Source organism: Mytilus californianus, unplaced genomic scaffold (genome assembly GCF_021869535.1).
Source record: "Mytilus californianus isolate M0D057914Y unplaced genomic scaffold, xbMytCali1.0.p SCAF_8, whole genome shotgun sequence".
NCBI lineage: Eukaryota > Metazoa > Mollusca > Bivalvia > Mytilida > Mytilidae > Mytilus > Mytilus californianus.
Genome location: NW_026262734.1, coordinates 75309103 through 75597460, shown reverse-complemented (window position 1 = coordinate 75597460; position 288358 = coordinate 75309103). Strand labels below are relative to the sequence as shown.

Here is a 288358-nt window from a genome sequence, read left to right as displayed (position 1 = left end):
TTCAAGTTGATTGGACTTCAACTTCATCAAAAACTACCTTGACCAAAAACTTTAACCAAAAACTTTAACCTGAAGCGGAACAGACGGACGGACGGTCTCGGGGTCAAAGCAGTTCAGATATATATTAGGACAAGTACAGAAACGTACATTTAAAGACACTATAGTATCCCATTTATTGTTTTAATTTTTAAACAATTATTTTCTTTCGAAGGAGGATAAAATTAAACAAGATCGATAAGTGCTGTTCCCCAAGGATTGACTTTGGCCTGGCAATATGGTAATCCCTGTACTCCGACTGTTAAAACTCATGATAAGAGGTGGCTCGTTTGTTTGTACGGGATATGTAAATACTCAGCCATGTCCGGTTGGGGAGGCCGTTAAATTCAACCGTCTGTTTTCCAGTGACAGGCGAAGTTCCCTCCCTTCATCCCGGTCGATCCACTGTAAAGAACCTACCTATTCGATTTATTTTTGTCCGTTTCTGAATATACCAGAAATAACAACTGGACTTAAGCAAATAACAGTTAATCAATCATTGATGAAAGCTGGTTTATATCAGAGTCAAATTTATATAGCATACTTCCGTAACAATGTTCAACGTAATTCACATTTGAATTATATACAGTTATGTTTCTTCCCTTTTGTGTCTATCCAGGCACTCCGGCTTCCTCCACTGAAATAAAACTGGCCTCCCCGAAATAGCCAATAGTACTGAAAAAGGCGTTAAACATCAAAAAATCAATCCTTCCCTTTATGAATATTACAAGTATTTTATAGCCTTGTGACATGTTATATATAAATACGTAGGTCACATATCTATCATTTGTTTTAAATTTTCATGGTTATAAAAGACATAAGAGTGAGGCTTACATCTGCATCAATACTTAAACGGAAGTTATACAAACGTATGCTACTGTTTTATGCGTGCATGACACATACTTTTGTTTCTTAAATAACCTTCATCCGATATGCACTAGACCAAATATTTGAGAAACAAATGTGATATTCGGTTGTTTGTAAATCAGAAAGAACCTAAACAGAACATTCAAAACTGGTAGAATGTCTGCTTTGCACAAAAAAGAACTTTGAAGTTATACACTTTGTTACACTTTAGTACAATAATGAAACTTCAATACTGAAATTTTATTCAGAAAGCATATCATTTAAATCATGCCTGTTCCAATCAAATTTATATTAATTTGAACGATGGGGTCACTGATGACAAAGATTCCATTAGTAGCGGCACATAAACATGATAGAGACAGACATGAATTGAAACGTTTGAAACATATTTCAGTATTAGACAATTTGCATGGATCTAAAATGTTGATACGCGGAGTCTGCATTGAAATCAAAGGAATAAAATTCGAATTCTTGAATTAATTGTGACTAGTCTTTTATTGACCCTGAGTTTAAGAAAAAAAATGTTATTTTTAAATAATAATCTGCAACAATCTCCAAAAAAAAAATGAACGGAAAACGTTAACTTACTTTGTATTGATTTATTGCAATGTATCCGATTCGAAACTTAACCTTGTTGATCAGTTACTGTAAATATCAAAGAAAAATATCAATTTACAGGTATTGACATAAATACATTGCCATGACAGTTTATGAAACTTAAGATCAGATATCTCAACCTCAAAGTTATATAGTTTAATTGACGCGAAATTCACATTCTAAATTGATGATGCAAGTAAAAAAAAAAAAGAGAAAAGGAAATCGACTGTGATCCGATCTAATTCAATGAAAGGGAACTTAGTGCTAACTTTTATTTTCTTCCAAACTAAAGAAATATAATAAGATTTGTCAAGACTTAGAACACTGTAGATTTGTATCCTTGAAGTTTTGCATTTTTATTTCCTGAAGAATCACCTGTCCGATTTGACAGTTTTAATGAGTATTTTGTTTGAGAGATGTGATTGAAATACGGTCCTGATTATTTTCTCTCGAACAAGGAGGATAACACTAAACAAGATCAAACTGATGTCATGACTATTGATTTTACGGCTATCACACTAAAAGTAATAAACTTTCGCATAAAAACTGGAAAGCATGTTAAGGTTTTTAAAATATCTTATGTTTAAAAAACATAAAGATAATATTGATATCGAGGTTCGACGCCTTTGAACAATTCAATAAACTCATCATAGATACAAGGATTAAACTTTTGCACGCCAGACGCGCGATTCATCTACAAAAGACTCATCAGGGATGCTCGAATCAAAAAAGTTTAAAAAAAAAAAGGAAAATTAATGTACGAAGTTGAAGAGTAATGTGCTAGTTGTATTGTTTCGTTCCAAATTAAGAATTATATGTTAGCGTCAAATTCAATACAAGTGGTTAAAACAAATTGAAAAGGGGATTTGCTAAAGGTGAGAACTCTGTCTAGACTCCTGGAAATAATTATTTAATCTGAAACCAAACCAAGAAATGTTTGTTATGTAAACGCATGTTAGTACAATATACAGTAAGAATGCTTTTGTTCTTTACATTGTTAAATATACATAATTTTGTCCTACAAGAATGACTGTGTAAATTGCTGAACACTTTGGTACCGTCTATAACCACTATAATGAAATTGACGTAAAACTTTGTCAATAGTTAGTCTATAAGCTAATATAGGAACTTCAAACTAATTACAACGGATAAGTCGGTCGCCAACTATTGTCCTTGTTCGTAAACGTCTTATCATCGCTTTGCTACTTGCAATATGTAGTGTTGTGAGGTCTTAAGTAAATAATCAAAGCATACATACGTTCTTAAAGTAAACATTACTTTTTTGTTTAGGTATGTAAGCGTATAGTCTAATTTATAGTTTACCAAGGTTTTATTATCGAGCGTACACGAGGAAGGTTTTACCTAAAGTACGTGCAGTGCGTATTTATAGCAGTATTTTGCGATTATTTTTAATACCGTCTCACTCAGACGTCACATATATAACAGTAGCATGCTGTTAATTTGAAAGTACTTTTCCTCAATTATACGCATACATATTATTATGTGTTTATTTTGAATTCCATCTCATTTAAACAGGCGCTTTTATAACGATTTTATGTTTTTTTTTTTTAAATATCTCCCTCAGACATGCGCATTTTTATCGGTATAATCTTTTTTATTTTGAAACTCATCTCCTTCAGACATATGCTATTTCTTTTAGATGTGTTTTTCGCTGAGCACATACTGATTTTGTGTCATGGATCATGGATACCCCATATCCTTTCTTTCCTATTATAAACTAAGAAGGGTTACGAATGAAAATTAAGTTATTTCTAAAACGCTTTGTTTTTTTTAAATTTTTATTTAAAAAGCTGGATAGAATGATATATGAAAATGTATGTTCATAGTAATCTTTTGTTATAATATACTCAATTTCTATAGGTGTTGTCCTGGGTATTGAGAATATAGTTCACAATTACATTAATGGTACCAATCTTTTTGCACCAGTTTCTCATCCAAAATATTTGAAAGTCCGAAACCTAATACAATCGCTGAAAAGCAGACAAATATAAAACGCAAAAGGACCAAAAGTAAAGCCAAACATTGACAAGGTAACACAGATATACTTGAGCTTGAACAGTAAAGTATCTATGTGTAAGAAAATATTCAAAGAAAATGAGAGAGAGTTACGAACTCATTAAAGATACCATTATAATTATTTGGTACGCCCGACTCGTACATGTGTTTTTAATTATAAGAATTACATGTTTAATATCGGAGAAGTAATTTGAAATATTGTCGTTTTTGAAATTTTCGATAAATAGTTTTATGGCAATATTAGCTTGTAACTGAAGGGCCTTGTTCTTTGGCTTTAAGGCATACTATTCAATTTGAAAATTTGTATATTTGCTTTCAATTCGTATATCAATGAAGATTATATAATCGGAATTTCATTTTCAAATCAAAAGTCGCAGAATGTGTGACTTCAAATTTATAAATGAGAAGAAATACGAATATTGTTAGATTCTGAAGAGAAGAAATACGTAGATTGTTAGATTCCGAAGAGAAAAACATTTCAAGATCCGATTCCGTAAAATAAAAAAAAAACTGAATATAACTTGTTTTGAAAAACGCAAAATTATTTCATCAAAGTTGGAGTATGAAAATATGACATGGCATGTGTATGATTTTTCCATTACAAAATATTGCTAAAGAATTATTTAGTTAGCAATCATTTCACAGTAAACGTTGTTGGTGTATGTATTTCAAGAGATTGGGGTAACTCGACAGAATAAAGGAAAAACTCAGGACGCAGAGTTAATGAAAAAAAATCTATTTCTAATCTTCCATATTTCTGCTCTTCACATAAAGATTACATTTTTTTCAGTCACTATCAACAGACGACCAGACCCCCCTTATTTCACGCGTATGGCCTTTTATTCTTTTATACCTAAATATGTTTTTATCTTCTACCTTTTACCTCCGTTACTGATCAGTACTTTATATTATTTATATAATGTTGTCTGTCGATATTTAATTATAAATTTGTTTTACAACCTATACTAGATCGATAAATATAAATAAATAATTCTTCATAATTATAATTTTGTTCTTAAGAGAATTGTTACAATTATTGACTCACAGAAAAATTGTGCATTTTACATCTTTAAACGAGGCGGCAGAAAGCTTTGGGTTCTTATTTCGATTAAAAAAATTATCAAAGATCGAAATGTTGACAGGCCGGTAGGCAGGCAGGAGCAATCTATTGCGATTGAAAATTTAAACAATAATTTTTCTATGGTTCTAATCCTCTAAAACATAAGCATTTTATATTATCATGTAATTAAAAATACTACATTTTTGGTATCTTTAGTTTCCATTTTTTTCATGATTGCTTGAGGATATATTTGGTAATATGGCTACGTGTTTTTGTTTTCTTTGGTTATTTTTTAGTAACATTTTGTTCATCTCTAATGCCATATACAAAGAAAAAAAAACACAATAAACTTGAAAAAATCAAAAATAATTGTATTCAAAATCAACTGTAGTACACAAAAATAGTATTTAAGTATTTAAAGCTGTACAATAAATTTTAAAGTGTGTAATACGAGATCACATGTGAGTAACATCCTATTAAAACTCACTTACTATAAGGTCCAAAATGTTCCGAATGGTTTCCCAAATGATTCAGGTGATTATTCGCATGATTTGTCTGATAATTAGGACATTCATCCGAATGGTTTCCTATATTATTCATTTCTAATCTAACCTCTTGGGTATTATCGGATGACGTCTCGTGTTTTGCACTACCGTTCATATCTGCCTTAGACTCGAAATCCTCACAACGATCAGATTTGAATTTGACATGCATTAAGAGTACTAAAAGAATCATCACAGTATACAATATGGCCGCTATTACGAAAGGCATTCCCGCGAAAATATTTAGGGTATAACCATATATTGATGTAAAGACGACCGCCGTAAATTTTGCTATCGTTTCACCGGTTCCTAAGATGGAAAACATCTTTCCAATTTCATTTTCATGGACCAGTTTACTTAGAAGTGAACGGACGGGAGAGTTAATTATTCCAGCAAGTGACCCAACAATCACAGCAACCCATACCATCCAGGATTCTTCACTCCATGCCAAGATCAAAAATCGAATCGATGCACATAACATTCCAATCATACTTATAGTTGCATCATTTAACTTCAGGTAGTTAGAGAAGACTGGTAGAAATACTAGTAACACCACACCCATAGAAGCATTATCTAAAGCAGATAAATATCCAAACCATGACGTTGGCCAGCTGAGAGGGGACCTTTCAGTGTAAAGTAACGTCACGTCGGTCAGACCAGTTCTACAGGTCTGATGAAGCAGTAGAACGGCGAATAAGGCAATGATACCTTTTCTTTTGTTGCCTTCTCGTTCCTTTGTCAGCACCTTTATAGAATCCGTGACATTGCTGAGTTGACAAAAAGAATTGCATGGCAAGCAATCGCCTTCATCAATGGGTTGAATTGTTTCTTTGAGAATACCTAGAGCTAGAATGACGACTAGTATATTAAGTACAGAAACCATCAAGTATGTTATCAGAATTGATGTAGTGTCGATTAATACACCACCTAGTAAAGAACCAAAACACATACCTATAAACTGCATAGCAGCTAAAAATCCTAACTTCTTTGTTCTTTTTTCGGCGTCTGTAATATCCGTTACATAACTGTTGGCGGCCATTGTAATCATTGCGGTTTTTCCGAAGCACCCATGGACCACTGATCCGATTAGAAAAGACGGCAAAGCACCACTAGCTGACATGTTCGCTCCCATGTAAAATAAGACAGCAAATATAGTTCCTGTACTAGGCATCACAAATGGAAGTTTTCGGCCATATTTGTCACTCCATGCGCCACAAAACATGCCTAGTACTAATGCTGGACAGTTTGTGAGGAGCTTGTGAAGTATCAAGTAAGTTGTTGCCTCTTTCTGGACTATATCTTCTATATCGCTATGTTCTTCGATGTGATGACATTTCCCATGGTAATCAGGGAACATCGAAGTACAAACGATCTGAGGTATATTTGGACGAAGTATTGCATCAAGAAGAGCATCACCAATATTGTAGAGTAGAAAAATAATATCTATTTTGCAACCATCAAAACAACCAGCTTGTGCTATGCATGATAAATATGAAACGGATGATGATATGTACTCTGTGAACATCCGCAGCCTTGTTCTAAAGCTGTAGACAGGTTGTGTTGGCATTGTTATCTAGATTTCGTCGAAAGGTATCAAAAAGTCATTTAATATCCATCTATATGATTTTAACTACTTTCGTTATGATGTTTCCGGAATCACTCTCAGGTGGCAAATGATACATTTTCCTTCTTCATCCTATTTTTTCTAAAAAGAGTTGAAACTTTATCATCCAATCAAAGGTGTGCTCTTTGATATTTCCACTGTCAACAGTTCTAGAAGAAAATAGATAGTGAATAAAAACAGGATTGTGTTCTGTGACATCGATTTATTCTCATACCTTTTAAACCTACGTTAACCAATACTCAAACTGTTGACTACCAATTAACGGGTAGCCCTGCCTTTTATCACAAATATACTTGATATTTATGCTAAACATAAGCATGTACAAGCGTTTGCCATTTAAAATGAATTGTCACGTTCTTTCTGTAATTTACATCGCTATAAAATGTAGGAAAATGCGTTTGAAGCGAGAAAGTCTGTTTATGCTTCAATGACTGAAATTATATAAAATTGATACTTAAGCGAGCTGATTATTGTTAAATAGCAACTATGAAGGAAGAGAACAAAAGAAATACAATATTTCATGAAAAATATATGAACGTATGCATTAAAGTTGCGTAGATTTGTTATTATCAACATTCTAGTGTTAATTGTTGTATGTCAATTAATTTTAGTTTTGAAAACTCATTCATGTTATACTATTAGCAATATAGAGAAATCGTCATTTCGAAATCTAGTCATTTAGAAATAACAATTGTTCCCTTATTTCATAACCAAAGTTCGTTAGGTTTTTTATTGCTTTTTGTGCAGATTTTTCTATGTAACATTCCTTGCATAGTATATATAGTTTCGACATCAAAATATTTCTCTATCATTACTTCCTTGGTATCTGAAATTTGTCACCTTTGCTCAAATAAAAACTTAAAAGGATATACAATTTCAAATTATAAAAAATATAGTTCCAACATAAAGAACAAAACAGATATTGAAAACATTTAGCAAAAATGAAGATAATTTTCAGAAGTACTTTGTATCTGAAGATCGGTACTTTGTGTCTTTTGTCAACTTTGTGAGTGATAATATTTATTTAGTCCATTTTCTATTGCTTTTTACAATTTATTTTATTGTTTTGCTGTTACATCATATACTGCCCAAGGTTAGAAGGGTGAGCGCTCACAAACATATCAATTATGTATGGCTTGTTCAAAGCAAAAAGCCTGTACAGTGTTTGTCATTGCTTGCCGTCTGAAAAGATTTTTTTCCGCTTAATGTTATTTACAGCCGTTAGTTCTCCTTTTGAAAATTGTTAAAAAAAAACCATATGTCCCTAATACGCTTCCATAGCGTTAGTTGTTTCTTGAAAACCTTGTCTCATTTTATTTTTGTATAGTAATAGACGAAATAGTAGCTTTCGAATAAAGGAAAAGAAAGGAAATATGTTCCAAAATCGAAATAGGTTTTAAAAATAGTATTAAAAGAATTAAAATATGTTATGCGTATGTCTACTGATGTTTTCTAAAAGAATCCAACAGTTTTCAATTTTAGTTTAACATTTCGATCAAGAAAGCTCTTAGAAATGCATTATGTTGTAACAAAGCTCCAAGTATATCAAAACAAAAGGGAAAGGATTATAAAACACAAAAGAAGCAACTTAGCGATTTGAATAAATGGTTTTACTCCATAACACGTAAACCATGACATAATGTTAACAGTGTCTTGTACAAAAGCAACATGAAACTCTCAAAAATCGATGGCAGATAGCTGTGAATTTTTATTATTTATGCAATGGTGTGAGTTTGGTATAGAAATATCTCTAGGCCTTCAATTTAACATACTTTTTTATTTAAATTAGCTTTACACAGTCATCAAGCGGAAAGACTTTATGATATATCGTATAAAGATGCAAGTTGTATATATACATATACACGATATAGTACAAAACAAAACGGAAATGATAAAATACATAGGGCAATACAAGATCAGGACACACATCGAACAATCAGATAGGCAAAAAGGGATCAGGATGAGATTTAAGGTAGATTAACTGTATACCGCCATCTTGGATTGTAAAACAGCAGTACACAATTGGTCTAGTTCTTTGCTTAAATCTGCAAATATTTAGACAGATTGGCAATTAATGTGTAAGACTATTAGATAAAGAAAAATAAGTGATGTATTGCATTATTTAGACTGTTTTAACAAATACATCATATGTGTTTTGTACGATTCAATTTTCAACTTAGCCATATAAGGGGAGATAAGGAGGTTTATCTAGCTATAAAACTAGGTTTAATCCACCATTTTCTACATTAGGAAATGCCTGTACCAAGTCAGGAATATGACAGTTGTTTTCCAATGTGTTTGAACTTTTGATTTAGCCATTTTATAAAGGACTTTCTGTTTTTGAATTTCCCTTGGATTTCGGTATTTTTGTTATTTTACTTTTTCCTTAAAGTTAAAATTTTATACTGGAATGATAGTGAAATTTTCATTTTTGTCTTTTAGCAAGAAAACAAGTTCGGTGACACCATTTTTTCTGTCTATTTTCTTAAAGCATTTTATAATACATATCTTCTCATATTTTATTTTAAAATTCTATCTAATGGATTTCTTATGATACGGTATAAACATGTCGAAGCCAATAATATTGTCAGTGATGGTCTATTGTTATGTCGTAATGTTTTGTCTTTATGGAAATTCAGTGTTAAAGGCAATTCTTTGATATTTATGATAAATTTTATTACAACCTTTAGTTACGTGTCAGTTGGTGCCTGCATCGTGTTTGCTGTCTCGTTGATAATTTCCCATTTCTCCTTATTCTACGACTCGTACTGAATAAGGCATTTGGAAAACATTAATGCATCATAGATACCAGGTTTCAATTGTGTTTTTTCGTCTAAAAAAAGGTCAAAAGGCCAAATAAAGTACGAAGTTGAAGAGCTTTGAGGCCCCAAAGTTCCATATCTGTGTACAATGAAAGTATGATACCCGATCAAAAAACCGGACTAACAGCCGACATATATGTTCACATCCCTGCCAAAAGACAAAGTGTAAAAAAGCATACGAATATTTCTTTTGTATGCACGTTTTGGTGGTATAGCTCTCCGTGTGTGTATGTAGTTATACATCCATGGATTTCAATCCATGTATGATCGTACATGATAAAGGTGAACCCAAAAAAAGCAACACATTTATAAAGTTATTCAATTTCACAAACACAGTACACTTTTAATCAAATCAAGTGTCAGTAGAATCACGATAATAATAAAATCCGAAACCAGATTATTTTGATTCTTGAATGTAATTATGTTGATAAATTTGAGATATACATGTCTTTTGTTTTTTAGTTGAATTAGAACAGAAATAATAATTATAAAAAACAATTATATTCTGTAATTTGGTTTCCTATTAACGAACGCAAGAATCGTATGAAAATTCTATCTGTGAAAGATAGTGATGCACAGTTTAATAGGCTCCCTCTCATTTTCTTTTGCAATTTACTCAAAATAAGTCTTTTAGATTTAGAGTAAATATACGTTTAGTATATTTATATCAACATGTAGGTGAATGATAAAAGTCTTTCATTAACAGCGAAATAAATCCAATGTCTAACAGATTACTAATAAAAGTTAATGGCTTTTGTACATATTTTCAAACTTAAAATAAATAATATATCTATGCAAATGATCGAATGCACGACTTTAAAAGCGTTGGTGTTTGTTTCTTAACTGTTTGCGTGTCTCAGTGTCTATTTTGTGTTATATCTGTCGTCTGCTATCTCCTGGAATTGCAGATCTTTATTTACTTTGTTACATAGTCGCTTTTGATACTTTTCTAGACTTGACGTGAAAGCTTTGCTTGAAGACAATAATGTTTAACTTGGATAAGGAAGTGTCAAGTTTTTATTGGTTCGAATTCCCTTTTGATTTCATCTGGGATTTTCATACTTAATGATTTGAAATCGTGTATATAATCTACAGATTTGAATTTACGAATATATAAACAAGAAGAGCATTCCAATGGAAACACCTATTATAATAATAACTTTATATCATTTCTATCAAGTTCTTGCTTTACGGCGTCGTGAGTCACTGGTTCTATTTTTTGATTATCGTACAAATCTTTATTATTATTGTATGCAGCCATGCTTAGTGGTAGTAGACCAAAATGTACCATACCTAATGTAGTTGGTTCGGAGAGTAATTTTCTTGGTCAATTTTCAATAGGAAAGCCAAAGTAAAACACACTTGGAGCGACAACAAAAACAACTTAAATATTAGCCGCAGCGTCTAAGGATCAGTTTTAATGAATTGATAGATATTTATACAAAGATTTGCAAATTGATCAAGTAAGAATTTATCGATTTGTAAATTCAATTATGCATCATGCCAGTACCGACATACAGAATACTGGGTGAATGATACCATCAGAGACCATCAACCCATTAACATTCATGTCGTTGTAAGTTTTATTCAAGCATACATAATTTTCTACTTTCGAAGTACTTTTTCATAAAATCTAAAAGTTTAGAATTTAAAAGTATACAAGAGAAGCCACATACCAATGATTTGTAGGAGGAGGTTAAAAACGTAGGTTTTCTTATGAATACTACTCTAATTCATCGACAAATATTTAACAAGTAAAGACATAGTATTATAACAAATCCCGCACATACCGAATCTGTATTTGACGGATTACATCATCCGGAACTTGCAGTCATCCATCTGAAGTATGTACCTCGTAGTAATTAATCAAAATCGTATAAGCCGAATGCCTTGCATTTCAAGCACACATCTGGATCAACCATTAAAGGAAAAGCTCAGTAGTGAAAGTAAATATGATATTGTCCCTTTGGTAGCAATTAAAGAAATTTGGTGATGATATTCAGAACGACAAAATGTTCTAAATTGACATCTTGTTCATGTATAATAAAACAAATTTGAGAGTTTGAGTGTGTGTGTGCGTGTGTATGTGTGTTTGTGTGTGTAGTAACAGATTAGATTGTTTGATAGATTGATGAGTATCTGCATAACTCCGCATCTGCCCAAAAAGTTATAGCACGGTGATTATCAAAATAAGGACATAACCCTTTCCAGAAACAATCTTATTTAAAGATAATTTCACGGACAACAAAAGTAGATTATTAAGATCACTGTCAGTTTGCTTAGTTTCTTCTGTTACCTATTCTAACATCGAACTCGGAATTCTTTTAAACTGAGTTTAACTGTGAGTATTGATGGGTGTTTGTTTATTCTACATTGACTAGAGGTATAGGGGGAGGGTTGAGATCTCAAAAAAAAATATGTTTAACTCCACCGCATGTTTGCGCCTGACCCAAGTCATGAACCTCTAGCCTTTGTTAGTCTTGTATGTTTTTTTTAAATTTTGGTTCATTTATGTTTCGGAGTTTAGTGTGACGTACATTTTCGTTGACCTAGTATACATTTTTGTTTAGGGGCCAGCTGAAGCCCGCCTCGCTGTGTTGAAGACCCATTGGTGGCCTTGGGTTGTTTTCTGCTCTTTTGTCGGGTTGTTGTCTCTTTGACACATTCCCAGTTTTTATTCTCAATTTAAAGATTCGCATACGGTTTACATTAAAGATAAACACAATCGAATGCCAGTGGACAACATGCACGCGACACAAATCAAAAGCAATGAAACGAGTAATTTTACTAACAAACTTTAGCATTGTCTAGTAGTCAAAACGAGTAAATAAGTCGTATTCTGTGCGAGTCAAAATAATATCAAAAAGCGTTTAGTAAAATGCTTTTAATTTGTCACGTCTACGCAGGAAAAGTAGTTTTCATGTCTTGTCCTTTTCAGTCTAAATCCATATCAGATCGTAGATAAACTTCATAATGGCGACATAACTTGATCAACTTGAATATTAACGTTAATGTATGTACAGAATTATCCTTTTCCTCGTAAAAATGGATGGTTGTCTAAAGTCCTTTCTTAATTTCTTTTGACCGTTATCCCCCTTTAAATACACTGATTTTTTACGAGTCCTTACGGATCGCCGAAATTTACGGATCCTCACGATTTGACCACTTTCAGATCGATTTAAGAGTTGTTACGAATTATTACAAGCTATTTACGGTTTATTACGGATTATAATGCGTTAATTCGATGTATCTACGGTACGGATAACTACGAGCAACTTACGGGCTTTCTACGAGCTTTTTAAGGATTGTTACAAGTATAATACGGAATGTTACTATTCATCGAAGCTTTTACGTGTTAGTTACGACCTGTTTAAATGTTGTTACGAATAGTTACGAGTTTGTTACGAGTATTTACGAGTTAGTTACGAGTATTTACGAGTTAGTTACGAGTACTTACGAGTCCTTACGATTTTGCAGCTTTTATACCTTTCCCAAAATTGTAACAATACGTAAGAATACGTAAAGTATACGTATGTATATATTCGTAAAATACTCGTAACTACATGTAAAGTGCTCGAAATTATTTGTATCAATCCATAAAGCCATCGTAACACGACCCGAAATCGTAAGCAACACGTAAGCACTCGTGTTAATCCGTAAATAATCCATAAACAAATCGTAATTTTAACGTAACAAACCGTAAAGTAAATTTGTTACGAGTAATTCAAAGATTCTTGCGAACAGTTTACGGATGGTGACGTGTTGTTGCGAGCGGTTTACGATACTTACGGATTGTTGCGAGTTACTTACGGAAAAAATCAATCTGTGGACAATCGTAAGTCTATATTTTTTTTACATGTCAAAAAGTTTGCCACTCCTTTCACAAATCCATTATAGTGTGTGCGAGTTGTTGCGATTTATGACGAGTGATTTACGGATACCAGCCAGTAATTTCCGGATGCTTACGATTTACTACGAGTTGGAGATCCGTGAGGACTCGTAAGAAAAAATCGTGTATGTAAAGGGGGCACAAGGGCATTTGGTGCTGATGGCAGATCGTGTCGATATTTTCAATTAAATTCATTAAAAACTTTTCAAGGCTCGGAAGAATTTAAAGCTTGTCAAATTTTACAGTTTCTTGCTTTTTTGTGAAGACTGTATGTTATCCTCAAGATAAAATTTTGCATTTCTGTCGTTGGGTTGTTGTCTCGTAACTCCCGTTCATCGTTTTTACATATGTACATTGCTTTTTCATCTTTGAAATCTTACGAAGTACTCTAGATTTCTTGAGATTTTACACGTTCTATTTCTATATATCAGATCCTCTAAACAATATATGCGATGACATGTATTAAACCATGAAATTAGCACGAAGAAAGTACATTGAAATAAAATGCATCTTAGTTAGAATATTAGCACTGGGATCGTTCTAAATATATTGTTAAAATCAAATCAATCGTGAATATGTTCTACTTAATTCAAGAAATACATTGAAAAATCGGATAACCTGCTGTTTAAGCATGCTTTCTTTGCTCATTTTCTTGTGATCTTAGGTAATAACATTACAATTGCCATTTTGTTACACTTTGATTATAGAGTAATGCTTATTTCTGAGCAACGAAGGATAAACATTGATCTAACTGTTATATTTTAAAGAATTTTCACACGGAATAAATAATTTAATTTGTTTTAGATACATGGTTTATAGTCATTGGCAATTTGAAGGATTTACATGTTGCTTGTATTGAACATTATATCAAAGTTACATTTAGCTCTTTCAAAAAAGAGTTTTGTCTTCGACTTAAATAATTATTCCAGCATATACGGAAGATTTTCAACTTTTCTTTTCTGGATTAAGCGGTATTTTTTTGATTTTTTGACATTCTTTATTAAACTGAAAAATTGCCTGAAATTGTTAGAGTCTGCTTGGTACATTTACTATAAGAACAAAAGTCAATAATATATTTCATGATCGGAAATTCAACCGTGCGCAATATACATCTATAATACTATAAATCGAAATCGACTTTTGGTCTATTCAAACGTTTTGCTTAAAATTTTAATTTTGCCGTTTTCCCTCGTGTTTTATTTAGTTTACAATTGATAATTAAAAGTTACGGTTGATACAAGTGATATATGTGATACGTTGTACCTTATAAAGTCTTATTAAGTTATTATAGTGCATAATTATAGACCAAATACTAATTTCTATAAAAAATCTTTTCATTATTCTGCCACCAAGGTATGGCATGATTTACCCTTCACAATAAGAATTATCCAAGAAACATTGTTACAATCATTTTCTTGAAAATTCTATGCATGTTAAATGATTTTTCTTTTATGGTTAGAATATACATATGTTGTATTTTGATGTATGAGTGTAAACTGTATACATGTATTTTGTTTGAGTGCCTCAATGAAAATTATACTAGTTCTAATTGAGTTACCCTCTTTAAATAAAGAATTTATTATTATTATTATTATTATCATTATTATATTATTATTATATTATTATGTCTTACTTAACACCTTGTATTCACTACATTTTAGAAATTGTAAAAATAGTCACTTTAAAGCAAGGAAAACAAATAGACTTCCTTTCAATTTTTTTCTTTTAAGAAACATTATATTAACAGATAAGATAAAGTCAGCTTCATTAGAACAAATTTCAGCAAACAGCACAATTTGTGAAAAGTACACGCCGTAGGTTGTGCTTCGTCGTAAAAAATGGAACATTGTGATGGAAAAGTTTAAATCGTCTCTGTTGTATATTTTAGTTTTAATTTTTCTATTTTTTATCTGTACTTGAGTCGACATCTCGTCATTTCTTTGACTTTATTATTAAGGATTTTACTTTTTCTATTTTATCAGGATATACCCAAAGAAGTCGACACTTGTAATATGAAATATTTTCTTTTAGGATAACCTGGTTTCAGTCATGGTTTTAAGTGTCTTTTTGTCTCTTATATTTTCAGATTGATTATTTTGCTTTTTTTTAAATTTCTTCTTGTTGAAACCGTTCTTCGATCTAATGACTTTGAATCAACTTCGATCATTGTCGATATCTTCAAACTTTTCACGATATCGCGAGACTGGTTGTGACATAACTAAATATAAGAAGATGTAGTATGAGTACCAATGAGACAACTCTCTATCTAAGTCAAAATTTATAAAAGTAAACCATTATAGGTCAATCTAGTATGTCTAGCCCAAAGAAGTTGTTGTTGTACCTTTATACTATCAGGAAAATTAGTCTGATAAGATTTCTTGTTTGAAAAACATAGAGACCACTAAAAAAAGCTTACATTTCAGAGAAAGAAAGCGATATTCTTTATGACATTTTTCCGAATAGACAATTGGTCATATTATGTAGCGAGTAAACTGACAATAATAATACTATTGACATAAACAATATATATTGACACTGGATTACATCGTCCAATATTTATATTCTTACAAATCTGATTAAATTGATACTACAGACTATAAATAATAAGTTACAGGCGGATTAGATTTGTTAATAATTGCTTTATATTAGTACGGATACAAATATTTATTCTAAATTGCCAATATTCAATAAATTGGAATTGTTTATTGCACCTTTTGTCAAAGGCTAATATCTCCGCCAGTTAATTGGACATCAAATATTGGACATATCACAGAAGTTGCTATATTTGACGCCTTTCTATAGGACTTCTAGACAATAATGATATACAAACAACCGCTAAGTTTACATTGAAACAAACCCACCCACTGGCTAAAAGACAATTTGTTGATTAGTTTCAAAAATAAAACTTCTTCTTTTGATACATTTTGTAATATTTCAATTACTACAGAACAAATATGTCATACAGCGGTCTGTTCAAATAGTCTATAAGATTATTTATCAATGCTGAAATGGAAGACAAATGGTGTTAGGAAAATAAAGAGATATATAATTAATACTTTTTTTCTTTAAATCAATCATTGTACATTTAATTTTAATCTGAAGTTGAACTTATCGCAGTTGCGAAAACAAGCAATTTTCGTCTTTTCTTAAAACTCTGCTGTTGTAATTCATTCGAGGTATATAATGATTCTTTTATACGCGGCCGTTTTGCATTAAAATAAACGTTGCACTTCATTTTCCGCTTATATCTGTCGCATGCAACTCATATGCATGTATGAGGTCGATTGTAAAATTTATTTAGTAAGATGCGTTTTTGTACAAGTTTATATGATTTCTGCATTAACGTGTATTTGATTTATTCAATGAAAACTTATTATAATTCTATATTTACTATTTTAACGAAAAGAGCCAAATGCATTAAAGGATTTGTATGTTCTAAATACCAACATTTATATGATAATTATTTACATTTTGTATTTTTAGCGAAAACGATTTTAAGGATTTCAGACAATGTACAAAAAGCCCACAGAGTATTCCTAAAAATTACATAAGTTTGTTGATATTTTTCAAATTTGTCAGTGTTTTAAGTAGAGTTAGAAAACTGACAAAAGCAAGGATATCCCTATGACAAATTAAAATTAATCAAACATTAAAAAGAAGGAAATTTATTTTTATAAATTTGCTGACAACAGTTTTAACTTTAGTTTTCCATTTAAGTTCATTCAGGCCTCTTTCATTTTAAAGTTTTATATAGAAAAGAAGAGTTCAATTGTACAATTTAATATTTAATACTATTCTGCGACAGTTAAATCGAACATTGAATACTTTTCCTTAAATATTTTTCACTCCCATAGTCAAAACCATAAGTGACAAAAGGGCCTAGGTGGCCGAGTAGTCTAAGTAGTTCAACCACCGTATCACTAGCCTATGAACACTGAGGTGCCGGCTTCCTCGTCTAAATAAAACGGGCCACCACGAATATAGTCCGTTATATAACTGCTGACTTGAGTAACCGCGGTGTTGCTCAATCCTGTAAGACGTCTATGTAGTATATAACGGACTATTGTTTTCTTTTAGTCGTCTTTCATTTAGTTGTGTGTGGTTTAATTTTTCGATTTATGATTTGTAATTGCCCACTTATAAGAATAAGAAGATGTGGTATAGTTATCTTAGTATCTTCTCCCAATTTCTTTGTTATTGCCCATTTAGTATCTTCTCCCAATTTCTTTGTTATTACCCATTTAGTATCTTCTCCCAATTTCTTTGTTATTGCCTATTTAGTATCTTCTCCCAATTTCTTTGTTATTACCTATTTAGTATCTTCTCCCAATTTCTTTGTTATTACCCATTTAGTATCTTCTCCCAATTTCTTTGTTATTACCCATTTAGTATCTTCTCCCAATTTCTTTGTTATTGCCCATTTAGTATCTTCTCCCAATTTCTTTGTTATTGCCTATTTAGTATCTTCTCCCAATTTTTTTGTTATTACCCATTTAGTATCTTCTCCCAATTTCTTTGTTATTACCCATTTAGTATCTTTTCCCAATTTCTTTGTTATAACCCATTTAGTATCTTCTCCCAATTTCTTTGTTATTACCCATTTAGTATCTTTTCCCAATTTCTTTGTTATTACCTATTTAGTGTCTTCTCCCAATTTCTTTGCTATTGCCCACTTCGTATCTTCACTTATCTAGCATATTTAAAAACAATGGATTCATAGATTACTAGGAAAACTCCGTTCAATTCTTTGCTCATAATTTCATCTTATAATCTTATCATATCACCTTTGATGGATTTGGCTACATGCTTCCACCTGCAGAATTAAATAAAATGTGGTATTTTACACTAACCTTTTACGGTTTTCTTTGTTGACATATTTGTTTGTTTTTATATTGATTAAGATTATAAAACAATGTTGACTGCTGTACCCCTATTTTTGACATTTTGACCTATTATGTCTGTTTGTTTTGTTCACACATTGTTGTCAATATAATGGAATGTTATGCAACTGTCATATAAGTGAGAGGTTTAACTAGCTATAAAACCAGATTTAATCCACCATTTTCTACATAATGGAATACCTGTAATATGACAGTTGTTTTCCGTTCGTTTGATGTGTTTGGGCTTTTGATTTTGCCATTTGATAAGGGACTTTCCGGTTTGAATTTACCTTGGAGTTCGATATTTTTGTTATTTTACTTTTTAAATATATCAATAATGCAATTAGGTATAGAAATAATCTTCACATTTTGTTTTGTATTTTCTTCTTATTTTTGTTTATTTAGTAAACTTATTGATGCACATGATGATTGTTATAATGGTTCAAACATTGAGTCAGGTATTGTTTAGAATTACCAATAATTCGCTCATCTATAGCTTGAAACAATACTAAACATTTTCTTTTTCAATTCTACACAACACAAGACAGTGTGTTCCTTTACTGTTTATGCTGTCTCTATATATGTAAATCAGCTAAAATATCAAAGAAGAGGACGACATGGTTTCATTTCAACAGATTATTTTAATTTGTTAAAGTGATATGACACTTCAAATTTTACAAAAACGTGGAATATGTTTTATACACTAAAATGGCCAAGTTTACTATAAAACACTTGTACATAGACTTTGAAGTTCTTTTAAAAGAAAATTATTTATTTTATCAAAATCTTCAGAAATGTACTGTTACTGAATTAGTGTGTTCCCGTACTCTTAACCATAACCTATCATTAAAAATTCGGCAACCACACAGCGCAAGTGCGAGGGAAAGTCCGTAGCGAAAGAAAACGTAACCACACTTGGAAATAAGGTAGTATTAATCGACTCTGACAGAAAATTTTCAATACACCAAAGCATGTTACAATTTTTATGACAAAGTTTAATTAACAAATGGTACACTTCTGTAACAAAACCCGAAAGTTAATTAACGGCTACAGTTTTCAATCAAAAATCACAGAATTAAATATTTTTTTGTCGATTATACATTATGGATTCGTTATAAATGTAAAAACAACATGCACAGATGACTTAGTTTAGTATATGTGCATGCATTGGTTCAATAATTTCCTTAACATTATAGTTCCCAGAAACTCTTTTCAAATATCGTACCGTTATTACGGTTAGCTTTTTTAATGAAATGATTTATTTTTTTACGTTCTTCTTTTTATACTTTTTCTTCCATTGATCGAGACAAAAAGAGCGTGACCTAACCACATGTTCTAATCAAACAATCGTCAGGGGTTGTCTTTTGTTATAACGGGTATCTAAATGTTTTGTAAACTCTTCTTAAAAAATCCGTCCCCTTTTTTCGATCTAGAAATTTACAAAGTGTTTTGACATTTACTTGTTCTTGATGGTGGTAAATTTGTTTGAAAGGCTCCATTATAATACAGAACTATTTTAAACAATTACAATTTAAAAAAAAAATAGTCAGACTCTATTCCAGTTGCCGTATTTTTAAAGTCTATCGAACAAAAATACAATATATATATGATTTATTTATTACATTTTTGTTTGATGAACTTTATACCTATATGATTATATATACCAAAAACCTTTTAAAAAGGTACTTGTTTGCTTATATCAGCATTTACACAACAAAATAAGACTTGCATGTTTTCAATTTTTTTTTGCTTACAGATATAAGAAGATGTGGTATGAGTGCCAATGAGACAACTCTCCATCCAAGTTAAAATTTATAATAGTAAACTATTATAGGTCAAAGTACGGTCTTCAACAGGGAGCCTTGGCTCACACCGAACAGCAAGCTATAAAGGGCCCCAAAAATTACTAGTGTAAAACCATTCAATCGGGAAAACCAACGGTCTAATCTATATAAAAAACGAGAAACGAGAAACACTTATGAACCACATCAACAAACGACAACTACTGAACATCAGATTCCTGACTTAGGACAGGTGCAAACGTTTTAATGGTACCAAACCTTATATCAGCATTTACATAACAAAATAAAGACTGGCATGTTATCAATATCAACAATTTATTATACATGTCTATTTGTTATGTTAGACATCAGAAACGTTAATGTCAGTTTACAAATTATTGACATTTATAAAAATTAAAAATAAAACCGAAGCTTGGCTGTTAATGCCAGAGGCGGTTTTGTAATTTATTTTGTTCTTCTACATATAGAGTGCTTCCCATGAGAATGTTTTAATAACAACGTTTTTGAAAAGCCTTTCTCAGTAGTATTACTATAAATGTTCTGTTAATTCATTTTTATAAATTTGACAATGTTATTAAAAAAGTCCAAATGGCTTTTGAAATACCTCAAAGGAATTGCTTAATTGCCAATATACATGTTACAGTACATGATTTGTATGTTGAAATGATGCTTGTATTATTCGAAACTATTACTCAATTTAATTATGATATGAACGTAAAATATGAAATATTAAAGGACAATCGACAACGACTCTATACGAGCTGACTTGATTTTTATAAACATACTATAGTAAAATCTCTGTATATATTACATTCGTTAATATTTTAACAAGAGAATTAAAGCTTCATTACAATGTTTTCAAAATTTAAATCAATACGCTTATGGCGTGTAAAATAGAACTGCAATAAAATAGGAAAAAATGTAAAGGCCGGAAATTTTCAGCTCGTTTATGTAGAATTTGGACCGTTCTCCTACAATATGTCTGTTGTTGCCTGTATTTGGTAAGCTCTTCAATATGAAAACATGAATTATAATTAAAATTATTTATATAATTTGACAAGGGAGTCCTTTGTCCGGAGTCTTTGGTCTGGGGAAACTTGATAAGGGAGTCTTTTGTCCGGAATCTTTTGTTTGGGGGGAACCTGATAAGGGAGTCTTTTGTCCGGGGTCCTTTTGTCTAAAGGACTTGATAAGGGAGTCCTTTGTCCGGGGTCTTTTGTCTTGAAGAACTTTATAAAGGAGTCCTTTATCAGGGATCCTTTGTCTTGGAGGCTCATTTCCGTCGACTATCAACTTTGTTTTTGAATTTACAAGAAAATTTAAATCTTTGGACAGTAATGTACATAAGAGGGAACAGTCTTTTGCCTCTATAGCTTTTAATTGATAAAATACAACCATGGAACTGAAATCATGAGACGACACAAGATAAAAAAAAAAACCTTAACACATTAGAAGTAAAACAAAAATGTCTTTTTTATGATTTGACGACCTTTATGTACAGACCTTTGTTCCTGGCTGGGACTGTGTGTACAGACCTTTGTGTACAGACCTTTATGTACAGACCTTTGTTCCTGGCTGGGATTGTGAGAACGCACACTCTAGCATCCAACTTGTGTTAAATTGTATGCATTATAAACACCAACAGGAAACATAGATTTCTAGAAGTTCTTTTGTGAATAATGTTGTACAAAACGAACTTTCCAATCAGCGGTCTTTAAAAGTTGTAAATATTATCTTTACACATGCGAGCTCATTGACAACATTAACAGAGGTCTTTCTCTCACCAATGAATAATATTTTCAACGATGCCGAGACACTTCCCTATCATACTGCATCCCGATATGAGTTAACTTAACAGAAAAAGAATTATAACACCAACGCTGAATTACAGGAAGTAAGAGTTGCTGCGTTGAGGCATTTTTATAAGCTGTGCTATAACAAGGAATTAAGATTATGGTAAATATCTGTGTTCACTGAACATTGTAGTTCCGTGACTTAAGCTAATTTTTTACTGTCGTCTTTGTATAGACTAACTATATTCTAAAATAACAGTTCTTTGACTTTTATTGTTTTCATGTGTTGATCAACGGGTTTTGTAAGCCATAAAAACCTGAATTCATTCATGTTTTCAAAAGATTTTTCGCTAAGTGTGTTTAACTAATTACATGAACCAATCAAATTCCTCTTTTGAGTGATTAACTATTCAAATGCATTCACTCCTTGGCAGTAATAAGCAAATAATGTCTGTTGAAGAAATAAACTGCATGAACTTTCATTAACCTTAGAAAAACAGCAGTATATAAGAGTACACAGTAATCATACTGAACAACATAGGAAAATCACCCACTCATTTTCTGTTATTTTGAATGATAATTATTTTTTTTCCGTGGACTGATTTTAACTACATGGTGAAAATAAATCTTTGGTTGAAACCTTTAACTTCACAACGGCATTACAGTTTTTACATTCAGATAGTAAAAATTAATAGGTTTAACATTGTTCACTATGTATGTTTTACAGAAATAAGACTAGAAGTCAAACATTTTTCCTATTTAAAATGTCAAGTGTGTCTACAATTTTCCCCAACATTTGTTTTAACTTTTTGTAAGATACTTTGTTTTTTTTTTATTAAAAAATATTGGTATTGTTTGTGCTCTTGATTTAAAAATGCAGTTGTTAATTTAAAAGGTATAGCAAATGAATGTCTTTATTTAACTCTATATAAATTAATACTGGTAGCGTGTTTGTTTTTGGTTGTTCAGTTTATGTCAGAACAAATCAGCCGCCCGAAACTAAGGCCATAAAAGAAATCAAATATACACATTCCCTGTGTCTGAAAATCCTCATAACAGATTTATTCAAACTATAAGGCATTGTTTATCACATTGCTGCTAGATCACTTCATATTGTCTTTATCTACCAAATATAGTAGGGGCCTCGGTGGCCGAGTGGTCTAAGTAGTTACTACTGTAATCACTAGCCAGTCAACACTGAGCTTGTGAGTTCGAACTCCGCTCATGCGGGTGCACTCGACTCCAATTTTAATTGACTATCGAAGGTCGGTGGTTTTCTCCGGGCACTCCGGCTTCCTCCACCAATAAAAACTGGCCGTCACGAAATAGCACAAAAGCGGTGCTTAAAAGTGGCGTTAAAACACCAAAAAACCAAAAAACCGAACCAAATATAGTAACAAAGCGATAAAACGTGCAATGTCGACTCCATGTCACGTCTCTTTTGTGCACAATCTGGGGTTCGTTTAGGGATGGAAAATAAGTTCAACTTTTGTGTTTAAATTTCTATAGCTATATGATTTTAGTCAATTATAGCTTCAATATAAACAATATTAAATCAATAAAATAAAAAATAAACTTTTAACCCCGCCACATTATGTATGTGCCTGTCCCAAGTCAGGAGCATGTAATTCAATGGTTGTCGTTTGTTGCTGTGTAACATATTTTTTTTTAATTGTCTTACGTTTGTCATTTTAGCCCTGGCCTTTTATAGCTAACTATGCGGTATGGGCTTTGCTCATTGTTGAAGGCCGTATGGTGACCTATAGTTGTTAATTTCTGTGTCATTCAGTCTCTTGTGGAGAGTTGTCTCATTGGCAATCATACCACATCTTCTTATTTTTTTTCATTTTTACTTGTTTTCGGAACGAAATTGTTGAAGATCTCGGTAAACCTCACCCCTCCCCATTCTTTAAGCCTCATACAAAAAGTTTGATAGTTTTATGGCATTGTCCGAATATTGTATATTAAGTACGGTGCTAATGTGTAACCATATCAGTTTGTTAAATAAATTATTATTACAGTTTAACATTTTGAATACGAAGGGAAATGTATTATTTATAACCTTCAATGAATGAAGTAATTCTAACTTCGACACAACAAAAACATTTTTTCTGTCTTTTAATCAAACGCTCTGTGTATAAAATATGTCGATGCAAATTATTGCGAGGTACCATTACTTGCAGTAATATTTATCTATAATCTAAAAGTGAAATCACCTTCATTCATCTTAATTTAACTTTATCAGAGAAAACCCTGCCCCTTCCCCTTCCTTCCAATCAGCCGACTTAGACTTGGATGTATACAGGGAATTAATGCACAAATTAAAATCACGAAAGAAAAGTTATCGAAATTTTATCAAAGGGCAAAAAGAAAGAAATAGTCATTCCTAAATTTCCGTAAACTCAATCCCTTAAGCTTTTGATTTTTTGTTACTATCACATATATTTAATTAACATCACGAACAATAGACTAGGTGAAAAAAAATACATGGGTTTAAATGAAAATTCCTAATTGATTGATTTTTTAGACCTGATTTTAATATAAGTATTGGGAAATAATTGAAATAATGATTGTCATAAGTTCATTGGTTTGTCCAAGGAAGGAGCGATTTGTTTAACATATTTGTAGTTTCATGTGTCTTATCTTTCCTGTCTTCTAATCTTTTCGCAGAACCTAACTTCACCCAAAGTTTTTTGGTGGGTTTCGTATTGGTCACATATTTTGTGTGTGGCGTTTTATGGACTTATGTTGGTCTTTCATCTTTAAGCTTTTTGCCATTTTATAACTTATCTTCCTTGACTTCTAATTCTGATTCACCTTAATAACCTTCTTAAAATTGAAAATGGAAAAGGGGAATGTGCCAAAAAGACAACAACTCGACCAAAGACCAGAAAACAGCCGAAGTCCACCAAAGGGTCTTCAACACAGTGAGAAAATCCAGCACCCGGAGGCGGGCTTCAGCCGGCCCCTAAACACAAATGTGTACTAGTTCAGTGAAAATGGACGTCACACTAAACTCTTAATTTGTATCCTGCTTTGGACATATTTTATGCATTTTTTTAAACTTGTGAACGTTCTGCAAATATAAGAAATAGTATAAAGTGAATGTTAATAGCACACAGACGATAAAGCGACTTCTAGATGTTTAAATCTAGTTGCTGTTGTTATACGATATGCGTACCTTATATATTTCAATCCATAGACAATTTCGTAATACAACCAAAATAGGAAAGCTTTGAGGAAGAAAGTGTGGAAAAGGTATAAATTGAAAGCGGGTAGGTCAAATGTACTATCTGATCTTTAGAACAATTACATGATTTCATCAACTGAATATTCACAACCGATTTATGTTAAACCATAAATACAGACAGCCTTTTCCATTAAGATTGAAACATACAATACGCTAAGGGTTTTATAATAAGAGTAAAATACAAACGAGTATATATGCTACACCTACTATCAATAATTATTGCGTGGAAAGTTGAAAATCTCATTATAAGACTTATTGGTGTTGCGTCCAAGTTATTAGGTCTTTCCACCTTTCCGTGGAAAGACCTATTGGTTTTCTTATGATTATTTTTTTTTTCTTCCGCCTAATTTTTTTCTTGCGGTGTATTTTTGTTTCAAAAGATGTCGCTTAGTTTTTTGGTATATGATATCATACAGTCTATACGCTTTTGAAACTGACCCTGTTTAACCGAACACTTTTCTTTGTAAGAGTTATCTCCCCAAACACTGTTTTTCTTGTTATGAGATCTCCGCAACCGTAAAAGAAAGCGACAAATTTATTTTTCCAAATTGCTCGTTATATCCTCAGGATGTTAGGTTTTATTTAGACCGAAGCTTTACGAAGACTCCATATGAGAGTTATTTACCCTTTTGTATTTGATATATGTGAAATGTATTTGTAACTGGAAAACCATAAGTGATAGAGGCCTAGGGTCTTTTGATTTGAGGTCCTTGGTCCATAAAAATGAAAATGAGGTCAAGGTCAAAGGTCAAGGTCATGTTAACAATTTAGATTTTGGCTTGTTATCACTAATATTCAGAAATCTTATAAGATATCGACAAATTTTTTTACAGGATTGTTAGTTGCGACATGTTGTAACACGTAACTTTGAGTTGAAAGGGTACGGAGACATTTAATGGGAATTTTCTCCCCTTTTATATTCAAAATTACATGTATGGTGATATAACTTATTCATCTTATATAATTGAGACCTAGGGTCTTTTGATTTGAGGCCCTTGTTTCATGACCTTTAAATTGGGGCCAAGGTCAAAGTTTAATTTGACGTTCTATTTTTTTTTTTTTTTTCTTCTGCCTAATTTTTTTCTTGCGGTGTATTTTTGTTTCAAAAGTTGTCGCTTAGTTTTTTGGTATATGATATCATACAGTCTATACGCTTTTGAAACTGACCCTGTTTAACCGAACATTTTTCTTTGTAAGAGTTATCTCCCCAAACACTGTTTTTCTTGTTATGAGATCTCCTCTGCAACCGTAAAAGAAAGCGACAAATTTATTTTTCCAAATTGCTCGTTATATCCTCAGGATGTTAGGTTTTATTTAGACCGAAGCTTTACGAAGACTCCATATGAGAGTTATTTCCCCTTTTGTATTTGATATAAGTGAAATGCATTTTTAACTGGAAAACCATAAGTGATAGAGGCCTGGGATCTTTTAATATGAGGTCCTTGGTCCAAAAAAATGAAAATGAGGTCAAGGTCAAAGGTCAAGGTCATGTTCAAAATTTTGATTTTGGCTTGTTTTCTCTTATTTTTAGAAATCATATAAGATATCGACAAAATATTTTCACACAATTGTTAGTTGCGACATGTTGTAACACGTAAATTTTAGTTGAAAGGGTACGTAGACATTTGATGCGAGTTTTCCCCCTTTCATATCTAATATTAGTCGTATGGTAATATAACTCATTAACAATATAAAGTAAAGACCTAGAGTCTTTTGATTTGAGATCCTTGGTTTATGACCTTGAAATTGAGCTCAAGGTCATAGGTTAATTTAACGTTATAGATTTTGACCTTTGCTTTTACCTCATATGTATACATGATAAAGCCAAGGGACTTTTTGCATTAGGTTGCAAGCAATGTGACATTGAAAAAGTCAACCAGAAGTGACCTTTTGTAAACCGGAAGTAGTTATTTTTTGTACTAAATTAATGTAAAAGTATATAGAACCATATATTTTGGAATCAGTGTCAAGTAAACTATCAAACAATACTGGAAGTTACATCTTTTAAACCGGAAGTAAAAAATTATCTCCCTTATTTATATCTTTTTGTATAGAAACCATATATTTTTGGAATCAGCGTACAATAAGCTGTCATTTGACGCGGAAATTGACATTTAAAACAAAATTTTAATATTTTCATATCAAAATAGATCCTTACTGGTGGAAAGACCTTCACTTGTTCTCTGAACAATTGGTTTTTAATATTGTTCTTACATCTGTTCTGAAAAAAAAAAATCCACATGCTTGTTATCAGATGTTCTCTGAAACTACATGTCCAATTGACCCCAAAATTTGCAGTCAGCAGGGTATACATGTATTACATCTTCATAAAACAACGTGGTGCAGATATCTCTCAAGAATTTTCCTAGAGAAAAGAAATTGCAATGCCGTAAAAATCGCTTGCTAGTTCCGTAAATCTCAGTGAAATCCTACAATAAAATGTCCGCTCCTAGATTGAAATACAAATCTGTGTTACAAACTGCTACTGAAAAATGTACATTATATGAAAATAATCAACAAACGTTTTTTAAAATTACACAGGATCAATTAAATCCAAAGCATGCACTGCTCGTAAACTGTGATCAAAAAGTCAATTACCTACAATGACAAAAGAAATACATTGTGTAAATTCCGTCGCTATACATGTTGTCTGTTTAACGTCTCCACTTAAAAAGAAATAAAAATACTAAGTTTTCGCTAATATAAAGCCTCGTCACGTGACGCCACAACCTGGCGCGAGACAAAGACGCGCGCGGACCCTGAAATAGAATAAAAACTTTCCAAACTAAATATAGAAACTTAACCAACACACTAATATGGACCCTTTAAAGAAAGAAAGAAACAAACAAACACATATCAATCAATCATGTTTCAGAAGGGGGAAAGACCGTTTACAATTGCTTTTTAAAGCAATTGATTTATATTTTGTATTATATATGTTCCGTACCATATGAGTATTTCAATACGACCCATACGCGAATGGCCTTGACCATATGCGTATATACTCATATGGTCCTGGTATTTAATACGATGAACGTTGCGTCAAGGTGACATTCATAAAAAGTTTCTAATTGTGACTTATTTAATCAAATGGTAATTATTGTTACATGATTAATATGATAACGTGAATTTTACTTACAGGTTAAGATTATAGTTAAAGCATGTTTACAAAGTCGTTATCGATTTTTCCTTACAAAACACATTATGTCGACTTTGGAATATAACTTCAAGAAATATTTAAATGAACTGTTAAACAAGAAGTCAACAGTTACTATTTAAATCACACATACTTGGGGTATCGCACCCACTTATTTTCTTTTAATTCCCTATCTTCTTATGTATAAACTACTGTTATTGTAAGATCGTATGAATATGAGCAAGAACACACCAATTAAGTGAAAATAAGAAGAAATAAGAAGAATTAAAACAAAATAATCTTCATACCGAGGAAAGAAGAAAAAAAGTCCATTCCCCAAACGCCGGTGGTTTCACTTACACACGAAAAGTCTACAGGATAAAAACGCTTTAAATAGTCTCTAGCGAAGCCACGATAAAAGATGCACTAATATTTGGACAACATGTATGAAAAGATAAGGGATTTCAGTATGTAACTTGTGCCGATTTTGTTTCAGAGAACGAGCTTTGTGTTCCTGCGAAGAAAATTAAAATTTATTCGAAAAATAAATATATGGTCCAAATATTCATATAGTCCAGCTCGCTAATATCCAAACGAGTATATAATCATATGGTCCGACCATACGCATATGGTCGGACCATATGGGTATACGCATATGGTCATGACCATATTCGTATGGTCCAAATACTCATATGATACGGAACTGACATAGTCTTCATACTTTAATATTACGTTTTTCTGCTGTTCTGTTCAGGCCCTTTGTTTTTTGTGCTCCCGCCCACTTTTTATAGATTTTTTTGGCTTTTTGCCATTTGGGTTAAGAGGGACTTGTTTAAATTTATTCCAGGAACACATTTTGTTCGCTAGGAAACCATATCATACGCTTATCTATATTCACTGATCATGTTATTGTATCTCACTTTTTGTCTTATTTCGCTTCCTGCATCTTGTTCCGAGAATTGTAGACGAAGAGTTACGTACGAAGTAGCATGTTGTGCTTTAATAAAATAAAAATTTCAACAAATTTATAAAGACCATGTCTTTTGTTGAAGACTGTTTGTGGCCATCTAGTAAATGCTATTTTTTTTTTTTGGGGGGGAGGGGGCATGAACCCCACATCGCATTATATTCATAATGAAATTTGTTCGAATATTTATTGAAAGGTATAAACGTTTCAATATCATATACAGTATATTTCGGATTAAATCTGAAGCTTAATTTAGAAACGCTAGTTTATTGTTGCGATTAAATTTAACATCACTGAACGAATCAAGATGGAATCAATATCCGGTTTGATTTTGTTTAATTAAGGAGATAGTCATTTATAAAAGCATCAATTAACCCGTAATTTTATGCTCAGAAAAGTCAATTTTATGACAAAGTAATTACTTAATCCTAATGCATCTTTCTTTATAGTTGATGAAAGTTGATGAGTTCAGAATTGTTCAAGGTTCACAAGTGAAGAGAATTAATGACATAATATCATGGTAAACATGAAGACATGCTTTCCTCAGACAACAACAAGTATCCTGATTGTGAGATAAGAGTTTCCGTGACCATTAAGTTATATTACATTGCTTTTCATTTCTTTGATGGGAAGCGCGTTTTTAAATTTTAGCTCAAGTCTGAGTGGGCCGAAATTTATTGAGACAGAATGTTTTAATGAACTAAAACTATACGTGTTGACCTGTACTACGTCATGATCATGCTTTGAAAGCATGCATACAAATGGAGTTATCTTGATAGTCATTATAACAATGAAGGTTCAAATTTTACTGCACCAGATGCGGATTTTCTACAATATTTGTCTCTTCAGTGATACTCAAGGCCTAAATATCAACGTCAATCAAATTTCTTAACAAGTAAAGTTGATCACTTGTCTTTCAAACGTCACTGATAAATCTCTTGTAGACGAAAGGAGCGTCTGGCGTACACACCATTGTAATCCTGGTTGTTTATGCACCGTATATGAAAACTTTGGTACCATCAAACTTAAGTAAATTCAAAATACTCCATAGTCTTATACTGAATAAAAGAAGATGTTTTGGTATACTTATCCTTGCCAGTTATTTTTCATAGTTTTTGAAAGAAAATAGGTACTAATGTTCAATGTATGAAAAGTCTAGATAAATTCATTTCCGCCATATTAATCCATGGCTTATATCTCAAAAGCAAGGATAAAGACCTTTCATTTTTTTCTGCTTTTTTCGTTCTGTTATTTATGTACTTTCAATTTATGACAGACTGTTATTTTGAAACAGAGAAGCGAACTTCATTAATACAAACATTTGTAAATATTAGTTTAGACATATATTTATCGTACCTCCTATACATTTCTGGGAATATCATTCAATTTGGGTAAAAGCGAACACGTGGAGATCCTGTATATTTTGATATTGGGTTAGTGTTTTATTACACGGCTAGTAGCAGTGTTACGTACGTCCCTTTATAAAAACAACATTAGTCTACGTTGAAGAATTTGTGAAATCTACAAAAGTGGTGAAATTGAAAATGAACAGCACATGCTACTACATTGTAGAGGGTCTTCCAATATCAGAGAGACTTTTGAATTCAAATGTCAAAAATGACCCCCCAAAAAAAGTAACACTCGTTTGCGCGATAAATATAAAATAAAGCTTATACTTAATAATAAATCTTACACGGCACAAAAACTATCTTCCTCTTTCGTAACAAATTGTTTTAATGCGAAAAGTAATCTATTGCAATAGATTTTCAGTATATCTGTATTATATATTCACATAATTGTTTGCATTTTACTACCATGTTTATCCATTCGGTCTTTACCATTTATTGTAAATGCGTTTGTGCCAATAAAATATTTTCTATTGACAGTATTGTCTATTTTTATTGTCTACTGTCTATATAGAAAGGTTAAATCATAATATAAAATAAAACAAAATGTCAAGTACCAATACTGAAACTACTAAAATAATGTAAATCCTCAATTCAAAAGGTTTAATTAAAATCTATTAAACTTCGCACCGATAATGAAATGGGAAATCATATTGCGTCTGATTTGTTAATTTTCATATATATTTTTAAATTAAATTATCACCACAAGAGAATCTTTGTCAATTACGTCTGATTCTGTACTCATTTATTTATTTATTCACTTTTTGAATGGTTTGTTTTAAAAGAGTAATTGAAAAAAAAAATCTTTTGAATGGTCATGTTTTTATACCATGCAATACGACTAGTTGAATGTTAAGGGAACACAAACTTATACCTATGCTTTCATAGCGATTAAGTCTTACTTTCTTGAATAGGCTACTTCTTATAACAGTCAAAATCGATAACCTTCGATACAATTTCCTGAAAGTTTCCTCATATTTATTGTATATTCACTTTCTTAAAAAATTTTTTTATTTTAATTAATCTTGCATTACATTGTCACAAGTGTTCTAAGCGATCTTCGGCGTTTGAGAATAGATGCGTTTCGCTAGATGTATTCAATTTGTATTCTTGCAGAAATTAAAAGAAATATATATAGAGATTAAAAAGCAAACGTAATATAATTTCCAATCTCGTTATTGCTGAGAAGCATAACAAACCCAATTGATACCTTTTTAAACATATGACATGGTGATCTAGAAAAGGAGTGCACAGGTTTACATTGCCTCGATTTCAATAATGTATGATAACGAGGAAAACGTAACAATATGCAAATATTACTCAACGAACTTTTAAGAAGAATAAAAATATGTACATTCATGATTTGTTTTGTCAAGTATTTGGTTTTTTTTTATGTTTTGATAGCTTATTTATGAAGAAAGATGTGAAAATTTCTGAAGTTTTGATTTAAAACAAAAATGTAAAGAAAACCGGAAGTTAGTTATTGGTCGGTGATCAAAATCTATATATGAATTAAAGACATATGAACACGTGGTTACTTCGGCGGTATTGCGGTTTTACTTTACGTGCAAGTAGCTTGAAGGTCCTAAGGAAATATGTTATACAAAATCCAAAATATTATAATTGATATTTGAGAGACTAACTCTTTGTGGACATCTGCAGGATGTGATTTGATAAATTTATAGTACTTCATGATAAATCGAATTTATATAAACGGACTTTATCTTATACTCGCCTCTGTCATTCCGTTGCCATTGCAACACTTTTTCTTTTATTTGTAATAAATTCTTTAGTTCATCCCGATGTGTTTATGAGGTTCGGGTTGCTCAGTCTAGAGTTTTCTATGACGTGGACACGTTCGTCTTTTTAACTCACCTGGCATAAAAGGCCAAGTGAGCTTTTCTAATCACTTGGCGTCCGTCGTCCGTCGTCATTCTTTTCCGTCGTCGTCCGTCGTCCGTCGTCATCGTCGTAGTCCGTCGTCGTCGTCGTCCGTCGTCGTTAACTTTTACAAAAATCTTCTGCTCTGAAACTACTGGGCCAAATTTAACCAAACTTGGCCACAACCATCATTGGGATATCTAAAAAAATGTGTCCGATGACCCCGTTTGCCAACAAAGATGGCCGACATGGTTAAAAATAGAACATAGGGGTAAAATGAAAGTTTTGCCTATTATTTTGAAAACCGCTATAAATAGAGAAATTCTGACTGAGCAAAATTTCGGAATGTTGATTTCTACCTATTGTCTATTTACATCAAAACTGTCAGACGACTTCTTATAGGAGTTATTGCCCACAAATGACTAATTTTACCATTTTTCAAATTTTTTTCCTATTATATCGAAAATTATAATAGATAGACAGAAACTTTGAAAAGCAAAAATGATTAGCAAGACAAGATCTTCATTATTTTACAAATAAGTCATCATGACCAAAATCGTCAGACGAGTCCTTATTAGAGTTATTGCCCCTTAATGATGATTTTTACCAATTTTTGCATTTTTGCCTAACATCTTAAAAACCATAATAGATAGATAGATACTATACTAAGCAAAAATGATCAACAAGACAAGATGTACAAATAAGTCAACATGACCAAAATCATTCGTCGACTCCTTATTGAAGTTATTGCCCTTAAATGACGATATTCCCATTATTGCCTATTATCTTGAAAACTGTAATAGATAGATAGAAACTTTAAATAGCACAAATGATCAGCAAGACAAGATATACAAATGAGTCAAAATATCCGAAATCTTCAGTTGACTCGTTTTGGAGTACTTGCCCTTTAATGATGATTTTTACATTTGTTTGCATTTTTTGCCTATTAACTTGAAAACTATAATAGATAAAGAGAAACTTTAAAGAAAGAAAAAAAATATCAGGAGGATAAGATCTACAAATATGTCAACATTACTGAAATTGTCTGTTAACTCTTAATAAAGTTGTTCCCCTTTAATGCTGATTTTTACTAAAACGTGGCAATTGTTAAAGATGCAGGTGAGCGACACAGGCTCTTTGGAGCCTCTAGTTTCTTATGTTGCCATTGCATTGTCAGTTTCTCATCGTCTTATGAGTTTTGAATGTCATTTTGGTATCTTCTGTCTCCCTTTTAGTAAAAAGTTGATACTATATTTTGTAATACTAACTCTTGTATGGTTAGCGTTTATGCAACGTTGTTGTCTTTTGATTTTGTTTCTGTCATCTCTTTAAAATTTGTCAATTGTTTTTATTATACTTCATGTCAAAATGCCAGATTTTGATTGGTTAATACGAGGGAGACAATTTACTCTATCCCATGGCAAATACTCTATTACCCTTCACGGAGACGCTTGCTCAAGTGTGCGCTTTAATAAATACGGATGATTTTTATGTACAAGACTACTTTGAATTTGAAATTTAATAGACAGTAATAAAAGAACATTCAGTATAATAAGTTAAATAACACATATCTGAGAGGGTGATAGCGTTGATTGTTACCCCTCGAAAAGACATTGTCAACCTTGGCTTCGCCTCAGTTGACAATGTTTTCTCGGGGTAACAATCTGCTCTATCACCCTCTCAAACATGTGTTATTTATATACTGTATATTCGCCGCTGTGATGCAGATTGTCCTACAAGGAATATTCACAGCCGCAACAAAAAAATAGTTTTTATTTATATTTCTCCCTCATGAATATGTGATAGGGTAAAATATCATACAACAAATGTATACTTGTCTGTACTTTCATATTTTTGTAATTTGTACTATAATAAATACTAAATACAGGACATTAAATATGTTAAACCGATCAAATGATGTCGATCGTTGGTCATCTGAAAGATTCATCTATTAAGTAACCATACAAAACGACAATTTGCAAAGATATAAATGATGTTTTATTAAAACGAAACCAGATGTTTTATGACGCAACCTCACAAATTCAAAATAGTTAACATCTTCCTACATATATATGCCTACCGTGCTTATTTTTGTTAGAAGATGAACCAAATGCATGCCTTTGTTTACCAATGTTGTGTATCAAAATAACCTCCTACATATTAGCAGTTTGAAAAGTGAGATACAGGTTCACAGAGTTAATTGGATAGATTGCTTTAGATAGGAACAGGGTAAAAATCATCATATCTCCAGTAAAGGACCAATTGACGATTTTAACAATGTAGACTTATCTTTAGATGTTATTGCAGTGTTCTACTGGTAAATTTTTTCCTGTTTAAAATTTACCACTATCTGTAATAATATTCCAGATTATGACGAAAACATCGATTTTGCGGGAAAAAATACATTTCAGGATCAACAACTTCAAAATGAATTGTCCGATTATTCTAAAAATTCCATGGGAGATAACATTTACCTATTTGTCATAATAGCCCTATGTCAGTTTTAACATGTAAGCCAAAAACGTACAATTTGCTAAGAAGACCTACTTTCGTTATCCAGTATTTCTCTAACTGCTTTAGTTTAAGAGATATTAGCCCAAAACTGTATTATACCCCCTAGGTTTATTTTTGGGCAACAGCAGTCATGTTTGATGATGGAACAATTCCCCGAAAGCAATTTTCAAGAATGAATCCCCTAAGGAACAGTCAGGTAAAGTTTAGTAGTATAAAGCCCGGTAGGAGAAGATATTTTTCAAAAAGTTTACGACGACGGACGGACGGACGACAGACTATGATGACGGAAGTAAAGTGAGAACAAAAGCTTACATGGCCTTTTAGGCCAAGTGAAGACAAAAGCTTACATGGTCTTTTAGGCCAAATGAGCTAAAACGTGTTAGAAATACGCCAATACCAAGGTTGAAGAAAAAAACTTCAAGTACTCGCAATGCGTTTTATGTTCGTACCGGCGACAAGGCAGCATAATATGTGGTATGATTAAATACTACTCGTTTTCTTAAGAATGAAATTATAAATGTTTCTTCATTCAGGGATATGTGCTCCTCCGAGAGTCTTATAGTAAACAACCAGTCACTGCCACATCTCAGATTAAGGTCTCCTCTGAACTTTTGAAACTCCCTTACTATGCAATGGATACCTTAATTAAAAAAAAACCACAACAAAACAAAACCGTTAAATACCGTTTTATCTCAACTTCTAGTAAGTGTTTTACTACTAATCTCTATGTGCTCTTAACCAGTTCCCGAACTGAAACTAAAGAACTTGTTTTTGTAAAGCATATGCCAATATTGGAATGCATTATTTTTGGAATGTTAACCATCTTTAGATGTTTTACGCGCTTTTGGAAGTCCTTTTACTTACTGTGGTGAGATGATTAAAGCTGTAAATTTTCTCCTCGACAAAATTTATGTACGTTTCGGCAATGAAGTCAATCGACAGGATGTAGGTTTTCCTTTTAGTACCAGTTGCGACCTTTAATCGCAGAATTATTCCTGTGTTATGAATCACAGTTTATGGCCTAAAGTACTTTTAATTGATAAATTTAATTACACTCGTTCGCTATGCCCGTGTCTGTAGTGACGATTTAGATTTCGATGAACGTAATCTATCATGTATAACTGATAAAATATTAATTCAGTGATTTCGTTAAAATTTTACTAAATTCTGTCGTTGATACAAAGATTTGGTTGTGAAGTTTGGCTGTTCCTGTAGAATTCGTATAGAAAATGGGATATCACATTCTTATTTTGACGGTAATAATGTTTATTGATCCCGTAAATTTAGGTTTGATCCATGTAAACTCATTGATCTTTCGGATAGATTTATCCTTAAAATAATAATTTAAAACCGTAGTAGAATATTATTGTTATCGGTACTAAATTATGTTTTTGATAGAATAAACATAACTTAATATATATATGGTTATTCATTTATGATCCTAGATACTGTCGATATGATGTACTTATCTTTTGTCATTGCACAGGGTATTGCTTTTCTCTGATTAATTATGACCTTTTTGCACTAAATGTTTTGTATGTGTACTGATTGAAACTTTAATCTGGGAGAACATGATTTAACGACTAGCGTTCAATAACTGTGAGTACCCTTAGATTGAAACTTTATCTTTTTTCTTTATCTTAATTGTTTTTGTGCTTTATACCGATCATATGAGTTAAGCCATTTCTAACTGATTTTTATAGTTTGTTCTTATATTGTGCTGTTAAACAACTGTTTTCGGTTTGGGGAGAGGAGGAAGCTTCCTCCTCCACTTGTATGTGCCTGTCTCAGGCCTGTTGTGGTTGTTGTTGGCTGCTTTCTGTCATATTTGTTTTTCGTTTATTGTTTTGTCATAAATCAGGCCGATGGTTTGTTAATTTTAATTGTTTCATAATTCACATTGTGTCATTTCGCGGTCTTTCATAGCTGAATACTAGTAATTTTAAATCCGCTTCTTTTAGACTCATTGGCAATCATACCACATCTCCTTTTTTAATATTTAGAAGGTGTTTATTGTCTAAGAGCTCAAAATGTATAATAGAATGATATATTTGACGCATTTATACAGCAATTAAGACTACCTAAAATTAGATATGTCACCTAAATATATCTTAGCATGTTACACATAGAGAGTATTATAACGTCAATGTAATTGTCATAAAGGAAAACATTTTTGTTAGATATATAACGAACATCTCCTCCTATATAACACTTCTCCTCCGCCAAACCTGTATTCAAGTCCAGTATTGATTTAAGTGTTTACATGTATTACTCAAATCGTTAGTTTTAATGTTATAAGGTTTTTGATGGTTATTAAACATGTAAAGAATATCTGACAAAACACTTGTCCCTTATATTCTGTTTCTTCATTTGTTAACAAATCGACAAATAATCATTTACTCATTTGGTATTCAAGAGCTTGCAGCTGCAACTCACACTTTATAAAACGTCACCAGTGTCTGCACAGAAAGTTGATGAACCAGGGTTATGTCAAAGAACGTCTCGTCCTTTTTTCTAAAAAGTTCATCGGAAGATACCAAGATCTTGTTGATAAATATCCCGTAATAACTTCAAAATTAATACACGATGATCTTGCAATATAGATTCTAGGTACTGACATCGTTTATCATCTGAATTACGTGTTATAGTGTTCTTTTTATTTGTCTTTGTATATTTTTAATTCTTACTGTTCATTTTTTGGTAGTATCCTTTTTGCGTGGCTCGGTATTCATATGTGCTATGGTCATTTTTGTATTCCTGCTTTCGTTTTTGCTTATGTGCTTTGTCTATTGAGTGTCTATATGCCATTTTGGTTTTCTTTTATGACATAGTTGTTTGTTTTTATAATGTGATTAAGATTATAACACAATGATGACAGCTGTACCCCAATTTTTGACATTTTTACCTTATATGTCTGTTTGTTTTGTTCACATATTGTTGTCAATATAATGGAATTCTATGAAACTGTCATACAAGTGAGAGGTTTAGCTAGCTATAAAACCAGGTTTAATCCGCCGTTTTCTACATAAGGAAATGCCTGTACCAAGTCAAGAGTATGACAGTTGTTTTCCATTCGTTTGATGTTTTTGGGCTATTGATTTTGCCATTTTATAATTTTCATTGGAATTTGGTATTTTTGATATTTCACTTTTTCTTTCAAATCTATTAAAAAGACAAGTTGCATTTTTCGGAACATAAAAATCTATGCATATCTTAAATGTAGCCAGTTGTTACATTTTAGAATAACATCGGTATTTCAATTATCAATTATCTGTTATTTTTTTGTTTTTTCGGTTAAGAATTTTATTTCACGAAAGCTGTTAAGAAGTTGAAAAGGTGCAAACTTAATTGATAGTGAATTAAATTTTGTCAATGGCTGAAACAATAGAAGAAAAATAAGGCAGCTGACTTTTGAAAAGCATATATAAATGCAATTATGTAAAATTTCTTTGAAATATGAAAATTTCAATTTCCACCTCTTATGTATGCTTGCAGAGCATGCTTTCTTATGTTTTTGTATTTATGTTTATACAGCTTACTGATTTGACATATACAACAGAGAAGTTATAATATGTTGATCTATTTCACTATTTATTATCTGTAACAACCAAACTACACATACAAAATTTTGCATGTGGACACAAATAACGATTCTTTTGCAAATATACAGATCTTCCGATCGTGCGAGCTGAGATTTAGAAAAGGAAGGTGCAAGTATTACTACTGAATTCGATATATGTTCGATTTATCTAATCATAAAAAGTGTTGTTGTAAAAGGAATCAAATATAAATTCATCTCAAAATAAATGTCTTTCAGGCGATAGTATAAATTGGAAAACATGTTTTGTTCTCTTGATTATTTTTGCTCATTGTTATGAAATCTTAATTCGGTATTTTATGACATTTAAGTGTCTATTAAATATACCATATGAGTAAAAAAAACGTAGATATCACCTTTTTATGGACGTCATTATTACTTTTAACCGACGTCAGGTTTGCAATACATAGATGTGTTTGGAATAACACTGCTTATGAGGTAGCATAAAGACAAAAAAAAAACCAAGAGCCCCTCCTTGAAGAATCGTTTCAGTAATTAAAATCCTACGTTAGTTTTTTAAATAAACAAGCCTCTGAACCTGACATTACCAATGTGCTTGAATTCTTGATTGACAACATATTTGTTACGTTTAGAGGACGTGATATTCAACAAACAATCGGCATTGCCAATGGAACAAATCGTGTTCATTTCTTAGAATAGAGAATGGAAACGGGGAATGTGTCAAAGAGAAAACAACCCGACCAAAGAGCAGAAAACAGCCCATGGCCACCAATGGGTTTTCAGCGCAGTGCGAAAATCCCGCACCTGGAGTCGACTTGCTGACTTGTTACGTAATTCATATAAGGCGGACTTCATACAGAAGCTTCTCACAAGGAAGAATGACAAAAAACTGGCATTCCTTTAACTTTACGTTTCGATATATAGACGATGTCTTCTCACTGAATAATTCAAATTTGGTGACTATGTTGAACGTATCTATCCCATCGAAAATGAAACAGATACAGTTAAGCCTGTCTCATATCTTGACTTACATCTAAAATTGGCAATGGGGGTCGGTTGGAAACCAAACTTTTCGACAAAAGAGATGGTTTCAGCTTCTTTATTGAAAACTTTCCATTTCTATGTAGCATCTTTTCAACAGCCCGTGCTACTTAAGTCTATTTCTCCCAGTTGACACGATATTCCAGGGCTTGCATTTCATATCATGATTTCCTTGATAGATGGTTGCTGTATTTCTTGTTGTTTTTATTTCGTAAATTGATTTTTTCTTCCTATTATTTTTATTCAAGCGCCACAAATGAGTTTGATGAAGGCGGAACGCTCGTTTGGTGTTCCAATTTATAAGCCTGGTATCTGTGATGAGTTTTTACAATTCAGTATATCTTCTCTTAGTCATCAAACTAAAATGATATATTTGTTCAGATAATTGTGATTGCGATCATTAATTTGAACTCTCTTGACGGTACATTTATCTTTTGATTTTGTTTTCTCATAATGCAACTTAAAACTTTAAACAATACTATATGCTACGAATAATGTTTTTTTTTTCTTTCTAAGATATGATTAAAAAGTGTGTACCACGTGGCAATAATTTGATCAAAGTTTAATTTCTAAACCATAATTAATGACAAAAATTTTTAGGTTTCTTTGAACACCAGAAAAAACTTCAAATTTGATGATATTATCACTGCGTTATTCACAGAATTATCCGAATCGACATCTATCAAATTATTCTGCTTACAACTGGTACTAGGGGTCGTCTTGAACTTGCAGTGGATATGAGAGGTTTAGTTGCTTGTTTAATTTGAGAGGATAAACATCAATAAAAACGCTGTACCTAGTACGCTTTTGTTTTATTCATTCGCATATAGTGATTTTTTTCATGAATGAATTCACCATAACCTTTCTTTTCTGTTTGGTATACCGAACTTCTTATTGTTGGAACTGATGAAATCCTTGTAGTGGAGGGAAAGGTTTTTCCTTCTTTATCGTTTCGTATTATGCGTAACGCAACATAAATGTACAACCATAACTGGACATCAGCAATCAAAATTCAATAATAGATAGATTTCATAACACATACATAATCGCCTTACATCTAGACACGTTGTTGACAAATTTATCAGCGACTTCCATAGATTTGCTATACAAATCGTATTTGTTTAAGAATATGTTTATTTACTGATATGAAGCATACAGAACTCCAAGGCATATTCAAACTGGGGAAGTCCATAAAAACTGAGAAAATCAAAAGCTATCAATCAACGGAACAAATGAAAAACAACTGCCATATTCCTGACGTGTTACAGGCATTTTCCGAAGAAAACTGTGGGTTTGTACTTGCATGAACAACACGACGGGTACCACAGGTGGAGCAGGATCTGCTTACCCTTCCGGAGCACCTGAGATCACTCCTAGTTTTGTTTGAAAGAGGTTAGTGTTGCTCTTGCTTTATTTTTAAGTGTTGTTCTTTGTTCTTTTTAATTTTTCAATGTCTGTCTAGTTTAAATCGGTAACATTCTCGTCTATCCTTTGTCATAAAAGAAATAAAATTTCCGCAGTCGATCAAATTTCAGGGTATTCTGTATGTGCCTGTTCCAAGTCAGGAGCCAGTAATTCAGTGGTTGTCGTTTGTTGCTGTATATCATATTTGTTTTTCGTTCCTTATTTTGAACATACATCAGGACGTTAGTTTTTTCGTATGATTTGTTTTACATATGTAATTTCGGGGCCTGTTATGGTATAGAATCACTAATTCGGCCCGGACAGAAAGAACATACAAGAAAGTAGTACATATTTTAAACAAAATAGTTCCTACGCATAGCTGTAACTTTTTCAATAAGTAAAATATTTGGGTAATTTTGGTATCAAATGAAAGCTTAAGGACTTGGGATCACTGTAGAACCCTTGTTAAAAGTTTCTTTTGAATAATTGAAAAAAATATGAAATCAAGATAGGAGGGCATATTTGCCCTGTTGCTCAGATCAGAAGTACCTGTTTTTGTACTACCCAACTTCCGGGAATCAGTGTGCTCTAATATGCAATTAAAGGTATGTTGATTTTTTTTAGCACAAGTCAGAATAAGGTAAAGTTTTGACATGAAATGACTACCACTTTATTTAAACTAAGGACAAAATAGCTATAAATGCTTGAAGTTGCAGAATTTAACATAGAAAGCAAGGGGCTATGAATTAGTGGTGTTATTCTTTATAGCTGACTATGCGATGTGGGTTTTGCTCATTGTTGAAGGCCGTACGGTGACCTATAGTTGTTAACTTCTATGTTATTTGTTCTCTTGTGAGAGTTGTCTCATTGGCAATCATACCACATCTTCTTATTTCTATAATTAGAACATTTACTTTACCGATTGGTTATCAATTTGGAGATGTCTTAGGCTTCGATAAGAGTCAATTACCATTCCACTATTTTGTGACCCCTTATCACTTGATATAACTTAAAAACTTATTTTGTGGGAGTCATACGGCTGGTGTCGCATGTGGTTTTATAGCTAGCTAAACCTCCCACTTGTATGACAGTAACTTGTAACCCCGCTATTTTCAACACATCTAACTGCATCGTTCTTAGTCATTTGTGGTGAAGGCATACACGCGCTGTTTCTTTGTATTCGTTAGACGAGTGCTTGCAGGGATTGCATGCTATAAATTGATACACAGTATCCTCTTTCCACTGCCAAATACCAACAGGAAAAATAAGGGTATAGTTTGAAAATAACATTTGACATATATAAAGAAAAAAAACTTTGATAAATTACAAGTCCCCAACAACATTAGACGCTATGACTTTACAAATGCAGTAGAGCCATTACATTCATCAATTAGTCTTTTGAGTACAAAAGGAATATTTGAAAATATTTCCGATACTTTTTAGATCATATTACAACAAAAAACTGAGTGTTTAATACTGTAGTACCAGTAACTTTAAATCTATTTATTACATTGGCGCATAGTTTGAAACAGTTTAATACCATCAGCATTGCTAGATTATGAAACTGCTTGTCTACATCGTCGCAGAATCATTATGACCGCGCCATGTTTACTTGTGGTTAATGCACGTCTGCTGTTAGCTCATTTTTCATTGTCGCCCACATCAAACCGTTGTTCGATTATACCCAATAACAGAAAACAAGGAAGCAGTACTTTATTATTTAATTACACAAAGAAAATACTATAAACTGATACGCAAAAATGTAAAACATCAAAAAGTTAAAAGGTCTCATATTTGCTCCTTACAGAAAATCTGCCCCTACAGTTGTATGGGAAAGATCGACTCATATCAACCCTGCACAAGTTTAACAGTATGTCACCATCACAAGTTGGTTGACCGATACAATGTGTCTGTCTCAATACACTATCGGCATGTAATCGCGGTATTGGATCTTTATATACATGTACCAGTATAGCCGTCTGATCTGTAAATTTCGCGATTGCGTTCTATTTCTTATTTTGGAATTTGGCTGAATGTGGATTCGCATGACGGTCGAATCATGCATATCAGGTATCGTTAAGGTTGTGGTCAGTACTTCGGTTTGATTGAAAAGGCGCGTGTTTCACATAAATTGTATTGATCTGTAGTGACTTGTTGAGCACGATGCAATGTTACGTGTACCAAGGAGTTAAGTAAACAATATGTAACGTTAGTGATATTAGTCACATAGATCATGAATAGTGGGAAATCCGTGACAGCAGGAGACGCTTACCCTCTCAACGCAACTGGTATATGACAGTTGGTTTCCATTCGTTTGATGTGTTTGAGCTTTTGATTTTGCCAATTGATAAGGAACTTTCCGTTTTGAATTGTCATTGGAGTTCGGTATTTTTGTTATTTACTTTTTCCATGAACTATGTGACTAATGATTTAGGCTGTACTATATTATAATTCGTTTTGGTTTCAATGCTCGTAACTGTTATGTTTACTGGTATTGTGCTTCATGATCTTTATACATAGAGCGTGACTGTATGCATTTCCACCATTTGCATTGAAATTGTAACAATACATGTATATTGGACATATGTAATAACATTATTATTGGCGCAATGATATACGTTTAGTACCGCATAGTTTATAGGTAGAAACATTTTTTAACGAATTAAATGAGAAAATGTGCCTTGCAATCATTACTGCAAAACGGAAGTTGAATATTTCACTGTTTTGACCAATCATTAATTTTACAAAAATATCAACTGTTGTATCCGCAAACCAATCTCACCATAAACAAAAAAGACCGACACTGCTCAAAAGTCAGAGTCATTATTGATTAATTGTGTTTAACGCCACTTTCAGCACTATTGGCTATTTCGTGGCGGTTAGTTTTTATTAGTGGAGGAAGCCGGAGTGCCAGGAGAGAAGCACCGACCTTCGACAGAAAAACTGACAATTATTGTCAATTTAGATTGGAGTCGAGCGCAACTGCCTCAGAGTCATTAAATGAATTAGTGCCCGGGTTGAGGTATATGTGTTGACTGCTGTTTATTTTTATCATTTTATTTGTCAGTATGATATCCAACGACTTTGTCTATTTCGTCGTTTTAATATATTCAGTAATTGATATCAATATGTTTGAATAAAATTAAATTATTAGCTCATTAATTACTAAATATTACTAAAAACCTAACTATCTAACGTTAACTCTAAAAATAGCTACAAAAGCAGGCTATCACGTGTCCCTTCATGAGAGCCATTGGAAAAGCCCGATTTTTCAGGTAACAGATTGATACTATGTAGGATACTGTACTTTTATTTCAGACGATCGATTTAAAGAAATAATCCCTGTAAAATATAAAGATACTTATAAGCTAAGAATCTAATTATATTCAAACATAGTATGGTCAATTACTGTAACAATAATAATAGACAAAATAGACAAAGTTGCAGGTGCTGACATCATAATCATAATGATACTAATTTCTATGGATTTAGATGACATTTAATTTTTTTTTATAATACGTAATGACTTTTATTTAACTTTTATTTAACGAAGATATCACCTTTTCAGTGAGATCAATTTTATCACAAAAATTCACCTTTTCAGCGACGTCATTATCATCACAAGATAAAAAGACGTATTTGGAATTTCATTTTATGTGATATTTCATAAAGACTTGATATATTAACACATTTGAGTAAATTAATCACACATAAGAAGATTCAAATAAAGTAACAAATAATAAACACTTACAATTATTCTTTTTGTTAATGACCTTTAACTGGACAACAAGTTGATCTGCATTATTTGAAATACCCATGTACATGTGTTTAAGGCTTTCTATCTTATTGATCAAAATAGATCGTCGAAATTTTGTGTCCCAATCTATATTTTGAAGATACTTATATCTATCTTCTTATATAGATATTCGCAAAATTCTGTATTATCACACCGAGTTACAATATGCTTTGGTACTAGTAACAGTTGTATTCAGGAATGAAAAGAATGGAACTTAGATCACCTGACTTTACATCCGGGTTTTATAGGAGTTGTATAAACTTTAGTTTTTTATGTAGAGTTTTGATGGTTTGTTTGTCTTAACTTCGATATTTTTTGTAATGTCTGGTTTTTTTTCGACTAATGTTTGAGCGTCGTGAGTAAATTTCCGCCTTTTAGAAATGTGTTCAGTAAATTATTATTTCAAAAGCATATTCGCATGTGTAAAGGGTTTTATCGATTTTTACTCTCTTTATATCTTTTAATATTATACTCTTTAAAAAGAAAAGAAAATGAGATGGTAAGTACTATTGAAATGGTTTAATCCAGCCTCAAATGAAAAACCTCATGAAACAAAAATGGTTAACTTTGATTTTACTTTTCGTTTTGTTCCTGCATGTTCTCACTTCGTTGTCTCTTTGATAACCTTTGAAACCTATCTAGACTTGACGATTTAAAGCCTGACATAGAGTATACACTGTCTATTGTTGAATTGTCTATTTGTTTCCTGTCTAGATGCATTTTCTGAAAGTAATGTGCTTAAATTTCTGTTAAGTTGACATATAGTCTTCATTTTTACATCGCGATGACCTTGGGGTCATGCAGATGTATTGCTATCGCCTAGATTTCCATTATGTAAATTAGTTTTGGGTTTGTAACCGATCTATAAACATGATAAATATGCGCACATAAACGAATGCAAAATAACATTCCTTATCGTTTGATATAAATACATCTCTTCAATGAATACTGATAAAAATATTTTTGTTTACAACATAAATTAATAATATGAAAATGTTTTGTAGTTAGATATATATATATAAGTAAAAAATCATTGATAATATCAATGCAGACGTACCGAAAAATTGTGTTAAAGCATGCGGAAGAATATCTCAGAGAACTTTTTGCGAGGACCGGTAACTCTGTAATTGTTTTTGCGGGAAAATATGAATGCCTACTCGTATCCAATCTTAGAAAAATCGAATTTTTACAGAAAAGTGTCCACCATGTATACTGATTTGTATCACTGCAATATAATAGTTATTACGGTGAAGTTGAATTTCCTGTCATTTATTCATCATCCACGCACGAACTTGTCTCAGAAAAAAATATATCTCTGTACATTGACCTCAGTTTCAGGTAAAGAGATATGTTGTTTTTTTCTGAGACAAGTGCTTTTGACCATCCTCAAGAACTTGTGGTCATCCGATGTTCAGTACTTCAGTACTTTGATTTTGTATTCATATCAGTTATTTTATTTCACTTTTTTCAATGTTTCTTATAATAAACAAAAATGTAAAGAAACGTTGTTCAGCATTTTATGTTTTCTATCAGTTTTTAGTGTGCTTCCCTTTAAAGCAGACAAGTAAAAAATATGTCATAAATGAATTAGTTTCTTCAGATTAACGATTAACTTATAATGAAAGACATCAATGTAAGCTTCTTAGAGTAACATTCAATGAAATCATTCCAGAGGACAGATTTCACTTGATTACATTTAATTAACATTCTACTATATATATAATGAAAACGAGTTCTTCAAAGGAATTTCACAAGCACATTTTCAGTTTATCTTTAAATCCATATTAGTTTTATTGGATTTAACCGACCTTCGATGTAGGTATTTATGTTAAATATGCAATTACAATGTAACATTATCGTTCTTGCTGAAAAAAACCGTTTAGTTACAAATAAAAGTCATGATAATTGGTTAAAATATGTCATCCTTTCCTTTTGTTTCTAAAATATGAAAAGTAATAGGATAGTATTAAAATAATGGACAAGCATTATGAATGTACGCGAGTACTCCTGAAGGTTTGGCATTTCTACCTTTGACACTCGTTGTGTTTCTTATGATTAAACCTGATGATAAGTCAAGTCAGAGAGATAAGATATCATACAATAGGAAATTGACAAATCTCTTTTTGTCTTACTCAAATTGAAAAGCAAATTTATAAACCAGTTGTTCATTCTAATGTTTGAGCAGCCTAAAACAGAATATATAAAAGGGCTAACAGAAATGACCGAATGGGAAAATAATAAAAAATGAAACTAACAAAATTGTCACAAAAATCTGAAACAAAAACAATGCAAACTTCCACCTCGCTCCAAATGTGTTCAACTTTATTCACATGATAAACCTACTTGAAATCACCATAAATCATTTGTATAGTTTAGCAATTTACATCTTCTTATTGTGTGCAGCGTTTTTTTTTTTGTTTTTTTTTAATATTGTTAAAAAGGTTTTTATTACGTTTGAACTTCTGTTTGCTTCAGAACGACACTTTCCCCATTCAAATGTTTTTGGGAGAATTATGTGTATTCTTACAATCTTTTACTTGCTAGAAAAACCGAGCAACTTAATTTCCACGTCTCCTAATAATTCTTTGACTTGGATAATGAAACATAGATCATTCTTAAAAACTGCCATCGTACACTTCCTTATTATTTTTTTTTACCCGCACAACATTTGGGGTCATACAAACAGAAGACATCTACTTTATCATTTTACACAAAGGTGGAAAGTAAATGGGTATAGAGGTATTTACTGGTGACTGCGTTTCACAGTCTTTATTATTTACTTTAGGATATGTTATTTATATATACACTGCCAAAGAGTCATCAAGAACCAATTCATTGCTTTAATAAAGTTGACAATAAATCAATAAATATCAAATAATTATTTATCTCAGCTATGAGTTATCAATGATGTACTAGTATTCAAAATTCAAAATATCGCTACCAGCAATTTGGCAACTCACCAATTATTCTTATCTAGATATAAAAATTGTCAGTCGCAGTTACAGTGCAACGAATTTGTTCCTTCGATAACTGTTTTAAAATGACCAGTGAAACTATCGTTAACAAAACTTGGATGTAATTGAAAATAACACTATGAATTTAGTGCGTTCGAAGTCCTTTCCAAACATCATGAACCCTAAAACATAAACAGTTAAAAGCAAAAGGTGAAAAAGACCTAAGCACGTGATGAATTATGTGTAAAACAAGCGATTGTCATGTCTATTGTCAAGTACAATAGACATGACAATCGCTTGTTTTACACATAATTCACAATAGACATGACAATCGCTTGTTTTACACATAATTCACAATAGACATGACAATCGCTTGTTTTACACATAATTCACAATAGACATGACAATCGCTTGTTTTACACATAATTCACAATAGACATGACAATCGCTTGTTTTACACATAATTCACAATAGACATGACAATCGCTTGTTTTACACATAATTCATCACGTGTTTAGGTCCGCTATATAAGGATAATAAATGTCCTGATCATAGGCGGATCCAGGGGGGCCCGCCCCCCCCCCCCCCCTTTCGTGGGAAAAATTTGGTTGATTATATAGGGAATCACTGAAGCATGACTGGAGCGGCCCCCCTTAGGTCAGTCAGCGCCCCCCCCCCCCCCCCCCCTTTATGAAAAGTTCTGGGTTCGCCATTGCTGATTGCCAAGATATACGTTTTTAAGGTAAATCGGAATAAAAATTATAGAAAAAAAAACAAGCTTTATTTTAACCAATTTTAATGTGTTATTGATTTAATGACGATCTGCTATCTAAAGGACAAATAATCTGCAAATGACAGAGCATTTACATCTTTGCTGGTTATTCCATTTTCTTTAGGGATATTGCCCATAGAACTTAGCAGTTAGAAGCAATAACCACATATTTTGATTATAAATGTTTGAGGGATAAGCTCATTCAATTTTGTTTTGCAGGAATGATATACGATTAATTAGTAATTATGTATATCGCTTGATAAGGAATATCGATATAACGGACGTACCACAGACATAAATATTGCAGAGAAATAAGGCTTTATGAATATAATTCTAAACAGACATCCCATTAATGATTTGCGCGCTTCAAATATCCCGTTGAAAAAAGAATCAAGGGCTCTCTCTAAACTCAATTCAAATCGGCAGGGAATCGAAAGGCGAAAGATATCAAAGGGATATTCAAGCTCAAAAGTCGAAAACAAATTGACAATGCAATGACAAAAAAAACGAAAAACAACTAAAAGACAAACAGCAGTACACAAAACACAACATATAAAACTAAAGACAAATTTGATTTTAAAGATTTACTTCAAGAGTATTCGTCGCTAGAATTTGATTAGATTTTATCCAATATTGAGTCTATTTATAGCTGCTGTGATTTACACCTTTAACAGTCATGGTAACTTCAAAATCACTCGTAAGGAGGACAAAATCAAAAGTTTGAAAATTCGATTACTGGACAAAATACACAATATCATGAATTTTAAATGTAGACGATCATTTACGAGGATTGCGTTTGGACAACAATGTGACAACGAGAAAAAAATGATCCGACTCCTAGATGTTATTTGTTTTATTTTTTTTACTTGTGTGCGTTTTTTGTGTTGCTGTTCCATTGAGGTAAACCTTACATTTCCTTATATTCATAACAAATATGCAGTATGTAAAATCATCGATTCTCAAAGAACAGTCGGAAACACATTTGAATGGGAAAAATATTAAGATGAAAATTTCGACAACCACTGATAAGAAAGTGATAATTCATATTGCGATTTAAAAAAAATTGTGGTGAAACGAAAACCCATCAATACACGTTACCAAAAACACAGACATTATGAGTTACCATACCGCTTTAGTCAAGTGCAAACTTCGGATGACATTCTATAATTAGCCCCACTCAGGAAATTTTAAGAACTGAACATAATCGAACTAATATCTAAGGCCATTTGCCAAAAGGCTCCTAGAGGCAGTAACAAGTATTTTTGATATACCTGTTCTGAAACAGGAACATACACATGTTACAAACCGGGTGCGTCGGAAGCTATGTAAACGTATCCTGCTAAGCGTGCATCGTTCGACATGCCAATCCACATTGAATTAGAATGTCACGACCGGGAATGGATCACAATCGGTAAATTATAAGATTACAGATAGACTATTCTGGTACATATGAGACCGCGAAAAACTTTTCGCTAGTGAGTTGAGGCAGGGACACGTCATATCGGTCAACCAATTCGTGATGGTGGCCGTAAATCTTATGTAGTGTCGATTTCAGTCCTTTTTCCTCATTACTCTGTTGTAGCAGTTGTTGTGTAAGGAGCAAACCCCAGATAATGAAGTCCGTATAGTGTAAAAATGCTTGAGCGTGAAGTATTAATTCTATAAGACTGACATTATCAAGATGCTTGAGCTCTTGAATGACAACACATTTGTTACGTATGGAGAACGTGTTTTTCAACAAACAATCAACATTCTTGTGGGAACCAACTGTCCTCTTCTTTCCGACTTGTTCCTTTATTAAAAAAAAGACTGACTTTATACAGAAGTTTCTTAGGAAGAATGAAAAGAAGCTAACATTATCATTTAACTTTACGTTCCGGTATTTAGATTCTGTTCTCTAACTGAATAATTCAAAATTTGGTGAAAATATTGACGAACACATCTATCCCATCGAACTTGAAATAAAGGATACAACTGACATCTTGTCTTACATCTAGATATTCACAATGAGGGTTGGTAAAGAACCAAACTTTACGACAAAAGCGATGATTTCAGCTTTCCAATTGTGAACTTTCCATTTATAAGTAGCAAAATACAGTCCCGCCTGCATATGGAGTGTATAAATATCGCAGTAGATACGATATTCACGAGCTTGCATAGTCATTTGATAGAGGGTCTCTGTTTACAAGGAAGCTATTGAACCAAGCATTTCAAGTGATGAAGTCGAAATCATCCCTTCGAAAATTTTACGACGCCATCACGAGTTTGTTGACTATTATGAAACTTCTGTATTACAGATGATGACGGATATGTGTCAATTGTTGTAACTAAATTCCCGTCCTATTTACTCGAATGCGAACTACCGAATTAGACTTACAACCGGTTTGACTTACATGAGCAATACCACGGTTGCCACATGTGGATCAGCATATGTTTCCCTTCGGGAGCATTTGATATCACCCTCCGTTTTGGTGGGGTTCGTTTAGCTCAGTTGTTAGTTTTCTATGTTGTGTTTTGTGCACTTGTGTCTGTCGTTTTGTCTTTTTTGTCATCATGGCATTGTCAGTTTGTTTTCGACTTATGAGTTTAATATCCCTTTGCTATCTTTCGCTTCTCTTTTACTGATGAGAAATGGGAAGTTGGCAATTGGAAAGTTGAAATCATCACGTTTGTCATAAATTTTAGTTGGAAGTCGTCCATCTATGTCAATATCGAGGATAAGATCAAGATATGAAGAAGACCTTCTAGTTTTAGGTTTATCCTTTCTCGAGTTTCCTGATTTATACGAGATGCAATTGCAAGCACACTCTGAAATGTGAATTATTGAGTGTCAATATCTGATAGTGAAGTTAAGGGACATTGCAATGCGCTTTTTCTTTTCGTCTTTGAGAAGGTTCTGTATTAATTCTGCTTCATATGAGTACAATAACCATTCGACATAGTGCATAGTTATTACTTATTGGAATACTGACTGTGTGTTGAAATATCAACCCACAAAACGCAACAATAAACTCGTTTTGGGGTCTTATATCTCATCAATAACCGCGATCATTGGAAGACATAAAACACAATAGCGTACATAAAAACACAATAGTGTATATAAGAATTAAACCAGAAAAAAAATTTCTTCAGTTGTATCACAAAATACCAAAAACACAAACTAATTAAAACAATACTATATGATGTATATTCTCGCAACACTAAGAATTTAGAGCTAAGACTTATCGACTCGGCGTTAGAAGAGTGCGATGACCGGTCTTCCTGCAGAGTTAACATGGTTAACTAGTACAATTGAAATAATTTGGCTCAACGTGTGGGCGAATATCGTCCTCCTCCAATAAATTCGGATATACTACAGACCAGTGTATAAAACATAATTTTCGTGTCTCATTCGATAACGTTTAGAAATAATTTCTATTTCAGAACGACATACCCGCCAGCTTTTCTTTATCACGCTGTAAATTGAATTTATTTAATCAAAGTTATTAATTAGATAAGGAGTAATTTTTATGAGAACTGCCTTGAGCAATTCAACAAATTACATTCTATGTAATCTCCTGCATCACACACAATTACAGGGAGAGTGTACTTTAGTTTTCTTTCTCTGAAAAAATAGAAGTTTTCTTGCCTGAAAAACCATTTTCAAATTCTGTATTCATTTTGTGAAATACGTATTAACATTTGATAATTTGATGATTCCTTAAGGAACTTTTTAAAATTAGTCGATTCTCATTAATCACCAGTTTGTACATGCACAAAAGCTATTTAAAATCGCAAGAAATATTGCTTGCATATTTAAAGACGGGTTTTGGTGTCACATGATATATCAACCTTGCTTTATACTTGGCCTGTGGCTTCAACTTCATTTACTTTTTAAACATATGTAGAATTTTATTTTTGGCATTCAGTAATTTGATATAAGATCAGAATTTCAGTACACTATTATTCCAGTTTTATAGATGTAAGCGTTTTTCAAACGGATTTGATATTGTCAGTTTACATTTGGTTAATTTTGTCGTGTACTTGTTTCATTCCATTGGTTGGGAGGCGAAAGAGGTTCGAGTGATGAAAAATTACCGGCATTGCCATATTCATGTGACTGTACCAAGTAAGGAATGACAAAAAGTAATTGAAAAAGTGTTATCTAAATGCTTTTTGACAGAACATATGTCATTTACGACAGATCTTTCACTATGTTGATGTTCAATCTTGAATATATTCATTTTTGTAGACTCAATCATAATATTTGAAACTAAACATACTGTATGTGTTGTTGAAGACCGATATTGGTTAACCTTGAGATGACATTTTGTTTTTATATCGTTTGTGTCACTGTCTCGTTGACGTTTACTCCATATTTCTGTTTTCATGTATATTTTATATATTGTTGTTTGTCTTTTAGTCGTGTTTTTCGTTTTTCAGCCATGGTTTTGTCGGTATGTCTCCTACTTGTGAAGCCTCTTTTATAATAACATGAATAGGCAATCATAATAACTTACATAAAACGCCGTTCTTAATTGTTTGACTATTCACTTCCTTTAAAAAAATTAATTATAATCTTCTAAGTTTGTTTTATAACATTATCTTTGACTTCACTTTATGCATATATAAAATGCAAATGATGCCTAGAAAAGGCAGTCTTTGTAATGAAAAAAAAAGACCAAAAGAATGAAATATCTACTAATTTAATTAGATACGATTTTTAAGTAGGTGAATTTGATCAGATAATTGATATTTTAGGCAAACTTGATTTAAATAACATCGCATTAAAAATAAAATGCATGGGCGTTAAAATTTTAATAAGTAATAAAATGTGTCAAAATATTCACATTGAACAAAAGGTAAGAGCTATACACATTTAACTTATCAATCTTCATATGCTACCACAACCGTTAATCAGTTGTGGATTAGATCGGAGAGAAAATCGCGAACAACAGGGTGGGTGATGCAACTACTTGTTCGCCCAGAGCACCAGAACGCAAGTTAATTTACGTCTTGGTTTTCCTTAAGGTGAGAGGTACTTAAATGAACGCCTCTAGCGGAAAACGGGAAAATGTGCGTTCGTTATGAGAGTTATCTCCCAATCGGCAATCCTCGGGTGAATCCGCTACTCTCCTTCTATCTTCTTAGATGAAGGTACGGAATCGGCCGAGTTGTGACGAATGAGTTATCTCCCTTACACAAGAAAAATATTTTCAAGATGTCGGAAGGTATTCCGCTTCGTCGGAAAAATGGTCAATTCGGTGGAAAAGTATTGAATGCTTCTCATCAAAATATAACAAAAAGTGTAGTAATTGTAAATGAAATGTCTTGTCCGAGTGAAACATTGCTTCCCTCCCAAGAAAATGAAAGTAATTTGGCATGGCGTGATGGTCGAAGAGTGGTTGTGTTGGGTTTACTAGCTGACCAACTTAAAGCTTGCAAGAACTGCTATGCACCATTGTTTCTACACAACTGTTTAAAAGAACAAAAATAAGGTCTCGGAAGTATTTTGTATACCTTGTGGTAGCTGTCCCTACACAAACTTAATAAACACTGGTAAACGGCACAGATCAGAGACTTCAAAAAAAAGGAATGTTGACGTGAATACAAAATGTAGTATGGGTAAGAATATTACAAACACTTGCATATACACACAATAACAAATCAAAGCTCACACTATAACGTTGACTTTTTTATTTTTATTTTATTTATTGAAATTCCATAGCAAATAGCCTATAGTCGAAGACTTACACTAACAGTTGCATACAAAAATTCTCAAAACAACTGTCAACACTAAGAGATATTCAACTCTCGACAAAAAAGAGGAAATACACTGTTATATGCTTAATAATGATATTCTTGATTTGATATTCGTGTTAGATAATCACTTTCTCACATAAATATAAACATTTGGATGTGTATACAAACAAAAAACCGTTGTTTACAGTGCTTTCTTTCACGTCCGCAATATGGTCTATAAATAGAAGTGGAAAGTGCTAGTACTGAGTGTGAAAAATAAAGGATTAGAGCAAATAATTTTTAATAAAAATATTGAACAAGAGTTTTAAATTGCTGCGTGACATGAAATTTGCGGAATTACATCAGAAGGGTTAAGCAAGAGAAAAGGAAAAGAAAATTGAACGCGAATCGAAATGGGGATAGGACCTTGTGCACGGACAAACGGGAGGTAAAATGGTCTTTCAAAATGAACGAAAAATTATAAAAAAAAAAGTTTACACGTTGCTCTTTAGTCAATTTGAAATGAATATTGTGAATAATGAGTTTCAAGCATGAAAATACGCGAAGAAAAAATTACAAATCCACTGCTCGAAAATTACCCTTTAGGTGTAATATCACCAATGATAGTCTTTTTTAAATTTGCACTTTTCAAAAAATTGTGCAGAATTTATCTTAGTTTCAAATAAAGAAATACTCGGCATGAGTAAAGTTTTATCCTGTCCAGTACTATAGAAAATATTTCACATAACATTTCATTGCGTATAAGAAAATAACCATCACTGGAAGTTAACCAATCAAATTTTCAAGCTTTAGTAACCATGTAACCTCAAGTTTCCAAAATATTCTATAGAAACACCAAATAAAAAAATAATGGTGCTTAGAAACACCCAAGATATATATGTTTAGGACCCGGAATTTTTTTTACTGCAATAAAATGTAGGATTAATTTCCTACAACTGTCAAATTCAAGGGAATGTTTTTTTTTCATTGACGTAAACCCCACACTGATTGAAGAAATAAGTTATACATGTCGAGGGGCTCATATAATCCGTAAAAAAAATAATAATCGGTAAATAATACTTTTTTCAGACAGGATAATTATTCCATAGGCGCTATAGCGCATTAGTTTAGAGGAACACATTATAATCAAAGAGACACCTTTATGAAGCGGTCGTTGTCTTTGTGTGACAATATTTCTATTTTGGTAGACGACGATTCTGCTGATGGAGATTTGACGTTGCGTAATCTTTTTCGGCAACGTCATGCAATTTCTATCTTTTCCCGTCGGCAACACCCTTTCAACGGCTGATATATAAAAAGGGAGTTCGGTAACCATAGGAAAATTATATATCAATAGAAAGGAAAATTCTATAATAAAAACATTTAATTTTTATAAAAAAATCGTAGGAATGGTTTTAACTGCAGATTAAATTAAGCTTGAAATTTCTCATTTTTGGCGTAAATTTGACGTTATGTCTATGTACTTTATGGTGTTTACCCAACATTTTCAAATAACTGTAACTTTGAAAGTAGATCGGTTACCCACTTAAATTTTTCGATTTTTCTTTGTATTTTAAAAAGTTCTACGTGTAGACAATTTCTTTAAAAAATCGCTGGACAAGCCATTTACGTACCTGTTACCTTAAGTGGACCCTGTTGTATATAACATACTTTATTTTTCAGTGTCTTTATTGTATTTTCTTTTATGATCACGACTTGACAATTGTACAATATTTCTTTTTTCATCTTTATTTAGAATATGTATAGTTTATACATTTGATACGAATACGGTTTAGAGTATTAAACGTGCCTATAATTTATACAATTGGTACGTATGAGGGTTAGAGTATTAACATGTGTTTATAATTTATAAAATTGGTATGCTTAAGCTTTAGAGTATTAAACATGTCTATAGTTTATCACATGGTATGTATAAGGGTTAGAGTATAAACACGTGTTTATAGTTTATACAATTGGTACGTATAAGGGTTAGAGTATTAATCGTGCCTATAATAAACACATTTGGTACGTATAAGGGTTAGAGTATTACACGTGCGTATAGTTTATACAGTTGGTACGTATAAGGATGAGAGTATTAAAATGTGTTAATAGTTTATGTTGCATACCAATAGTATATACATTTGGTATGTATACGGGTTTCAGTATATACACGTGTTGATAGTTTATACAATTGGTACGTATAAGGGTTAGATTATAAAACGTGCCTATAGTTTACAAATTTGGTACGTATAAGAGTTAGAGTATAAACACGGTTTTTAGTTTATACATTTGGTACATATTAGGATTAGAGTATTAACACGCGTGTATAGTTTAGACATTTCGTACGTATAAGGGTTAGAGAAGTATTTCATAACTATAGCTTATACATTTGGTATGTATAAGGTTTAGAATATTAAAACGTGTCTAGAGTTTATAAATCTGGTACGTATAAGGGTTATATTATTAAACGTGCCTATAGTTTATACATATACATTTGGTACGTATCAAGGCTAAAAAATTTACACGTGTTTATTGTTTATATGTGTGGTACATATAAGGGTTAAAGTATAAACACATGTTTATAGTTTATACATTCGGTACGTATAAGGGTAAAAATATGAACACGTGTTTTAGTTGATACATTTGATACGTATTAGGTAGATATTATTAACACGTGTCTACAGTTTAGACATTTGGTAAGTATAATGGCTAAAGTAGTATAACATACCTATCGTTTATACATTTGGTGTGTTAAATGGTTGCAGTATAAACATGTGTATATAGTTTATACATTTGGAGCGTATAAGGTTTATATTATATACACGTGTTTATATGGTTCGTATTATGGTAAGAGTATTAATACGTGTCTATAATTTATACATTTGATACGTGTAACGGTAAGAGTATAAACACGTGTCTATAAATTATACATTTCATACGTATAAGGTTTAGAGAATAAACACGTGTCTATAATTTATACATTTGGTACGTATAATGGTTAGAGTGTAAACATGTGTCTATAGTTTATACATTTGGTACGTATTTGGGTTAGAGTATAAACACGTGCCTAAAGTTTATACATTTGATACGTATTAGGGTAATAGTATTCACGTGTGTCTATAGTTTATACATTTGATACATATAAAGTTTAGAGTAAAACCACGTGTCTATAGTTTATACATTTGGTACGTATAAGGTTTAGAGTAAAATACGTGTCTATAGTTTATACATTTGATACGTATAAGATTTAGAGTATAAACACATATCTATAGTTTTATGCATTTGGTACGTATAAGGGTAAAAGTATAAACACGTGTCTATAGTTTATACATTTGGTATGTATTAGGGTAATAGTATTCACGTGTGTCTATAATTTATACATTTGGTATGTATAGGGGTTGGAGCATAAACTCGTGTTTATAGTTTATACTTTATACATTTGGTACGTTTAAAAGTTAGAGTATAAAGTGTTTATAGTTCATACATTTAGTTCGTATTAGGGTTAGAGTATTAATACATGTCTATAGTTCATACATTTGGTACGTATAAGGATTAGGCAATAGACTTATGAGTGAAATCTAGTGAAATAAACAGGGAAACTGATTTCACCACAACTATAAATTAATTTTGAAAAGCAAAAGGCTTCTGAGGATACTTTCATGAATAATTAACATGCAAAGTGCTTTCCTACGAAAATAAATACTTATATATTCTGAACTAGAAAGTTCGATGTCAAGGCAAAAACTATAAGAAGCGTAAGGTAGCTCGGATGTCTTCCTCCACCTTGAATTATATACAATTTAAGAAAACAATCGGTCTAGATATCTAATGCAATGTGGAAATTTTGAGAGTACAATGTAATTCATTTGTAAGTCTTTTCATATTAATACGGAACATTGGATTTCATATTTTTATATTTTTACAAAAAAAGAATATTTTTTTGTTTCATTCAATTTTTAACTTTACCATATAAGGGGAGATAACTCAGATAAAGTAACTTTAATAAAGGAATGTGTTATGAATTTACCCATTTTATTATGTAGTTAGAAAATTTGTCTTTTCGGAAAGCATATTAAGAAGCTATCTTCTCATATTTTATCTTAAAATTCTATCGTTTAGTTTTCTTTCTATCATACAAAATTGGGTTTTCAATGCATAATTTATACAAAATCTGACAATTTCGCTAAACATGAAGCGTGAAAAAAGCTCCATGAAACATACATGTTTGTGTACGCTTTAATATTTTTTTGTCAAAAGTATTATTAAAAAAATCCATCGATTTTTATTTAGACTCCCCTCTCCCCTTTACCATCTACCTTAAGTTATGATAGAAGAGTACGACAAATTATAACCATCTATAGTTTTTCTAAAACGTTTATTTTTAACATCCTTTGGTGAACAGAAAGGTCTTACAGGATATGGCCTTGGAAGTGTAGTCGTGTAGCACATTCGTTTGGTGAACAGAAAAACCATATAGGATAGGGCCTTGGAGGCTCAGTCATGTAGCACCTTGTATAAAATTTCAGACTATTGTTAATACCTTTACTGAACAGAATTATCATCATAACTAGATATATGAATGTGCACGAAAGCTGTTAGTAATATGATCGACTACAGCTTCATGTAATATTTTGTGACGTCATTTAAGCCATGCGAGGCGCAATCTATCAATCACTATTACTGTGCATTCTTCCGTAAGCTCAAGATAGTTAGTGCATGCATGTATTAATAGGTAAAATCAAATATCTCAACATGCTATAATGAGTGTCAACAAAGCATGAAGATCATAAACAATGGAAACAATGACAGAACAGCATGAAGTTTACAATATTTGTCAATACAATATCAGATTTCTCAACTGCGAAGCAGAGCTGATAAAATAAACATTTTGTGATTCTTCTGTCGGGGAGCAAACCGGAAATAGGCTAATATGGTAATTCAGTCATCACTGTGCTTTTTCCAATATTACATGAAGTAAGATATGAATATTTATCAATGTGGTAACTTATTTTATGTTAAAATTAATTTTGGATATCGCAGTTGACGTTTAGTCCACCCGATCTTCAGTGTTCAAATTCTTTACATTATCATTGGGGAATCCTTTTCAGTCTTTTGAGACGTTCCTTCAGACAGAAAAAAATAACCCACGAAATTGCATGCAAGCGACACATTATTTTCACGTTTAATTTTTAGAAACCTACCATTTCCTCCATCGTACATTTTGCTTGAATATAGGCAAAATCAGAATTTAACGCAGTCTTAAATTTCAAGCTGGCATATCTGTTAACTTAGGCAGACGAATGCTAACTTTATATCATGTCACAATAAATAATGCCCTTTTCACTATTGTTGATGATTAAGAGAACATTATAGAACAATGGAAATGCATGATTTATATGAATAGGCCACTTTCGAGTTCGTTGCATGTCCATCAAAAACTTTGGTTTTAGTGAACATCATTCGTGCGTTTAGGGGCATCGTCACTTCCTTCCCATGTTGAGCAAGCGGTTGAAAAAATATGATGCTATATTGCACGAATTATTCGGCAAATAAAATTCTTATAATTGATAATCAGCTCTGCTGTCATAAGGGAATTGTGATTAAGTGACTACGGAACAAACATTATTTCTAGTTTATCCTGCATAATGACGACTACGAAGACTCTTGATGAACTTTAATAGTGCAGGGAGTCAGACGGTCCCCTCTATCTGGTAAATGACGACAAAAAGGAGCGCATAATTGACGGTGAAGGACACAACTCGAAAGTAGTCTATTGAAATGAGTTTAAACACAAGTAAACAGTACTTGTGCTTGTTCAAATGTACCAGATCCATATTTGAAAAAAAAATTGTATAATTTAGTTATTTGTTATCAACATTAAGAATTTCATCTGAAAGTGGGGTTTCAAACCTAATAGTATATATTTGATATCCAAGTAAAAAAGTATATCTCCCTATACAACTATGATACGAGAGTTCTACACTCTACGAGTTTTTGTCAGAACTACACTGTTCTACTTCCACACTCCCATTGAAATATAAAAGCTGATTTATCTAGTTAGTTCCGAAAAAAAAAATTTTGTAGTGTTGTATCGCCACTATTTTTCAGGTGATTTTTGCTATGAAATTATTTTTTGTTATCAAAATCATCTTAGTAGTTCTTTGCTTAAATTGGTTGCATGGTCCAGAATTTGGGATATTACACAGTTAAAAAAAACATGGTTTATCTTCAATAGAAATATATGGATAAATTTCTAAAACACCATTATTCGTAGTGAAGTGTTGTATCTCCAGGAAAAGGGGATGCTTTATCTATCTTAGTTGCTTGTCTATTAAAACAAAACAATCGAACAAAGCGTTACTCCTCATGTAAGTAAATTCGATTTCTATATAACTTTTTATGTCTCAGTCAATAAGTTATGATATTTCACTTTTAAACTTCATATTCAATTTCCCCAACAGTTAGAAAAATGGAGAAAACTATGGAACGCCATAGCTGTCTTCCGTTGTTCATATTTAGTATATGCTGTGATCATTTAATTATTTTCAGCGGTTTTTTCTCGATTATGAGTGCCCTTTTCATTATGTTCAGTAGTATAACAATTATGTTGAGCAGTAACATCATAATGATCAGTAGAATAATCATTATATTGTGCAGATCTGGTATTATATTCAGCACTTTAATCAATATACTTAGCAGTTTTGGCTTTATGTTCAGTAGGTAAATTATTCTATTGAGTAGATTTGTCTTTATATTCAGTACTTTTGAAAATATCTTCTGTCAACATATTTTTATATTATGTAGATTTCTCATTATGTTGACTACAGAAACCGAAATATTCAGTGGTCAAACACACTTTATAATCAGTACTGTTATCATTATGTTGAGTGAAATAAATATTATGTTCTGTAGACTGATCATTATGTTCTGTAAAATAAATATTATGTTCAGTACAAACAACTTTATGATCAGTGGTCAAAATGTTTTATGTTCGGTTCAATAAATATTATACTAAGTGGTTAATCGATTATATTCAGTGCTTTTTTCATCATGTGGTGGTGGAACTATACATTACAATTATCCAAGACTTCGGGTAAGTAAAACCGAAATATTCCGAGTTGAAACGAAGTCGGGCAATTTTGTTGTCATATTTTTCCAAAGGGTTGTTGATGTTTTGGTTTTTAAAATGGATGAAATTCTCCAAAGAGCTGGTTTGAATAATTTGAAGCAGAATTTTGAAAGAGAAAATATCATAACTCCGGACATTATTTCTAAACTGTCTCAGAAAGATTTCCTTGAACTAGGTCTTAGTAGCCGTGCTAAGATGATGGAGTTGAGAATCATGTGCTGCCATTACAGTGACATTGTATTGGAACATAATGACAAATTTATCATTCCGAAGGAGACACTGGAATCTTTGTTAGAGATAAACTTTAAGATCAAAGACATAAGTGGAATGTTCAATTTATCGGAAAGCACGCTCTACCGACACATGAGAGCTTACAATTTGAGCAAACAGAACTTTTCCTTAGTTTCCGATCATGACTTAGATACGACAGTACTGAGTATAACCAAAGAATTCCCCAATTGTGGAGAGGTTCTCTTGGTGCAGCTTTTGTCGCAACGGAGTTTAAAGTTAATTGAATAGCTATTTTGATATTGTTATGCAAACTATACATTAAAATTATCCAAGTGATTATTAAAATAATACATAGTTTAAGGTAGATCGAGTCATTACACTCCCAAGACATTGCAAAAAAAACTAAAATGAATGGAAAACCCCTTCTGCGGAACCAGGGACTATATAGAAGTCCCTGGCAGAACCAATAAAACACAGTACAGAGACAAAATGGCGACCACCTAAAATAAGCTCATCCATAGCAATAAATAAATAATAATGAAAGCAGATTTGGAGACTTTTTGTGTGTAAACCATGACCTCTCGCTGACAGACTGAAAAAGGTCTAAAGTATTAAAGTGGATGTGATGATTATAGCTAAGGCCAAACAAAAAGTATGTGCATTTACTGTACCCCTACCTACTCTAATTTTTATCCCCTACCCTAAAGTTTTTTTTACCATTTTTGATTAAGCACCGTTAAAGTCACAATGTTGCTCCCATAGACTCATGTAAAAAAATAAATAAAAATTTAAAAAAAACCTATACCTACCTACCCTATTTTTTTCAGCATGTGACAGTAAACACACATACTTTTTTGTTTGGCTTTAAGCGAGGCGAAAAAAATTTTGGACCTTTTTAGAGATAAAAAGTATTTTAAAAACATAAAATAAGTGTAATATGCACTTTTTAAAAACGGTTTCTGGCATTGGGCATTTATATTTTGTAGTTGCTGTAAAGTGTAAGGCTTGGACATTTTCGATGCTGTATTCTCTCTATTGATGTCTATCATAAAATGATAGTATGGATCCATAGCTGTGAACTGATAAATGTGATGTGGGACTTGTCAGTAAAAAATAGTCATGGAAAATTCTCGCCGTTTTGTTGTAGGTTAAGTTATCATAACCTGACAGATTTCTTGTTGTAAACAAAAGACAAACATGCAATTTTAAGTCAAATATTTGGTTGATATGTTTCACCCAACAGAATTAAGAGAAGTGAGGGGTTCCAAATCAACCAAAGTCTACGAATGAGTCTGAAATGACAACGAATTTATGAATGACGGTCGACAAATAGAGACATGAAGGCCACACCCAGCAGACAGGTTGCAGTCTGGTCTTGAAAAAAGTATTTAATATGTCAGTTCGGCGAAACAGACATTCCGTTCGGACATGCAAACCCCTGCCCCAAAAAAATATTCGCGTATTTATTCATCATGTTTATTTAATGCTAAATAATACTGTCAGAAATTTTCGTGTCTAGTAGCAAAAACAATGGACAAGAAGATTATTGTTTTCAATCCGGATACACCCAGAATTTTTGTTTAAGGCAAAAATCAGAGTCAACCTTAGACTTTACATATATCTAGAGCTTATACTGACTGGGGATCATTATTCATCTACGTTATTTTAAAAAGGCTGGGGTGTTTGGGGTTAAACATGTTTTCGTAGATAAATAATATTGCTGTGGAACTTTTTTTCTTGAGAGTATAATAGTCTATAGAGTATTACTTTCTGTTTGGTGGAATAGTGAAATAGAAGTCAATATGTTCTTGCTCAATCTTTTGTCGCTTTGAAGGTGTCATGATTGTCATCCTTAGCCTAAGCAATGTGTTACTGTAATTTGAATATCAAAATGACTGAGAGACGGTTTTTTGACGTACTGGTCAACTCCACCATAGCGAATCACATGACTTTGACAATCAGTAAATTCCAGCGAAAATATCTTTATAAGTAAAGGATGATCGCATAAAAATTAGACCCTAGAGTACAAGGGAAATGGCAAAGTTCACGAAGTCTAGTCTGATATATCGATAACAAAAAAAAACCCCGAGCAAAGGGGGGCGTACGCCCTCGACGCCCCCCTCTGGATCCGCCACTGATTAAATTACCCAATGATGAATTAGACAACACATAATATGCATAAAAACTTATACCAGACCTCAAATTTGACAAAACATAATAAAACAATGCTAGCGGTTTTATAATTTCTTTAATCACACGAATCTTTTCTCCTCTGCTGTCTAATTTACCTATTTATAAGGAAGGGATAGAAGTGAGACCGAAGATCTTCGGACCCCCCCCCCCCCCCCCCCCCACACACACACACAAATAAATAAAAGGACACGCCGACCGCAGCATGTCAACAAGGGAAACAATATGAACAAGTGTGCATTAAAAGTGAATGCGGACACAATTTTGAGCTTGACACAGTAATTTGCTGGACATTAAAATGGCTACAAAATGGTAAAATTCACTGTTCTTTCCTACATGTACTCATCATAACATAAATAAAAATGAAGAAGTTCAATATGTTTGGCCTTTGACCCCCTTTTGATCCCTCGTTTTTTTGGAAACGGTTGACGCTATCTCAATAAAACACCCCAAGTCTATAACATGCAGTCTTTTTGTCGAGCATCTGACAAATTCTTAACTTGTATTCAGATATAAAATGTTCAGATAAAAGAAAAATGGTATTTGAATTTCAAAACGAACCCCCCCCCCCCCCCAAATATATATATATATATAAAATTGAGAATGGAAATGGGGAATGTGTCAAAGAGACAACAATCCGACCATAGAACAGACAATATATATATATATATATATCAGTTTTCATATATAATGAATAGAAGCAAGTAACAACCTCAACATGTATATGTTCAACCGGATCTCTATGGCTACAAAGTCCAAAATATTATTATAAACGTCTGAGAAATCAGGTTTGGGTTTGATCTGATGTAGCATACTCAAGTTATCATCCTGAAACCAAAATTTTCTTGAAATTTCAAACTATTTTTAGCCAAGGTGACCTTGCCTTGACCTTAGGGGTAGAGACCCCAAAATCAATAGGGTTCATCCTCTTGTGATATCAAGTTTGGGTTTGATCTGATGTAGGATACTCAAAGTTATCATCCGGAAACCAAAATTTTCCTGAAATTACAAACTATTTTAAGCCAATGTGACCTTGACCTTAGGGGTAGAGACCCCAAAATCAATAAGGTTCTTCCTCTTGTGATATGCAAGTATGTGATCAGGTTTGATCTTATGTAGGATACTCAAGTTATCATCTGGAAACCAACAGATGGACAAGGGTAAACCTTAATGCCCCCGGCCGCCTAGCTGCGGGGTCATAAAAACACATAATTTAAGAATCAAGTTGGAAATGTGCCAAGTATCTATTGATTCTATTGAGGCATCTCCCAGAACTAAGCCGGACAAAATTATTGGAAGTATAATAATAACTGGAATTTCCATTGCGAGCAATGTCGCCCTTGGCAACCATTTAGATGGATGCATCTTTGATGAATTTACAAAAAATCAAGCCGTTCTTATCCAAAGAATCGATTGATACTTGGCACACAGTTAGACCACCATGTGAAGTTGTGCATGCTAATAAATTGTTTTTCAAAATGGCCACCATATCCAAGATGGCCACCAAAATGCGCTAAAAAATTGGGGGTTCATTATATAGAAAACTGCCCTGCAGAATTTCACAAAACGTTGTGTGAATCTTTATTAGGATGAGTAAAAGGATTTTATACTAAAAAAATGTGATCAGTTTTCAAAATGGCCTCCTAAATCAGCAAAATTAATCTTTGTCAGATTTCAACGAAAATTAATTTCTATGTAGATTTTGATGCTGCGAACAAGTAATGATTGTGTTTGACAGTATGAAAATAAACCCGAAAAAATTGTCCGGCTTCGTATGTTTTCGGTTATTTTCGGAAGTCTACCACCACCACATAATGAAAAAAGCACTGAATATAATCGATTAACCACTTAGTATAATATTTATTGAACCGAACATAAAACATTTTGACCACTGATCATAAAGTTGTTTGTACTGAACATAATATTTATTTTACAGAACATAATGATCAGTCTACAGAACATAATATTTATTTCACTCAACATAATGATAACAGTACTGATTATAAAGTGTGTTTGACCACTGAATATTTCGGTTTCTGTAGTCAACATAATGAGAAATCTACATAATATAAAAATATGTTGACAGAAGATATTTTCAAAAGTACTGAATGTAAAGACAAATCTACTCAATAGAATAATTTACCTACTGAACATAAAGCCAAAACTGTTAGGTATATTGATTAAAGTGCTGAATATAATACCAGATCTGCACAATATAATGATTATTCTACTGATCATTATGATGTTACTGCTCAACATAATTGTTATACTACTGAACATAATGAAAAGGGCACTCATAATCGAGAAAAAACCGCTGAAAATAATTAAATGATCACAGCATATACTAAATATGAACAACGGAAGACAGCTATGGCGTTCCATAGAAAACATCATTTTAAGATTAACACGACGACATGTATATAAATATAGTTTAAACAGAATATGAAATGTCATTTCAGAAAGATTGCGTTCGCCTAATGACCAAGGAAGTATTGAAACTACTACAACAAACGCTCAGAAAATCCTATGTACACGACTAATCTAGACAATTCAAATACAAATTGGTCTAATAAGAACTATCAGTAGTTTTAAAAACACATTGATATAAATGGCAATGTCCTCCTTGGTCGTCTAGTTTCACTTGTATTTCAATGTTGTCAATTTCAGTCAATCCAGAGATATGAAAACGCATATTACTTATAAGAATATGTCTCATCGTATTTGTAATTCAAGACGTGTTTAAGTATTATTAACCGGTCAAGATGTAGAGGCATTCAACTTTGCATCCTTCCGATATTTCCAATAATTGTCTGCATATAATATACCACGCTATTGCACGTTTAAATAGACCTTTTATAAAACAGATATATTCATAATTTGTTAATTAAGCCATCAATAAGCATGAATAGAACATTTTCTAGCCTTCTCATAACTAGAATCCTAAGGGAAAACTTATCATTAGCTGTATATTAATAATAGAAGGCATCTGACGAGCGTGTTTCTGTTTTAATTATGTCAGTACCTTCCTCTAGGGCTTTCGTCGTCGTACTGCAGTCAATACAATGTCTGCACTATGGTACAAGTTATTGTGAAATTTGATACAATAAGCTAAGTTGACATTGTTTCTTGATGAAATTAGTCAATTTAAAAGTTTTCTTATTGTTTTTGCGTAATATTTGTTCATTATTATTTCGTTGTCATGTCTAGTTCTCTACTGAAGTTGCACAATAAGGATTTATTCTTAAATCCTTTTGATGCTTCATATAATAAGGAGGTGATTGAGTATTACATAGATACAAAAACAAACAAGATTTTTCAAAGTTAATAATTAAGGCATTTTGCAACTGAACTAAGGTTACAGTTTTTATCTGATACTCTCACTAGATCTGCTTCTTATTTTAGTCGTATTTAGCTTTCTTTGCTCCTATTATTAGTTATATGGTTTGCCCTTTCCCTATATACGGATCCACAGGGAGTTATTAAAATCCATAGAGGGTTAGTAGTGAACCGTATAACGAATTTATCGCACATGGGACTTTTCCTGCCAATTTTTGTACAAAACTAAGTAATGGAATACAATAACATTAACAAATGACATCACCATTAATAATAGACATGACGACATTATATCCTATGAAATCTACTGACCCCCTACGGATAAATAAGGAGTCACCACGTGACGGCGTTAAACTAATCACAACGTCACTTATTTACCTGGGATGCGATAAAAATGGATGTCCAGAAAATTATTTGTTTATGGAAATCTTGATATATATAGTTATTATCATCACTAGGAAAGTTTCACATTGAAGTTAGATAACCAATAGGCACAGTTTATGTATATCAGAAAATAATAATGAACATAAGGTATTCCACGTGTACACAGGATTTGACTTTATTCGGGGTACTACAAATAACTGTATTTTACTAAAATATGAATATCGCTATACTCTGTCTCTTCTGGTGCCTTAGATATCACTCTTTGAAACACGGCTGGTTAATCCTAAAGTATTGTTTTCACTTTTATGGCATTTTAATCCTAACATTCTCACAATAACATATACACTAATAATAAATTCAGTAGTCGGTGTATATGCTCAGTGAAACAATACTGATGTATTTATATTTCAATATGAAAATAATTATAATCCATTTAATTACTTAAATACGCTTCACTTACAAAACATATTTTCATCATAGACAAACAATTTTTTTTTTCTGAATGACTTATCTTATCAAACAAGACTTCTGTATTATACGTAGGCGTTTTGCAACTCAACTAAGGTTATAGGTTTCATATAATACTTTCGGAAGACATACGTCCTGTATACGTTGCTATAGCGTTCTTCACTCCATTTAAAACGATCTCCCAAAAGCGACCAGTGGGTTGTAAAACACTACATGTTTAATGAGGCATGCAGGTGGTATACCTTGTAGATCAACTGTTCTGTCTGATATTAAGTTGAGGCAAAGCTATCAAAAGGACAATCAAAATTCAGTAGTCGAGGACCACTGTAACCCTTGGTTCAATACTAGTAGCTGCCTGAAAAGCAGCCCTTTATAAAGGAAATAATTATTGAAAACGCCAGATCTAGAGTATTTAATCAAATTGAAGATATATTCTCCATATGCAGGGCTACCGGAATGCTGCTACATAGAAATGGAAAGTTCACAATTAGAAAGCTGAAATCAACTCTTTTGTGGTAAATGCTGTTCTCAACCGTCAATGTAAAGAATAATGACTTACCGTGCAGTCATATCAATATATTTTATTATGAACATATAAATGCATAAAATCTTTACGAAGGACGATTTCGGACGCATTAGATTTATAATGTGTTGTTTACATTTTTTCCAGCACTGGGTCAATACCTCTGTTGGTAGACTATTAGTTCCCGAGGGTATCATCAGCTCAGTAGTCAGTAATTCGGTACTGACATGATTTACAACAAACATTTTAAAATTGTCCGTTTATAAATTTTGAAATTATAAAGAAACTTAGGTTTCAACTCCCTCAGGCAAAGTTGATCTTAGACGGAGTTGGCTCTTTTTTATGTACTTTTGGTCATATAGCTCTTCAACTGTTTCGGTTCTTATGTACATCTTTGGCTTTTAAATATTAGGCTTTGAGCGTTCCTGGTGAAGATAATTCCAGAAAAGCGCTTCGGACGCATTCAATTTAAAACGTGTTGTTTTTTCGTTGAATAACCAAGGGTTGTTCAGTGCTACACTATAATTTACATATTTTACGGCTGAAATTTTGCAAACAATGTTAGATCTGTAAATCTTGCGGCAACATATTTCTGTTCCTCCCTAAGCGGCATTTGGACCTATGCTATTATTTATCACAGGGTGTAAATGGTAAAGAGTTGTCACAGTTTTGTAAGTTTCGCTAACATGCGTAACTAAACAAATATTTCTTATATATGTATAACGACATCAATTAAAATTGTACATTATCATCATGTATACATGTGTCACCATTTATAGTAGAAGTGACGTCATGATACCCAAATAAATCTACTGACTCCCTACGGATCCGCAGGGGATCACCACGTAACCAAAACACAACGTCACTAATTTACCCGAGTTGTCATACACATTTATGAATAAATAGATCAATCGTATTTTCTAAATTAACGAAAGACAAAGATTTATTGTAGTTTAAAAAGTAAACAGTATTGTAAAATTTCATTGATGCATTGACTTGAACAATACTAAGGAAAAGTTGTATGATTGGCAGTGAGACCAACTTTCCACCAATCGACCGAGAGGACTAGGATGTTAACAACTACGGACCACTGTATGTCCTTCAACCATAAGTAAAGTCCATACCTTAGGGTAAGCTATAAAAGCACCGGAAAAAAATAAATGAAACACTATAACATAGAAAACTGTTACAGTATGCTTACAATTGTACACCCTTTGCCTTTGACTTCCTGATTTAAGCTAATACCATTTTACAAAATATAATTATGACAGGCATCAGCTTTTGCAATTCCAGCCAGGCTTCCTTGCTCTAGACAGGCACATACCACGTGACAGGGTTAACATGGGTATCATCATATCTGAACGAAACACAAAAAACTAACAAAAAGAAAAAGAACATAAATTACTCACAGTTACTAAAAGCTAATGTACAACTCAATATTTACCAATAAATAAATCATGCTTTCCCTAACTTAAATCTCCATCAGTAAACTTCCAACGAATTGTAAACTTCACTGGCAGTCCGAGAAAAACATATCCTTGTGCAATGTAAAAAAAATGTTAGTAAATATGTATCACTGATTTTGCATGGATAATATTAATAATATAAGAAAAAAAGACATCATGAAATAATTTGAAATACACGATACATCAAATTAACAAGTTTTTATTGTTGCTTTATTAGATATATTTGATGTTAATACGTACACAGAACGTCATATGCTATCAGTATGCTTACAAATATACACCCTTTGTCTAGCTGAGCAGATTATTCTTAGATGTCCTGTACCATCAGTATACTTACAATTATACACCTTTGCCTAGCTGAGCAGATTATTCTTAGATGTCCTGTACCATCAATATGCTTACAAATGTACACCTTTTGTCTAGCTGAGCAAATTATTCTTAGATTTCCTGTACCATCAATATGCTTACAAATGTACACCCTTTGTCTAGCTGAGCAGATTGTTCGTAGATGTCCTGTATCATCAGTATGCTTACAATTGTACACCTTTGCCTAGCTGAGCAGATTGTTCTTATATGTCCTGTACCATCAGAATGCTTACAAATGTACACCTTTTGTCTAGCTGAGCAGATTATTCCTAGATGTCCTGTACCATCAGTATGCTTACAATTGTACACTTTTTGTCTAGCTAAGTAGATTATTCTTAGATGTCCTGTACCATCAGTATGCTTACAGTTGTACACCTTTGTCTAGCTGAGCAGATTGTTCTTAGATGTCTTGTATCATCAGTATGCTTACAATTGTACACCTTTTGTCTAGCTGAGCAGATTATTCTCAGATGTCTTGTACCATCAGTATGCTTACAATTGTACACCTTTGCCTAGCTGAGCAGATTGTTCTTAGATGTCCTGTATCATCAATATGCTTATAATTGTACACTATTTGCCTAGCTGAGCAGATTATTCGTAGATGTCCTGTACCATCAGTTTGCTTACAATTATACACCTTTGCCTAGCTGAACAGATTGTTCTTAGATGTCCCGTACCATCAGTATGCTTATGAATAAATGCTCACCCTTTGTCTAGCTGAGCAGATTATTCTTAGATGTCCTTTACCATCAGTATGCTTACAATTTTACACCTTTGTCCAGTTGAGCAGATTGTTCTTAGATGTCCTGTACCATCAGTATGCTTACAATTGTACACTTTTTCCTAGCTGAGCAGATTGTTCTTAGATTTCCTGTACTATCAGTATGCTTACAAATGTACACCTTTTGTCTAGCTGAGCAGATTATTCTTAGATGTCCTGTACCAGCAGTATGCTTACAATTCTACATCTTTGCCTAGCGGAGCAGATTATTCTTAGATGTCCTGTTCATCAGTATGCTTACAATTATACACCTTTGCCTAGCTAAGCAGATTGTTCTGAGATGTCCTATACCATCAGTATGGTTACAATTGTACAGCCTGTGCCTAGCTGAGCAGATTGTTCTTAGATGAAGTCGTAATGCTGTAGTACATTTATTGGGCCTGTCTTACGTTCGTCTTGTTCCTCGTCAAACTAAATGTTATACTTTGAGCGTGCATTAAGTCTGAATCGATTGTACTTTTGACATTTTCAATGATGCTCCTAAAGAAATTATTAATTGCTGACCTATAAATTGGGAAAAGAAATAATGGAAAACCATATCTGTTTTATATGAAAAAAAAAATTTAGATATTTGATTGCAATCCACCGTTATTCGTTATAACAAAGGAATTGTTGTTTCACATTTTGTCGTATAATTTGTTATATGCAAGTCATATAGACTTCAATACTTTGATCTTCCACTAGTGGTTCTGCGTTTTCGTAATAAAATAAATGTATACATTAGATATAATAACGTCAACCATTCATGTAAAATACAAGTACGCTATGATATAGCTGAATCCCACGCTGTGGACAATTTTTAGGACAAAAAAACAAAAAAAGTCACATTTACACAAATATGATAGACATACACTGTGATAGGGTAAATATCTACATTTCAAATAAAATTTATTTGTTTTTAATCTTGCGAAAACTACAGTGTATTCCTTCCTTTTCAACAAATTGTTGGACGTTTAAGATACTATACAGAACAAAATAATTCGTCGTGAACTACTACATGTATGTACAAAAAGTTATGCCCATTTTACACATTAAAAATGGTGATATCAAATAAAGTCATGATATATTTTCAAAGTATTACCTTTAGAAGGCAAAATCTTTTGTTGTCGATGAATAGTTTTACTAGCATTTGGAGGAAAATAAAGCCACACTAGAATAGATAAGCATTCAAACTATAGTACGGGACTGTGCACAATTTATTGAAACATCAAAATGGTTGAAATAAAAGTTTTTTGTCAAAAATATAATACACGCTTTAATTTGCAAAGTTTCTTACCAGGTCACGAATTTAACAAGTAATCATGAACAATGAAAGGGGCCTCGGTGGCCGAGTTGTCTAAGTTGTTCATCTACAGTACATGTATCACTAGCATGACAACACTCAGATTGAAAGTTCGAAACCCGCAAAAGGCAGGTGCGTTTGACTCCGATTGAATTGACTAGAAATGCCAGATTTCCTGTAGAACATTTATTTGTTCTCTCCAGGTAATCAGGCATCCTCCACAAATAAAAAAAAAATGGTCGAACACTGACCCCCACCATATAGCCAAGAGTGCTGACAGTGGCCTTTAAGATAAACAATCAATCAAACAGAATGTAATTATGGTTAATTATTGCCGCTTGGTATCGCCTCCCCCATTTTAATGAGGATAACTTTCTCTCTTCAAATTTTGCCTATAAATTCGGAAATTGATTTTTTAAATACACCTTGAAGTTAATTCCCCTTCTTTATAATGGATAATTAATCACTGCTTATGTAGGTCGAAGAGTAGATATTTTGCCATTTTATGTATTTATTTTCAATGCACGACATTACAACTTTTCGAAAGGAAAAGCTTCAAACGCACACAGTAAAGGCAGTATAATCAACATTTCAAATTACCGTCGATTTGAAGCTTAGGTGTCAATTTAAAGCTGCGGAAATAGTCTTGTCTGATGTTAAAACAAATTAAATGCTGTACCCTATAAATGTGCTAAAGTATTTCATAATGCAAAGTAGTTATTTCCATTTTAAAAAACATGATTAATAGTCGTATGCGTATGATTGTTGACTTTGATCTGTTTAAATTTTGTCTTCTATAAATTTAGAGAAGAACCATGAAACTATAATTTATGGTCTAAAGAGAGATCTCTGTTTACCCTTCAATATAAGGATTTTTTTATACTGAATTCCAATTTACGGTGTCAACGAATTATGGAATATAACACTGATTGAAAATTGCTTTCCTTTTGTACGATATATAATTACAACAAGAGGCCAAAAATATTCTGTATCGCTGATCTGGCAATTAACCATTAAAATACCCCATATCGATGCCTTGTAGGTCTGTTTTGGTTGGAACTAAGAGTGATAAAGTGTAGATATAAAAGCTTATGGTTTTATAACTTCACATATAGTCAATTTTGTGTCTTTTTTCATTCAATGCTATTGCTAGAAAACGAACAATGTGTTGGTGTTAATGGAAAAGCTAATGTTTTGATAAGTTCACATTTGGTCTCTGCTAGGTCTATTTTCATTTAATTAAAATGGCCTAGTACAATTCGGCCTTTAATACAAATCTATCGTTGATTACCTAAACATGCAGTACTTAATGTTATCGAACTAAAATTATTTGAGTCGTTTCACATATTGATATTGTTGGGCAAGTTCTAAGAAGGTAGCCATTAAAATTTTAAATCCAAACAAGGCACATCATTATCAACGGACAAAAATATGTTTTTAGTCAAGAATACTTAATAAATGTTCCATTCTAAAAATATTTGTTTTGGTATATTGTAATTAGACGATCCGATATTTATTAAATTTCTCACTTAAATACCAACAACCTGGTTAAGGGAATTTCCGTTTTGAATTATCCTTGGAGTTTTTTTTTTTTTTTTTTTTTTTTTACTTTTTATTGACATTTGAATCTGAAAGTAAAACTTATAATATTGTTAAATTTCTTTAGACACACACATGGTTTGTTCTACTATTGTAGAATATAGCGATCCACATCGCGACACTTCCATCGCTAAATCTGTCACTTAACGTCGTGTACGCAGCGTGAGACGAAACGCTTAGCTGTATTTACATGTGTATGGCGGAATTTATCTTATATAGGTGCTGGAATCCCAGTAACCACCTTTACCGAATCAATGAAAAACATAATTATATTATCATTTTATGATTTATTCTTGGCCTCTTAAAAAATCGGATTGTTGTTATGATGTTGTAAAATTAAAGCCATGACAAATTCGCCAATTCTAAATTTGTGTTGTTTTTATTCATATACAATAAAAGAACAATTGAAAATCTCAGAATGTGCCGTGTACTATCAATGCAGTATTGTGCGTTTATAGCCCAATAACTTTAACGCTTTACTCAGAAAACTACGGTTACTTCCTCTGCAACCAAATCATTGATAATTGACAATGTATTCTCTGGTTTATCAATTAAACGTTCAATTCCCAAATTATCATTTTTATTCATATTTGTTTTGGTTATAAGCCAGGAATATGGCAGTTGTTTTTCACTTGTTCTTTTGATTGATGGCGTTTGATTTTGACAGTTTTTATGCACTTCCCCTTTTTTGAATTTGCCTTGGAGTTCAGTATTTTTGCTATACTATTTTACAAGTATAAATAGTATTTAATTGTTCAATATGACCTTTTGACCTTGCCTTTTTTGAACTCGTTTTAATGTTTATAATCAAGCACTTTTCAAATGTTTTGGGTTAAACGTTCATGATGAAGAAAATTACATAACAACGCTTCAGACTCACGAATTATTCATGATTATTATCATTTCTATTTGACCAGGACAAAGATTTTGGCTTATACCTTCTGAACTCCATGGTAATGTTTTGGCTTTGAAATAGCTTACAGTAACTGTGAGTTCTCTTAGATATGTTCTTTTTTTTCCCTTTTCTAAGCTTCTTTAATTGTGCTGAGTATTGATCTGCAAAGTCAGTCAAGCCTTTCTTAAATATATTTTACTGTTTGTACGTGGGCTGTTACACCATTGTCCCAAGTAAGGCGAAATTGGCCGCTTACAGCCATGTTGAACTACGCCAAATTTTGTACTTGTTTGTCAAATCCTGGTGCCTGAAACTCGTAGTTAAAAGTTAGTTTTTTTCTGCTATAACCTTTTAAAGTTTGCTGCATAAATTTCCAAATTTATTCCCAAAACTCTATATCTTAAAATGTTGTTACATGTTTCAATAGTGAGTTTTTTTTGGCACAAACTTTATCCTTTTCAATGATTCACTAGTATGTTTCACCTTTTCCAAACTTTTAAATTGTGTCTGATATACATGTGTATATCAATTTACATACAGGGATAATGAAGACGGGGACGACGTAGCTTCATGTAAAAGACAATAACACTCAATAAATGTCTGTTTTCGAAGCTTTTTTGTTAAGGTGGATCAACACTAAATATTTCTTGAGATAGATTTTTTTTATATTTTGTGTAAATGCAGTTGATAAAATGCTCTTGTGAAAAAAACAATGAAAAGTTGGGGTCACCGTCCTCGTTTGGACAATATCTTGATCCAAAGTATTGTGTATTTTCGAGGTTTTTACATAGATATTACAGGGAAATGGGCAATTGTAACCTTTTGCTAGTTGAGAAAAAAAATCCATGAGATAGATTTTTCTTATTTTCTTTAAAATTGTAGCCAAGATATAGATCTAAAAGAAAATAATAAAAAAAAACACAGGGTCACCGTGCATTTTAAAGAAATATTTCATCTTCTGCTTGATTTTTTCGAATTTTCACGAAGGGGAGATAACTCTCTCCAGATCTACATTGAAAAAGATAGTTAGAAATACTCATGATAAATAGAAATAGAATAGGTCAACTCTCAGTCCTTATTATTATTTGAAACACTTTTGTGTAACATATTTCTGTTACAAAAATCATGGCCATAGTAACCAAGGATATCTCCATAGCAACCAAATCAATCAATCAATACATGCCCTTGGAAATTATAAAACTGAAGAGAAACATGTAAATTTGAGCACGTTTATGTAGTCCGATAAGTCAGTATTGCAATAAATGATTTCACAATCTTTATGCACAGTGCAAAATTCTTTTGAAGAAAGGCTCCATGAGTTATTTTGAGATATCTGGACCAAAATTTGTGTAAAAAACATTTTTTTTAATACAAAATTACAAATTTTGAGAAACATTTTTTTGTGCTTGAATTTCAACCGAATTGATATACAAGTTACAAAATGTTATCAAAATTTGATTTTCCACAGCAAAAAATAATTTGATCTTGTAAATTTTCCGTCTCAGTTTTTTTTTTAAATCACAAATTTTATGCTTTTAACAAAAATTGACGTACAGGTAGAATAAGATATTCCAAATCATATCCAGGTGTAAAAAAACCTTTCTGACCCCGTCAACTGGACTTGCTACGTATGTATTAGTCTCTTAACGTCTCATATAAATGTGCAAGTGGTTCTCTAGTTGTCATCTCCTTACCTTTTTTCATGTCAGTCTTCTTATGTTATGTTTCTATGTTAATGAATAATCTTAAATTCAGAATCTTAAACACCACAGAGACTGTGACTTAACATATATATATATCACTGAAGAGACATTAATTGTCGAAATCCGGATATGGTGTACAAATTTTTGCACCTCATGTTTGTGGTATACCATCTTTTCCACAAGTTTATTGTTTTCTGTTTGGTATTAAATTAATATTAAAGATCCACTTCGTTAGATCTGGTGATCAATTTATTTGGCAATCGCCAATGGCAGTCAGCAGGGTTTAAGAACATCAGTTGTTCGACCTGTTAGTCAAATGCGTTTTGTTAAAATAGACTTTTTCACTTTTTTTGGTCTTTAGGAAATTGTTGTTTGTGCTGTATTTAGACCCCTCTACCAAGAAATTTGTTTTACATGCACACGTATAAAAATTGCGGTTTTTATCCAACGCAATCATAGGTTTGAACGTTGTTTTCAATTTAGACTTTCAAACCTATGATTGCGTTGGATAAAAATCGCAATTTTTATACGTGTGCATGTAAAACAAATTTCTTGGTAGAGGGGTCTAAATACAGCACAAACAACAATTTCCAAAAGACCAAAAAAAGTGAAAAAGTCTAATTTTTAACCATACTGAGGAAAAACTTATTTAGGGCATGACACATAGTGTTAATACAAAAAAATGTCTTCTAGATGTCTGTTTTGGGTTTTGTTGTTTGCTTGCTGTCTCATTGATGTATACACCCTGCATCTCCTTTTATTCATAACTGTCCCGTATTAAGATAGGCCTGTTCAATACAAGACACACCCCTAAACGTAACATAGTAAAGTGAGTTTATGATTAAGTAACTTTTAACAAACACGTAAAATAAAACTAACGCATCAGTGTTTCAATGGTTTAATTAGATGACTTATATTTTATCTCTTTCGTTCAAATTATGGGAAGACCTTACAAAATTTGAAACATGGAGATCTTTATGCCAATAGTTCTTTTATTTGCTATCAAATTTTCTTCTTTGTTATTCAATGATCATAATTATTTTATAAATTCCATTCTTACATCCCAACTTTGTCGATCTAAATTGAAATTATATATCCATTTCATAATAACCGAAAGAACTTGTATTAAGTTGGCAAAATCATGTAATTCCATGTTGAGGCTATAACAAAAAAAAACCTAGATTCTTATCCCCATGCATCTGATATTTGGCTATATTCTTTCTTTTTGCTAACAGTTTTCAACCCAAAAAAATTGCCGAAAAGTTAAATTGAAAGCCGGAAAAAAGTCAATTTGTAGGGCATGGTTCTTTGAAATATCCAAACAGTTAAGGATGTATTCTTCTGACGTTTCAGTCTCGTTGAAATCTCGTTCTGGAATTATTTCCAAAACATGTGATACAAGTGGAAAATATCAATGAATTTAAAAAATGTTATAATCAAACTTAACTCTGTGAAAAAATTGTGAATTTACAATGAATAGTTTTTGAGAAATCAAATTTTCAAATTTTATTACCAATCAAATCAGTCTTTTTGGCCAAAATTTTGAGAAAATGGGTGAGGGGTACAAGAAATGATTTTACCTAAAACATGTACATCCCATATCACTTTATTTCTTTTCAAATTTCTTAGATATGTATTTTTTCAATCATTTAAAACAAAGAAGTTGAAATAGTATGCATTTTGTTCTTTAAACAGAGAAAAATCACAAATTTACAAAATTGACATCATGCACAAAAAAGCATCAAAATATGATAAAACTTTCTTATATCAACATCTACCTATAGTTTTTTTAAGTTAAATTTAATCAGATTGATCCACTTCATCATTTTTGAAAGTATGAAAAAAAGTTTAATTGTGAAACTGATTTTTTTCACGAAAATAGCCCAAAAATATGTAAAAATTGATGAAAATGGGAAAATCATCAAAATTGGGTACTTTCAAAGGGCCGTAGCAAAAAAAGAAGTGCACCACCATATGATTTTTTTTACATTCATAGAAACCCAAAAATCAGGTTAAGAAAAAAGTTTAATTCTAGAAATTTTTGGCTCCTCAGAGGTGTACATCCTTAAAGAGTATTTAAAGTATCACCTATCACATGCATAATCCTATGTCGAGCTTTGTGTATTTTTTTAGTAGATGTTTTTTTCTTTTTTCTCGCCTTGGTAAACGTACCGTTTGCTAGACCTAGTTTTTTACGCTGACGACCTGCGTTCTGAAAATGTTCTCCTCGCTGTCGACTGACAAGACGGACGGATGAAATCTCAAATAATGGCGAAGTAAGAATAATTGAACTTTACTGAAAATAATAATACTTATATGGGATTGATGGCATACGTGAACGTGAACATATTACATGATACATCACAAAAATGATAAAAAAAGGAAAGAATTATTGTGCAGCCAATCTTTTAATTCATGGCATATTGTTTAGTTGCTTGTGTGAATGATTTTGATACGACGTTCAATTAATGAAGAGATATAATTGTAGAATACGATACTATTCAAGACTTCGACACTTTACTTCTGAGTGTTTACTACAAAAGAGTAGATATTTTTTTTTTTAAGTATTTTGTTTCTATAATAAAACCTTCTTTAAGTTAAATATATCTCAGCAAATATCAAATATATTTCAGGAAATCAGACTTTGATAGTATGGAAAAAGAATTTTTGCAATTAATAACATTTTACACTATGCAAATCGATAAAACTATAATCGTTTTACAAGCCGTTGACTGTATAACACTTAGGGTATTTTCAAGTACCTGCAAGTTAGTTTATTTCGACGTTTCACACATCAACGTCACTAATAACACTCTTTTTGATGACGTCAAATGCAATAACGGTACATTTTGAATATAAAATAACAATGTTTTTGTAATGTCAACTAAGTAATCATTTGTGTTTACAAAGTCAAATACATCAATAAAAGGCATACTAAGTCAGGAATGTGTATTCAAAATGTGCAAAAAATATGCATTTTTAAAAAAATAGGGTATTTCATAATGAAAGTTATTTGGGACTGAGAGGGTTAAAACAATTTAGACATGACTCAAGGCCTTGGATAATAAGATTAATATCAAAGATGAATAATCTACAATAGTTGAGAGGTATTAGATTGTCTGGAAGGATGTCAGTTGTGTCATAAATAACGTTTTCATCACCTCTGGTATTTGATACATTTATAAAGTCAAACAAAAATCATGTTCTTTTCTAATTTTGATTCAGTCTTATTTTTCTGATGCGGTCTTTTTCGGAATGACTCAGATTTACTTATAGGTTTTTTGGTTGAAAATTTGCCCTTTGACGCTTTGTACATTTCAAAAATACATTTTACGGAACTGCGTTTTTATCGACGCTGCGGGTTTCCGGTAGAAAGTCGTAAACATGAAAAGCGTTGGAAATAGGTCTTCATATATTAATGATAAAATTTTTGATCATTCTTAAAAAAAAATAAATCGTTTCTTTAATAAAAAAACATATTTCCTTAAATGAATCCACAAATAATATTTCAACATCTTAGACCAACTTGCGGATCGTAGTTGCGCAAGTTACATGCGCGGTGGTATTCAAATGACTAACCTTAAATTTGTTTTGTATTTACCTTCAGGAACACTCAAGCATCAAGAAACAGTGAAAAAGCAAGTGATACAGTTACACAAATATTTGTTGGAAAATGTCGGCGGAGTGTCAGATTAATATCAGACTGAAACATTAATATAAATCGAAGAGGAAAGGTTTAAAATTCTGAAGTACGAAAGACCTTACGACCATCCTTACCACCAGTAATGAAGATCTTTTAAGCATTTAACTAATTCAGTTTTCTTTGCCTTTAACGTCAATATTTAAAATGTTGAATTTAAAATTACGGGACAACACATATTTGCGCTTCGATTCAAAATATTACCCGGAGACTAAATGACGTAGATATAAGTAACTAAAGATCACCGTACAGACATCAACATAAGAAAACCTACAAAGACGATAAATATATAACATAAAAAGTTAGATAAAAGGAAATGTAAGGTCGAACATGAGAATACCAAACATTTCTAACGAACATCTTTGGAAAAGAAAAAGAAAACGCACACTCAGAACAATAGTTATGACAAAAATCTAATACACTAAGCAAAAATAAAAGTTCATGGCACCTACATTCCTCAATGATCTAATTTGCAGAATGTACTGACGAATGACTCCCACTCACCTTAATTTTCAATCATATAATTTGGGAATTTCATATATAGTTGATGTATAAAACGACACAAAAAATAAACGACTAAAATTACAGGTATGATAGAAGAAATGTTAAATTATAAATTGAAGATGAAAAGATTAAAAACCTAATAATTACATAGTCTATGGTTTATCTTGCGACTCCAATGATTATTTTAAAACTGCAACAATATTTATAAAAATATAAATATACGGTAAAGACATTATTGAAAGCGATATATTGATTAGTCATTGCTATTTAGATTGAAACCAGGAACAAATAGTACATACGTCCCCAAAAAGGAACCTGAATTACGAAATGCAAAACTTTTTATTAGAATTTATGAAATACACTAAAATGTTGGCATTAATTTAAATTGAATAAATATAATTCACATAATTTTGTAAATAATTTCAAAATGCTGTGCAGTACAAATGGGTTTAAATGAAGTTTTGCAGATGATATCAAAACAGTAGATAGTTTGCTGGCTTCAGCCTAGTGACTGTGTTTCCAATTTTATATTTTTGGCATTAGGAAACAACAATAAAGGTAGGACAAACTGTACCCCTGCCTAAACAAACCTTATTGTAAGAGCATATGATTAATTTGATGTACGTAAGCTTTTATGAATTATCATTGCGTAATCACCTATTTTCCAATCCCATTTTTACAATGAAATAAGAGTGAAATGTGTTTACGAATTAAAAATTATTGTGATATCCCGCATACTACACAATGTTTGTTCCACTTGCTTTGTATGGACATTGATGCAGTTTGTCCTATCTAGGTATACCTTTGCGAAAAAATAAAATAAAAAATTTGGTAAATGGCAAAAGGACGATCGAAACAGACATATCGTGCAGCGGTTGATTCAATGTTTGGTGATAGTTCCAAAATGCTCCCATTAAATGTGAGGTAAAATCTTTTATTAGCGTATAACAATGACTTGATCTATATAGATATGACAAAATAATTTTCTTCTGCATTATACTTATTCAAAAGAACGTACAATATCAAGACTGTTCCTTGTGTCATCAGAATTAAAATTCAAAAGAGGAACAGAAAATAGGACTCAGTTCCTACTTAATGCGAATTTAGAAATGTTCATGTTCCTTGCCATGCTTGCAACTCTTAGTGCGAATAAAATAATTGATCACTCCTCTTTCATGCCAAAATATCAATTCAACGGGAATCAATAATTTGTCAATCTGCACTTGAAATCAATAAGTTTTTTTCTAAGTGCAAGTGGAGAAATTATTGGATCCTGTTAAACTGTGATAACGTGATTATACAATTAAAACTAATTCAATTCGCTGTATTAAAAGCGGTGAAATAGACAGGTATTAAAAAATTCTGTAATTATAAATATATGTGGAAAGAGTGCGTTAATGTAAGATAATTGAAGCCGTCGGGATCATCTTTAACTGGTTCGTCATATCTGAGTTAAGAATCGATAATCGCATCTTTTGTGTAATGCACGGTTTTATTTCATTCAATTTCAATGTAATGTTTTAGCCGTAATATTAAGCATTATGTGGTTGTTTTATACATGAAATTTAATGATTTCAAATTTAGATCATTTTTAAAAATACCTCACGCACCCTGTCAATTATAATATGCCAAAAAATAAAAGTTAAACTAATGATATAATCTAATTTGAATCTCTCATATACACTCCATGTCATTTTTTTCTAATATCAGAACTACTTATATCATCTATTTATCAAACGCAAGACTAATACCCAATACTAAGCAAAGAAGAGTATTAACAAAAATACAATACGACAAGGTAAATTCAAAAAGGAAGAAGTCTATAAAACCTCGTTTAATAATTTTCCTTTCATAAGAATTTACGAATTATTATCATACACTTAACAAAGCTTTGTCCTGTTTTGCCTATGTATAAAACGGAAGATGAATGATTTGTTTTCAAAATAACTAAAGCTTTTTAAGTGCTGTTCGCATGTACGCAGGCTGATAACCCAATACTTTTTGAATTGGAAGTATAGGATAAGCATATTAATACATGACCTCCTCATCTTGACACTCTTATATAAGCCGTGGCGCTATCCGATGATCTGATGAATACCGAAGGATGACATGTTAAACGCCATGTATTATTGTTTAATTTTCAATTTTTCCAAAACCTAAAGTCAATATAATCAAATTTCCCGGTCGGGTGAGGCAATCTTTTAAATAAACACTTGCATATGTATTAACAAAATAATTTCTGAAACCCAATTACAGACAGAGAAAATAAAGGAAAAAATTCGGAAATCTTTGGAAATCTGTGTTAAAATTTATTCAAAAAGTATTTACAAGAGTGAGTTTTTTTTAAACTCATTCAGATAGCAGTCATTATAATCAAGGTGTGTCAATATCTATCTGAAATATGAATGATGAAATGTTTCATTAATTATAAAGTCAATGGAATTTGAAATATGTCATGTGCAGTAAATTATGTTTTTTGAATATTTGTATATATGTATTTTGTACTTTTCATGTAACATACAATACGTTTGATAATAGTTTCACTGCTATCAACACGTGTTTATGTATTAAATCATATTATTTTCTCTATAGACCGACAGTTTGGATAGGTTAACGAACAAAATATAATAAAACCAAACCAGCAAAATAGAACAAATGTCAATATTTTTGTCATGAATATCATGGATAAAAGATGTGCGGTAAATTCATTTTAGACAAGACAACGCAATAATTACAAAAATGTTGTTTGTATATCTTAATTCCGTAATGTAATTTTATTTTCATAGCGCTTAACGAAAAAAATAGAAAAATGATTTAAACAACACCAAAAGACAACTCGAATTCGTTTTAACACGTCTCTCTGCATGTACGTCTTCCTAATATGTACACATAAGTGATTGAGATGTAGAACGGATGATCAAGACAATTGTCGACCTTCGACAAAAGAGAGTGTAATGAAGCCATTTTAACAATTTCAATCAGAATAAACATCATTGTTGCAGTGAATGATTCTTGACAAACTAAAATTTTATTGAATTGTACTATCGTAAAGTTCATTGATCAAGTCAATTTTAAGTGATGTCACCTTGTGTGTTGTTTCATTGTCCGTTTCCATTTCATCACTCCAGGACCTGATGAAATATACACGTCTTGTCCGTTTCTATTTGTTAATTTCACTTTTCTTCAGCTTTAAATAAATTTAAATGTCAAGTACTACGATTAGTTTTCACACTTTTCAGAATTCGTTCTACAACCTGCTATACAATCTGACAATGAAGCAAGCATTTGATTGTAAATTTAGTTTTCAAATTATCAAGAAAGCATGCTTTGAATGCATGTCTGAATAGCTTTTTTTTTGTCGGGTATATTTTAGTGTTGAATTATAAAATGAACATATAAGAATTGCATATGATTTGTATTAATATGAAGATAAAACTGAAGTCAGTGCAGAATATAAAAGAATTTCCTAGGGTAGAAAAGTTTTATCTGAGCGTCACTGGTTGGTCTTGTGTGGACGAGACGCACGTCTGGCGTATTGAATTTTAAGCCTAGTACCTTTTATTAGCTATTATTCGTGTGTTTCTTTGTCCTATATGTTCTCCCATTTATTTGTATAGTGGTCCTGTCATGTGATGTTGTCGTTTTGGTGTTGTGTTTGACGTTGCCATAAAAGTGGGAGGTTTGGCATGCCACAAAACCAGGTTCAACCCACCATTTTTTTCTTAAAATGTCCTGTACCAAGTCAGGAAAATGGCCATTGTTATATTATAGTTCGTTTCTGTGTGTGTTACATTTTAATGTTGTGTTTTTGTTGTGTCGTTGTTCTCCTCTTATATTTGATGCGTTTCCCTCAGTTTTAGTTTGTAACCCGGATTTGTTTTTATCTCTATCGATTTATGAGTTTCGAACAGCGGTATACTACTGTTGCCTTTATTTGTTGGCAAAGATTTGATAAAGTGGATAAAAACCAGATTTGGGTACTTAGAATACTTCAAAGAGACATCAACCATACGACACCATAATACAACCAAATGATATCTTAGTGTCAACAATTTAAAAAAAAGTGTCCGTACCATTTTTCAAGCAATCTGAACGTTTCGGGAGATATCAAATGATGTTTGGATATCGGAATGTCTTAGTTCATTACATAAAGGCAACAGTAGTATACCGCTGTTCAATAGTCATAATTCGATTTAGCAAAAACAAATCCGGGTAACAAACTAAAACCGAGGGAAACACATCAATTATGAGAGGAAAACAACGGAACAACAGAAACACTGAACTACAACAAAAGCAAACGCCATTAATACGATACAGTTGTAGTTAAGTTTTTAGAGCTATAGTACTTAACTTTCACCTTGAAACAATAGGGTACAAAGGTTTTAGCTTCATTTTTATTTTCCAACACATTTTATTTTTAATTTTTAAAATTTCCAAAGCAAATACACTATGTATCTGAATTGCTCTTTAACTTATTACATTCATCCACAATTTACCCATCCAATACATGAACGCATTTACACTTCAAGTTTGAAATGTTTTCCAAAGTCCGTATACATTTCAATATAATATTTAAGTTACTATTGTTCCACTATTTTGTATTTATGTGAAAGGTAAGGCAACAATATCACTAAAACTAGCGTTATACAAGATGATATCCAGTTGAAATTAAACAAAAGAAATGGAACTTTTTATTCGAGAAGGTAAATAGGGCCAAGTTGGTATATTTGAATTGTTTACATCTCTTTCTATGGGCTTTAAAGATTAAGGTAAATATAAGTGAATTATTAAGGATTTTTTGCATCTGATATTCATTTTTATACTTAGATTATAGTATAGAGCTTCGAGATATTGTAAACTTTTAGATTAAAGAAAATGTTTCTCAAAACAGTCGATTATGGTAAGTGTAAATACATTCGCGTCTTTTCATGTGCACAAGCAAAACTCCCGCCGAAAATAATTCCAAAGAAAGATTAAAGATTCATCTTTTTGAAGCATTGATTTGCATCTCTGCCACCGGCAACAGTTTTTTTTTTTGAAAAAAAAGTCCTAAAAATTGATATTTTTATACTTAAAAACGTTGTATCGTATCAAAATAAATACATAAGTTTTTAGAGCTATAGTACTTAACTTTCACCTTGAAACAATAGGGTACAAAGGTTTTAGTTTCATTTTTATTTTCCAACACATTTTATGTTTTTAATTTTTAAAATTTCCAAAGCAAATACACTATGAATCTGAATTGCTCTTTAACTTATTACATTCATCCACAATTTACCCATCAAATACATTAATGCATTTACACTTCAAGTTTGAAATGTTTTCCAAAGTCTTTACCTTCTCGAATAAAGAGTTCCATTTCTTTTGTTTAATTTCAACTAGATATCAGCTTGTATAACGCTAGTTTTAGTGATATTGTTGCCTTACCTTTCACATAAATACAAAAGTAAAGTATCCCCCCTCAAAACGTATCCCCCCTCAAAACGATACAATTTGCATTGTTTAGCGACTAAAATCTGCAACGTTTGTATATAATGGAAACATTTCTACGTTTAAGTTTATGTATGATCCTGGAAGTAATGACAAAGCATGAAGGCACCAACAAATTGGTAATAATCTCATCGAAAAGAGAAAGTCATGTGTGTTTGAGTTGACTGTTTTGTTTTGAAAACAAATAAAGCACAAATATATCATACATCATCTCGCTTCAGATTCCATTATTTGATACATTTAGGCTACATGTTGATATAGTAACATTAAAGTTCCCCTCATAATAATTCAATTTGTTCCCCTTCATAACGATACAATTTATGCACCTCATAATGATACCACTTGTTCTCTTCATAATGATACAACTTTTCTCACCATAACGATACAATTTGTTCCAATCATAACGATACACTTTGTTCCCCTCACAACGAAACAATTTGTTCCCCTTACAACGATATTATTCCCCCCTCAAAACGATACAATTTGCATTGTTTAGCGACTAAAATCTGCAACGTTTGTATATAATGGAAACACTTCTACGTTTAAGTTTATGTATGATCCTGAAAGTAATGACTCAGCATGAAGGTACCAACAAAATTAGATGAAGATATTTTCAAGAAGCAGTACTATTGTCTCTTACAAGAAGATTTATCTCAAGGGATGTATCTTTCTAATTAGAATATGAACTATTAATTGCTGTACGTCAGATGTATCCTTGAAAAGAACATCAAATCCGTAAATTGTATTTCCAGAGAATGGTTCAATTATACATCATAAAAGACTTACAAATCAAGCTTTAAAAAATCATAATCTTTCCTTCTACACTACTTTACTTACACTCTAGTTTAATACATTTAATTAGATTTACCCGATGATTACTGTAGAGTAACATTAGATCTATCATTTGCTAAGTTTTATCGTGTACACTGTTTCTAGTTAATAACACAATCTTGACTTTCAGGTTATTTGTTTGAGCTTTGGAATTAATATTGCAGAATATGAACGGTATGGGTATTAAGATATGGTAATAAAGATGATATTTTTTGTCTTGAACTATAAAAGTCCTGTTTCAACAATGGTTCAGCAAGCATAGATTCCACCTTGTAAAAATTGCTATTCTAAAATAATGCTTGAAATCAAAATATTTCAAGAAGACATTTTTTGAAAACTTATCAAAACCATGTCAAATAAAGTTAATAATAATAATAAAACCCAACATACAACATACAGATTTGTTTGTAAGATGGATCATGAAATAAAGATAAGCTTTGTTAAGTACCTATTGTTTAGGTAACAACTTTCAGCTCATCTAATATTGCACATATATACGAAAATGCACATAGGATAAGTTAGTCTATTGTCTCTTTTCATTTACCAAATCTTAGAAATAATTCCTGTTTCATTCGTTCAAATATGGACATCATTTTGCAATCAACGACAAAAACTTTTTTGTTGGCGTCGTCAAAATTACTATCTACTGCAACACCTTTTTGTTGGCGTAGTTGTTAGATTTATTTGTGTGTTTGTTTGAATTTTTAAGTCAATTGTGTTGTATATCTGTGATGTATGTTTACACAGTTTTGGATGCTGAATCCCAATTATTGTCACTTTAACCTATTACGTCTGATTGGGTTGCTCATCCGATTTTGTTAATATCACGAAACTATAAACAACTGTCATACAAGTAAGAGGTTTAGCTAGCTAGAAAACCGGTATTAACCCACCATTTTCGTCGGAATTTGCCTGTACCAAGGCAGGAATATGGCTGTTGTTTTTCAATTGTTCCGTTGATTGATAACGTTTGTCTGTTTTTATAGACTTCCATATTTTATAAGTAATGAATAAAATCCGTCGTATTGATAAACAAGACAAATTGACATAAATATAACTTGAAGTTGAATAATTCAGTTTCTTTATTTGAAAACTGACTAGGTGCATTTTAAAACCATCATTGCAAATGTTTTAGAATCAAAAAGTGGCAGTCAAAGTGTAAACAAATACAATTAATGAGCACCTGAGTTCACCATCACTTTAAGCAATTATAGTATTGTGTTTTCATGATTTGTCTGTGTTGTATTTTTTTAATTATTATTCTTTGTGATCTGCGTTGTTTGTAGCAGTCAGAGCCTATCCTTTGTCATTAAAATAATGATCGTGTTTTCCTTTCAATCAAAAATATCACATTAAGTCATTGATTAGATTTTTAGAATTTACAGGTACTGATGACTCGTGCATTGGTAATGTTCTGAGGTTTCTTTTATGATTCTCCCCTGCTTTAACAATTCGAGGACTGAGGTCAACCGCGGTATTTTCGGTAGTGTCGTTTTTTGTTTTGTTTTTGTTTTAATGGACTGTTTTGTCCCTACTTCATTGTTGTTTCTTACTTTTAAAATATATCCAATGAATAAATTAAGTTCAATTTAAATTATCGTCCATCGAAATTTCAAAATAAATTATTTTATTATTCACAAGTTAGGTATCCTCTTTAAATGAATAGATCGATGCTGGATTGGATATTGCTAAAACAAGTTGGAGACATCACAAAGACTACCAGAACAAAAGCCGAAAGAAATTGCCTAAAAATAAGGGTTTTTCTTGCTGACGAAATTACAGTAGGACGTTTCAGATGTTAATGTTTCTGAGGACTTTCAAAGTGAAACATTGTTTTTTTTTCGTGTCGCTTAACAGCATAATATATCATCACCGTTCATTTTCGATATGAGGCTATATAAAACACCTGACTGGTGGTACATAGACGAACAATTTCGTTAAAACAAGTACATTTACTGCATTTTTAAAGGTTTTATCTGTTTAAGGAACTACAGTATTCATCTATCATGCTTTTTAAAATATCAGTCAAAATATAAGTTATTGAAACAGTTGATCTGTGTAAGAATACTGTAGTGACAATAACTAGATGCGATAGATGCTGTACGTGTTAAGTAACAAGTAATGAATATCATTTTTGCTCTATGTGGTATGAATTTATTAATAGTACAATAGCATTTTCGTTTTTTTTTCAGAAATATTGTAAGGTCATCTTTATTCGTTAGCATTTTTTGTAATCTGTCTGTATTTCAAAAAATAGTTTCAATATGGTAATGCAAATTACTACACACTTTTATCAATCAAGTCTGTACACATAGATGAATAAAGGATATCTCTGTGAGTTGAATGCTTGAAGTCAAATAGTTCATTTTCAACATGTTCATGACATATCGCAATAAGCATGTCTATATGTCAGATGTTCTTTATCCGAATTAAATAGTTTCTTTTTTCCGAATTGTTATTTTTTTCTATGATTTATGACACTTGGTATCTTCTTCACTGTTGTAATAAATGACGTTACCACAATTTAAATTTTTTTTTAAACTTAACTAATTTTGAGTTTCAGGGGCCAAAAAAAATTGCTCGTACCATACCTCCTCTTTTACAATGCATGACCAGTTTTTATAAAGCAAAATCTACCAAACTATTGTATCCTCTTCCTCGGTTCAAATTTTATATATGACAAAAACTACATTTAACACATCTTTTTTGTTAAGGTCAGGTTTTTCATATATTAAGTTGGCTGATTTACGTGACATTTATACAATGTTTCTACAATCAAACCGTTACACGTCTTGTTTATAATTCATATAAATTACATAAAAAATATGATTATCTTGACAGCTGTATCCCAAAAGAGTAATTAAAACATTATTGTGTATGTCTGTCGTTCGAAGACTAATCTTGCGGTGATTTTTATACATTCATAACAGAAGCGTTTGCGTTAATAGATAACGTCTGCTTATGAGTTATTTTGTCTTCGACACAAATTTTATGTTCTTGGTATCTATTTAGCGGGCGTATTGGCGGTAAAATATAAATCAGAAAACGTATGAAATATAATCTCTATAGAATAACCTACTGTTTCACAAGAAATTAGGTATGAATAATCAAAAGTCAAATCAGATATCAAATTGCAAACTTATTCATTAATTAAGGTGATAGAGGAGTGTTCCGATGTTCAAATATCGTAAATCAACAAGGAAGAGACAAATTGTAACTAGTTACACATAAAAACTAATAGAATTGCTTGAAAGAAATTGCGTAACAACGTAAAATATCTTGCACATTATATGTGCATTCAATATTTCTTTTGAAAAATAAAAATAATGAAGTAAAATTAACCAACTCATATACTTTTTGTACAAGTACTCGAACAAATCCTGTTATTCTTAGATAAAATTCATCTAATTCGTTAACAGGCACATTATGAATATGTATTAGTCCAATATCCATTGCAAAATGTCAAATACGCGTTTTGCATATCGTGATTTTTATCCTGTCGCATTTTGTGTGTGAATAAAAGCATGGTATTAATAAAAGTACCCTTTGATACTATTATTGTCTACGATTAACTTGATTATAGCAACTTCAATAATTATTATCCGATTAAATGTTATAACGCATAATTACGATTTCATTCAAAAAATCATTCTGAAATGATGGACACCAGGAACGTTCGGGAGTTTTGAAAGATCTTTCAAATACCTTTATATAAACTTTGCACATGCTAGTTATATGTATGTGTATTTCTTACAAGGATTATAACTGTCTTAGCTCACCTGAAATCACAAATATAATATTGTGACTTACATGTTATAATGAAACTTTTGCTCTGGCTTACAAAATGTTTACAGTTGTAGAAAATATTTCGTTTCTCAGAGGATGTAATTTGGCGTGTGCATTAATTTGATAAACCACTTACTCTTTCACTTTGTTCAGATTGGAAAAGTCTTAGAAATTAAAAAAGGCAGCATAAAACTTATATGATTCAATTAAACCATTGTCGTGACGTCAGCCTATTCATTTAACGTGGATTCTTTTTCTAGAATCAAGGCTTCCTTAATCTGTCGCTGAAATGGACTCACCAAATTATATTCAATTGTTTCCTTTGTGTGCCTAACTTCATTAATTCTCATTAAGTTTGAATTTGCTAATTTACTGATTTCTGTTCACTAATGGAATTAATTTTAAAACTTACCTTTAACTTTTGTAATTTATATATGTCTTCATTGGGAATCGAACCCGTCCTTGAAATCTGTTATATGTGACTGACATCAACATATCGACGAAACCTCTCGGCTACCAATGGGTTACAATTTAAATGTCTATTATATATATATTCAAATGAACATATGATATACATCGGTACAACGGACACACAGGGCTTGTACCTTTATATATAAATAATAGGCAATTTATATATTATAAGTTGGTCGCCGCGAGGTTAGCATGGTTAGGATCAATGAGTTAAAGGTAGGGACTTGTCGATTAAGTTTCGAATCCCTGTATTCTCTTTGTTGTCCCTATTCTTTAGTTTTCTTGGGTTTTTTTCTTTTCTTGTTTTGTATGTTGTTGTGGATATTTTTGTAATAATAGCGAGTTTTACCGTTTATTTTTGGATTATTATTGACTATTTTACATATTTGAAACGAAAATGATTACATTCTATTTGTCCATTTTTGTTTTATAAATATAGTATGATTTCATCTGTTTTACTGCATAATTTTAGAAATGGTTATTCGCAAATTCCTATGCGAGATGTGTCTAGAATTAGGCTTCTTGCTAGAAATTTCGGTAACATACTTATTATATATACTTTATATATGCTCTTTGGTCGGATTTCGTAAAAGCAATTTTGTAATATTCAGATGCCTGATAATATAAAGATATTTAAAGGCAGACGTGTTGTGTTATATTTGTATTTGTTAACCAATTTATTGTGATCTTAGATTTATTAATGCATCGTTGGACACGATAACATGGTTATTTAAACTCACTTACAAAACCTTCTAATTAGGAAAAGGCTTTAATTTTGAGAAGTGATTAACACAATAGTTTAAGTTATAGATACAATGGATTAACGTTGATTCATGAAAAACAAACCATTCGCCCTCCGGGCTCATATTAAGTTCGGTGAATATTTGACTCTAAAGGTAAAAAATGAAAACAACACGTTATAAAGTGCATGCGTCCGAAGCGCTTTTATGGATTTACCTTCACCAGGAACGCTCAAAGCCGAATATTTGAAAGCCATGAATATATACTGACATAAACGGTATAAATTTTTCTTTCTTCACCAAATGCGCATTTCGACAATCGATGTCTATTCAGTGATGCTCGGGACCAAAATATTTTAAAACCTAAAGCTTATTAAAACGACGAAGAGCTATAAGAACATAAACAGTTGAAGAGCTATATGATCAAATAGGACCTAAAAAAATAGCCAAATCCTTCTAAGGTCAGCTTTGCCTGAGGGAGTTGAAAGGTGTTATTTATGGAACGCCACAGCTGTCTTATGTGGAACTATGATATTACTTTATGTTGTTTTATTATTACTTGATGATATTTTGTCTTTACTTAATATGGTTTTGACATTACGTTATGATGTTTTGATATAACTCAATATGGAATAATCATTACATAATGATATTTCGATATTACACGATATGGTTTCGTATTGACTTGATATAGTTTTGTCATTACTCAATATAGTTTTGTCATTACTCGATGTGGTTTCACCATTACTTAATGTGGTTGTGTCATTAGTCAATGTGGTTTTAACATTACTTGATGTGAATGTGACTTAACGTTATGTAGTTGTTTCATTACATGATGTGGTTTTGTTATTTTGTAATGATGATTTGCCTATTCTTTATATGGTTTTAACATTACGTAATGATGTTTCAAAATTTGACGATTTTACACTACATGATGTGTTTGTTTCATTATTTGATGTGGTCCTGTCATTCTTTGATGTGGTTATCCCATTACTTGATGAGGTAAAAACCTGTTCTATTTTTAGATAGATTTCCATGTTGTATGTGCCTTGGATGAGTGTGACCATCCATCGAATTAGAGATCATTAGAGTTCAAATTAAAGTTCAGGTTACTGTTTGAGTTAAACTTTGAGTTAGTCTTCGATTTCGAATTCAAGTCATTATTAGAATTAAAGTTTTAATTAGCATTGAGTTTCGAGTTGGACTTCGAGTTTGAGTCACATTTAAAGGTAGAGTTCTAGTTACATCATTAAATTTGAGTCACTTTTTTAGGAAGAGTTTGAGTAAGATTCGAATTTAAGTCTCATTTAGATTAATTAAGATTTTTAGTTGAAATTCGAGCTATCTTATATGAGTTCGTAATTAAATTTTCTATCGCGGAACAAAGTCTTTTGCTCGGGCTTCCGAAAAGAGGGCTCCGGGGTATGCGTACAAAAGATAAACAATTTGACAGTATACAAAACGCAACATAGAAGTTGAAATAAAGTTAGATGTGGTGTGATTGACAATGAGACAACTATCTACCAGAGTTTAAATGCAGTGGATGTAAGAAATCATATATAGGCAACCGTACAGCCTTCAACACAGCGTATAGTCATCTACAAAAGGCCACCATGCACCATGTGAAAAAATTCAAACGAAAAAACAAACGGTCTTATTTATAAATAAACAATCTGCCAAAAAAAAGACACACATTTATACAACGACAACAATTGAACTTCCTGCTCCTGACTTGGGGCAGGTACATAAAGAAAGTGCACGTGGCGGAGTTTAACATGTATGTGAGCGCTAAATCCTAACCTTACATCTTACAGTTGTCTAACAGTACAACACGAGAAAAAAAATGTAAACTAGACAAAGTGATGTCCCCGCACTCAACTCATTTAACCGCTTATACCCCAAATTGACAAAAAAAAAAGTTCGGTTATCTCCCAATAGAGCAAAAGATAATAAAAATAAAAACCCTGACCACATGGACACCTTCAATATATGTACAAACAGACAGTAAAGAGAAAACTTCCTAGGATTCAAACTGTAGGAGGAGTTATGCGGAATAACTATATACCCATAATGGGACAGACAGACGGACGGACGGACAGGGGTAAAACAATATGCCCCCCAACTTTCAGTTGCGGTAGCATACAAAACAGTTTCATTTGGCTGATTCAATAGATCGGTATGACTGGGTACTTTAAATCCAAAGGGGTGATCTCGGATGCTCCAGAAAGGCACCCGTCGTGTTATTCGAGAAAGTACAAACCCAGTGATTTGGTTTTATTTGGTAGTTTACATTCAAGGAAAAGATGACGGTATTATGGTTACGACCACTGGAACATGTCCGTCGTCGAACAGATATTCCAAAAGTTTATTTTTCAATTAGTGCGAGGTAGATCAGGAATTCAATTGATTACAAGTAAAAGATTGATATTCGTATAAGTTCAAATGATCATTTACGCTAAAAAAAATTCGGAGAATTCTTATTTTACAGTATTGATGCTTTGTCGCTTAGTCCGAGCCCCCCTCCCCCCGTTTCCCTGTAACTTTAGTGTGAGTTGATTTAAAGTATTTCATTTGTTAACAATAAAGTTCAAGTCTTTTGATTTGTGTCGAGCCTGCGACATCAATGTAGCGGCAGTGAGACACAACAAACCTATATTTCGTCGTCGATAGTGGCGTCGGCGTCTCCATATCCATTTTTTTTATTTCTATTGAGTTTAACCTTTCATTATACATGTTACTAAACATGTATGCCATCATAATTTTGTACTTTTAGAATATCATACTGTACCTCGACTATTGTATCTGTATTTATATTGTATGTTTCTCTGTAAACTTGTATTTAGTTTTTAGAGAATAAAGTATCTATCTATCTATCTATAGATCGTTAGGTTTCTAGTTTTTTACATTTTTCATTTCGGGGCCTTTTATAGCTTACTTTAGGGTATGGGTTTTGTTCATTGTTGAAAACCATACAGTTTTGTTTTAGTTAAATAAAACCGAATTAAACTGTTTTGACATGATAAATTTGTAAACCTCCATGAAGTGTTTTAAAACTGGTATAGGAGTTATTCCTCAATTTCAAGAAAAAGCATCTACAGAAAAACATTTTTTTTTTTTTTTTTACCGATAAATGTATTATAGATAAATGTACAGCCGATCAACATGACGCTTTTACACTTACAGCAGCAATATCAGGCGAGACACAGGGTTATATTTATTACAAAAATACTGCTTCCGTTTGAGAACTTAGGATAAAAACAACAGGACCAAGTGGTTTGGGGATATCTTAATTATGTCCGAAATACTGTAAACTTTTTAATGCTTTTTTTCTTATTATTGTCTGCCGTTCTCCTTTTTCATACCCAATAACTCTGAACAACCACTCGAACTTTAATTTGAACTTTAACTCAATGGATAGCGATACCCATCCAAAGCACTTTAAACAAACGATATATTGAAATCTGTTTAAAAATAGAACATATTTTTTTCCGAATTGGTCACGTGGTTTTACCTCATCAAGTAATGGGATAACCACATCAAAGAATGACAGGGCCACATCAAATATTGAAACAAACACATCATGTAGTGTAAAATCGTCAAATTTTGAAACATCATTGCGTAATGTTAAAACCATATAAAGAATTACGAAATAACAAAACCACATCATGTAATGAAACAACTACATAACGTTAAGTCACATTCACATCAAGTAATGTTAAAACCACATTTACTAATGACACAACCACATTAAATAATGGTGAAACCACATCGAGTAATGACAAAACCATATTGAGTAATGACAAAACAACTATATCAAGTCAATACGAAACCATATCGTGTAATATCGAAATATCATTAAGTAATGACTATTTAATATTGAGTTATATTAAAAAATCATTACGTTATGTCAAAACAATATTAAGTAAAGACAAAATATCATCAAGTAATAATAAAACAACATGAAGTAATATCATAGTCCCACATAAGACAGCTGTGGCGTTCTATAGTTATTGAATATCAATTCTTTTTAATCTTGCAAGTTTGTGCTAATGTTATTTTTTTTCTTCGATTGGATAGTAATAATAATTTGTATACAAATTTGAAGAAGAAAATTCGAAAATTGCAGACCATTAAAGGATAGTTGTCTCATAGTTCATTTCACCACATCTCCTAATTTTCATAAAATGCCATAAAATCCATCTAAACTATCATTATGGCTACAAAACGAGTATTTTATGTTTAAAATAAAGATAATCTATTTTACATTTTATTTGTCATCTTGTAATGCAACTATATTGATTGAGCATCTATTATGGTAAGGTAAAAAGTAATTAGTTATTTGGCCATGACTATCAAAATTCATGATAAACTCATAGAATAAAAATTATTAAAGAATTGAAATTATAAAAATCTACCATCAAACCTGTTTTTGATACAAGTATTCATGTTAAGACGATAGTTATTCACACCAATAATAATCAATTGCACATTTTAAAAAATCATTTGAAAATATTTCAGTATCCCATTAAACTAGTCCGCGGCCTACACAAACAACATCCAAATTAACGATACAGTTATATTTGTATATTTACAATGAGTTGGCATTTGCTTTCCTGAAATATAAATATATATGAAAATGGAATTAAAAACAATGATGGTTCATAAACGATCATATTATATACTGGTGATTGACAAAATAAAAATTCAGAGATTTATTGTAAAAATGATATACCTACTCGGACAAACATATATATGTTATTCTGTATTCGGTCAATTCAAAGTTGTGCAATTTAGGAATCAATCGTCAACGTGCAAGTTTTTGTTTACTTTTCAAAAATTTTAATAATGAACAGAAATGAACACACAGAATAAATATATAATCAATACAAATAGATAAATGGTAATATTTTCTATAAATACATGTTCGTGTTGGGCGAACGAGAATCGTTTGATTCTTTAATTGCAGAATGCCATCGTGATCATGAAACAATCAATTCTTGAATTTTAAATTATACTTTAAATTTCAACTGACAGTTATATGAAAACTGTTTTCTAATTTTAAATATATAAAATTCAAACGGATAAAATCAAAACCAACGAATTAGATATGCTTAGTAGTAAAACTTACTCTGTCCAATTGTATGGTGTTTACATATCTCGATTGTAACGTTTTGCATGTGCATGTTCACATTAAACGAACTGTTTTAACAGGGAATTGTTGATATCGCAAAAATGCCCCATCAGAGTTATTTGGTTGTACGACTGAATTCGACCTTTCACAAATTTTACGGTAATCATCTCGAACTGGTTGACCGATCAAATATGTTTTAGTCTCATCTCACGCAAGGTTAAAACGAATGTTATATATTAAGATATCCTTATCGTGTATATTTTTATCAGCATTGAATGAAAATACAATGATCGAAGTATGTACTAGTATGTCACGTGTTACGTTCAACAATATCCTTACATATTTGTTTACTGTTGACTATCTATAGACAGTCAACTTGATGACACGAAAGTAACATATTTCAAGAAAAGAATATACAATTGAATGGGTCAAAATTTGTTTTTGTTGATATCCAGCAGCTTTTACGATGTTAGAAAAAATGACGTTTTGCGTTACCAAGACATAAAAACAGTATTACCAGTTACTTGAGCGATGTAAGGGTAGAATATTCGAATCACAACGATCGTTTTATTTTCATTACCGGATCCTATCTTAAGTTTCAAACCTTCACTAGTTTTATGTATTGATTATTACCGGTAGTTTAATCATGTATTTTTGCTTTTGATCAATGAAAAGTGATAATGCAAGACAATTGCCTACCAAATAATTCTGCAACAATAATTATCTGATAGAATATGCTTTTTGATGATAGAAATGATAATAAATATTTATTGCATTTTTGTTACATGTTTAAGATATGAAATTTAACGTCAAATTTAGTTGTAACAAAAATTCATTAAAATAATAATTGTCTTATTGCTATAGATAAAAACATTGTGTTTGGGAGAAATATAATTGTGGCATGTTTTCGGTTCATCCATGTGATGTACTAATAAATATATTATGAAGTGCATCGACAATTATGTCATAAAGTTCCAGTTTCTACCTCATTCTACTCGTCTATGTGTGTTTTTAGAAATTGTTAAACATTTTTTTCGTATGATTATATCAAATAATATTATACATTAATTAAAGTCACATGAAACGAGTTTTTTTGAAATTATTATGTTACGGAAATTATTAAAGAAATGAATGTATATATACTAAACTACGTCATCTATGCACGATTTTTACCTTTATTACGAGTCCATAACATCTAATCGACAAAATGATATTTTACTCCGTGAAAACATTGCCTGCTAATTACCTTTCGTGCTTTGTTGCCGTTTGTTCATCACGGTTTTCCTCGCACTTGCGGTGGCCGAAGTACTAACCGGAGGTCTCATTGTCAAGGCCACTGCATACGGAAAAGCTATCAGCAAATGGGAGTACAGGAAGACAATAATGCAATAGCCGTACATTTCGAAGATTTTAATAAGGAAAAGGGTTTTATTTTAAAAGAATATACGTGTACAAGTGTTATGATAAAACTAAGCTATTGAAGTATATAAAACATATTCAACTCGGGACATACATAATTTATGAATACATTTAGAATACAAATGCATGTTACAATTGTCGTAATCACAATCCCGTCCTATTTTCCCGAATGTGACCTACCGAGTTAGACTTAACACCTGGTTTGAATTTACATAAGCAACACGACGGGTGTCTCTTTTAGAAAGGGGTTAATAATAATCAATATAAGACAACAATTTGAACAACCTTAACCATGTTAACGGATATGAACATATTAATGTTATGTTGGGTTTCAATCAGGCAACATTTACCATAGACGGTTTGTGTGTTCTGTTAGACGGGGGTGGGGTGTTAATGATCTTGATTGCCCATGAGGTTCCTGCACGGTCGGTAGTGTTCTGTTAGACGGGGGGGTGTTGATGATCTTGATTACCCATGAGGTTCGTGCACGGTCGGTAGTGTTCTGTTAGACGGGGGGTGTTGATGATCTTGATTACCCATGAGGTTCTTGCACGGTCGGTAGTGTTCTGTTAGACGGGGGGGGTGTTGATGATCTTGATTACCCATGAGGTTCTTGCACGGTCGGTAGTGTTCTGTTAGACGGGGGGTGTTAATGATCTTGATTACCCATGAGGTTCTTGCACGGTCGGTAGTGTTCTGTTAGACGGGGGGTGTTGATGATCTTGATTACCCATGAGGTTCCTGCACGGTCGGTAGTGTTCTGTTAGACAAGGGGGGGGTGTTGATGATCTTGATTACCCATGAGGTTCTTGCACGGTCGGTAGTGTTCTGTTAGACGGGGGGTGTTGATGATCTTGATTACCCATGAGGTTCCTGCACGGTCGGTAGTGTTCTGTTAGACAAGGGGGGGTGTTGATGATCTTGATTACCCATGAGGTTCTTGCACGGTCGGTAGTGTTCTGTTAGACGGGGGGTGTTGATGATCTTGATTACCCATGAGGTTCTTGCACGGTCGGTAGTGTTCTGTTAGACGGGGGGTGTTGATGATCTTGATTACCCATGAGGTTCCTGCACGGTCGGTAGTGTTCTGTTAGACGGGGGGTGTTGATGATCTTGATTACCCATGAGGTTCTTGCACGGTCGGTAGTGTTCTGTTAGACGGGGGGGGGGTGTTGATGATCTTGATTACCCATGAGGTTGTTGCACGGTCGGTAGTGTTCTGTTAGACGGGGGGGGGGGGGGGGGGGGGGGTGTTGATGATCTTGATTACCCATGAGGTTCTTGCACGGTCGGTAGTGTTCTGTTAGACGGGGGGGGGGGGGGGGGTGTTGATGATCTTGATTACCCATGAGGTTCTTGCACGGTCGGTAGTGTTCTGTCTATGTAGTTTTTAGGGTGTTGTAAGTGCTTTCCGTAGTTTTTCTGTAATTTCAAAACGTTTAGTCTCAGGCATACCTGATGAAGATAATTTCAGAATCAAATGCATGGAAATCGAATTAGGTAACCGTGCTGAAGCTGATGTTGCACATTCCAGGGGCAAAATCTCCTTAAGTCAAATTGAAAGGTAGTTTTGACAGTACTATTTAGACCCTCTTGACTTTGTTTTCTTCAAAGTTTATATAAATAGCATTAAAAACTTTTGGTCTCAGCGTACCGCAATAAAGGTTATTCTACGTATCATAGGTATTTAGCTCCGAACTCCTTTGCAAATTGTTAGGATATGTTAGACAGGTTTTCCGTTCAAAACGATTAAGGAATTTAAGAATAATCACTACATTTTGTATCACAACAGTTTGGAAAATTCCAGTTTCCTGTTTATTCAGGCTTTGGTTTAGAATGATTTTGATGTTATTCATTTCACGATTACTCTCAATGTTTTTTTTTTTCGATCGACTTTCTGTTTTAGCTTTCTTTCGAATTTTCCTCTTTTCTTTTCTTATTACTTTAACCACGGCAGAATAATAATCTACATTACATTAAAGTCACTTCTAATCATCGTATACAATACTATAACCAATTTCCATCTAATACTGTAATGTTGACATTATGCCACTATAATGTGAGTTGTAAAATTTGTTATTTTGATGTTTTATTTGACATCAAGAAGTCCATGATCGATCTTTGGTCATAGTAGCTATAATTGGTTTAGGTTGTTATCAATACTGAACCGATAAGCGATTCGGTTTCGCAATGATGCCGGAATTTATAGCCCAAAACCTCTTAAAATGGACGCTGTCATCAGTTATTATGTGTTTGTCACTGACTTAATCTTCTATAGATCTCATGTAGACAGTTTAATTTTCACTTTATGACTTTGAGGAATTTTTCTTGGTGTAGTAACGTGGTAATCCGCAATGATTTATTATCTGGTCAATATATCGATAAAAATCCTAACGATGTCATCATCTTTGTGCAAATTTAAGAACATGAAAGATAATTATATCGATGGAACTATAAAAGATAATATTATGTTAGGTCAGTGTTTGATAGTGCTGTGTCGCTATGCCTCTCTGCTCTGAAAAATACATCTTTATCATTGTATTGATCTCCAATTATATATCTCTCTTTATTTTCGTTTCATTAAAGGGCACTTCTAAAGATGTCACAATGAAAAATGAGGACAGATGAATATATAACGTGATGCAACCTTTCCCATTCAGAGTTCTAACATTTTAATGTGATACCGATATTATTAATTTGATGTCATATGTCATAACTCTAGTTTATGAAGTGAATTTAGTCTATCATTTTCTCTGCTTCCTGGTGTCATACAACTTGATTTGTTTTTCTTCTTCTTGAATTGGTTGATTTTCCTCAGACATAGCCCAGTACTTCTAAGAATATGTTAAACATGAGTTGTGTTATCAGTGTCGGTTGAAAAACATTATACAAAAAAAAAACAACAACAAAAACAGACTGAGATGTTTTAAACAACAGTTAGACTTGTTTAGGTTCGAGTGGCTGAAAATGAAATACAAAATATCTTTCGCTGGCTTTTTCTTGAAATTTCATAATATAAGATTCTACATTTGCCTGAAATACTCAACTTTGACTATAAATCAACAAACTTTGATTTTTACTAAATCGTCACCAAACTCATAAGTCGAAAACAATCTGACAAACCCGTAGCAAAAAAAAACCGAAATACGATCAAATGTCAAACAACAGTATACAAAACACAACGAAGAAAACTTAAGACTGAGCATCATGAACCCTGTAAAAAATGGAGATAATAGCATGTGCTCAAGAAGGGTAATCAGATCATGCTCCACGTGTGGCACCCGTCGTGTTGTTCATGTAAGTACAAACCCGGCGATAAGTATAATTCGGTAGGTCACATTCACGAAAAGAAAATCGTTAAAAATCAAATTAATAAAGATGACATTCCTCTACAGTCGAACCTCGTTGTGTCGAACTCGGTTGTGTCGAAAACTCGGATGAGTCAAAATATTACTGCGTGATTTGTGATGCATGCATAACAAGAGATAATTACCATACATTGTAACATTCAACCTGGTCTCATTCCGTTCCGATTGATATCAAGAATATTCCATAGAAAGTGAAAAAATATGGAGTAAATGTACATGGGACAAAATCGCACACAATACATTGAAAACATAGAAATTATCAATGAGCAGGGCTTTTATTCCTGTTCTTCATCGTGACAGTTGATGTAGGGTCTTCAACAATGAACGAATCATTCATACCCTACAACAAGGTCAAGACGGTCCCTAGCGTCGACTTGCGCGTTCTATTGATAAAAATAAACCACAGTTCACCTTCTTGCTCCCCACCCGCCTCGGAGTGCCAACTTGTGCGATGCTTGTGTACGACGGTTCTGCAGTCGAAAGCACAAGGGATACAAGAAAATTGCAGTAATTTTGAAAGACATCCATCGCCACTAAAATATGCCTTGAAGTTTCACATGTCGGGAGCGGTCAATGAATTACATAATTTATAATTACGGGCTAGGTTTTTTTCAACATATATTTGTCATACATTGCCCAACAAAAGACCAATAATTTCGAAACAACAAATGAAAGACAATACTTATAAAACTAAAAAACAAATGATAGATAGCACGGGGCACATCGAAATATATGTAAGAAAACCTAGCATCATTTATCATGATATAGTACGTAAACTAAGGCTGTAATTACTGTTCTTTCGACAAAACAGTCAAAATTGTGTACAGTCTCTTTTCAAGAAGATACAAAGTAGACAATCAAAAGGCAAAAAGTAAGTCAAAGAAAAATAAGAAAAATATACATAAGCCAAGTGAAAAACAAAGAGACAAACAACAGTCCAAAAACACTCAGCTACACAAAAAAAACTGAAAGTTTGAACCAAACAAAACTGGGGAAGAATTCATATACTCCAAGAACTGTAAGTAGCTTCATATTATGATTGGGGGAAAAATCTGAAAGTTTTAGCTGTTATGTTTTTGTTGTTGTTTGTTTGTTTGGTTTTTAGTTGTTGCTATCTATCTCTCTCTCTCAGTTTTTTTATGTGAGGGAGGGGGAGGTTGGGAGTGGTCCCTGCATGTTTCAACGATTTAAATATGGTGTTTCAGACAGTTTAGATATAACATTACTGATAATTGATAAACTAATTTGTAGCGAACGTCTAAATAGAGGGTTTTATTCCTTTGAGTTATATATTTAAGATAAGTGAATATATTATACCTTCTCATTTAAAATCTAATTACACATGTTAAACAAAAGACTTTTTAGCTATATAAAAAAACACACTGCAGATATAAGTTAAAGTTGTTTCATATTCAAATTCAATTTTAAGAGACTCAGTCGCTAGTAGGTAAATTTGGATTCGTTACATTTTGATCCAAAAGGAGTCGTTAAAGACTGTACATAAACTTAGTTAGTGATTATTTCGGTCTATTTTATTTTCTGACATATCCATTATTGTAAAGTCAGTGTTGTTCGGGATATTCACTTTTAAAATTTATAAATATAACTAACTTGGTAAATATTTTTCGCCCAAAGTGCTTTTCTTAATTTATCTTTAACTAGGAACATCGCAAATACAATGTTATGTAGCCAATGATGTACAAATTCTTGAGCGTCTATATGAGATAGGGGACCTTAACGCATAGCAAAACCATTAAGCTCGCCTGATGGAGTTTGGATCCCAGTTCCTTATTAGTTTCTCAATTTAACAACGTCAAATTTAGGAATATGTGATGTAAATCAAGTCAATGGTGAAGCAGAAACTGCCAGTTGAGATGTGTCTCAAGTCTATTTTCTAATTATTCATTGAATGTAATCAACTATTGCGAATAATGAAAGCTGAACTATCTGAAAAGTGGTTGAATTTAGAAACAACACTTGAAAATTATTTGGTGCGCCAAAGTGCGTGACTAAATTTACCTCCACCAGGTCTAAAATTTGAAAGCCATTGAAGTATTTCTACTTCTTTCTACTTCTACAATTACGCGGTCACCATCAATAAACTGATTATTTTGCCCCTTTTGGATGCGCATGTAAATATTTTAGAAAAATAATGTGAAGTTTTGTGCTATACATTCTATATACAATGTACAGTGAAGTTTAAAACATCCTGGACGATGGTCTAGATCGTCTCATGTAGGTGAGTCTTGAAACATTCAAGACTACCTGCACTGTTGGCTGTAGGTGGTAGTGCATTCCACTCCCTTATTGTTCTTGAATAGAACGATTCTTTCCTCACTTCTGTTCTGTTCTACACGATGGTACTTGGAAACCATTGATGTTTAAGTTACGGGATAGTCTGTCTGGTGGAGTGAGGGTGTTTTCTGTATTAACATTAACCATCCCGTTGGCAAGTTTGTACATCATTGTTAGTTTTGGTGCTTTTCTCCGATCTTCGAGGGTTTTCCATTCGAGTTAGGTAAGCATATCACTAACAGATGAGGTGTTGTGATATCTGTTAGTGGCGTATCTTGCTGCTCTTTTTTGTACTATTTCCATCCGATGTTTGTTGTTCTGTTGGAAAGGGTATCAGACTTTGCATGCATACTCCAAGGTTGCTCTAACTAGGGATCTGTATGCGGTTTCCTTTATAGTGGTTATAGTGTTAGTACATTGCATTTGTCGGTATGAAAGGCCATTATCCATTTTGTTTCCCAGATTGCCAGTTTGTTGAGGTCCGCTTGTAAGTTTGTATAGACACCACTCTGTATTGTTAAAACCCTATAGACACCAGTCTGTATTGTCAAAACCTTATAGACACCAGTCTGTATTGTTAAAACCTATGTTCTGCCCTCAAAATGGCTCTTTGTTATTTTATCGTAAGGTTGATGACTGATTGAAAAATACTTCACATATTTGTATACTTTATTGTATGATGTATAGAATTAAATGGTTATTAAGGGTAGCACTTGCCCTGAAGTCAGCACTTGGAACATTGATGCATTCATTTTCTGTAAATTTACTATTTTCAAAATGTTTGGGTTTCGAGACTCATCAACTTTGAATTTGTTTTGGCTTCCCACTTCGATTCGAACTCCACCGATGCGCGTCTAGCGTTCCAAATTATAAGCATGGAACAAGTATATCAACACAACCACTTGCCACAATACATCATGTTCTGTGTTAAACCATAGATAAATCCGACAAGGAAAGGCATTACTCAACTGACGAAAGCTTTATTTGATATAGCCTAGTTTATAGTGTGTCTTTCTATGTTGTGATGTTACACTATTGTTTCAGAAAAAGAGTGAAGGTTTGGTACCATAAAAACGTTTAAACCCGCTGCATTTGTTTGCACCTGTCCTAAGTCAGGAATCTGTTGTTCAGTAGTCGTCGTTTGTTGATGTGGTTCATAAGTGTTTCTCGTTTCTCGTTTTTTATATAGATTAGACCGTTGGTTTTCCCGTTTGAATGGTTTTACACTAGTAATTTTTTGGGGCCCTTTATAGCTTACTGTTCGGTGTGAGCCAAGGCTCCGTGTTGAAGACCGTACTGTGACCTATAATGGTTTACTTTTATAAATTTTGACTTGGATGGAGAGTTGTCTCATTGGCACTCATACCACATCTTCTTATATCTATATAGTTTGCCTAGATGTCTTTATATAGACACAATGCAGGCGGTGTATAATTTATTGACAATATTCGGAATTGGCTTGTTTCAAACTATCTTTCCATCCACTTCAAGATTTTTCTCGAAACTCGTCATTTTATAAAAATTATAAAAACTATAAATTCTATCATAATATCCACATATAGTAAATTATCGTTTTCTAGTGTGTACCTACCTTTGAAAAGGAGTCTGAACCTAATATCAATTTATATCGTCTTTTGTCTTCTGGTGACCAAGTCGATGTAATAGTATGTGCTACATTATAAGGAGGCTTTAGTTATCTTACCGTCTACCCGAGTTATATTCTAATTAAAATGTACATAAATGGAAGATTGTAGCTGATTGCTTTGTCCATAGACGTATATAGGTATTATTCCCGTACACTGGATATTAACGATGGGTACGTATACCGTAGATTGAAATTGGTGTATCGAAAATTTGATGAGCTGAAGCGAGTGGGAAAAAAGCACTAGAATTTCTGATACAAAGTTAAATTTACAAAATATATCTAAATATTATATTCAATATTGGTATGTATTATAAGTTGTTGTCTTTGATATATGGATTGATTTCTATATGAAATTCTTTATGGGGAAGAAATCGGAACTTTGACCAAAGAATATTGTATAACTTTTAGAAATAAAATATAATATTAAGTAATGTTTCTTTTAAAACTGAAAAAAATATTACTTATCTAACATTGTCTAAACCTAAATTTGCTTTAAAGTAACTGTTATGCTTTGCATGAATTTTCTCTCCCATTTATTGTTTTAATTTCCCTCACTCATGTCTCTGTCGAAACATGATAGATCAAAATATGCTTATCTATTGTAGTTAAAATGGACAGCAAAGTTTGTTTTTTTTGCAAAATGCCTTAATTTTTCATAGCGAGGGTATGCAAACAAGTGGAGATGCTCCAGTCATTGTTTGTACAACTTTAAAGATCTAAATATATATATTTCCAATGTAACAATGTTCATCTATTGTCAGGGAATGGACGCATGACAGTTATATTGTTTACTCAGGGACGTGAAAACTGAATTATTTGACACCATAAACGCATTTGTCATGCCTTGACGTCAACCGAAAGTGTATTTTATTAACAATATTCGTTTCTATCACACCTTAACGCAATTATATAAATTGTTTCCTCTTAAATTCTTGTCACTTTGATATATTGGTGTCATCTGCAAATATTAAGACAGTTCTAGCATCACATTAATTGATTTAAACAGTGTTTTTCCCCTTCCAAACCTTTCAGATTTGTAATTGCATTAACTCTTTTATTTCGTTTCAATCTGCACAAATGTTGAACACGTTGACATCGTACGTTACCAAAATTGCAGACATGTTGTAATATTAATATGTCGGATTTAAAACATGTTTAAACGATAAAGTGCAACTGATATGTGCTTGAAATCATTAGCTTAGCAATTTTTAAACGAAAATTCAGACAGAATTATAAACTAAATATTTAAGCTGCGCAATAAGTAGTGAAACGTGTATAAACATTTACAACAACTTAACCATCCCGTAAATTTAGATATATTCGTGTAAACTTCATGAACTTATCGATCCTAAATAAAATAAACTTATTCCTAAAGGTTACCAATTTAACACTGTCATTGAATCTTTTAATATTGTTTTATCGGCGTTAATAATGATTTTGTTATCAATAAATCAAAACAAAATTGAATATTATTGCTATACAACTATGAATATAGCTATGAATATTTACGCCCTGCACTATACCTATATTTTGGCATAACACAAGATCATGTTTTTTCCAACTTTTTCTGACTTCTTTACACAAAATCAATTGGATGTGTACTGATTGGTATTTTATTCGTAGATACATGGTTTTTTATTAGTTGTTATTGACTTCGAACTAGCTTAAAGAAACTGCGTGTACTCTCTAATCTGTACTTTGTGTGTTTAGGGCTTTGTAACTTGATTTTTATGCTTTGTATCAGTCTAATGAATTAAGTCCTTTTCAACTGTTTTTATAGTTTGTTCTTGTTTTGTGTTTTGTGCTGTATCATCACTATTTCAGATTAGATGGTTGGGCTTTCCAACCATGTTCAACCCCGTCACATTCTGTATGTGCCAGTCTCAAGTCAGGAGCCTGTAATTCAGTAGTTGTCATTGATGTTGAATATCATATTTGTTTTGCACATAAATCAGGTCGCTAGTTTTCTCGATTGAATTGGTTTACATTTTTCATGTCACCATTTATAGCTTGCATACGGTGAACTAAAGTTGGTAACTTCGACGTGATTTAAGTCTCTAGTGGAGAGTTGTCTCATTGGCAATCATATCATATCTTCTTATCTTTATAAGATATAAATATTTGTAATTAGATGTAATATACTACTATTAATCTATAATGTATGAGAAGTTGTCATCCACCGTTTTCTTTGGTCTACGAGTTCGGATTTTGGTTATATTTTTTCATAACAACGAAAACTGTGATGCAAAGATATTTTTGCACTATTTAAACCGTTTTTAACTGAATATGATGTATACTCTTCTAACTTTACTAACTAATGAATCAAGCAAGCATTTCATTCATTGTTGTACCTTTAAAACCTTTATTGAATATATAAAAACAAAAACGTTTAGAGTTCAATATTTACTTGGAAATCATTGATAGTGCTAGGATATTTCACGTACATTATATAGTCTATAAGATACCATAAGGAGTTAAACTTTTTAAAAATTATGTATCTGTACAAACCTAATTACACACGTGATATTAAACCCTAATATTTACGGTAATGTTGTTTATGGAGCCTGTTAATTTGTATACGATCCATGTTTACTTATTGGTCCTTTCAATCAACTTATTCTTTAGGTTATCTATTTACCACTGTAGTAAAATTTTTGAGTATTGTCTTTTTCGTGACTTACATTGATTCTGTTTTAATAAATAAAAATATAACTAAATATTTGTATTGGTTTGGAACTAAACAAATTTATGGTCATACATCCACCTGTCGATATAATGTACTTTCAGCATTGCACAAGGTCGTGCTTTTCTCAGGTTTATGACCTTTTAAAACATTTAGTTTGATATTTAAGTCTGGGAAAATATGATTATTTATTAGTTGTCATAAAATGGCTTTGACTTAGGTTTTAGTGACTGCGAGTACTCTTAGATGTCTGTTTTTTTTTTGTTTGTTCTGTAATTTGTGTGCTTGATGCCGATGTGATTAGTCAAGCCCTTTCTAATTGAATTTGACGTTTAGAAGTTATTCTTATGTTTACTGTTACACCACTTTCCCATGTTAGGGAGGTTTGAGCATCCACCAACATTGATTTACACGCGCTTTCTTTATTCGAGCGTCACTGACGAGTCTTTTGTAGACGAAACACACGTCTGCCGTTCACAAATTAAGCATTGTATCTATGATGATTTAATTCACATGCCATGACATTAATGCATAATATGCTTCTCGCAAACAATCGTGAATATTATTTTTTTAGGAAGATGCTTTATTATCAAAAAACATTACAACTACATCATGAAAATGAGGCAAAATACGACGTTTGCCTTTTGATGCAGTCGAGACAAAAAGTAGAAGAAATACATAAAAAATATCCACAAACAATTTATTCAAATTAACTTAACACTTTATATGAACCAGTTTCAGTTAAATGTTGTAATTTTTTGTCAGACTCAAACAAATCATACCAGTTCTTCATTTTATAAGGGCAATGTCCGGTTTAGTCAATTGTTTTGCGTCAAAACAAATGTTCAAAACCTCCCAGCAAGACAGGACGAAAAACACACAAAACATATCCATAACAAATATACAGACTAAACAGTTCGATGCTTTTTTCAAAATCAAAATCATCCTTTTTAAAAAAAATCATCTCGTAAACTACACATTATGACATCTATTAACGTGTCTAAACCTCTCCTTATTATCATTATTTCTTAATGTTCTAAAGATTTTCTGAAAATTTTCTGTTTTTACAAGTTTATATCCCTAGCAGACGATATCATCAAGAAAGAAAAGTTTATCAACAGTGGAATTGATCAGAACCTTCTTATTAATCGCCTGGGTGAAAATAAATTTGATTTCAAACAGAATTTGCTTTATATGCCCTGCCTTAGTTAGTAGGACGCATTTAAAAGGCAATACAGATTTAGGTCTGTGTGACCGTAAGTTCTTCCATCCATCCCACTTCAAGGTTAAAGTTTAAGGTAGCTTACCATAAAGTTGTTGTGACATTCTTTGATAAGATATATTCTTTATGATATGAACTTTCTTTAAAAAAATATACAATCACGATCCCAGTAGTCAGAACCTTGTGTTTACATGAAATATAATTGAAAAGGTCATTCATTCTATAAATTTTCTGCTTATGAAAAATTTTAATCACACGAAACACTAAGGTTTTTCTACTACCCCGGCATACGTGGTGTTAGCTTATTTGGCACAACTTCTTCCACATCTTCAATAAGTTAAATAAAGTTTTACTTAAACAAAAAATACATCCAGTTATTTTTAATGTTATTAAATCTAAAACAATAGTATCCAAAGAACAATAACTCATATTCAAATCAATCATCAGTCCATATTTTAACTTTGAAATTTTTCAGTATTCATAAATGCGGGAAATGAAAACACACTGATTGACGATCCTGTCGTGGAATATAGTAATTGACCCACTTTCACCAGCATTCACTGTCAAATCACTAAGTATTATTTCAAACGAACACTCCTTGCACGTATACTAACACCAATTATTCATGGAGTACAATTACATTAAGTTTGGAAATGGTATACTAATATTGTCCCAGATTAAGTATATATTCCAAAAAATGTAAAACCAAATGTCAAGATGTTTTAAAAAAAAATTTGTATGGGGTTCCACGGAACCCTGTATCTCGGCTGCGATTGCTGCTGTCAGTGTAAAAGTGTAATGTTGACTTACAATGTGAGTCCATTTATGAGTAAAATACACTTTTAAAAAAAAAAAATCTAACTTTTTCTTTAGATGCTATTGCTTGGTCTTGAAGATTAGCATTCTCCAAGTTTCATAACAATCTATGACGGTTTGAAAATTTGTCATGTCAAAATATTTAATCCCAGACTGTCTGTAAATGTTAACTTGTAGACGAGAATAGAAATCTGTTTTATCTTATATTGCTGATCATTGAAGTCTGTTTAGTTTCTCTCTATCTTATTTAGCTTTTGCGCCAAACACAAAAGAGAGTAAAAAAATTCCTAATTTAAGGACAATAACTCCTATAAAGAGTAACAGTCTACTAATTATTTTGGCAAAATTTGACTTGTTGGTAGGTCTTATCTTGCTTATCATTTTTGATTATTTAAGTTTCTATCTATCTATTATAATTTGTATCATATAAGGCAAAACGCAAAAAAATGGTAAAAATCGTCATTAAAGGGTAATAACTCCAAATAGGAGTTGTCGGACAATTTCCGCCATTCGTCTTTATTGTAGATCTTGTCTTGCTGATCATTTTTGTTAATTTAAGTTTCTTTCTATCTATTATAAGTTTTAAGATATAAGACAAAAACGCAACAAAAAGAGTGTACAAATCGTCATCAAAGGGCAATAACTCTAATAAGGAGTCAACTGACGATTTCAACCATTAAACTTATTTGTAGAACTTGTCCTTTTGATCATTTTTGCATTTTAAATTTTCTCTCTATCTATTATAGTTTTCAAGATAATAGGCAAAAATGAAAAAAAAAAATGGTAAAATTTGTAATTTAAGGGCAATAACTCCTACAGGAAATCGTCTGACAGTTTTGACGTATTTGGACAATTGGTAGAGCTCAACATTCTGAACAATTTTACCTTTTTCAGATTTCCTTTTTTAATAACGGTTATCAGAATAATAGACAAAACTTGCATTTTACCACATATGTTCTATTTCTAGCCACGTCGGCCACCTTTGTTGCCAGGCAGGGTCACTGGACACATTTTAAAAATTAAATACCCTAAAGATGATTGTGGCCAAGTTTGATTCTATTTAGCCCAGCAGTTTCAGAGGAGAAGATTTGTAAAAGATTAAAAAATTTATGAAAAAATGTTGAAAATTTACTATAAAGGGCAATAACTCCTTAAGGGTCAATTGACAATTTTGGTCATGTTAACTTATTTGTAGATCTTACTTTGCTGAACATTATTGCTGTTTACAGTTTATCTCTATCTATGATAATATTCAAGATAATTACCAAACACTGCAAAATTTCCTTAAAATTACCAATTCAGGGGCAGCAACCCAACAACGTATTGTCTGATTCGTCTGAAAATTTCAGGGCAGATAGATCCTAACCTGATGAACATTTTAACCCGATGTCAGATTTGCTCTTAATGCTTTAGTTTCAGAGATATACGCCAAAAACTGCATTTTACCTCTATATTCTATTTTTAGCCATGTCGGACATCTAAGTTGGCAGGCGGGGTCGTCGGACACATTTGAAAAACTAGATACCCCAATGATGATTGTGGGCAAGTTTGGTTAACTTTGGCCAAGTAGTTTCAGAGAAGATTTTTGCAAAAGTTAACGACGACGACGGACGCCAAATGATGAGAAAAGCTCGCTTGGCCCTTTGGGCCAGGTGAGCTAAAAAACTTAGTCCATTTTATAGCAGTAAAATACGGAAAAAATGAAAATAAATATTTTAAAAATTTTGCTCTGGATACTGTATTTTGGTCATAAACAATCTTCTGTCCAAATTTCATATATTCCATGAAGGTTTGACAAAGTTATTGATGTTTAAAAAAAAATTAACCAGAGACTGAACCTTAATGTTGACGCTGACAATGCAATCTAGGATTGTGTGTCTCGTTTTCGTACATAAATGTTGCAGGCTCGACAAAAATGTTTTTTCTCCAGGTTTTACTAAATATGTGAGACTATTCAGACAAGGGTTATATTTTAGGTTAACTGGGTCTGTGAGGAAAGAGGGCTAAATGAAAATTATCAAATACTTTTTTTATCATGTTCCAGTGTCTATTTAAAAAATAAACACTATACAACTGTTATTAATTGGGTCCACTTTGTTAATAATAAATTTCACTTGTTTATAATGTAATATGCATAAGCATACTTCAACTGTAATATAAGTGAGACAATTTGTCACTGTAAAAAGATTACAATAGATTGACAGAACCAAATTAATACTCAAACTCCCAACTGAAGTTGTTTTGATAATTGTTGTGGCTGCATTGTAAATTTTAATGGGACTTTTTAGGTACCCTTATGGACAATGGTATAATGTGTTTCATATTTGTACTTTTTTCAAAAATACTTTATCATCCATGGCAATTCTGAGTAAGAGTATTATAAAATAAGCAACAAATGTCTTACCCCGTGTAATCTTGCAATAATCTTCATAATTTCAGAATGAATTCAAATATGGAAGTTTCAGCATATGTCAATGTTAAATTCCTATTTTAACCAAGTTTAAATATTTTGCGGTCTACAGAATAGTTCCACAGCGACCAAAGTAACCACACAACTGCTATACTTAATTTCAGAGACTGGTTTTTATTAACCACAACTTCTCTACACCCACAACTACAAAATGACTTTAACTTATAGTCTAGTCAAAATAGATGAAAAATGTGGCCAACCTCAAAACTAGAGGCTCTCAAGAGCCTGTGTCGCTCACCTGTATTTACTGATGCTTTGGAAATCATGTAAAATAAAGTTAAAATCATAATTAATAGTATTAGATATTAGATATTATAATGATATCTAAGATAATAACAAAAAACTGCAAAATTTTTGTAAAATTACTAACTCAGGGGCAGCAACCCAACAACGGGTTGTCGGATTCGTCTGAAAATTTCAGGGCAGATAAATCTAAATCTGATGAACATTTTTGCCACATGTCAGATTTGCTCTAAATGCTTTAGTTTCAGAGATATAAACCAAAAACTGCATTTTACCCCTATGTTCTATTTTTTACCAAGTTGGCCATGATGGTTGGAAGACGGGGTCATCGGACAATTTTTTTTAAACTAGATACCCTTATTATTATAGTAATAATGATTATGGCCAAGTATGGTTAAATTTGTCTTAGTAGTTTCAGAGAAGAAGATTTTTGTAAAAGATTACAAAAATTTACGAAAAATTGTTAAAAATTGACTATTAAGGGCAATAAATCCTAAAGGGGTCGACTGACGATTTTGGTCATGACAACTTATTTGTAGATCTTACTTTGCTGAACATTATTGCTGTTTACAGTTTATCTCTATCTATAATAATATTCAAGATAATAATCAATCAAAGCGCGAAAGCGCTGTAAAGGCAGTTAATTACAGGTTGTGTGTATTTTTAGTCCAGTTATATCATTATCTTGCATAGTACAGTGTACTTATCAGAGGTGGCTTTTAGTATTTAAGATTTAGAGTTCTCTAATGATATTGAACAAGTTTTATGAATGTCATATTCTGAGCACTATATGAAGGCGATTGTTCTCACTTGTTTATGAACTAGTGCATTATGTCCAGTTTGTACCTTTTTATCTATGTTTATAGTCAAATACTGTTTAAAATAGTTAGGCATTTTCTTTTTAGTAATAAGTAAATGTTATCAACTGTATTTTATTCAACTTTGCAAATGTGGTTTTTTACTGTTACTTGTTACTAGTTGTTTCATTGGCAATCATAACACATCTCCTTATTTATATAATGATCTATATTCAACGACCTCAGGTACATAAAAAATGTATGTAACTAAACTATGATGGGAAACCTTTGACTACTTTCTTTTATATAATCTTTTGATTTGGTACCATAGAACTATGTAGAATAAATGTACATTGCAACATGTCAACTCTTTCAATGACAATACTTTTTTTAGAAACTATAACTCCAAGCAAAATTATATTTCCAAGTATAAAGTAATTTATGAATGAAAAAAGGAGTTCTTAATTAAGAAATAAACTGATTCGCTGAGCGCAGCTGGATACACCCGCAGAAGTCCAACCCTGAACAGTTGGGGCAAAAATGGACACAATATTCAAGCTTGATACAGGTCTGAATTTGGATTGTAATTAAATATTTGACATATTATAGTTTCTGAATAAACGTAGTCAAAGAACTTGAAATCGGTTATATGAATTGAATTTATATTCAATTAAAGATTTCTTGCTGTTGTGCAATACACTGTGCTGTTTTTATCAGTTGGTAGTGGCTTTGAACTAGCTGTCAGTAACTGCGAGTACTCTCAGATCTGTACTTAGTATCTTTTTGTTGTTTGGATGTACAGTACAACCTGTGACTTCCTCTTAGTTATGTCCACCCTCTTGTATGGTCACCATCGAATGGTGGCCATTTATTGGGGTATTCAATCTTGAGATGTTGGCCATTTATTGGGGTCATAAAACATAGGTTAATGTTTTATCTAATTATGTTACCTGCTGAAATCAATCAGGGTTGAAGTTTTCAGCTTGTATGTTTCATTAAAATTTACCTGTACAGGTAACTCAGGTTTCTTCTCAAATTGACATATCTCCTTTTCTTCAAAATATAGAATAGAATGTTGTTTTAGTCTTTGTAAATTCATATCATTTGTTGATTTTTCTGTCTTTAAAATTACATATTTTCCTTTTTTTTATAATGTTATTTTTTATTTTTTATTTGTTTTTTGCTTCTTATTCTTTTAATTTCTTCTTGGAAAGAATCTTGAGAAGAAATGACAAAAATTCAAAGATAAGTAAACTTATTGACTAGTATTTGAAAACAAAACAGAGAATCTTTTAAATCATTATTTTAACAGTAAAACTAGAGGCTCTAAAGAGCCTGTGTCGCTCACCTTGGTCTATGTGCATATTAAACAATGGACACAGATGGATTCATGACAAAATTGTGTTTTGGTGATGGTGATGTGTTTGTAGATCTAACTTTACTGAACATTCTTGCTGCTTACAATTATCTCTATCTATAATGAACTTGGCCCAGTAGTTACAGTGGAAAATATTTTGTAAAAATTTACAAAAATTTACAAAATTTATGAAAATTGTAAAAAATTGACTATAAAGGGCAATAACTCCTTAAGGGGTCAACTAACAATTTTGGTCATGTTGACTTATTTGTAGATCTTACTTTGCTGTACATTATTGCTGTTTACAGTTTATCTCTATCTATAATAATATTCAAGATAATACCAAAAGCTGTAAAATTTTCTTAAAATTACCAATTCAGGAGCAGCAACCCAACAACGTGTTGCCTGATTGGTCTGAAAATTTCAGGGCAGATAGATCTTGACCTAATGAACAATTTTATCCTGGTCAGATTTGCTCTAAATGCTTTGGTTTCAGAGATATAAGCCAAAAACTGCATTTTACCCTATGTATTATTTTTAGCCATGTCGGCCATCTTGGTTGGCAGGTTGGTCATCGGACACATTTTTTAAACAAGATACCCCAATGATGATTGTGGACAAGTTTGGTTAAATTTGTCTTAGTAGTTTCAGAGGAGAAGATTTTTGTAAAAGATTACAAAAATTTACGAAAAATGGTTAAAAATTGACTATAATTGCCAATAACTCCTTAAGGGGTCAACTGACCTTTTTGGTCAAGTTGACTTATTTGTAGATCTTACTTTGCTGAACATTATTGCTGTTTACAGTCTATCTCTATCTATAATAATATTCAAGATAATAACCAAAAACGGCAAAATTTCCTTAAAATTATCAATTCAGGGGCAGCAACCCAACAACGTATTGTCTGATTATTCTGAAAATTTCAGGGCAGATAGATCCTAACCTGATGAACATTTTAACCCGATGTCAGATTTGCTCTTAATGCTTTGGTTTCAGAGATATAAGCCAAAATCTACATTTTACCCCTATGTTCTATTTTTAACCATGGCGGCCATCTTGGTTGGTTGGCCGGATCACCAGACACATTTTTTAAACTAAATACCCCAGTGATGATTGTGGCCAAGTTTGGTTTAATTTGGCTAAGTAGTTTCAGAGGAGAAGATTTTTGTAAAAGTTAACGACGACGGACGACGACGACGACGACGACGACGGACGCCAAGTGATGAGAAAAGCTCACTTGGCCCTTTGGGCCAGGTGAGCTAAAAAGTTTTTGTACATGAGGTACATGGTATTCAATTGTTTGTTTGCATTATTAAATGAGTTCTTATTAATTATAACTAATAATCATGCAAATGATATGTTTAAAGGAACCATGAAGCAAGTAATTTAACAAGCCTGTTTCTTAACTAATTAAAATTATCAATATCATGAATATCAACCCTTTTACAATAAATTTTGACAATAAATTTTGTTAACAAAGTTGAACAATCCATTTTCATGATTATTATTCAGGAAAACTAAAAATATCATTATATGGTATAGGAATAAACTATTTTTGTTTATCTTTTATATTTTTCCAAATCTCAAAACTGGAGTTGTGCATGAAGAATCACTAGAGACTTAAATTTTCCAAATGGCTACCTAGTTATCATCAAATTTTGATATATGCTAATCATAATGAAAAATGTTCTTATCTCTATATTGATCTGAATAAAGTAAATCTTATTAAAAGAAATTATTTAAAGAAGAAATTGTCTTGCTTTTTGAAACAATTGTAAACTTACCAAATATGTTATCTTCAGTTTGGCTTATTTTGTCAGTTAACAGGCAAAATTTGTCTCCAGAAAAAATAAAGTACACTTCTATGTAGATTGTGACATTTTTATGGTCTATTAATCAAATCACTTTTTGTTCTGTGTATTATATTGTCGAAACTGCAGGACTGCCATTATGCATGATACATATTCTTGGTATACAATTGCAAAGAATATTTCACTCAACTCAGGCCTTTTAGATAAAGTTAATAATTGCAGGGACTTGAATGAATTAGATTCTTTAAAGTCCTTGATTAAAAATGAATTTTAAGAAAAAAAATAAGAATATTTTTGAAAATAAAATAAAAACTTATGATGAAAACAGTAAACTCAAATGCTTCACTCAGTAAAGAATTAGTGGTCATAATTAAATAGAAATAGAAAATGGTGGATAAAAATTCCTATAAAGGATAGAATTGTTTGTAAAATTAACATAACAACTTAGAGATAATCTATTTGAAAATTGTTTACCATCTCATGATTATGTCTCTGACCAGTTTATGAATAAAATCTTGAATCTTATGAATAAAATCTTAACCAAGAACAAAAAGTAAAAGAAATGCTAAACCTCTATAACATGGAACATGTTTAAAATATATGCTCCTTTATAAAAAAAAGTCATTAGAACTGAGAGCAAAACCTAATAATTTTTTTCCATGTGTTTTGATTTCTTATAAAATTGTTATTTCTTTGCATTATAATGATTGTTTTTTTTTTTTTTGTCAGAAACTTAATTAAAATTGTAATATGTTTATATGACAACAAAAATATTATTAAATTTTTCTGTAATGAATATTTTGAATATACATGTATTTATTCAATAGAGAAATAATGATTTGCCTAAATTTTATAAAGAATAAGTCCTAAAGATCATCTCAAACATTTTTTAAACCATGTTAAATGCAGTAAGTATAAACAATTTTGATTTTAGAAAATTAATTTGAGAAACACCTTTTCAATGGAAAAAGGCAGGCGTTGTGAAAGTTTGCATTATATTAGAAGATGATATTCATTTATTATTCACTTGCCAAAAAATACATGTAAAAAATAACTTAAATTTATAGAATTATTTAAAAGGTATAACATCAAGACAAACTGTCATGAGAAAATTTTTACAAAAAAAAAGTTAGAAAGCAATATGTTCAACTAGTTTTATTATTTCATTTTATTTTAGAATTTTCTTGTCATAATCACAGTTATTAAATTTGACAAACACATATATTTTACCTGAGACACTTTACCTGTAAGTTATATAATTTTAACACTCCAATGCAGTCATGATTTCCCTTTATCCTTGACTAGTTTTTTTTATTAATACCTTGTGTATTAATTATGCAACAGGAGGTATAATGATGGGCATTTAGGGCCATCATGGAGACCATATTTTTTATGGCCACCATTAATAAGATAATGTCACAGGTAGTACTGTACAACTACCCAGCCACGTCCACTTGCATTTGTATTTATCCATCTGATTAGTTAAGCCTCTTTCAACTGATTTTTATAGTTCGTTCTTATATTGTACTGTTACACCACTGTCCCAGGTTAGGGGAGGGTTGGGATCCCGCTAACATGTTTAACCCCGCCACATTCTGTATGTACATGTATGTGCCTGTCCCAAGTCAGGAGCCTGTAATTCAGTGGTTGTTGTTTGTTTATGTGTTGCATATTTGTTATTCGTTCATTTTTTGTACATAAATTAGGCCGTTAGTTTTCTTGTTTGAATTGTTTTACATTGTAATTTTATGTCCTTTTATAGCTGACTATGCGGTATGGGCTTTGCTCATTGTTAAAGGCCGTACTGTGACCTATAGCTGTTAATTTCTGTGTCATTTGGTCTCTTGTGGAGAGTTGTCTCATTGGCAATCATACCACATCTTCTTTTTTAAATTTACATCAACAGATATAAACAATTCACCATTTTTGAAGTCAAGGTGAGACAACAAAACTTAGTTGTAAGATCTCTGAAATTTTTTACACGGTACGAGTTTTTCTCATTGTACGGTGACAGTAACACCTGTAACTGCTTAAACCCATTTCTTATGCACTTTGGTTCGATAAACTCACTGAATATCATACCAAATCTCCTTATTTTTATATGCATTACAATTTACATGTGCATGTAATTGTAAATATTATATATATATATCAGAACAAAATTCATTGCGTCACTTTTATTTATGCATCCTTTGGCACAATACAAGTTCTAAAATTACACAACATAAAACAACTAAATGTTATTTCAGATGAAAGTTTTGTTTCAGTTCCATTCATAGGATTTATTAGAATTTTGTATGTTTTGCCAAGTCCAATAATTCGCTCTATGTGCACGTGTTAATTGGAGACTTTTCTATCCCGTATAAGAGTTTTGGAACTAATTCTGTTTCTTTTTTTGAGAAAAGTTAGCAAACAAATCTTGCACATTTAAATCTTTGTCTGCCATCACACTGTCACCTGGATCACATAATTGAACTATTCTACATATTTCAACTATTTCACAGTCACTGGTACAACCAACATATGCATTAGAGACATAGTTGACTAAACCACCAGGTGTCGAACATACAAGTATTTTCAGTGTTTCTGTTTTGATATGATGAAAGATTGCCTGAGCTCTAGGAGCTTTAGGTTTTATCACGGGATATTCTGTGCTGTCAATAATAATCCAAGTTGTAGGAAACTTTAATTTGAAGTTGGATGGCGAAAAATACCTGACTAAACCACTAGATGGCCAAGTGTTAGCCTCACACCACTGTTTAGACATAAAAACAATCCATGTATACACAATATTCTTAACACTAGATTCAATCTAGAATCTAGACAGTTCAAAGTTGGTTGTATAATGCCTCAATTTAATCAAAGTCATAAAAAAACTGATTTTCAACTGACACTCTATCAATTTGAAAATATATGTATCTCAAACAATGTGCTGCTGGACCAAGTGTGGTCAAAACAAATAAAAATTTAGTATACAACTTTAAACCGGTATAAAAATGCATGGCTGTGTCACGTGTCTTCATTTCAAAATTCTCTGCTGAAAACATAGGCATTGATGGTGTTTGCGTAATTCTATCTGTGAAGCTCAACATTAGCTCGGCAGTTGGTGGTGGACAGTCATAAATCCTTTCTGCAGTATGAATGACTTCTTCAGGAAAACCAACTGTACAATCAAAACTTTCCTCTAGATTTCTACTACAATATTCATCAAGTTTACTTCTTTTGTTTTCACAGGAAACTGCCCTGATTTTTCTTTTTGCGGACGATTCAGTCTCTTGCTTGGTCCAGGAAAAAAGGCTGGGAATGGCAGTAGACTTAAGTCTCTGTATGGTGGGTTTGCGCCCTGAAAAAGGTTATAAAACATTATTTTTTGATAATTAAATGTACTTCCATTAGCAATGTATACTTTGTACTACCTGGCAAAATATTAACTAGATTTATTCATTACAATCTGGATAAAACTATGTTTGCCTGATTCAATGTATGTTATGTAAATCCAAAGGACAAACAATGAGAGACTTATGCAACAAACGTACATTGTTTGTACCTAAATAACTATAATATAGATGAGAGCATGTCATTGTTTTGTTCCTGTTAACATTGTCATTGATATTTGTCAAGAAAGACTATGAGGCATAGCTTATGCATTCCTGTCATTACTACATTAGCATAATTACTGCTAAAATAATTCTCAGTAGGATATACCTCTTGTATGAAATCATTATAATTGTAGCAATCATCATAAAAACTCAAACAGATCACATTGAATCGTAATCCAAAAAATTATGACGTCTTGAATTAACCACCCCCTTTTATTCTAAAACGATAATTGCGGTTGTAAACAGACTTTGGTTTATTCGCATGGCGATTTCATATATAACTATATATTTCAAAAAGAAAATAGAGTTTAACCATGAATAGTTTCCTGCACGTAGTCTTTTTCAGTAAAATGTGCCTTGCAAACAACAGCTGATTGAGATGGACTCCACGATTTCATCGTGTTCTCGTCCAATCTGCGTATGGGCCATGGCGTTGATCCAACTTTTCTTTCTTTTAAAGTTATTTGGAAATGTATGTCCTCCTCTTAAATGACATCCAGGTACACAACAACAAGTACTTGACATCGTTAATTAAAAATGTAAATGTAATAGTTGCACAGTGCAGAAACCGGAAGTTGAGGAACAGGATCGGCTACCACGGCGCCACCTATTCAGGAACGATAATTTGCTACTTTATGTAACTGCGAAATTACCAATTCAGGGGCAGCAACCCAACAACAGGTGTTCAGATTTGTCTGAAAATTTCTGGGCAGATAGATCTTGACCTGATAATCAGTTTTACCCCATGTCAGATTTACTCTAAATGCTTTGGTTTCAGAGATATAAGCCAAAATCTACATTTTACCCCTATGTTCTATTTTTAGCCATGGCGGTCATCTTGGTTGGTTGGCGGGGTCATCGGACACATTTTTGAAACTAGATACCCTAATGATGGTTGTGGCCAAGTTTGGTTAAATTTGGCCCAGTGGTTTCAACGGAGATTTTTGTAAAAAGCTAACGACGACGACGACGACGAAAGACGCCGACGACGACGACGGACAACGGACGACGGACGCCAAGTGATGAGAAAAGCTCACTTGGCCCTTCGGGCCAGGTGAGCTAAAAATTGCAACATAATTATTTTTGGTATTTTTCAATTCTAAAAGGCTTTCTTCGTAATATACTAAAAGTCTACCAAGATATCTGAGTGGAAACATGGATTTTTTGGGTGAAAAATAGCAAAATTTGTCAAAAATAGTGAAAAACTGGGAAAAGCTTGTTAATCATTTATTTTTGATGATAATCATTTCAAATCAAAAGTTTTACAACAGTTTCTACAGTGTTTATGAAATGAAATAATAAAAAAAATGTTTTCTTTATAAACATGAAATTTTGGGTGAAAACATCCGATTTTTGTTGGAATTTGAGATTTACAAAGCGTTAATTGATCACCAAAATATAAATATTGGTAATAGAAGTTCATTTGATATTTCAAAAAAAGACAAAAACCTTTATTCTAATCATTTCAAAACTTTACAGCAATTCTTAATTGGGTAAATGATGATTTTGGGTAAAATATAGCAAAATCATCCAAAATCGTTAAAAACTGGAAACACACTAATTTGGAATTTTAACTGTTTTTAAATAATTCTAAAATAGAAAAATGCAAAGCTTAATATAATCATAATCAGATCAAACAAAAGTCATTGTAAAACAAATATGATTATAGCTGATTCTGGGTGAAAAAAGCTAAATTTGGCAAAAAATCGTCAAAAACAGGAAAAAACTGATAAATTCATAGTTTTTTCAGAAATCAATTAAGATGTTAGTGAAAATCAATTTATATTCCTTTATATGAAAAAGTGCAATGCTTTAATACATACTATTTTAACCAACAAGAGATTATAAGCGAGAATCAAAGATTTGTTGACAATGCATAATGAGAGGTAAAAAGTCTAATTGACCAAAACGGATGATGATCAAAAAGTTAATGACTAAATACATGCACACATTTTTTTTAAAGATTATTCCATAGTTTTCTGTATACAACAAATATCTATGCATCGGTAAAGTCAGATTAAGTAGTGGGAACAGAATTAGAACAATTCAAACCACAACATTCACCGCATCCTACCGAACACTGAAGACCATTTTGTCTACAGACACATCATTTGGTGTTGCAGTTTTGCTTACAGTTGCATCTTATAATGGTAAGAAGTTTATCAGGTGCAGGAGGTAGTTCCATCAAAATTGGACTAAGTTTTCCACGTTAAATTTCCCAACCATAGTCTGTAGGATCTATGTCAACTTCTTCTTACATCCATTTCTGGCACTGATAATACACTCGAAGACTATGAAATTGCCCTGAATCGGATGTTGGTAGTTAACTTTTCACCTGAACCGATGTGTTTCCAGTAATAACGATGTTAAGTCCTTCAAGAGGAAGTCCTCCATATAAAATTGTGAGCGTTTCTTCTCCTGCTTTGATGATATCTGCTTTAATGAAACGTTATTCATAAAAATTGAACTTGCATTTTCAGATATTCTTGGTTAAGTTTTTTTAATGCAAGTCTTTTGCCTATTCCAAAAAGCCTAGACCACAACCTGTTATAGAATTCAAAAAGAGCAACAAATTACAAACATCCTCCACAAGAAATCCTTTAGTCTGTTGTATGTTCCATATTTTCATTTTTTGTTGATTTCCATTTTTTCAGATTAAAAAATATTCTGTTTGCACTGCTGATTAACATGATGAATAAGTAATACTAATAGATTCGTATCTTCACCATTTACTACGACTTCTAAAGACAAAGCACAATCCACAGCTGTTTACACAATAAGAAGATCTGCATCATCAGTCGCATTCTTAAATCTAATGTCATTATCCTTAAGCTTGTCACAAAGCATGTTAATAAGAGCTTATTTGTTATGACTGTTTGACATGAAAAGTTCCTTTTTAGTTTTGCAAGGCATAGAAGAGGTGAAATTGATGTTCGGCGAAATGATGCCTTTTGTTCTACGCAAATGTGTTATATCTTTAATTGAAGGAAGTTCTTGATAACTGTCAAAAACAATAACAGGGTGTTTGTACTTTCTGATTACATGATCAACATACATTTGTGTAATGCCTCCAAATGATATACCATGTGTCCAAGGAAGTCGTTGTAATAGTCATCCACCATTAAGGACATACTGAAAACCCTCACCATCGATTTCATGTATGCAATCACTTCCAAATACCCATATCGCATCAGCTAAGTTTGACTTGCATGCCTCTCGAGGTAGTAGGTTGCAATCAAACATAGAGGAAGGAACGCTGGACAATTCATACTGGAATACCTTGGATGTGTTTTCAAAGAGACCATTTGCTGCTGTGGTCAGGCGTTGGAACATCAATTGAGGACTCATATCCGTTTTGAGAAAGTCTGAGCTGACTTAGGTTTTGCTGCCGATGTTGTTGATTGGTTTGACTTCTTGAAGCTTTAACTCAAATTTTTGTCGTTTTTCATCAATTCTAACGTTTTATTTCCAAAACTTTTTGCTTTTTCAACGTTAACATTAGGCTCTGCCTCAACACCTGTTTTAATATATCTAAGTGAAACATCATTAGTAAAGTGATTTCTTTCACTAAGGTACTCAAGAATTGCAAGAGTGTCTACCCTGTCTCGTTCTTTCCTTGCACGGTTAGCTTCTTTGTGCTGATCACTAGTACAGTATGCAACACCAGTGAGATCTTGCATGACACTGTTGTAGTCTGCACAAGCTGGCATATATAGTATCCACTGTCCTCGTTGGGATTCACCCATTCCTCCGCCCCTGGTTAGACCTCCAGAAGATTTCACACTTCTCTTCAAGATCTGTTCTCTAGTCAGATCTGTAGAAAAACCACTCCAAAAACGGTCTGTCCTCCTAAGTACTAGTACGTAGTATTGATGAAGGAAAATATCTATTATCAATAACTAAAAAGGAACTTTTCATGTCAAACAGTCATAACAAACAATCTCTTATTAACATGCTTTGTGACAAGCTTAAGGATATTGACATTAGATGTAAGAATGCGACTGATGATGCAGATCTTCTTATTGCGTAAACAGATTTGGATTGTGCTTCGTAGTAAATGGTGAAGATACTGATCTATTAGTGTTACTTATTCATCATGTTAATCAGCAGTGCAAAAGGGTTATTTTTAAATCTGATAAAAATAGCAATCAACAAAAAAATGAACACATGGAACATACAACAGACTAAAGGATTTCTTGGGGAAGATGTTTGTAATTTGTTGCTCTTGTTGAATTCTTTTACAGGTTGTGACTCATCATCTAGGCTTTTTGGAATAGGCAAAGGACTTGCATTAATAAAACTTAACCAAAAATATCAAGATCAAGTTTTCATGAATAAGGCTTCATTAAAGCAGATATCATCAAAGCAGGAGAAGAAGCACATACGCGTTATATGGAGGACTTCCTCTTGAAGGACTTAACATTCTTCGCTGGAGAAAATTCACATCCATAGTAATTACTGGAAACACATTGGTTCAGGTGAAAAGATTACCACCAACATCTGATTCGGGGCAATTTCATAGTCTTCGAGTGTATTATCAGAAGAAGTTGACATAGATCCTACAGACTATGGTTGGGAAATCAAACGTGGAAAACTTTGTCCAATTTGGATGGAACTTCCTCCTACACCTGATAAACTTCTAAACAATATCAGATGCAATTGTAAGCAAAACTGTGACACCAAACGATGTGTCTGTAGAAAAAATGGTCTTCAGTGTTCGGTAGGATGAGGTGAATGTCGTGGTTTGAATTGTTCTAATTCTGTTCCTGTTGCTGAATCTGACTTTACTGATGAATAGATATTTGTTGTATACAGAAAACTATGGAATAATCTATAAAAAAAATGTTTCCATGTATTTTGTCATTTACTTTTTAATCATCATCCGTGTTGGTCAATTAGACTTTTTACCTCTCATTATGCATGGTCAACACATCTTGGATTCTCGCTTAAAATCTCTTGTTGGTTAAAATTGTATGAATTTAAGCATTGCACTTTTTCATATAAAGAAGATATTGATTTTCACTAACATCTTAATTGAATTATGAAAATCTATGAATTTTATTAGTTTTTTCCAGTTTTTGAAGATTTTTTGCCAAATTTAGCTTTTTTCACCCAAAATCAGCTATAATCATAACTGTTTTACAATGAATTTTGTTTGATCTGATTACAATTATATTAAGATTTCCATTTTTCATTTTTTGGAGTGATTTAAAAACAGTTAAAACTCCAAATTGGTGTTTTTCCAGTTTTTAACGATTTTTGGATGATTTTGCTATATTTTACCCAAAATCATTATTTACCCAAAAAGGAATTGCTGTATAGTTTTGGAATGATTAAAACTAAGGTTTTTGTCTTTTTTTGAAAAATCAAATGAACTTCTATTACCATTTTTTATATTTTCCCTGTCTGTTTTGGTAATCAATTCGTGCTTTGTGAATCTCAAATTCCAACAAAAATCTGATGTTTTCACCTAAAATATCATGTTTATAAAAAAGAAAACATTTTTTTTATTATTTCATTTCTAAACACTGTATAAACTGTTTTAAAACTTTTGGTTTGAAATGATTATCTTCCAAAATGAATGTTTAACAAGCTTTTCCCAGTTTTTCACTATTTTTGACATATTTTGCTATTTTTCACCCAAAAAATCCATGTTCCCACTCAGATATCTTGGTAGACTTTTAGTATGTTACAAAGAAAGCGTTTAAGAATTGAAAAATACAGAAAAAAATTCTGTTGCAATTATTATGAGGTCAAATGCTATTTTGACTAGACTATTATGCAGTAATGGTATGTCGGTATGTATTTCCTAAATTTGTTGTATTTTTCCTATATTTCTATAAATTTTACAATATAATAATGAGTGCTGAAAAAGATGTTTGCATATTGAATTTGTTCCAAGTATAAACTCAAATACTTTTACAAGGCTTTTAAATTTGGAAGTCAAAATTCCACATATCTGGAAAAGCAAATCCTCAAATGTTCAAAATGGAAATAAGCTTACTTTTACCAATTGATACTATAAACAACAAATGTAGTTCGAAGTAAATTCAATTGATCCAAGCATATCTAAGTTAGAAAACAACGCATGAAAATTTACTCAAATCTAACGGTTAAATTACCATAACATTGGAGTGACAAAGTGGAAAACTGTCAAGTTTGAAAGGTAGCTTATTTTATCACTTGCAACATAATTTTCAAGTAAATTGATCTGACTTTTCCCCAGTTAGTGTGCATCATGTGCAAAGTTGACTTAAATCTGATGATTTTTGTCCTGTAACTCTGGAAAGATAAATGAACTTTTTTTTTAAAAGATGGTGTCAAATATTCCAGTTTAAACCATGCAACATACCTACATGCACAAAACAAAACAAAAAAATTTCAAACAACACATCAGAACATTAAATGGTCTTAATGTAACAAAATTGAGTTTTCCAAAGAGAATAAAAAGAAAATAAACATAACACGTTGTAGTGCATGAGCTACTGCTTACTATAATGTATACACCACTCTTGCTTTTGATTGAAAGGAAATACCTTTACATCTACCAAAATGTCTCAGCAGAAAACAGAAAGAAGACAAGAACACAGGGTTTAGCTTACAAGTTTGTACTCAATATGAGGAGGCTATAATTTGTAGGTGCTGATAAGAATGCAATAAGAATTTCTTGACAAACAGAGAGTAGATTAGTAAAAGATCTAATAATGTGTCAGACAGTATAGCTTACACATATGAACATTGCTACAAGATATCGACAAGCTCTTAATTTTTTAATTTGCTGTCAAAGAAAATGCTATGTGGAGAGTTGTCTCATTGGCAATCATACTACATCTTCTTATTTTTAAATTTGTTATGGATGGACAGAGATGATGACAGGAAGAGGGGTATAATAATCCAATTCATATGCCGATGATTCTAGATTCTATGGTTAAACTGCCAAACAATCTAAATTTATTGTTAATTCTACAACAATTTAAATTTGAGGATTCTTTCCATTCAAACACAATGTACCATATGAAAACAGCCCAAACTACTTCTACACGCTTAGGTGAACTACCTTTAAATCCATTGTGGAAAAGAATAAAAGATTAGAACTCAGTATACTTCCATATTATTTTTTATTTCATTAAAAGTCCATTCTCCGTGACAAAATGTTACATCTTTAACATCAAATAGCACTATCTTCTTCAAGTATGTCTTAAAACAAATATTTAGTCAGACTCTTCACTTTCAATCAGGTCTTTTATACGACTGAATTTGACAGGAGATACATGTGGAGCAACAGGCTGTGGTTTTCTGTTGTATTTACTCCTGGCATTACGCTGACCTATCACTAAAAAGAATTAAAAAAAAACAAAAACATAAATCTAAAGTTACACATATAATAGTAATAGCTTAAAATCATAATAAAAAACTAAAATCAGCTCCTCAAACATTTTTTCATTTCTAGAAGAAGCTGTGCAAGTTTGATTAAAATCTTTCAAGCCTTGAGTAACACAGACACTAAGACAATATGAAAGAAGTGATTCCTTTACCTTGCTTCAGCTTTGTTGTCAGGAAACACAAAGATGTGTGAACCAAGATGGCATTTTTATAGGTATAATTTTAAATATTAACAATTTGCAATATTACCAGCCCCATTGTACATAAAGATAACATTCAATAATATAAAGTCAAAATTAATGAATAATAAGATAAAATATCGTTCACTGTCCTTGTTATAGTTCATGTGTGATGCACCTCAAAAAAGGACTTGGATTTGTATGTTTCTTTATAATAAGATCATATATTGACTCGATATGAGGAAAAGAAGATGTAGGGTATACATCAATGTGACAGTAACCCAACATCACATAAAGACATCTAGAGGTCAACTGTCTACAAAAAAACGGTGTCTATACAATATGTCAAGGTCTAAATCATATAATGTCTAACAATTGTGAATAAATTAAACAAGTCAAACAGAAACCATCAAAGATCTGTTATCAACATTAAATTCTTCAAATAAGAAAACATTAAGGTAAGATACAAAGACAAGAAAACATTAAGGTAAGCCACAAAGACAAGAAAACATTAAGGTAAGACACAAAGACAAGAAAACATTAAGGTAAGCCACAAGACAAGAAAACATCAAGGTAAGCCACAAAGACAAGAAAACATTAAGGTAAGACAAAAAGACAAGAAAACATTAAGGTAAGCCACAAGACAAGAAAACATTAAGGTAAGACACAAAGGCAAGAAAACATTATGGTAAGCCACAAAGACAAGAAAACATTAAGGTAAGGCACAAGACAAGAAAACATTAAGGTAAGCCACAAAGACAAGAAAACATTATGGTAAGACACAGACACAAGAAAACATTAAGGTAAGGCTGAAGACAAGATCACATTAAGGTAAGCCACGAAGACAAGAAAACATTAAGGTAAGCCACAAGACAAGAAAACATTAAGGTCAGCCACAAAGACAAGAAACATTCAGGTAAGACGCAAAGACAAGAAAACATAAAGGTAAGACACAAAGACAAAAAAACATAAAGGTAAGGCACAAGACAAGAAAACATTAAGGTAAGCCACAAAGGCAAGAAAACATTAAGGTAAGACACAAAGACAAGAAAATATTATGGTAAGGCACAAGACAAGAAAACATTAAGGTAAGCCACAAAGACAAGAAAACATTAAGGTAAGACACAAAGATAGGAAAACATTAAGGTAAGGCACAAGACAAGAAAAACATTAAGGAAAGCCACAAAGACAAGAAAACATTAAGGTAAGACACAAAGACAAGAAAACATTAAAGTAAGGCTGAAGACATTAAGGTAAGCCACAAAGACAAGAAAAGATTAAGGTAAGACACAAGACAAGAAAATATTAAGGTAAGACACAAAGACAAGAAAAGATTAAGGTAAGACACAAAGACAAGAAAACATAAAGGTAAGCCACAAGACAAGAAAACATTAAGGTAAGCCACAAAGGCAAGAAAACATTAAGGTAAGACACAAAGACAAGAAAATATTAAGGTAAGGCACAAGACAAGAAAACATTAAGGTAAGCCACAAAGACAAGAATACATTAAGGTAAGACACAAAGACAAGAAAACATTAAGGTAAGGCACAAGACAAGAAAACATTAAGGAAAGCCACAAAGACAAGAAAACATTAAGGTAAGACACAAAGACAAGAAAACATAAGACAAGAAAACATTAAGGTAAGCCACAAAGGCAAGAAAACATTAAGGTAAGATACAAAGACAAGAAAACATTAAGGTAAGGCACAAGACAAGAAAACATTAAGGTTAGACACAAGACAAGAAAACATTAAGGTAAGGCACAAAACAAGAAAACATTGAGGTAAGACACAAGACAAGAAAACATTAAGGTATTAAGGTAAGGCACAAGACAAGAAAACATTAAGGTAAGCCACATAGACAAGAAAACATTAAGGTGAGACACAAGACAAGAAAACATTAAGGTATTAAGGTAAGGCACAAGACAAGAAAACATTAAGGTAAGACACAAGACAAGAAAACATTAAGGTAAGCCACAAAGACAAGAAAACATTAAGGTAAGGCACAAGGCATGAAAACATTAAGGTACCGTAATCCGGCTTGTATAGTTCGCACTGGTACATAGTCCGCACCCCCTTCTCCCCACGAAATTTCAGGTAAATAAACATTTTGTAACTGTTAGAAAAGGTCTAATGAAACTCCGGTAATTTTAAATCGTGTGTGGTCGTTTGCGGTATTTTCTTGGAAAAACCTATTTTCCATCACCAAACAGAAGCTGAAACTGCTTGTAAATGGTTCTAAAACACTTCACGCTGGTTAAAATAAGTCTAAATCACACAAAAAACAATTTAGAAACTTGTGTATGTTTAAACTGGAAGTTTGAAAAGCACGTGTAAAAGATGAAAAAACCCTGTGAGAGTCCAAATCTGTACACAATAGATATCACTATAATACGACTTTGAAAGTAAAACAGTTCCCTCCTTATGTAAAACAGTGTTTTAATATATCTATCACATTAATGTTTGAAGGGTCTTAAGCTAATACAAAACATATTTGTCTATAGGAAACACCAAAACGGAACCAATAATAACCAATTACGTTTTGTAGTTTACACATCATAAGCTGGTTTACGGTTGTCTTTTTTTGTACGATTTCATTCAAGCAGATACCAGTTTATATTTAGCAATGCATTGGAAAAGAAACGAGAATTTTGTAATGAAGCATTTAATTTAAAAAATTTTCAGTATTAATTTGATATTGAATAAAAACAACTTATTAATATGGATTGGGTAAAATTATTGGTTTGAAAAATAATAAGAGCGCCCTCTACAATGTCAATAACAAACATGGCGGAACATAAACAAACCACATAGCGAAATTGAAATTTTCTCTCTTATTTCTTGCTTATTGTACTCTATAGTCCGCACCCCTGCTGTCAGGGTCAATTTTGGAGAATAAAACCTCAGACTATACAAGCCTTTTAACGGTAAGCCACAAAGACAAGACACTGTTCATCACTTGTCATTGTGCATTATAAGGACCAATGCATTTTTTACTGTTTTTATAGAATAGACTTTTCCCCAATACCAATTTTTCTTTCCAAACTCATCTTTTCAAACTGATTAACTGGAAAAAAATCTTACACAGTGTAAAAAAGTACTATCATATTGTATAGAAATACTGACATATTGTATAAATATATTATTTAGACATACTTGCAAATTATATACACTTTAGTATATAGTATATAGTGTATAGATGTATTGACTATTGTCTATTGCTGACTGTATGTTGAGTGCCGGATGCCTTTTGGTTATTTTCTATTCACATATACTCTACATCTTTTACTTATGTAAAATGTTGAGTGTGCATTTTCCAAAAACAAATCATAATCACCTTTTTCTTTACCGATTATATTGTCACAATCCAGTTCAGCTGCTTCCTTTCTCAATAAAACCATTGGGACCTGTTCCTTACTGGGTTTACCTACAATGTAAATTAAACCTACACATATCTTCATCACTCATCGAGTTTAATGAATGACTTAAGACCAATCAAATGGATAAGATTTCCATGAAATTCTATTTTCTTTATTGTGTCATGTGAAATCCTGTCCTGACTGATCATGTGACCTAATAATCCAATTTGTAATGCAAACATATTGTGAATGCATAATGAGAGACTGTTTTTTTATAAAAATTCTTAGTCAACATACAGTATTAAGAAAGTTTGGGTTGATTGAAAATTGTTCACACCTTTTAGAAATAATAAACACAAATTTGTGCCAAACAATAGAGTAAAGATGTTAACTTTTGCTGATCTGATCTTTTTTGTTTACATAAACGTAAGTTACTTTCCTTACTAACTTTGTCCAACACACTGGTCCAACCTCAGTGTTTGCTTGAACCCTAAAGGCTCTTAAGAGCATATGTTACTGACTTAGCTAGGTCTATGTACATCTTCAACATTGTAGACTAGAACATAATTCATGACAACATTCTCTTTTTTTGTTGATTTCGTATTGATGATAATTTTTTCTGTTTGGTGTTTCGCCAAATATTTTTTAAGTTTTTGCCCAAAACCCCCAAAAAGGACAAAAATTGTCATTACAGAGCAATAAATTAAATAACGAATTGACTGATGGTTATAGCCAATTTTAATTTAATTGTAGATATTGTCCTGCTGATCATTTTTCCTTTTCAAAGTTTCTATCTATTCATAGTTTTTAACATATTATGCAAAACGTCAAAAATTGGTTAAAATCGTATTAAAAGGGAAATAACACCAATAAGGAGTTGACTGACAATTTCAACCATGTTGACTTATTTCAAGTTCTTATCTTACTGATCATTTTTGCTTTTAAAAGTTTTTATCCATCTAGTATAGCTTTGAAGATATTAGGCAAAAGCACAATAAAATGGTAAAAATTGTCAATAAAGATCATTAACTCCAATAAGGAGTCAACTGCCAAATCCAGCAATGTTGATTTATTTGTAGATCTTGTCTTGCTGATCATTTTTTTTTTTTTTCAATTTCCAGTTTCTCTGTAACTATTCATGTTTACAAGAACATAGGCAATTAGAGGCTCTCAAGAGCCTGTGTCGCTCACCTGACTCTACTTTGGTTTTAGAAATCATGTAAAGATAGATAAAAATCATAACAGATATCCAAATAATGATTGAGGCCGAATTTGGATTAATATTGGTCCCATTATTTAATAAAATATCCTGGTGGCCATCTTGAACAGTAAATCGGCAACAAAGTAGCAACACTTGGTCAGCACCTCATAAGGAACATTCATGCCATGTTTGGTTTCATTCCATTCAGTGGCACTCTAAAAGAAGACATTTGTATGTATTTCCCATAGGGTCCTATGTTAAACTAAGCCTCCCCCCTAGCGGCCATCTTGGATGATGGACCGACTGCAAAGTAACAACACTTGGTCAGCACTTCATTAGGAACATTCAATCCATGTTTGGTTTCATTCCATTCAGTGGTTCTCTAAAAGAAGACATTTGTATGTATTTCCCATAGGGTCCTTTGTTAAACTAAGTCCCCCGCTGGCTGCCATCTTGGATGATGGATCGGCTGCAAAGAAACAACACTTGGTCAACACCTCATAAGGAACATTCATGCCATGTTTGGTTTTATTCCATTCAGTGGTTCTCTAAGAGAAGACATTTGTATGTATTTCCCTTAGGGTCCTATGTTAAACTAAGTCCACCGCTGTCGGCAATCCTGGATGATGGACCGACTGCAAAGTTACAACACTTGGTCAGCACCTTATAAGGAACATTCATGCCATGTTTTGTTTCATTCCATTCAGTGGTTCTCTAAAAGAAGACATTTGTATGTATTTCCCATAGGGTCCTATGTTAAACTAACTCCCCCACTGTCAGCCATCTTGGATGATGGATCGACTGCAAAGTAACAACACTTGGTCAGCACCTCATAAGGAACATTCATGCCATGTTTGATTTCATTCCATTCAGTGGTTCTAAAAGAAGACATTTGTATGTATTTCCCATAGGGTCCTATGTTTAACTAAGTCCCACGCTGGCGGCCATCTTGGATGATGGACCGACTGCAAAGTAACAACACTTGGTCAGCATCTCATAAGGAACATTCATGCCATGTTTGGTTCCATTCCATTTATTGGTTCTCTAAAAGAAGACATTTTTATGTATTTCCCGTAGGGTCCTATGTTAAACTAAGTCCCCCGCTGTCGGCCATCTTAGATGATGGACCGACTGCAAAGTAACAACACTTGGTCAGCATCTCATAAGGAACATTCATGCCATGTTTGGTTCCATTCCATTTATTGGTTCTCTAAAAGTAGACATTTTTATGTATTTCCCATAGAGTCCTATGTTAAACTAAGTCCCTTGCGGGCGGCCATCTTGGATGATGGATCGGCTACAAAGTAACAACACTTGGTCAGAACCTCATAAGGAACATTCATGCCATGTTTGGTTTCATTCCATTCAGTGGTTCTCTAAAAGAAGTCATTTGTATGCATTACCCATAGGGTCCTATGTTAAACTAAGTCCCCCTCTGGTGGCCATCTTGGATGATGGATCGGCTACAAAGTAACAACACTTGGTCAGCACCTCACAAGGAACATTCATGCCATGTTTGGTTTCATTTCATTCAGTGGTTCTCTAGAAGAAGTTCAAAATGTAAAAAGTTAACGACGATGACGGACGACGGACGCCAAGTGATGAGAAAAGCTCACTTGGCCCTTCGGGCCAGGTGTGCTAAAAATGAAGAAAAAAATGATAAAATTCGTCATAGGCAAACAATTCCTACAAGAAGTAGTCTGACAGTTTTGATGTAAACAGACAGTAGCTAGATCTCAACTTTCAAAACATTTCATAGTGGTTTTCAAGATAATAGACTTAACTTGCATTTTACCCCCACGTTCTAATTTTGGCTTTGTCAGCCATGTTCGTTGACGGGCAGTCACCGGACACAATTATTAAACTAAATATCCCTATAATGATTGTGGCCAAGTTTGCTAGAATTTGGCCAGCAATGATCTTAAAAGTTAATGGACGATGGATGCCAAGTGATGGCATAAGATCACACTGGCCTAAAGCTTTGGGCCAGGTGAGCAAAAAAATGAAAAATTTCAATATCTCTGTTCTGAGATTACATTCCACTATTTCTAATCATCTAGCAAGGCTGTTAGTTCATACCTTTCATTCCAAGATCTCGGAGGATTGACTTCAGCTTTTCAATTTTCTCTCGGTTTGTATTTAATCCCCTCAGATGAAATGCTGGGTTTTTACCACATTGGGAACACAGACTTTTCAGTGTTTTCACATATTTATTTTCTTGTTCAGGAGATGTTTTATCAGTTGATTTCTATAATGAACAAGATATCTTTAAAACAAATAACCAAATTAGAATAAACTCTATCTTATAAAAATAAGATCTTATACAAGTTAAACATAAGATGTTTATATACGCATTCTTTGCTCTGGATAAAAAATCCTTAAAAAGATCATTCATCTTACTGTAAATAGAGTTTTAAAAACCCTTTTCTTTAATTTTCTATCAAATAATATGTTTCTGTTACAAAATGTGTGTTATTGACATAACTTCCACATGGGCTGTTCCATTAAAACATACATGGTACCTAGGTAAGGCACTTGAAAATGGGGTAACCTTCAATAGGAGAAATTTTAGAATTTCTCTTACATTTCCATCATACAAAATAGTCTTGAACTTCCATCCATAGTTAATATTTGGTAGTGATCTCATTGGGTCTCATGTATGTTTTTAACAGGTCAAAGCTTTCTATATCTGGTAATCTCTACACTATTAATACAGTGAACCTTTGATATTTTCTTCTTTCCTGTACTTTTGACTGGTTTCCTTTCCTCTTCTGAACTACTCTCACTATCCTCATCAGAGGTCACCTGCAATGTAAAAAAATGTTTCATGCCTTATATACAGGAGTTGCGTGGATAGAAATCGATCTTATGCAAATGAAAATTAATACATCTGTTCACGTATTTCAGGTTGAAAAAATCTCTATGGAAAGTCTGTAAACAAACTCATCATAGATACCAGGATTGAAATTTTGTATTTGCACCAGACGCGTGTTTCGTCTACAAAAGACTCATCAGTGACGCTCGAATCAAAAAAGGTTAAAAAGGCCAAATAAAGTATGAAGTTGAAGAGCATTGTTTGAAAATTGAGCTGTGATGAGAAAATCTACAAAACAGACCAAAATTCATCTTTTATTTTGTATTTGAATGTTCCAAAATTGATCAAAGTTTTATACATGTTCATGTATACATGCACTTGCATAAGGTCGATTTCTATCCGACACAGCTCACATACTAGTATAACGTACAAAAGCAATAAGCTGAGAATATATGGTTGAATTAGTACCAAATTTACACCAAATATTTACCAGGTCATTTTTTTTCCCTCTGTTCTATTTGAAGGGGACCAATATCATTTTGAAGAGGCCTTAATTCTTGTTTTTATCAAATTAGATGCAAAATCGGAAAATTGAACCCCATCGCTAATGGTCAAAATTTTAACGTTTGAAAGGTTAATGACTAATCAAGCAGAAATAATAGCAAGTGTCAGATTGTATATAACTATCTCCGTAAATGAGAAAGCCTTTAAAAATTTCACTAGCTGACACTAACTGTTATTCATGAAAAAGTATATGTGCATCTTTATAAATAGACTCTTCTAAGTTTCTATCTATCTATTATAATTTTCAAAAAAATTGGTAAAATATGTCATTTAAGGGCCCCAACTCTTAATGAAGAGTTGACCAATGATTTCAGAATTATCAACTTATCATATTAGTAGATCTTACCTTCCCAATTATCAATTTCCCATTTCTCAGCAGTAACATACCCTCTGCCCCTTCGTATGGTGTTTACATATCTCAATTGATACGTTATTCTCGTGCTTGTTCACACTATACGGACTTCATATACAGGAGTGTGCTCCTTACGCAGAAACTGCTCCAACAAAGTTATGAGGAGGACAGATTAAAAATGACACTCCGTAAATTTTACGGACACCATCACAAATTGGTTGATCCATACGATGTGTCTTTGTCCAAACTAACTAAGGACATTTTTACCACGTATTATATTGTGGTTTGTCATTACATCGTCTTATCTTTTAATTACCAAACGTGACTTATTCCCGATTGTAACTGTTTTGCTGAGTGTGAAACCGCATTGCTATAAGACCTACTTTTCTATCCCAAATTCATGTTTTTAATTTTAATGTTATATTTGTTATTCTCGACGGATTTTATCAAAGAGGGACGAAAGATACCAGAGGGACAGTCAAACTCATAGATCGAAAACAAACTGACAACGCCATGGCCAAAAATAAAAAGACAAACAGACAAATAATAGTACAGATGACACAACATAGAAAACTAAAGACTAAGCATCACGAACCCCACCAAAAACTGGGGGTGATCTCAGGTGCTCTGGAAGGGTAAGCAGATCCTGCTCCACATGTGGCACCCGTCGTGTTGCTTATGTTATTACAAATCCGGTAAATAGTCTAATTCGGTAAGTCACATTCGTGAAAAGGGAAGGGTATTGTAGTTTTGACATAAGGAACATATCCGATATCATCTGTGAAACGGTTATTCCATAACGGTCAACCAACTCGTGATGGCGTCCGTAAAATTTGCGAAAGGATGATTTCAACTTCACCATTTGGAACTCTTGGCTTAATAGCTTCCTTGTGAGCAGCAATCCTCTATCAAGGAAATCATGATAGGAAACACAAGCCCGGGAATATCGTATCAATTGGGAGATATATACTCCGTATGCAGGCGCTGCTGGAATGTTGCTACATAGAAATGGAAAGTTCACAATTTGGAAGCTGAAATCATCTCTTTTGTCGTAGAGTTTTGTTTTCAACCGACCCTCATTGTCAATTTCTAGATGTAAGTCAAGATATGAGGCAAACTTAACTGTATCTGTAGTATCCTTTATCTCTAGTTCGATGGGATAGATTCGTTCAACATAGTCACCAAATTTTGTATTATTTAGTGAGATAACATCATCTATATAGCGGAACATAGAGTAAAAGGATATTGCTAACTTCTTATCTTTCTTCCTAAGAAGTTCCTGTATGAAGTCAGCCTCATAATAATAAAGAAACAAGTCGGCAAGAAGAGGGGCACAATTGGTTCTCATTGGAATTCTGACAGTCTGTTGAAAAACACGTCCTCCAAACGTAACAAATATGTTGTCAATCAAGAAATCAAGCATCTTGATAATGTCAGTTTCAGAGAATTTTTTGTTTGAATCAGAGTGATTCTTTACAAAGTAGGATTTATCCCTCCACAAGACAAGATACTTGTATCTACTTTCGCCATTCTTTTTAATGAAACAAAGTAATACCAACTCTTTCAATTTGTCTTTTAGTTTGGAATGCGGAATACTTGTGTAAAGTGTAGAAAATTCAAATGTTTGAATACTATTGCAAGATGAGAGAGTCTTAGATATGTACTCTAAAAGATCTTTGGAATTTTTTAGTATCCACATCTGATTCACGCCACCTCTAGAATAGGCAGTTTCACAATAACTTTGGAGCCCGGCTTTGATTGCTGATAAAATAGATGTTAATCATTTAGAAAGAGGTTTCGTGGAGCACTTGGAAGACCCAGCAATATACCTTTGTTTGTAAGGACACTTATGTAGTTTAGGTATCCAATACAGTGATGGAAGATCCAGTTCTTCATCTTTGGTTGAAATTCCAAAGGAACATAGAACAGACCTATGATTATCCAGGATTTCCTCTTTGGTAAGTGTCGTGAGGGTATATGTTGAGTTTCCAAGTGAATTGTCAATACCTTATTCATTTATCAAGCAGTTAATGTTTATCAAACGTCTTAACGTCTTTTCTGTTATATTCGTGTGTTATGGTAAAAATAATTAATCACCCCCTTCATTTATTAGATTTTAGTTTGGTTCAACGAAATTTATACGATTTATTTGGTTTACAGTTTGATTCAGAAGAAACACGACATAGCTAAATAATACAATTAATTATCTAATTACTACCACAATTTGATATTAATAAGTATTGTAATTTTCATTGTTATTAATAAATGTAATGTCAGTATTACAAATCTAATCTTGAATCAATCGTAATCCTATCTTATTTTTGGGAAATATTTTTACAAATTCAAATGTGACGTCACTTTGTGTGTTTTTTTAGAATTTCAAATGTGACATCACTTTGTGCGTTGAGTCTTTGGCTAACTTGGCTGTGTATTTTTAAGTGTTGGATTAAGTTGTTTTATGTAATGTATCCATTTTTATTCTGTAGTTAGTCCCCACTTTGGTTTTATCATGTATATCTATTATATAGTCATTTTATAAAATTTACTGTTTTCAAAATTATAAATTATTCTAAATAATAAGGATGTTCTTGTCCCAGGCAGAAAACCCTGGCCGTGTTAGGCGCAATTTTTTGGAAGTTTTGGTCCTCAGTGCTCTTCAGCTTTGTACTTGTTTTGGCTTTCAAACTTTTTTCATCTGAGTGTCACTGGTTGGTCTTGTGTGGACGGGACGCACGTCTGGCGTATTAAATTTTAAGCCTAGTACCTTTTGTTAGCTATTATTCGTGTGTTTCTTTGTCCTATATGTTCTCCCATTTATTTGTATTGTGGTCCTGTCATGTGATGTTGTCGTTTTGGTGTTGTGTTTGACGTTGCCATAAAAGCGGGAGGTTTGGCATGCCACAAAACCAGGTTCAACCCACCATTTTTTTCTTAAAATGTCCTGTACCAAGTCAGGAAAATGGCCATTGTTATATTATAGTTCGTTTCTGTGTGTGTTACATTTTAATGTTGTGTTTTTGTTGTGTCGTTGTTCTCCTCTTATATTTGATGCGTTTCCCTCAGTTTTAGTTTGTAACCCGGATTTGTTTTTATCTCTATCGATTTATGAGTTTCGAACAGCGGTATACTACTGTTGCCTTTATTTACCTTGCGAATCATTTTTGCTATCTAAAATTCTATCTACCTAATCTAATTTCAAAATAAAAAGGCAAAATGCAAAAAAAAAAAGATAAAAATTGTCATTCAAGGGCAATAACTCCTACAAGAAGTCAACTGAAGATTTCCACAATATTGGCTTATTTGTAGATCTTGTTTTAATGATCATTTTTGCTTTTCAAAGTTTCTATCATCTGTGGATTTATTATTTTTTGTGAGGTACCAATTTTTCTTGGATTTCCATGATTTTTGCAAAAGATAACAGATGATGGCAAGGATGACAACAAAAAACAACCAGTTGAGCTTAAATGTAGTGAGCAATTAATCTGAAACTTCTGTCACATGGTGGGACGAAAATTTCATACATAGCCATTATGCTTAAATATATAAGAATTCGGTTAACAGGAAGTTGATGAGCAACGAATCAAAAACGGCATCACATGGTAAACCATGATGACATTAAGCCTGATAACAAGTTACAGGAAGCTATTGTGGTTCCTGAGAAAAATGCATCAGAAATTTAATAGGATGGACAAATAGACAGGGGTAAAACAGTATGCTCTTTAGAGAAGTGGTATAAAAACATTTATTCTAAACTATAACATAAATATTCACAAAATATAGAAACAAGCAGTTTTCAGTTCTTTGATTTGTTCTAAAATCAAAGACAGTTAATTTTTTTAGCCTTCATCATTATTCTATTTTACTTTTTGTAAATATAAGAAATATAGGAGAATTTTGTCTAATGTAGGAAAATATAGGAAATACGAGAAAATATGAAATGATTGGAGACTGGAAAGGCACTTCAAAATCTCAATAAGGGGTTGGAGTTAAGACTATTTTGTATAGTAAATGCACATAAACTTTTTAAATTGCGACAATTGATGGTTTCCCCATAATTACTAAGTATCTTCCTGGGGTACCATATAGGTTTAACGAACATCACTATTAAACATGTTTATATAAAATACATAAGCTCTCTGTATCATTTAATCTTAACAATATTTAGACATTGAACCTTTGATATTTTCTTCTTTCCTGTACTTTTGACTGGTTTCCTTTCCTCTTCTGAACTACTGTCACTATCCTCATCAGAGGTCATCTGTAATGTAAGAATTGACATGAAAGTTTGATGAGACTTAATCAAGGCCAACTTGAGTTTGTATATATATAATACATATTTTTTATGAACCAAAGTTCCATAATTCTGGAATGATTTCTTTGAAAATAATTCTGTTTCAGTATCTCAAGGCTTACTCAGAATGTTTTTTTATTCTGAAATAGGGAATTTTTCTGTGAAAAAAAATAACAGGGTGTACAAATTTCACGAGTTCTAGTCAATAAAAATTTAATGTACATGAATTGTTTTCCCAAAATTTTGGAAAATAAATTACCGTCTTTTGGTATGTATAGTGCGCACATTTATACCCTGGGTCAAGTTTCTTGTAAGAGGGGTGCACGTTATACATGCCTACAGACATTTTCTTAGTCTTTTTTCAGGTCCAAACTCTGACAAAGAAATTTCCAGGAGAGGTGAAGACTACGGAATATTTTTGCTAAAACCTCGATTTTTTTTATGTTTTACATGTTATATTTGTAATATGTATTTTATTGTTCTTGATTTGTCATGTTTTATTCAAATAAAATACATTTTATATCTCTGTAGTTACGTTTACCGTGTAAATTTGTCCATCTGTTTGCAATCCAGAAATTTGCCATGTCTTTAATAAAGACACAATAAAGTTTTTGTTGTCAGTTAAATTAGCCTCTGTGTTCCTTGTTGTCAAATCTTACTGTTTTTGTATGTGTTCATCATGGAGAGTAGAAGAAAAGTGTATGAAAATTGAATAAACCATGCTGGTTTTGAAAAGATAAATGTATCAGGTGATCAACAGTCATGTGGGTCAGTCATGTGACTTGATATTGTAAAGTGATGATTTAGTCTATGAGAAGTTTATTTTTATAAATACGTTTCTACTTTGTAACTTTTAAACATTTTAAACAACTGTTTAAAACTGTTCAAGAAATTATGATTGAAAACATGATAATCCCATAATTGTAACCTGAACGAATTTAATAAGGAAGTGAACCTGTCACTGATTTGTTTTGACATCGATTAGACCCTTTGATTGAGGTGTGATAATTCGGATTAACAGCTAGAATCAACAAACAAAAAATAAAAATAATGAGATTTTAACAATTTATTACAGCACTAATGATGTTAATGATAATCATTTGAATGATTCGTAATTATGTTATTGTTTCAATCAGAACATTAATTTGGATATTTGATCTTGTCCTTGATACTCAAACACTTTATTAAATTTGGTTTTAAAAAAACAAAAACAAAATTAAATGTAGATTTATCTCAATCTAATAAAATTCTTATTCATTTGTCAGAATATTTGCAATTTCATATTAATTACATATTCCGTACGGAGTTTTCCGACATCAGTGTCCCTGTTTACAGATAGACTTCCTGTTTGCTGATTTTGGAGCTGTAACTTTTCCGAAAATGTCTATGAGTCTTATACCAACAATAAACTTTTTCACACGTTTCTTGGACCATAAAGGAGGTGCGCACTATACACCCCAAAAGAGGGTAAGTTCAGAAACTAAATTAAAAATAAAATAAGAATATGTACATGTGTCTTAAATACACTCTGTCCTGTTCACATTGATGCATTAACTGAGAAATCTGGGTCAACATCCTAATTTGACATATATTTTTAAAAGTTCAAAATTAGAGAACCGCCTCTGTGGTCAAAGACTGAAAAAATGTGTCTAGGTAGGGTGACATGTCTGTCTGCAGACTGTTACAATGTGAACTATTATATTTAAAATCCATTCATCATGTGGGTCTAGTACAAAGCAGTGTTTATATTCATATTACATTAACATATTCTCATCCTGAACAACCCAAATGAATCCTGCCATTCAGCTTTTTAGTAACAAGTAAGTTATAAAAACAGACAGTGAACCTTAGATGATTTGTGCTTCGCTGAACTTTTGACTGGTTTACTTTCCTCTTCTGAACTACTGTCTCTATCCTCATCAGAAGTCACCTTAATTAAGAGATATATTCATATAAGTTTTTGACAATAATATGTGATGCAAAAACATAGATATTCTGTATTCAGTAATATTTCATTTGATAAATACTTGTACTTCATCATAAAAAATATTGTTGTGCTGATTATTAATGTGGGACAAAATACGTTCTCAGTGCTGTTTTATTTGTCATATATTTTTAAAAGTTCAGATCTTAATGAAAGACCATCAATGGTTTAATACTCAGCTGGGTGAAATCAAAGACTGGAAAATTGGTATTAGCTACTTAACCACTCAGCACTTGGCATTTTGGCTGATCAGCTCAGAATCAAACTAATGTGTCCTGGTAGGGTGATATGTCTGACTGTTACAGTGTGACAAACTAATGTGTCCTGGCAGGGTGATATGTCTGACTGTTACAGTGTGTCAAACTAATGTGTCCTGGTAGGGTGATATGTCCGACTGTTACAGTGTGAAAAACTAATGTGTCCTGGTAGGGTAATATGTCTGACTAACTAATGTGTCATGGTATGATGATATGTCTGACTGTTACAGTGTGACAAACTAATGTGTCCTGGTAAGGTGATATGTCTGACTGTTACAGTGTGACAAACTAGTGTGTCCTGGTAGGGTGATGTGTCCGACTGTTACAGTGTGACAAACTAATGTGTCCTGGTAGGGTGATATGTCTGACTGAAACAGTGTGACAAACTAATGTGTCCTGGTAGGGTGATATGTCTGACCGTTACAGTGAGAACTATCACATTTAAAATGCACTGAGCATGTCTTTCAAGTACAAATCAGGGTACATATTCATTTTTAATCAACATCTTATTATCCTGAATATGCATTTTATTTCTCACTGGATGTTAAACAGCTCTCCATTATCTTCAAAATGATCAGAGTTCAGTTCAGTCAGTGCTGCTTTAATTCAGAATGACCCTTTTGACCAGGCCATCTTAAAATTATACTCGATTTTAATGACTTTCTATATCCCTTAACTTTTGAGAAATTAAAGATTAAGATTTTTATTATCAAGTAAGTTATAAAAACAGACAGTGAACCTTTGATGAATTGTGCTTTGCTGTACTTTTGACTGGTTTACTTTCCTCTTCTGAACTACTATCCCTATCCTCATCAGAAGTCACCTGTAATGTAGAAAATCTTTATTGAAATTTGAAATAATGTCATTTGATATTCTGTATTCAGGAAAATTTCATTTGATAGATACTGAATTCATGATACCCATATTGTACATCATCAGTAGTCAGCATCCTATCTATTTGATTTGTGGGTATGTGTCAGTAGTGTCAACGTGGAGTGTTTCCAAGCACTTAGAGCTTACAAAGGGGGGTTGATGGCATGACCCCCCCCCCCCCTCCAGGAATTTTTTAATAATTCAAAGCCATTTCCTTCATTCTCACCGCTGATTGAGTAATGTTTTTCAGATACGGAAAATATGTATTTCATACAATTTATTACGTCCATCTTTCATTTAGACAGAAAAACTGAGAAATTTATTATTAAACAATTGTAATATCTGTAACTCACTAAATACCAAAAAAAACAAATGCAGTTCTGTTTGCCTGCTAATCGCTTTTGGGATTCTGTGTCAAGAGCGATTTGCAAGGCGTTCTTCTTGGTTTTAAACACTTGACAATGTGCTGTCCCCTTTTTTGAAGACGTTAAACATAGCTATAAAGAATGTAACAATTCTTTGTACTTCTGCAAGTACTTGTCCTTTTTTCAGCATCTTCAGTGTAATTTTTCTTTCACATTTCAGACCTACAATTTCTTTCCCATTGTCCATGATAAGAACTTTTTCTCCGTCTGAAGATATTTCTGATACCAGATGTTGAGCTATGGTCAGAAAAGCACTTTAAAAAAGATGTTTTCAATAAAACAAGTGTCCTTTAATTCTGATTGACTAAATTTAAGCCAAATTTCAGAAATAAACACGTTGGTTGAGAGGTAGTAACATAAGATAACTACACAACTTTAAGACTACGATTTAGTTCAGTCAATGTGTAGATTTAGTTCAGGATGCCTGTTTGACCAGGTGAGCGAACAAGTGTTCACTAATTTAACGACATATCAATACGTTATTTTTTGAGAAATTAAATATGCCTCATGAATCCTGCCATTAGATTTTTATTATCAACTAAGTTATAAAAACAGACAGTGAACCTTTGATGATTTGTGCTTTCCTGTACTTTTGACTGGTTTACTTTCCTCTTCTGAACTACTGTCCCTATCCTCACCAGAAGTCACCTGTAATTAGGAGAAATCAAATTTTTTATAAAAGTGTTTAATAATGTCATACAAATGTACAAGGCAAAAACATAGATAATCAGCATTATTTAATTTGATAAATATTTAAATTTGGATAATAACTAAAAACAACTTTTTTTGTTCTAAAAAACATTTTATAATTATCTTGTAGTTAAAAGGTTTGGTTGGTTTGCTTGCTTGGTTTGCTTGCTTGGTTTGTATAAATGTTTGCTCAAGCATTCTAATTAAGATTGACATCTGCAATCAATAGATAGGTGGGGCTTTTAAGCTTGTATACATTATACATATAACTGTTATTGAATATTAAGTATAATGCAGAGTATAATATATACAAACTGAAGCCCCGCCTATCTATTGATTGCAGATGTCAATTTTAATTACAATGCTTGAGCAAACATTTGTAAAAACAAAGCAAGCAAGCCAACCAAACCTTTTAACTACCAGCATTAGGAAAATAGCCCTAAAGAGCTTGCTTCAGATGGCCCAGATTAAAAAGAATTTAAAAAATGCAGCAATTTGGGTTTCAACATTTCAGTTTTTAAAACATTAATATATATATTTTCCAAATAAACTCATCATAGGTCCAAGGAATACGTGTGTCACCTGCTCTAAATAATACTAGCAGAAATAGCCATGTTTTGGTAATGGAATCCCAAAAATCACTCAGACCAAGAGTTTAAGTAGCAGGTGCACAAATCCATGTACAGTAAAAGAATATGTTCAAGTTTTGTGGAATTCTGTCAAACCAGTTGTAAGGTGTTGTGGATAATCAAACTTATTTGAATGTACATGTACAATGTAAGCAGAAATTGCTTACTCCATAGTATGGTCTGGGGAAACTCCAAAAATCACATCCTAGTGTCCTGATATAAAAATAATCTGTGCAAGTTGGTTGATATCTATCAAGTTATTAGACAGACACCAATGGTAATTAAATAAAAGAAAATGTATGTGTCACTACAGCGGGATCCTGAAAGGAGATACAGAATCTTTTCAAAATTATATTTTCAGTCTATAATAACATTTATTTATTAATAGCAGCATTTCTTTATTCTCTGCCTGCTCAGTACTTTTATATTCAAATGCTGTGGATTCATTATTATTTGTTGGGTACCAATTTTTGTGATTTTCACAGGTGAAGGTAAACCAGGAATTCAAATGATCAACAAAGGAGGAATTTCTTATATGCTTGTACATGTACATCATACATGTATGTCAACTTTTGCAAAACCATGAAATCAAGTATCCAATGGAAATGCAATTTTCTTCTATCCACAAAAATTGGTACCCATGAAATTATAAGAATCCACAGTATATATATTTGTATAATTTAAAAAAAAAATATACTCAAAGAAAGAGAAGTATTGCATCCCACTTGATGCATTGGTCATGTTGTTGTAATCTATAATATATATAGCTATAAAGAATGAATCTCAACACAGGAAGTACATCATGCATATCAGTTTATCTTGCATGATGGGCATACCCACAACCATCCACAACAGGCATTTCTGACATAGAATCTTACCTTAACATGCATGCCTACCTTTTTAATGCTTGCTAAAGGTAGTTCCTCATCAGAACCAGAGGTTTCCTCATCAAGAACTGAAGTCTTAGACCGATTCACAGATTTTGTAATGTCAGTGCTTGATTTTCTTCTCTTTGAATCTTTAAAAGAATCCCCTTTTTCATTGTTCATTTTTTCTGCATCACTTGACATGCTGTTAGTTTTCTTTTTAGAAATGTTGATCAACATTTCATCCTCTGAACTTGAAAGTTCTTCATTGCTCATTCTTTCTACATCACATGACATGATGTTAGTTTTCTTTTTAGAGATATTTATCAACATTTCGTCCTCTGAACTTGTATCCTTCACAATCTTCTGTCTTTTCTTTTCTTGTTTGATTTTGACCTTTGACAATTCTTTGTTTTTAGAAACAGACTTCTTTTTATTTTGTTTTTTACTATTGATCAAATTTGGTTTTTCTTTCCTTTTCTCCTCTAAATCATTGTCACTGTCGATATCTTCAGAACTCTCACTGTTCGAAATTAGTTTTCTTTTATTTCCTTTTGTCTTTTTCTGTATTTCATGCTTTTGTTCATGTTTAGACTTAGATTCCTCTACATTTCTTGTCTCATTCAAATCACTCTCTGACTCACTTTCAAAACTTTCCATTACTTTTCTTTTTTTCCTTTCATCTATATCTGTGTCTTTCTCATGTTGTTCTGACTCAGATCCACTATCCATATTAAAACTCTTTCTTTTTCTCGAAGTCTCATTACTTTTTCCTGTCTTTTTAATTTTTATAACACTTTTTTCTTCTTCGGATATTTGTTTTTTATTTATTTTTCTTTTTTCTCTAGTGTCATTATTCTTTCTTTTAAGTATTTCCATCTTCTCTCCTTCCTTGTCAACATCACTGTCATATGTCCTGTCATTTATTATATTTTCAGCTTCATCATCATCAGAGTCACTTTCAATGACATTTCTTCTCTTTCCAAGATTAATTTTCCTTTTTGTCAGGGACTCATCAGCAAATGGTTTCCAGTCCTTTTCATCGTCAGAATTGGTTACCATATGGCTGAACTTTTTCCCTGGGGAAGACTGTAGTTCTGTTTCAGATTTACTACATTCCTCTTCACTTTCTGTATCACTGATTTCTATTTCTTCCTCACTACTTTCATTAACATCCAAATTTAGAACAGCATCAAGCACCTGATTAGCACTTAAACGTTTAGTTCCTCCTGGACTAATAGTCACATTTCCTTTTTCACAGCTTTTACTATCAGCAGAACTTTTGTTACAAAGAGGTTTGTCATCTGGCCTTTTTGGTGTACTTACCAATTCCTTTTTCTTCAAGTTGTCATTAATCATTTTTTGACTTGACTTATTACAAGATACAACTTTTTCTGTGCTTAAATCTGTTTTCATTTGTAGTGTTTTCTTCAGAGGACTATCCTTCTTTACCATTTTTGGTGGAGTCACAAATTTTTGGGGAGATTTCTTTTGAGATTTAAGTACTTTAGATGTATTTACTTCATTTTTGGTGATCTTTGGTGTAATGATTTTACTACATGAAGATGTATTTTGGGCCTCTCTTTCCTTTTCCTTTTCATTTTCTTTGTTGGCCAAAGTAACTGAAGAATTCAGAGAGTTTCCATCTGAGAAAGAGCTACTCTGAAATATATGAAAACTATTTGAAATCCTTGTAACTTGTATTTATAGGAAAAATTAATAATTAAGTAACAAGTTATTGATTTATTTAAATAAACCTGTTTTTATATTCTGATTTCGATTCTTACATGTATGTTAGCCTACAGTAATATGTATAATTTGACTTCATTGTTATAATGTTTTCTGGTCCTAGGCCCTTCTATCTGAAATTCTGTCAGTTAAGTCATTCTTCCTTCCAGTATTAGGTTTAAATTTTTGGTCAACAAACATTCAAAGTAGTTGAACCAAGGCTTCCAAAACGGTCATATTTGCCGGACAAATGAAAATTTATCGGACATTGTCCCACTGGGCCAAACATGAAACGGACATCCTACGTATGTTTGCCATTTCAACGTTCATGTGACTCCGAAAAATCTACCATTTTGACTTGACCTTGTGCCTTAAACAGACACACTTTTCCGGTCATTAAAGTGACAGTACTCTATAAAAAAGCCCTACTATAATCCCCTCTCATTACAATCAAGGTTAATTAAGTGTCTAACAGGTGAGATTTACCTGTGGTCATCTGTGTCAGGTAAACTATTTGTGCCGGACATCGATCGATCTTTTTGGAAGTTATTTTTTTATTTAAATTAAAAACATTCCTGCTCTAAATCTAACTACTTTTTAGCAAAATAGATTGAGACTATCAGAAAAACATATTTAAAACGATAAGATCATAATTTACACGCAACAAGTAAACTATTTTGTACCGGACATCAAGGACGTATATTAGATATATATGTTAGTAATATATATAAATACGTCCTTGCAGACATTGATCAGTCTATTTATTTAAAAGTTATATTTAAATTTTAGCGGATTGCATCTAATCAGTTTAGCCAAAAAGATTTAGATTATCAGAAAAACGTATATGAACAGTCAGAGCTCAGACATAAACAAGTCTAAATCTGCTTTTGACTCATAGATGTCTAAATCTGAAGGTTTCAAGATTTGTCTCCCTTTAATTTAAGACAAATTATGACTTCAATAAGTCAATTAGTGTTAAGCAAAAAATATTTGACCTAAATTAAAGTTTGCAAGTCAATAAGTTACCAAAATTGGCCAACTTCAAGACCCATGCATATTTATAAAAAGGTCATGCATCTACATGAAATTATGACAACATTGAAAGACAATGCTTTGTCTTCTAAGGAAAAATATGCATGAGAGTCTAAAAAATCGGAGATAATGTTTATTTAATTTACAATGCAACCATCTGTAATCACACAAAATGAGGAAAATAATCTATGTTAAGTAAAAATGTTTAATTAGATAATTAAATATAGATAGCTCAGGTCATTGTGAACTCTCACACAGGTTTATGATGTCATAGGTGGTGCACTTTGGCCACTAATTAAAATCAAGTCTTTTCATAAGCATAAATAGACCTAAACAAGTCTGTCATTTTCTGACTTAAATAAGTCTGAAAATGAAAGTACATTTTTATAATAAATACATTTTTTGACTTATGTAAGTCAAAAACAAAAATCGACTTGTTTATGTCTGAGCTCTGACTGATGAACATGATTTGATGAAAAAATAAAAAAGGTTGTAAGTGAAAAAATTGTCAGAACCACGTTGTTTGAACTAGTACATGTGTGCACAGGTGTGAGGTTTAATTATGCATCCGAATTTTCCAAAAATGCTAAAATTATCATTGATACCTTTATCTAATGTTCATTTCAAGTATTTTCCTGAAGAAATTACGTGGAAAGAGCTACATTAACTCAATCGTGCTTTGTAAATGTACACAGATTTTACGTATCCGTCTCTGGTCCATGGTTTACCATTACCAAGTCAACATCCGGTATTAGTAAAATGTGTTTTTTTTAAATCGAAAGCGAAGTTTTTGACAGCGTAATTTTTCACAAATAAAGAGTCTAAGGCAGATATCAGTATGCTGATATTGCACACTTCGAATGATGCACCTTCAATTGAACAGTTTACGTCAGAACATCAAATTTATATCAAAAGTCAAGTTTAAGATCCGTTTTTGTGTCAATCATTGATATGAAGCCCAACTGATTAAACTGTTTGCCTTTTGTTACTAAGTCTTAAGTGACTGAAATCAGTTAGACAAAAAATGTCCGGCTGGCTCAAATATTTTTGGTAGCCCTGAGTTGAACATAAGTTGAGTCCCATCAACTTCAGGTATTTTCCTTACTTTTTTTACTATAAATAGGCATTTTGATCATTTTGGCAAATCACAGAAGGATTGGGTTGTTAACACATGCTTTTATTAACCAATCAGATTATCGTAGTTCTAGCTTATTTAGAATAAATTGCTTCGCCGAGCGCAGCTGGATACGACCACAGAGGTCCAACCCTGAACAGTTGGGGCAAAAATGGACGCAATATTCGCGCTTGATACAGGTCTGAATTTGGATTGTAATTAAATATTTGACACATAAAAGGTTTCTGACACAGAATGACTGTAGTCAAAGAACTTAAGAATTGGTTATATGATTTGAATTTATATTTTATTTTTTGCTTTTGAGCAATACATTTTCCTGTTGCGAATTGGCCCCCCTCCCCCCACAAAAAAAATTTACCCCCCCTTTTTTTTTTTGCTTTTGTGCAATACACTATGCTGTTGCCTATTAACCCCCCCCCCCCCCCCCCACACACACATCTGAAATCTGAAATGAGAAAAAATTGACCCCCACAATTTCTTTTTACCCCCAAAAAAATTCTTTCCCTCAAGATATGGTCATAATCTCAATTCAAATTTCCGATGAAGTTTGCAACCATCATTACCCATTTAAATTTACCATAGTGCTAACTTAATCTGTTTTATAATAGAATTTAAAATATGGTGTCAAATCTTTCATATGGATTTTTTTGTAAAAAAAAAAAAAAGATGCAACATTTGCAGATATTTTTACTGGTCTTCCTTTATAAATATGCATTTCTTTAAACATAATTTAAAAGCAGTGTAAGGGAGGTAATCAAAACGTATTTGGATTACCTCCCTTACATTGCTTTTAAATTGTCTTAATTGTTCATTAATTTATACATAATTTAAAAGCAGTGTAAGGGAGGTCATTCAAATGATGTATTTGAATGACCTCCCTTACACTGCTTTAAATTATGTTTTGTACTAAAGTATTTGTCCATTAACCAGGACACCCTTGTTTTTCCCCCTTTTTTGCCCCTAATTCCTAAACAGTTTGAGCCATAACCCCCCCAAAGCAAATCCTAACCATCCCTTTGTGGTATGGAAACTTGTGGTATAATTTCAGAGAGATCCATACACCGTTCCACAAGTTATTGTCTGGAAACTAGAAAAATGCTTATTTTTGCCCCTAATTCCTTAACTGTTGGTACCATAACCCCCAAAATCAATCCCAACCTTCCTTTTGTGGTATTGAACCTTATGGTAAAATTTCATAGAGATCCATTCACTTAAACTAAAGTTATTGTGCGAAAATTAATGTGTCTTCGGATGAACACGACGATGCCGCCACCAACGTCATACCAATATACGAGGTCGTATAAAAACTATTAAAGAATCAAAGACACTGTTATATAAAATCCAGACCACACAATTTTCTCATATCAGAGTGAGCACTCACAAACATGTTAAACCCCACCACAATCTGTAGGTGCAAGTCTCTTATCCACTGGTATTACACTGATGGTGGTAACTGCAGTTACCACGATCCCAATATGGCGGAGGTAGAAATAGGTGAAATCGTTTTCTGCTTATTTCTCTGTGTATACATGTTGTTTTCAAGAATTACTCAACCGCCAGGTTGATCTGTACGGTTTAGTTGTGGGTGTGTTTTCTTAACCATGTTAATATCATATATGGCCTCGTAACAAAAAACTAGAGGCTCTAAAGAGCCTGTGTCGCTCACCTTGGTCTATGTGCATATTAAACAAAGGACACAAATGGATTCATGACAAAATTGTGTTTTGGTGATGGTGATGTGTTTTGGTGATGGTGATGTGTTTGTAGATCTTACTTTACTGAACATTCTTGCTCCTTACTATTATCTCTATCTATAATGAACTTGGCCCGGTAGATACAGTGGAAAATACTTTGTAAAAATTTACAAAAATTTACGAAATTTATGAAAATTGTAAAAAATTGACTATAAAGGGCAATAACTCCTTAAGGGGTCAATTGACAATTTTGGTCATGTTGCTTTATTTGTAGATCTAACTTTGCTGTACATTATTGCTGTTTACAGTTTATCTCTATCTATAATAATATTCAAGATAATAACCAAAAGCTGCAAAATTTTCTTAAAATTACCAATTCAGGGGCAGCAACCCAACAATGTGTTGCCTGATTGGTCTGAAAATTTCAGGGCAGATAGATCTTGACCTAATGAACAATTTTATCCCCATGTCAGATTTGCTCTAAATGCTTTGGTTTCAGAGATATGAGCCAAAAACTGCATTTTACCCTATGTACTATTTTTTAGCCATGTCGGCCATCTTGGTTCGCGGGCGGGGTCATCGGACACATTTTTTAAACTACATACCCTAATGATGATTGTGGACAAGTTTGGTTAAATTTGTCTTAGTAGTTTCAGAGGAGAAGATTTTTGTAAAAAATTACAAAAATTTGCGAAAAATGGTTAAAAATTGACAATAAAGGGCAATAACTCCTTAAGGGGTCAACTGACAATTTTGGTCAAGTTGACTTATTTGTAGATCTTACTTTGCTGAACATTATTGCTGTTTACAGTTTATCTCTATCTATAATAATATTCAAGATAATAACCAAAAACGGCAAAATTTCCTTAAAATTACCAATTCAGGGGCAGCAACCCAACAACGGGTTGCCTGATCGGTAAGAAATTTCAGGGCAGATAGATCTTGACCTAATGAACAATTTTATACTCATCAGATTTGCTCTAAATGCTTTGGTTTCAGAGATATGAGCCAAAAACTGCATTTTACCCTATGTACTATTTTTTAGCCATGTCGGCCATCTTGGTTCACGGGGGGGGGGGGGGGGGGTCATCGGACACATTTTGTAAACAAGATACCCTAATGATGATTGTGGACAAGTTTGGTTAAATTTGTCTTAGTAGTTTCAGAGGAGAAGATTTTTGTAAAAGATTACAAAAATTTACAAAAATGGTTAAAAATTGACTATAAAGGGCAATAACTCCTTAAGGGGTCAACTGACCATTTTGGTCAAGTTGACTTATTTGTAGATCTTACTTTGCTGAACATTATTGCTGTTTACAGTTTATCTCTATCTATAATAATATTCGAGATGATAACCAAAAACGGCAAAATTTCCTTAAAATTACCAATTCAGGGGCAGCAACCCAACAACAGGTTGTCTAATTCATCTGAAAATTTCCGTGCAGATAGATCTTGACCTAATAAATAATTTTACCCCATGTCAGATTTGCTCTAAATGCTTTGGTTTCAGAGATATAAGCCAAAATCTACATTTTACCCCTATGTTCTATTTTTAGCCTTTCAGGTCAGGTGAGCTAAAAAAGCCATAGAAAATTCAAAGAAGATAATCGTAACTCCAAGAAATTTGTTTGATATGATAATCGTAACTGGACTATCAGATAGTCGTAATTTGGACATGATCATAGCAACTTGTCAGTGATAAACGTAGCTTTTTTTGTTGATTGGGACGTCAACTATATCTAAAACTTGCTTGAAAGTTTTATGTTTCACAGGTTAAAATTTACGGTAAATATTGATTGCTATATTGTATACTTAAAGAAGAAGATATATTCCTTAATATAAATGATTTTTTTATAACAAAAAAAATCAATCAATCTATAACTGTTTTTGCATCCCAGTTCCAAAGCAACTTGGCTGGTGACACTCTCTTGGACTTACAGATCACTTACAGAGATGTCGACCTGGTAGTAGTTATATTTTTTTTAAGATTAACGGTACCAATCCTGTACTGTAACAGATGCTTATTTCCACAACTCATAAAGGTATCGGCCCGGTGGTAGTTATAACATTAACGGTACCAATTGTTCTGCTCCAGATGCGCTTTTGACTATTAATGCTAATCATGAAAAAATGGATGCCTTTTATGACAGCAGATATAAGATTGATTGATTGTTGGTTGCTAAAAGTCCAGTGGCGTATATTTCATGCATGTTCAGGACGAAAACAAATAAACAATAAATATGTCCTATAAAAGGGGCCGTCCGGGATGAAGGTCGGAAAATTTGGACTGCCACTGGAAAATGAGGATATGTTGGGAAAGGACCTTTTATCCCTTACAAAAACCTTTGGACCCCTCCAAGAGTGTTTTATGGTTCTTAACGTGCAGAGAGCGTAGCATACTCTCTACATGAGGCATTGGATTTAATGTCACCATTCTGACCAGACATGGCTGCGTATTTATACATCCCGCAGAGCCAAAATGGATGCCCTACTTATGCAAGGAGGGTTTTGACTGCACGTAGGAAGAAGAAAATGGTGCCCATATTTATATTCCCTACTCACCCCACTCCCCAGTGTTGTTTGGGGCAGATATAAGAAGGTTAATCAAAAGATAGAATAGAGCATATAAAAAGTATTAGAAATCTGGGAATAAAAAAGATACTTCTTCATAAAAAGAAGGAGGAGAGCGCTCACAAGCATGTTTAACCCTGCTAAATTCTGTATGCGCTTGTCCGAATTTAGGAGTCTGTAATTTAGTGGTTGATGTTAGCTTTCTCTATGAGTTTTGCACATTGTTGAAGGCTGTACAATAACCCGTAGTTGCTTACAGCTATGTCTTTCTTTCTCTGGTGGATATTTGTCTCATTGGCAATCATACCACATCTTCTTATTTTTATTTTGAAAGTTAAACAACTATAAGTCTTTGATACATTTCTATGCTTACATTTGTAAACAATCTAAATTCAGACTAATAAAGTGATTAAATCTGTGTTGGAAAGATTGGAAAAGTTGTGTGCATAATAATTGCATACCATATTTCAGTCGTCCATTGAGGTATGGTGGTTAATGTGGTCTATGTGCATATTCAATAATAGAGACTCTGCAACATTGTAGACTAGAATAGATTCATTACAAAAATCTCTTTTTTTTTGTTGATCTTGTATTGCTGATCATTTTTTCTGTCTAGTTTTTCTTTATCTTCTTGGACTTGTTAAAATAAGCAAAAATGAAAAAAATGTAAATAACTTTAAAGGACAATACATGTAACTCCAATAAGTTGTCAATTGCCAATAGGTCATGTTAACTTATTTGTAGATCTTTATTTGCTTGATATTTTTGCTGTTTACAGTATATCTCAATCTATAATGATATTCAAGATAATTAACAAAACAAGAGGCTCTCAAGAGCCTGAATCGCTCACCTATTTCAGAGGAGAAGATTTTTCAATGTTAGCAAACTTGATGAACAAATTGTGTAAAATTGTCTTTAAAGGGCAATAACTCCTTAAGGGGTCAATTGACAATTTTGGTCATATTAACTTTTTTGTAGATCTTACTTTGCTGAACATTATTGCTGCTTACAGTTTATATATATCTATAATAATATTCAAAATAATAACAAAAAACTGCAAAATTTTGTTAAAACTACAAATTCGGTGGCAGCAACCCAACAATGGGTTGTTCGATTCAACTGATAATTTCAGGGCCGATAGATCTTGACCAATTAAACAATTTTACCCCATGTCACATTTGCTCTAAAAGATTTAGTTTTTGAGATATAAGCCAAAAACTGCATTTGACCCTTATGTTCTATTTTTAGCCATGGCGGCCATGTTTGTCGATGGATACAAACTTCGGATACAATTTATAAACAAGATACCCTAAGGAACATTTAGTTAAAGTTTGAAGGTAATTGGCCCAGTAGTTTCAGAGGAGAAGATTTTTAAATGTTAGCAAACTTAATGAACAAATTGTGTAAAATTGTCTTTAAAGGGCAATAACTCCTTAAGGGGTCAATTGACAATTATGGTCATATTAACTTTTTTGTAGATCTTACTTTGCTGAACATTATTGCTGCTTACAGTTTATATATATCTATAATAATATTCAAAATAATAACAAAAAACTGCAAAATTTTGTTAAAACTACAAATTCGGTGGCAGCAACCCAACAATGGGTTGTTCGATTTATCTGAAAATTTTAGAGCTGATAGATCTTGACCAATTGAACAATTTTACCCGTCAGATTCGCTCTTAAAGCTTTAGTTTTTGAGATACAAGCCAAAAACTGCATTTGACCCCTATGTTCTATTTTTAGCCATGGCGGCCATGTTTGTCGATGGATCAAAACTTCGGATACAATTTATAAACTAGATACCCTAAGGAACATTTAGTTAAAGTTTGAAGGTATTTGGCCCAGTAGTTTCAGAGAAGAAGATTTTTGAAATAGTTTACGAAGATGACGATGACAGACGACGAGGGACGCCAAGTGATGGCATAAGCTCACATGGGGCCCTTCAGGCCCCGGTGAGCTAAAAATAAAAAATTTCCTTTCCTCCGCATCCAAAATTTTTTTCACCCAGGGCCTGTATAATGCTGAAAATGCCTTTAAATGTTTTTATGGAACACCCTTCAAAAAAAATTTGGGCAGGGGTTCCCCTGACCCCGACTAACCCACGGGGTCTGGGGGCATTCACCCAATATAAGTATGCTAAAAGAAAAGATATAATAATGGTTTATAGAAAAAGTAACACTGAATAATTCTGAAAATGGAACATATCAAGGAGAAATTATAAGCACCCCCCCCCCCCGAAAAAGTTGTACCCCCTGGAAAAAAAAATCAAGTCATCCCATTCATGCCATTGTAGTCTTACAATAGTTACTGAAGACCCCTTATAATTTTTTAAGTAGATTAAGAGAAGATTTTTGTGAAAGATTAAAAAAATTTACGAAAAAAATAGTGAAAAATTGACTTTAAAGGGCAATAACTCCTTAAAGGGTCAATTGACAATATTGGTCATGTTGACCTGATGAACATATTTTAACCCCATTAGACTTGCTTTGATTTCAGAGATATAAGCCAAAAACTGCATTTTACCTCGAGCTCTATGTTCAATTTTTAGCCATGGCGGCCATCTTGGTAGGTGGGCGGGGTCATCTGATATATTTTTAAAAATAGATACCCTAAGGATGATTTAGGCCAAGTATGGTTTAACTTGGCCCAGTAATTTCAGGAGAAGGTTTTTGTATAGATTACAAAATTTTACAAGAAATTGTGAAAAATTGACTTTAAAGGGCAATAACTCCTTAAGGGGTCAATTATAATATAAATATAATAATAACCAAAAACTGCAAAATGTCCTTAAAATTACCAATTCAGGGGCAGCAACCCAACAACGGGTTGTCTGATTTGTCTGAAAATTTCAGGGCAGATAGATCTCGACCTTGAGTAACTTTAACCCTATATCAGATTTGCTCTAAATGCTTTAGTTTCAGAGATATTAGCCGAAAACTGCATTTCACCCATGTTCTATTTTTAGCCATGGTGGCCATCTTGGTTGGTCATCGGATACATTTTTTAAACTAGATACCCTAAGGATGATTTAGGCTAAGTTTGGTTTAATTTGGGCCAGTGGTTTCAGAGGAGAAGATTTTTGTAAAAGTTAACAACGACGACGAAAAGGACGACGGACGTCAAGTGATGAGAAAAGCTCACTTGACCCTTTGGGTCAGGTGAGCTAAAAATACATGTACTTCACCCGCTTACATACAAAATTGTTGGTAAAATCCCCAATTTGTGTAAATTCTTGTCTGGAGCTCTGCATATAGTATGTCTCTCTATAATTGATGTATCTGAAACCCTCTTTTCGATTGGCGATAAACAAAATCATGCCTTTCATCCGACAGGTCATCCACTAAGATTGTCATGATTATAACCTTCTTCAGTTATTACATGTATTCAAATTATTTTTTTTTGTCCGGGATTGACATGAAATATTTTTCTACTGGAAATAACGATAACAATTAGTTTCTCAATATTCTGTTTTTAAATATCATTGTTTACCTGGCTAAGTTCATCCAAGTATTTGTATACAAGTTTGTTGATGGTCAATTTTTCTGTGCTTTCCAGTTTCCTTCCAACATGCTGACTATAGGCATCTCTCACCTGACGTTTTGTCAACACACTGTTAATACAAATAAATGTTTCATTAGGAAAATTAAATTGTAATCTGGCCTACTCACTTGAATCAATTAGGCAGACAGATATAACCATTATACAAATAATTTTGCTAAATGAGTACAAAAAGTCTCAATGGGCATGAAAACTGTGTGTTTGTGGGTCCAATTTCAAAACTAATAGAACTACAAACGTTTCACTTGCAGAACCATTATGCAACCTCATTCTGAAATACAATTATTGGCAGGCCCAGGGATACATGAAAGAAGCCTGATCATTGTGATAGAAGCAATTCTAGTGTTCTCCTCCAGGCCTTAAAAGCAATATGGCCCTGTACGTTGCAGAGCTTCCAAAACAGTTGTATTGTCTGAATCGAACTTTACCAATCTTATATTTATGACTTGTTGTGCCGATCCTGAAACGGACATTTTACGTGGGTTTGCCATTTTAACATAATTCACAAAAATAATTGAAGTATTTGCGATCTTTTTAACTTGACCTTTTGCCTTAAACAGCCACACATTTGCGGTCATAAAAGTGACATGGTGAATAAGTACTATCACAACAAAGCCTACTTAAATACCCTCTCATTACAATCAATGTTAATTGGTTGTCAGACACTTGGAAATTTTCTGAATAACTTGCCATTAATTTTTCATAAAAAACACATACATGACATATTTAGGAGTTTTATAACAATACTGTTACACTTAAGACTGATTTTAACCAGAGATGCAAATTTAAATGCAAAAGTATGCCAGTAATAAATCAATACATGGAAACTGCCAATAGGGTATCCAGTTGAGTTTAATGTGTCACAGTTTCAAAGCTTTTCCTGCTTTGGTGCTAATGATTTCAAAAAGTGTTATTTCCCTTCTGGTAAGTAGTGCTGGTTCACTGCTTGCAAGGGACATATCAAAACATTTTTCTTTTCAACTTAAAAATAAAATTTTGTTTTGAAAATATGTTCACCTACATGTATATCAAATTTGTCCTAAACATTGCATGAAATAACATGTCACTTGAATATTGACAGGTAAAATAAGCTTTTTACTGTTGTTGCTCTTGCTCAAAAGGAACTAGGATTCTGTTTTTTCAAAAGAATTATGACTTAAGATTGGTCATAACTTGTATCAAAAGATAAGAAGTTACGACCAAACTTATGATTCCTGACCTTTAGAAAAACGAGCCCCATTACTACTTTCTAGAATTTTTTTTTTTTTTTAATCAGAGTTTATATAGTTGTGGTAACAAATTTGGAAAAGAAATTTAGTTAAATAAATTAGGCCTTTCTTTTTTGGTATATGAGGTCTTCAGTTGTTTCTGTAATCCATGGTTCCTGTAACTTGCCTGCAGTTGTAATGGATGGGTGTTAATTAACAAATATAGGATTGCATTGAATTTTTATACACCCGCAAATAATGTGTTTTGTATATGGAATCTTCATACTTAAAGGACACTATATTCGACACCTCAAACAGGGGTAAACAATTCTACCTGTACAGCACGGCAGTCAATTATGCATGTCTCTCTAATTTTGGTTTTCTTTTTATGACCACCTATATGATTTGAAATTTGGTATGCAGCTACAGCATGATTGGTTGTATCAGGTGGGTCACTTGCTGTTATATAATAAGGTGGAGCCTATACCATGTATACTATGAACACATATCTTCTATTTCATTTGTCAATATGAAATTTATTGTGTCTAGTATATTATTATAAAGACAAGTATTTCAGTTTGTCCACTATATTATTGTGTTCATACTTGTAATATTAATAATATGTGTAAAGGTTTCCATATCAACATACTGCAGTTGTCATGGTTGTGTAATGCAGAGATCTGCATAGCTGTTTATTTGTTCATGTTTCATCACTTTGAATTCAAACTGTCGTAATATGGTATTTAAAGTTTTTCTCTCTTGTCCATACTTGAAGATTTGAACCTACATCTAGAGGACACCACCTTAATACTACAGTCCTTTTAAAATGTGAAAAAAATAGTTCTATTAAAGTTTTCATCTCTAATTATTTGTTGTTTACTACTTTTGTCATCTATGATACCTTGTACATGTACATACGCATAACACATGCAAATTTGTGTGGGTGGACATTACAAGATACCATTTATACTGTGGATAAAATATCACTCACATATTGGATAATCCAAATATTAAAATGTTTGTTGGATTCCGCTTTTTGTTCGTTTCCAATAAAATTTAGAAATTTAAAATGCCTTGCATCTTTCAAAATTAAATGAATTAAAAGTGAAAGCTGAGAAAGTGCCTCCCTACACCCCCATACATTCACATCTTGAACAGTCCTTATAGAAAAGTACATTATATAAGATAAGTACCACTTACAATGTAGCTAGAACTCCCAGTTTTTACAGTGCTTGAATTTACTGGTTAGTGACGCATAAGCGCAAACCATGCAATGTGTTACAAAGCTGGCTAGCACACTGAGTTGGGTTTCTGAAGGTTAGAAGGTATACATGTGCTACATATAAAAGTGTATAAGAATAATAACAAATAGCAAGAGAATTAAATACATTGGTCATGTTGGTAGTCAAAATTAGTAGATGCAAGTCAGTGCCCAAAAATAATTATATTGTGACATCATAATTAAAGTGCCCATGTTTCAATATTCTCATAGTTTTCATTGTTGATTGGAAGAAAATTATCAAAAACAGTCTTAAATTTACAAGGCACAATTAAAGAAACATTATCATGATTATCAAGAACAAATTTACTTTTCAGAGCATTTTAAACAGATTTTGTAATAAAACAAAAATTGCTTTCCTTTCTTATGGTCTCCTGTCACGTATAAAAAAAACTTAATTTAACTTTGAAAATAGTTTGTAAATATAAACATAAGGTAGGTAACACAAGTTATCACGGTAATGGTCTTCAATTATGTCTTTGAAATAAATTGTACAAAATAAAAAAAAATAAAGTGTGGTTTCCTGTCACGAAAACAGTAAATAAAAAATGGATTCATTTTTTCTGGAAAACCCACTCGGTTTCCTATTATTAATATTACTAGAACACACCCGCTAAATCGCGGGCATTTAGAGCGTGATTGAATGTGTGTAAACTGTTGTAGGATGAATTTTTGTAAACGATTTTATGACTGGAGAATTTCAGGAACGGTATCAAAAGTCATAGGTACTTGGTGACAGGACAATTTTTTTTAGCCCTCCCCCTTTTTTTCCAAAGTCCGTTATTTTTTGTTTTCTGATTTTCTGTATACTATGAACATACATTTACTATAAATAAAGTGTACTTGCTATTTACTATCAATTCCAAGTTTACTATCCACGCCGGTCACTGATATATTATATTTGAATTGATATTAAATAGCAAATACACTTATTTATAGTATATGTATGATCATAGTATACAGAAAAACACGAAAATAATTGTCCTGTTCCCAAGTACTTATGAAAATTATGTGTAATTGTAAAACAGTCCTAAATTAACCTTAAGGTGGCACGGTAGTATTTGCATTCCGGAATTTAGGTTGCTCTTGAAACTAGAGGCTCTCAAGAGCCTGTGTCACTCACCTGTATTTACTGATGCTTTGGAAATCATGTTAAATAAGGTTAAAATCATAATTAATAGTATTAGATATTAGATATTATAATGATATCTAAGATAATAACAAAAAACTGCAAAATTTTTGTAAAATTACTAACTCAGGGGCAGCAATCCAACAACGGGTTGTCGGATTCGTCTGAAAATTTCAGGGCAGATAAATCTGAATCTGATGAACATTTTTTTCAGATTTGCTCTAAATGCTTTAGTTTCAGAGATATAAACCAAAAACTGCATTTTACCCCGATGTTCTATTTTTAACCAAGTCGGCCATTATGGTTGGAAGGCAGGGTCATTGGACAAATTTTTTAAATTAGATACCCTTATAATGATTATGGCCAAGTATGGTTAAATTTGTCTCAGTAGTTTCAGAGAAGAAGATTTTTGTAAAAGATTACAAAAATTTACAAAAAATTGTAAAAAAATGACTATTAAGGGCAATAACTCCTAAAGGGGTCGACTGACAATTTAGGTCATGACAACTTATTTGTAGATCTTACTTTGCTGAACATTATTGCTGTTTACAGTTTATCTCTATCTATAATAATATTCAAGATAATAACCAAAAACTGCAAAATTTCCTTAAAATTACCAATTCAGGGGCAGCAACCCAACAACAGGTTGTCAGATTTGTCTGAAAATTACAGGGCAGATAGATCTTGACCTGATAATCAGTTTTACCCATGTCAGATTTACTCTAAATGCTTTGGTTTCAGAGATATAGGCCAAAATCTACATTTTACCCCTATGTTCTATTTTTAGCCATGGCGGCCATCTTGGTAGGTTGGCGGGGTCATCGGACACATTTTTTAAACTAGATACTTGAATGATGATTGTGGCCAAGTTTGGGTGCATTTGGCCCAGTAGTTTCAGAGGAGAAGATTTTTGTAAAAGTTTACGGACGACGGACGACGGACGCAAAGTGATGAGAAAAGCTCACTTGACCTTTCAGGTCAGGTGAGCTAAAAATACAGTATCAACTTAACATACTTTCCCAAACTGAGGGATGAATCAGGTGTAGAAAAATATGAAACAATTTTACTAATGGCCTTAGGTTTTTAAAGATAGCAAAAAAAGTAAACGGTCATGATACATATTTAAATTCATTTTTGAATATTATAACGAAAGTACTTCAGTTAACTGTGTATGTAGAATTTTGAGCAGTGTTAGAAAGTGGTGAAAATTCTAAAAAGGCTGTCATTATCCCTATGGGTATGTAAATACTTAAGGAAATCTTGTCTATGACTTAAAAGTCTGTCTGATGACGGAAACAATATCCGGACGCCTTTATTTTCGTTTTCCTCCCAAAATAACACTAACTGAATAATCATAAGGCCAAAAAAAAATATATGTCTGTTTAAGGTTACCCGACCGTCCCTATTTTGTGGTGCCGACCCTATGTCATTTTATTCAAAAATGAAATCGAAAGTGAAAGTACAAAGCCGGAAACACCTTCTTTCAGTTTAAAACAAAAGTGAAAGTAGGTGCATGATCATCTGAGCCCTTTAATTTAAAAAATTGCGGACTCGATATTGAAGTGGTTTTACAATCTAGATCTCAATGGCAGCTTGCATGGCCCCAACAGGCTGAGGCAGCAAGTGTGGACACATTTAAAGTTAAGAAAATGCAACCACATGCTTACAAAATCTATTTTGACAACATTACCAAACAAATTAATAATTGGTACCGATGTGTTTGATCTGTACCATAGTGAACAACCTGCAAAACATACAAAGTAACGGTGATTTGGAAGACTGAAATTCAAGAAGGTGACGGTTATATTGTTGACGGGAACTTAACTGTTGGAGATGTTGTAGATAAATTCAATGTTAAATGTATGGATATTTTATGAGAGAAGGAAATCAACAATAATTTGGTATCTATTGTTCAAACAGCGGCAGACAATGCTACCAACATTGCAATAAATATTTTTCAAGTTATGATGGTTTGAGGACGAGCATACCCAACTTTTTTTAAATATTAAGTCAAATGACATCACCCTTTTGACACCTATCCCTGCAAATATATTTCAAACCAGTAATTGAACCTGTTAAAACAGGCATGTTTTTTTTCTATTTATTAATTCTGCAGGTAAGTGTCAGTACTTGTAGAGGTTAGCCATGTACTGACAGATAGATAATTTCAGACTAACCTCTCATAAATAAATGTAAATACCACACATTTAATAACATGTATGGTCTGCAGGGGTGTCTACTCTTTATGTCCTCTTAAAAAAAAACACAGCACCAAACTTGTCAGCAATGTTCCTGGGAAGGTCATTTATTATGGTATAAAAGAATTTAATTTATTAAAAGTTTAATGCATCAAATTTGCAAAAGTGAAAGAAACATTCTTTAATACAAGGAGTTGGTATCGTACAACCCCAAAACTTGAACCAGTACGTTCATATGTACATGTATAAGTGCAGATTTTGTCATCTTTCCTCGTTTCTGATGGGTCTTCTTGTTTTATATATATTGATTGTTCATTCATCAGTACAGCATAATGAATTTATTTCTGCATATATGCCTGCATACATGTACATTAATAAACCTATATATTAGAAAGGACAAAACAATTTATTGTAAGTTTATATGACAGTAAAAAGTTAATATAGTCACTTAATATAAGTTAAAACAACATGCAACAACATCACACATCTCGCCAAAAAAAAAAATGAAAAAAAAAAATAAAATGGAAATACCTACCTACCTACCCTATTTTTTTAAAGGATGTAACCTTAAACAGACATATATTTTTTTTTGGCCTAAGCGAGGATGACTAATGCGACTATGCATGGTACTTATAGGACACAGAGGCATGATGATTAATTTATTGTGGAATTAAGAGAAGCGACACACAAAATGAGGTCTTCTCATTTAATAGTATAGATTACATACATGTATTATTATACTATTGGAAATAAGCTTGGAAATCAATCATCAAACATTCAGAAACCGTACTGTAGAATAGTTTAGAGGCATCCCTTTGGCGTTGTGATTACGCAAATTGGTGTAATCAATATGTTCCTTGGAAATCCCTTTAAAAGAAAATTGAGTTATCTCCCATTTTTAAGTACGAGTTGTCTTTCTTGACCGTACTAATATCCTCGATGATTGGAAATTCGTTACCCTAACTCGAAACGGAAGAAAAAAATCACAACTTTGGAGCAAATATTATCCACTGTGGATGTAAATATTCTTTACTTATTTGCAAACAGTCTGATACATTTAATTGATGAATAGCTTCAGAAACATGGTCAATCTTTCTATGTTTCATATTGTGACCCGATTCCGTAAAAGTAAGTAGACATGCTTGTAAGTTCGTGACCTTTGTCTTTGGCGGTGGCTTTTGCGCATATGCAACAATATATAGGTCAGGCCTATTGTATTATGAATTTGAACATTACAGAATAAATTTGAGATCAAATAACAAATGAATATCTCGAAAAAAAAAAAGAGAAATTGGGACATACTAACTTTTATTCTCCCTACAAAGATTATTCTAATTTTTACACGTGACTCTCAATGGTCAATTGGAAAGTCCAGAATTAAACACTTTAAACACGTTAAAGACAACTATAACGATGTCACAATCTCATTAATGCATCAAATTATTTTTTCATGCAATTTGCATTCAATGGCATAGGATTAAATTACTTTAACGAGCCAATATTCGGCAGGTTTTGTTTTCATCAAAATATATCAAATCATTTTCTGATCTTAAAAAATCCATTCACATACAGACTTTACAAAATAATACTCTTGGCCTTAAAAAAATTCGTAAGGGTTCCGCGGAACCCAGTGTCTCGCCTACTTTCGCTGTTAATAGCAGGCTCAACAAAAATGAGGAAAAAAAACCAATAAAAATATTCCTTTAGATACTATCTTTTGATTGTAAGAAGCTTCTGTCAAAGTTTGGTATAAATCCAGGATAGTTTATGAATCTAATAAATGTTTTAAAAACTTTAACTGCACACTGTATTTAATGTTAACTGGAAGAAAAACTAAGTCCATTTATAAGTAAAATACAGATAAACAGGTACAAATTTTTTACAAAATTTCCTTCTAGATACTAGCTTTTGATCATAAACAAGCTTCAGTCCAAATTTGGTACAAATCCAGGATAGTTTAAGAAGGTTATTAAAATTTTAAAAACTTTAACCACAGAGTGAATGTATTGTTTCCTGGCAGAAAAACTAAGTCCATTTATAAGTAAAATACGGAAAAAATTATAAATTTTTTTGTCAACAAATTTACTTCTGGATACTATCTTATGATCATAAACAAGCTTCTGTCTAAGTTTGGTACAAATCCAGGATAGTTTAAGAAAGTTATTAAAATTTTAAAAACTTTAACCACAGAGTGAATGTATTGTTTCCTGGCAGAAAAACTAAGTCCATTTATAAGTAAAATACGGAAAAAATGAAATTTTTTTTTTAACAAATTTACTTCTGGATACTATCTTATGATCATAAACAAGCTTCTGTCCAAGTTTGGTACAAATCCAGGATAGTTTAAGAAAGTTTTTAAAATTTTAAAAACTTTAACCACAGAGTGAATGTAATGTTTCCTGGCAGAAAAACTAAGTCCATTTACAAGTAAAATACGGAAAAACAGGAATTTTATTTTTACAAAATTTACTTCTGGATATTATCTTATGATCATAAACAAGCTTCTGTCCAAGTTAGGTAGAAATCCAGGATAGTTTAACAATGTTTAAGAAAGTTATTAAAATTTCAAAAACTTTAACCACAGAGTGAATATTTGTGGACGCCGACGACGACGCAATGTAGGATCGCTATGTCTCGCTTTTTTGACTAAAGTCGAAGGCTCGACAAAAAGAAATAAGAGGCCACATAACCTAAAAATAGATGACGACTCATTGTTGAGATGTCAATAACATTGCTGAAAGGATTTTCTCAAGAATTCAACAAAATTCTAGGAGAGGAATAAAACAAATAATATGCTAGAACATACACAACTTCTCTTTTTCAAGCCGATATTAGTGAAAATGCATTGAAAAATATCCGGTTAAGATTTTTGAAGTAGCACTTTGCCGATGATAAATACTTTTGCATGACGTCACGAATAAAGTGGAAATCTACAAATGTCACGAACTTGCAGGCATAATGAACTTGCAATCATCGACAATACTATTAAATAACATTTCTTCCAATCTATACAAGCTAGAGGAGCAGGGGCAATAAGCCCCTTATTTGGTCCAAATATTACTGCAAATTTAAAAGTTATCATACATATCCTTAAATTTGTCCTAACTAGACTAAGGTACAAGGTTTTCAGAAAATAAAAAAAAAATTCACATTAAACGAGCTACCATGGCAACAAACCATGACGAAATTTGTATATTTTATAATATTTCTTGAATTTCCTTGTTTTTCATCAAATTCTAAGTATATTTATGATTGGCAAAGTATGTGCGCACCCAAGAAACAACTTTATATTTGGTGAGATCATTTCAATAGTTATAATAACGTTTCTCTTAAATTATTTTGTTGTTTCTTGGCTGCGCACGATGTTTCCGTAATCATACTTGCCAACCTCTGACAATGAGAAATCATGTCATGACATGACATGACATGTCATGACATGACATGACATGTCAAAAAGCGTGTGAAAACGCGTGACGTAGATGCAGACTTTTTAATATGAACAATGTTCATAATTTCACATTATATGCAAATTTGTTAATATAAAAAACAATATTCAACTGTAAACTTTTATTGTATTCAACAGTGGTCTGTTTTGCTGCTTTTAAAGCAACACCACTAGGCACATAGTCAAAACACCTGCTGGTTTTGTTACATTTACTTGATAACAAGGCACACAATATATCATTGTCGAGTTCTGATCAGAATTCAGTGTAAATTTCTTTATAATTGAAAATGATCTCTCACAGTCAGAATTGATATTTGGCTGAACTAAAATAGCTTCATGAAGCTTTGAAAGAGTGTCATAATGTTTTTTTGCCATCTAAAATGTCATCTATGATCTCTGCCATTGCTCCCAACAAACTATACAATATATGTTGCTATTGCCTGGTCAAAACTGGGTAGTTCATCAGAAGACAGCTAATACTATGAGAACTGATCCAACAGTTCTGTGATATTTCCATCCCCAATGGCCTGTGGAAATCTGTTGGCTACATTTGAAACTGAAAAAGAAAAATATTTTATAATTGTTAAATGCTCAATCAAATAGCTATGTATTTTAGTTCTCCTCTCATATGTATTGTTATGATTGCAACATAGAGTGCACAATGCATTACTCATCCCTTGATGATTTAAACTCGAACTCCCAAATTATATAATTTATAAATCTTGAATCTTGGTACGTACACATCGTTTTTGCTACCTCTTTCTGTGGACATTTCCCCTAAATGAATTTGAAAGAAAGAAAGTCCCAAAATCGTAAAAACTAATCACAAACTACTTACCTTAAGAGCTTTTGCTGTTCATCCATATAGAAAAATAAACAATGGCTTCGAAATTTTGGTATTTATCGTGTTATAATGAAAAAACCCGAGAATCGCAATATCACTAACAACCAAAAAATTAAAACAACGAAAAAGCATGTAATTGCGTGTAAAGTGGTGAAAAGCGTGTACATGCCATGTGATAAAATCCTCGCGTGTAAACCGTTTAAAAAGCGTGTATTACACGCGAATATCATGTCAGTTGGCAACTATGTCCGTAATGGAAATAACGATGGAAAATTGCACAAATTCTGCATTTTTCACCTTAATGAAAACGGAACATATTATGACGTAACTGTGACGTCATCATATAAACAATCTTATGACATTATGTTTTTCATTTATATTTCTTCACTCTATGCAGTATGCATTTCCAAACCCTATCATGCCTATGTGCCAATTTGAAATAGTCAAACATTTTTTTTTCTTAGGCCAAAACCGGGCCTAAATGCCCCTACTCCTTTGTGGCTTTGCATTGTACTCCAAAAATTTCTTTTCTACATTTTATATGTAAATGGTTAAAAGGTAATTTCTTTTTGGAATTTTGTGTCCGGAGCGACTTAGCTCAGAGCGGTCAAATAAGAAATTCAAAATCGCGCCGGACACGATTATGATTGTGAATATACTCTATACTATCTTACATTACCTCAAATCAGATGAACTAATGATACTTTTTACAAATTTCTTTAGATTTGTTTGCATGACTGTTTTGGTTTGGGTTTTTTTTTGGCGGGTTATCTTAATACAACTTCCGGTACATAAGAGAGGTCTAATAACCAAAAAAAAATGTTTTAATCAACAACACTTAAGTCGTTATAACGAGTTAGCTAAGTTGTTATAATGAGTTACTAAGTCGTTATAACGAGTTAGCTAAGTTGTTTTAACGAGTTAGCTAAGTCGTTATAACGAGTTAGTTAAGCTTAGTCGTTATAAAGAGTTAGCTCAGTCGTTAATAAACGTATTTACACTTCTGGTATTTAGCTATATTTTGCGGTCTCACTAATTAGCGACAACAAGAATTTTAGCGACAAGAAGCGTCAACAAGCGACAAGAAGCGACAACAAGAATTATTTTAGCGACAAGAAGCGACAAGAAACTATTTAGCGACAAGAAAACATATTTTTTTTAATTAAAATTAATTATTGCAATAAATATTAAAAGAATATGCAAAAGAAAATAATTTTAGCGACAAGAAAGTTAAAATTGATAGAAAAAATGAAACATTATTTACATAATATTTTATCATCTATTATGTATAACAGCCAGTATTACGTTTAATTATTGTATTATGAGATTACTTTTCCTTGTGTTTTAGAACATATTATTTATCTTATAATTTGTTTTTTAAAACTCTTTTCGTGCAATATATATTAAGCTCGCAAAATGAATTATTTGTGCATCATTGTCCTGAAAATATTGACACAAATTGTGAAATACAAAGAACTGAAATCAAACAAGAGGAAAAGAAAATTGAAATGTGAATGTTTTCATCTTTTTATTTGTTTATTGCCTCATTAAACGATATTTATCATGTTTATGCATATTGATTGAAGATGAAAGGAAATTAATGACAATCTTGAGTTTTCAACAGGTGTTCACTATTTACGATGATTGTATATTCTGGCGCGTGTAATTGTATAGTCTGACGCGTGTACAAAGTTGAAGGTGTTAATTGGATGTTATTGTAGCAATAAAACAGGGGACACGCGCCTCGTTAATCTCATTTGATGTTCCACATTGTGTGTACTGTTATTACCTTAGGGTGAAGCCACATCTAATGTTGTTCCTATCAAGAACAATGAATTATACTGTTAGAAAGGAAATTATATTTCATGTTTTTGTTTCAATAAATCCTTCAAAGGAAAGTTGACCTTTTTTTGTTTTTGTTTCAGTTTTATAGAGTGTGCATTTCCTTTGCTCTACCAAGCTGACTGAAGCCATTCAACTTTCATGTTTAGTATAAAGTAAATAGTCAGCATTTCAGTAATATTCTCGCAAAAGTACGTGCTCTGAGCAATTGCTAGAATCTAAAACGCAACTCTGTTTACCTTTGATTAATAAATCAGTTACTTTGTACGTCTTTGATACTGCGCGGTATCAAACGAACCCTTTGGTACAGGGTTTCAATTTCCTTTTGGGCAAGGGAAAAAAAGGTTACGACTCGAACTTCGATAAATGCATATTAGAAGTATTATAATTATACTATAGTGGACACGTTCGTTCATGATATCCCCTTGGGCAAGGGTAAATATTGAAACGCACTTATTTTGTCACATCGCCGTGTCAAACTGAATCCCTTGGGATAAGGGTTTTCCACTTGGGCAAAGGAAATAGTAAGGGAAGTTATACCCTGCAATATTAGTCTTACACTCTAAAAATGGCACACCCATGTGGTAACTGTTCAAAAATCTGCACTCGAATGTGTGTGTTTTGTGAAAAATGTGAAACATGGTTTCACCAAAAATGCCAGAAATTAACAAAAGATCAGTTTCGGATCTTAAGTCAGACTAAAAGCTGTGATTTCATATGTACACAATGTTGTCATACAAAAGATCATAAATTTGACTATGATCTTTCTATTAGTAGATTAGAAGCTTATGCAAGTAAAAATTTGTTGACGGATGGCGTAAATGTAGAGAAAATATTGCTAAGAAAAGAACCACTAACACAAATTATTGGGGAGACAAACCATACATATTCTGCAATGAGCTCTTTGGTTGAAGACAGGGTTTCTAGACAAATATTAAATGAACAAAGCATGATTATTAAAGAAAGAAACCCTGTCCAAGTCTCAACAAATGGCAATTGTCTCTTCAATTCTTTGTCAGTGGACATGTGTGGCAATGAAAGTCTTGCAGCAAGACTGAGAGTTTTGACTTGTATAGAGATGGTGTCAAATAAGCTAATTTATGATACATCTAAGCACAATAGACTAGAACTTGTCTCACCATCATATGATGAAGCTTGTAAGGCTGCCGCCAAAAATAGAGCATTTTCGTCCGCATGGACCATTCTTGCCGCAGCGTCGGTATTAGGTTGTCCAATTCAGTCAGTATATCCACCCCGAAATGGGTTTATGGACAAGACAGTCGGTATCTTAAACACCATGTTTGATCCATTGCAAGTTCAGTCAAATGATCCAATTGTTATACTATGGACCAGTTCTGGTCATGGGCGCAGTCCGATATGGACTCCAGATCACTTTGTGCCGCTAGTTAAAGCCAGCCACAATATATCTGTTATTGATATAGACAGTATGCATGACTTTCCTATTTTAGATAGCACAAGAAATGAATCAAATGTGTGTCCAACAATTTTCGATACCACTGTTAAGTCTCTAGATGAATCTTTCGATTCAGTTGATCAAGGCAATAAACGCAGTGACACATGTCATGTAGAATTAGATAACTCTTATACTGATGTAAAGGTAGACAGCATATCTTGCAAGCTCGAAGCAAATGAATCAAATGTATCAACTGATTCAAATATTCAAAATGAAAATATAATTAAAAACACTTTAGACGGCAAGTTTCTATCAATTGATCAGATTTTAAATGTGCTGGTAAATGAAAATGTTTCTCATACTGAGATACCACGCTCGGTTAAAGAGAATGAGTACTTTGTGCTAGACAATATGACTAGGAAAGCTAAGTCTAAGAAAATGGAGTTTTGGGACGATTGTGGAACATGGGGATTCCAAATCAACCTCAACTAAAACAACATATTTTGTAGTACAAAATGATAACAATTTGGTTTCTTGTGTTAAAAAGAATGATATGTATTGTAAAATAATAAAAAAGGAATTTATTCCTTTAGAACCACAACCTGATGATTCTAATTTGTTCATCCTTAAACGGTATTATGCATCTCTGAAAAGAATGAATTCTTACAAAAAAAGAATTAGTTGGTTCGATAAAATGCCTGGCCATTCATTGGAAACAATGAATAAAGCCATAGCAGAGTACATAGGAACGTATCCTATTGAAGTAGTTAACAAGCATGGTAACGCTAAACTGACAAATCAAGAATATATCAGAACATCACCTGATACTAAATCGCAAGTTAGTTCAGAAATAGAAGCTGGAAAATCAGTTAAACAAATTTTCAGAACATTCAATTTGGGCGCCTGCTTTGTCACAACAACTGTTTTCCAGGAAAACAAACTTAAACGCAAAGGGAAAAACACAAACCCAATAATAATGGGACCAATTTATTTGCATTGGGATGGTGCTTGCCACACCTACCAACGTTTTTTCACTCTACAAACAGAGTCGAGAATTCCATTGCAATGGAAAAACAATAATTGTGAATCAATCAATCACATCTTGAAACTAAATTAAGATTGGAAGCCTGAGAAACTTCCAGAGTTAATTAATAAAATTCACAAAGAAATAAAGTTGCAAGAAAGTCTTGTCAATGGCGCACTTTATGGACATGGAGACTTTGAGCTAAGCTCCTCAGTTTAAATCGGAGAAAGAAAAGGCTTTTGCATTGCAAAAATTCTTGACTCATGGGAGAAAGTTAAACGCAATCCCAGAGTCCACCACTTCAACAGATGGTGGGCTGACAATCCCCAAAACAAGTGCATGTGCACGTAAACCTTGTCAACGGAAACGTATTAAAAATGCTAAAACTACAACTTCAAAAAGGGCAAAAATACAGTGAACCTTAGTGGTAAAAATCTACGGCTTATCAAAATGGGACCACCATGTACAAAATGTATAAATATTATGTTAGATAGGAATGTACATATTACTATATAATGACTAAAAATAATAAAAAAAAATAAAAAATTATATGGACCCCAAGGTAGAACCACGTCCTCGTCGTGGGGTCTGGAAACACGCTTAAATAATAAAGATGGCAAAGCGTGGCTGAGAGTTCTACAAATAAAGCATCGAATTGACATAACAAGAGTACACTTAGAGCATAGTATTAAGCAAATGAATCAAAATATTATATTCCATTATGCCCGCTCCATATATATCTCCATTCGTTTATTCATACTTTGACTTTGATGAAAACAGATACATACATTATCTTATAAATATTTTGCCTCCGAATGACCTTAGATCTACCCCGAATCACCTTTTGACGTCAGGCAACAATCACTTTTTAATTGTGACGTCAAATGTTTTGAATTATGATGTCAAAGTTTACGGGAACCTGTGTGATTTAACGTAATGGCGGACAAATTTGCATACAAGTGTAAATACGTCTATCGAATAAGGATAGGTCGAGGACGTGAACACAGGGATTGTCACACGCCTGTGGTTGCTGCTATCAGTTTAATTGTTGATTGCCAAAACATAGTCCATTTATTAGTAAAACATGGAAAAATTTAAATATGAATCCCGCAGATGCCACGGTCGCGAAACACGTGACTTCGTCGTGATCAGTTCCACGGAAAAATGGCGCCCGTCAAATTATTATAGTTCGCTTGGATGTAAACTTTAAACGTAAGTATTTACATATCATCGTGTTCACACATAGGACCCCCCTCATCATATGCGTATTTTTCGTGCGAATATTTTGATGCATTTAAAGTTATATTTCACTGTTGGTTTCATAGAGAACATTCACAAACTATTTCAGACCTGCTGAAGATTGTTTGGGATGGTGTACACGATATGACCGTAAAATCACTGTAAATCCATTTGTGTGTCTTATTTTCACCAATCGTGTACAAAAGCTTACCCAAATTTACTAATTCATTCATATAAACTAGCGTCGATGTATATTTTTGACATTATTGCGAACTGAACGCAATAATATTTTTTTTGTCAATAAATGATCAGTATACACGATATGTTTAAGTGATCAGTTCCACGGTTTAATTCTGAATCAGTATGATAAGATCATATTAAGGTTTATCTGGGAAAATGGCGGAAATCCAGTTGAAATTAAACAAGATATTAAACTCTTTGCCAGAGCAGAGAAGGTAGAAAAAGCTAAATTGGTATATTTAAATTGTTTACATCTGTTTTTTAGGCTTTTAAAGATATAATAAAGGAACATATAACTTTAACTTAACGGGGCTTCGAGATATTTGTAAACTTTTAAATTATAGACAAATTTTCATTAAACAATCTAGTGTAGCCGGTTCAATTCAAAGTGGATCTTTTTTTGTGCATAAGTATAAATTCCGCCGAAAAAAAAATCCAAAGAAAGATAGTAGATTTATCTTTCTTAAATATTAATTTGCATCTCTGCTCCCAAAGATAGTTTTTTTGGGGGGATCCTAAAAATGGGCAATAATTGCATCGAAAAGAAAAAGCCAAGTGCACCTTTTAATGTTCGGGCGTGTTTGAGTTGAGAATTCTGTCTTGAAACGTTTAAAACAAAAATATTTGCTACATCATCTCGCTTCAGATTCTATTATTGTTATATGATTACACTGCAGGTTGATTTAATAACATTAAAACTTCAAAGTACTTAAAAAAAGAAATATTCTGGTCAATAACCGTACTGATGAGTCATAACAGCAGAGTCGGTGTGTTCGAATAACATTTTTTTACTTGAAGTACTTGACGACAGACTTTACAAGTGGATCTTAAAAACGCATAACTTCAGAAAAACTTCATTTGTTGTGTGTGTTATCTAGGATTATTGTCTGTCCGTCTGTCCGGATTAGGATACATTGTTTGTCTAGCTATCTCCTCCTACGGTTTTGAAGATACGGTCAGCTTTAATATTTTGTAAGATGTTCAAACACAGAAAGTAGGTGTGCATGGCCACAGGATTTTATTTTTTTTACAAATTTTCTGGAAAAGACAGGCAGTTGGACTATATAATTGGTTGTTTGTTGTACTACATGTAGCTGCATAAACAGATAATGGTTTGTCCTCCTTCAGTTACATCATCATACAAAGTGTTAAATTTATAATTTCTTATGGTCAGGCGGGGTCATCATTTGTGTCTTACAGACAGCGTAACAATTTGAAGTTGTATGCCAACATCGCTGTCTAATCTAAAATATGTGGAACTATACTCGTGCATATGGCAGAGCAGAAAGTGGGATGGGGGGTATTGCCAATATCTAGTTTTCTCTGATTATAGGTCCCATTATGCGGAAAAAACAAAGCTTTCACAGCAACTCCAAAAGCATCGAGAAAAAACTGTCAGACAGCCAAAGAGTTAACCAAATAGACAATATCAATGTTGCAACATTACAGACAGGAATTTAATGAGGATATTATAAAAATCGCCATACACTGTCACAATACGAGAGAATGCGAAAGATATCAGAGGGACATTATCCTTCTCCAAAACGTGAGAAAGTACAAGGGCACACAAAGCGCTCTGTATTCATTTCAACCAAATGTTCGTTAACAGTAATATATTCTCCTTCGCCTAAAAAGGGAATACAAAACAAAAGACAAAACGTGCACTCTGCAGTTCATCAATATTACAACCACAAACATTAAATGTGATCTTATCATACTGATTCAGAATTAAACCGTGGAACTGATCACTTAAACATATCGTGTACACTGATCATTTATTGACAAAAAAAATATTATTGCGTTCAGTTCGCAATAATGTCAAAAATATACATCGACGCTAGTTTATATGAATGAATTAGTAAATTTGGGTAAGTTTCTGTACACCATTGGTGAAAATAAGACACACAAATGGATTTACAGTGATTTTACGGTCATATAGTTAACACCAACCCAAACAATCTTCAGCAGGTCTGAAATAGTTTGTGAATGTTCTCTATGAAACCAACAGTGAAATATAACTTTAAATGCATCAAAATATTCGCACGAAAAATACGCATATGATGAGGGGGGTCCTATGTGTGAACACGATGATATGTAAATACTTACGTTTAAAGTTTACATCCAAGCGAACTATAATAATTTGACGGGCGCCATTTTTCCGTGGAACTGATCACGACGAAGTCACGTGTTTCGCGACCGTGGATGCTATTTCTCATGAATTCGAAGAATCTTCTGTCCAGGTTTAATAACATTTCATGAAGGATTAACAAAATTGTAAGTGTCTAAAAGTCTATCAGTAAATTACTTACAAATGAAGAAAAAAAATGTTATTATTTTCAAAATTTTGCTTCAAACATCTTTAAAAATACATTGATAAAGTCATTGATGTCTGTATATATAACATTGTGTAAATGCTAACTGCAAAAAAATGAGTCTTTGAGGAGCCTGTATCCGCGCTCAATGGATTTATGTGCGTCTTCAAAAACGGCCTTTTCCAAAATTGTAAAATATAATTCATAACTAAAATCTCCCAATTTGTTGACAAGGGCGGATCCAGCCAATTTTAAAAGGGGGGTTCCAACCATATGTCCTCATTCAAAAGCATTAATCGTCAAAAAAGGGGGGATTCAAACACCCCGGCCCCCCCTTTTGGATCCGTCACTGTTTGATCTTGTATTGCTATTTAGTTTTCTGTTTATAGTTCATCTCTGTCTACTTTAGTTTTTGCTCAAAAATCTTGCCTTGCAGATTATTTGTGCTTTTTACATTTGCTCTTTATCTTCAACATACGGTCTGCCAAAAACATATTAAACTAATTTAAAATCGTCATTTGAATACAATAACTCCTGTAAGGAGACAATTGACAATTTCGACTATGCTGACAATTTTGTAGATATTGTCTTGTTCATTAATTTTTCTTATTTACTTGTTTTCTTTGTTTTCTGTAGTTCAACTAACTCGAATATCGCCCTTTACGGTTATGGTGTCCTCTCGTTATTGTAGCGATCGACAGTGAGTCGGAATATAACGACTGGATTAGTCGGGTTATAGTTCATCCCAAAATAGTAGTAACAGTAAAAATCATCATGCTAGGGAAATAATTGATATAACGAGTAAACTGCCAATGTTGTCATTGTTGACAAATTTGTTGCGCTTCTGATCATTTTTATAATGTTTTCAAAATATAGTTACCAAGATAATAGACAAAAACTCAACAAAAAGGTAAAACAATCGTAATTTAAGGGCAAGAACTCTAGTAAGGGGGGGGGGGATTGGGGGGGGGGGGGAGTAAGGAGTCGACTGATAATTTCGGCAGTCAACGGTTGAATTATTTGTAGGTCTTGTCTTGCTTATGATATCTAATTCCCATATTTTCTCTATGGCTATTATATCTATATATGATTATAGTTAACAAGAAATAGACAAACAATGGTAAAATCGTCATCAAATGGCAGTAACAGTTACTCCTAACAGAAGTTTTGTCGAAATATACTGTATAAAGTTTTTGGCATTTTTAACATGTTTACCCTGTCAAATTTCTCCTATCTACACGGTTTTCAAATAATAGGAAATACTTGATTTCCCCCCCCCCCCCTCCCCCCCCCCCCCCTATGTTTTATTTTTAGCCTTGGCGACCATGTGTGTTTTGCCGGCGGAATTATCCATGACACATTTTTTCAAACTTGATACCACAAGAATGATAATGAACAAAAATGGTTAATTTGAACCAGTAGTTTCAGAGGTGATGATTAGTTGTAAAAAATTAACGGACGCCGGACAACGGAACGACGATGTGATGACATTTTTTTTTTTTTACAAATTTTGCTCTTTTAATCATAAATTTAAAATGTTTCTGTCCAAGTTTCATAAAATCTGATGAAGGTGTGACAAAATAATCATATGTGAAAAACTTTAACCTTAGACTGTATCTTAATGTTAACTGCAAACAACCTGGAACATTATATAAATAACACATAGCTGAGAGTGTGATAGAGCAGATTGTTACCCCAAGAAAACATTGTCAACTGAGATGAAGCCAAGGTTGACCGTCAATGTCTTTTCGAGAGATAAACATCTGCTCTATCTCCTCTCAGCTATGTGTTTTAATTTATTATACTGAATGCTCTGTTATTACTGTCTAACATAACAACCATCCGTATATACACGGGTGTATTTCGGTATAACGAGAAAAATGATCGTGAAAGAATAACTAACGGTGGTCAAGCATTGCGATTGGATCGTGAATGCAATTAAGTGTAATTCTACTTCAAAATCTGTGAAAAATCTACTGTATTTTCAAAAGGTGGAACAAATCAGAAAAAAAAGAAATATGTCTGTCAAAATGAGTCAACTTCCTTAATATTACTGTGCACTAAGTTAAAGACAAAATGCAGTACTATTTAAGAAAACACAAAAGGCGACACACAATCCTTTTTGTATCTATAAAAAAAATCACTTTTTGTATCTATAATGGTTTCATTCCTATACATGATATATATGACAATTAATCTGAAGTGTGTCAGATAGTGCAGTAAAATAAAAGTGTGTTATTACTTGAAAAGGTTCATATTATTTTTGAAAAAGTATAATTTTGTTGATTTTTAATCAAAATTCGTCGTGAAAAATCATTCAACGAATTATTTTAATTGTGAAAGACAAGGTGACCAGACTGAATGATCAGAAAACAACATTTCTTTTACCAATTGATATACGTGTAATTGGTTGGACCGTGTGATAACTTACTAAAAACCTAAATAAGTGCTTTCATTATTTTATTTGTGATATATATAAGAGGCGATGCTACATGTAACTAGGCATCCAAGATAATAATACCTTTAGGGGCCTTTGTATAAAAAATGCTAAATGCATCCACGATTGTGTGAAGCGAAAGGGGGTCTGTGGTCTTCCCCCTGGAAATATCTTAATGTGTACGTTTTTGTTTTCGTAAGGGTTAAATCAAAGAAGCTACATCATTTAATTTTACATATAGGTGTATTGAAGATGTTTTTTCCATTAACAATACAAATTTTTCTGATTGGGTCCCATTAATAGTCATAAACTAGAGAGTAGAGACTCTACATTATTCAACTTCCTCAGCCTCATTTTTAGACATACCCCGAATTTGACTACATCGGTCAGCTCAATACCAGAGGCTAAGACAAATGAGATGATTTCAATTTTGAAATTATTCATTTTCCTCACCTTAGCAGCAATTTACCAACTTCATCCGTGTATGGAGTATACATTTATCAACTCATACGTACGATTTTCAGGAGCTTGCAGCTGTTTCTCAGAGTTTATAAAAAGTCATCAGAGTCTGACCTAAAAGTTAATGAGCCAGGGTTTTGTGGAAGAACGTCTCGTCCTTTGGAAAGTACCAAGACCTAGATAAATATTCAGGGACTACTTAAACAAATAATACAGGATTATCTTGAGTATAGATTTTAGGTACTGACTCTGTGTAGCATTACTATTATGTTCCATTTTTAATCGTATGACTTGATGTGGCTCGATATATGTGCATCTAGCTTTCAGGTTTTTTTGCTTTTGGCGTTGCTTATACGGGTGGGTCCAGATATGCGATTCGGACACATATCTATTGTGTTGTTTTACCCATGTATTCATAGTTTACTTATTTTGTATTTTATCGAGAAAGCGAATATGTCATTATGTACGGGGCCACTTAAGTGCCATTTAAATATAAATATTTTCGTTTGCCTGAAATTTTATCTGATGCGCAATTGTTTGAAAAATCGTGCGCACGGCTTTGAATCTCATAAGCAGGACTTTTAAACTCGTGCCCACAACTTTCAAACTGGTGCGCATGTCTTCAAACTCGTGCGCACGACTTTTCAAAGTTGGTGCGCACGACTTTCAAACTGGTGAGTACGAGTTTCAAAGGCGTGTGCACCAGTTTTGAAAGTCGTGAACACGAGTTAAAAGTCGTGCGCATTGTTTTAACAGTCGTTCGCGCCAGTTTGAAAGTCATGCGCATAAGTTTGAAAGTCGTGTGCACGAATTTTAAAACCGGTGCGCACCAGATTAACTCTTCGGCAAACGAAAATATTTATATTTACATGAAACTAGGGGCTCCGTAATCATGCATGCTTCACTATACTAAAATTATAATCAACTACAAAACATTTTTGTTGGCGTCTTTGTTTGATTTTTAAAATTGTATGTTTGAACGTTTAATTCAGTTGAGTTGTATCTCTGTAATGTGTGCTTACACAGTTTTGGCTGCTAGATCTCAGTTATGGCCACGTCAACCAAGTCTATCTGTTTGAGTTGCTCTCCCAATTTGGCAATATTACGGAACCGTATTAAACAAATGTCATACAGGTGGGCGTATTAGCTAGTTAAATAACCATGCAGGTTTGACCAACCATTTTCCTAGGAAAATACCTGTCCCAAGTCAGGAATATGAGTTGTTTTCCTGCGGTTTTTTTAATCAATATTTTGTTCCAATTTTTACAAAAAATCAACAAGGATCTTTGTTTTATAGATAATTATGACTGCATGAAAATTATGGAAATCAGATGAGACAATCTTAAGTTTTCAAACGATATAAAACTTATGCAGGACAGACAGACGGACTTATATTGTTATAGGAAAACCAGCGAGTGTGGCATTATCAAATAATCAGATCCAATAGCATTGGACCATTTGAGCCCTATTCACAAACAAAAGTGAAGCGGAATAAGTCATGCAAATCCAATCTTTCGTTATACCAATGCAATATATAAATCATCATGTGTTTAAAGAAACTTTGGTCGTTTTCGTGGATTTTTGCTCTAACGAATACGCGGCAAAAGATTTTTCTTGTCCTGATTTATTGTTCTGCTGTTTTCCTTTTAGGTATTGTACTCGGAGAGTTTTTATTTTTGTTCTGCATGCATCCCAGGATCTTACATATCCATGCTCCTTCATTTTATACGAAATCTTTTCGTAAACGTGTCGGTTTCTGTGAGTCCTAGATAACTCGGCATCAATAGCATCATCCGCCCAACACTCGATAAGACAGAATGTCTTCATTAACGACCAAGTGTTACCCCTTCGTAAATTATTGTCGGATATCTCAAACTTGTCGGCATATACGCATATGACATCAATATGAATATGATTTCATGACCACAATGACCTCATTATGGATTTCGCCTATGATATTTTGCGGACACGAATTATTAGTGTTACGTTTTTAATTTTAAAGAATCAAGAAATAATGATAATATACTTTTAATTTTTCCGTCCAAACACTTGTTTGGGTAATTCGAATTACAATTAAGAAAGTGTCCACACCACAATTTGATTCGAATTGAAATGAGTTTTTTTGGGGACAATCCTGACACCACGAGGTGTGTTATACGACAATAAAAACCCTAAAATATGCATTATCTGATGTATATACCGTCAACAAATATTATTTTTCTGGAAATATTTTAGGAATTGTATCCTATTTTACTGATCATATTAAAGTGGGATATTCTTTTCTTAAGCGTTAAGGTATAAACACGCCCTACGGCTAATTTTTAATGTGAAATAAAACTCTCTAATTAATCTATTGATATAAATGTTAAAAATCACTGTCCAGTTGAAATATAAATGATACAGTAATTGTATAACGTAAGAAGCAAATGAACTGTAAGTTGAAAAATACAAGTCACTTTGCATAGTTCAGTGGTTGTCGTTGGTTCATGCATGTCCTATTTGTTTTTCGTAAATTGTTTTGTTATAAATTAGGCCGTTAGATTTCTCAATTGAATTGTTTCATATTTTTCATGTCAGGGCCTTTTATAGCCGACTATGCGGTATGGGGATTTCTCATCGTTGAAGGCCATACGGTTACCTATAATTACTTACATCCACTTCATTTGAACTTTGGTGAATAGTTGTCTAATTGGCAATCATATCACATCTCCTTATTTTTATATTGTATAGTAATTTATCAATTTAAAAGCTATATAAAGGGAGTGCTATATTTTTGCTCTTGTTTCACGACATTTTTATCACGGAAATGCAGATTATTTTTTCAACAATTTTCAACGAACTTTTCAGAATAATTGATTTTTCTCTTCTTCCTGGCAACACAATTTCTTTCTTCAAAAATTGAGAAATAGGATCAAATACTATTATATAAACCCTTCTTTTAAAGAACGTGGTTGTTCCCTTATAGAAATTATAACAAAACATTTTCATCCATGGATGAACTCAGATCTAAGACGACCAAGTAACAAAAAGCAGAGGGCTTATACCCTGGCCAAAAGCAGTGGTAAAACGTGTGACAAGAGGAAAAAACACAACTATAGAAGGATTCTAGACAAGCACACAGTTCTTACATGGAAGATGTCGTAAGCAGAGACTTGGAGAAAAACCCTATGAGATTCTGGTCTGATTCTGAGAGCCGGAATCAAGATGCATCCCAGATTGTGACCTTGAAGTCAAAAGATGGCTTCCTCCATAGTGACATAGATACTAAGGCATCCATACTGAACCAACAATTCCAGTCAGTGTACACCCAAGAAGACACCAGTACGTTACCTGACCTAGGTACTAGTTCACATCCAATAATGGACATTATCATCATTCATGAAAGAGGCGTCTACAAACTTTTAAAGGGACTCCGACCATTCAAAGCGACAGGCCCAGATGAAGTTCCAGCTAATACCCTTAAACAGGCAACAGAATCACTAGCTCCTTATCTTACCCGGATGTTTCAGCTTTCCCTGGACCAGGGTAAGATACCAGATGAATGGCGCAAAGCGAACATCGTGTCAATCTACAAACTATTAGAACACGTAATACAGAAACACCAACCCTCAAATTACAGGCCTGTCTCATTGACATCTATATCATTCAAACTATTAGAACACGTCATACACAGCACAGTAATGGATCACTTTGATCGACACCACATCCTATGTGACGAGCAACATGGCTTCAGAGGTCGTCGATCCTGTGAGACCCAATTAGTTGTAACACTAAACTAGATTGCAAAAAACCTGCACCATGGGCACCCGACAGACATCATTCTACTGGATTTTTCAAAAGCCTTCGTCAAGGTACCACACCAACCCTTGCTCTTGAAGATGGCACATTATGGGGTGAAAGGAACAACATTAAGCTGGATAAAGGACTTCCTGAGCAGCAGAATCAGTCAGTTGTCATAGAAGGACAGACATCTACCCCTTTAGATGTTCTATCTGGAGTTCTACAAGGGACAGTCTTAGGTCCTCTCCTATTACTTACATACGTATATCAACGACATGCAAGATTGTACATCTTCAGATGTTAGATTGTTTGCGGACGATAGCCTGGTCTACAGGAAAATTAGAAATCCAGATGATGCATCAACTCTCCAGAGAGACCTCACTGTCCTGGAAGAATGGAAACACAAGTGGCAGATGTGTTTTCATCCAGAAAAATGCACTGTCATGAGGATTTATAACAAGCGCCACACCCTGAAAACAACTTATACCTTGCACAGACACCAACTAGAAGTTTGTGATGGCAGAAAATACCTTGGAATTAACATTAGTCAAGACCTACAGTGGAATAAACACATTAATAACACCATCGGAAAAGCAACCAGGACCCTCGGTTTTTTTTTCCGCAGGAACCTTGGCCGTTGCAAGCCATCTGTCAAAAACACAGCTTATTGTGCACTGATTGTTGTAAATACGGCGCGAACACAACGCGGGAACGTCACTTATTTCTTATATTGTAACGTAAGACTTTGTGACGTGTCACTTGTATACTTGGGCTTTTCTTTAGATCGATTACAAATTATAACATGTAGAACGTTTTCTTCCTTTATTCACGTATTCCCGACATTTTGGTGCCGTGCCCAATGGATTTGAATAAGCTGAAATCGACTAGGAAAGCGAACAGAAGTGTAGTTACAAGACATTTACGGAAAATCGACGATTTGAAAAACGAAGCGGAGTTAGCCAGGGTAGATCTTTTAGCAACATTCGAAAGTGTGGAACAAAAGAAGAAACTTTTGGAAGATTTAAATCAACAAATTATAAGTGCAATCGATTCGGAGGATATTGAAGTAGAAATTCTTAATACAGATGAGTATACATTAGACTTAGAAACTAAACTAAAACACTTGCGTATTTTCGTACAGAGTTTAGATAATTCGAATCATCATAAAAATCAGTCTACTTCATCCTATCAAACATTGAATTATGAAGCACCACCTTTTATTCCAACTTCATGTATTGAAAATCAACAACAGAGTTTTATCGCACCATCACTGTCAACGTTCAGCAATCAAACACACCACCTTCCGAAATTAACTTTGCCCAATTTCAGTGGAAATATTCTCGAATGGCAATCTTTCTGGGATTCTTTCGAATCAGCAGTACACATGAATCCAAGTCTACCAGACATTCAGAAATTCAATTATTTAAAATCACAACTTGGAGGTGAAGCATCTCATACTATTGATGGGTTCGCATTGACAAACGCTAATTATAAGGAGGCAGTTAACGTATTAAAAGAAAGATACGGACAATCGAGCAAGATTACACAAGCACACATGAAAGCATTGCTAGACATTACACCCGCAAGTACTGATTTAGCTAGTTTACACGTCTTTTATGACCATTTAGAAGCATCCGTGCGCGGACTAGAAGCTTTAGGGCAATCACAAGACACTTACGGCACATTACTAGTCCCAATAATTTTGAGCAAGCTTCCCGGAGAAGTAAGGCAACATCTAGCACGAGAACATGGATCAAGTACTTGGACTTTATCAGATTTACGCAAATCTATTCAGAATGAGATCAATATTATCGAAGCAGGTCAGGATTACGGTATCCGACAAAGTTATTCAACAATGCCTACATGTACGTTTCTCACTGAAACAAAATCTTCAAGTTACGGAAAAGAATCATATACGCAAAGAAGAGTCGATAATGTAAAGAATAACCAACGTATTCTTACCGCGAGGCCATGTATATTCTGTCAAGAAATTCACGCACCGACGAACTGTACACGAACTACAGACACACAAGAACGAAAGAATATTGTAAAACGCAGCAATCTTTGCTTTAATTGTCTCGGTACGCACCGTGTCAGTGAATGTAACTCTAAACATGTATGCCGTCATTGCAAGAAAAAACATCATACTAGCTTATGTAATGAGTCAATGGTCAGTAAAAGAAGTACACATGTCCAAAGTAAGCTCCCATGCATCAAAACGCATTTCGTCACGAAAACGGAAAACACGAAAACTCAACACATTCTACCAAATCATCACAATCTGTAAATGTTAATATTGTTAATGATAAAGAGGGAAAAACGGAAGACGACACAAAAGTTCTCCACACATCCCATAAGACACATTCTAGCGTATTACTGAAAACAGCAGTTACACCCGTTTGGTCCGACAGTACAGGTATCGACGCAAACATACTTTTTGATGAAGGTGCCCAACGTTCGTTCATAACAGAAGATCTTGCTATGAAACTAAAACTTGAAATCTACAGCACAAAAACAATACACCTGGCCTGTTTCGGAGACACAGGTAATAACATACGACACATAGGTAAGTGCACTTTATTGGTAGAAACAGAGACGAGACAGAAAATAACTATTGAGGTTCTTGTTGTTCCGAAAATAGCAGTTCCGTTACAGAATCATGTCCGAAAACTAGACTTGAAAAACAAGTACATTTATTTACAAGGCTTGAATTTAGCGCATCCGATTACCGACGAAAGTATGTTTGAAATTACAGTATTGATAGGAGCAGATTACTATTGGCAGTTTATTGAAGACCAAATCATCCGCGGAGATGGACCTACTGCTGTTAAATCGAAGCTAGGTTACCTTTTATCCGGTCCGTTAAAGGAGTCGGCTACACACTCATTGTCAGTACTAAACATGCTTATTTCACATAAGACCGAGGAGTTCGACATCGCATCATTCTGGAACTTAGAATCAATGGGAATAAACTCTAAAGAAATAGATCAAGAAAATGAAGATTACTTAAAAACGTATCAGAACACTTGCATTGAATTTCAAGACGGACAATATATCGCAAAATTACCATGGAAACGAGAACATGATCAACTTCCGTCAAATTTTAGTATTGCAAAACGAAGAACAGAATCTGTAATTAGAAGGCTTGACAAGGAACCAGGTATGTTGAAAACGTATGACAATACCATAAAGAACAAAGAGCATAGAAGTGTCGTTGGGAGAACTGATAACAAGGGATGTAACAGAAAAATAAAACATTATATTCCGCACCACCGAGTTCGAAAAAAGAAGATGCGTGTGAACAAAGTACCGTCCAATATGAATCTACCAGCAAATCGAGATGATGAAGAACAGATGTGAACTGTTAACAACCCCTTTTTATATGAACTATAAATCGTTATTTAGTGTTAAAGTGTCAAATTTTAATACCACTATACAGAGACAGTAATAATTTCTATACATAGAGACTTTAATTTTCAAGCGTAAAGATATTTTTTAATTTGAAATTTCTTATTCACATTTGAGATTGTATTGTATATAGAATTTTATCTTTTTGCGGCCCCCAGAATGTTGTAAATGCGGCGCGAACACAACGCGGGAACGTCACTTATTTCTTATATTGTAACGTAAGACTTTGTGACGTGTCACTTGTATACTTGGGCTTTTCTTTAGATCGATTACAAATTATAACATGTAGAACGTTTTCTTCCTTTATTCACGTATTCTCGACACTGATCACACCATCGATCGAGTACACTGCCACAGTGTGGGACTCCCATCAAATCACCTTGATCAAAGACCTCGAACGGGTACAGCACAAAGCGGCACGTTTTGTATACAACCAGTACACCGACACTTCCCCAGGCTGTGTCACTGGACTATTAGACCAACTCCAGTAGGATACCCTACCGCAAAGACGAATGAACCAGCGACTCGTCCTTTGCTATAAGATCCAGAACCAACTAGTGGAGATACAACCAGCTATCTATTACACACCTGGGGACAGCAGAACAAGGGGTGGCCATAGAATTAGACAGATCAGAGTAACAAAGGGAGTTTACCATAACTCCTTTTTCCCGCGCTCTATAAGAGACTGGAACCTACTCTCAGACACAGTAGCAGCTGCACCAACACATGAAGAGTTCAGGGCCAGATAGCCAGTGTGCCCTGGACCCAGATGTAGCCTAACTAGACACCAGCTTGACAATTTGTACACTGTAAATAGTTTTGATTATTTGGTTAATATTTACTTTTATTCAATGGAGAAGCCTCCTGTTTTACCGAGCGGAGTTAGTAAATCACTGAAGTATGAGGTCAACTCATTACCGGAAGAAGAACAAGAAGAAAATATGAATATTTTGTTATTTGATAGAGTAAATGGTATTTATTTCAGCCTAATAAACAGAGGAAAGAATTGTTTCTGTCTAAACTTTAAAAAAATGTTTAAGATAGAAAATTGTACAGTAAAACCCCAATTGGCAACAACATGTGATAATGTGTATTTCTCATATTTTATAATACATTCATAGAATATGCTTTGTTACATATGAATATTTGATATTTGAATAAAATTATATTTTAAAGTTATTTGACTGATACAGTTCTCTTTTGTTTAAAAAGAATATATTTTATTCATCTACTTGACAAAGTATTGATTTTGTCTTCAGGCTATGATTGATCTTTATAGTACATGTATTGTTATATTTAACTATACATTGGAATTATGAATTTTCCAGAGGTGTTATGGTCAAGTGAGTTGTGAGTAGTTTAAGGTGTGTCTTGTTTGAGTCTTTCTATTGGTTGGATATTTCTAGATTCCTTTGTTTTGTGGTTGGATATAGTTTTCCCGCCTAAATCTATATTGTGACCAGTGGGTTCTTTGTCTTCATATAGTTAAGACATATTTTCTATCATAGAGTTTGAGAATATTGCAGATTCTATATTCTTGTGACAGATATATATTTATAAGGTAGATATTCTTCCTTATTACCTTTTCCCCAGTTTTTTACCCCTTTTTGTGTGAATGAGCATGAGTGATAGATTTATAAAAAAATGTGTGTCTTTTGGTATATTATGGTATTCATTGTTAGATAATTTTAAAGTAGTATTTTTGTAATTGTGATATCCTGCAAGTATGATCCTTTGCTGTCAGCAAGTATGACAGGCTTTAAGTATAAAGTCTTAAATAGGGGATGTTTCAACGGTCTTCTTATGTATTTAAATAATTTATTGACAGACATCTAATGTTGACAAAACTATGCGCACGCAAAGATATGACACAAAAATCGCACGACAAAATAACGCACGCTAAAGTAAAAGTCACATATATGTACACGAATGCTATATATATATATATATGTAAATATCAAGGGTAGTAATAAATATCGGACAATAGTAGAAGTCACTCAAGGGATCACAATACACATATGTTATATAAAAATAACTAAGTGTAACAAAGTACTTTAATACAATGGGTCAACCTGAGAAACTCTGTATCAATGTAAAACTAAACTCAAAACTAATATAGTAACTAAAATATCAATCAAATCTATGCTAAAGTATGACTGTGTAAACCAGAAATGAAAACAACAAAGCACAATGAAGTCCTAACTTATGACCTGAATGACCTATATAATGACCCGGAAGTGGACTATGAGGGGGGACGGGCCAGGGGGGTAAGGACTATCTCACATCTATCTTCGTATTATATGTGTGTCAATCACAAAAAATATATTAACGTCTAAGCAACTTTGCCTAGACACTACATAAAGTAAACATATACACAAAAATTCCAAATATTACTGTTAACCAAATATCACACAATATAGAGACTGAAAATACACACACACAAAAATGGACAATATTTTCCAGTCACAAAAGTACAAGAAAATTACAAAACACACATAAATATACACGAGTAAGTTACTCGTGACACTGGCACACTATATCTACAAATAATATAAACAGTTAATACTATAATAAGTGTAAAAGTTTACCAATTATTAACCAAAGTTTGTTGATAAATTGTCTGTTTTCATTCCACGTTGTTTCTGTTCCGGAAGCTCTATAAGGTCAAATTACGGATTGTCAATTCTATAAATAGACACAGGTAAATTCCAACTTTGTGCACTGTAGAAAACACTATAGTCGACGAAATTCCGAACTCACAGTCTCACCTCTGGCCTCTAAATGATTTTGCCCTCAAAATCACTGGTCTTCACAGTTTACATCATACCATTTACGTTGGGCGCCAATTTGTAGTAGGGTACAGTGGGCGGTAGAGCAGACTAGATTATGTCAATACTTTTATTACGACAGTATAAACAACAACCCTGCAAGTACACAAATAGACATAAATAGACGTTCAGTTATACACAAATAAACATAGACATATACACATTATTAGTAAGACAATACAATACAATACAATACAATACACTGAATCAAGTATACAAAAATACATCTAGCTTATCAAAATAGTCTCTGCTAAATACGATTGGTACTTAATTATGAAACTAGAGTGTATTTGAAAAATAACATAAAATACAACCAGTCGAACAATACATTCAAAACTGACATGACACAAGACAAATACAAGAACATGTAATTACCTGTCTATGGGACCAGGTTTTATACTGGTAATATGTATCAGTAACTATATTCTTATTCAGTAGTAAATAATATCTAAAAAATACAAAGTAATAACATTTTTACCTCTATGAACAATGAAAATATTATAACTGTCTGAATCTTTAAAATCATCAAACTATATGTTGAAGCTACAGAACACAATATGCTTTATCAGTTATTCAAATAAAAGGTCTGATTATCATACTTGCAGGATATCACAATTACAAAAATACTACTTTAAAATTATCTAACAATGAATACCATAATATACCAAAAGACACACATTTTTTTATAAATCTATCACTCATGCTCATTCACACAAAAAGGGGTAAAAAACTGGGGAAAAGGTAATAAGGAAGAATATCTACCTTATAAATATATATCTGTCACAAGAATATAGAATCTGCAATATTCTCAAACTCTATGATAGAAAATATGTCTTAACTATATGAAGACAAAGAACCCACTGGTCACAATATAGATTTAGGCGGGAAAACTATATTGTGACCAGTGGGTTCTTTGTCTTCATATAGTTAAGACATATTTTCTATCATAGAGTTTGAGAATATTGCAGATTCTATATTCTTGTGACAGATATATATTCATAAGGTAGATATTCTTCCTTATTACCTTTTCCCCAGTTTTTTACCCCTTTTTGTGTGAATGAGCATGAGTGATAGATTTATAAAAAAATGTGTGTCTTTTGGTATATTATGGTATTCATTGTTAGATAATTTTAAAGTAGTATTTTTGTAATTGTGATATCCTGCAAGTATGATAATCAGACCTTTTATTTGAATAACTGATAAAGCATATTGTGTTCTGTAGCTTCAACATATAGTTTGATGATTTTAAAGATTCAGACAGTTATAATATTTTCATTGTTCATAGAGGTAAAAATGTTATTACTTTGTATTTTTTAGATATTATTTACTACTGAATAAGAATATAGTTACTGATACATATTACCAGTATAAAACCTGGTCCCATAGACAGGTAATTACATGTTGCAACTATGGTGCATGCGTACAATTGCACAAGACATGATACAACAGGAATGTCACCATATTATCTTCTATTTGGTAGAGAACCACAAATACCGGTAGACATTATATTTGATTTGGACAAATCAGAGAAAATTCTGAACACCAAATATATAAAAGCTTTAAAAGAAAGAATGGAATCAGCATACAAACTTGCAATAGCATCATCAAGGAAACAACAAACACAACAAAAACTACATTATGATTTAAAATCAAGAAATGCTATTTTGGATATTGGAGATAAAGTTCTAGTTAAAATTGTTGCTTGGGATGGGAAACATAAATTATCTGATAAATGGGAGGAAGATGCATACATAATTATAGGACAACCAAATTCAGGAATTCCAGTTTTCGAAATTAAGAAAGAAAATGGTACTGGTCGGAAACGAACATTACATAGGAATTTGCTACTCCCAATAGGACACCTTTCTGAACATTCAAATACTGATCAAGGGCAAATTACTCTTGATTATAAAGAAGAGGACGATAATGATTCATTGATATTTGATCAAGTAGAGTACAATGTGAATGATACAGCAGATGTATCAATTAGCGATCCATTGCCTACACAGGATACTGGAAGTGTGGTAGCAAGGGACGCCTTGCATCCTGGTGATCAAAGTGAAGATGATGAACAGGAAAATTCTGTTAGTTTAGAGTCAGAAGTAGAAAGTGGTCAGGAATCAACAATTATTGTTGATGATGATATTGAGCATTCCAATACAGATATTAATCAGAGCTCTGAGACAAATGATATAGTTGTTAATAATCAAGAAGACATTGATCCTACACCAGCTCCAAGGAGATCAAAGAGAACAACTACTCAGCCAAATTGGATGAAGTCAGGTGAATTTATCATGGCTCAACAGTCCAACTGGCTAGCAAAAGCTGAATTTCTTAAAGGACTAGCAATGTCTGGAATGTTTCCTTCTACAGAAAAGGATATTGGGAGAGCACTTGTGAAAATAGTGACTGAGAATACATGATCTCTGTGAATTATTTTATCTTTGTGATTCTGATTGTACATTGCTTTATTTATTTTTTTATTCTACTCTCTGGTATGTAAATGGTGGGGTCACCATTTCACAAGCTGGGGGAGTATGTGATAATGTGTATTTCTCATATTTTATAATACATTCATAGAATATGCTTTGTTACATATGAATATTTGATATTTGAATAAAATTATATTTTAAAGTTATTTGACTGATACAGTTCTCTTTTGTTTAAAAAGAATATATTTTATTCATCTACTTGACAAAGTATTGATTTTGTCTTCAGGCTATGATTGATCTTTATAGTACATGTATTGTTATATTTAACTATACATTGGAATTATGAATTTTCCAGAGGTGTTATGGTCAAGTGAGTTGTGAGTAGTTTAAGGTGTGTCTTGTTTGAGTCTTTCTATTGGTTGGATATTTCTAGATTCCTTTGTTTTGTGGTTGGATATAGTTTTCCCGCCTAAATCTATATTGTGACCAGTGGGTTCTTTGTCTTCATATAGTTAAGACATTTTTTCTATCATAGAGTTTGAGAATATTGCAGATTCTATATTCTTGTGACAGATATATATTTATAAGGTAGATATTTAAACAAAAGAGAACTGTATCAGTCAAATAACTTTAAAATATAATTTTATTCAAATATCAAATATTCATATGTAACAAAGCATATTCTATGAATGTATTATAAAATATGAGAAATACACATTGAGTTACAATTTATGACAAAAATCAGTAAAGACCCATCGAAACAACATCTGATACACAAATTTAATAATACTTTTAGATATTTGGATGATATTTTGGCTCTCAATAATGACGACTTCAGTATGTATACTAAAGAAATTTATCCTGTTGAACTTACTTTAAATAAAGCTAATACTAACAATGACCACTGCCCTTTCCTCGATCTTGATATCTATATCATTAACGGAAAGCTTAATACTAAAATATATGATAAAAGAGATGATTTTTCATTTCCTATCGTTAATTATCCATTTTTAGATGGTGACGTTCCCTTGTCACCATCTTACGGTGTTTATATATCTCAACTTGTACGATTCGCTCGTGTATGTAACAATGTTTTAGATTTTAACGAGAGAAATTTATGTATTACTGAAAAATTATTACACCAGGGTTTTCGATATCACAAACTAGTCAAAACATTTACTAAATTTTATCATCGGTATAAGGACATCATTCGTAAATATAGCTCAACATGCAGACTTCTTATACGTTCAGGTATTTCACATCCAATTTTTTATGGAAATATTCTTTATAAAGCACAAAAATGTCAGTATTCACCTCTGAAACTAACAAAACCTTTAAATAGACTTATCAAGAAGGGATATAGTTACGATACTGTTGTCAGGTCATTAAAGATTGCATATTTTGGCGTTAATATTGATTCACTTATAGGGTCTTTGCATCGGCACTAAACACATTTATTTAAAAACCAGTTGTTGGCATGACACGGGTTATGTTCTTCTCATATATGTTATGATGGTATGATACTAAACCCCTAACGGGAAGGATTGTGCCTGATATTCATATGATGAAGACATAATCTTTCAATCAGTTTAATTGAAGTCTGGAGCTGGCATGTCAGTTAACTGCTAGTAGTCTGTTGTTATTTATGTATTATTGTCATTTTGTTTATTTTCTTTGGTTACATCTTCTGACATCAGACTCGGACTTCTCTTGAACTGAATTTTAATGTGCGTATTGTTATGCGTTTACTTTTCTACATTGGCTAGAGGTATAGGGGGAGGGTTGAGATCTCATAAACATGTTTAACCCCGCCGCATTTTTGCGCCTGTCCCAAGTCAGGAGCCTCTAGCCTTTGTTAGTCTTGTATTATTTTTAATTTTAGTTTCTTGTGTACAATTTGGAGTTTAGTATGGCGTTCATTATCACTGAACTAGTATATATATTTGTTTAGGGGCCAGCTGAAGGACGCCTCCGGGTGCGGGAATTTCTCGCTGCATTGAAGACCTGTTGGTGACCTTCTGCTGTTGTCTGTTCTATGGTCGGGTTGTTGTCTCTTTGACACATTCCCCATTTCCATTCTCAATTTTACATTATCACAAACACACGAATTAAATGTTTAAGTACCCTGTAGTTTGTATTTTAATCATGGAAAATAATGACCTGACGCAGGTCATTATTTTATGCCTTGAAGCACATTTCATTGAAAACAAGTATCGTCCAGGTTGTTTCTTCAAAAGAATGACCTGTCGTTCTGAAGGAAATGACTGCATATAGGTATTTATCGTATATTGTATCGATCTGATGGGTTAAGCCCTTTTCAACTGATTATTATAGTTTGGGGTAACAGACCCCAGAAGGGTATGTAAATCCTGATCTACATAATTATGGTACCCGTCATGTTGCTCAAGAAAAGTACAAACACGGTAACAAGTCTCTTTCGGTGATATCACTATGATGACGTCCGATAAACTTTCGGAAAGAGCTAGACTTCAGCTTTACCACATGAACACTTTGGTTCAAAAGCTTCCTTGTGCTAAAGCTGAGCGCATCCCTTCTAAAATTCCAAAACGCCATCACGAGTTGTTTAACCGTTATGGAATATCTGTTACATAGATGACGACGGATATGTTCTAGTTGTCATAACCATAATTTCCATATGTTTGGCATTGAAACAACATAAGGATACATAATCCTTAAACCGCATCGGTGGTCTCGTGGTAGCGTGTTTCGCCTCGAGTGCGGGAGGTCGTGGGTTCGTTCCCCGGCCGGGTCAAACCAAAGACTTTAAAATTGGTATTTGCTGCTTTTCCGCTAAGCACGCGGCATTAAGGTGTAAGAGCAAAGACTGGTCGGCTCGGAGTAAGAATAATGTGTCCGGGTAAGGTGACATGTCTTCTTGCGGAATATTATCTTGCGAACTAGCACGTTAAAAATCCGGCTCATCGTGTCGGTCTAGTACAAAGCAGGGTAAATATTCATATAACGGTAACATTTTCTCGTCCTGAATATGCATCGTTAATTATCCATTTCTAGATGGTGACGTTCCCTTGTCACCATCTTACGGTGTTTATATATCTCAACTTGTACGATTCGCTCGTGTATGTAACAATGTTTTAGATTTTAACGAGAGAAATTTATGTATTACTGAAAAATTATTACACCAGGGTTTTCGATATCACAAACTAGTCAAAACATTTACTAAATTTTATCATCGGTATAAGGACATCATTCGTAAATATAGCTCAACATGCAGACTTCTTATACGTTCAGGTATTTCACATCCAATTTTTTATGGAAATATTCTTTATAAAGCACAAAAATGTCAGTATTCACCTCTGAAGCTAACAAAACCTTTAAATAGACTTATTAAGAAGGGATATAGTTACGATACTGTTGTCAGGTCATTAAAGATTGCATATTTTGGCGTTAATATTGATTCACTTATAGGGTCTTTGCATCGGCACTAAACACATTTATTTAAAAACCAGTTGTTGGCATGACACGGGTTATGTTCTTCTCATATATGTTATGATGGTATGATACTAAACCCCTAACGGGAAGGATTGTGCCTGATATTCATATGATGAAGACATAATCTTTCAAGCAGTTTAATTGAAGTTTGGAGCTGGCATGTCAGTTAACTGCTAGTAGTCTGTTGTCATTTATGTATTATTGTCATTTTGTTTATTTTCTTTGGTTACATCTTCTGACATCAGACTCGGACTTCTCTTGAACTGAATTTTAATGTGCGTATTGTTGTGCGTTTACTTTTCTACATTGGCTAGAGGTATAGGGGGAGGGTTGAGATCTCATAAACATGTTTAACCCCGCCGCATTTTTGCGCCTGTCCCAAGTCAGGAGCCTCTAGCCTTTGTTAGTCTTGTATTATTTTTAATTTTAGTTTCTTGTGTACAATTTGGAGTTTAGTATGGCGTTCATTATCACTGAACTAGTATATATATTTGTTTAGGGGCCAGCTGAAGGACGCCTCCGGGTGCGGGAATTTCTCGCTGCATTGAAGACCTGTTGGTGACCTTCTGCTGTTGTCTGTTCTATGGTCGGGTTGTTGTCTCTTTGACACATTCCCCATTTCCATTTCAATTTTATATTAATTTGCCGCTGGACGTTACGCAGTCATCCATCATCATTATCTTTAAGAGTTTCATTTAATATGAATATAATATGTGAATAAACTCATCATAGATATCAGGATTGAAATGTTGTACGTCAGACACGCGTTTCGTCTACAAAAGACTCATCAGTGACGCTCGAATCAAAAAAGTTAAAAAGTCCAAATAAAGTTCGAAGTTGAAGAGCATTTTGGACCCAAAATTCTTAAACGTTTTGCCAAATACAGATAAGGTAATCTATATATGATGTAGAAAATCCTTAGTATTTCGAAAATTTTAAAGTTTTGTAAACAGTTAATTTATGATTATGACCATATCAATGATAATTCGTGTCAACACAGAAGTGCTGCATGACTACTGGGCTGGTGATACCCTCAGGGAGAAAAATTCAACCAGCAGTGGCATCGATCCATTGCTTGTAACTATAATCCATGTGGTATAAGCACAATGACAACTAATTTGGGATATCGACCTACAAACACATTTAATGTAGAAAAACAAAACTAGCTGGTGAATCTTCCTATTTAACTTAAATTTCCAGAAGATTTAAAAAGTATTTGTGTCTATGAACGTGAAACAAATTCATACTACAAAAACTATGAACGGACACTCTGCGTCTGAAAAATTATGCGTTTAATACAATTGTGAGGATAACATTTGTGGATTATATATATTTTTCTTGTACTGTATGTCAGCAATATCATTTAATAGGAAATTTTAAATATTTTTTTTTCTTCAAAAAAAAAAACAAAAAAAAACAATATTATAATTATGTTTTAGTGTATCTTGCTACCTCTTTTATTCTTAAGACAACTTAAATCAATTGAGTAAAGCTTAATGAATAACAAGCATTTATAAAACAGCACGTTGATGAATGTAGTTGTGACACAATAGTGATCAGGAAATGAGAAATCCATCCCTGTGAAAATCTGCTCCAATTGATTTATTTTCTGAAATTAATCGATAAACGTTTTGTTAAAATACTATAAGAACAGCATTATTAGACAATAGAATCAAGAGATCAAAATGTTTAAATGTTTCCTCTTGGTCAAGATTTACCATGTTTATAAATTGGTAGAAAGTGGTCGTATCTTCATTGTCACTGCTTTCAATGCGGCAAGGTCCTGCCATTCTCTCCAGTAGATGCAATCAACTCCATTACTTCCGGGTGGCTTATAAAGTCCATTCGGATTGACGCGTGCGCAGTCTCGGAACCACCATGCTCCCATTCTGGTGCTGTCGGCACAGTTTGATGAACCTGGACCATTGTTTTTATCCTTAGTTGTAAAAGGAAAACCATCGAGGCTATAGATACCAACCATGGAATCACCTGCAATTTATAACCCAGCACTAAACTTATATATAAACGTCTCCTAATTAACCAAACAGTGTTAAAATAAGGTATACAACATAATGGAATGTATATTTTTAATTTGGTTCCATATGCGTGAATTTGCTATAAATCTCCCGCGCTGGTATGACAGTTTTATTGTGTAATTAATAACTTAATCGGATAATCATCTCCATTTAAACAAACGACATTTTTGATGATTGCATTGATCGAATAATTTGTCAATTTTGTAAACAGGAACTCTGGCTTGTATTATTATTGGTAAACAAATATTGACTTGATTTAAGAAAATTTAAATATTTTATGAAAATAACTTTAATTAAATCAATTTCAGACAAAATAACAAGTGAACAGTTTTATAAACTGAAAAATTTGGCTTCAAATGTCCAAGCTTATTTTTGAACACATACTTCTGTCATACCCGATTTAATCCATCGACATTTCAAAGTTTTCTCTTTCACACTATTACTTATTATAATCCGTGAAGGGTACCAACTATCCTAGATATAAACTCATATTCATTTCCTAGTAAACAGACCGCTATCTATATTTTTTCAATTTCGGTAATACCGTGAAATTAAGTACACGCGAATATGTCGGCAATACCAAATACGCGAAAATATGTACTCGCGAAAAAAAGTACATTTACAGTATCTTCAAATGACAAAGTATTTCCTTTCTTTTCTTTGGCATGCAGGTCTCATTTAGTCTTCTAGATATCACTGCAAGTAAGAAGATTAACTGTTGAAGGTTGATTTAAATTGCAGTAATGGCAATATATCTAAAAGTGGTATTGCATAGCTTTTTGGTATTGCCGACATATTCGCGTGTCGTTGTTCTCCTCTTATATTTGATGTGTTTCCCTCAGTTTTAGTTTGCAACCCGGATTTTTTTTTCTCAATCAATTTATGAATTTCGAATAGCGGTATACTACTGTTGCCTTTATTTAATGTACTACGATCATTCATTAGGCTAAAAAAAATATAAATATATGTATGTAAGGTCATGGTAACGTTAATACTAATACGTTTTAAAATCTGCAAAGTTCCTTAATTTCACAGTTGCCCACCGTAAAGCTCCTCGGTCTTAAAAAATGAACAAACGATTTCAGAGATACATGTATGTAATCAATATTAAATTATCCAAATAACACAAGCAACACGTTATGGTATATGAAGATATCAGAAACAAATACCAACTAGTAAGTTACATGATATTTTCAAGGAGTGTGATACACATTTATTTTTCAGCCCACTCTATCAATGAACGCTTTTAATTACAGCTCATTGTCGGCATAGGTTGTTCCCGAGCATCTATATAGACAGGCATTTTCTTAACATTGAATAAACTTACAGATTTTTTGATTTTATCAACTTATCTATTATATTTAATTACTTTACCATTAAAAACGTTAAACATCCATATTTGATAACCCATTATTTCTATTGCATACAGAAAACCCAGTAAACGAGTACTTTTTAATCAAAAGACAGTTACCTCAGACGTCAGTATAGAACATAATGCTCCTACAACTCACCCACCGTTTTTTGGTTGGGTTCGTGTAGCTCAGTCTTTAGTTTTCTATGTTGTGTTTTGTGTACTGTTGTTTGTCTTTTGGTCTTTTTCCTTTTATTTTGCCATGACGTTGTCATTTCATTTTCGACTCATGAATTTGAATTTCCTTTGATAACTTTTGTCTCTCTTCTACAACTTGAGACTGTGAAACATCGAATTTTAGATATGATCCCTATTGCCATGTTATTACAGGGGACCTCAACATCGTTCAAATCCAAGGATCAAAATATCGTCCTTCATCTAAATTGGAAACACTGTCTTAGGTCATTAAAGATGCTCTTTCATCCAATTGTAAAGATTGTGTTTGTACCAACCGACAAAGTAGACAACAGTTAGTGGAGGCATGACGTAAATACTGAACGGGTATTCTTAAGAATGATATTACACATCCTACATTCAGGTCTGTGCGCTCCACAGACAGTAAAATAGTAAATTACACCAACAACCCATCAACTATCGTTTTATTTCGGCCTCTAGTATGTATTCTACTACTGACTTTTCAGTGCTTTTATCTAACTCCCTTACTACTTTCGAAGCAATCATCATAATTTCTGTAATAAAGCATATGAAAAGAATGAAATTAATTCCTTTCAATTCGGTTGACAGTTCCAAATTGTCGACTTTCTACACTTAACTTAACAGTTTTCATACTCAATTAGATGGTCATTTGAAAAATATTTGCAGAATTAATTTATTTGCTGCAACTAATATAACGTTCCATTGTAACGAAAAAGTAGATATAGTAGATACTTATTGGAAGTATAATGAGATGATTTAAGCTGTTCATTTCCTCCCATTGACAACATCTATGTGCGTTTCGACAATAAAGTTTATCGACAGGTTGTAGGTATACGTATGATACCAATTGTGCCTTTTTAATAGCAGATTTGTTCCTGTATTGTTATGAATCAGTTTCTGGCCAAACGCAGTAAAATCCGTTTCAATTTCGTTTAATTGATGAATTTAACAACAACTACTGTTACCCATCATCGCTAGCCAAGTGTTAAGATTTAAGCCCTACTCTTTAATCTAGGCATATTAATATAGAATTGGTGTATACAGCGTTGCGCCATCTAGCAACAGATCAAAGTCACGCCCACTCCGACAACATCATTCTTATCCAATGGCAGCACTTGAACTCTCTTCAGTGTGTAGGTGTAAAAATGGTTGTGTCCGATGTTTACAAATTTCACGAAGCAGGAATCGCATTTATACGTTGACATTCCAACATTTGCACGAGGAACATACCCAAGAACTTCAATTAGTTTATTAAGTTTCAAAAGTGTCACTAAATATCGTCCTATGTTTGGGGTTAAAGACAAGTTGCACAATCGGTACATGGTTATTACTTTTTGATATTTTCTACATTTACACGTGATCAACATAATTGCGCTTTTTGATTGGATGCAGCCAGTTAGAACTGCGACCAATATAAATCATTACCACGTGGGTCCGAAATGATGATTTAAGGGCATACGATACAGTTACAGGGGAGATAATGATGTTGCTTACGTAAAATGTTATTTTTCGCGACGTCAAACTGCGACATATCGGGAAAAGATGCATTTTGCGAGTGATTTTAATCATTAGCTTGAAAACGAGTACATGGACTCCTCTTTTTTTAAAATGGCATTTGACTTGATACTGTTTTAAGATTATTTGTTCCAATTTTTATGAAGAAGTCACCGATGTATTTTTTTTTTAAATTAGATAAATATACAGCAAAAAATGCCGTTTTTTTCTAAAATCAAGAAAATTTAATAAAAATGAATTATTTACAAAGAATTGTTACACGAGTTGAAGATCCTACTTTTGTAACGCAGATATTCCAAATCTTTTTACAAAAATCCGCATGTATTTATCTTTTGAAATACAAAAGTAAAGTATAAAATTGAGAATGAAAATGGGGAATGTGTCAAAGAGACAACAACCCGACCAAAGAGCAGAAAACATCTGAAGGCCACCAATGGGTCTTCAATACAGCGAGAAAATCCCGCACCAGATATCGGGCTTCAGCTAGCCCCTAAACTAAAATGTGTACTAGTTCAATGAAAATGGACGTCACACTGTACTCCAAATCTTACATGTATAAATGAACTAAAATTAAAAAACATACAAGACTAACAAAGGCCAGAGGCTCCTGACTTGGGACAGGCACAAAAATGCGGCGGGGTTAAACATGTTTTGTGATATCTCAACCCTCCCCCTATACCTCTAGCCAATGTAGAATAAACAAACACACAGGAATACGCACAGTAAAACTCAGTTTAAAAGACGTCCGAGTCCGATGTCAGAATAGATAACAAAAGAAACCATAAGCAAAATGATAATCATACATAAATTAACAAAGGACTACTAGCAGTTACTGACATGCCAGCTCCATACCTCAATTAAACTGATTGAAAGATTATGTCTGTTCAAAGGATAGAAATGTGCAATAAACCGAAATTTTATATAAAAGTCCAATATTTCGACCTCATTCATCTCTAAATTTAGCAAATTTTCGTAAAACAAATCACCGTGGGACCAAAACTGTATCGTAAGCCCTTAATGTGTCAAGGGTGAAGAGTAGGGAACCGGATCGTAACCCTAGCCTAGCGAAGACGACCGTTAAATTGATGATTTGTTTTCGTTAAATAATCAAGAATATACTGCCAAAAGATACCCAAGGGATTAACTTACTTTAATTATATGTAATATTAACAATATAAATCGCCCTTTCCTAGATTTAGATATATCAGTTTCACAAGCGAAACACCATATTAAAATTAACGACAGAGCGACACATTTTCGTTCCCTATTGTTACTTCCTTTTTTCGACTGCGATGTTCCTTTGGCTCTATCTTACGGTGAATGTGAATATATATCCTCACTCGTTCACTATACCCGTGTCTGTAGTTAAGTAATAGATTTCAATGAACGCAATTTATGTTTCACTGGTAAATTAAACAGACAAGGATTTCGTTACCACAAAATACTTAAAACCTTTACTAAAAATTTTTATAGATACAAATATTTGGTTTAAAAGATTGGCTGTATCTATGAAATACTTATTACTAAGGAGATAATACATCATAATTTGTACGGTCCAGGGCTGATCATTCTTATTGCTCCAGCTTGGCCCAAACAAGCCTGGTTTCCCTATCTTCTTCACCTGTGCTCGTCTACTGGTTCTACCGGTACGACAAATCTTAAGCTACTTTGACCTATAATTGTTAACTTTTATACATTGTGACTTAGATGAAGAGTTGTCTCATTGGCACTCATACCACATCTTCTTATTTATATTTATTGATTATTTGAATAAATTGATTCTAAGAGGTTATTAATTTATCATTGTAATAAGATCTTTGAATATTGTTTTTATTGGTGCTAACATTGATTTCTTATCAATTAATTAAAACATACCTTAATATGCATTGCTATACAGTTATAAACACTTGCAGTTCTACATCCTATCGAACCTTATATTTTGGCATTACACAAAGTTGTAATATCCTAGACAGTCTATCACGTCTTTACACTAAATCTATTGAATGTGTACTGATTGATATTTTGTCTTAGATACATATGATTTTCTATTAGTTGTTACTGGCTTTGAACTATCTTTGAGTACTCTCAGATCGGTACTTTGTGTCAGTTTAATGTTTTTGTAAGATGTTTTTTTGTGTGTGATTTGTATCGATTTAATGTGTCAATGTGACCTATAATAGTTAATTACCTTTACGTCAATTGGCTTCTGGTGGATAGTTGCCTCATTGTCAATCATACCACATCTACTTATTTTATATACCTATATTGAGTTATTTACTTCAGAACGACAGGTCTGTCTTATGAAGAAACAGCCAGGATGTACTAATAATATTCGCATTTCTACCGGTGAGCAGCCACGTGATTTAATTGCGAGGGGGTTCTATTATTTTATCTTGATTTTAAGTTTTGAACAAACCAATAGTATCCCAGACAAAAGGGGAAAACAATTATTCTGAATAATTTGTATAAATTACTTACCAAAGGACTTGTATATTTCATACACTACAGCAATTTCTGCTTCTTGCTTCATGCATTTACAGTGACATTTTTGATAATGGATAGTGATTACTAACTTTTATATCTAGATGAGATTTATTTAAGCCTATGGGTGGGGTTATACCTTATCGCAATAGACAAGAATATCCCACTTGAATTTGATCGATAAAAGGCGATACAAATGCCTGCAAATTTTTGCGGAAAATAATAATTTTGACGGTATAGCAGTCAGATAATGCACACTTTAATGTTTTTCTTATATTTTGATCCGTGGACCAACAAGAAAGTGCAATAAAACCAGAAAAGACGTTTACTCTCTATAAAAGAAAGGTGAACGATATCAAAGGGATATTCAGACTCAAAGTCGAAAAGAAACTTACATTACCATGGCAAAACACGAAAAACGACGAAAAGAAAAACAACAGTACACAAAACACAACATAGAAAACTAAAGCCAAAGCAACAGTAGCCCTACCAAAAACCAGAGTTGATTTCAGGTACTCCAGTAGAGTAAGCAAATCTAATTCCACATGATTCACTCGTCGTGCTGCTTATGTAAGTATAAACCCGGTGATAATTCTAATTCGGTAGGTCATATTTAAGGAGGAGAAGATGGGATGATGGTGGTTACGACAACTGGAACCTATCCGTCGTCATCTGGGAAACATGGGAAACATCTGGGAATATGTTGTCAATCAAGAAATCTGTTATCATGATAATACAAAAATAAGAAGATATGGTATGATTGCCAATGAGACTACTCTCCACACGAGACCAAATGACACAGAAATTAACAATTATAGGGGTACGGCCTTTAACAATGAGCAAAACCCATACCGCATAGTCAGCTACAAAAGTCCCCAAAATTACAAATGTAAAACAATTCAAACAAGAAAACTAACGACCTAATTTATGTACAAAATAATGAACAAAAACAAATATGATACACAGCAACAAACGACAACCACTGACTTACAGACTCCTGATTTGGGACAGGCACATACAGCATGTGGCGGGGTTAAACAGTTCGTTGGCGCCAATCCCTCCCATAACCTTGGGCAGTGATGTAACAGCACAACATAAGACCAAACTATGTAAAATAATAAACGAAAAACAAATATGAAAAACAGCAAAAAACGACAACCACTCAATTGCAGGTTCTTGACTTGGGACAGGCACATATAGAATGTGGGGGGTTAAACTAGTTTGAATGCGCCAACCCTCCCCCAAAACCTGTGACAGTGTTGTAACAGTACAACATAAGAACAAACTATAAAAACCAGTTGAAAAGGGCTTAACTCATCAGATGGATACAAATAGAAATACATATAACAAAAACACATAGTGGACTTGGAAGGGTACTTATACATCACCACAACAAAAGACACTAAGTACAGATCTGAGAGTACTAGCAGTTACTGATAGCTAGTTCAAAGCCAATAACAACTAATAAAAACAAATCATACATCTAAGACTAAAATATCAATCCGTACACATCCAACATCCAATAGATTTAGTGTAAAGACGTCATTAACAGTCAGAGAAAAACATGACCATGTGCAGTACCAAGATACAGATATCGACAGATAGAAGAGCCATGCATGTGCATATGTATATAAAAATAATATTAAGTTTGATTTTAATCTACTGATAACAAAATCAATATTAATACCAATAAAACAATATTCAAAGATCTAATTACAGTGTTGAATTGGTAACCTTTTAGAATAAGCGTATTTAAATGATCGATAGGTTTCCCCTAGTCGTAACTTTATAACATCACCATAAAAATTAGGATTTGCTATCTTGTTTGAAATACGTTTTCTACAGGTACAACCAAACTTCAAAACCAAATCTTTATATCTATGGAAAAAATTAGTAAAGGTTTTAAGTAGTTTGTGGTAACGAAATCCCGGACTTAATGATTTACCAGTAATACATAGATTACGTTCATTGAAATCCAAAACGTCACAACAGACACGGGTATAGCGAACGAGTTGTGATATATAAACACCGTAAGATGGTGCCAAAGGAACATCACTGTCTAAAAAAGGAAATTTAATAATAGGGAACGAAAAATCGTCCTTTTTGTCGTAAATTTTAGTGTAGAATTTCCCGTGTAGAACTGAAATATCTAAATCTAGGAAAGGACAGTTATTACCGTTTATATTTGATTATTAAAAGTAAGTTCTTTTGAGTAAATTTCGGCAGTATATTTAGAAAATTCTTGATTATTTGACGAAAAAATATCATCAAGATAGCGGTAAGTGTTGTTGAATTTATCAATTAAATGCATTTTAGACGGGTTTTTACTGAGTTTTGTCATAAACTGTGATGCATAACAGTACAAGAACAAGGCTGATATTAAAGGGGCGCAATTGGTGCCCATAGAAATACCATCAACCTGTCGATAAACTTTATTGCCGAAACGTAAATAGATATTATCAAGGAGAAAATTAACACCTTCAATCATCTCATCACACCTCCAGTAAGTATATCTTGCATATTTAACTTTCTCATTAGAGAAGAAGGCTTTAGATGAGGTGAGCAAATATATTTGCATTCAGATTTACCAAACGATCATGTAATCAAGTAGGAAAACTTTTGTTTGATAAGATTGTTTGGAAGTGTAGTGTAAAGAGTTGAAAAGTCAAAACTGTCAACAGAATCATAAGGACCATCAAAAGCACGTAATTTTTCTAAAACATCCAAAGAATTTTTAAACTCCAAAAATAGTTAATTCTACTATTTTCATATGTTTTATTACAAATGTTAATGATAAGTTATTTGATAGTAGTTAAAGAACTAGTTAAAAGCACTGAAAGATTAGTTGTGGAACACTTACTAGAGGCCGAGATGAAACGATATTTTACTGGTTTTTTTGTGTAGTTGAGGTTTCAGAGAATGTTTTTTAGTCTGAGTGACTTTTCCCTCCTTAAGACAAGAGACTAGCATCTACGATGCCCATTCTTGTTAATGAAACACAGCAGGACCAAGTCTTTTAATTTGTCTTTTAGTGTGGAATGGGGATATTCATGTAAAGGGTAGAAACGTCAAATCTTTTAATAAAGTTGTAAGAGGAAAGACACTTAGATGTACTCTCTATGACGGTATGAAATTAAAACAAAATCATTAAAAGAAACAGGACAAAAATCAAAGTCTTATTCGTACCGCCCTTAACTCTTTAACTATCAATGAGAAGACAAGATGTTAAACTGGGTTATTTAGACAGTTATACAAAGTTTCCATTAATGAACTAAGTTTGAGATAGCATTCGACATTTTTACCTATGTTCTTGATATCTGGGAATATTAAGAAAAAAGTTAGAAGATATCAAAAGGACAATTAAAACTCAGAAGCCGAAGAGATACTGACTAAATCTTGGCAAAAAAAACCCCAAAAAAACACGAAAAGACAAACATCAGTCTACAAAACACTACATAAAAATCTAAAGTTGATTTCTCAATTTCAGTTTTATCGCGAGGGCTGTATCATATCTTCAGGTTTAGCATTGATATGTTTTTTAAGTTTGTGGTTAAACATTTTTTACCAGCAGTGCCACTGTATCCGCCAATGGTTAGTATATAATTAAATGCCTCATTTCCTATTCTAAATGTTGAGTACTTAGCGTAGGTTGTATCGCCATTAAAATCCTCCAGATCAAATCTCAGCAAGTAATCCTTTGAAGACGATATAACGTGCAGGTTGTCGTTTCCTTGAAGAATAAATAAAACTTATTTTATCACAACAATAAAAAGCATTATTTTACAATTTAAATCTATACATTGAATGAAATAAATATGTCTTCATATAGAGACAGAAATCCTAAGACAAAGAATAAAAAATTCCGGAAAAGTTCTCATTTTCATTCCTTCAATGTATAGAATTCAAACCAAGAAATTGTATATTTAATGGCATCTGATACAGTTTCAGGTTGTATTGTCATTTATATAATTTGAAATATGTTGTAGGCCTGGACTACTAATAAAAAAAATCACTAAAAAAACATACGTCACCGTGCGAGAAAATTGAGGCTGACATTTTTAAAGAAGGTATAATTCTTCGTCATAAATTAATAATTAAGATTGGATCCATTTTGAAGCCATGATAAGTAAAGATAAGGGAAAAATAAATACACAGAAGAATAACTTATTTTGATAAGACTGTCGTACAAGTGAGAGGTTTAGCGCTATAAAACCAGGTTAAATCCACCATTTTCTACATTTGAAAATGCCTGTACCAAGTCAGGAATATGACAGTTGTTGTCCATTCGTTTGATGTGTTTTGTCATTTGATTTTGCCATCTCATTAGGGACTTTCCGATTGAATTTTCCTCGGAGTTCAGTATTTTTGTGATTTTACTTTTTATTATTCGAGCCAACCTTGAAATCACGAATTAGAAGCTCAAAGTACTAATTTTGGAATGCGGAAATCGAGCAGTTATAATGTCGTTTTTTATAACTTTTCTACATTAATTGTCTTTTGTCATGCTTTCTCAAAGTAGCAAATAAAAAATATATGTCACCGTGCTGGATCCGGAGATAAATCGCAATAAATCCGAAAAAGTGTGTTCCCCTTTGGTAACCTCAACGTTATAGCGAGAAAATGCACGACGTTGCTGGCTGACAATTTCGACATATCCTGCTAATTTACCCTGCAAGGTTGATATCATCGTCAGTTTTCAGGTCTATATATTTATTGGGTATTTCGAGCTACCTTAAAATTATAATACTATTTTCGGAAATGACAAAAATGTAACACGAATAAGAAACTCAAAGTACGATTTTTTTAACTTTGAAAGCGGAAATCGAGCGTTTCTTATTATGTCGTTTTTCTCATTTTTCTCATCTGTGTTTTTTTGATCTGATGAGTTAAGCCTATATCAACTGATTTTTATAGTTTGTTCATATGTTATACTGTTACACCGATGTCCAGGTTAGGGGAGGGTTGGGCGCCCGCGCTGTAAAACTATTTTTCTGTTCGCCGTGAGACTTACGGTCTTTCAGAAAATCGGATCCAAATCAAAATTCGATCTGGTATGAATGATAATAGAAATGATAATTGGCATGCATACTGTTAACTCCAAAGGGATCAGTCGTCTTGAGATTTCATTGTTGAAGACTGCACAGAAAGTTCAAGACGAGGAACAGCAGGCACAGTGATATGTGTTTATTTTTTTATTATTTCACTAGACTTTTTTCCCGTTTATTTAACCCAAAATGTGAGAATCAAATGCACTCATCTTAAGGGCGTAGAAGTTGACGTGTGTGTGAAACAAAAATACCGAACTCCAAGGAAAATTCAAAACGGAAAGTTCCTTTTCATAAATTGGAGTATCGTTTATACTAAATATCGTTCAAGCAAGGTTTTATTTTTTTAATACGGATAATCACACGCATGACGTCACGCTGAAAGTGACGTTTTTGGGGGAATTCAAATGCACAACGTCGCGCCAAGAGTTAACTCCTTTGAAACTATATTGGATGCCCTTAAAAGGAATGGAAACGCGACAGACTTCACAGAGAATTGTAAGATGAATCTCTGTTTCATGCGATGTGTTGATCACACCCCGTAACACTAACTGTCCTATTACTTATCTTGCCTTAGTTGTCGAACTTGGCCATTTAGTTTGAAGCCAGTTATCGAACTTTTTTTAGCGATATAATATACACTATAAGGGTGATTTAGCCTTCTGAGTGGCAAACTTTCAATTTGGGTATATATTTTCCTAATGCAAATAATAATTGCTCAGGGTAATTGTGTGGTGTTGTAATGTAGATAAATGGTACATGTAATTTTTACTTTTTTTTCATAGAAAAGGGTTTTACCTGAGTTGCTTGTCGGCAAAGGATCCTTCATTTGCTACTTTATAATTTGAACCATCTTATTAATATGTCTCTATCTACCGAAACGAGAATATGGGGTGATATAAAAAAAAATATAACCATGGAACAATACAAAAACATGCAATTTCACTTTAGAAAAAGTTATTTTTGTTCCCTCAAAGAGTATCGTTATAACGTAAAAGTGACAAAATCCTATCTTTCAAAATTTGCTTTATTTTGCGATATCAATGGTGTCAATCCATTGAAAGGAAGCTGATCATGAGCAGGTGAAGTATTCGAGATAAGATAACTTTGATTACAGATTTTATAATAAACACTAGTCTGGGTTATTCCAATTTGCAAGTATAGTCTAACTTTTAAACCAAAAACGTGACACAAATTATTATTGATATGTTAATTTGAGTCGTATATTTAATATTTGAAAAACGAATCACGCCGAGTACACCTGTTAATTAATGCCTTGGTGCAAAAAAAATATTTTCTCCAAAAGTAGTTTAAATTTCATACATTTGATGTTTTCTAAACACTCATTTATACAAACTTCTATATTGTCTTATATTGTATTTTCTTGTAGTCTCTAGTGTATTGTTCTTGTATTCTCATATTGTACATTTGCTGAAAATCTCATACTGTGAATATAATTTCTGTAGATGTAGTAGGAGGTTGATTACTTATTTAGTAATTGTTGAGTGGTCCTAGAGCAAATTAAGATTAAAGCCAAGACAGCAACCCACATACATCAGCATTGTAGACCAGTTATCGGCTCCAAACAACTGAACCAAAGCTAACATAGGGGTTTCTGTGTGTCAACTAAACCATAGTCTCAGCAAATCATACTGGCTCAAAGCAGAAAGATAAGTAAGAATGAATAATCATTTTATCATTAATGCACTATAAAAATAATTTTGGCTCTTGAGAAACACTCAGCATACAAATATAATTTTGAGTTCCTGCTTGAGGAAGCCATCTTGCAACCTTCAGAGTGCGGAAGAACCTGTCTCGCCGACACTAAGCCAGCCGGGGAATGTATATCGAGGAGTCTCCACGAGAGGACGAGACTAGGCGTCTCATCTGCAGCCGGGGTGTGCAAGGTCTGCGTGGGGTTGACCGTGTGCTAGTAGAGTAGCAGTCGGGTCTATCAAACTGGCACTGGAATAGATTTGATAAATTTGTCCCCGAAATGCTTAGGGATGAGTGAAAGTTTACAAATGACCAGTGATAAAAGTCCACCAAGGTCCAAAAACTCAGATGGAAACAGAAGTGTCCCCAAGGATTCAGGGTTTTTGATCGATTCACCTTTAATGATATCACGAGAAAAAAATAAAATTGAGAATGGAAATGGGGAATATGTCAAAGAGACAATAACCCGACCAAAGAGCAGACAACAGCCGAAGGCCACCAATGGGTCTTCAATGCAGCGAGAAAATCCCGCACCCGGAGGTGGTCCTCAGCTGGCCCCTAACTAAAATTGTGTGCTAGTTCAGTGAAAATGCACGTCACACTAAACTCCAAAACATATAAATGAACTAAAATTAAAAAACATACTAGACTAACAAAGGCCAGAGGCTCCTGACTTGGGATAGGCGCAAAAATGCGGCGGGGTTAAACATGTTTTGTGAGATCTCAACCCCCCCCCCCCCCCCTATACCTCTAGCCAATGTAAAATAAAGAAACAATATGTTTACGTACTAATTCATTATAATGTGACTTATGGTTATCAGTATTCAAACATTAGAAGCTATATGTTAAGATTTCTCGTGCATACTTAAGTTATTCAGTATTCAAACACGAGAATGGTATTAAAATGTTACTCAGAATTCAAACATGAGAATGCTTTAAAAAAATTATATTCAGTATTCAAACACGAGAATGCCATAAATGATATTCAATATTTAAAAATGACAATACTATAAAAAATTATATTCAATGTTCAAAGTTTCAAAAACTTGAGAATGCTATAAAAGTGATATTTAATGTTCAATGATGAGAATGCTATAAATATGATACTCAATATTCAAAGTTTCAAACATGAGAATGCTATAAAAATGATATTCAGTATTCAATAATGAGAATGCTATACAAATGATATTGAGTATTTATTGATGTAAATGCTATAAAAATGATATTCAGTATTCAATGATGAAATTGCTTTAAAATTGATATTCTATATAATTTCAAAAAAAGAAAGTTCTAACAGATGAAATTCATTATGCAATTAAGAGTGAGAAAGAACTGCCTGTCTGAAAATATGCTAGTTGATGGATGTGGAGCAAGGGTTCTCCACGAGGGGATGACACTTGGCGTCTCATCTGCAGCCGGGGGTGTGCAGGGTCTGCATGGAGGACATCCCATGTGCTAATAGAGTAGCAGGGGTCTATCAAAACTGGTACTGGAATACAAGCATGGAATGCTATAAAAACGATATTCAGTATTAAACATGATGATATTTCCCTTAACCAATCTTGTGAAGAAGATGACATACTGTTAAGTATCTGTCTGAGGACCAGCATCCTAATACTTGACAATATGATCTTCAAAACATGCTGTACATGTGTGTGTAGTGTCTACAATGCATAAGCTAACAATTATAGTGATCTGGATTGAAGCCAAATAAACTTTGTAGTACATGTTTATGCACTTAGATTTTAAAATGATTCTTTCTAACTTAGTACATGGTTTATGCAGTTAATATGTTTTAAATAATTCTGTTTAAAGATGGAGTTTCTCATCTTTGAATACATGTTATGCAGTTTATAGATTTGAAATAAGTTTTTCAAAGGGTTGAACATTTGCGAGATAAGTGGTTTGGATGGGGTATTTTGCTTTAATCTCTTAACTGACAATATTAATCTGAGGGTTTACAATAGGGATATGTTTTATTTGTACTTATGCAGTTGGCTAACCTTATCTTTCCCGAACGGAGTCGTTTTGACTATATGAGTTCAAAAACTGTCATAATCTCTAAGATATTGAAAAAACATTATCTCCAAATAGACAATTTACAGATAGGTACATAATACATTGTATATACGTCACAAAATCATAATTAGATTATGATTAATACCGGTTCTGACAATTCAAAAATATAATTAACTGATGTGTTTGTCAAAAGTTCAAAGTTCACAGCTATTATGTACTGTTTGACTTCTGGAGGTAACTTTCCTACGGTATTGATTATTGTATATACATTTTGTACATGTATACTGCAGTCTTGCAAAGTAAAAACACATTGTGTGTGTAAATAGTAGTTTGATAAGCATCTATATTTTAAATTAATTCACTGTAATCCACAATAATTAACACTTTCAGTTCCAACAGTAAATTTTCCAAAGCTAATAGAGAAATTAAACCGAATTGTTTAATTAAATTAGACATTTGGGAAAAGGATAAACACACCTTGTTTAGCTAAGACATAATATAATTCTCTTGTTTCTTGGTTTTGACAGGTTTTAAAAAGTAAAGGAGTCTGTCTAAAGGTGTATGTTGTCAGATTCTAAGGATGCAAGTACTAGTAGCTAGATCTATAGCAACGTCCCTAGTTGGTTACAATTGGTTCGGAACTCAATACTTCTTAATTCTTTGAGCACGGTTTGAAGTGCTGCATTTGTAGCCAATCTGCTAAAATGGTATATCCTACATGATCTGCTTGAATGGTAGGAGAAATAATGTCCACATTAGAAACAGAATCAAAACATACTTGTGGGGTCCATGTTGAAAAGAGGAGGCTCTAGTATCAAATGTTATCTGGTTGAAAATGAATATGTAGGATATCTGCTGTAATCCTGTTTGAATATAACAACATTCTGAACTTGATGCATGTGATGTTGAAACTGTGCTTTATACCACAGATGAAATATATATATTTATTGGGTATTTCGAGCTACCTTAAAATTATAATACTATTTTCGGAAATGACAAAAATGTAACACGAATAAGAAACTCAAAGTACGATTTTTTTAACTTTGAAAGCGGAAATCGAGCGTTTCTTATTATGTCGTTTTTCTCATTTTTCTCATCTGTGTTTTTGTGATCTGATGAGTTAAGCCTATATCAACTGATTTTTATAGTTTGTTCATATGTTATACTGTTACACCGATGTCCAGGTTAGGGGAGGGTTGGGCGCCCGCGCTGTAAAACTATTTTTCTGTTCGCCGTGAGACTTACGGTCTTTCAGAAAATCGGATCCAAATCAAAATTCGATCTGGTATGAATGATAATAGAAATGATAATTGGCATGCATACAGTTAACTCCAAAGGGATCTGTCGTCTTGAGATTTCATTGTTGAAGACCGCACAGAAAGTTCAAGACGAGGAACAGCAGGCACAGTGATATGTGTTTATTTTTTTATTATCTCACTAGACTTTTTTCCCGTTTATTTAACCCAAAATGTGAGAATCAAATGCACTCATCTTAAGGGCGTAGAAGTTGACGTGTGTGTGAAACAAAAATACGGAACTCCAAGGAAAATTCAAAACGGAAAGTTCCTTTTCATAAATTGGAGTATCGTTTATACTAAATATCGTTCAAGCAAGGTTTTATTTTTTTAATACGGATAATCACACGCATGACGTCACGCTGAAAGTGACGTTTTTGGGGGAATTCAAATGCACAACGTCGCGCCAAGAGTTAACTCCTTTGAAACTATATTGGATGCCCTTAAAAGGAATGGAAACGCGACAGACTTCACAGAGAATTGTAAGATGAATCTCTGTTTCATGCGATGTGTTGATCACACCCCGTAACACTAACTGTCTTATTACTTATCTTGCCTTAGTTGTCGAACTTGGCCATTTAGTTTGAAGCCAGTTATCGAACTTTTTTTAGCGATATAATATACACTATAAGGGTGATTTAGCCTTCTGAGTGGCAAACTTTCAATTTGGGTATATATTTTCCTAATGCAAATAATAATTGCTCAGGGTAATTGTGTGGTGTTGTAATGTAGATAAATGGTACATGTAATTTTTACTTTTTTTTCATAGAAAAGGGTTTTACCTGAGTTGCTTGTCGGCAAAGGATCCTTCATTTGCTACTTTATAATTTGAACCATCTTATTAATATGTCTCTATCTACCGAAACGAGAATATGGGGTGATATAAAAAAAATATAACCATGGAACAATACAAAAACATGCAATTTCACTTTAGAAAAAGTTATTTTTGTTCCCTCAAAGAGTATCGTTATAACGTAAAAGTGACAAAATCCACTCTTTCAAAATTTGCTTTATTTTGCGATATCAATGGTGTCAATCCATTGAAAGGAAGCTGATCATGAGCAGGTGAAGTATTCGAGATAAGATAACTTTGATTACAGATTTTATAATAAACACTAGTCTGGGTTATTCCAATTTGCAAGTATAGTCTAACTTTTAAACCAAAAACGTGACACAAATTATTATTGATATGTTAATTTGAGTCGTATATTTAATATTTGAAAAACGAATCACGCCGAGTACACCTGTTAATAAATGCCTTGGTGCAAAAAAAATATTTTCTCCAAAAGTAGTTTAAATTTCATACATTTGATGTTTTCTAAACACTCATTTATACAAACTTCTATATTGTCTTATATTGTATTTTCTTGTAGTCTCTATTGTATTGTTCTTGTATTCTCATATTGTACATTTGCTGAAAATCTCATACTGTGAATATAATTTCTGTAGATGTAGTAGGAGGTTGATTACTTATTTAGTAATTGTTGAGTGGTCCTAGAGCAAATTAAGATTAAAGCCAAGACAGCAACCCACATACATCAGCATTGTAGACCAGTTATCGGCTCCAAACAACTGAACCAAAGCTAACATAGGGGTTTCTGTGTGTCAACTAAACCATAGTCTCAGCAAATCATACTGGCTCAAAGCAGAAAGATAAGTAAGAATGAATAATCATTTTATCATTAATGCACTTAAGTCAAAATAATTTTGGCTCTTGAGAAACACTCAGCATACAAATATAATTTTGAGTTCCTGCTTGAGGAAGCCATCTTGCAACCTTCAGAGTGCGGAAGAACCTGTCTCGCCGACACTAAGCCAGCCGGGGAATGTATATCAATGAGTCTCCACGAGAGGACGAGACTAGGCGTCTCATCTGCAGCCGGGGTGTGCAAGGTCTGCGTGGGGTTGACCGTGTGCTAGTAGAGTAGCAGTCGGGTCTATCAAACTGGCACTGGAATAGATTTGATAAATTTGTCCCCGAAATGCTTAGGGATGAGTGAAAGTTTACAAATGACCAGTGATAAAAGTCCACCAAGGTCCAAAAACTCAGATGGAAACAGAAGTGTCCCCAAGGATTCAGGGTTTTTGATCGATTCACCTTTAATGATATCACGAGAAAAAAATAAAATTGAGAATGGAAATGGGGAATATGTCAAAGAGACAATAACCCGACCAAAGAGCAGACAACAGCCGAAGGCCACCAATGGGTCTTCAATGCAGCGAGAAAATCCCGCACCCGGAGGTGGTCCTCAGCTGGCCCCTAACTAAAATTGTGTGCTAGTTCAGTGAAAATGCACGTCACACTAAACTCCAAAACATATAAATGAACTAAAATTAAAAAACATACTAGACTAACAAAGGCCAGAGGCTCCTGACTTGGGATAGGCGCAAAAATGCGGCGGGGTTAAACATGTTTTGTGAGATCTCAACCCCCCCCCCCCCCCCCCCCTATACCTCTAGCCAATGTAAAATAAAGAAACAATATGTTTACGTACTAATTCATTATAATGTGACTTATGGTTATCAGTATTCAAACATTAGAAGCTATATGTTAAGATTTCTCGTGCATACTTAAGTTATTCAGTATTCAAACACGAGAATGGTATTAAAATGTTACTCAGAATTCAAACATGAGAATGCTTTAAAAAAATTATATTCAGTATTCAAACACGAGAATGCCATAAATGATATTCAATATTTAAAAATGACAATACTATAAAAAATTATATTCAATGTTCAAAGTTTCAAAAACTTGAGAATGCTATAAAAGTGATATTTAATGTTCAATGATGAGAATGCTATAAATATGATACTCAATATTCAAAGTTTCAAACATGAGAATGCTATAAAAATGATATTCAGTATTCAATAATGAGAATGCTATACAAATGATATTGAGTATTTATTGATGTAAATGCTATAAAAATGATATTCAGTATTCAATGATGAAATTGCTTTAAAATTGATATTCTATATAATTTCAAAAAAAGAAAGTTCTAACAGATGAAATTCATTATGCAATTAAGAGTGAGAAAGAACTGCCTGTCTGAAAATATGCTAGTTGATGGATGTGGAGCAAGGGTTCTCCACGAGGGGATGACACTTGGCGTCTCATCTGCAGCCGGGGGTGTGCAGGGTCTGCATGGAGGACATCCCATGTGCTAATAGAGTAGCAGGGGTCTATCAAAACTGGTACTGGAATACAAGCATGGAATGCTATAAAAACGATATTCAGTATTAAACATGATGATATTTCCCTTAACCAATCTTGTGAAGAAGATGACATACTGTTAAGTATCTGTCTGAGGACCAGCATCCTAATACTTGACAATATGATCTTCAAAACATGCTGTACATGTGTGTGTAGTGTCTACAATGCATAAGCTAACAATTATAGTGATCTGGATTGAAGCCAAATAAACTTTGTAGTACATGTTTATGCACTTAGATTTTAAAATGATTCTTTCTAACTTAGTACATGGTTTATGCAGTTAATATGTTTTAAATAATTCTGTTTAAAGATGGAGTTTCTCATCTTTGAATACATGTTATGCAGTTTATAGATTTGAAATAAGTTTTTCAAAGGGTTGAACATTTGCGAGATAAGTGGTTTGGATGGGGTATTTTGCTTTAATCTCTTAACTGACAATATTAATCTGAGGGTTTACAATAGGGATATGTTTTATTTGTACTTATGCAGTTGGCTAACCTTATCTTTCCCGAACGGAGTCGTTTTGACTATATGAGTTCAAAAACTGTCATAATCTCTAAGATATTGAAAAAACATTATCTCCAAATAGACAATTTACAGATAGGTACATAATACATTGTATATACGTCACAAAATCATAATTAGATTATGATTAATACCGGTTCTGACAATTCAAAAATATAATTAACTGATGTGTTTGTCAAAAGTTCAAAGTTCACAGCTATTATGTACTGTTTGACTTCTGGAGGTAACTTTCCTACGGTATTGATTATTGTATATACATTTTGTACATGTATACTGCAGTCTTGCAAAGTAAAAACACATTGTGTGTGTAAATAGTAGTTTGATAAGCATCTATATTTTAAATTAATTCACTGTAATCCACAATAATTAACACTTTCAGTTCCAACAGTAAATTTTCCAAAGCTAATAGAGAAATTAAACCGAATTGTTTAATTAAATTAGACATTTGGGAAAAGGATAAACACACCTTGTTTAGCTAAGACATAATATAATTCTCTTGTTTCTTGGTTTTGACAGGTTTTAAAAAGTAAAGGAGTCTGTCTAAAGGTGTATGTTGTCAGATTCTAAGGATGCAAGTACTAGTAGCTAGATCTATAGCAACGTCCCTAGTTGGTTACAATTGGTTCGGAACTCAATACTTCTTAATTCTTTGAGCACGGTTTGAAGTGCTGCATTTGTAGCCAATCTGCTAAAATGGTATATCCTACATGATCTGCTTGAATGGTAGGAGAAATAATGTCCACATTAGAAACAGAATCAAAACATACTTGTGGGGTCCATGTTGAAAAGAGGAGGCTCTAGTATCAAATGTTATCTGGTTGAAAATGAATATGTAGGATATCTGCTGTAATCCTGTTTGAATATAACAACATTCTGAACTTGATGCATGTGATGTTGAAACTGTGCTTTATACCACAGATGAAATATATATATTTATTGGGTATTTCGAGCTACCTTAAAATTATAATACTATTTTCGGAAATGACAAAAATGTAACACGAATAAGAAACTCAAAGTACGATTTTTTTAACTTTGAAAGCGGAAATCGAGCGTTTCTTATTATGTCGTTTTTCTCATTTTTCTCATCTGTGTTTTTGTGATCTGATGAGTTAAGCCTATATCAACTGATTTTTATAGTTTGTTCATATGTTATACTGTTACACCGATGTCCAGGTTAGGGGAGGGTTGGGCGCCCGCGCTGTAAAACTATTTTTCTGTTCGCCGTGAGACTTACGGTCTTTCAGAAAATCGGATCCAAATCAAAATTCGATCTGGTATGAATGATAATAGAAATGATAATTGGCATGCATACAGTTAACTCCAAAGGGATCTGTCGTCTTGAGATTTCATTGTTGAAGACCGCACAGAAAGTTCAAGACGAGGAACAGCAGGCACAGTGATATGTGTTTATTTTTTTATTATCTCACTAGACTTTTTTCCCGTTTATTTAACCCAAAATGTGAGAATCAAATGCACTCATCTTAAGGGCGTAGAAGTTGACGTGTGTGTGAAACAAAAATACCGAACTCCAAGGAAAATTCAAAACGGAAAGTTCCTTTTCATAAATTGGAGTATCGTTTATACTAAATATCGTTCAAGCAAGGTTTTATTTTTTTAATACGGATAATCACACGCATGACGTCACGCTGAAAGTGACGTTTTTGGGGGAATTCAAATGCACAACGTCGCGCCAAGAGTTAACTCCTTTGAAACTATATTGGATGCCCTTAAAAGGAATGGAAACGCGACAGACTTCACAGAGAATTGTAAGATGAATCTCTGTTTCATGCGATGTGTTGATCACACCCCGTAACACTAACTGTCTTATTACTTATCTTGCCTTAGTTGTCGAACTTGGCCATTTAGTTTGAAGCCAGTTATCGAACTTTTTTTAGCGATATAATATACACTATAAGGGTGATTTAGCCTTCTGAGTGGCAAACTTTCAATTTGGGTATATATTTTCCTAATGCAAATAATAATTGCTCAGGGTAATTGTGTGGTGTTGTAATGTAGATAAATGGTACATGTAATTTTTACTTTTTTTTCATAGAAAAGGGTTTTACCTGAGTTGCTTGTCGGCAAAGGATCCTTCATTTGCTACTTTATAATTTGAACCATCTTATTAATATGTCTCTATCTACCGAAACGAGAATATGGGGTGATATAAAAAAAATATAACCATGGAACAATACAAAAACATGCAATTTCACTTTAGAAAAAGTTATTTTTGTTCCCTCAAAGAGTATCGTTATAACGTAAAAGTGACAAAATCCACTCTTTCAAAATTTGCTTTATTTTTGCGATATCAATGGTGTCAATCCATTGAAAGGAAGCTGATCATGAGCAGGTGAAGTATTCGAGATAAGATAACTTTGATTACAGATTTTATAATAAACACTAGTCTGGGTTATTCCAATTTGCAAGTATAGTCTAACTTTTAAACCAAAAACGTGACACAAATTATTATTGATATGTTAATTTGAGTCGTATATTTAATATTTGAAAAACGAATCACGCCGAGTACACCTGTTAATAAATGCCTTGGTGCAAAAAAAATATTTTCTCCAAAAGTAGTTTAAATTTCATACATTTGATGTTTTCTAAACACTCATTTATACAAACTTCTATATTGTCTTATATTGTATTTTCTTGTAGTCTCTATTGTATTGTTCTTGTATTCTCATATTGTACATTTGCTGAAAATCTCATACTGTGAATATAATTTCTGTAGATGTAGTAGGAGGTTGATTACTTATTTAGTAATTGTTGAGTGGTCCTAGAGCAAATTAAGATTAAAGCCAAGACAGCAACCCACATACATCAGCATTGTAGACCAGTTATCGGCTCCAAACAACTGAACCAAAGCTAACATAGGGGTTTCTGTGTGTCAACTAAACCATAGTCTCAGCAAATCATACTGGCTCAAAGCAGAAAGATAAGTAAGAATGAATAATCATTTTATCATTAATGCACTTAAGTCAAAATAATTTTGGCTCTTGAGAAACACTCAGCATACAAATATAATTTTGAGTTCCTGCTTGAGGAAGCCATCTTGCAACCTTCAGAGTGCGGAAGAACCTGTCTCGCCGACACTAAGCCAGCCGGGGAATGTATATCAATGAGTCTCCACGAGAGGACGAGACTAGGCGTCTCATCTGCAGCCGGGGTGTGCAAGGTCTGCGTGGGGTTGACCGTGTGCTAGTAGAGTAGCAGTCGGGTCTATCAAACTGGCACTGGAATAGATTTGATAAATTTGTCCCCGAAATGCTTAGGGATGAGTGAAAGTTTACAAATGACCAGTGATAAAAGTCCACCAAGGTCCAAAAACTCAGATGGAAACAGAAGTGTCCCCAAGGATTCAGGGTTTTTGATCGATTCACCTTTAATGATATCACGAGAAAAAAATAAAATTGAGAATGGAAATGGGGAATATGTCAAAGAGACAATAACCCGACCAAAGAGCAGACAACAGCCGAAGGCCACCAATGGGTCTTCAATGCAGCGAGAAAATCCCGCACCCGGAGGTGGTCCTCAGCTGGCCCCTAACTAAAATTGTGTGCTAGTTCAGTGAAAATGCACGTCACACTAAACTCCAAAACATATAAATGAACTAAAATTAAAAAACATACTAGACTAACAAAGGCCAGAGGCTCCTGACTTGGGACAGGCGCAAAAATGCGGCGGGGTTAAACATGTTTTGTGAGATCTCAACCCCAACACCCCCCCCCCCCACTATACCTCTAGCCAATGTAGAATAAAGAAACAATATGTTTACGTACTAATTCATTATAATGTGACTAATGGTTATCAGTATTCAAACATTAGAAGCTATATGTTAAGATTTCTCGTGCATACTTAAGTTATTCAGTATTCAAACACGAGAATGGTATTAAAATGTTACTCAGAATTCAAACATGAGAATGCTTTAAAAAAATTATATTCAGTATTCAAACACGAGAATGCCATAAATGATATTCAATATTTAAAAATGACAATACTATGAAAAATTATATTCAATGTTCAAAGTTTCAAAAACTTGAGAATGCTATAAAAGTGATATTTAATGTTCAATGATGAGAATGCTATAAATTTGATACTCAATATTCAAAGTTTCAAACATGAGAATGCTATAAAAATGATATTCAGTATTCAATAATGAGAATGCTATACAAATGATATTGAGTATTTATTGATGTAAATGCTATAAAAATGATATGCAGTATTCAATGATGAAATTGCTTTAAAATTGATATTCTACATAATTTCAAAAAAAGAAAGTTCTAACAGATGAAATTCATTATGCAATTAAGAGTGAGAAAGAACTGCCTGTCTGAAAATATGCTAGTTGATGGATGTGGAGCAAGGGTTCTCCACGAGGGGATGACACTTGGCGTCTTATCTGCAGCCGGGGGTGTGCAGGGTCTGCATGGAGGACTTCCCATGTGCTAATAGAGTAGCAGGGGTCTATCAAAACTGGTACTGGAATACAAGCATGGAATGCTATAAAAACGATATTCAGTATTAAACATGATGATATTTCCCTTAACCAATCTTGTGAAGAAGATGACATACTGTTAAGTATCTGTCTGAGGACCAGCATCCTAATACTTGACAATATGATCTTCAAAACATGCTGTACATGTGTGTGTAGTGTCTACAATGCATAAGCTAACAATTATAGTGATCTGGATTGAAGCCAAATAAACTTTGTAGTACATGTTTATGCACTTAGATTTTTAAATGATTCTTTCTAACTTAGTACATATTTTATGCAGTTAATATGTTTTAAATAATTCTGTTTAAAGATGGAGTTTCTCATCTTTGAATACATGTTATGCAGTTTATAGATTTGAAATAAGTTTTTCAAAGGGTTGAACATTTGCGAGATAAGTGGTTTGGATGGGGTATTTTGCTTTAATCTCTTAACTGACAATATTAATCTGAGGGTTTATAATAGGGATATGTTTTATTTGTACTTATGCAGTTGGCTAACCTTATCTTTCCCGAACGGAGTCGTTTTGACTATATGAGTTCAAAAACTGTCATAATATCTAAGATATTGAAAAAACATTATCTTCAAATAGACAATTTACAGATAGGTACATAATACATTATATATACGTCACAAAATCCTAATTAGATTATGATTAATACCGGTTCTGACAATTCAAAAATATAATTAACTGATGTGTTTGTCAAAAGTTCAAAGTTCACAGCTATTATGTACTGTTTGACTTCTGGAGGTAACTTTCCTACGGTATTGATTATTGTATATACATTTTGTACATGTATACTGCAGTCTTGCAAAGTAAAAACACATTGTGTGTGTAAATAGTAGTTTGATAAGCATCTATATTTTAAATTAATTCACTGTAATCCACAATAATTAACACTTTCAGTTCCAACAGTAAATTTTCCAAAGCTAATAGAGAAATTAAACCGAATTGTTTAATTAAATTAGACATTTGGGAAAAGGATAAACACACCTTGTTTAGCTAAGACATAATATAATTCTCTTGTTTCTTGGTTTTGACAGGTTTTAAAAAGTAAAGGAGTCTGTCTAAAGGTGTATGTTGTCAGATTCTAAGGATGCAAGTACTAGTAGCTGGATCTATAGCAACGTCCCTAGTTGGTTACAATTGGTTCGGAACTCAATACTTCTTAATTCTTTGAGCACGGTTTGAAGTGCTGCATTTGTAGCCAATCTGCTAAAATGGTATATCCTACATGATCTGCTTGAATGTTAGGAGAAATAATGTCCACATTAGAAACAGAATCAAAACATACTTTTGGGGTCCATGTTGAAAAGAGGAGGCTCTAGTATCAAATGCTATCCGGTTGAAAATGAATATGTAGGATATCTGCTGTAATCCTGTTTGAATATAACAACATTCTGAACTTGATTCATGTGATGTTGAAACTGTGCTTTATACCACAGATGAAATATTGTTCAAGATTATCATACTGGTGATGCTAAAATATGATTACCAGTAATGTTCAAGTGTATGTAGTAGGTATGGCTGTGCATCAATCGATTAAAATTTTAAAAATAAAGTTTGATAATCAAAGCTGAAATTGTTCGTCCCATTGACATCGTCCAGCTTTCGCCTCAGCTAACATCAAATGAAGCACTGTCAACTGTTGGAGTCCACTGACTGTCATTGTCAATCTAATAAACCCATGTCGTCTTGTTCCCTCTGTGTTTAAATATGAAAATAAAAAAAAGGAAAAAAAGGTGTTAGAAATAGGAAAATATCAAATGATGTACATTGTAAAATATAAATTTGTTGGTTCTATAAATATCTTTCTGTATAAAAGAGAGGCGAAAGATACAAAAGGGACATTCAAACTCATAAGTCGAAAATAAACTGACAACGCCATGGTTAAAAAAGAAAAAGACAAACAAAGAACAGGACACAAAAAAAACCCACTGAAAACTAAAGACTGAGCAACATGAACCCCCCCCCCCCCCCCCAACAAAAAAAACATAAAAAAAAACTAGGGGTGATCTCAGGTGCTCTGAAAGGATAAGCAGATCCTGCTCTACACGTGGCACCCGTCAGTTGCTCATATCGACAAGTCTAATTCGGTAGGTCACATTTGGGGAAAAGGGGACGGGATTGTGGTTACGACAATTGGAACATATCCGTCGTCCTCTGTAAAACAGATATTCCGTAACGGTTAACCAACTCGTGATGGCGTCCGTAAAATTTACGAAGGGATGATTTCAACTTCATCACTTGGAACTCTTGGTTTAATAGCTTCCTTGTGAACAGCAACCCTCTATCAGGGAAATCATGATAGGAAATACAAGCCCTGGAATATCGTATCAACTGGGAGATATGTACTCCGTATGCAGGCGCTGCTGATATGTTGCTACATAGAAATGGGAAGTTCACAATTGAGAAGCTGAAATCATCTCTTTTGCCGTAAATTTTTTAACCGACCCTCAATTTCTAGTTGTCAGTCAAGATATGAAGCAGACTTAACTGTATCTGTTGTGTTGTATCCTTCATCTAAAGTTCGAAGGGATAGTTGTGTTTAACATAGTCACCAAATGTTAAATTCTTTAGTGAGAGAACATCATCTATATAGCAAAAAATGAAGTTAAATGGTAATGCTACCTTATTCTCTTTCTTCCTAGGAAGTTCCTGTAGGAACAAAGGAATACATCGACAAGAGGAGCACAGTTGGTTCCCATGGGAATGCCGATTGTTTGTAGAAAAACACGTCCTCCAAACGTAACAAATATGTTGTCAATCAAGAATTCAAATATCTTGATAATGTCAGTTTCACAGAATATTGTTCGAATCAGAGTGATTTTTTACAAAGTACTATTTAACCCTAACTAAGACAGGATACTTGTTTCTACGTTGGCCATTCTTTTTTATGAAAAAAAGCAGGACCAACATTTTCGATTTGTCTTTTAGTTTGGAATGGAGAATACTTGTGTAAAGCGTAGAAAAAGTCAAATGTCTTAATACTATTGCAAGATGAAAGAATCTTAGATTGTAAGATCTTTGGAATTTTTTCGTCGGTATGGATCTTCACTGAACAAAATGGCGTCAATGTTATCTATAAATATGGGATTTTGAAAAATCATAGAGAATTCGTGTTTATCACCATTATCATAAAATCAACACCATGTTACAAAAAAAAATAAGCTTTTGAATTGTATTATATTGACATGTCTAGTTCAATTAGTTATTTAACCTTTACCAGAATATAGTGTGTGGGTGTATATGTTTACGCACAACTAAAATTTTTTAGACACGTTTTGACAGATTATGAATTTCCAAATTGAAATTTTGGAAAATCGTAGAAAATTCAGAACGTTAAACAGAAGCATAAAAAAGAGTCCAAGTTGTAAGGTTTCAGCCTCATAATCTTATCAACTATTTTTTTTGTCTTTCATGGTTATCGATCCTTTAGAAAAAATTCAAAACACCATATGTTTTTTTTTTTTGTAATCCGGATGAAACTCTCGCAAATTTGACAACAGAGGTCTATTTTAATAAGACTTTTTATTACAAATTTATGGCAAACATAGGTCGAAAAAGCATTAAAATGATACCCAAGTCCTTACCTTTTACATGGGAGAGTAGTTTATACTTGTTTTGGTTTTTATCCTCCTTTATATCTTCTCAAGCAAGTTGACCGAGTGAATTTAGATGACCGATAAATATATCAGGAAATGGACCTTCGTTATGATCGTTTATATCATATATCATACTTCCGTCCGAAACAGACATGGATTATCGCTCCGCGTTTTCATTATTTTTAAATATACAATTCCTTGTTCAAACTCACCTATCCAGTATTCCCTGTTGAGTTCACCAAATCCTGCCTTGTAATTTACCCATTCCACATTAAAGTCTGTGCTTCCATCAAGTCGTCGTTGAACAACCTAGCACACATATCAATATTGGTATTAATAGTAGTTGTTTATTAGTGTCTTTTTTGTTTTTTTAGGCCAGTTTCTATATTATTTTTAACTGTCAGGTAGTTGTACATCAAGCAAAATTTGTGTCCTATATCAAAGCAGTTTTTTATTACCATTCTAGAGCATTTGATATCACCCACGTTATTTGGCGGAGTTCTGCCTCAGTAGTTTACGGTGGATTCTTTACATTATGTTGCTTGGTAATTAAAATGCGATTTTGCAGCAAACGCTCAAACCTATTCTCTATTTCAAATTAATGTTAGTTTACATAAAAAAAAATTAAACGAGGGTGAGAATAAAAGAAGAATATTTAAAACGTTCATACTTCAAATAAGAATCTATGACAAACTTGATGATTTCAAATTTCAAATCACTAACTTCCAGTTTCTCAACAGAAACATACCTTCTGCCCCATTGCAAGGCGTTTAAGCATCTCAATTGAGTTGTTCTCCTCACATAAAAAACTGCCACAACAGATTTAAGAGGAAGAACGATTGAAATCGACACTACATAAGATTAACAATCACCATCACGAAATAGTTGAGCGATACGATATGATACGCCATGTCTGTGAATCAATTCACTATCGACATGCTTTTGCAGTCTTAGATATTTAGATACCAGAATAGGAGTCTAATATGTAATTTTACCGAATGTATTATATTCCCGATTGTGACATTTTAACTCAGTGTGGAGATGTGTACCCTGTCCTCACACCGGTCTCGCTCCTTTTGGAGTTCATGGAATTCCCTAAGTTTTTGTATTACCTTTTTTTTCTTCTTAATCGATTTATGAGATTTGATTATCGGTAAAATACTTTTCCATTACTGCATCGTACATTCATTCATGGCATCAATGGTTTGTTTCTCTTATTTTACGGGATAGAGAGTGAATGTCTATTAAGTTCATCAACATCATAAATTTAAAAGATGCAAAAATAAGTTGTTTACTTATGAGGATATCTGAATAATAAGGTAGAAAGCAGTAAATTATAAAATATTTAGATCATAAATCAGCTGGAGTAAACTGTTTATTGACATATTTTAAAGGAATAAGCAGCATTGCAAATTTTACATGAAATGAGATTAAAAAAAAGATTCAAATCAAACAATTTTTCTGGTTACATGAATAAAAGGAGAAATAGAATAATTGCCAATTAGACGTCAACCAAACGACATATTTAACTAAAGTATATTCATATGTCACCATACAGTCTTCTGCAATAGAAAGGTCTCTAAATCGCAATGAGTCTTAAAAGCGTGCGAAAATGTAAAAATTTCATATCTCGAAATAACTGGTCTTTTTTCAAAACCTCAGCCAGTGGTTCAACGAAAGGTTCATAAAAAAACATACAATAAAATCTGTTATAATAATATCTACAAAATTGAGAGAAATTGTATTCAAGTCGCATGTATAGCCCTTTCAATTCTTTTAAACTAGAGACCTTCCAACAACTGCTTTGAATAAACTATTTGTAAAGAAATGACAGTATGCATGCATGGGGGTTCAAGCCAGATTGACTGCTTTACAGCACCGACGATGCTTTGGTTGTTTACCTTTATGATATGATTTTATTAGCAATGTATGGTGGAATTAGTTTAATCCAGTACTGCGGATGCGCCAGTTATCGCAGTTTTGTACAAATTATAATTAAAAGAAAAAAGTACAATTTTTTTAAATGAAATTTCAATAATTGATATTGAAGTTTAACTTGTTGTCGTGATATATTTCAAAATAAATAATGCAGTGTCAATGAGATCTTTTAGTTATCAGTTATTTCAGTGTTACCTTAACATGAGAAAAAGACAAAGAGAAGTGCATAGCGATAAAGTCATTTTTGTTCAATGAAAAAGAAGTTTGAAAAAGTATGAAAAATCATTTTGGATAATATTAAAATTGTTTATGAACCACAGCTATCTGAAGTTATGCAAATCGAATATTTACTGTACACTTTACTGTTCGTGTACTCATAGCCTACTACCATAATTTTATACGATTCCATCAACAGAATTGCTTAGAAATAATGTGATATGATATGATTGCAAATGAGAGTCCAAATAAGGATGATTTAAGCAACTATTGGTCACCGTACGGCCTTCAACAATGAGCAAAACACATACAGTAGAGTCAGCTATAAAAGTCCGGACATGACAAAATGTGTAACAGTTAAAACGAAAAAACCAACGGGCTGATTTAAGACAATCAATAAACGAAAACCAAATATTAAAAACAGCAACAACAATAGCCAATGAATTTCAGGCTGTTGACTTGTAGCAGGCACATATAGATTGTAGCAGGCCGGGGTCAAATTCGTTTTAACTTCATCAAATTATTAACCAATAAAATGGAAGAAATCGCTAAATTCGTTGCGAAAGAACAGTTATGTACCAAATGAATGAGATTTTTTTGTATAGTATAAATCTCTCACTGACATACATCGACTGACTATTTATCCCGTCTACCATTGTTTGCGAGATAAAGCATCTGAATAATTCATAAATGAAACTCGAATATTGCTGTGCAAAACTTCCGATGAAATAACTTTAATTAATTTGTATTGATGTTTTATGGCATTCTTGTCAAACCATTGATATATCTTCTTTTATTAAATAAATGAAAATAAAACAGTAACTTTAAATGATTGACGCAGCTAAAAAATTACATTTTTATTTATCAAAATATTTTTTTTAAATTTTTCTTTGCGTAATAAGAAAGTAATTAAGTTTTAGACCTTTATATAATTCTTTTGACTCATTTTTCTAATTATATAGGAAAAAACCCACACTAAAGTAAGTTCTACAGTTATATTCAGACGTTCATTGTTATAATGCCTTTGAATATATGTTTTTAATTTTTTCGTACTATTTGCATTAAATTTTGTAGATTGTGTATTAATCAATCATGCAGAACATGTATGTCATCACCTATTGTCATATTTCGTATATAAGTCCTTTTGATATCATTGGTAGTGCCACCTTATAGAAAATTAGCTAAGTATTTCAATTTATTCTGAGGTTTGTAATAACTTTTTTGATACAAATTAATTTCATATAGACAATTTAAAAATGAGTTTCATTGAAGTGTACTTTCGTCGTCCATTTTGTGGCATTATATCATTTATTAATTCTTCCAAACAAATTAATATGATGACTTATGTAAGTGATATAATTGTTTTCTTCCTGGGTACTTGAACTATCGTCTTCTTTCCACCTTATCTACATTTTCTAGGATATATATGAAATGTGAAAGGACCTTCAAAATATAAATAACGATCTATGTCTATGTTTCGTACCAAGTCAGGAATATGACAGTTGTTTTCCTTTCGTTTGATGTGTTTGAGCTTTTTATTTGTCATTTGATAAGGGACTTCCTGTTTTGAATTTTCCTTGGAGTTTGGTATTTTTGTTATTTTACTTTTTCATGTTTTTACGTGTTGCTCAATCTTAGTTTTCTATGTTTTGTTTTGTATACTGTTGTTTGTGTGTTGGTCCTTTTATTTTTTTTGCCAAGGCGCTGTCTGTTTATTTTGAACTGATAAGTTTGAATGTCCCTTAGGCAGCGTATGTAATGTGCGAATCCTAAAATGTCATTTTCACTGTATCCGTGATGAATTTCTGATGTAGAATGATAAATAAACAGACGACAAATTCAAGATTTTTGAATTAAATAAGAAATAATATATAATGTGTACTGTTTTTATAAATTCATGATATAGGTATGAGATGCGGACGGGTTTTTATCGCGCCTACAGCCATCCAGGTGCAAAATTGATACACAAATAGATAAATATTAAGAATAGTTCACGAACAGAGCGTGCAAGAGATTTAAAAGTAGCAGTTAAGTTTCATTTGCAGAAAAATGTACCTTTTAACATAATTATTAATGTTGTTTAACTTAAAATAGGTTTTATTATTCAGCTTGTTGATATTGAATCAAATTCCACTATGCTGTTTTCGTTATGCGATTCATGTTTACTGTCGAATAATGATACTAGACTTTCATTTTCATTGTAGGGCGATTCATTTCTATTGTATATGCGATGCATTTTCACAGAAGGAAATTAATTAATTTTCATTATATAAAGTTTTAATTCAGCCGACTCTCTAACAAAATTTATGAAGTCAGAAGGATTGATTTTATATGCATTCTTAGTGAGTGAAAGTCTGAGATAATATATCAATAAATTCCTTAAATATGGTACTTATTGCTAATATAGTCAATTCTATTTTCTCAAATAATTTGTCCTGATCTATATGTAGGATAAAATTTATTCTTTACTATGACACGTCATCATTAAATACATATATCTTGGACAGTTAAGCCAATCCACGTCACCGGAAAAGCAAAGTTTCTGTTTCGGTCTATATCTACATCGCATACTAACACATTAAACGTTATTAGAGCTAATTTCCTAATGCTTGTAGTTAAAAGGTGTGGTTGGCCTTGATTGTGTAAATGTTGCCTTAGCATTGTAATTAAGATTGAGCAAACGTTTATACAAACAAAGCAAGCAAGCCAACCAAACCTTTAAACTACAAGCGTTAGGAAAATAGCTCTAATGGATGCATTTGAGATAACAAAGAGCATTCACAAAACGATCTTCATTTCACGATTAGTGGAAACGTTTTCCCATTTATTTGTATTGTAGACCTGTCATGTAATGTTGTCATTTTAATGTTATATTTAACATTGCCATAAAAGCGGGAGGTTTGGCTAGCCACACAACCAGGTTCAACCTACTATTTTTTCTTAAAATGTCCTGTACCAAGTCAGGAAAATGGCCATTGTTATATTATAGTTCGTTTCTGTGTGTGTTACATGTTAATGTTGTGTTTCTGTTGTGTCGTAGTTCTCCTCTTATATTTAATGTGTTTCCCTCAGTTTTAGTTTGTAACCCGGATTTGTTTTTTCTCAATCGATTTTATGAATTTCGAACAGCGGTATACTACTGTTGCCTTTATTTTTCATCTTGCACAAACAATTGACGCTTGGATGACCGGATAATTAATATTTATCATGCCATTGTGTATAAATCTTTTACAGTAAAGAAAGTTCAAGCAACAGTCGAGTCACCTTAAATATGCTTGAATATCTTATAAGTCGGTGTTACAAATAAGCCAACACGCAATTGTGAGTATACAAAGAAATATTGAAAACAGTTTATTGTTGCATGTTTAAATGGTTCTATACCACGGGGTATAACCGCCGTACAGTTAAATCCGGACGTTAATCGCTACATCGCGAAGCAATGTTGGTAGATATACCGTTCTTATATTTACACCAAAGACTAATTGACTAACTGTTCAGTTAAGTATTCAATGTTTATGAAAACAAAGTTTACTGCTCATGGCAGCATTGTATATCATTTATATTACATGAAAACCATGTGACTATTTTAAATAGACAGGTCTGTGAATTACTTGTAAACATCGCGAAACAAACACTATGTGTAACTCAAACTTGATTAAACTACAAATAGATCATAGTTGGTTGACTCTTTCACTAAATGCGACCGTGTATTTTGTGCTTTGTTGTTGTTAAAATACATAATACGAATGAGAAACCCGTTGTTTTAATTTTATTTGAAGACATTTACTTGAAAAACTGACCTCAGAATTTTTACACTGTACGATTCATTCTCTTTGTAGTTGTTTTCTTTCTTTAGTACCGTTCGTTGTACAGTCTTGTACTGTTCGTTGTGCAAAAGCCTATCAATACGGTAGAAATATGTATGACACGAAGTGACAAATGTTCAAAGCTTTTTTAAGCGAGTTATAAAACTTTTCAAAGAAAGTTCGTCGTAGAAAAACGTTTTATGTTCTGCTCCAGTAAATTTTCGGTTCTATGACAAGCTAATAGCAAACTCACCAACAATATTCGAATATTCATGATATGAACGTGGTTATCCACGTGTATATTCAAGTAAGCATCTACGACTAGCCTGCATTTCAAATTGTAAATATCATCAATATTAAAGTCATTTCAAAACTATTTTCAGTTGTTGTATGTCGAATACATATAAAACGACAATGAAATTTCATCGCACTTCCAAAAATTCCACATCAGAAATGATTGCACTTACAGTGATAATTCATCGCATCTATAGTTAAAATGAATCGCATTCAGTTATCAATATTATGGATTCTGCTGCTTAAATAACACTTTTTTGGACTTTAAACCTGTTATTATACATTAAAAAGTTATATTCTAATGAAATTCTGTTAAAAAATACATTCAAATCTATTATTTTGTATTTTCAAAGAGTAAACAAACGCAGTTTTTCCATCATCCTTATTCTACAATAGACATACTCGCATACAACAGTGAAAATGAACTAACTAGATTCGCACTTTATATACACTGTTAGGTATCTTTCGCCTCTCTTTTACAGGCAATTTTATAAAATGTCTGTACAATTACTTAGAATGAAATGTTCATAAAACTGAGCTACTGAAAGTGTTATGAACAACAGAGCAGTTTATTCATTGATCATGACTCAATTCAACTACAGGTTTTTTAGAGTTTTAACAATTAAAAACTAATTTTACTTAATTATTTGCAATTCCCACAAACACTGACAATTTTTATTATTTCATGTAACATTTGGATGGCAGAAACTTTTACAAATATGTCCCGTTTGTTTTTTTTTTTTTTTTTGCAAATCATCGTTTGGTGTAAAATCTGGTCTTTCCATTAGCACTACAGCTACATTTGCTGAAACCCTTATCATCACACATTCAGCTCTGTCAAAACCTTTTCTGATAAAACACTTTAGCGTTAGAAAACATGGGCTTTTCTCAAACCGCACACACATGAATATCTTCTTCTATTTACTGTGTTCCCAAAAGATCCAAATTAACTTTAGCATGATTAGGTTAACTTACATCTTTTGACTAACAGAGAGTGTAAGTAGCACTAAAGATCGAACTTTACCTGATTGTAAAGACGCAATAATATCATGAGGCAGTGAAGATGAAGATACGCAATTTTTTGGCATAACAACAAAACACAGTCTTGGATAGTGTTCTGTCAATACATGAAAATGTATCTCAAAATATTTTTTATCCCAAGGGCTGACTGGGGTATATGAATATATACTTCGCCTATTCAACAGTAAGACCCAAGCTAGGTAGGCAAATCTATTGTAAGAACAATTTGGCATTCTGCCCTCATGAAAAGATTAACATAGTTCCGTGACTACTAATTATATATATAGACATATAAACTTTCCCTGCTGGTATTGGAAAAATCAACTTAGTTTTACTTAATCGTTACATTTTTTATTTCAAACTCAAATTCCTGAACCTCAAAAGGTAATTTGTTGAATATTGCATAAAAAATATCAAGCATTTTAAAAAATAACTTAGTATTGCAAATCATTTTATATAAAACTTGTCAAGGTTAGGCATTTTATAAATTGCCTTAAAGTTCATACATTCTTCAATTATATGCCTAACTTAGAATATACCTGTAACATATACAATCTTGTCATCTCGTCATATATATCAAGGTTTCTGCCTTTACCGAATATTCAAATGTTTTTGATGACAAATTTTTAAAAGATTGTAAGCAGTATGATATGAATTTTTTAAGAAAATGTACTTCAATTTTTTCTTTTAGTTTAGGTGCTTAGATGATGTATATTGAGTTACACTTAATTTTCATTGAATGATTATAAATAAGTTTTGTGGTAAAAGTCATTCTTTGTTCTAGATTTGAAATAAAATGTTATGAAACTTACAAGGTATTACATATCACAATGCGAAAAAATTATGCAAACTGCGTCAAATCAGTCAATTAAATTTTTGATATTGTTTTTTTCTACAAAACAAGTACCAGTCCTTTGTTTGTTCTTTTGTACAGTCTTGATAACAGCCTCCGGTTTTATTGTACAAACTGTTCTGCTAATCAAAAGATGGAATTGATTTCGAAATATTTTGTTATTGTAGAAAATGTTACGTTACAGTGCTTTTGTTTTTTAAATCTATTCTATCTCACTGTTAAAACATATGTGTTCATCTTTAGTCCGAATGTTATTCTAACACAGCTAAACGTATTCATTGAATAGCTTTTAAACAAATTTTAGATGGACCAATGTTGACTCATGAATGAATAACAAATAAAGTAATATTTAAAACAAAATTGAACGACAAACAAGTTAAGCTCGAACTATGAGTAACATTGGCTTGAATATGTATTTGATATTCTTTGTTTACACTATCTTTTGTTATTTTTCAGTTTTTGTTATATACAATATGTAAACATAGTAAAGCTCTCAATCCATCAGAGTCGAGAAAAGTAGTTATGAAACACAACAGAGATTATTTACGATCTGCAATTAATTTTCCAAAATGACAAACACCGTTCATGAATGACAGAGGATAATCATCAACAAAATTCTAAATTATGATCGGGCACATGAACTTATTTTGGGGTCAATCTAGTTGTTTGGTTCACTTGACTTAAAAGTCCAGATTTATTGTCATCACTTGGCATCTGTCATCCATCGTTGTCGGCTAATTTAAAAAAAACAAATCTGCCAATTGGACCAAAGGTGACAGCAGTAATTCTTGCGGTTTTTGATTTTTACGAGAAAAAAAAATTTCAATGATTCAGTCTGCCAATCAACAGAACCGAAAGAACCACGTCAAGTACTTTGTTTGATAATAAAAGGCATTTCTTAAAAGTCTAAATAAAACAATTAAGAAAATCAAGCTTCAAACCTACCGTCCATCCATGACAGTCAGATTCCATCTCGCAATATACGTTCACTTCTAATCCATAGCCAGGATAGATTTTATATACTCCATTGACACTTCCAACTGGTAATTCACTGCAGTCTTTTGGTAAAATTGAATCTGATACTTGTGAAGTAAAAAAAAAGATAAACAATGAATCAAAGCCCAATTATTTATTCCAAATATTTAAATAGACTTTGTTATTGCAGATATAAAAAAGTAAACACTTATCGCTATATTGGTAATGTTATTGCTTCCAATACTCTAAGTTCAAATTGGCTTTAAACATGCTTTCAGTAACTGCGAGTGCTTTTAGATGGGTACTTTAAGTCTTCGTCATTTAGTTTGTTGGTTTTTGTGAAAAGACAAATACAAATTTGTTGACCAGTACGAAATGTGAGTGTCTCAACTTACTAGCAAAGGGGAGGCGAAAGATACCAAAGGGACATTCATATACATGAGTCGAAAATAAACTGACAACGCCATTGCTAAAACAGAAAAAGATCAACAGACAAACAACAGTACACAAAACACAACAAAGAAAACCAAAGACTGAGTTACACGAGCCCAACCAAAAACTGAGGTGATCTCAGGTGCTCCGGAAGGGTAAGCAGATCATGCTCCACATGTGCAACCCGTCGTGTAGCTCATGTAATAACAAACACCCGGTTATACGTCTAATTCGGTAGGTCACATTCGGGAAAAGGGGACGGGATTGTAGTTACAACAATTTGAACATATCCGTCGTCCTCTGTGAAACAGATATTTCATAACGGTCAACCATCTCGTGATGGCGTCCGTAAAATTGAAGAAAGGATGATTTCAACTTCATCATTTGGAACTCTTGATTTTGTATCTTCCTTGTGAGGAGCAACCCTCTATCAAGGAAATCATGATAGGAAATACCAGGGCTGGAATATCGTATCAACTTGGAGATATATACTCCGTATGCAGGCGCTGCTTGAATGTGGCTACATAGAAATGGAAAGTTCACAATTGGGAAGCTGAAATCATCTCTTTTGTCGTAAAGTTTTGTTTTCAACCGACCCTCATTGTCAATTTCTAGATGTGAGTCAAGATCTGTATTTGTTGTATCCTTTATCTCAAGTTCGATGGGATAGATTCGTTCAACATAGTCACCAAATTTTGAACTATTTAGTGAGAGAACATCATCTATATAGCGGAAAGTAAAGTTTAAGGATACTGCAAATTATTTTCTTTTCTCCTAAGAAGTTTCTGTTTGAAATCAGCCTCATATGAATAAAGGAACAAGTCGGCAAGAAGAGGAGCACAGTTAGCTTCCATTGGATTGCCGATTGTTTGCTGAAAAACATGTCTTCCCAACATAACAAATATGTTGTCAATCAAGAAATCAAGCATTTTGATAATGTCAGTTTCAGAGAATTTTTTGTTGGAATCAGAGTGATTTGTAACAAAGTACGATTTATACCTCCTTAGGACAAGATACGTGTATCCACGTTGGCCATTTTTTTTCATGAAACAAAGCGGGACCAACTCTTTCAATTTGTCTTTTAGTTTGGAATGGGGAATATTTGTGTAAAGTGTAGAAAAATCAATGTTTTAATACTATTGCAAGATGAAAGACTCTTAGATTGTATATACTCTAAAAGATCTTTGGAATTTTAAGTATCCACATCTGATTCACGCCACCTCTAGAAAGGTAGATTCACAATAACTTCGAAGCCCGTCTTTGATTGGTAATAAAATTGATGTTGATAATTAAGAAAGAGGTTTCGTTTAGCACTTGGAAGACCCAGCAATATAACGTTGTTTGTAAGGATACTTATGTAGTTTAGGTATCCAATACAGTGAAGGAAGATCCAGTTCGTCATCTTTGGTTGAAATTCCGAAAGAACACAGTAAAGACCTATGATTATCCAGGATTTTCTCCTTGGTATGTGTCGTCGGTGTATATGTTGAGTTCCAAAGTGAATTGTCAATACCTAATTCATTTATTAAGCAGTTTATGAAATGTGATTTACACACAAAAACGATTTTGTTTGGTGATTTATCTAAGGGAACACCAACATATTTGTCGTGGAGGTAGGACAGATGTTTTGCAATATTTAAGTTTGTAAAGATAGATGTAGCATGGGTATTCATAGACCCATTCATTTTTTTTTTTAATTCTGCTTTGTATCAACGACCTCACAGCCTTGATCCATTCGGAAAGTGTATCTACGTCTTCTTTCTTGTATTTTACCCATTGCCTGGCATAATCCTCGGCTGAATCCATCAGTATTTTGATGTGTGTTTCCAATTGATGGATTTAGATAACGATATTTCGGGCCTTTTGAATAACACATTTAGCAACATATTTTATACGGTCTCAGCTGTTTAGATAGCAGAAAAGTCGTCTGATTTGTAAACGTACCGATTGTGTCATATAACGATTCCTTCAAGTTTATTTTTACCTTGATTTGTATATTAAGAATCGATTTAAGGGATTATAACATCGATAAACTACTGTTGTCTCAAATTTATTATTTAAACAATGGTATAACAGAGCAGTATAAGAACAAACTGTAAAAGAAATACAGTGGGAAATGTATCCATTTAGGACTTGTCATTTCATTTAAATATATAACCAACGTTCAATGTTTAATTGTGGAAATCTTCTGATGTTAAGTACGTTTACACCGAAGCTTGTTTCGATGTTTGCACCAATATTTTAACACAGTCCCCGCGATTTTATTGAGTTGTGCATGTTACTGTTGTGTTTACTGTATGATTTATCAACAATTATATATTAAGAAGGAAAATAATAATTTTTGTATTCATAAAAAGAATTGATTATTTCATATTTCCATTGTTTGGTTTCATGCAATACTGTTGAGATTTCATTTTTGTAAATGAAGATGTTTTGCAACATACTAACTACAGTATCATGTTAAAATACAGCGTGTAATATAAAGGGTTACATACCACCAAGCTAATCATAGTAGACACAATATTATATGTCATAACATGTTTGCATAAAACAAAACTTATCAAAGATAGCAGGCTATTCTTAAATGAAGTCCCTACTTCTGTCCAGTATAGCGTTCTTTCCAATTGTTTGTCATCTCAAATGAATAGTTCATATAATAAATGCAGGTTTTTATTCATGAAAAATTGTTATTTGTTATCTGAAATATCTGATCAGAAATCAAATTGAAAAGAAAAAAGACATATATAACCGTAAACAGTTTGTATGTTATTTGATTTTATCCATAGTCTCTTCTTTTTATTGAGAGTGGCTGTCATTGTGTTAAGGTATAATATGTTCATAAAGAGGTGATATTTTAATAAAGCAATATGTCTGTTTCTTTAAAATCTTAGATTGGTAAAATGTGTCTAATTATCGTTTGAGAATTAACATAGTGTTATCATTCAATGGTGTTTGTCACGGGAGAAAAAATAACATTGAAATATGTGGTATTGAGTCTCTATGAATTACAATGACATTCCAGAACACAAATTTTGTATAAAAAGGTTTTTTTTTTTTATCGTCCATCTAGTTCATTATGAGATTAACTAGTTCATTATGAGATTAATTAGTTCCTTTAAAATTGAAATAGAAAAAAATCTAGTATAAAGAAATAAGGAGATAATATTTTAAGAATATTTGAATATTGAATATGCCAAAAAATGTGACATGTCTAATCCTGATTATTATAGATCTATAGCAGTTTTGCCCAGTTTTTTTAAAACATTGAAAGGCATATTGCTTATCAATTTAATACATGTTTATTCGCAGTCAGGTTTCAGATCTAAACATTCGTGCAACACTGTACTTGCTAAAACTTATAAATAAATTGTTATTAAGTAGATAATGGAGATAGCAATGTAATTCATTATATATTTGATGAAAGCTTTTGATCTAGTTAAAAAAACACAACTTGTTGAGGTAACAGGAATATTGTAATGTTTCGAATTGAACATTAGATCGACTTCACTCATACCTGTTTGAACGAATACAACAAGTTAAGGTCAATACGTCTATGTCTGATTCGAAAGCAATTAAACAAAATGCTTTGTATCAAGGTTATTGTTTACGCTATCATTCATATGGCTTACAAGTTGATATGTATACAGATGACTTCACATATATAAAAATAAGGAAAACTGGTACAATTGCCAATGAGACAACTATCAATCAGAGTCCAACTGACATCGATGTATTCAATTATAGTTCACAAAATGGCTTTAACAATGCAAAAGCAAAAGTATAGTCATTGTAAAGGCCCTAAAATGACACAATATTAAACAATTAAAACGTGAAAACCAACAGACTGATCTTTGACAAAACAATAAGGAAAATAAATGTGACCGACAGTGACAACTACAACCGCTGAGCTACAGCTTTCGGACATAAGGACAGTCACGTACATATGTCTGTGAACGCTCAATCCTCCTCTAACCTAGAACAGTGGTGAAACTGCACGAAAGAATAAAACTATAGAAATAAGTTTCAAAAGTCATCATATTGGTACGAAACACAAACTAACATAAAGGCAAAAAGTCACGTTTTATCAAGTGATAAGGTAGCGCACAATAGCGGATTTCTAATTGTCTCTTATCCTGGTATCTATGATTAGTTCATATCTAACACTAAGACTACACCAAATTCGTTAACCAACGGTCAAGTATAATTATCTTACCCTAAAACCTGACCGAATCTGAAAATTTGAAATTGAAACACGTTTTTATGACAAAGGATAGATATGTTACCAGTAGAAACAGATATTCAAAAATGAGAAAGCACAAAGTGCAACACTGAGAACAAAAGCAAGAGCAACACTAACTTCTTTTAAACAACACTATATAAGGGTGATTTCAGGTACTCCGGTAGGGTAAGTAGATCATGTTCCACATTTGGAAACTGTCAAGTTGCTCCCAAAATGTACATAAACGGCGATAAGTGTCATTTGGTGATATCACAATCGAGAAAAGAGGACGGGATTGTGGTTACAACAAATGGAACATTACCGAGTTCATCTGTGACAAAGATATTCCTTAACGGTCAGTCACCTCAAGATGGCGTTTGTAAAACGTTCAAAAAGATGACTTCAACTTTACCACATGGAAACCTTAGTTCAATAGCTTCCTTGTAAAACGTTACCGTCTATCAAGGGCATCAAGAAACGCAAGCTCTGGAGTATCGTATTAACTTGAAGATGTAAACTCTATATGCAGGCACTGCTGAAATATTGCTACACATAAATGGACGGCTCCCAAAATACATATGAAAACAACACGTTAAAAATTTCATGCGTCCGAAGCGCTTATCGGATTTTACTTCATCGGGATCTCTCAAAAGCCGAGTGATCCTAGGTAATCCGGAATGGAAAGAAGATCCTGCTCCACATGTGGCACCCGTCGTGTTGCTTATGTTATTACAAATCCGGTAAATAGTCTAATTCGGTAGGTCACATTCGTGAAAAAGGAAGGGTATTGTAGTTACGACATAAGGAACATATCCGATATCATCTTTGAAACGGTTATTCCATAACGGTCAACCAACTCGTGATGGCGTCCGTAAAATTTACGAAGGGATGATTTCAACTTTACCATTTGGAACTCTTGGTTTAATAGCTTCCTTGTGAACAGCAATCCTCTATCAAGGAAATCATGATAGGAAATACAAGCCCGGGAATATCTTATCAATTGGGAGATATATACTCCGTATGCAGGCGCTGCTGGAATGTTGCTACATAGAAATGGAAAGTTCACAATTGGGGAGCTGACATCATCTCTTTTGTCGTAAAGTTTTGTTTTTAACGAACCCTCATTGTCAATTTCTAGATGTAAGTCAAGATATGAGGCAGACTTAACTGTATCTGTAGTATCCTTTATCTCTAGCTCGATAGGATAGATTCGTTCAACATAGTCACCAAATTTTGTATTATTTAGTGAGAAAACATCATCTATATAGCGGAAGGTAAAGTTAAAAGATATTGCTAGCTTCTTATCTCTCTTCCTAAGAAGTTCCTGTATGAAGTCAGCCACATAATAATAAAGAAACAAGTCGGCAAGAAGAGGGGCACAATTGGTTCCCATTGAAATTCCGACAGTCTGTTGAACAACACGTCCTCCAAACGTAACAAATATGTTGTCAATCAAGAAATCAAGCATCTTGATAATGTTGTTAAGTTAGAGGATAAGTTATCTTGTTAAGTTAGAGGATAATGATAGCTTCTTTTCGCTTTTCCTGAGAAGCTCATGTAAGAGGTCTGTCTCGTGTGAATAAAAGAACAAGTCGGCAAGTAAGGGGCAAAGTTGGTTCCCATAGAAATGTCGATAAACTCGATTAATTTTTAACAAAAAATATTCATAGTTCTACTTCATTGTTTAAGTTGCTCAGTCTTTAGTTTTCTATGTTGTGTTTTGTGTACTGTTGTTGATTTTTTTGGTCTTTTTTCTTATTTTGTCATGGCGTTGTCAGTTCATTTTCGATTAATGAGTTTGAATATCCATTTGGGTATCTTTCGCCTCTATCCTTAACAGTTGGAATTGGTTATATTTTGAAAAAAACGACTATACGTGTTTTTACATGATATTGTTCATTGCTATTTCCAAGAAAATATTCATTTCGTTGACAATCAAAACTGCTGTTTACGAATATCTTCGAAAGCCAAAATATTTGTGAATGAAGTGATTTATGTTTACTGGATCTCTAATATGGAACACTTTACAAACTGAGATTGAAGATGTGTCATAATATTGTTTCTTTGAATAAAGTATAAAGATTTTTCTAAACTTGTTCATGCCAAATGCAGACTGATACGTGATACGATGCTAGGAGTGTGATTAGAAAAAGTGAAACAAAAAATTCGTTAATTTTATTGGCTTATCCAGCATTGCTACTTTTCCATTGGCTATTCGTTAGGTCATTGCTGCATTTCAAAGGTTAGGACGATATACATTTCGCCAGTGGCAACAGAGATATGGGATTTCTGCAATACTATACAAAACAGTCACATTTTTCAAATTCTATTACATTCTGTAGCGTACAAAAAGTTTTAAAATGTCTGATGTTAAAGTTTGACACCAAAACAGGATATATGACGTCATTCTGGTCTGCCAGTACAAAAGACTAGTTAAACGATTTTTGGAATTTTTAATTCAACATAATAAGAATGTTTACCATAAGAGAAATAGGTTTAACAACTCGTGAGAATTGAATATCGCTTGATAACAACTCTCGTTATTTAATTTAATTAGTAATTACAAACTCGTTAATTGTTATATTGTAATTAAATAACTCGAGTCAATATCAAGCGATATCCTATTCTCACTCGTTATGAAATCTATGAATATTAAATATTGTATTCGATAAAATGTAGAAATAATATTTTATGTACTTGGTTAATTTGTACTTATTACTTCAGGACCCTCATGTTCATTAGTTTTAACTAATGAGGTTATGAGGAAGGTTCATTTGATATGAAGATAAGTTGTAACTTTTGATGATATCGTCTTAAAACTTGGATTTTTTTTTATTAAATCAATTCGGCCCAATTCGATCTATAAATGTATTAATATTAGTAAGTAATATTAGATGTGTCAGAACGACACAAATGGTCCCGCTCGCAAAAATAGCTTGCAGCCATTTTTATGAGCGGAAATTTTCAGTCCAAACCGGTAATTTTGGCAAAACTCAGTGGAGCAGTACCAATCGTAAACTCGATATATAACTCATCATAGTAGACTCACATACTAAAAATCAGGTCAATATGTGAAGGCGTTTAGAAAAAAGTCCATATAACTGTTATTTTCATGAAATTTTCTAAGTCTAAGCCCGTAATTTCGGTAAACATCATCGGATCGGAACAAAACTTTAACTCGATCTGTAACTTATCATAGTAGACTCACATACTAAAAATCAACTCAATATGTGAAGGCGTTCATTAAAATAGTCCGTATAATTATTCGTTGCGGAATGACGAAATGACGGATAAGGGTAACACTATATGGTCTCGACCTAAGTCGGCGAAGCCATAAAAATATATACTTTTGCTTGTATCAGGCAGTTGGTTATCTAGTCATAACAGCTTCATCTCTTTAGTCATGCCCGTGTATTCCAATACGGTATGGAATTTAGTAATTTCTGCGTGCAATACGGCGACCTATGGTTGCTTGCATACACGCCCGTCTTTTGGTTTCTGAGGTATAGCATCATTGGCAATCACACATTAGTTTTAAAATACAATGTAATGTAATCATAGCAAATGCGGTTACACCGAACAAGTGGACAATGCCCTCAGCAATGAAATCGTCCTAACAACTTTGAATCCAGATAAAACTTTTCTGCAGCAATCAACGCAAACGTTAACATTTATCTTTCTTAAGGAACGCCAAGAGCAGAAATGTCGGGGATGCCTAAAATTGATTAAATCTAAAAAGAGCTTAGATATAGTAACCTACACCATTGAACATGAATAACAGGAGAGGTTAAGTATTCGTCAATTAGACAGCAACCAAACGACAAAAATTACAAAAAGACATATAGATGGCAACATACCCTCTCTAAAAACAAGTGTCTATACAAAATAACAAGCCTTAAAAGGTCAACATATTTCGGGAATATACAACCTAAGATTTGTTAAATTTGAATTTTACCCACTCAAAATTTGTAGAAACATGGCTGCGTAATAATTCGTGACCCATGCCAGAACATTTACTTCTGGGTGAATGGTTCTTCATGAACTTACAACCTAATCTCTAAAGAATAGTATCTTTTCAATGATAGTTCATGAAAACTCGTCAATATACAAGGTTTATAATCTGGTACGCCAGTCGCGCGTTTCGTTTAAAAAATACGCATCATTAGTCGATAGAATCAAACACAGTGTGAAATTAAAATTACAGTAAACGCCAATGTGATATTCATTTTTTACTTTAAAGAATATCAATTACAGCCAATATGTTGGACAAATTAAGGTTCATGAAAAGGAATTAAAAATATGCGGTGTTTACACTTAAAAATCTACTCTTGAGTATAGACAAACCGATGCATCTAGGAAAGTGTTAAGGCATGGCTGGACCTAGATATATAAAAGTTTTATGTAGTTTATGTTTCAGAAAATTAAAACATTCATGGATTTGGATGGATGTGCTTTTTTTCCAGTCTGCAGAAGATATTAAAATAAACTAACATCCGAGTTTCATTTGATATGGTCCACTCAGTTGCACATTTTAAATCACCTATTGTTTGCAGATGTCTATTGCCTATTTAAATCAATACGACTCATATCATTTATTATACGAGGATAGCTTTTCAAACCTCTTTCCCAACTTATAGATATTGGAAGATGTGGTATGAGTGGCAATGAGACAACTCTCCATCCAAGTTACAATTTATAAAAGTAAACCATTATAGGTCAAGGTACGGCCTTTTTCAACACGGAGCATTGGCTCACACCGAACAGCAACATATAAAGGGCCCAAAAAAAATTACTAGTGTAAAACCATTCAAACGGAAAAAACAACGGTCTAATCCATGTAAAAACGAGAAACGAGAAACACGTATGAACTACATAAACAGACGACAACTACTGTAATCAGATTCCTGACTTAGGACAGGTGCAAACATTTGCAGCGGGATTAAACGTTTTAATGGTACCAAACCTTCTCCCTTTTCTGAAACAATAGAATAACATCACAACATAGAAAAACACACTATAAAATATCAATTGGAAGGCTTAACTCAATCAAAAAACGTAAATTAACACACAATGAACGAATAAATTTGACCTGTGACACCTGAATGCAAATACACAGTTATTAAAAAATCAAAAGTCAAAAGTAAATAAACAGTTTTAAACAAAGTTAAAATATGATATCACTGTGAAATTTCAAACAATCTTTAGAAAATCATCACTTTTGAAGAAACCTGCGTCATATTATACACAGGTAAATGAAAATAATTTTGTTGTTAAGTATACTTCTTCTTCTGTGTGTATAAAATCTTCCGTTTAGGAATACTAAGAAATTTTAGTCTATTTTAGCACCTTCTGCAAGAATGAAAAAAAAATGAATAGCAAAATCCAGTAAAGTTTTTAATATTCTGAAAATTAAAATGCATTTAAATTTTATCTATCTAGGTCTAGCCATGCTCTAAAACTTTTCCAGGTGAATAGGTGTGTCTACTCAGAGTGAAATTTGTGGTGTAAATACAGCCATATTTGCTGAAAGGTTATGATAAACCTTAAAATACAAAATACAAAATGTACTTCAAAACAAAAACACGATTGATAATTCAATAATTCGGTTGTAATAGCTCATTATAGGTCATGTTACTGTTTGTTATGTATATATGTGCTTACTCTTATTAAGATTTACTTAGTACTATTTTACTTACTTACTTAACAACTTTCATATTATACCTTACCATTCATTGTTCTTTTTCTAATCAATTTCCCCACCAGCGATGATTCCTTGGTTGGATAGCAACACGAATCTAAATAACATATCACTGAAATTCGATCATGACTTGCAGTGCAGCAAGATCCTTCCGTCATGCACAAACTCGCACAGCCTACAACTGAAGACACGTATTCGAACCGCAATGTTGTTATGCTTTTTACAAAATTGGTGTTCCCAACAACGCTGAAAGACTGTTTATTCAAATTGGACAACTCACATAGATGTAAGTAACTGAGCATTATAAAATGGAGCAGTCTTAGTGCCATGACGCTTTTCAACATCGTTAAATTGCTTTTGCAGGTTATTTTCAAAATATATATGCGATCGAGTGAACCAATCAGTTTGATGATTTGAATAAATCGATTTGCTGGTATTTAAATTTACATGACTCTGAAGAACAATGATATATACAGGCAGTCATCGTTGATCTATCGCGTTTTCGATCAGCGCGTATATTTTGAAAACGACATTGTGACGGTGAGTGAGGGTTTGGCAAGTGTCATATACGAGACACTTTGCAAACCTTTAAAAGATTAATCAGATTAGTTTTCTCTTTTCAGACAATGAATTTCCAATAAAACCCAATAATATAAGTGATGCATTTAACATCTTTTTTTTACATTTTTAACGTCCTGGTATATAAAACTATTGTGCTAGTCATCGATTTAGCGGATTACATATAAACAGTAGTATGGAATAGTTTTTTCTATTAAAAAATAATCATCCTTTTCAGGTAAGCAATGCAGGGTTACGTTCATCAGTCCCTTTTGCAATGGAGATATAATTTTAATCAATCAATGCAGGAGCAAAATAACAAAAATACTCCAAGGAAAATTCAAATCGGAAAGTCCCTTATAAAATGGCAAAATCAAAAGCTCAAACACATCAAACGAATGGAAAACAACTGTCATATTCCTGACTTGGTAATCCACCATTTTCCTTATGTAGAAAATGGTGGATTTAACCTGGTTTTATAACTAGCTTAACCTCTCACTTGTATGACAGTCGCTTAAAATTCATTATATTGACAACAATGTGTGAACAAAACAAACAGACATACTAGGTAAAAATGTCAAAAATAGGGGAACAACAGTCAACATTGTGTTATAATCTTAATCACTATAAAAACAAACAAATATGTCAACAAAGAAAAACAAAATAGCATATAGACAAAGCACATACGCAAAAATAAAAGACAACAACACATTGGTGGGATGCATAAGTACCAAGCCACGCTAAAAGGATATTACCAAAAATGGACTAAACAGTAAACTTAAGGTAAATAATTTAAAAGACAAATAAAAGAACACTATCACACGTAATCAAGATGATAAACAGCGCCAGTACCTAGAATCTATACTTCAAGACCATCATGTATTATTTGTGAAGTTGATACGGAATATTTATCAACAAGGTCTTGGTATCTTCCAATGAACTTTTTTTTTAGAAAAAGAACGAGACGTTCTCAGGCATAACCCTGGTTCATCAACTTTCAGCTAAGACACTGGTGACGTTTTATATGTTCTGAGTAGCAGCTGCAAGCTATTGAATACCGAATGAGTTGGGAAATGTTTATCCCATATGCAGTTGAAGTTGGTATATTGCTACTAAGGTGGGGGAAATTGATAATTTCAAAATTAAAATCGTCTCGTGTGTCATAGATTCTGGTACTGAGATGACCACTTATGTCAAATTCGAGGTATAAGTCTAAAAATGAGGCAGAGGAAGCCGTGTCTGTTGTTTCTTTAATTTCTATTTCTGGAGGATATATTAATGGAACCCAATCAGAAAAGTTTGGATTGTTAATTGTTAACATCATCAATATATCTGAATGTGAAATTAAATGATCTGGCTTCTTTGATCTTTTTGTTTTTGACAAGTGTCTGAAGGAACTCCGACTCATATGAAAATAAGAAGAGATCGGCAAGGAGAGGCGCACAGTTCGATCGCATAGGAATGCCGACAATTTGTTGAAAAGTCTACCTCCAAATTCAACAAATATGTTGTCAATAAGAAACTCCAGCATACTGATCACGTGTTCCTCTGTATAGCATGTTTTACCTTTTTTTTCACTATTAACAAAATATGCCGTATGTTATCCCAAAGTAATAAATTTATAGCATATGCTTCCACTTTTGTATTGAAAAGCATTGTGGATTATTTCTTTTAGACTATTTTTCAATTTCACATGGGGAATGGTGGTATACAGGGTTGAAAAATCAAAAGTTTTGATAGAATTAATTTCAGAGAAAGACCGAGATTTAAAACTATCCAGAAGTTCTTTAGAGTTTTTTCGAATCCACACATGAGAAGTACGTAGCCAATGTTCAAATAAAGCACAGACTGTTACAGTTTACACCCTAAGACACTTAGCTAAATACGGTTCACGAAAAAACACCTCTACAGTTCCAACATAGTAAATTAAGGTTTTCTTTACCATCGGCAATTATATAAGGTTTTATAGAATGTGAACCGTCAAACTGATGCCATGGTAACCCAGATTTCATATTGATACATTCGTGTCAATGAATTGTCAGATGTCAATCATCTGCTTCAATACTGATTTGAGCAGTGACAGAACGTTTTGATGGCCTGTTGAAGTATCTTAAAAATGCCGCTCGGAAAAAATTGCATGGTATCTTACGAAGCACAATATTTATCGATCCCGCCGATATAAAATCGACTCACACGTCTTTTTTTGCGAGTGAAACCTCTTAATTCCGAGGATTTTTGGGGTAACATACTGATCTCAGAAAATGAACTGAAATACTTTTTGTAGGATTTCTTGAAAGTTTGTTGATTCCACAATTTTCTTTAGTATAGTCGACATGTTACTCACTTCATATTGTTCCGTTTCAGGTAATGTCTCATAAGATACATGTAGTAGTACTCGGTCATGTACAACATCTACTTGCCGTTGCCGCGTGATGTGATTCGGGCCTTATCAGATCATCTAGTGTTGAAATAGATAAATGTTTATCAGCTGTCTGAACTGCGACTGCTGCATAAGTTATTATTCACGTTTACTCGCATGAGAGTTTTTCTCGAAATTAACAACGCGTCTACGTAAAATCACTAGTGGATGTCATAGATGAATTAACTTTGATCTGACAATCTTCTTCAGCGGAATTTACGTCCGTTACTTGATCACTGAACAGAATCGTCTTACTTTTTCAAACTACAAATTTCAGTGAGAGGATATCACTAATGTTTGTGATGCTTGCTGCTTCAGATTTCAAACGGGTTTTTTTTTTAATTTATTTGCCAGAATCGATACTTTACTGATTCTAGTTTCGCATTTTGAAATAGCCGTTGTGTTGTTATTAGTAATAATCTTGAGTCTTTTTATTTGATTATCAGCTGAGAGCACCGTTTTAGTGGTATTTGAGTTCTAGCTTCCTAGATTTACTTGTTTAAGTTTCATTCTTTTAAGTTCCATTTTAACACAGGCTAAGCTATCATTTAGTGTATTGTTTGTAATGCTAGCTTAATTGGGCTCATTTTGAATGTTATTTATGCGTTCCTTTTGCTTATTGAAATCATTGAAGTCATCCACACAAGAATTGACGATCCTAATTTCTGTGATGAGGAGTACCTTAATTGCAGATATGAGTAAAACTCAAATAATTGATGTTTTGTTTAATTTCTTTACATTTTTAGAACTATATGACAATAGTCAGTGCTTGTTATTCTGTTTAGAATAAATGAATGCCTGTAACATATTCTGATTGTTCATTTTTAAAAGTCGACGTAAATTTTACTTTTTTCATCTGAAACAGTAAAATGTTTATACTGTTGAATCACTAATTTTTAGATTATGATTTTATTAAATATATTTTCTCAAAGAAAACCTATAAGATTTTCGTCCATGTTTTGTGGTTGTGATGGGGGTTTGGTGCAAATTTAGGCACCCTTAGGCGTTTTATCTACAATATTATGTCAATGTCAAAATATTTACTTTTTATTATGAGGCTTAGAAACTGGGGCAGAACAAGGTTTTGATTAATACCTCTATGTAAATAAATGCGTGTATTAACCGTTTATTGATAGAAAGAGTTCAAATGTATAGATATTCATTTTATAACTTATTGTCATACTTGCGTCAATACAATTCAACCAATAGCAAGACACATAGTTTCTCAGAAATATTATTAAACACGGAGAGGTTCAAATGAGATCTTCCCAGGTATAATTATTGTTTTCCTTCCCCTTTAGTTATATTCCCCTGCTCGGAGAGGTTATGCCATCCAGTAAGGGGAAACAATCCTTAAACAAAAAAAGTATCTTATGCAAAACATAATGGCTAAATAGGAATATCATGTTACTTTGTCATATTTTATTCAAGATCATGATCTTTCGATCTGTATATCAATTTGGATATAATAATCGCATGTTAAAAAATATTTTGATTTTGCTGCCATGGCGTATAAAAAAACATATATATATATATATATATATATATATATATATGTTTAACTACATGTATTTTACTTTGAAAATAGTTGATATATCATTGTTATTTGATAATCAATGATACAAAATAAGATCGATACACAAAACAACGAGTTTTCAGTATTACATGCTGCATGTTGTTATTTTATTTATGTGCTTATTGAACACTGCATCAATACTTGTTTATCACCCAGTTACGGTAAGACTTTAGGTGTAATACCACCAAATCATAGTACGTCACATCCGGTTGCATACGAAAATAGGTCGAAAAAAAATATTCCCTTGAATTTGACAGTTGTAGGTAATTGATCCTACATTTCATTGCAGTAAAACATTTCGGGGTCATAAACATATATCTTGGGTATTTCAAAGCACCATTATTTTTTTATTTGGGGTTTCTATAGAATGTTTTGGAAACTTGAGGTTACAGGGTTACTAAAGCTTGTATACAGGTTAAAAAAGGGGGAAAATTTGATTGGTTAACTTCCAGTGATGGTTATTTTCTTATATGCAATGAAATGTTATGTGAAATTTTTTCTATAGTACTGGACAGGATCAAACTTTACTCATGCCAAGTATTTCTTTATTTGAAACAAAGATAAATTCTGCACAATTTTTTGAAAAGTGCAAATTTAACAAAGACTAATAGGGGAAAATCAATGGTGGTATTACACCTAATATAGGAAGCTGTACATGCACCTTTGACCTTGTGAGTACTCTCATGTGTTAAAATTTCTTGCTATTTAAGTGAAATATTACTAATAATGAAATATTCTGAGTGGATTGAGTCTCCAAAACACATTTTATGAGAAAATTTCCTTGAAATAGGACTTTACCATGAATATTAGTTGACAGAATAAGCCATACTTAGAGTTTTGGGGAGCTTTTTCTCCTTTTTTCTTATATTCTGCTATACTAGAAAAAATTTTCCTAAGAAATACTTTAATAAATATATAGTTTTAAGTAAATGAAATTATTTTTAAAGCAGTAACAACAAATTATTCACCAAAAGAGAAGCTTTTTATGTCCCTCTCTGGAACGCAGCGTAAATTTAAGTTTTACGTAAGGACTTATTGAACCCTCCTTGGAGACAGTAAACTTTTATACGGATAGTTCATTCAGCTTGAATACTTCAATTAATCATTTATTATAACATTTCTATCATAAATGAGTGAAAGTTACCCCAAAATTTTTATTTATTGGCCTATAAAGTAGAAATTTTGAGGAAATGAGAGGTATAAATGGACCAGAAGAGACCTGATAAGGAAGACAAAGAGGTCCATTGGTAGTATTTATCATCCTAAAGTCATCTTTTGTATCATATTCAACTGTTTGTAGGCAGATGAGATAAATATTTGATCATTTATTGGTCCACACTATATTCTATCATGATGCGGCTTGGTTTGGATTTTTCGAAGAAATTTAGCTCGAATCGCTGCAGATGTCGTCTTACATTATACTAGATTTTTCTCAAACTATTGAACTGATTATGACAAAACTTGACAGGAATGCTTGAAATAACCAGTATAACAAAGGAAAAAAGTCACATTCAGTTAATTTAACAAAAAAGTCTTCTTTAGGTGTAATACCACCAAATCATAGTACGTCACATCCGGTTGCATACGAAAATAGGTCGAAAAAAAATATTCCCTTGAATTTGACAGTTGTAGGTAATTGATCCTACATTTCATTGCAGTAAAACATTTCGGGGTCATAAACATATATCTTGGGTATTTCAAAGCACCATTATTTTTTTATTTGGGGTTTCTATAGAATATTTTGGAAACTTGAGGTTACATGGTTACTAAAGCTTGTATACAGGTTAAAAAAGGGGGAAAATTTGATTGGTTAACTTCCAGTGATGGTTATTTTCTTATATGCAATGAAATGTTATGTGAAATTTTTTCTATTGTACTGGACAGGATCAAACTTTACTCATGCCAAGTATTTCTTTATTTGAAACAAAGATAAATTCTGCACAATTTTTTGAAAAGTGCAAATTTAACAAAGACTAATAGGGGAAAATCAATGGTGGTATTACACCTTTACATGAACAACTCTAGAAATGCAGAAAAGAATGTTCAGCAGTATAAGTGATTTACAATTTACCATTTCCAAGATGCAATAAGTGCTTTACATGACATGATGTACATGTATAGCTTGCAGACTGTGTTTTTATATTGTGTTTGGTAGTCATGTGAAGGTAAAATCCATAGTAAAACATGTAAAAGTTTGTTGCTATCATAATACCCACCTGATTTTCCGATGCAAATGTACATGCAGATGTCATTTGGTTATTTGTGTCGAATTGTTGCTGTTTCGCCATACATTGATGTTTACCTAGTATCTTTTTGATTCCCATTACTTTGTACCTATTTTTACAAAACCAAATCTCCATTAAATAGGATCCTTTTATATGGCAAAATTGTACAGATCGACTTATAGATAATACATTCCTCTTCTTCTTTTATAAATACATGTATACACATGTGTATGTACATTGTACATGAAATGCCTCAGTGATATGGTAGAAGCGTGTTAGCCTCAATCAAGGGTGATTATGGGTTGGATTTGGGGCCATGTCAAACCAGACTTGAAAAATGGTACTTGCCGCTTCTCTGCTAAGCACCCATAATTAAAAAGTGACTAGAGTAAAGACTGGATGGCTCAGAATAATAATGATATGTCTAATAAGTTAAGCCAGTTACATGTAATCCTGTAGACAGTTAATTTTAGAATGGCATGTTAAAAAACTGGCTCAGTGTGTCAGTCTAGTACAAAACAGTATTCATATTCATATCACATTCATACTCATATCACATTAGGGGGCCTCGCTGGCCGAGTGTTCTAAGAAGTCGAACTACAGTATCACTAGACAGTCAACACTGAGGTTGTGAGTTCGAATCCCGCACGGGGCAGGTGCACTCGACTCCAATCTTCAATGACTAGGATTGTCAGTTTTCCTACCGGTTCTCTCCGGGCACTCCGGCTTCCGCCATCAAAAAAACTGACCGCCACGAAATAGCACAATGGTGTTGAAAGCGGCGTTAAACACCAATCAATCAATCATATCACATTACACGTCTTCGCTCTGATATGCATGTAATGTTTGCCATTGAACGTTACCGGGTTGGCAAAATATAAACCGGGTTGGGAAACCCTGGTCTCTCCAGCCTAGGCAATACCCCTATAAGTTGGTAGTACGTATTGTACTGGGAAATGTGTTTGTCATCCCCAACCCATGCGAGACAAGCGATATAGAAATACCCATCGTCCGTCAGACCCTACACCATTGTTTGTCAGATTTTTATGAGATTTGTAGCAAAGGTTTATACCAGCAAGGTCTTGAAAGAGTGCTAACGAATTGTTTTTACAGGAGTTATGCCCTTATAAATATATAAGAAAAATAATATTGTAAGCAATTTCATATCTACATTTTGTAGGTTTTCATGTAAAGAAAAAGGATTTAAGAACTAAAAACATTTTTAGTAATAGTTGATAAAGTTATAACAGATAAAATATGTGGGGTACATTGGATAACTGTGGGGTTTTTTTTAAGTGACAGCTAATTTTTACATAGAACAGTTAAGACATATTGTAGTTTCATTATATAATTGCCAGATATAAACATTTTATACATATCGAGATAAACATTGAGTATCATTTTCGGAGGATAAAAAAAATCAATTTCTTAATTTTCTCAAATAATTCGATATAGGCAGAACACAAGTATTATATAAAAAAAGAAGATGTGGTATGATTGGCAATGCGACAACTATCCAACAGGGTCTAAGTGACTTGGATTTAAGCAACTATAGGTCACAATATGGCCTTCAACAATGAACAAAACCCGTTACATGTATTCATCTATACAAAACCCCGACATAACAAAATATGAAAAATTAACTAATAACAATGGTCTAATTTATTAAAATCTAGATATCAGAAAAAGAAGTATTTTAGTAAAACATATAATGAACTAATGCTTTATCCCTTGACCTCACTACAGTCCTGTAAAAAGGCTATAAATTTTTTTTTTCCATTCGTAACTATGAAAATAAATTAAGGGACTTCATTTTATATACTTATCTCACATAGTTTTAACTACGTGTGTCTTTGTATCTCTTTTGGACTGTTTTACTCTATCTTTCGTACAATAGATATTATTGAAAAACTTATAATACGTTGTTTTTTGTATGACAATTTATAATAAATCAAGATTTACATTATCTAAACATCTTAATACAAATGTTCGCTTCTTTTTAAAATTTATTTCCTGCTTTTAATATGCTTTTTAAAACTGTTTGAAACGGTCAACATCAACATTATCGATCATTTCAAAGGTTTTCCGGTAACTCATTTTTGGCTGAAAGTGATTCATAAAAAAATCCACGAATTTTTATTTTGGATAACATAAAAATGACCAGTATAGGGTCGTATGTAAAATTATATAGTATGTCATCCATCTTTCTTGTCATGTCATGTTAAACCCATAATTTTTTAATGTCCCAAGGATATAAAAATGGTACTTGTATATAAACAACCACTCAAAAAATATTACTTCTACTTCTACGCATACCACTAAGTGACCACCGTCATGGATTTTTCTTTGCGAGCGCACACTAGATAGTGATAGGATATATCACTATCTAGTGTGCGCTCGCAAAGAAAAATTAAATTTGAGCTGTACAAAACGTTTATACATGGTGCAAATAAAAACATGGAAATTTATTGAGCACTCGGTAGTCTCTTGAACGAGTCAAAACTTTCTGCAGCGGTAACCGAAAGTTATTTCAATCTCTTATCATTCTTAGGTAGAAGGACTCTTTCCTGATGCGGGACTTGCAAGATGGTATTTGGAGAATAAAGTGAACGTTTGTATGTCTTGATAATCTGTCTGGTTGTAGAAGTTTGTCACTAACATCAGTCTTAACTTTCTCGTTTGAAATTCTGTTTAGGAGGGTCAGCCTAACGTATCTTCTTTCCTTTAGTGTTGGCCATTGTGGTTGTTGTAACATAGTTTCAACTGATTGGTTGTTGTGGTACTTGTTTGTTACATACCTTGCTGACCTTCTTTGTATCATTTCTAGCTCATGCTTGTCTTTTTGTAGGTAAGGATCCCATTCTGAACTTGCATATTCATGTATATGTATATGATGTATATGCCTTTTTCTTGATCTCACTGTTTGCGTTTGCTATATTCAAGTTTTGTTTAAGGAATCACATTGTCCTGTTAGCTTTCTGACATAAGCTGTTTATATGATCTCTCCCTACTTTAGATCAGATGTTATGGTGACTCTAAAATATTTGACAAATGATACATTCTCTACGTTGTGTCCATGGATGATGTAGTTTTTGTGCATTGGTTCCTTCTTTTTTGTAATTGGCAGAACTACACAATTTAATGGGGTGGAACTGCATCATCAATTTTTCTTCCCACATTGCTAGCTTGTTGGGATCTTCTTGCAGACTGTTACCTTTTGATTAGACAGTGAAGTGTGTCATCTGCAAATATCCTCAGTGTTGATAAATGTTGTTTGGTATGTCATTGATAGAAAAGGGAGAACATTGGTCCAAGTTCTGATCCCTGCGGAATTCCGGAGTCTACATTTTTGATTTCTGACTTCTCCCCTGCGTTCTATCAGAAAGAAAGCCTTTTATCCAAGCATTTGTTTTCCTTTGATACAATAATGATAAAGTTTCTGGATAAAGAGACAGTAGTTTACTTTGTAGAAGGCCTTCTAGAAATCCATGATGAGGCAGACTGTTTGTTGTCCATTGTCAAGGTTTCTCGTGATATAGTCGATGAACTCCACTAATTGTGTCTAATTGTGTGATGACAAATGTTTCTAAACCCAACGTGCATTTTGTTGAGGATGTTATGCATTATTCATTACGTGGCTGGTGACTGACCTCCGGTATATGCTCCATGATTTTGCACCAAATGCAGGTCAGAGATAGAGGTCAGTAATTGATAGCTTAAAATCGTTTGCCTTTCTTAATAACGTGACATACTTTTGCTGTTTTTCATGTCGATGGTACTATTCCAGTTTCATATGATATTTTATACATCATTGTTAGGATTGGCGCTACTTGTAATGTCATCTCTTTTAGTACTCTAGGTGTTAAGCTGTCTTAGATTACTGCTCTGTGTGGGTTTAGTGATAATAGTAGCTTTTTGGTTCAATTTTCTGTGATGATTTTGTCTGTCGCTTTTGGAAATTCCATTCATTTTTCGTCCCTGTTTATATTCCGAGCTGGTAAATTCATTTTTACTAGAAAACACATATTTGAACTGTTGATTTTATCTATTGACTTAATCAAATGAATCTTCGTGAAGTAGATCATTCGATCTCAATGTTGGTATGTTTTTTCCATCGAATTTCTTGTGTTTAATATACATCCAGAAGCGTTAGTTTTTCATCGTTTGCATTGCTTGGTGTGACTATGTCTTCTATGTATCTCCGTTATGCCTTGCGTATCTGTTTCCGTGCTTTCTTTGTACTTTGAGTTGTCTCTTGTGTTATTTGATTTCTTCTTCCATTTTTATGCTCTGTCTTTTTTCCTAATAAGTCGACGTATATCTGTGGTAATCCATAGTCAACTGTTTTAGTTCGAGCTGTTTTCTGTGAAATATTTCTTCTTGGTCTGTCTTCAGTTGTTTTACAGAAGAGTTCCCATATGACTGTAGCGCTTGCATTTTCCCTTAAATAATAATGCGATCTTAGCTTGTACGTTCTGAAGGTCGTCTTCTACATTTTCCCATTTTGCTTGTTTGTAGAGTAGGATCTCTTTTGGCTTTTGGTGGATCTTTGCTGGTTATTATTGTTCTCTGTATATGCAATGTCATGATCAGATATTCCTGGTATAATCTCAGTTCTCCTAACACTTTCTGGGTAGTTTGTGAGTATAAGGTCTAAGATTTGTGTTCCTCTTGTTGGTTCTTCAACTAGTTTTGCTAGGCCATGATCGTCTAGTATATCAGTGAATTTATGGTGAATTTATATTCACATGTTGGGTGTTTGGCTTCACCAGTCCAAGCCAAGTAAATTGAAATCTTAATGCTACTATGAATGAGTTTTTCATACTGGTAGCTCTGTCTATTCTGTGTTCGAATTACATATATTCTCCCTCGTTAGATGTTTTAGGATTGTAATATGATGTTAGCTAGATTGCTTTGTAGTTTCAGCTTACACCATACTATTTCGCAATCACTATGTAATTCTGGTATGGATGAACATATGAAGTCGTCCCGCACTGCAATATGGACGCTTCCTCCATTCAAATTTCTGTCCTTTCTAAAGATGTGATAACCTGGAAGGAGAGATCTTGCTGTCTTTAATACTGGAGTCCAACCAAGTTTCTGTTCAAAAGATGATATCAGGTTTTGTACTATCTAGCAGGTTGTACAATTTGCCTTGTTTGGTTTTGATTGATTGAAATTTGACGTTAAGCATCCGTAAGGTGTTTTGTTCTTTTGATTTATGTTTTTTAAGTTATCTGGTGTGGATGAATGTACTGGTTTTAAAGATGGAACATGTCTATCAAATGTTATATCTTAGAGTACACTGAAGTGGTTATGCGTACTGAAGACGAGTGAGAAACAGAATGTAGAATAATTTCGGCTTCAGCACATAAAGCAGTCCCATGCAATAGCCGAATCATTGACATGTTCATTGTAGTACTAGTATTTTGTTTCTAACGACTGACAATGGGCATGATACAACTGGTTACAGGTGTCACAGACTATCTCTCTTTCATCCCTATTAACAGGTTTGTCACATGTCCCATATGGGTATATGTTGGTGTTTGATGTTGAGCCACTGGGACGCACATAAGATTTCAGCCGACCGTGCAAGACCCTCATGGGTAGTCAAGGTAGTTAAAAACTCCCCTCGCCACTGGGACCAGGGTTGAGTTAAATGTCATTTGAGACTGACAGTAGAATCATGTACAGGTATAATAGAAGACTTCATTTGTTGATTTCTGATTGTTTGATTCATAAGAATTGTTTTTGCCATTTCTAAAAATTGGTGTAATGAGGCATGTTTTTTGTAAAGTTCTACTTACATATGTCCACTGCATAGTTGTTGTTTTAAATGCAGACGTTTTTCATTTTGTTTGGAATCAATTTTGACTGGACGAATATGGTTTCCAATTGACGTCAAAATAAAAATGTAACGATGAGTGACATCACTGGGCGGTATAAGCAGGTCTAATAAAATTAACTCACCTAAACACGTAACTTAACGTAACTTAACTTCCAGTTCATCGTCGAGCTGACAAATTTCTATTCTGAAAAAGCCACCATTTTGGTTTATAGATGACTTGTAAGATGGTATAACAAGAGCCTGACTGAGTGGCTACAAGTTACTAACATGTGTGATGTTACTGACCACACAATGCACGAATACGCTGAATGACAATGATAGGCGGTTGACTGCAATTGAGTCGGGTGCCTGAAACTCGAATATGAAATTCTGGTGATAACTAACTACTGAGACTCTGGAATACACGATGAATAATTAATAATTCAGCATGGAATACTTTATTACAGATGGACTGTGTTCAGTGTTAAGTCCTAAGTCCAGATCTAATCATAAAAATTATCAACAAGTATTTATACAAAATTAAAAAGACGAGAATAAACATAACAAACAATTCTAAATTTGAGTGATATTGTTCACTGTCAAGGATTATACTATTATTAGAACTTGAAGAATAAAGTTAAATTACTAATCTGATTATGATATTTAAAAACATATAATTATGAAAAAGGTAAATTGTCACTAATTAGTTAACAGGGTAAAACATGTCACTCAATTTCATGAGAACTAAATTGCATATCAAAGCATGTTGATTTAAGTCCTGGCTATGAAATGTAAATAGAAACGAAAATATAAAATAAAATGAATTATAAAACCAAGGATTTGTATAGTAATATATACAAATCCTTGATAAAACTCAGAGAATTAAAGTCTAAAATATAAAAATTGAGAATTTTATATTAAAGTCCTAAATAATAAATGAAGCTGCTTTTTCCCTAGTCACACCTACTTGGTGGTTATTTTGAATTCTCTGTTGTTCCGAAATAGTAGCTATTGTTTAGGTCTTCAACGAAAAGTAACTGGCACGCTTAGTTTCAATAGTTGCATTGGTTGGTAAGAGGGCGACATTTGAATCTGACCTTATTTTGTCATCCCTGAGGGAAATAGAACCATTCATCGAGATCAAATAACAACACTCAAATATACCATCTGAACATTCCATTAATGTTTTGATTTCATTTCACTTCATGTGTTATTGTAAATAATATAAAATAAAATTATAATTTCCCGTTCAGTTTCAACATGGCATTAATTTGGCCTCTATTGCTCCTTTTGATTTCCGATCGGCACCATGCATAATAACAACAAATGTAATACGTCTTCAAAGGAGTTGATCTGTAAACATTTGAAAGAGATTACCATAGTATAAAAAATTTTGAGAAAAGGACATGTGATGTGCAACTTGTGACAAATGGTAAGACGTGGTTTGAAAAGAAAAACAAGCTTCAAGATTTTAAGACTTAAGATTTTAGTGTACACTCTGACAGTTTACACTGTTACAAGAGGCAGATATACATAATATACAGCATGACAGAAGTGGTATAATAACAGAACAAAATTGAAATAAACATATATACAGGTCAATTTAATATAAGCCATCAAACACACCGTCACATACGGTTGTTTGGCACGTGGTTTAAACGATCCAAACAAATACACATATATATCGTGACATATATATATATCATATGATTAATTGGATTATAACACACAACTTAAATTAGGTAAGTACTAAAAAGTTTCTTTTATCAAATATACTTCATGATTTTTTGCAAAAACAATGCGACATTATTGAGCACTTTTATATTACAATAGTATAGCAACCAAATAGCTTGTCCTCTGTTGGGTTCAAACAATAATATCGTGGTATATGTATTTTTCTAATTCTTTCAATATTAGGGTTACAACATACTAGCAGATAATGAAATTCATTTCCAATCACCCCCATGTCACATAATGTGCATATTCTGTCCTCACGAGGAATATTTAACCATCTACCGGCTTCCATAGGGAATTTCAAATTTGAACATCGCAGTTTACTCAAGTGTACTCTGCGTTGTTTATTTAGCTTCATCAAGTAGCCTTTAAGACAGAAATCCCTTTTAAATGATAAATAAAGTTCCCCTCTCGAGGCACTTTCAGCCATACTGTGCCATTTTTGTACAAATTGGTCTTGTAAGATTTGTTTAACATAATATTTTATATTATCTTACCTCCTATACATTTCTAGGAATATGATTGGTAAAAAGCGTCCGCGTGGAAACCGTGTATATTCCATATTAGGTTAGTAGGGAGGCGGGGCTTATTTCAATACACGGTTAGTAGTGGAGTTACGACTTTGACACTATTTGATTATCTAAATGTATTGAAAGTTCTGTTTAATATTGTTATATCAAGGTTGTTGATATTAAATTGTAATTGTTGAAATTAGTTTTTTTGTGCAGACCAATTGAAGTAGGTTCTTAAAATTGAACACTTGAACACTTTAATATAAAAATAAGAATATGTGGTATGATTGCAAATGAGACAGCTCTAGTCTAAATTTAACAAATAAAGATAGTCGGTAAGATAAATTCGTTACATAGTGTGCTAGTGACCTAATACGATATATACAGGGTCAGTAAATTCAATATGGGGTTCGAGCTTCGAGCTTCGCTCTCACCCCATATGGAATTTACTGACCTTGTATATATCGTATTAGGTCACTAACACACTATGTAACTAATATTATTTTACTAACAATTTCTTGGCTATCCCATACAAACGATAAGCCAACATCATTCAGTATAGATTTCACATGTTATAACCATTTTGATTGCATATTTCCTGAACAATTCATTTCATACAGTAACTTATACATAATACTAGACAGTTTAGAATCATTCGAAAGTAGTTTTACCCAAAAATTAAGTATACGTAGTTTTACATGTATGTCTATGGATATCTACCTGTTTCGCCGTACACCATGAAGTTTGGCGTTGATCTTCGGACAGAGAGCACCTTCTTTAAAAATTGCAAGTGCACCGTTTCCAATATGTCTAATTTTTCATATCCCCAAATTTCGCTCCCGTATAAAAGTATAGGATCAATAAAAGAATCAAATAGCTTAAGCTGTAATCCTACTGGAATAGATATATTCCTAATCTTTCTATATAGAGCATAAAGTGCTTTCTGTCCTTGTTCTGCTAACTTCTTTTTTTGTTATTTCAAATTTCCCATTTTGGTTTAAAAGCAAACCAAGATAGGGGTACGACTCCACTCTTTCAATAATTGAACCATATATTTTAAAATTATCCATCATAACGTACTTTCTTTTAGAGAATACCATCACTATAGTTTTTTCAACATTTACTGAAAGTTTCCAAATATTACAATATTGTTCAAATACATCTAAACACTTTTGCAATGCTGCTGCTGATTCAGCTAATATTATTGTATCATCAGCATGCAATAGAATAATAACAACAAAAACATATTTAGGTGTTCTAAAGTTTTTTGTGATACGGTTTGGAGTCCTGATATACCATTTTCACGGGAAAAAATCTCAAGGTCCGAAAGAAATACAGAAAATAAAAAGGAGATAAATTTTCCCCTTGACGAACTCCGACTTCACATGAAAAAAACCCTGATAACTCACCCCCCTTTTTGATACAAGACTTGTATATTCTCAAAAATTCGAAAGATCTACTGCTCAATCTTCGATCACAATCTTTGCAATTTTGCAGCAACATAAAGACTTTTGATTTTTCTACGCTTTACACTACTGTTCCCCATGCTCAGTTGAAAGATCGACTTCACCATCTCAATAAAAATGGGAATCGTAGATACAAATTTCTTGTTTTGGGTTACAATAATTCATATTTTGTGAAAAACCACACTGAATCTACCAGAAAATATACTGAAGATGATATTATCAAAATGCTGGACTTTTTGATCGACAATATATTTGTTGAGTTTGGAGGATTTATATTTCAACAGACAGTCGGTATTCCAATGGGAACTAATTGTGCACCCCTACTGGCCAATTTGTTTTTGTACTCGTATGAACCAGAATTCATTCAGAACCTTCTAAAAGACAAAAAGAAAAAGCACCTTGCGAAATTCTTTAATTTTACTTTCCGATATATTGATGATGTTGTATCATCGAATAACCCATATTTCAGCCAATACTGACATCTCATATATCCCAGTGAACTTGAAATTAAGGATACTACTGATACTAGAAGGACTGCTTCATACCTTGATCTTTTCCTCAATATTGACACAGATGGACGATTTCAACTTCCCAATTATCAATTTCCCATTTCTCAGCAGTAACATACACTCTGCCCCTTCGTATGATGTTTACATATCTCAATTGATACGTTATTCTCGTGCTTGTTCACACTATACGGACTTCATATACAGGAGTGTGCTCCTTACGCAGAAACTGCTCCAACAAAGTTATGAGGAGGACAGATTAAAAATTTTACGGACACCATCACGAATTGGTTGATCCATACGATGTGTCTTTGTCCAAACTAACTAAGGACATTTTTACCACGTGTTAGATTGTGGTTTGTCATTACGTCGTCTGATCTTTTAATTACCGAACGTGACTAATTCCCGATTGTGACTGTTTTGCTGAGTGTGAAACCGCATTGCTATAAGACGTGTCACGGTACTTTTCTATCCCAAATTCATGTATTTAATTTTGATGTTATGTTTGTTATTCTCGTCAGATTTTGTCAAATGTCTTAACGTCTTTTCTGTTATATTCGTGTGTTATGGTAAAGATAATTAATCACCCCCTTCATTTATTAGATTTTAGTTTGGTTCAACGAAATTTATACGATTTATTTGGTTAAATGTTTGATTCAGAAGAAACACCGACATAGCTAGATAATACAATTAATTATCTAATTACTACCACAATTTGATATTAATAAGTATTGTAATTTTCATTGTTATTAATAAATGTAATGTCAGTATTACAAATCTAATCTTGAATCAATCCTAATCCTATCTTATTTTTGGGAAATATTTTTACAAATTCAGATGTGACGTCACTTTGTGTGTTTTTTAGAATTTCAAATGTGACGTCACTTTGTGCGTTGAGGCCTTGGCTAACTCGGCTGTGTATTTTTATGTGTTGGATTAAGTTGTTTTATGTAATGTATCCGTTTTTATTCTGTAGTTAGTCCCCACTTCGGTTTTATCATGTATATCTATTATATAGTCATTTTATAAAATTTACCGTTTGTTCTTGTCCCAGGCAGAAAACCCTGGCCGTGTTAGGCGCAACTTTTTGGAAGTTTTGGTCATCGGTGCTCTTCAGCTTTATACTTGTTTTGGCTTTCAAACTTTTTTCATCTGAGCGTCACTGGTTGGTCTTGTGTGGACGAGACGCACGTATTGAATTTTAAGCCTAGTACCTTTTGTTAGCTATTATTCGTGTGTTTCTTTGTCCTATATGTTCTCCCATTTATTTGTATTGTGGTCCTGTCATGTGATGTTGTCGTTTTGGTGTTGCGTTTGACGTTGCCATAAAAGCGGGAGGTTTGGCATGCCACAAAACCAGGTTCAACCCACCATTTTTTTCTTAAAATGTCCTGTACCAAGTCAGGAAAATGGCCATTGTTATATTATAGTTCGTTTCTGTGTGTGTTACATTTTAATGTTGTGTTTTTGTTGTGTCGTTGTTCTCCTCTTATATTTGATGCGTTTCCCTCAGTTTTAGTTTGTAACCCGGATTTGTTTTTATTTCTATCGTTTTTTGAGATTTGAACAGCGGTATACTACTGTTGCCTTTATTGATATTGCCATACATATTATAAATAACCTTTTAAAAATATCTTTCCCGTGATATTACAATTTATAAGTTTTTTCCAAAGTCCCACCCTCCAAACAGTATCAAAAGCTTTCCTGAAATCTACAAAAGTACAAAATAGTTTCTTATTGTTATAAAAATATAATTCTATCAAAACATGTAGTATAAATATATGGTCAGTTGTACTATATCCTTTTCTAAATCCGGCTTTTGCCTTTGGTATAGTTTCTATCAGTTCAGCATACTTTGTCAACCTACTATTAAGTATTGCTGTAAAAAGTTTACCAAGTGAGGACACTAGTGTAATACCTCTATACGAATCTGGGTTGTTCGGATCGCCCTTGTTTTTATATATGGCAATAATTATTCCAACCGTCCAGATTTGAGGAACTAAACCAGTATTAAAAATCATATTAAAAATCTCTCTATACATAGGCAAAGTAGCATTAATGGTTGATTTAATATACTCATTAATGACCTTATCAAACCCAGGGGCCTTGCTGTTTTTTAAATTTTTCACAGCATTCAAAATTTCTTCGTTTGATACTTCACCATTGAGTATATTATTTACAAAATCATCATCACAGTTCGGCAAGATAAATTCGTCATCATCATCATCATCTGGATGATTATCAATGTTCAAATTCTTAAAATACTCACACAAGTTATCGAGATCAATTTCATCTCTTTTTGACGTAGATTTATTCAAATTATTTAAAATATTCCAGAGCTCTCGTGGTTCGCCTTCAGATGCACTGCGCAAGTCTTTCTCTGCCCTAAACTGAAAGTCATTAAAAGCCTTGCCCATTGCAATCTTATAAGCCATGGCGCGATACTTAAATTCAGCTCGGGATTCATCTTTTTGAGAAAGATAATGTTTTCGATTAGCCTTTTGAAATTCAGATCTCTTTTGATGACAATTTTTATCAAACCAGGGTTCAAACACCTTGTTTTGCCTATTTGGCTGGTTATATCGAACTACCTTTATCACCAAAACAATTATGCCCTGAATCAATAAATATGCTGTTAAAAAAATCTACAAAATTGTCAATATCTGATTGAAACGTGTCACTTTCAACATTTAATGTGACAGGTTTCTTGATCAAATCTTCAGTGGAGAGTTTGTCCTCAACCAGGTTAACAAACTGATCTTTCATCTCATTGTTCCACCGAACAGGTATATTTACCGTGTTCGGAGTAGAATCATTGTTATGCAAATCAGTAGTAACACCTGTTGAGAATATAACATGTATCCTGCAATGAACATCTGAGTATAATGGGTCAAAGTCAATGACCTCGAATTCCGACAAAAGTGGAAATAGATCTGGCGATACAATACAATAATCAATAAGACTCGTCTGACTACTCGTAACACGACCAACCCCCTTATCTGAACCCACTCGTTCATTGCAAAAAAACATGTTATTATTTTTGCAAAAACTTAATAGTTTTGATCCAAATGTATTACATCTACCTGTATCCTCATTAGCTATGTCTAATAGGATATCATACAATACCAGTTTTTGCAAGCTATGAAAAAAAATATCTATTACATCTGCACCATCAAGGTTCAAAATTTGTGCTAAATCATCAATAGGAAATATAAAGTCTCTACCTGTGCCGCATCTGGCATTAAAGTCACCAATAAGGGTAGTATGAATATTTTCCTCCTCTTGAAAAAAAATGAGCTCATTTTCTACTTCATCAAATGCCTCTACAGTAACAGAGGAATACCACGAGTTTTCAGGAGGTATATAGACACAACCAAGTAGAAAATTTGGTTCATGTCCTATGTTAAATTTCAGCCAAAGAACATACTCCGAATCACTATACAGGAAACTTAAGTGTGATTTTAATAAACAACTATCCCCCAGATTTTCTGTCATGTTTTTTTCGGTTTTTGGAAAAATATTCATACCCTTTCGGAACATTTAAGATATCTAAATCATCAGTTTTTGATTCACAGAATACAAAAATATCATAAGATTTCATGAGTTCCTGAAATTCAGTGTAATTAAGCTTGTTTTAAGTCCACATACATTTAGACAAGATAACTTAATCTGAGATGACTGTCCTATCCATTCTTTACAATTGGTTGCTGATTTACACCAGTAGGAGGTCCAAAGTGTTTTAGCAGAAAAGGGGGGTCTTGCTGATCATTTCTGTGTGCATCTGTTTTTTAGGTGCCGAATGATTTTGACGGTTGTTTTGATATGCTACATCTTGTGGAAATGTCCTTCGTCCGTCGACACAAAGCTTGTCCTCCTTAAATCGGACTCGTCTACCTGCTTGTTGTTCCCTCTTAAATATGGGCCACAATATATTTCTACGCTCTTTAATTTCATTCGGAAATTGATCATAGATGCTATAATGAGTGTCTCTTAAATTGTCGCGTGCAGCCTTCAATACCCTATCACGATCCTTCCTACGCTCAAACTTTGCAACAATGGTGCGTGGTTTACCATCTTGTCGAGGACGTAGCCGATGAACCACATGAAAGTTGATATTGTCAGGGATATTTAGCTTTTCCTTTATGAATTTTTGGAGAACTTTCTCAGTTTGGATATTGTCAGGGTCCTCTTTTTCACATGTATCTTCCGCTATACCCCCGAATAAAAGATTCTCCCTCATAGATCTTGCTTGCATCTCCACAACTCTTTCTCTTAAATCAAATTTTTCTTGTTTAATGTGATCTCGTTCCATTTCGATATAGTTTAATCTTTCATTTAATTCTGAATTATTACATTCGGTTCCCTTAACCCTATTTCCAAGTCTGTTAACATCATTTCTCATCTGCACTATATCATTCTCCATTCTAGAAAATCTATTTTCTATGCCACCAAGTCTTGCGTCAATCGATGGTAATGATTGTAATAAGCTTGGGAGAGTGTCTATGTTTTGCAATTTTGAGTATATATCATTTAATACTGCCTCAAGGTTGGTCATCTGTCTCGGGTCGAGGGGGAGGGTTGGTCAGAGAAAGACAGTTTTTGTTGTACATTTGAAGCCACGACTGCTGGTGTGTTACATGGGACGTTATATTGTGATGTCTGGCCATATAATACTTGCCGGGCCTGTTGAATACTATTCCCAACAGGTGTATGACATGTGGCAAGTCTATTGTTTACATTATTATTTTGTGTCTCCGCCATTTTTGTGACAAAATAGAGAGTGTCAGTTCATCAATATTTATCACGTTTTTGTATATACTTGCTATTTACAGGTGAATTATTCTATCTATACCAATATAGTTCAACTCCCAGTACTCCATTCCTTATGAATTTGCATTAAGTACACAATATAAGACATTCATGTAAGAGCGTCCATTACCCACTTCTGTCTAGCCCGCCATTTCGTTTTTTCATAGCTGAAATATGAGGTAAAACAATGCATATATATAACTCTACAATTTGTTTTAACACACATTGGACTGACTGGATGAAATTTCGTGGGGGGGGGGGGGGGGGGGGGGGGGGGGGGGGGTACTTACTATGGAATGAGTGGTGAGCCGTAAGAATATATGATAAAGTCGAGAAAGTAAGATAAAATATATGACATGGTTACTTATTGGATCATAAGTATCAGAAACTATTCACATGCAATCAAAACTACAGCCGTAAATGCATCAGATATTTGTCAAATATAATTATCTCTCAATGCATAGCGTAAGCATTAAAGCTTTAGGTAGATTTTGTGTAAAAAAATATATGATAGGGTATGTATTTGTGTCATTTAAAATAGATCAAAAGGTGGGGTACTCATTTCTCACAATCTAATTAAAATATTGATCTCTGAATTTGTTATGCTCATATGACGAGCACGCGAGTTGCGAATTTTTATCAGATTGAATCTCTCAGCTCCTCACCCCTAACACAAGTATGTCGAAGTGTACCCTCCCCCTTTTCACCCCTGAGGAGGAAATGCATAATCCGCGAACTTTTGTGTCATCAAATTTTTTACCATCACATTTAATGTAGAGGTGCGTGGTCAGTTGATTTTTTTTAATCCTGCAATTGGGTGTCTTATCATACATTAACAGCCCATCAGATATCGCTAGCCTGTATTTGTATACTTGCAGATATCGCTTTAAAGGCCAGGGAAAGAGTATAAATAGCAGCCAATGAATGAAATAGTGGTAAATTCAAATTTCTTAGCCACATTCATTTCAGGGACATATTTTTTAGAATTACCTTGTTCAAAGAGTGATTTTTAGAAGAAAAAAAAATGTCACAGAACCTAGAACTGAACTATATAATATGTTGCAGGATAAATAAAAATTATCAACCAATTTTATTTCGTTATATTCATAAAACAAATCATGAAGCAGAGGTACTTTTCTTTTTAAATATACTTTGATTGACAGCTGGGCGGATATAAACATTGTTTTTGTTTACACAGGAAGTAAATGTTGCCATGCAGCCATGCTTCCATGCAAAATATCAACAAACACCTTACCTGTTGTGTTAAAGTTATTCCATTCCTACGTAATCCCTATATCCATTCTATACTTCTTTCATAATTCAAAGAACCAAATAAATATGCAGCTAATTTGCCAAAAAATGTAACTACAGTCATAATATTCAATGTTATCCGGTCACAATCATTTTCCCTCCAAAATTGTGTTATATACAGAACAAAGGACTTTCAATTAAATTAATAAAAATCCTGCAGGAGAATAAAGAAAATTATTCCCACATGTGTCCCATGTACGGAAACCAACAAGGATTGGGAAACCAACAACGCACAAGTGTCACAACACATTTTGGCATAATGTCTCTCTTGTGCCAGTCAAATCTTTGGGTTCTGTGGTCCCTGGTCATGGCATCTGCTTTCATAACCATATATATATCATCATTCCATGCACCACGATGGAGAAGCATAGTCCAAAATCTTTTGTAGTGTTCCTTTCTCAAACTTCTGTTTCTTTGATGGGGTACTTCTGACTGACCATGTCACCACATTTGTCTGTTTTGTACATCCGTAATGCATGGCTTACAAAAGCAATATCTGCATTCTTCTTGGGACGGGTCTTGCTGTATGACAAATCCAGGCTGATCATCGTCTTCATCTTCTTCATTATTGTCTGTTTGAGTACTCTGTTCTGTGGTCATCTGTGGATTTTGTGCATTCCCGCCTCTTTCATTAGTAACAGCAGAGTCATCAAGAATTTTAATTTCCCAATCATTATGCCCAAGCAAATTTTTTATAGTTATTTTTTATAGTTTCTTATTGAAGATCGCTTAATTCCATAGTAACTTTCTTATCACTCATTTTTAGGATAATGTAGAATGCACACAAACAAAATATTTTTATGACTTCAAAGATAACCTGGAATGGATTTTATCACCAGGTTATGTGTACAGAAAGTTACTGACTCTGCAGGTGACCTCATAAAATTTGTACATTAGATGTAAACAAGTCCAGAGGCAATTAGGGGATTGCATGTCAAGTCCAGAGGCAATTAGGGGATTACACGTAGTTATTCATTTAGAAAGAAATGAAATACTATTTTTTGACAGCAAATCACAAAAAAAAAATCAAAAAAAAAATCAAAAATTAATTTATTGAAAAAGCCATGTAATGATCAAAGAAATTTGCATTGATCACTTTTATTTATATAAAATTCAATGATCATGAACCCTTTAGATACATTTTTTCTAAGTTGGCACTAGCTGTAACTGAATATCATGAAACATAATCTCCTGATTATTTCATATCCCATTTCTGCTCATTCCTTCAATTCCTTTCATGATCATGGCTACTGAAAAACAAGATTCTTCACAAAAACGTCCTCCCAATTATAGAATAGAAATTTCTGGTGATGAAAAAAGTAAAGAGTTATTTGACTTCAACTTTGAATAAGCCAGTTAACAATAGTTTAATTATAGAGGGAGGAACTTTTAGACTTTTGGATTAAACAACAACTTGGAAGTGACAATTCGAAAGAGCTTCATCCTTTCCTATCCACCTATTCCCAAACAAGGCGACAGGATGTAGACCAAAGACTGTTCGTTACTACAGAAAAATCTTTGGATACATATAGAGAACTTTTTGAAGCACATACCAGTATTGGTAATGGAAAGCTAAAAGTATTGAAAAGAACTATGAAAGGACATTTAGCATCTGTAAGACTGAAGTGTACCAAGGAAGAATTACATTCCTATTTATGGTCGTCATCATCGTACCTTCTTGGTCAATCACAGGATTTGTCATGCATTTTATAATAGTGGACTTTTGCCAGTACATTACACTAGATTTGTAAATGGGTCAGGAATTGGCTGCATCACTAAAGAGAGAAGATCAAAGTTCTTTAGAAAATATAAAGAACATGCTGAAAATGAAAGTGTTCAATCAGTTGACAATGCCATAAATGATGAAATTTCTTCATATGATGACCTAGATGGCATCAACATCATGACAGATGCTAGATACGGTTGGAGGAAAAACGCGAAAGATACTTCAGTTGTAGCATTAGGAGAAAAAACTCACAAAGTGATGGACTGTGAACATGTTACAAAGTCACAGGATAAAGTTGCCCAACGACATGAAAGACTGGGAACACAAATAATTTATGAAAATTTGGAAAATAAAAATGTGTCCATTAAAATTCATGCACATGATAGAAATTTGGCTGTAAATAAATTTGTGAGGGACACTCAATTTACTGTCAATCAGAATGACTTATGGCATGCTGTCAAGGCTGTAAAAAAGCTGTCATCAAGATTTCAAAAGGTACTAAACGTTCAGAGGGTATAAGTTGGAGTGTACAGCTGGGAGATAAAGTTGAACCCATAGCAACACACATTAACTGGGCCGTCCGTAACTGTGAGCAAAATTCTCTAAAACTTAAGGAAAGTTTGGATAACATTGTTGAACATTATTGTGGTAACCATGTTAATTGTCATCATTCATCAAGGTGCAAAGTTGATTCAAACTATGAGCCATCTAGGATTGTAATTACAATTGGAAAAGTCAGAAAAATGTTAGAGTCTGCTATAAAAAGTTCAACTATTTATAAATATCCTCAAGATTACATTCTTGCTAAAGAAAAATTTTATGTTGAAAGTTTTAACAATTTTGTGAACATATTTCAAGACAAAAGAATTTGCTTTGGTGATGATCAATATAAATTAAGATCAAATTTGGCAGTATGCCATTGGAATGAGAATGTGGACAGAGGCTATACATCAGTGTGGAAATCAAGGAATCCTAATGCACCGGCTTCACAAAAAGGAAAGAAAATTTACAAAAAAATAACATATAATTACAGGATAAACATTTGGAACCACTACATTTCTAGTTTAATTTAGAAACAGAATAATTACACCAATGCATTAAATTTACAAGTGTTAATTATTATCAACATGCTTATATTTCTGATCAACATAATCTTGTTATTTCTTACTTATTTGTTTTAGACCGGATTATAAATATCTACACAAAGGTAAATTCCACATGTGTTTGTTTTCTGTTTACCATGCTGACTTCTGTAAATAATTGATAAGATAGTTAGGCCCCTCCCATTTCCATATTGGCTTAATTGCTCTCCAACCGGATCTCTATCTAGGTCAGCCCTGCATTTAAACCTCCGCCCACTGCCGGACTACTTTGTGTATTGCTGTTGACGAGTGTTGTATGAAATTTAGTGACCTCAGAATGTGTATTGCAGTCGCATTACAATGACGTATTGCTTGACCTTATGTGAACTATAGATTAATTTACGTTCTCTTTGTTTTCAAGCATTTCTTTAGAGCAATGTGAAATAAAAATGAAAATATTTTGTCTTCCATTCTTTTAATTCTATATTTTATATGTTATAAATGCATTATTGTCATAAAAGCATTACACATGTGTATAACACAAAATCAACCATGAAAAATGTCAATAATCAGTGAATGTCACGGTCAGTTCGAAATTCTGAAGCGTATGACAAATCATACACTTTTGTCTTAAATCGGATAATGTTTTGTTATTTCTTTTTACTGTTGAAATTAGTTGTTATGTTATAATAAATAATTATTAACTTTGAGCGATGTATTAGTGTTGACCATGCTGCGTACCGGTCATCAGCTGATTGAGTGACTTTTTTTTAATATTACTACGCGGGCAACAACGGTAAAATAAACAAAAACTAATATATTCTAAATCGAAAATAAATGCAATAAATGTGAGTTTTTTCTGTCTTTCAAAGCAAAAACAATGTACAAAACTAATTGCAGGATAAAGACAATAACTGTTTGGTGTCTTTAAATATCAGCTGTATTTGTGCTCGGCTCGAAACAGGATTAATAGCTTGCTGAAGCTCGCATTACACCTGTTTTTTTAGCCTCGTACAAATACAGCTGATATTTGAAGACATTAAACAGTTATTGTCTATATAAACGACTGTTCGTATTTGTATATGCATTACAAATAAGTAGGACTATTTATCAAAGGAATATGAAAAATAAATCAAAGTACCCCCTACCGTGATTTCACATTTCATACTAATAAAAATTACAATTGATCAGACTGACAGATTCCTCAAATAGAAATAAACCTTAAAGGCAATCAACACCATGTGTGAAACAACACAATATTGATATAAGTATACAATCCAATTACATAATTATGATCTCGGGGCAATATTTTTTATTTCTGATTTTTTTTTCATATTTTCTTTTTTATACTTATTTAGCAATTTGTCTTTTGTTATTTTCTATTTCATGTATTTGCAATATGCAGTATATACAAATAACATATAGCTTAAATACACATTTAATACAGAATTTTACATCAGTGGATTATCTTATAAATAACTTACATCTATTAAACCAGTCTTTACACAAGTTAAGGATAATGAATAAGTCTGTATTCTTCTGTCTTCTAATTATCTTTTTTATTTTTATTACCTTTTGAATACTTATGGATGTCTTTTTGTCAAGTATTGTAAAGCGTCTGCAACTATTAAGAAGGGACTAGACAAAATACAGACACAGTCTTTGCGTTTATGTACAGGTTTCATGAAGCCAGTCTCGGTAAAAGCATTACAGGTAGAAATGGGAGACCCACCCTACGAAATTAGGAGAAAAGCATTAATCGCAAAAGCATATTTAAATATACTCTACTTTTGATAACGAACACCCAGCTAAAAAAGCTAAATTAAAGATAAATTACTTTTGAATTTTATTGTAAAAATATAAAGCATAAACCATTTACGTTAATTACAAAAGAAAATTTAAAAGAAAATAATTTTTCAGAAAATAATATAGGTGAAAGAAATGTGTGATAATTTTATTATCTATTTATCAATTTTTTATTCATTTGACGTCTACATCAGTCTTTGGTTTTTTTTATTAAATAATTGGCACCGGGGTATCGGGAAGCAATTTCTAATCTCCACTCGAGATGGACATTAAGTTAAACATGATCAAGATTCATTCATTTATTGATTTTTATTATTTAGTTCATTTATTGGCCACTATTACCACATATATCGAAGCAATTATCTTTATAATTACCTTCTATCCAACAAGCAATGACAATATAAACATTTCAACACTCTGTAGAGTTTTACCTAAGTACAACTTCACAAAACAGTACGGACTTCAATCTAAGAAGGAAAAAAGAAAAAGACTGTTAAGACTATTTTTCAGGTCTCAATTGTTTGTGAATTGTATGTTGGTAAGAACTATATCTGTAATCTACAACAACCCCTGTGTTTATATTTGTTTATATCAATACATATTGTGGCCTCGGGATGATGTTTTGTGGTTGTTTAAATTTGTTATATTGTGTTAAATAGTTAGTTTCTCGTATTTGATTACCCCATGTTCCTTTATTTGTATATGATAGTCCGTATGACTACCGGATACGAACAAAGAGTGATGACAGCACGATGACTTGTGACGATAGTGATCAATTTATAACCTGTTTCTTTTGTGGCACCGGTATTTGTGTACAGTTATCTAATCGGAAAGCCACTGGTATTCGGAGATCCACTCGAATTGTCATGAATAAAACATGTTGCATCTTTTTAATAAACCAGTGTTTTAATGGTTAGAGATAACATTATGTTCTTAAATAACATTCAGATAAAACAGCTGCTGACTCTTGGGATTTTTTCAGAAGAAAAATACGCGTAAAAAAAATTAAATCTTACAAGATTTTATGTCCTTAAATATGCCAGGGAAATTTCTAAAGCAAGTACAACATTTTGACAAGTGCATGGCTGTCTCTTCAGGACAAGTAATAATTCATATGTTAAAAAGTTAAAGTTGAACCCTGCACTTTGCTAATTTTGAACTTTTGCTACTGATCTAAAAATCCAAGATTGCTGTCACTGTGGAACCATAGAATTAGATCAGAAAACATCTGGTGGGGCACCACCAATGCATGAACTCAGTGCAAAAACAAAATTCTGTCAAAAATACTAACAAGTAATAAGCAATTACTATCCACACTGATCTGTGTCCACACTTATGAATAAACTAATTTATTTATTTTAAAAATAGAATGATTTTTGCATCTGATTCTGCAAATATGGTACTATTCAAGTTTATTGTGCAAACTTTAATTAATCTTTGTTAAATGCAGATAAATAATATTACCCTGAGGAATTCGTCTGCAGCACAGGAACAACCTGAATGTTGAGACCCAGGTTTGAGATGTCGGGCAACTAGTGTTGACTTGTTTTTCCAATCACTGACTGGTTTCACAAATATTTTTTCCTTTCCCTCCTGTATTCCGAACAACACACAAGAAATACAGTAGACAGAATCATTTGCAATGGAGTATCGTAGCCAAGGGTGATCTGTTAACCATTGTGATGAAAGCTTTCTCTTGCCACCAGATATCACTCTATTGTAAAAATATGTTTGTTCATTCGTGTTTTATATAAATAGCGATATTCTTCATTGCTATTCTATAATATTCCTTGATGGTTTTGGGTTGATGTCTTAATCACACGGTTGATTACCCCATTTCCGTACATTTTAAAACCTCGTGTATTTTTTGTTTTTGATCATGCACAAGAGTTTATAATCGAAAAGAAATTATTTCCAGATATCGTGACCAGGGAGGCCAGGGGTAACTTTGGCCATTTAGGTAGGTACGGATGAGCGGCCCAAAAAGTGGTCTTCTTTTTTTGTTGCTGATACATGAAAGGGGTAGGAATTTGAGAAATTTTAAATGTGTTAGGGTCTTACTTTCACAAATGACATATATCAATGGGCTGTATATTTTGACACCTGAATTCAGAAGCAGGTCTTAAAAAACTCAAATCCAGTATATTAGTCAAATAGTATTTGACTTAGATGCTTTTTCCTTGTAATAATTCTTATATGATTTGCATATTAGGGAATACGTTGATATGATTGGTCGAGAGGACTTCCGGTAGTTGTTCTTGACGTTGTTTATTTTTCGATAGACGACGTTGACCGAACTTCTTTTCGTAACCAATGTAAACAAGATGGCGGCGATAATAACACAATCCGGCTCGACGTTAACAAAATGTATTTTCACTTCGCGTTAATCATTAATTTAAATAATAAACACTTTTGAATGACAATAAGAGTTTTTGCAGTTATTTATTATCAGATAGCAAATTTCATGGAGTACATAATTTTGCGTTAACCAACAAATATATTCATGCGCCAGGCCAATTCAATGATACAAATATACAATTTACGTGTGATAGAGGTTACGAGTGTGGGAAAATGAATTCCTTACTTCCATTTTTAAAGAATTATAAGGATTAAACGCCTTTTCAAAGGAATTTATTGGTGTATAAACTGTACCAAGTCACTCACAAACATATTATAAAAGTCCTTCGGACTTTTATTTGTTTGTGAGTGAATTGGTCGAGTTTATACGCCAATAAATTCCTTTAAAAAGGCGTTTAATCCTATAATAATCTGTACGTGAGGGTACCCAAATTGCACCTATTTAGACAGTTTTTTCACCTACGTTTATTTATGATCAGACAAAAGTTTCCATTCTGTGTGTATTTTGTTCAATACAATATAATTCTTATATGATTTGCATATTAGAGAATACGTTGATATGATTGGTTGAGAGGACTTCCGGTAGTTGTTCTTGACGTTGTTTATTTTTCGATAAACGACGTTGACCGAACTTCTTTTCGTAACCAATGTAAACAAGATGGCGGCGATAATGACACAATCCGGATCGACGTTAACAAAATTTATTTTCAGTTCGCGTTAATAGGTCTTAATAGTTAAATTAAATGATAAACACAAAACATTCGTTTGAATGATAATAAGAGTTTTTGTAGTTTATTTTTTATCAGATTGCAAATTTCACGGAGTACACATATTTTTGCGTTAACCAATAAATATATTCATGCGCCAGGCCTATTCAATGACACAATTTTAAATCCATATTGAATCATAGAAAAATGGGTTTGAATCGACCTCCAAACGATCCATGATTCTGTAATGAGGAGTACCCAAATTGCATTCACGCTTAAATTCACATCCATAAAAATCAAATAACTGATGTTTCGTTTTATTTCTTCAAATATTTAGAACAACATGACAACAGTCCATGCTTAATATTCATTTTTTAAGAAATGGATGCCTGTAACATATTTTAATTGCTCATTTTTAAAAGATGACTTTTTAGTGGACATCTCATGGCGACGTTTCTGTATAGATTTTAATTTTTCCAGTTAATATACTTCATCTGTTGATATGTGCTTGGAACGTTTTGAGTATATTTAGAATTATTTAGCTATGTTCAAAGACATGCATACTGCCAAATCATAAAAAATACAGATTGTTCAGTCTCTAAGAAAACTTGTAGGATTTCCGCTGTTATTTTTGCAAAATGGGTGCAATTTGGGTACTCGGTGCAATTTGGGTACTGTGACATTAGACTGATTCTGTTTATTCACCTATATAAAGGTTACATAAAACATCTAATACATGAGAAATAAATGAATGGGTGTCCTTTTTTCATTTGTAATATATATATATGAATGGGGTGGGTAAAAATTTTCCGGGCCGCACACCCGTACATTTATACATGCATATTAACATGATTAAGTTATCTCTGTTATGGTGACAGCTTTTAGCAAATCAGGGAATTAAGAACTTGATATATAGGAGAGGAACTATTGATGAAGATGAAGAACAGTAATACAAGCGCTGTTCATTTGCTTTTTGTGTGTTTTGTTTTGCTGTACATGTACTGACTTTGTGTCATGGATGGATATCACATATCCTTTGTTTTTCTATTATAGAAGATCGACGATAAATGATGGTTATATTGTGAATGATTTTGACCAATATTTATAATGATTTATATGATTTGAGCAGTCTGACTGCCATATAAAAATTTCTTTTGATTAAAACTTTGTTCTTTCTTTTTTAATCAGTTGAAATAGGAAATAGTTATGCATGCACGTATAGTCACCTTGACGGAAAATGAAATTTGTGAACTTCTTTCCATTCTTCTTTTAAAAGTCTCCTTTTCACTGCACTATTAGTAATGGTACCATCTGTAATGCACTCATATATATCCGGATACGGTTGGTTATCGCATGTAACCTTGGTCAATGTGTCGAATGCCTGTCATCTTTCCCGGACGAACTTGCAGCATTTTGCCGGTTTATAATCATTTGTGTTATGCACTTTCACTACTTAACTGATTTTTATCTGCTGTTTCTTTCTTTGCAAAGAACGAGTTAACAAGTCTTTGCATTTTGTATAAGGTCTGTGATTTGTTTGCTTGTCTTCAAATCATGGTGCCATGATTTACTAAACTGGAATCCGCTTGTATTACGCTACACTCAAACATGAACAAAGTGTAGTAGTCAGCCGAGAATCAGCTTAATGATTTACCAAAGTTCCTAATATATTAAAAATGAAAACCCGGAAAACGGGTGCATCACTGTTTATTCAATGTGATATCCATGAATGAAAAGCGTAATTAAAAAAAACTGAGAAAAATATACAAATACCTTGAATTTTGAGCAATATATATCATGCTTGACAAAATGATGTGTAGTTGTGAGCCAAAATTTGTTCCTGTGAAAAAAGTTCCAATGGAATAAATATCACAGGAAATATATTCTGGGAGAACTTTTTTTCACAGATAATTTCTATTTAATTTGTTCCATCTTTATAAAATAAGTTCCACAATTTACCTGGTGAAATAAGTTCTGGGTTTGTGAAATTTGTTCCTTACCTAGTGAAATAAGTTCTGAGTTTGTGAGATTTGTTCCTTACCTGGTGAAATAAGTTCCTTGTTTGCATGTGAAATGTGTTCCACTGGTTATACAAGTTATCTTTAATACTGAGCATTGTTATCCGTGAGTTTAAAGTTATCATTCAAGTACATTATAAAAACGTGTATTATATTGATAACGTAATAAAAAAAAAGTGTAAACTTCCGGCAATATGGATCCTGTGGAGTATAGCAAAATTACATTCTCGATAAAAAAAAATGACACTAATGAGGCAGAAAAGAGAAGAATACACATGTAGGAAAAATCACTCAGAATTTTTTTATAGATCAATAATTTTTTTATGAATAATGCAATTAAACATATGTCACTTCATATCAGAATTTGTAGAAAAATGAAACTTGTGGCGTGTTTAAAATATTTATCATAGTTGTGCATTTGTTTTTTTAATCATATTATCTACGTACAATATATATATGCTGACTTAATTTGAATTTCTAAAAGATTTACCTCGACGGTATCCAAACTTCCGGATTTGAAAAGGTGTCCGCAATAAGGCGAATTTCCCCTAGTTTGAATGTTCTCGTGTTGCTTAAAGACTTCGATGATGAGTATTAAATTTGTCAGGTACAACTATAGAATGTCTTGCTTAATATAAAGTTAATGCATCATGTTAATCTATAACACCAGGAACTTATTTCACATTTAGTAAAAAAATTAGTTCCGGAACAAATTTTACAGTGCTGGAACATATTTCCTTATAATATATATTCCGGGTATAAATTTTCTGTTATATAAATTCTGGTGGAACATAGTTCCTATGAAATAAGTTTCGACGAACAAATGTCACGCCGGGACAAATTTTTCGTTACATAGGCAAGTGCCTACATTGCCTATAGGCGGCTACGCCACTGAAGAGATAATGTAAATGTATGACCGAAACGACTTTTATTACATGGCCGAAATGGTAAATGGCCGAAACGTCTTGATTCCATAATTTAAAAAAAAAAGACAAATTATTTTTGCGTGAACCCCTGAGGGTTCACGCATATAAATTAGTTAGAAATATAGTCTATGGAGGAATATTCGGAAGCTAAATTATTGTTCATTCGGAAAACCTATTCATCTTATCTGTATTAGCTTCCTGCAATTAAGAGCACCTCCATACGGGGTATCTAAGATATTTAAAACATGACAATAAAGAATTTTCACAGATCGCTAGTTCACTTATCTGATATATGATAATAAACAATCTATAGATCTTTTTCAAACGTGTATATTTATTGTAAAGCAACATTTTATGCATTGCAATGGTTTACTGACTTGAGCAAAGTTGACAGTTGTACCCTTTGATAAACAAGTGAAAGATAAATGGTCAAGATTTAATTATAACGACCTATGCATATGGTATCAAACATCTGTGTCTAGATATTCACAGGGAGATATTTTAAAATAGTGCTGTGGCTTCTACATAATGAGTTATAGTGGGATTTGGGATTTGATTTGTAACAATTAAATCATTATGCATACTTGACAAATCAGATAAAAAAATCTTTTTCAAATGAAAATAAAACAAGTAAAATATTAAAAGACTATTCGTTAATATACATTTTTTACAACTTTTACTGTTTCCTTTTTACAGTATTCTCTATCAATTAAGTTATCTTGTAAGCTAATTAAATGTTTATTTAATTCATTGATGTCACTTTATTTCTTATATTATTCACACACTGTAAATTAATACTCTTAAATTTATGTGTGTTTTGGATGTACACTAGTGATTGGTAAATATTGATACGTTTCTGTGTTTTTTATATATGTGACTTAACATCAAGATTTTCATTATTATTGAATCGATCACCTTTGTACACTTCGGTATCTAAATAGAGGGGTAAAAAAGGGGGGTCTGAACACGGAAACACGTGAAATAACAAATCGCAAAAACGTTGCACGGAAAAAAATACTCTGGAAAAACGAAGTCAAGGAATAAAATCGTAAATATTTAGGAAAAAAGTACCAAAAGTTATTACTCAGCCGTTCTTGGAGATCATGCAGTCATTATAAATTGACATATATAGCGACCCTGCATGTGGTCACTTTTTAGCGTCCTCTAGTTGCATACGATTTATCCTAGTAATACAATGGGCTATGAATAAATATCTTGGGACCAGTTAATAGACAACTTTCGAGTTCGATGCGTTTCCATCAAAAACTCTGGTTTTAGTGAACATCATTCGTGCGTTTAGGGGCATCGTCACTTCCGTTCCAATGTTGAGCAAGTGGTTGGAAAACTATAATGCTATATTGCACGAATTATTCGGCAAATTAAATTCTCATAATTGACAATCAGCACTACTGTCATTAGGGAATTGTGATTAAGTACCTACAAAACAAACATTATTTCAAGTTTATCCTGCACAATGACGATCACTAAGACGCTTGATGATCGTTAATAGTGCAGGGATACAGGCGATCACCGCTGTCTGGTAAATGACGGTAGACTCTACGTATCACTAGCCTAGGGTAGTATGAATATTCATGAGTTTTATGAAGCAACGCGGGATACGAGATCACGTCATTGGCGCGATTATTTAATTTCACAGAACTATCAGCAAGCGGAAAACAAAAATATGTTCAGAAGTTCTTAGATATTTCCCAAGATGTAGGGCATATATCACTGGAACAGAGACGATACCAAAATAAGTATTTTGAATACTGAATCAGCTTTAGATATTGTGCACAAACACGGCATCTAGGCACTCAAAAGACGATTATTTAAAGGGGGGAGTTACACGCAACGAATGCATACGAGGGCTACCCTATGTGTTACATATGAAAACATACAGAAGAGCTATATTAAACCAGCGACAGTAACAGATCCAAATTTTCATTAGGAAGGGGGAGTGGGGCTGCTCCAGTCAATGGCATAGGGACTTCAGTCTTGACTACGGGTCAAATATATACATGTAATATACATTATAGCGCGTCAATCGTCTACATGCATTTAAAAAAACGTATGCCCCTACTGTAGACGATTTATTGGCTATATATCTGATCTGTAGTCACAGGCACTTGTTTCTATCCATGGGAAGCCCCACTATCAACGTATATTTACGTTGATAGTGGGGCTTCCCATGGATAGAAACAAGTGCCTGTGTCTGTAGTCCAGTCCCTATATATGCTCCAGTCATGCCTGGGTGATTCCCTATATATCCACCAATTTTCCCTACAAGAGGGGGGTCCAATGCACCCTGCTCACCCCCTAAATCAGTGTTTGAGAGAGACATATTCACTTGTATATATGTCTCAGAATAAACCAATGTAAAACCAAACCTTAGCCTAACTCAATTACTGATTAGACCAATAATTATGATGTCTTGAAAGACTATTTTATTTTTTTTGGTCATAATTATCTGGACTACTGCTACCTATGATCCCATCATTAACATATGGTCGAAAGGGGTGGGGCAAGGGTGTTTATTTCATCTTGCACGCAGGTACAGGGTTTGTACAGACATCTGGCTGTTGTTAACCAGACACCCCATTCATATACATTTATTGTACATGTATTTTTGTTTGCAAGAATCTGTACATATATACCCGTTGTTCATATAAATTTCAGAAGAAAATCATTACCCATTGATCCATAAATATATATTTTCCAAGCTATCGTAAATATAAACTATGACATCTTTAGATGTAACTAAAAACCTGGGTTCTTTCATATTATTGAACAAAAACATCAGTACACAATTTTACAGACATCTAAGATTATCATAACATTTAAACATGCTATCTGGTTACTAACTTTAACTGATTTTATAAATTTTTTGTAGTAATCCTTGCATTCTGTTTATTTTTAAAGGAATTCATTGACCATACAAAGGAATATATGTTTGTTTGCCCTAACCCTACCTGCATGTACTCAAAACATAGCTGCCTACCCAAATTCTTTTGTTGTTCTGATGTGAAAAAGTTTTCTTTTAATCTGATAGACATGAAGACTAAAAAACATCTGACACTTCAATTTCCCTTTGCTGTGAGAAAAAAGAAAATGCCTACCAACCTACCCACTGTCTCTAAAATGTACTTTTGGGTAGGGTAAGGGCTAACTAAAATATTTATAAGTGTAGCCTTACAAATGTGACATCAAAATTTATCAGTGTAAAAATTATTTCCTAGGGTAGTGGTCAATTATCTGGAATGACCAGTTAACAAAGTCATATCACTTGCCTAGGGTAGCGGTCAATTATCTGGAATGACCAGTTAACAAAGTCATATCACTTGCCTAGGGTAGTGGTCAATTATCTGGAATGACCAGTTAACAAAGTCATATCACTTGCCTACGGTAGTGGTCAATTATCTGGAATGACCAGTTAACAAAGTCATATCACTAGCCTAGGGTAGTGGTCAATTATCAGGAGTGATCAGTTTACAAAGTCATATCACTAGCCTAGGGTAGTGGTCAATTATCTGGAATCACCAGTTAACAAAGTCATATCAGGAGCCTAGGGTAGTGGTCAATTATCTTGAATGACCAGTTTACGAAGCCATATCACTAGCCTAGGGTAGTGGTCAACTATCTTGAATGACCAGTTAACAAAGTCATATCACTAGCCTAGGGTAGTGGTCAGTTATCTGGAATGACCAGTTAACAAAGTCATATCACTAGCCTAGGGTAGTGGTCAATTATCTGGAATGACCAGTTAACAAAGTCATATCACTAGCCTAGGGTAGTGGTCAATTATCTTGAATGACCAGTTAATGAAGCCATATCACTAGGGTAGTGGTCAATTATTAGAAGTGATCAGTTAACAGAGACATATCACTAGCCTAAGGTAGTGATCAATTTTTAGGAGTGATCAGTTAACAGAGACATATCACTAGCCTAGGGTAGTGATCAATTTTTAGGAGTGATCAGTTAACAGAGACATATCACCAGCCTAGGGTAATAGTCAATGACTTTGTTAACTGGTCATTCCAGATAATTGACCACTACCCTAGGCTAGTGATATGACTTTGTAAACTGATCACTCCTGATAATTGACCACTACCCTAGGCTAGTGATATGGCTTTGTTAACTGGTCATTCAAGATAATTGACCACTACCCTAGGCTAGTGATATGAATTTGTTAACTGGTCCTTCAAGATAATTGACCACTTTCCTAGCTAGTGATATGGCTTTGTTAACTGGTCATTCCAGATAATTGACTATTACCCTAGGCTGGTGATATGTCTCTGTTAACTGATCACTACCCTAGGCTAGTGATATGTCTCTGTTAACTGACCACTTCTAATAATTGACCACTACCCTAGGCTAGTGGTGTGGCTTTGTTAACTGATCACTCCTGATAATTAACCACTACTCTAAGTTATTGATATGGATTTTTTAACTTAACTGATCTGATAAATGACCACTACCCTAGGCTAGTGATATGACTTTGTTAACTGGTCATTAGAGATAACTGACCACTACCCTAGGCTATTGATATGACTTTGTTAACTGGTCATTCCAGATAATTGACTATTACCCTAGGCTAGTGGTATGACTTTGTTAACTGGTCATTCCAGATAATTGACCACTACCCTAGGCTAGTGATATGACTTTGTTAACTGGTCATTCCAGATAATTGACCACTACCCTAGGCTAGTGATATGAATTTGTTAACTGGTCATTTAAGATAATTGACCACTTCCCTAGGCTAGTGATATGGCTTTGTTAACTGGTCATTCCAGATGATGGACTATTACCCTAGGCTGGTTATATGTCTCTGTTAACTGATCACTCCTAAAAATTGATCACTACCCTAGGCTAGTGATATGTCTCTGTTAACTGATCACTTCTAATAATTGACCACTACCCTAGGCAAGTGATGTGACTTTGTTAACTGATCACTCCTGATAATTAACCACTACTCTAGGTTAGTGATATGGATTTGTTAACTTAACTGATCTGATAAATGACCACTACCCTATACTAGTGGTATGGCTTTGTTAACTGGTCATTCAAGATAATTGACTACTACCCTAGGCTATTGATATGACTTTGTTAACTGGTCATTCCAGATAATTGACTATTACCCTAGGCTAGTGGTATGTCTTTGTTAACTGGTCATTCCAGATAATTGACCACTACCCTAGGCTAGTGATATGACTTTGTTAACTGGTCATTCCAGATAATTGACCACTACCCTAGGCTAGTGATATGAATTTGTTAACTGGTCATTTAAGATAATTGACCACTACCCTAGGCTAGTGATATGGCTTTGTTAACTGGTCATTCCAGATAATTGACTATTACCCTAGGCTAGTGATATGACTTTGTTAACTGGTCATTCCAGATAATTGACCACTACCCTAGGCTAGTGATATGACTTTGTAAACTGATCACTCCTGATAATTGACCACTACCCTAGGCTAGTGATATGGCTTCATTAACTGGTCATTCAAGATAATTGACCACTACCCTAGGCTAGTGATATGACTTTGTTAACTGGTCACTCCAGTTAATTGACCACTAACCTAGGCTAGTGATATGACTTTGTTAACTGGTCATTCCAGATAATTGACTATTACCCTAGGCTAGTGGTATGACTTTGTTAACTGGTCATTCCAGATAATTGACCACTACCCTAGGCTAGTGATATGACTTTGTTAACTGGTCATTCCAGATAATTGACCACTACCCTAGGCTAGTGATATGGCTTTGTTAACTGGTCATTCCAGATAATTGACTATTACCCTAGGCTAGTGATATGACTTTGTTAACTGGTCATTCCAGATAATTGACCACTACCCTAGGCTAGTGATATGACTTTGTTAACTGGTCATTCCAGATAATTGACACCTACCCTAGGCTAGTGATATGACTTTGTTAACTGGTCATTCCAGATAATTGACCACTACCCTAGGCTAGTGATATGACTTTGTAAACTGATCACTCCTGATAATTGACCACTACCCTAGGCTAGTGATATGGCTTCGTTAACTGGTCATTCAAGATAATTGACCACTACCCTAGGCTAGTGATATGACTTTGTTAACTGGTCATTCCAGATAATTGACCACTACCCTAGGCTAGTGATATGGCTTCATTAACTGGTCATTCAAGATAATTGACCACTACCCTACGCTCCTGATATGACTTTGTTAACTGGTGATTCCAGATAATTGACCACTACCCTAGGCTAGTGATATGACTTTGTTAACTGGTCATTCCAGATAAGTGACCACTACCCTAGGCTAGTGATATGACTTTGTAAACTGATCACTCCTGATAATTGACCACTACCCTAGGCTAGTGATATGACTTTGTTAACTGGTCATTCCAGATAATTGACACCTACCCTAGGCTAGTGATATGACTTTGTTAACTGGTCATTCCAGATAATTGACCACTACCCTAGGCTAGTGATATGACTTTGTAAACTGATCACTCCTGATAATTGACCACTACCCTAGGCTAGTGATATGGCTTCGTTAACTGGTCATTCAAGATAATTGACCACTACCCTAGGCTAGTGATATGACTTTGTAAACTGATCACTCCTGATAATTGACCACTACCCTAGGCTAGTGATATGGCTTCGTTAACTGGTCATTCAAGATAATTGACCACTACCCTAGGCTAGTGATATGACTTTGTTAACTGGTCATTCCAGATAATTGACCACTACCCTAGGCTAGTGATATGGCTTCATTAACTGGTCATTCAAGATAATTGACCACTACCCTACGCTCCTGATATGACTTTGTTAACTGGTGATTCCAGATAATTGACCACTACCCTAGGCTAGTGATATGACTTTGTTAACTGGTCATTCCAGATAAGTGACCACTACCCTAGGCTAGTGATATGACTTTGTAAACTGATCACTCCTGATAATTGACCACTACCCTAGGCTAGTGATATGGCTTTGTTAACTGGTCATTCAAGATAATTGACCACTACCCTAGGCTAGTGATATGAATTTGTTAACTGGTCATTCAAAATAATTGACCACTTCCCTAGGCTAGTGATATGGCTTTGTTAACTGGTCATTCCAGATGATGGACTATTACCCTAGGCTGGTGATATGTCTCTGTTAACTGATCACTCCTAAAAATTGATCACTACCCTAGGCTAGTGATATGCCTCTGTTAACTGATCACTTCTAATAATTGACCACTACCCTAGGAAAGTGATGTGACTTTGTTAACTGATCACTCCTGATAATTAACCACTACTCTAGGTTAGTGATATAGATTTGTTAACTGAACTGATCTGATAAATGACCACTACCCTATACAAGTGGTATGGCTTTGTTAACTGGTCATTCAAGATAATTGACTACTACCCTAGGCTAGTGATATGACTTTGTTAACTGGTCATTCCAGATAATTGACCACTACCGTAGGCAAGTGATATGACTTTGTTAACTGGTCATTCCAGATAATTGACCGCTACCCTAGGCAAGTGATATGACTTTGTTAACTGGTCATTCCAGATAATTGACCACTACCCTAGGCTAGTGATATGACTTTGTAAACTGATCACTCCTGATAATTGAACACTACCCTAGGCTAGTAATATGGCTTTGTTAACTGGTCATTCCAGATAACTGACCACTACCCTAGGCTATTGATAGGACTGTTGACTGATCACTCCTGATAATTGACCACTAGCCTAGGCCATTGATATGACTGATGTCTGATGACTCATGCTTATTGACCACTAGCCTGGGCTATTGATATGACTTTGTAGGCTGATTATATGACAACCTAAATTTGTGTACCTTCAATTGCCGCTGTCTAAAACTATTACCAATCTCTCCAGTTTCTTTTTCAATTGATGAATATTATCAACCTATCCAGTCACTCAAAAGTGTTATAGTCAAATTAATACACAACACATAATAAGTAACTGGAAAGGTACAGCAATTGCTGAAACAAGAAATGTAGATAAATAAATACTCCTTGCACTTTAGTTTTTCATATTAACATGATTAAGTGGACAAGTGAAATTTATATATTTGACCTTAGGTTGAAATTTAAAAAAAAATGTCTAAATTCCATTAGCAGAAAATTCCCTTACTCCTAGTTTTTACTTAGAACTAAACAAAAAGTAATCAGGTTGTTTTGAACATAATAAGAGCATATATATATATAAATTATTAATAAAGATACTTCCTTTATTCACAAATTTAAAAGGACAGAATAAACTTAAACGGGTACATAACTGGACACTGTAAATGTTAACTAACAGAAAGGGTTTGTGGGGCATCCCCTGCTCAATTTGCACACCTCTTAGCAGATTTTTACGTCATTATGTCCAAGTTTTCAAGAAGACTATTTAAACCTGAAATAATTTTTACACTGATAAATTTTGATGTCACATTTGTAAGGCTACACTTATAAATATTTTAGTTAGCCCTTACCCTACCCAAAAGTACATTTTAGAGACAGTGGGTAGGTTGGTAGGCATTTTCTTTTTTCTCACAGCAAAGGGAAATTGAAGTGTCAGATGTTTTTTAGTCTTCATGCCTATCAGATTAAAAGAAAACTTTTTCACATCAGAACAATAAAAGAATTTGGGTAGGCAGCTATGTTTTGAGTACATGCAGGTAGGGTTAGGGCAAACAAACATATATTCCTTTGTATGGTCAATGAATTCCTTTAAAAATAAACAGAATGCAAGGATTACTACAAAAAATTTATAAAATCAGTTAAAGTTAGTAACCAGATAGCATGTTTAAATGTTATGATAATCTTAGATGTCTGTAAAATTGTGTACTGATGTTTTTGTTCAATAATATGAAAGAACCCAGGTTTTTAGTTACATCTAAAGATGTCATAGTTTATATTTACGATAGCTTGGAAAATATATATTTATGGATCAATGGGTAATGATTTTCTTCTGAAATTTATATGAACAACGGGTATATATGTACAGATTCTTGCAAACAAAAATACATGTACAATAAATGCATATGAATGGGGTGTCTGGTTTACAACAGCCAGATGTCTGTACAAACCCTGTACCTGTGTGCAAGATGAAATAAACACCCTTGCCCCACCCCTTTCGACCATATGTTAATGATGGGATCATAGGTAGCAGTAGTCCAGATAATTATGACAAAAAAAAATAAAATAGTCTTTCAAGACATCATAATTATTGGTCTAATCAGTAATTGAGTTAGGCTAAGGTTTGGTTTTACATTGGTTTATTCTGAGACATATATACAAGTGAATATGTGTCTCTCAAACACTGATTTAGGGGGTGAGCAGGGTGCATTGGACCCCCCTCTTGTAGGGAAAATTGGTGGATATATAGGGAATCACCCAGGCATGACTGGAGCATATATAGGGACTGGACTACAGATAAGATATATAGCCAATAAATCGTCTACAGTAGGGGCATACGTTTTTTTTAAATGCATGTAGACGATTGACGCGCTATAATGTATATTACATGTATATATTTGACCCGTAGTCAAGACTGAAGTCCCTATGCCATTGACTGGAGCAGCCCCACTCCCCCTTCCTAATGAAAATTTGGATCTGTTACTGTCGCTGGTTTAATATAGCTCTTCTGTATGTTTTCATATGTAACACATAGGGTAGCCCTCGTATGCATTCGTTGCGTGTAACTCCCCCCTTTAAATAATCGTCTTTTGAGTGCCTAGATGCCGTGTTTGTGCACAATATCTAAAGCTGATTCAGTATTCAAAATACTTATTTTGGTATCGTCTCTGTTCCAGTGATATATGCCCTACATCTTGGGAAATATCTAAGAACTTCTGAACATATTTTTGTTTTCCGCTTGCTGATAGTTCTGTGAAATTAGATAATCGCGCCAATGACGTGATCTCGTATCCAGCGTTGCTTCATAAAACTCATGAATATTCATACTACCCTAGGCTAGTGATACGTAGAGTCTACCGTAAATGACGTCATAAAGGCGCGCATAATTGACGAGTTTTTTCCGGTGAAGGATGAACTCGAAAGTGGTCTATTAGTTTATAATTTAAAACAATATCTGGGCTGACTTTGAATTAGTCCCGGCCAAAGTTTACTTTTTAATCAAATGCGGGACAAGCACGAGAAACCGAGTACCGACACGAAACACGGAAAATAATTA

General features: G+C 33.0%; 3 protein-coding genes and 1 long non-coding RNA gene across 12 annotated transcripts; all 4 read right to left on the bottom strand.

Moving 5' to 3' along the window:
* Positions 1–4952: 4952 nt before the first annotated feature.
* LOC127712477 (proton-coupled folate transporter-like) lies at positions 4953–7044 on the bottom strand. The gene has a single exon (XM_052218930.1). The coding sequence runs from the start codon at positions 6704–6706 to the stop codon at positions 5081–5083; it is 1626 nt and encodes a 541-aa protein (XP_052074890.1). The 5' UTR covers positions 6707–7044; the 3' UTR covers positions 4953–5080.
* Positions 7045–119644: 112600 nt separating this feature from the next.
* On the bottom strand, positions 119645–121683 carry LOC127712493 (uncharacterized). The gene is made up of 2 exons (XR_007987101.1): positions 121395–121683; positions 119645–120825 (listed from the first exon to the last, which is right to left on the bottom strand). It is a non-coding gene; the product is annotated as an uncharacterized LOC127712493 (long non-coding RNA).
* A 6497-nt stretch (positions 121684–128180) lies between these two features.
* LOC127712473 (nucleolar and coiled-body phosphoprotein 1-like) lies at positions 128181–169552 on the bottom strand. 9 transcript variants are annotated; one of them, XM_052218917.1, is made up of 11 exons: positions 169451–169552; positions 158600–158720; positions 146961–148610; positions 145328–145411; positions 144205–144288; positions 143071–143154; positions 141108–141191; positions 135924–136007; positions 135282–135450; positions 131980–132069; positions 128181–128414 (listed from the first exon to the last, which is right to left on the bottom strand). In XM_052218917.1, the coding sequence occupies exons 1-11, from the start codon at positions 169504–169506 to the stop codon at positions 128293–128295; spliced, it is 2628 nt and encodes an 875-aa protein (XP_052074877.1). In that variant the 5' UTR covers positions 169507–169552; the 3' UTR covers positions 128181–128292. The 9 variants fall into 9 exon arrangements, with proteins under 9 accessions (XP_052074877.1, XP_052074878.1, XP_052074881.1 ...); XM_052218918.1 differs by having other exon boundaries at positions 146979–148610; XM_052218921.1 differs by lacking the exon at positions 135924–136007.
* A 34346-nt stretch (positions 169553–203898) lies between these two features.
* Positions 203899–236479, bottom strand: LOC127712851 (fibroleukin-like). Its single transcript, XM_052219457.1, has 5 exons — positions 236425–236479; positions 234241–234353; positions 225381–225477; positions 206822–206986; positions 203899–203975 (listed from the first exon to the last, which is right to left on the bottom strand). The coding sequence occupies exons 1-5, from the start codon at positions 236477–236479 to the stop codon at positions 203899–203901; spliced, it is 507 nt and encodes a 168-aa protein (XP_052075417.1).
* Positions 236480–288358: the final 51879 nt, after the last annotated feature.

Bases quoted from the DNA above. Each gene is read 5' to 3' on its own strand.
- LOC127712477 (XM_052218930.1), bottom strand. From the start codon at position 6,706: ATGCCAACACAACCTGTCTACAGCTTTAGAACAAGGCTGCGGATGTTC.
- LOC127712473 (XM_052218917.1), bottom strand. From the start codon at position 169,506: ATGCAAACAAATCTAAAGAAATTTGTAAAAAGTATCATTAGTTCATCT. The intron at 136,008-141,107 runs GTTCAATGTCTA...TTTACATTGCAG, and splicing joins GAAAGAAGAAAATATCAAAG to GTGACCTCTGATGAGGATAG. The intron at 128,415-131,979 runs GTGATTATGATT...AATTCTTTTTAG, and splicing joins TATAATCGGTAAAGAAAAAG to TGATAGGTCAGCGTAATGCC.
- LOC127712851 (XM_052219457.1), bottom strand. From the start codon at position 236,479: ATGGGTAAAATACAAGAAAGAAGACGTAGATACACTTTCCGAATGGAT. The intron at 234,354-236,424 runs GTGAGGTCGTTG...TTTTACCAAAAG, and splicing joins TTTCCGAATGGATCAAGGCT to ACTGCAGTGAATTACCAGTT. The intron at 203,976-206,821 runs GTAAAAAATGTT...TCATGATAACAG, and splicing joins CGGATACAGTGGCACTGCTG to ATTTCTTGATTGACAACATA.